The sequence below is a fragment of the Camarhynchus parvulus genome, chromosome 3 (assembly GCF_901933205.1).
Source record: "Camarhynchus parvulus chromosome 3, STF_HiC, whole genome shotgun sequence".
Taxonomy (NCBI): Eukaryota; Metazoa; Chordata; class Aves; order Passeriformes; family Thraupidae; genus Camarhynchus; species Camarhynchus parvulus.
The window spans coordinates 30,324,647-30,571,816 of record NC_044573.1 but is presented as its reverse complement, the minus strand read 5'-3'; the positions used below and the strand labels follow the sequence as shown (position 1 = coordinate 30,571,816).

Sequence of the window (247,170 nt, the reverse complement as noted above, 5' to 3'; positions counted from 1 at the left end):
ATGCTGTGCTCCTTACGTTGTGCACTGTGGCTGTTGCTTGGAGGGTGGCACAATGGAGAGGCGAGGCCTGGCATGGGCTGCCCAGAGACGGACAAGTGACCCCAGCTCCATCCCCGCCTCACTGTGATCGTGTGCCAGCAGTGCAGCACCAGCAGGGGACAAAAGACCTTCCTGCCCACAGCCAAAGGACAAGGGAAGAGGCAAGGCCAGAGAACAAAAAACTAAAGACAGAAAGAAGAACTGTGCCTGCTGCCAAGTCCCTGCAGCCATCACTGTAAAAAGGAAAGCTCGAGGGAAGGAAACAAAGAAATTGCAGAGAGATTTTGCAGGTGTTTTAGGGAAACAGCTTCCAAGCATAAAAGGAAGGACATGGGACAGCCTTTGTGACAGGATTATTGAGGAGCTGTCTCCTGTCCCAGGAGAGGGATCTGTGAAAGCAGCTTTGGAGGCCACTGAAGGGTAATAAGGCAGGAGCTGAACAGGACAACAGCGCCACAAGGATGGGCACAAACCCAAAGCAGGAACAAGCCCTGACCCTGCTGGCCTCTTGCTCTTTGAAAGCACAGTGCTGCCTGCAGTTCCTGCAGAGCTAAATAATGTCCCCCTTATGCAGGGACCCCCTTATGCTTCCAGCCTGTGGCAAGCCTGCCTGGGAAATGATGGAGCAGCCCTTGGAACAACCCAGAGCAGGGCATCCCAAGGCTGCCTCTGCACTAGGATGGAACAAGCAGAACAAGCTGCCTGTAACAGAGTCCCCTGTATAGGGACAGGGCAGCTCCAGTGGGTGCTGGCCAGGACTGGACTGGTCCCTTGTGCCTGCAGCAGCAGGACCGTGTGCTACAGCTGGTTGAAACATTTGGGTGTCCCTTCCCTCAGGCAAGGGACGTGGCTCCTGGCCCCATGTGCAACCTGCTCCCTGCCTAGGAAGGATTTACCCCCAGGGCAAGGTGGGGTGAGGTAGAAAGCAGGTGCCCTGTGAGGCCTGGGCTCCCACAGCTCAATGCCAGTGCTGCAGTGAGTCTGTATGGGCACAGCCTCCCCAGCTGCAAACAGGCACCAGGGAAGGAGACAGAGCTCCAGGGCTGGTGACACCCTTTAGGTTCATCCTGTTCAGCCCTGGCACCAAAGAATGGCAATACAGAGCCTCTGTCCTGGGATGGGGCTGGCCTGAGCTGAGCTGCTCATGCCAGGCCAGGCCGTGTCAGATATGCTGGGCTAAGCCACACCAGGCCAAGCTGGGCCATGCCATGCCAGCCAAAGCCATGTTGAGCCATACAGGGTTGCATCGTACGGTGCCAAGCCCTGTGTGGCCATGCCCGCTGGTAACAGCACCACCCAGCATAGCTGCACCATGAGTCACGGAGGGCACGCAGGGGCAGCCCCGGTGTGGCTGTGGAAAGCCCCAGGGCAGTGGGACCTGCCCGGGGAGGGCCCTGCTGGCACCCAGCAGCGAGGGGCAGCTGGGGGTGCGGGGTGCCAGCCGGGCATGCAGGGAGCCCGGGACAGCTGGTGGTGTCGGTGTTGCCCGTGACCACCCGGAGCCCTGATTGACGTGGTGCGGGCACAGTCCCCGCAGGCAAGAGGGAAGGGAGAAGGGACACAACAGTCTGGGGTATCCGGCAGCACCACCGTACTCAGCCGTGGCACCAGAAGGAAGGTCAATAAGTCCTGGGGACAAAGGGGCAGTACCGAGCTTCACCCAGCTACGCTGGGCTGCCGGCAGTGTGGAGCAGTCATCCTCAAATCCATTCCTAGAGGAAAGTTGCTTCCTCTTTTCCTTCCAGCCTCGGTTTCCGTGTGGACCCAACCCTCTCTTCAGGACAATGGTGGAAGGAGTACGCCCATCCCGGCGGTACCCCTCCATCCCTGGGAGCTGGGAGAGGGTGACAGCAGACAGACCTCACCCCCAGCCTGGATCAATAATCCCCTCCCAGTGTCTGTAAACTGTCACTGCTCCTTTAATTCCCCCTCCCACCGCCCTCCCGGCTTTGCTCGTACATCCTGCCCGCCGAAACTCCACCTTCCGTGGGGCTGTACTGAGCCGGGCTGGGCTGGGCTGGGCCGGGCCGAGCCGAAGCGGGCAGGGCGGTGGCGGCAGCAGCTTCCGTAAGTCCATCCCCCCCATCCTCCCCCTTGTCCGACCCCCGGCTTGGGGTTAAGCACCGGGGGGGAGCCCGTCGCCGGGTCCGTCCGTCTCCCCCTCCCTCTCTTCCTCTGTTTTCTAAGCTTATCTAGGCATGCCTACCCCTCCCATCCCTTTCTGTCTGCGGAGATTTTTGCATTACCTAACGCATCCGCAGAGACCCAGAGGCTTCCCAGTCGGGGCGGCGAGTAAACTGAATACCGCAGCCTCCCGGGATGCGCTGCCGACCCCAAAGCCAAGCCCGCGTCCGTCAAAGGGATGCGGTAACATCGAGGGGAGCCTGTGGGAAACGAGGATCTTTGTCATCTGGAGGGCTGGAAAGGGCCTGAGAGCTGCTTGAGCACTGTGGGATGCCATGGGCGGCTGTGATGCCTTGCCCCGAGCTGAGTATGCGGCAGGATACCGTGTGTCAGGGCTGGTTTTGAGGAAGGGAACTCCCCACTTCCGTTGATTTGCAAGAGCAGCTGGCAAACCAGAGGTCTGCAAAGATTTCTGGCTGAACTTCAACAATGATGCTGCCCAAGGGTTTTGCAGTATGCGCTAAAGTGCACAAGGTGTCAGGGACCCTGCAGGAACCAGTGCGTCTTTTCGCTCCCGCCTGGGAGGGGTCAGAGGTGCCTCGAGTACTGGAAAGCATCATATTGGAACTGGATGTCACCTGTGGTGGAAAACTGCCCTGGGGGCTTGGCTTGTCTCATCACACCCCTTCCTCCTCCGTGGAGGACCTGCAGTGTCCGTCAGCATAAGCCTGGGGAGGTGTCAGTAGCTGCCCCCATTGCTTTAGAGACCCATGTGGTTCCTCTCCCATTGTGGGGTCTGAAATGCTTTCCTTTGCTCTGCGCTTGCGTGACCTCCGTGTGCCACTGAGCACAGCCTCCCCGAGTATTTTGAGCCACAGAGCTAAGAATAACTCGTACGGTGCCCGTGTCTGCAGAGAGCTCCCTGTGTCCGCAGCCATGGCCCGTGCTGGTAGGTGGGGTGGGCAAGGGTGCAGGGAACCTGGCAGGGGCTATGGCTAGGGGAAGTTCCCCGGCCACTGGCAGGTTGTGGTATGAGTACCGGGGAGGTGGTGAGGTGGGATCTGGAGGAATGTGGGCAGCTGTACTTGGGATCCCTCCTCCCTCGGGGCCCCTCTGTTCTGGGAAGTGTCTGGGACTGGAGAAGCCATCCTGCCAGCTCTGCAGGCACCGAGTGCCTTGCCACTGGGAGAGACTGCCAGGGTGCGGCTGTGGGGCAGGAGTCATAGGAGGAGCTCCATAGATTTGGGACCATCGTAGAGGAGAGAAAGGCTGGCACTTCCCTGGAAAAGGGTAGTGGGTTTAGAGCATCCCAGAGCAGGCAGAGTCATGGGAAAGAGTAATTTTTTTCTTCTGAAAAGCTTCTGGCTAGGATAGCCACATGGGTTAGCTGCCAAGTTTATGCCCTATATATGTGCCAGGAGCTTGCACCCTATTCACTGTTGCCTGCCTTCCCTTTAAGCTGTCACAGCCCTTCAGGACAAAGAAAGCCGCCTCTTTGGAGCCAGGCTGTGTCCTGCTCCCCTGGGATAGGGTACTCGGGAGGGAGTGGGCCAGCAATGGCATTTGAATTTGCTGCTCTGAGTGGGTTGCTGGCTCCTGGCTTATTTACCCAAGGACTGCACCACTTTCTCACATACACCTCTGAAGTATTCGGCACCAGCCCAGCGAAGCAGGAGCTGAGATTGCTGGGGAGGGGGGCAGGATGAGCCGCAGACGCCAGTGGGCTGGGGGTGGTGGCACCTGTCCCATGGCCCTGCTGCAGGTGACACTGCTTGCATGGAGGCTTGGACCAGCCGGTGCCAGAGGCCCCCTGCAGCCTGGGCGGTGCTGTGGGTGTGAGTGCTGCCTGCTGCTATGGTGCCTGGACGGGGCTGAGGGCAGCTGGACGCCGGGAGGGGAACTGGGACTTGCCCACCGCAGCGGGCGCAGTGGGGCAGGACTGCGGGACCAGACATGCCTGGCAGCTGTGTCAGGCTGGTTTGGAGCTCCTGGCGGTGAACTGCTGGTCAGAGTCCCGGGAGGATGGCCAGGACAGGGAGAGGTGCGGGATGGGGGCTCTGGTGTCTGTCCTGCCCCGCTCTCCTGGTGCCGGGGTGCCCCGCTGAACTCCGCAGTCCCTTCCCGGTATCTCCCTGCAGGCTGCTCCTCTGGCGGTCGACGAGCCTTGAGTCATCCTCCCTGTGTGTGTGTGTGCCGTCCCGCCTCTTCCTTCCCTGTCCTTCTCTGGCCCCATAGCTAGAACTATCTGCTGGGCTCCTCCCTTCCCGGCCCTATTGACTCAGTGCTCAGGCAGCCGGGCCGGCTTTCGGAGAAGAGGGAAAAGGAGAGGGAGAGGCCCCTGGGGGTGGGAGAAGCTGTAGGCAGCCGCTGACGCCCTCCCGGCCGAGGCCGGTGAGGAGGAGCCGGGACGAGGGAAGAACCCGGAAAGCTGCGCCGGGAGGAGAGGCTGACGAGGTTGGAAAGCGTCTGAAATTCCTCCGGGCTCAGCTTTTGGCATAGCGGGGACAGGACAGGACCCACGACCTAGGTGCTAGGGGGCTGCCTCCTCCCAGCCCGCCCTCAGTGCTGCTTTGCCCCCTTGGTGTCCCCTAAAGACAGCAGGGCTGCAACAGCCAGGCTGGAGGACAGGGCGCAGAATGGGGCTGCTGCTGGGGATGGGGTCTGGGAGGTTCTCCTGGTGTGTGTGTGCCCACCCTGGGATGCTCTGGTGTCACTGGGCTCTCTGCGCCAGGCATTGCTGCTGGAGAAGGTCCCTGCTGTGGGAGTGGCCGGGAATTAGGGAATCAGCCTCCAAGCCTGGCTCTGTGTGATGGCTGAAATCCCCAGGGGAGAGCAAGGTGGCAGCCGTGCCTCAGGGTGGCCGTGCCTGTTCTGTTGCAGGGAGTGGAGCGGGAGGCAGCGGTGCTGGTGCCGAGCTATGATGCCCTTTGGCGGGATGGCTGCTCGCGTGGAGAGAGACCGCCTGAGAGCCGAGGGGCTTGGCCAGCACCACAACGCCATCAAGTACCTCAACCAGGACTATGAGGCCCTCAAGCAGCAGTGCATTGAGAGTGGCAGCCTCTTCAGGGATCCCCAGTTCCCAGCTGGCCCGACTGCCCTTGGATTCAAGGAGCTGGGGCCACACTCCAGCAAGACACGGGGAGTGGAATGGAAGCGTCCGTCGGTGAGTGCTGGGCTTGCTTCTTCTCAGGCTGGGCTGGCATCCCTGTCCTGCACTGATGTGGTGTGCTGAGCTGCAGACTGGCCCTTGCTGGCATCCCTCAGTGCTCCAAGTCCCTGGAGTACTGCAGAGCTACTTTTCCAAGGGCCTAGGGCCGTTCCCCATGAGTGTCTGCTCAGAAAAGCATTGTGTCTAGCAGGCACTGCTTCCTCGGGGCAGCAGACTGTGGGCTTCAAAACAGGTGGGTTGTGTTCTTGCTCCTAGGTGTCATGGCATGGATATGTCACCCTCAGTAGCTGGGGCTTTTGAGAGTGCCACGAGGGCAAGGGGAATGTCACCCAGCCTTGTCGTCCCATGCATACAGCAGATCTTGCCTTGCCTTACCATGATGGCCTTGGGGCTGCAGTCAAGCAGCCTTCCCTAGCACAGGGCAGGTGGAGTACATCTCACAGGGGCCATATACCATTTCTCTCGAGTCAGAGCTGCAGTGGGTGCCAGCCCTGCTAAAGCCCAGGCCCTGCCAAGATCCAGCACCAGCATCTGATTCTGTCCTTCTGCAGGAATTAGTGGATGACCCTCAGTTCATCGTTGGCGGTGCCACCCGGACAGACATCTGCCAGGGGGCTCTGGGTGAGTGTTGAAGCTTTGTCCCTGGACCTTGGTCCAGGCAGCAGTGACTGGGGAGGGTTGGGTGGCCCTTTCCAGTCAGTGAGGTGGAAACTGCAAGTCACGGGGCATCCTGTGCCTCCTGGTAGCTCCAGGTTAAAGCTCCACAAAAATGAGTTGATGGGCACACAGCTTGACCCTGCTGAGATCAGTGGAGATTCTGGGGGCAACCATGCCTCACACATGCTGACAACAATGCCAGGAGCTGCTCCAAAGAGCTCCCTGCTTTGGTAAATGGTGAGGGATGGTAGCTGCATGACAATAGCAAACTGAGCTGGTGGTGGTGGTGGTGACAAAATGCTTGCAAACGAATGTGGTGTGGCAGAAGGGTATCGAGAGGTGTACAAGCGATGATTTGTCTTTTCTCCAGGGGTGTCTCCCAAGGCGAGGGCACTGAGGCAAGGAGAGAAGTGTGAATGGGCTGGGTAGGCTAGCAGAGTTTAACCATAACTTGGATTTTCTGCTCATCAGAAACAGATCCTGGTACCACAGACAGTGTTGTCCTGACTGGGGGCAAGTAGGGCACTTGATTGGGAATACTGTATACCTTAGCACCTTTAGCATGCTGTTTTCAGGGCTGACTACATTTAATATACCCAGTAATTAGGACAAAGTTGAGGTGGCAACTGGAGTGCATAACAGCCCAAAGCACTGTGGTAGTGTTCACTTGGTCATTAAAAACTCAGAAATGGCATTTTGTCAAACCACAGCCCAGTTACAGGTTATCCAGGCTCGAGGCTAAGGTGTGAAAGGCTTCAAAGGCAAAAGAGAAAAGAGAATCAAGTCAAAGAATTTAAATCACAGTTCTGTCCTGGAGCAGCACTTGTGGTTAAGATCACTCGGAAGGAAAAGTGCGGTGGCATTGCTTGCAATTTGAGAAGCTGGGGCAGCAGCATGAAACCGCTCGCTTGCTAAAATGGCTTTTTACATGCAAAGTGTAATTCTGCTGCAGAACTGCTGTCTGAGATACCGAGGGCAGTCATATGAGTGAGTTCCAGGAGGGTCCAGATAAATGGCTGCAGGAGGGGGCTGTTGGTGCTGACTGTGTGTGGTGGTCTGGACACAGGCTCCAGGTGAGGGAGGGACGTTCCCTGTTGCCTTGAGCTAATACTTCTCTCTGTGGGCAGGCTGAGCAGGCCTGAATCCCTGAGTTCTGCTTGCTGGACCTTGTCTGGATTTTCCACGGACTTTTTGAGCTGGGTAGCCCCAAACATTTGCAAGGACAGCACACCATGGGCTCCTAAACATCCATCACCTACCCTCCCGGCTAGGGAGGTGATGGGTACTCATACCAGCTTCCTCTCCTTCCCCAGGTGACTGCTGGCTGCTGGCTGCCATTGGCTCCCTCACGCTCAACGAGGAGCTCCTGCACCGCGTGGTGCCCCATGGACAGAGCTTCCAGGAGGACTATGCTGGCATCTTTCACTTCCAGGTGGGCTGGGAGCTTTTGGCCCTCCGCAGCCGGTGGGCTGTGGCAGAAGCGAGGGTGGTGGGTTGAGGCCATCCCTCTGGGGTAGGGCTGATGCCATGTGATGCTCAGAGCTCACCCCACTCCTTCCTCACCCCCCAGATCTGGCAGTTCGGTGAGTGGGTGGACGTGGTGGTGGATGACCTGCTGCCCACCAAGGATGGGGAGCTTCTGTTTGTGCACTCGGCGGAGTGCACCGAGTTCTGGAGTGCTCTGCTGGAGAAGGCCTATGCCAAGTGGGTATCCCCGTGGCGGGCATGTGGGTGGTGGGCGGGCATGTGTGGGATGGAGGGGTGGAGGGAAGGGAGTCTCCTGTGTCGCTGGCCCTGCTTGTGTCACCTGGCTGGGTGTCAGGGCAGCTGCAGTGTGCTACCTGCCTGTCTCCTCACGCACCCCTCAGGCTGAACGGCTGCTACGAGTCGCTCTCGGGGGGCAGCACCACCGAGGGCTTCGAGGACTTCACGGGCGGTGTGGCAGAGATGTACGACCTGAAGCGGCCGCCGCGCAACATGGTGCACATCATCCGCAAGGCGCTGGAGAGGGGCTCCCTGCTGGGCTGCTCCATCGACGTGAGTGACGGGCCGGGATGGGACAGGGCTCTGCTGCAGCGCTGGCCACAGCGAGGCCTCACAGCCAAGGCTGTGTCAGCAGTCCCCTCACTGGGACACCGGGTCAAGGTTACTTCTTTGCTCTCCTACCACAGCTCCCTTTCCAGAGCCAGTGTGGCAGCCCTGTGGCACAACACGTGGCTCCTTTGGATGGAGTGGAATTGTTCATGTCCAGTGCAGGACAAGGCACTGCCTATAACTCTGGCCTGTTTTGCATCAGCAAATTTCCTGGAGCGGGGTTTTTAAATTCTGAAGTTTGGGTGGTTCCTTGATGGATCTTTGGGGGGGCTAAGGAAACTGTCTTTAAATTGTCCACAACTAGCAGCCTTTGAGCACAGGGAGCTGCTACCTGCTACTTCTCTTGGCTGGAGCAGTGCAAAGCAAGGAGAATTCTCCACACAGTGGAGGGAAGGGATAGGGATAAGACTATATGAATTCAGTCCTATTGACTCGAGCATTACACATTTCCTCAGATCACAAGTGCCTTTGATATGGAAGCAGTGACCTTCAAGAAGCTGGTGAAGGGCCACGCCTATTCTGTCACAGCCTTCAGAGATGTGAGTCACCTAGATTAGACTTTAATAGCAATATCAGCCTGGCCAGTGGCATGGGCTCCAACTCTGGTGTCTGGTGTCTGGCAGGTGAACTACCGGGGTCAGCAGGAACAACTCATCCGCATCAGGAACCCCTGGGGTCAGGTGGAGTGGACTGGAGCCTGGAGTGATGGGTAAGCAGGACAGAAGGGGTGGCAGTCTCGCTCTGTCAGGCCAGCAAGCACTGCACACACAGCAGTCAAGCACAGGGCAGTGCTGAGGGGAACCTCACAGTGTGCAGAGCCCTTCACATCAGAGGAGTTGAGGGCCAGCTCTGAATTGCTCTCAGGAGTCCTTATCTAGTTGTCTCTCTCCTGCTCTTCCAGTTCCTCTGAGTGGAACAACATTGATCCTGACGAGAGGGAAGAGCTGCAGCTGAAGATGGAGGATGGAGAGTTCTGGTGAGTGCTGGAGCAAAGTGCTGCTCAATTTCAGCAGCCTGTCCAGGAAGGAGCAGAGGAGCCGGGGAGAGATCCTGCAGTCATGCTTCACCTGAAGCGCATGACCTGCCTTTATGAGCTGGCTTCCCAGCACTGGAGAGCTTGCCAGCATTTTCTCATCTGATCTAGTTAATAATTTTCCTCCCTTGAAGGAAATTCAGGCCAACTAAATGCAAAATAAACATGCAGGAAGAGTAAACATCTCTTCTTACCCAAACCCAGCACAAGGCTTTAAATAAACTATAACTGTTTAGGGTAAAAGATTTTACTGTCATTTAATTCTCCTAAAATGTCAGCTGGGTCCAGAGCTACTTGCAGTCTCCTCCCTCCCCACAGCAGTGCCCTGGCCTCAGCCCCTCCTTGCCTCCCACAGGATGTCCTTCCGGGACTTCATGAGGGAGTTCTCCAGGCTCGAGATCTGCAACCTGACCCCCGATGCCCTGACCAAGGACGAGCTCAGCAGGTGGCACACACAGGTGTTTGAGGGCACCTGGCGCCGGGGGAGCACGGCTGGGGGCTGCAGGAATCACCCAGGTACCTCTGGCCTCCACACCTATGCTCCTGGCAGCGTGATGGAACCAGGCGTCTCATCCATGCATCCCCTTCCTCCCAGCCACATTCTGGATCAACCCCCAGTTTAAGATCAAGTTGCTGGAAGAAGATGATGACCCTGGGGACGACGAGGTGGCCTGCAGCTTCCTGGTGGCTCTGATGCAGAAGCACCGGCGGCGGGAGCGGCGCGTGGGAGGTGACATGCACACCATCGGCTTTGCTGTCTACGAGGTAACCCCTGCCCACCCTGAGGCTTCTTCCTTGGCACAGGCTCAGCCCTGCCAGTCCCACCTCAACCCCAGCCCTCAAGAAAATCTTTTCCACCAGCTTTGGCCAGCTGTGGGCTAATGTCCCCCATCCTGTGCTCCCTGCAGCTGTAAGGGATGGGGCAGGTACTGGGATTCTGATTTTTTCCCCTTTTCCCTCCTATCTGCAGGTTCCTGAGGAGGTACGTGCTGAGCTGTCAGAGCCTACCCCATCTTGGAGGGAAGCACAAGACTGGGCAAAAATGGATTGATGCATCCAGTGGCATGGGAGTTCCACAGCACTGGCTGTGGCTAGTGTGCCAGTGGGAGCTGGGCACCTCCATGTGGGGGGGAGGGAGGGATGGCTCCTACTGGATGGGCAGGACAGAGCTGTCCTACCTGATGGGGCTGGCGCTGGTCCCACCACTCCCTGTGGGTGCTTCCCATTGTGGTCCACAAGCACATTCCTTCCCCCAGGCTCAGGGCATGCAGAATGTGCACTTGAAGAAGGACTTCTTCCTGCGAAACCAGTCCCGGGCACGGTCTGAGACCTTCATCAACCTGCGGGAGGTGAGCAACCAGATCCGGCTGCCCCCTGGCGAGTACATCGTGGTGCCCTCCACCTTCGAGCCGCACAAGGAGGCCGACTTCGTCCTGCGGGTCTTCACCGAGAAGCAGTCGGACACAGCGTGAGTCCTGGCCTGGCAGGGACACCCCGTGTCTGTCGGCACTGGGGTGTCCCCCCCTGCACCTTGCCAGCTCCCCTGCTGGCTGGGGAGCCCATTCATCACTTTGTTTTCCCCTTTCTGCCCCAGGGAGCTGGATGAGGAGGTCTCGGCAGATCTGGCAGATGAGGTAGGAGCTGCCACTTTGGATCGGCTGGTGCTGAGGCTCTGGCACTTGGGAGTGGGAGCCTGGGGTGTCAGTGTGGCTGGAGAGAGGCTGGCAAGGTTGGGGTGATGGGGATTTGGGAATTAACAAAGAAGAGAGGAACAAAGAAGAGCTTCCTTTCCAGCTGGCGTTTATTGAGTCTGGAAGGCAGGGCAGAGCCTGGGTTTGACCACTGACGTCTTCTTTCTGGTTTGCATCACCCCAGGAGGAAATAACTGAGGATGACATAGAGGACAGCTTCAAGAACATGTTCCAGCAGCTGGCAGGGGAGGTGGGTACGGCTGTGCCAAGCTCTGGAAAGCCCTCTGCGGAGGGGAGGGGGATAGGACCAAACCCCTGGCTCTGGGAGTTCCAGCCCACCCCACCTCACTCAGTCCCATCCTGCAGACAAGTCCATCTTTGCTGTGGCTCAGCCCAGCTGCCCGCAGGGATGGTGTGATGACAGGGGCAGATTTGGGGAAGAGCATCCAGCTGTGACCAAAACTCTTCTGAGTATACAAGAAATGTAATGGCATCCTCATGTTTTGTGACTAAGGCAGAGATGTTTAGGCAGGAGGGGGACAATAGCCACAAGTGTGGTGGAGAGCAGGCAAGGGGTGATCCTAACTCTCTGCTTCTGCTCCAGGACATGGAAATCAACGTCTTTGAGCTTCGGACTATTCTGAACAGAGTCATCGCTAGACGTAAGCACTACTCTTCCTAGCCGGCCCTTCCTCCCTGCAGCCCAGGTTGCTCAGCAGGTTGGGTTTTGGTGCATGTGCTCAACCTCCTCCTTTCTCCTCAGACAAAGATCTGAAAACAGATGGGTTCAGCCTGGACTCCTGCCGCAACATGGTCAACCTGATGGATGTATCCTCTTGGTGCTATGGGCCAGGGCTGGTTTTCGTGGTGCTCAGCCTGCAAGAAACAAGACTTGTGTCTTGGAGCTGGGGCTTGGCTCTCCAGCAGTGCTGAAGCTGTTTAACTGGGGGAAGAAAGGAAGGGGTCCTTAGGGCTTCAGGGCCACCTGCACTATACTCTTCAACTTCAGCAGCAGGTTTTTTGGCGAGGGCCATCACTTCCCCTGCTTGCTTGGGCCTTGGCTCTGCCACCAAAAGCCCAGCACAGTCCCACCCCATGCCTTCTGCTTTCACCTCCAAGAGGAAGTTCCTGTGTTTCACTTCCCATGGGCTCCTTAGCCTGATGTGCTGTTGTGCCACCCAGCCTTTGAGGCACTCCTCAAAGGAAACAAGGACTGTTGGGTTTCTTTCCTCCAAACCATCCTGTCCAGCTGTTGTGGATGAGTCAAGTGACAGGAGCCATGGCCAGTGTCCTGCTTGTACAAGGACATGCAGCTGGGGAGTCAGGCAAGGAGCACCTCTGAGCCCTTCTCCAGCCTGGCCCTACAACATTTCTTTTGCTGCAGGCCAGCCCAGCTTTGGTCCAAGGACAGCACAGCCATGTGCTTCCTACAGCAGCAGCACAGCTGCTCCCAGGGAGTGGCACAGCTGCTGGTTCAAGTCTTACCCTTTCCTTGCTGGGTTGCAGGCTCTTATTTTGTTGATGCTGCAGGATAGAGGGGAAGGTTGGGGGAAAAATTGGACAGGCCAAGTGTGTCCAGGCTTTTGTCACCTCCTGTGGCTGGGATCTGGTAGCTTTGCCTTTGTACCCCCCCCCACCCCACTTTCCTGGCTGCTTTGACCTCCTTGACCCTCTGTTCTCCAGAAAGATGGCAGCGCCCGCCTTGGGCTGGTGGAGTTCCAGATCCTGTGGAACAAGATCCGGAGCTGGCTGGTGAGGAGGAGAGGGGGCATGGTGCACTGCACAGGGGTAGCACCCCTCCTGAGGCAGCCTGGAGGCCACAGGAGAGCCCTCCCTTCATGTCCCCTGTGATGTTTTTGCAGACAATCTATCGCCAGTATGACCTGGACAAGTCAGGCACCATGAGCTCCTATGAGATGCGCATGGCTCTGGAGTCAGCAGGTAGGTCTGGAGAAGGATGGGACTGGGCTGGAGGCTGGGGAGGGGGCTCCTGCTGTCAGAGTCCTGTCCTAAATAGCAGGAGAAGAGTGTGACCAGCTTATATTGCATGCTTGAAGGCAACCTGTTGTAGTGAGATGCGACCCCTATATGCACCAGGCTTTCTGCATCACAGCTGTGCCAAGTGTTGGAGCCTCAGAGTCAGAGATGCACACAAGATGGTCCCAGCCTCTGTCCTCCTCTAGCCTGCAGAATCCCATCCTGGCAAAGCAGAGGCTGGGGCGGATCAGTGAGCTAACTAGTCATATGTGGCTGCAGGGAGAGCATCCCCTCTTCCTACTGAGGCTGGACATGTGTCCTCCTTGAGCACTGGGTGGGTGGACCCTTTATGTGGGACTTTCACAACTACACCCTGCTCTGCTGCCTCCCCGGGGGGCTGACTGCTCTCTGCCTTGCAGGTTTCAAGCTGAACAACAAGCTGCATCAGGTGGTGGTGGCACGCTATGCAGACAGTGACATGGGCGTGGACTTTGACAACTTTGTCTGCTGCCTCCTGAAGCTGGAGACCATGTTCAGTGAGTGATGGCCCTGGGGCAGGCAGGCAGGCAGGGCAGGAACAGAGAGATGTGTTGCTCACTTTGCTTGTGTCCCTGCAGGGTTCTTCCGTAGCATGGACCCTGACGGCACCGGCACTGCTGTCATGAACCTTTCTGAGGTGAGAGTTCAGCCCAGTGAAAGTTGGGGTGGGAAACAAGGGGACATGGCATTAGGGTGAATTGGGCACCTGGGGTGGGTGGTAGAAAGCCCTCCAGCCCCCTGGGTAGGGAAAGAACCCATAAAAGATCAAGGTGAGTAAACAGGACTGCTGCAGGCTCTGTGTTTCATGGAGGGCTGTTAAAATTGACTCATGAAGACACCAGAAATGGACCCTGCTCACTCCTTCTCCCTCTCCTTCCCAGTGGCTGCTGCTGACGATGTGTGGCTAGGAGTTACAATAGATCTGCTGCAGCTGGGACACCCCAATGGGCCAGGCCCACTCCAAGTGCCTCCCCTTGGATCTATGGATACAGGATGCTCTTCCCCCCTTGCTCCATCCCACGCTGAGCCACCAGCTCTGCCTCCTACCAAGCCTCACACCATCTTCTCCAGTGGACCAGGGGTCAAGGCAGACAGGGGATTCCCTTCTCCTCTTCTGGGCTGGGCTTCTTTCCACATGCCCTTGTTCCCTCTCACCTCAGAAGAGGAGGAGGGCGAACAGCATGGGGTACCTGTGAGCCCCTGCATGGTGGCAGGCCAGGGGCCAGCTGCAGGGCAGGGAGGGGCAGCTGCTGGGGCACCAGGGGGAGGACACTGGTATTGCCTGCTCTAGTGCTGAGCCACCCTTCCAGCACACATTGCCTGTCTGCACCCACCCCTGGCAGCATCAGCACATATTGCCTTGCTCAGGCAGCAGGTTCCCAAGGGAGCCACAGTGGCCTTCTGGGAGGAGGGATGGCCACACTGGATATCCTGAAGCCCTTGCACTGTACTTAGCATCCCTAAGTGCAACCAAAGCATGGAGCCTGCTGGCTCTTCTCTGCGTGGCCTTCAACACATCCCTTTCACCTCCATGCCCTAAGTGCTGGCCTAAGCCCAGCACTGGGTCAAGCTCTACAGCTCAAGCACTGAATGTTTCAGGGCTCTTCCATCATGTGAACACATGCAACCCTGTATTGCAGCACTGAAGCTCCTCTTGTCCATGCAGGAAGAGCCATGTCATCACTGTCACAGCAGCCTGGCCTCCCCTCCCATCCCTGGGAGCTCCTGAGACATCTGCTGCCCTTGGTCATGGCCCACAGCAGGGCTAGGGGGTACAGCACCCAAGAGGCAATGCCTTCCTCCAGAGAGCAGGGGGTGGTGGTTTATGGGGGTCTTTGGCACAAAATTGAGGTTTTTTCTCCCAATCCCTCATCCTCCCACACTGTAACACTCTCCTCTTATCTTGGGCTCCTTTGCCCAGAGCAGATGAACTCCAGTGCCAACGTATTTGCACTTCTCTGTGCTACTCCATTCCCCTCACCTTCTCTTGGGGTGATGGGGTGGCTCCATCCTGGCAGTGGGCGAGGGCCTGTCCCCTGCCCTGTAGAGGCAGGCAGGCAGTTTGCTCCCCCAGACCCCTGTTGTCACTGGAGGATGCAGTGACCTGCAGCAATAACCACTGCTGCCTGCCCAGCAGCTCTGCTTCCTCACCCTGCGCACTGTGCTCTCCAGGAATAAACAGATCTGTTAGACCTGTGCTCTGGGAGGTCTCTTGGGATCATCTGTTAGACCTGTGCTCTGGGAGGTCTCTTGGGGTCTGTTAGACCTGTGCTCTGGGAGGTCTCTTGGGATCATCTGTTAGACCTGTGCTCTGGGAGGTCTTGGGGTCTGCTTCCTCCCTCTGCTCACCGTGGGCTGGTGCAGAGCCAAGCCCAGGTCACTTGGCTGCTTGCCCAGCCTGGGGCACATGTGGAGCAGCACCATCAGGGCAGGACTTGCTGTGGGGCTGGAGACATCTACTTTCCCTAGGACTTTATAAACCTTGCCTCTTCCTTGGCACGGGTGATTCAAGGCTTCCACCTGGGGCAGCACCACTTAAGAGAGAGGGAAGGGAGCACTGCTCTTCAGGAAAGGTGTCTTGTGGAGGCTGGGGAGAGGAAAGAGAATAGCATGGAGTTAACTATGGAGTTGGTGGAAGTGGAGAACAGCCTGGAACTCTGGACCCTGGAAAGGGACCAAAAGAGGTTTATTTCTTCCCTGGGTACAGTCAGTGGGAAGTGAACGTTTTCCCCTGCTTCCTTTGAGGTCATGCCAGTTATAGCTAGAAGCAGAAGCCTTCCACAAAAATGAGAGTGGAGTGCTGGATGGTGGGGCTTTTCACAGCACGGCTCAGAGCAGGACTGCTGTCAGTGCATCCTGCTCCTTGCTCACACTCCAGAAGGACATTGCAGCCTGGATGGCCCAGGGGTGCTCAGCATTTGTAAGAGGAGTGACCTTGTGTACTTTATCCATCCCAGCATCTCAATATCCTTTATATGGATGTCCTTTGGACCAGCCCAGCTCTCTGGGACCAGCGTCCCCACAGTGGGGCAGCACCCATTTCTGGGGCAAGCCAGCCTGGCTCAGAGCACAGATAGGAGCTGAGGTGTGCTGGCAGGAGAAGCAGCCCCCCAGTGCCTCACAAGGCTGCCCTCTCCTGCAGAGGCTCCTCAGGGCTGGATGCAGGTGGGCCACTTATGCTTGTCTCTTGACTACCTGTGAGCTGAGCTGCCTCCCTGTGGGCTGGGAGCACCTTAGGGCTTCCTGCTCCTCCATGCAATCCCAAATCCCCTGCAAAACAAGGCTCAGGTGGAACGCAACAGGGGTGCAGGCAGGCAGAGCTGTCCCAGCTGCAGGGCCTCATCACACACACAGAGGCTCAATTATAGGGCATGGTGACACCCTGGCTTTGGGATGACAGGTGCCCCTGGCGTAGCCTTACCAGAAGCCCCCTCCCTCCCTCCCTCTGGGTGCCAGCTGGCAGATCCCTTCCCTCTCTGGCCCCGCAGCTGGCAGGCCAGTATCAGCAGGGGGTTGGCAGGTGGGGGCTTCCCCAGCTAATGCCACTAAAAGTAGCCTGGCTCGTCCCCCTCATTGCAAAGGGGACAGGGAAGATGCCCAGCAAAGGCCTTAAACCCTGAGGTGAGCCGTGTAGCAAGGGCGCCAGGTGTGACCAAGCCTGCTCTTGGCTTTGGGTTTCTCTTGGCACAGGCACTAGCCAGCACTTCTGCCTTTCCCACACCTGCCCATAGGTGTGTGCTGGGTGGGCCAGCAGCGACCATGGATGCACAGCACCACTGCTCCTGCTCCCCAACATCCCAGAACCTCCTGCACCTCATACGGCCCTGCCTCCCACATCCCAGAGCTGCCTGCCCTTCTGGGGGTTCCCCCTCTCCCCCCAGCTGCTCATGTCCATCCCCAGGCACGGGAGGGGGCCAGGACTGCAGCCCATCCCCACCTGGCCCCAGCAGCTGCCCCAGCAGCTGGGCTGGGCTCTGGCATCTCCCCCTTGGCCACGCTTCACTCTGCCCCGGGCCCACGACTGCAGGAATGTCATTCCCATGGGCACAAGGGGCCTTTGTGTGAGCAGGGACGGGGTGTGGGGGCCCAGCCCAGCATCTCAAGCAGGGGCTGGGGACAGGCACAGCTGAGGGCTCGTGGGTGGGCAGCAGCTGACTCCGGCATGGCCCCACAGCTCCCAGCCAGGCACGGCGGCCTCCCCACTGCTGCAAGGGGTATCAGGGAAGAAAGCCCTCTCCTCATCCTCCTTGTCCCCCCGGCACCAGCAGCATCCTGCAGTCACTGCTGGCTCAGGAAGCAGCACCCACACCAGTACAGAGCCTCGGCACCTGTGCCAAGGGATGCTAAGGTCTCAGCCAGCCCACAAGGGGAGCAGGAGGGCTGGGACTTGGGGCAGGGGCCAGGAGCGCCAGCCAGCAGCTGCTGGATTCGGCCTTTTTCAACAGCTGCCGTCTCAGCGCCAGCAGCAGGGAGTGTGCATGGGCTGGGGCTTTCCAAGGCCTGGCCACAGTGCATTAAACAACCTATTTATAGCACTTGCGTCCCTCCTCAGCAGGAATGGCCTGTACTCCTCCTGCACGGGGCTGGGTGCTTGGGTGCCACCACTGTCCCCACCACCAGCACCCTCTGGGATCCCTGCCAGAAGGGTGAGGTTTCCTAAAACAAAATACTCTTGGCCATCCCGACTCTCATCTTCTTCCCCTGCCATTTCTGAAAGCTCCCAGTGCTGCCCAGAGCAAGACTTGCAGCAAGTCTCATACAGCTGGTGGAGATGCCCCTCTTCCCATGATCCCTGCTGAATCCTTTGGAGATTTTATCAAACAACAGCCTGTGCCAATGGCTGCTCTGTCCCCTGCCCCTGAGATGGCATGAGGGTCTAGCCCTCCCACAGAGCAGAGGTGCTGTTCTGGGAGCAGGCTGAGTGCTGGCAGGTCGCTCCTGGGGGGGCCTGTGCCAGATTGGCTGTTGTGTGATGGGGCACAGGACTGCTCAGCAGATATTCCCTCCACAGAAGGGAGTTGTACTAGGAGGTAGCACAGCCATCTCCTGCCCAGATGCTGCCATGTCACACACCCATGACTCTCCAGCTGTGCCTCCTCTGAAGTGGCCTCCCAATGGGTCTGTCCTCTCCCAGAGGAGATGGAGGTGCTGGCTGGCTCCAACCTCCGGATCAGCCCAGAGGATGTGCGGGCTGTGAGCTCTCCCAGGCTCAGCAGCAAGAAGGAAGAGGCTGGGCTTTGGACAAGCTGAGTTCTCAGGGCTTTGGGATGGCAGGGAGGAGAAGACAAGAGGACAGCTCTGTGCAGTCCTGCCACCACCCTGAGGATAGACCCCTGTGTGGGCTGCTTCCAGCCCTGCTATCTCACCAGCATTGCTCCACTCATGGGCTTACCAGAAGCCCACATCCTCCTCGTGCTGCCCAGGGGAATCTCCTGCTCCTTGTTCACTGGTGTCAGCTGTTAACTGCTCATCTGTGAGAAATAAGTACTATGGAGGGGTATACAGTCCCTGGTTAGGCTCGGGAAGTGGATCTCAGCCCTTCTCATCAGTTAATAGGTGATACAATAAAGAAAACTGGTGCCTGAAAGGAAGCGGTCTTGACACATACCCAGCTAAACAGAAGCCAACCATCCTGTGAGGAATTCTGAGTCCCCTGGTGAAGAGGGATGAAACATAGACAAGTAAAAAGTGTTGGGAGACAGAGCAGTGATTGCAGGACCAGAAAGTCCTCCATGGATCAGAGAAGTCACAGCAAGGCTCTAGGTGCCTTGGCCTAGGAAACGCACGGGCAGGACTCTGCTGCCCTAAATCTTTGGTTTCGAAGTAGATATGGTTGTGATTTTGTTTTCTTTCAAGGTTGCATTCTCTTCCCAGCTGTGGGCACTACTCGACAGAGGATAAAGTTTACATCCCTTCATCTCCCTGGCCTGTACTTTTGCCCAGTTGGACCCATACCTTCCAGATGGGGAAAGCAACTCGGCAAGATCTCTGAATTTTTGGCAAGAGACAAAAATCTGCCTTTCTATGAGTCCCAAGAGCTTGGCAATTAAGCCCTGCCCCACCTTCTTCTCAGTGCTGGGATGTTGCAAGCATCTGGCTCTCAAAGCAGGGTGAGAGCCTTCTGCACTGCCTCCCTGGCAAGGAACAGGTTTCTGCAGAGGCCACACACTACAGCCCCTTTGTTCCCAAAGAATTTTCCATCCACTCCCTTGTGTATCTATCTCGGCAACATTACACTCAGATACAACCTAACACTCAGAGGCAGTGCTCCCAGGAATGTGTTGCAGCATCTCTGCACCTGGTAAGCACCTCCCTTTCCCTGTGGGACTGGAGGACAGGATTCCTCCAGTAGGGATGGCAGGAAGATCAGTTCCCTCAGCCCAGGCAGGGCTTTTCCTAGGAAAAGGCTCCCTGGGGAATAAAATGTCCACTCTCCTCCATTACTGCCATCACTAACACTGACCTGGGGTGCTGCTCAGAGGTAGGATGCTGCAAGTGCCCTCTGCACAAGGAGAGGATATTCCCAGCGGAGCTGTACTGCTGGGGAAATCGAGGCACTAAGCAAGGCTGATCCAGGATCAGCTGCAGCACAGCGAACCCAGGAGTCTCAAGAGCAGGCCAAACACTGCACCCTCTGCCTCCCTGGTGAAGGAGAGATGCTCCCTCCTGGGGGAATGCAAACCCTGACAGAGCTGCGGCTAAGCTTTGGCTCCCACTTCCTTCATGGAAGCTCTTCCTGCTCCCGGCACGGCAGCCAGCATGGAGCAGGGAGCTGGCGGTCAGCACGGAGCCCTGAGCCTGCGCCACAGCCTGTGAGCACAGCAGCCCACCCCGAGCCCGGGAGCCTCCGGGAGGCCAGTCCCACGGGGCTGACGTCAGCCCCACTCCTTGAAGCTCTGGGGCCATCGGGGAGCTGTTTCTGCTTTCAGCACATGGTGTCCCAGCCTGCTTTCCTCATCCACGGCTGGCTCCCTGGGAGGAATCTGTGGGGCTGAGAAAGGTCACCCTGGCTGAGCTAACCACCCTTGGATGGGACTTACTGGGCAAGGGACAGCTTACAGCAGGCAGGCAGGGAAATGGAACAGTGGCCTTTGGTCCCTCGTGTCTGTTCATTCTCCTAAATTCTTCTTGAGTGAGAGCCAAAAGTAGGGCCTTGGCAGGGTTTTGGAAGGAAACAAGGGGAGGAAATAAAAACAGACATCCACCAGGAACAAAACAAAGGTCCAGCACAGGAGGGAAGTGGAAGGGCACAGACATGACCATGGACCTTCCTGCCTGCACGCTCACTCTGGCTAGCTTGTGCTCCCCTGGCTGCTTGCCCCAAGCTAACTCAGCTTGGGAACACTGGAACACAGCTGGAAAGTGCAGGACACTCGTTACTATCCTGCTCTTGAGCCACTCATGGAGCCAAACTAAAGTTCTTTCTCAGGGGAGTACCCAACTGCTCCTCAGTATATTATGCCTTGGGCCATCCCTTGCCTACTGTCCTTGCTGGCTCACCTGGTCTGCATTCCTGGCCCTTATAGGAGCAGGTGACAACTGCTGGCACTGGCAGGGAATGACAGGCAGGCATATTTTGGACTCAGCTGTCTGCTCAAGGGCTATGGCAAAGCCTTGCAGTGAAACAGAACCCCACCCTGCCAGCCCACATTTCTGTGGTGGGCAAATGTTCATTGTCCCTTGCTCCCCTTATCTCCCCTACACTGCCACCCCGACAAATGGGCCCTCGGCTGTGAAGGAGTATCACTTTCAGGGAGTGTGCGTCGGGCCTGGGAGGAGGGGGCATTTAAATGAACAGCTGGGGTTTTTTTTGTTGTCCCTTGCTCTGGAGCTGTTCCTGCCATTTGGACTAGTGGCAGGTTCACGCTGGGGAAGCTGAGCAGTCCAGGCTGCTCCGGGAGAACAAGCTGAGTGGTGTCCCGGAGCAGCAAGGATCCCAGAGAGGGTAAGAGCGACCCGGGCAAGAGGCGGGAAGGAGCCCCATCCAGTGCTTCTCCCTCGGGGCTGCCCCAAGCAGCCCCCGCTCTCAGGGGCGTGCGGACCCCCAACTTCCCGCTCAGCTCAGACGTCCCAAAACGTGAGGAGCCGCCGAACGCCCCCGCTCCCGCAGGTCAGCCGGGGCTGTGCCGCTGTGCCCGCAGGCTCGGGGGCAGCATGCCCGCCCCTGCGCTGGCCACCCCGCTGCTGCGCGCCCTGCTCGCCCGCCTGCTGCCGCTGGCCCGCCGGCGCCTGCTGCCGCCGCTCCGCCGCCTGGGGCGCCGGCTGCGCTCCCGGGAGAGCCGCCAGGCCCCTGCTCACCTGCCTGCTCTGCCTCCTCAACCTGCGCAAGAAGGCGGACGACTGAAGCCGGCCGGCCACGGGCGGGGACGGGACGGGACGGACCCGGCAGGGCGCGGCGGCTCCTCCCGCCCGCCCGTCCCGCCGCGGGAGGAGGGACCGGGCAGGGAGGGGACGCGCCCCGGCGGGGGCGGAGGGCCCGCCCAGGCAGCCGAGGCCGGACGGCTGCCCGCGTCTCGCCGCTCCGGCCATGGTTGCTGGGCCGCCCCCCGCCCCGCTGCCCCCCGCCGCGGGGCCGCCCCGCCGCTGAGCGCCCCCGCCCGCCCCGGGCACGGAGCCGGCGCTGCCCGGGCCATCTCCATCACCCGCTCTCCCGGGCGGCGGGGGCCCCACACGGCCGCTTCACCCCACGGTGCCCGGGCCGGGACCCCCAGTGCCCGCAGCGGGCAGCGGGGAGGGCGAGGATGTCGGGCAGCACGGCGAGGAAGGTGCAGCCCTTCACCATCAGCACCAGGCTCTCGCTGCCCAAGTGCGCTGCGGACTTCCCCGGAGACGCCTGCCCCGGCATCGCCCTCGCCTCGGCGCTGGACAGCCACCGCGGCCTCCGCCGCAGCATCAACGAGCGCATCTCCCTCTACCTGGCCCACGCCCGGGCCGGCCCCGCCGCCGCCGCGGGGCAGCCCCGCAGCCCCAGCCCCGGGCAGGACGGGGGCCCCGACGAGGACCGGCTGAACCGCAGCTCCCTAGCCCGCTCCATTAAGAAGATCACGCTGTCCAACTGGTACGGGGACGCTGGCGCGGCAGAGGCAGGGGGACACGGGGACCCTGCCCGCGCCGGCGGCGAGAGGAACCACAACAACAACAACAGCAGGACAGGGAAATCTCAGTTCAAGGTAAGCGATCCCGGTACGCTGTGCCCTGCTCTCGCCCCGTCTTCCCTGCAGTTCCCCATTCCTCGCTGCCAAGGGATGGATAGGTCCTGGGGAGGCTGCGCCCATCCCTGTTGCCTTTTGCCCGTGCCGTCCAGGTAGCAGTGTTTGCAGGGCTCCTGGGGTAGTTGTTTTTCCTGCCATGTGCCCTCCCCACGCACTTCTCTGTCCCATCAGGCTGGAGGGCAGGAAGTCTTCGCGGGTGAGCGAGATGAGCTTTCCCCGGGGCTAAGACGAGCCAGAAAAGCCCTGCCCCAGAGCCGGCTATGGAGGGCTCAGCTTTGGAGATGCCTGTGGTGATGCAGCTGAGTGCGGGGAGCTGGGAACTCACTCTCTCGTTTCCCAGAGGGGAAACGGAGGCTGGGAGAAGGGAAGTGACTCATGAAGGGCCACACAGCCAGGCAAAGCTGGGACAAGGCTAGGATCGGGACCCAGGGCTCTGGGTACCTCGCCCTCCAAGTCTGAGCGCTGGCAGGCGCAGAGGTGCGAATTCAAAGTGCCAGAGCCCAGGAGACCCCCTGTGGGTGGGATGGGGAGGAGGGCATGTCGGAGACGTCGCAGTTTCTGGCAAGAGCAGGCAGGAACTCCTTGGGATTTAACCCTGACCTGCAACAGCCGGCTTCCCGGCAGGATAGTGCTGAGGAGAGCCGCGCAGCCCACTGCCAAAGCCCTCATCTTCATTGCCAATAAAGGCCAGGCACAGCCTCGCAAGAGGTGCCGCTTCCTCCGGCACGCAGTCAGCTCCTCGCTGGGCGGCCGGAGCCTGCGCAGCCCGACGGGCATCGGCGTGAGGGCTCCCCTCTGTCATATAAGGCAGGGACACGTGCTGGCCACGGTGGTGTGGGACTCCCGGGAGCCTGCCAGGATCGGCCCCTCCTCCCCGTCCAGCGTGAGCGTGTGGCGCTGAGAGAGGTGGGCAGGCTGCAAGATGGAGCTTTGGGAGAAAGAGGGAGCTGGGGGCAGTGGAAAACCTGTGGGATGGCTGCTGGAGGAGAGGAGGGACACTATCTCCCACACAGAGCACGGTAATGCTTTTCCAAGCGTTCCCCGCAGCCCCTGGATTTGCCCTTCCCTCCTGCCCCGTAGGAATGAGGGGCTCCTCCGGGATGAGCACAGTGCTGCCTAGGAGGGTCTGGCCCCGGCTCCTCCTGTTCGTGGGAAGTCACTGGTGCCCGTTCTATGGGAATGCGGCAAGCATATGTGCCGTGTTAATTTTGCTTTTAGAGGGGGAAAGAAGTGTTTGCCGAGGCGGCAGCTGAGGCTGCTGCGCTCATTTCACGTGTGGCTTTGCTCGTGTCACCGAGCCTGGTGTCCTGCTAGGGAGCGTTTAGCACAGCACCTCATGGATGGCAGGAGGCAGGCTCAGCTCCTTCTCCCGGACTTTGGTTGCTGAGAAAGTTTGTTGTTTTGCCGGATCGAGGACCCAGCTCCAGCCAGAGGGACCGAGAAGGGGGGGTAGTCCCGGTGGAGCAGCTCTGCGGGAAGGATGAAGTCATCGTTGTGCTGGCAGCCCTGTTTTCCTGCGGCTGACGGATCGTGAGACAGGGACTTTAAATAAAGCTCCCGTGTCACCTGCAGGCTTGTCTCCCACGGCTGAGCCCTGGGGGCCAGTCTGAGACATTACTGCATAGAGCTTTCTAGGGTCTTATGCCTCACAGGCACTTCACATTTAGCTCCCTATCATTCCCTAAATATGCATCCAAACCTCTCAGCCCCATGGTCAGGCAGGGAGGTGCCCTCTCCTTCGGATACCATCCTGCTGAGTTCTCACTGTGCCTGCTGGGCTGTGATTCAGCCTTGTATCCTGACTGTTCTTCCTGCTTAGGATGGGATGCTGTGGCATGTGGCAGTGGTCTGTCCTCTGCAGCCATGGGCCAAGCTTTACAGGTCCTTGGAAAAGTCCAGTGGTGCTGTTCTCCTAGAGGCTGTAGAGCTGTTGGGCTGTTTGTAGGGCTCTGAGACTTTTTGGTGGGAGCAGCTCTATGCTGGGACCTGCCATTCATGTCAGGATTCTTCTGCAGTGCTGAAGAGATGCTGGGAAGCCATGTTCTGTTTAGGAAAGGAGTTCTGATTTTCCTAGGTTCATTTCCCTTGGACAGTGTCCTCAGTTTGGAGTGGCCTGAGCAGCAGTAGGCTGGCTCTGGCTGATCCAGCGCCCTGTTTGCAGTGGTCTCAGAGGAGGGGTTGTCAGGGCAGCACACATTGTCCACCACCCTGTTTCTGTTGCCCTGCGCCTGCTTGGATGGCTGTTAGAGAGACAGCAAGGTGGCCCCAGGAAGGGAGTGGAAGGAGGTCCCTAAGTTAGTCTGTTATATCCAACAGCCCAAGAAAAGATCCATCTGTAGAGGATGAGGCTTAATGCCCTTGGGCATGATCCAAACAATCCCACGCACCTCTCCTCCTGGGGCTGTGCTGCATCAAGGATAAGGTAATGTGGAGTTCATTGTGGACATCCTCTCTGTGCCTGGCTGCAGTTCCTGGACTTCCTTCCTCCTGCGTCTCCTGCTTCCACCCTCACCCCTGTCCTTTGGAAGCCCTTCCCTGCAAGCCAGCTGCCCCCTTAACTCATCTCCCAGCTAGGCTGAGATCAGGGATCAGCAGCTGAGAGGATTCAAGTTCATGATTTTGGAGCTAATATCATCCTGTGCCCTCATGCCTCTGCCCTGCTGTTCTGGAAGAGGGCAGGAGAGTCTCACTCTGAACATCCTTAGATGACCAGGGACCCGTGGTGATCACTAAATGGGTTTCTGCTGGCTTTGGAGTCAATTCAAGGAGAGAAAAGGGTGTTGGTGATATTGGGAGCTAAAATGGAGAAGGCAGTGAGCAAAGCAGGCTTAGGAGCTCTTGCTACTTGCTGAACACGTGGTGGGAGCTGTGGGTGCTGTTCAGAGAAGCCTGGCCTAGATGTGTAAGGAGGGACAGGCAAAAGTGCAGCCAAGCAGTGTCTGGCCCAGGGCAGAGGGAGGTGGGCGAGTGCTCCTCTGCCCCCTTGGCTGCCAGCACAGTACCAGGCTCACAGCTGTGCCTTCCTGCCTCTAGGTGTTCCTCAGGAAGGATGTGGATGCGGAGGACAAGCAGCAGGAGCCTGGGAGTGTCCAGGCCAGTGTTTTCTGCTCTCCAGTGGACAGATGTTCTCCCTTGTATGCGGTATGTGCCCCTGACCTCGACATTAGGGGGCCATGACATGCAGCTTGGAGCTGAGCAGTGAGGCTGGTCACTGGTGGTGTGCCCAGGTGTGGATGGAGCCTTGCCTCTTCCAGTGAGTGCAGGAACAAACTGGGCATGATGGGGCCAGGAATCAGCCCCCCAGGCAGCACCCAGGGGTTTTATTGCTTCCAAGGAAGCCAGATTATGGGCTCCTCAGCCATGGGTGAGTCAAGAGACTAAAGGTCACGGAGTCATAGGAGGGCCTGAGAATCTGTGTTGCTATTAAAAAAAAAAAAAGGATTCTGCAGTTCTTGTGGTTAAGTAGAACAGGCATTGGAAAGTGAGTCCCGTGCTGTCAGCAAGGCAGCACATGCCAGAGTGCTTAGAGAGCCTGAAACAGTTGCCCAAACCCCACTGCTCCACAGGCTCCTGGAAAATTGCTCCCTGGTGGGCTCAGGGGCAGCTAAGACCCTGTGGGGCAGCTCACACCCAGCCCTATCAAGGAGGAAGGGCTATCCCAGGCTAGCCCCAGGAACAATTTCTGCCTGCTGAGAGGAGGCAGCAAGGCTTGCACCTTTGGGTTCCTCCTGAAAATTCTCAGTTTCCTGTTTGCCATGAGTTAGTATGCAGTCAGATCCCTACCCTGGGCAGAAGGGTGGGAAGTAAGTGCCCGGGTGATGGTGCTGTCCCCTGGGCAGCTTGCAGCTGGGCCCAGGGCTGAGTTTGGAGAAGGGCCAGCACGTTCACTGGCTGACCTTTGCTGTCACCCCTGGCAGAGCTGGAACCCTGACAGAGGGTTTCGTCAGCGTTGGCTGCCCGCAAGGCCAAACCCCAGGGAGATGCTGTGCTCTCTGCCCCCTCCAACCACTCACCGGGGATGGGGGTCTTGGGTGCCACCAAAGGAGTGGTGGGGCTTACCAGGAACCTGCCTCGTGGCCCTCCATCCCATCCCCTGGCAGCATCCCCCTGTGTGACACCAAAGAGACACGAGTGCTCCTCGCAGGGATGCACTGCCTGAGGCTGGAGGGGCAGCAAGCACTGCATCCATCTCCAGTGTGGGTGCTGGGGCCAGTCCAGGTGCTGGGTGCCATCCCAACAGCCTGGAATGACCTAGGGAGTGACCCACTTGAGGGACAGGCCAGCAACCACCTGCTGGTGTCGCAAAAGCCACCAGTGGCCTTGGTAGAGGGAAGTGGTACCTCAGTGTGCAGGAGGAGAACCCCAAATGTGTCAGGGGAGGAGTGGAGTTAAGAATAAGGCATGCTGACCTACTTCATTTGGGTTTCTGAAATGCTCCTGGGAGGTGACAGGGAGGGCTCCCTGGGGCAGCACACTGACACTCCCCACCCCACCTCTGCTCCCCACAGCTGGCAGCACCCCCGGTGTCATCGCCCCAGAAAGAGAGCCCCAAGGGCAAGGAGTCTGCTGCAGCACCAAGATGCAGCGGGCGCAGCAGCATGGGAGCAGCCCCTCTCCTTGACCTGAGTCCTCTGATAGCCCAGTTCAACCGGGAGATGCTGCAGGTGAGGCAGCTGGGCCCTCTCGCAGGGTCTGTGTGGGAAGTGGAACAGAGGCCCACCGGCAGCCTTTCATGTGAGCTCTGGGGTGGGGTGGGGTGCGCAGCAGGGAGGGTTGAACTCCCAGCCCGAGCACAGCCATGGTTGTGGCATGAGATCATGTTTGGCTGCCTCTCCCTGGCTGTCAGCCCCAGGGAGAGGGGGTCAGCCCACACCAGGGCCCTGCTTCCTCTCTGTGTGCGCATGCTCCTCCTGTGCCCTGTTCTCCTCCTCCTCCTCTCAGACCCTGTCCCTCCCCAGCAGTGTAGGAACCGAGATGGTGGGAGGGCTGATCCATGCCATGGTGGGAAGAATGCATGGATGTTTGCACCGGGGAGCAGGGTACAGCGAGGAGAGATGCTTTGTGCACGGATGTTCTGTGCAGACTGGCCTGCTTGGGCAAGCCCAGCTTCCTCTGCTGGGCTGAGAGACGCTGGAAAGAAGTGAGGTGCTGCACACCTTCACACCCCCATTGCCACAGATGCTGTCCTCAGTGCCTGTGCTGGCCTGTTGATTCCCAGAGCTGAAAGGGTGCCCTCCAGTCCCTGTCAGAGCTGTGGGAATGTTTGGGTTTGGGCCCCCAAAGCCGTGTCCTTGAGGCTCTGGTGGAGGCCCCCAACCACGTGGCTCTTGGTGTGCTGCAGGCAGAGAGCTGGGTGCGAGGCAAGCTGCGGGACCTGAAGGACGGCTGTGACCTCCAGGACTGGGAGGAGGTGGCCCAGACCTTGCAGCGGGACATGAAGGATTTTGAGAACACCCTGATAAAGCTCAATCAGGTGGGGCCAGGCAGGGCATGGCGTGGCATGGCTCTCGTTACTCACAGCACCTGTGTGCCTGGGTTCTCTGCAGCAGAGGGTCCCTGGGAACCCCTGGTGCTGAGTGGGTCCCTTGGCCCCACAGATGGGTGAGCAGCTGATGTGGAGGGCAGGCCCCAGTGCAGAGGCCGTGCGGAGGCAGCTGCTGGCCCTGCAGGAGCAGTGGCAGCTCCTGAAGCAGATGGCTGCCAGCCAGAGCAAAGCCCTGGGCGGGCTGCGGAGTCTGCAGGACTTTAACAGGAAAGCTGAGCGGCTGGAGGCATGGATCAAGCACAAGGTTTGGGGGATGGGAAGCATGGTCTGGGGAAGGGGATAGCCTGGTTGTCCCCCCACCTTCTCACACCTTTGCCTGGCCCAGGAGGAGAAGCCCTCTCTGGCAGCCCTCCTGCAAGAAAGCCCAGATAAGATCCAGCTCACTCGCCGCATCCTTGACTTGAAGCAGGTGAGAGCTGCTGGGGGGCTGCCAGCCTGTCAGGGACCCCAAACACCTTGAGGCTTGGGCATGGCACAGGTCCTTGAGGAGGGATGCTGATGTCTTTCCTCTCTACTTGGGCCAGGAGGAGCAGCAGTTCCAGAATCTGCACAAGGAGCTGAACAGCCTGGCCCAGAAGCTGGAGAAACAAGGCAAAAACGAGAGCAGAAACGTCTCAGCCCGGCGCAAGCACCTCAACAAAGCGTGAGTGGAGGACACACGGGCTGAACAGGGCTGAGCCAGGCACCAGGAGCTGACCATCTGGGAAGCAGGACTCCCCAAACTTCCTGGCCTAGCTCTGCACAGCTCCCCAGACAGGCACAGGCTGCCATTCACCTTTCCCCTTCCACCTGCTCAGGTGGCTGCGGCTGCAGGGGACCCTGAAGGAGCACCACGAGGCTCTGCAGCTGGCCCTGGAGGTGGCCTCCTTCCTCCAGCAAGCAGATATCCTGCTCGGGGTCATCCATGCAAAGGTATCTGCACTGGAGCCAGGTTCACCCTGGTGTGTGGGGCTGTTGCACGGCCTGAATGAAACTTGGTGGGCAGCACCTTGCTCTTGTCCCCTGCATGGAAGCTCCTGTGGTCCCAGCACTCTCAGCCTGGGCTTTGGGGAGAGAATCAGGGGATGGAGAAAGGAAGACAGATTGGCAAGTGCAGCTTTGCACTGTTTCTTTCTGCTGGAGCTGGGAGCAGGGCCGTGTCCTCCTCCCACTGCTGACTGTGGCCTCTTCTTACAGCAGAGCAGCATCTGCAGTACAGGGAAGCCAGGGGAGGGCGAGCCTTGCCAGGACCGGGATGTCAGGGACATAGCCAGCCAGGTGATGGTGAGTGCAAGACTCTGCCTCGTCCTGTGAGCCCTGGGGAGCATCCTGACAGGGGGAATGTGAGCCTTCCCAGGCCAGCTCCGCCACGAGCAGCGCTGTGGGCTCTGCAGGCACCCCCCTGTGGGTGGCTGAGGCTGTGTGATGGATGGGGGAGTGTCCCCGGAGCAGACAAGGACTGGGATGGGCACTCACTGCCTCTTCTGCCCCCAGAGGGCTGGCTGTCATCACACACCCTGCCGTGGCCTTGGTGGTTCATCACTCATGAGCCCTGTCTCCATCACTTCCCTGCTGCTCTCTCTTCTCCAGATGCTGGATGTGACAGTGTCCCAGCTCCTAAACTTGCAGCCCAGCCTGGCAGCCCGAGTGACCTCAAAGCACCGAGATGTAAAGGAGAGCTGGGCACAGCTCCAGCAGGCACTGAGGTAGGGCTTAGCTGGGTCCCAGCCCTGACCTCCCAGCAGCGGAGCCAGAGGCTTGGGAAAGACCTGGGTTAGCCCCTAGCAGGCTGTCTCTGGGGCAGCAGCTCCACTCAAGGTCTCTCTTTATCCTTTGCTCCCCTGGGCTTCCCTTGCCCTCCTTTCCCAGGACAGGGAAGGCTCCAGCACAGGCAGCCAGTTCCCTGGGGGGCAGAGCTGCAGCTCCAAATGTTGAGCCTCGAGGAGATGACAGCAGTCACGGGGCTGTGGGTAAGGGAGCAACAGCCAAATGGACAAGAGGACTCAGCAGCATGGTAAGCATTGGCTTCTTCCAGGCATCTTTGGCTCCTCTGCTCCGAGAAGACAAGGGAGCCTATGGGAAAGGGGTCCAGGTGTTGGGCAGAATCCAAGCTGAGCACTCCTGGATCTGGACCCAGCAGTTATGGGAGGTGATAAGTGCCAGGCCCGGGGCAAAGCAGGCATATGCTTTGTGCTGGCCAAGGAAGAATGGGAACCTTTGTGCTGCAGGTACCAAAAGATGTGCTGGAGAAGATGGCAGAGAACAAGAAAGGAGAGGAGAGCAACCCTGGCTCCCCAGCAGTGAGACAGCCCCCTCATGGAGGGGACAACAAAAGGTACCAGCTTGTGGAGGTGGCTGTGGGAGCAGGACAGAGTCAAAGGGAAAAGGGATGGGGTTCCCCTGTGCAAGGGGGAACCTTGCAGTCCTGACTGTCCCTCTCCTCTCTCTGCTGGAGGAGTAGAGAGGCAGAGGCTGAGTGGGGGATGCGGCAGCTGGAGACCCAAGTGCAGGACGTCTGCCAGGTGGTGAACACGGTAATGTCTCCGCAAGAGTCCCCTTTCCTCCCTGCCCATCCAAGAGGAGACAGTGCTGGGGGAGGATGCACTTCCCTAACCCCCTCCTGCTGCTTGTGGGCATGCAGGCTTGTGCCCACACACCTGGTCTGGGCACTAACCCAGCATGTCTCCTGCTCTTCAACAGGCTCTGTCCCCATACAAGGAGAGTGTGGCTATGGGAATCCCCCCATGTCCAGTAGCAGGCATGGAGGCAGCACGGATGCAGCAAGAGCCCAGTGCCAGGGCTGTGCTCCTGGTGAGCCTGCTTGGATGTGAGGTGGGGGGAGGACACCAGGTGGGGCCCATCCTGACTGCCCTCCCTGCCTCCCAGGAGGGGCCAGCACGAGGGAGGCCTCCCGGGAGCCCTCAGGTGGAGGCCATGCTGCGGGAACTGGGGGAGTTGTGGGAGGACCTGCAGAGGAGGCACCAGGAGAATGGTGTGGTGCTGCAAGAAATCGATAAGGTACGTGGAGTCAGGGCTAGGGGGGGCACAGGGCGTGCTCCAATTGGAGCAGCTTGCTGGGCATCACCAAGTGAGGCTGGCACCTATGGGGCCTGGAGCTGCAGCACTGGCACCAATGTCTCTGGCCAGCCTTGGAAATGGCACACTTCTCCTGCTGTGCTGCCTGTGCCCCAGGTACCCCCAGTGGGATGCCAGCATGGCTCCTGCCTCCTCTGGGTGGCTCAGAGCCAGGCTGAGGGGTTCCCTGCTCTCCCTGAAGGCACTGAGGCTGGTGGGGGAGCTGGACCAGGCTGAGCGGTGGCTGCAGGACGTGGCTGGGTCGCTCTTGGAGCCAGCTGCCATGAGAAGCCCGACGGAGCTGCGCCAGGACCTGGAAGAAATGAGCCGGCTGGAAAAGCAGCTCCTGCTCTGTGGCCTCAAGCTGCAGGCACTGCGGGAAGAAGCAGCAGGCGAGGCGCCCACTGAGCACGAGGGGGCAAGGAAGATGCAGAGGAAAGTGGACATGGTGGAGGAGAAGTGAGTCCTGGAGGAAGGTGCCTCTTCTCTGGTGCCCAGGTTGGGTGGGGAGGAGGATGCTGTCCCTGAGGAGGTGCAGAAGCTGCCAGCACCTCTGATGAGCACCTCTCCCCGCAGGTTGGCACAGGTGCAGGCAGCCCTGCGGCACCGGGCAGCAGATCTGCGGGACTCCCTGGTGCTGTCTGAGTTCCTGCAGGACCTACAAGAGGAGGAGGCACGGAGCCAGCAGGGATCTGCAGCGGTGAGCAGCGAGGGCAAGCATCCCTTGGGATCACACAGCACCTGGGAGTGGACCAAGGGTTGATCTGTGGCTGGCCTGGGGCCCCTGTTGGGTGCTGCCCTCCAGCCCAGCTGCCTGGGGTGTCACTCCCCATCTCTTATGTCCGGTGTTTCTGCTGGCTTCAGCCAGGGAGTGGGCGTTGTGGCTCGCAGGGGTGTTTTCCCCCGCTCTCAGCCCAGGCTGAGAAGTCTCCAAGCAGTGAGGACATGAGCCGGCCCTTGGGAGAGCTGCAGGAGGCCGTGGAGATGCTGAATGATGCGGCAAAGGAGCGGGAGCGAGTCATGGAGGTGGCAGCAGAGATGGAGAACCTGGAGTGTCTGGTAGGGAACGGAGGCTGGGGGACTGGGGATGCAACCGGGTGGTTCATCTGCAGCCAGACATGCCAGCTGATTGGGACAGGGCACCCACTTCAGCTGTCCTCAGTAGGACACAGGGACATTAGGGTTCATGGGGACCGCTCTGTGCGAGGCTGGCATCCTTGTCTCTGCCGTGGCTGGCACCTGCCCTTGTGCAGCTGCATGGCAGGGTGTCCCAGGCTGGGGTGGGCTGGGACTGTGTAGCAGGCGGTAGCACAGGGGCTTCCATCCCAGGGCTGATCTCCCTCTGTGTCCCCTCCTGCCCATCCAGGTGGCAAAGATATCTGCACAGCTGAAGGCCCTTCAGTGCAGAGCCAAGGCGCTGTCTGAAGACATTGCCCTAGCAGAGAAGAGTTTCACCACGGTGAAGAGTGAGAAGGACCTGCAAGGGCTGCAGGGCTTGCTAAGCTGCCAGCAGGAGATGGAGGTGAGTCAGGGAGCACTGCCAGGGAGGTGTCCTGGCTGGCTGGGGCTGTCCCAGTGAGGCACTGGCTCCCCTCTGGGGGCCCAGGTGTTGTAAGCCTTGGCACACTGTGGCAGGGCAGGCTGGAATTTTCCAGTGCAGCTGAGACCTGCCTGCTCTGCTCCCCTCTGATAGCATGGGCCAGGCAAGGGGACAGAGCTTGCCTCAGCTCCCATGTGCCAACACACAGCTGCCAGCACCTCACTCGTCTTCCCTCTGGTGGGGAAGCGACTCACAGGGCAGGGAAGCCAGGGGAAGCCAGGCAGTTCTGTGGTCTTCCTGTGCTCCCCACTGAGGCTAGCTCTGCCCATGTAGCAGCATCCTCTCCTCTGTCCCTGCATCCCAGAATGCAGGGGAGCGCAGGCTGGGTTCAGAGGGGTTGGATGCATCCCGAACCTTTCCTGCCTTGTGATCTTTAGCATGCAGTGTCCCAGACCCTGCAAGGGCAGCTGGAAGAGCTGGAGAGGGCGGCTGCGCACTTGCAGGAGCTGTGTCCTGCTCGGCAGTGCCCCGTCAGCCGGGAGCTGCAGGAGACCCTGTGGGCCTGGGCAGGGCTGCGAGAGCTGCTGCGGGAGACCCGGCTCCGCGTGCAGCAGGCCAGCCAGCTCCGGCAGTTCTTCAAGGATTACTTAGCCATGATGTAAGTGGCAGTGAGCTGTTGGAGTTGCTTCTGTGGGGGTTGAGGGGGAACTGGTGAGAGCATGGCATTGGCAGCTATGTGGGCAGTGCTGGAGCTGCAGCCAGGTGTGACCATGGGGAGCCTGGAATGCAGGGTTGCACCACAGCTGTCTGTTGTCTCATCCTGCCCCAACAGCCTTGCCACAACCCCAGGGAGATGCTTCCAGCTATCACTGAGCATGGGAATGGCTTCCCTGGGGCCTGCAGGGCTGGAGAAGGGTTGGGTCGTTCCTCAGCCTGTCTTTTACGTGCTCACAGCTCCTGGACTGAGGACACCCGGGCTCAGATCTTTTCTGAAAGCCCAAGCAGCTCCAGTATCCCGGAGACTCCATGTGAGGAGCTGGAGAGGAGAATCGAAGAGAAACTCAAGGAGTTTGAGGCACTAGCAGCAGCAGGGCAGCAACTGGTGTCTGAGGAGCACTACCTGAGTGCAACAGTAAGGACAGGGGAAATGGAGTTGGGGGGAAATTCTCAGCACTCCCTGAAGTCCTCTGGGGACAGACCATGAAAGAAAGAGCAAGGTGTGGGTGCAGAGCCCCAGTAAGTGGGATGGGGACAGCTATGCATCCCTGGGGCTGCTCAGGGCAGGAAGGAGTTTCATCCAGTGGATCCTGAGATCTGAATTGATGTGGCTGTGACTGTATCCCACTTGCAAAAACCTCGTAACTGCTCTGTTGTGAGATGTCCTGGTAGGGCCAGTGTCCCTGGGCCAGGAGTCCTTGCAGGCTGCCCAGGATCTCTCCTCCCATCAGATAAAGGAGCGCTTGGAAGAGCTGCAGAGCATGCTGGGCTGGGTGCTGGTGCGCTGGCGAGCACAGAGGCATCAGCAGCAGGATCTGGGGAGCAGACAGGAGGACAGGAGGGAGCCGGAGAACCTCTCAAGCACATCCCCCACTGGTCAAGTGAGTACCCAGCCATGCTGAGACTGCCAGGGAGAATGACCAGCCTTGAGCTGGGGGTAGCAGAGGCACTGGATGGAGAGGGTGGTGCAGAAAGTGGGGAGGGATGTGTGCCAATACCTCTGGGAGTGTCTGGGGCTCAGGCAGGGCAAAGGGAAGGCTGTCCCGAGAAAATTCTTGGTACTCCAGCAGCCCTTCCTTCATGTTCCTTCTCTTGCCTTGCTCCCCAGGAGCAGCATGCCTCACATGTTCCACCCCATCTGGAAAGCATCCACAGCCCAGTGAAGTTCATGCCCTCCTCCCTCGTCAAGCCTGTGCAAAGATTAGAGCCAAAGCTTCCAGAGAAAGCAGCCATCTCCCCACCCACATCACCCCTCTCAGATGCCCCGTCAGGAGTGGAGCAGAGCTGGGGCGAGCCCAGCAGCAAAACAGCCCGTGATGCGGAATTCCCCAAGGAGGCTGGCACCTGGGATCCTGCTGAGACCTCCACGCTGCTACTGCCACCAAGGGGCCCCTGTGGTCTCGGGGGGACGGTCAGCCTCATCCTCAGCATTGGCAAGAAGGGAGAGAAGAAGAAGGCCCAGCTGCTGGCCAGCAGCGAGCGGCCAGGCGAGGAGGCACTGCCAGCGGTACGGGGGATGGTGGGAGGCTTTGGGAGAACCATGGGGGAGCAGCCACACAGCCAGGGCAGCTCTCTGGAGCTGTGCCCCACGCAGACTGGGAGGGCTGCAGGGTGATCCCCAAGCTGAGACCCCTCTGACCATTTCTAAGTGAGCTGCTGGGACTGTGTCTGTCTCAGGAGAGGGGCCTTTGGCCATGCTGATGCTGCGTGATGCCTTAGGGCTGAGGCCGGCTTGCGCCACCCACTTTGCCTGTGCTCCCCTGCTGCAGCTCCTTGCCCACTCTGTCCTCTCTGTGTGTGTCTCTCTCTCTCCCCTTGCTCAGCTCCCCGCCACTAAACACTCAGGCTGTAAAACCTTTTGGAAGCGTTGCCAGGGGCTTTTAGGAAACACTTGGGGTAGCTTAAAGCGAAAAAGAAAGCCACCACGCCCGCTGGTGGAAGAGGTAACGTCCTGGGGAAGGCTGCATGCTGGGCAGAGTGGCTGCATGGCGTGAACCTGCCTGCCACCAACCCTCCTGGCCAGGCCATGGTGCCTGGGTGGCAGTGGCCCGCTGGGAGAGGGAAAACCCTTCTGGTGCTGTGGGGTCCAGAGTGTGGGTGCTGGGACGTGTGAGGAGGGGCACAGGCAGGGCTTGCTGCAGTTTGGCCCCCCATTCAAGTAGTTTTGGTGGCCATGGGAGGTATGGCTAGCTGGTGGCCAGTGGGAGAGCCTCCCTGCTCCATTGCTGGGGGTCAGGAGCAGTTCTTGTGTAGCCAGCTGAAGGGGGCAAAGGTGGTTGGGGCTGTGTGAGGTGCTCATTTTGGTGGGGTGGGGATCTCATTCCGAGTTGCTTGGGTTGTAACTCTGAGGCTGGGAGTTTGGAAATTTGTAGGGGCTCACATCCATCTCTTGTTGCTCCAGAGCCTGTGCAAAAAGGTCTGTATGTGAGGAGCCCCAAGGGCAGCCAGGCTCAGTAGCCCAGGGGAGAGGGCAGGAGGACAGAGAGGCTGGAAGGCATTGAGGCAGGATGAGGGACTGCTGGGCTGCCAGGAGGGTTTTGGTAATGGGCACCATCCAGCCTAATGGATCCAGGGGGACACTGATCCAGCTCCTGCAGACTCTTGCAGCTGTGGAAGCCCGGGAGAGGGTCTGCAAGGAACAGGAGGGGAAGGGTCTGCACTCAGTCCCTCCCCTTGCATTCATTGCTTTACTGCCTGGAGCATACAGGGCTGGCAGGCATGGACTGCCGTGACTGCTGTCTCAGTAGCCACCCAAAAGTGATGGCTTGGAGGTCAGCAGTGCCAGGGAAAAGCTGTATGGCAGTCAGTCCCAGCTGTACCACACGTGGGGGACTCCATCATGGGCAGATTCCCTTGTCTGCCTCTGCCCTGCCTGCACCAGTGTGGGCGCAGCCCTCAGGGGACTGAGGTGAAGCGCTGTCATTCCCAGCACTGCATGTGCTGCTGGTGAGCATTTGTGTCTGCCTGCCCTTGCAGCCCCCTGCTTTCCCAAATGCAGCATGGAAAGGGGTCAGTTGGCACAGGGTGGTGGAAGCTCCAGCTGTGGGGACCACGCCTCTCTCCTTCTGTTTCCTCAGGTGCAGGCAGAGGCCAGGAAAACCTGCCCGGCAAAGCGGCCTCCTGCTGCTGTGCGGCGCCCTGCAGGGCCCAGCGGTGGCATGGCGGCCGTGTCCCACACGCTGCCCAAGGCCGGCGCTGGCTGCCTCTTCAACAGCCTGCAGCGGCGGGAGCAGGCCCGGGCAGAGCAGGCCCGGCTCCTGACCCTGCGGGGCATCATGGGCGACAGCTCCCTGCGGCCCACGCCCGAGGAATGCCACGGCCCCAGCAACACGTGGCCTCAGAAGTGTGGCTGGAGGAAGGGGGGGCCGGGGGCAGCTGCGGCTGGCCCTCAGCTTGGGGAGCTGCTCCTCTACGTCAGGAACCCGCTGGTGCAGGACATCGATGCCGAGTGCGGGGCGGCCCCTCAGAACCCCTGCCTCCCTCACCCCAAAATCACATGCCCCCGTGTTTCCCTGGGCTCTGTGCTCAGCCTGGAGCTGCCACGGGATGCAGTGGTCCTGGGCTGCCACCGAGGGGCTGAGGCACGGCAGCAGGAGGCAGAGGGGCAGGAACAGAGGCAGGATCAAGGGGTGAGGCCGTGGAAGCCTACAGGCACGCATGGAGTTGGATGGCAGGAAGATAGGCACAGTCCCCAGGGGCCCAGCAAGAGGCTGGGGATGTCCCCCAAGGGCGAGCAAGAAATGTGGTTCGAGGAGGTGAGCATGAAGCCCAGCTACAGCCAGCAGAGAGCACACCGTGCTGGGAAGGAGCACTGGAGCCCACAGCACCCCAGCAGCACCAGGAAAGACCTTCCGGACTTGAGGCCAAGCCGGCCGTCCTGTGTCAGCATGGGGGATGAGCTGGGACCCCGCTATCACCAGGACGACAGCCCCACTGCCTCTGGCAGGGCCAGGCACCACAGAGCTGCTTGGCTGGAGCTTGGATCATCCCCTGCCAGCACCCCGGGCAGGGCTGGAGCCATCCCCAGCCCTGCCTGCACACAGCAGCCAGCCAGCAGCTGCCAGCCCAGAGGGTCCCCGGCTTCCCCTGCCGCCCCCACCCAGCTCTCTGTCTTTGAGTGGGCTCTGGGCTCTCCACAGCCCCAGAGCCCTGCACTGAGCACTAAGGAAGTTTGCCACCCTGCCCACAGGCAGTTTGAGGAAGAGGAGGAGGAGCTGCAGGCCATCTGGGATGGGGCACACGAGCGACAGAGCTCACCAGGAAGCAGCTGTGCCAGCCACAGGACAGGCAGCAGGGCGGGCAGCTTGGCCAGCCCCAGCACCACTGCTGGCGGGCCCCTCATCCTCTCATCAGCCAACAACGTGCTAGTGGCCAAATTCACCCTTCCCACCACTGCCCAGCTGCTCCACAGCCCATCGGGAGAGCAGAGCCCCAGGGTGGTGCACAGTGGCAGTGGCAGTCCCAGTGGGCTCAGGGTTTCCCCCCACGTGGAGGAGCTGGTGCCTGCAGTCCCCTTGGATGCCTCCAGTGCTTGGGATCAGCGGAGGCATCGGCAAGAGGAGAGAGAGAGCAGCAAGGTGAGATCCACAGGCCAGGGATTCTCCTTCAGCATCAGCTAGGGGGCTGGGGAACAGCCGAGGCAGGAGCTGGGTTATCCAGTCCAGCAAACATAACCTGTATTTGGGGACTCCCTGGCTACAGTGGCCCCTTTTCAGCTGCTGGGGAAGGGCTAGATGTGGTATTTGGGGTCCCTGCAGCACACACACCCCCCACTAACCCATAGCCTCAGCAAGGTGGCACTTCACCCCTAAAGCTGACATGCAGCCCAGCCCCTGCCCAGGTGGGGAAGTTGTTCCTCATTGTCATCCCGCTCCCACTTTGGCATCACTCACCAGGGATGGGTCATATAGACCTCATGTGCACGGAGGCTGAGCTGGCACCACCAGCCCCAGAGAAGTTTTTGCTCACCTTCTGTGCCCGTGCAGGTCCTGCCTGGTAAAATGGAGTTTCAGATGATGGAGGGGACGCTGGAAAGGAAGCACGTATTGCAGACAGGAGGGAGAAAGGTACAGACATGGCTGTAGGGCTCCTTTGGGACAGGGGTGCTGGGGCATGGCAGGGGGTGGAGGGGAGCCAGGGATGTTCCTGGAACTGCCACAGCAATGCTGCTGGCCATTCTGGAAGGGCAGAGCCTCTGAGGTGCTGGGCTGCATTTTGAGTGCCATGAGACCATCTGTCTTCCTCCAAAGCTGTTGGCATCACAGCTGTCCCCTGCTTGTGTCCCACAGGCCAGCTGCCGGGCCTGGGGCCTCTTCCATGCCGTGCTGATGAGGCAGACACTGTGCTTCTACCAGGACCGCAGGGACAGCCTCAAGGTGCCCTGGGGAGATTGGGGTGACATGGGAGGGGGCTGGTGGTAGGGTGATGGCTCTGGGCCCCATGGCCAGGGAAGGCAGAGCCATCCAATCCTGCTGTCCTTGATTTCCCTTGTGCTGCAGAGCTCCGTGGTGGCCCTTCCCTTGAACCTCTCCGGGGCAGTTTGCACCCCAGATGCTGAGTACACCAAGAAGACCAACTGCTTCAGGCTTCAGTGAGTGCCCCATGCAGGGCAGTAACCACAGCCCTCCCAAGAGTGTCCCTGCTGGGGCAGACACATACCAACATCCCCAGGCAGGACCAGCTCAGTGCTTAGATGAGGATTTCCTTCCTTCTTTCTCACCTGCTTCTCTTCTTTTCTGGTCTGGTGGGGGCTGTCGTATCTGCACCCTACATTGTTCTTCCCCTCTCCTCCCTCTCCCTACAGGCTGCAGGATGGCTCTGAATACCTCCTGAGGGCCCCCACCCAGCCCCTCATGAACGAATGGGTCTCAAAGCTGCAGCAAAACTCAGGTGAGCAGCCCTGGCAGGAAAATCAGGGGCCCAGCTCTCTGTGGTTACCATGTTTGTTCAGCCCCCACTGAGCCTTTTGAAACATGGGGGGTCAGAAGAGAAGCAGCACAACATTTTACTCTGATTTATGCATCCTCCTAGCCTGCCTTGGGAACAGCAGTTCTCTGCCAGGCAGGATTTGGAGGCTTTGTTTTCACACCACATACACAGCTATAAATCAGGAATAGCACAACTGACGTCAGCAGTGCCGCAGCAGCAAAAAGCCCGTGTCAGGAAAATTATAATTGTGCCTTGGTCTTCCTCCATATCCGCTGGGCTTGGAAATGCCTTGCTTGCCCTTGAGGCAAGGAGACCTGTAATACTGAGGTCTTCCTGTTGCTGTCCCCATACCTGAGGAGTTCAAGCCCTCTATGAAATCCTAGGTTGGTTGTCAAGACCAAGAGCAGGTGCTACAGCAGGAGGTTGGAGGAGCCAGCCATGCAGCATGGGCAGTTGGGTCAGGGACTGGCTCTGTGTGACAGTCCTGTGCACTGCCACCATCCAGAGGATGTTTGCTGTGCCCCCAGGTTTCCCCAAAGTGGATTACTTCCAGGCAGCAGCACAGCGTGTCGAGGGCACTGGTGGTACTGGCAGGTGAGTAGCCAGGAGCTGGCCAGAGCTGGCTCTTGGTGTAACTCTATCCCACATTTCCCAGAGTGTGCTGCTCCAGCAGGACATCGGTGGGCCAGTCTGATTTGCTAAATCTCTGCTGCTTTCAGTTTCAGCAAGGTCTCCAGCCCTGGGACCTCCCACCTCCAGGGACATCACCAGGTCACCAGCACCAAGAGCCAGGAGATTGTGGTGTTACCCTGTGCAAGCCCACTACTGCAGAGGCCTCTGGGCAGCCAGGATGGCCCCGGTGATGGGACTGTGACAGCAGCAGGTGACTTTCCTGTCTGGCTGGGTTGCCACTGTCCCCCAGCTTCTCTCCCCAGGCCAGAGAGGTACATGGGAGACAGCTGAGGGAGGCTGAAGGCTGTTGGTCAGTCTTGAACTTGGTGCTGTCTGGGCTAGTAGTCCCAGGGCTTGGGACTTGGGGAAAGGAACATTGACTTTGCTTCCTGGGATACTGAGATAGTCATACATTTCCCTGTTCTCTTTGGGGCTACACAGGGGTGTCCTGTGATGGCCTTGCCTTGTGACATGTCTCCATTCTGATTCAGAGAATGCTCAGGGGGCTGGGCACAAGGAGCAGCAGTGGCCATCCAGGGCATCCCCCGGGCTGTGGGACAACATCTGCCCAGAGGATGACTATGGGCTGGTGGCCAACAAGAGGAGGTCCTACTCCTTCACCTCAGGTACAGTCCTGATTTCGCTGTCACAGCCAGGAGGTGGCACCACTGCCTCTGTCCCCACAGACAGCCAAGGGACAGATGCGATGCTGCTCCAGCACGCACCTGGTCCTCCATACCTGTGCCCTTGGCTGCAGCCCCATTTGGGGAGGGCTCTAGAGGGCTGCCAGGGCCTGCTCCTCGCACTGACTGCTCCTTCTTGCAGCCACCTACCAGAAGCTGAGCCCGCGGGCGGTGCCCCAGGAGGCGGCGGGGGCCGGAAGCAGTTACTCGGTCACGCTGTACATCGGGGAGCAGCCTGTGCCCCGGGCACGCTGCCACTCCTTCGTGGCCCCAACAGGGAGCCCCAGGGACGCGCGGGGGGAGAAGACCACCAGCCCCCCTCGCACCAAGAACAAATCTGTCTTCAAGAAGTTCTTTGGGAAGAAAGAGTGAGCCCCAGACAAAGGGAGAAAATGCCCTAACCTGCCTCTCATCCTCCTCTTGGGCCGCTCTGGCATGGTCTCTACTCCCAGCAGCAGTTTATGGCTCACTGCCTCCCCAGGGGCAAGGGGCTGTGCCAAGGGGCTCTGCTTCAGCCAGCCCTGGGCTGCCCTGTGCCCCAGCCACTGCAGCCCCCAGCCTCAGCCTGGCGCTGAGCACCCCTCCTGCCCAGTGCTCTCCCTGGGTGCCCCTGGCTGCCCAGGCATCCTAATGACACACAGCACAAGCAGAGGGCGGTGGACGATGGTTTTTATTAAAAGATAAATAGACACTTAGTATGGAGCTTTTTTGTCCAGCAGCATCCGTCAGCACAGGAGGAAGGGAGTTTTCTGTAAGGTGGTCCTTGCTAAGGAGTCAGGGGAGCTCCAGATGAGGAGGGCCCTGCAGTGAGGTTCAGTCCTGCTCGGGGGGAAGCCTGAGCTGTTTGGTGCCTTTCACAAGGATGCTTTGTCTCGTGCTTCCTCTGTGCCTGCACTCAGCCCAGTTAATCCCACAGGCTATCTGGGCCCCTTTTCCCTGCCCTGGGAGCTTGGCAGGGAAGTCACTACCTACAGAGTAAATACTCCTGCCTGCACAGCCCTGCCAAGCCTGCCCAGCCTTGCTCTCTCTCAGGATGGCTGCCAGCCTAGGTCACAGCAGGTGAATGCTTCCTGACACAGACAGGGGCAGGGGTGTGTGGATAGACCCCCATTCCTACAGCCCAGATATTTTTGCAGTAACTTCACCAGACCATGCCAGTTTCAACTGCCCCAGTTGCTGCCTGTACTGGGAAGGGGAAAAAGCAGCTGGTCCAACCTGCCCTGAGCCTGTACCAGACCTAGAGGGAGAAGGGGAAGTTTTCAGGGGTGTAGGCAGCAGGGCCTCTCCCTGTCAGGCTGTGAGGCTCAGCTGTGCACACCACTCGCCTCCTCAAACACATTGTGGGGCTTAAAATAGAAGTGCTGGCTGCAGCCCAGCTCTGCAGCAAGGGCTGGGAGAGCAGAAATGCTCCTGCCACCCCATCTCCCTCCTGCAGTGCTCCTGAGACTGGAGACAGGCAGTGAGGTGGAGGTGGGCACACCAGGGTCACCAGCCTGGACTTCCTCCAGGTTCCCAGCAAGAGGTGGGGAATGCCCTGGTGTGGGTGGGGATGTGCTTTCTGAGCTTCCCCTGTGTCTTACCACCCTCCCCCTTGGCTCCATCACTCTTGGCTCTGACACCTGTTTTCCTCCAGCACCAAAGTTCAGCTGCCTGCACTTCCTTAATGGGAAAAGACAAGCAGGATGGTAAGGCTGGGAGGGGAGATGCCCTGGGCAGGGGCCAGGCTTGTCCAGACCAGCGAGGACGCCAAGGTACAGCATTCCAGCTGCGCATACCACGAGAGCAGCTGGTGGGCTGCTGCCAGTTCATTCCTGAGCAGCTGCGGGGCCCGGCACAGGGGCAGTGGGTGCAGGGTGCTTTACTGAGGGCCCCCCTGCTGGCCCCAGGGCTCGATGCTGACCCATGGGAGCTCAGCAAGTGTCCCACCATGGCCCAAGTCCAGCACAGGAGCACGGAGTGATGCGTGCCCCTCAAGAGATAACACCATCCGAGGGACGATGCTGGCACCTGCAGCTCCATTTTCGGTACCCCCCTCGTACAGGCTTCATTGTCCCCCTGAGGCTGCTGCCCACTCAGAGCCTCCCCTCTCTCCTCCCCTGTGCTGGCACTTGGCCCCACAGCAACCCGCTGACGAATCCTGCCTGGAGTTCCTATGGCAGAAGCCAATTCCTCCCCCCCCACCACTAATCTGCCCGTGCATGCAGCCTCCACCTGCTGAGCCAGCGGAAGCCGTGCTCAGCCAGCCCCAGCCAGCGCCAGGGCTCTAAAACCCACTCCGGCTGCAGAGCCTGTAGGGTGGCAAAGCCTTTGCACCCTGGTCCTGCTGGCGTGGGAAATCCCAGCCCTGCTTGGCACCAGGCAGTGAGGAGTCTGCAGGCAACATCACCTGGCACCGGGAGAGCTGAGCTATCAAGGTAAGGCAGGGTGCAGGCAGGGAGATGACCAGAGTAAGCACTGTCCCTGCTGTGCCTTGTTCTGCCAGGCACCAAGGAGAGGGTCTGGTTCCAGCCTCCTCTGCTGAGCCAAGGTCTCGTCCCCCGTTTCGGAGGCTCGGCAGTCCTGCTCAAGGTCACCCTGCAACCGGGAGCCTGTGCTGAGCCCTGGGGCCGTCACACACTGAGGGACCCCAACCCGGGTCCAGAGCTTTCTAGTCCCAGAGCTGCAAGGAGGGCTCGGAGCCTGACCCCGGCGCAGAGGGGACTGAAAGCGGGGAGCAGCAGTGGAGGGGCTGCCTGAGGGCATCCTGCCCTCCTTGCCAAGGCAAAAGCACGGCTATGCCCCCCTCCCAGGGCAGCAGGGCCAGCCCTCTTTTCCAGGAAGAGGGGAGACACTGGCCAAAAGCCAGAGCCCCGGACATTCCTGTGCCGGAGCTGCGGTAGCGGGGCCAGCCCAGCAGCCTCCCGCTCTCAGGTGCGGCCGATGCAGCTGGGGGGGTCGGAGCGGGTGCGAGGGGTGGGGGCACGGGGCCGCAGTCCGGCGGCCGCGGAGCCGAGGGCAGTCCCGGCCGGCCCGCGCGGTGCCCTTGGCGGGCGGGGAGCGCTAGGACCCGGCCTGCCGCGGCCGGCAGCGCTGGCACCGGGCGCCGCGGGACCGGACCGTGCCCTGCAGGCGGCGGCGCCGCGGGAAGGAGCCGGCAGCCCCCGGGGAAACGTGTAAGCGACGCGGCGGTGCCCCGGCTGCCTCGGGTGCGGGTGGGCGCTGGGGCGGAGCGGGGCCCCGGCAGCGGCGGCGGCGGCGGCAGAGCTCGGGGCAGCCCTGGCAGCCGTGCGCAGCGGCCGGGGCTGCGGGGCCGGCTGTCCGGCCGTCCGACCGGGGCTCCGACCCCGGCGCGCTCGGCCCCGCTCCTGCCGGGGCTGTGGGCTGCTGCCTTCCCTCCCTCTACAGGACCGCCGCGGGGATCGGGGAGCCTGTCCCGGGAACGCGATACCGCGAGGCAAGAAACGCTTGCCCTTTCGCCATCCCCCGAAACAGCCAGATGGGGACGGTGTTTGGTTACCCTGTCCACGGGGATGTCACCCGACCACTAGCACGGCCACCACTTACTGGCCCCGCCACCTTCCTGTGTCAGTCCCAGCTTTCTCTGAGCGCTGGCTCCCTCCCTGACCCGCCAGTCACACGTTCCTGTATGGCCTCGGGGGTGCCTGCACCACAGGGAACTCCTCCAGGGAGACCTCCCCGTTCTTGGGGTTCCTGGCGCTCTGCCACCGCTCACCTCCCTGCCAGAACAGCTTCTACAACCCCATTGGCCTCTTGCAGGCCCTTTGTCCCAGTAGCTGGGCACTCTCCCATGACCCTTTCTATTTGTAGGCTGACCGCTGGGAGCTTGCCCTGCCCCCTTGCACCATTCCCCATGCAGGTCCTTTCTCCCCAGGCACCATTCCCGGGCTGCCCTCGGTGTGATTTGGCCCAGGGCAGAGGTCCTGGCTGCATTCTGAGTCCAAGGCATGGCCCAAGGCTTGTTTGGAGGAGCCTGACCTCGCGTGCAGACGGAAGAGAGGTGAAGGTACAGACAGAGCAGGGTTTGTAGCACGGCCCTTGACTCAAATCAGTCTAAATTAGCGGTGCCTCTCAAGGTCAGGGCACTGCTCTGCTGCTCCTGTGAAAGTCTTAGTGCAAGAAGTTAGAAAACAGAGTCCCCACTGCTTCTTTTTGTCCTTATCCCTTCAGTGCCCTGGTGCTGTCTTGGGAAGGGAGGAGCAGGTGCTGTAGGGGCTGAAATGGATCAGAAAATGTAGGGAGTGAGGGAATCTGGCACAGCTGGGTGGTAGGAGGTAGTGAAATTTATTAATGGTCCTCAGGCTTGTGCAGAGAAGGTGATGGAGGATACGATGGAGGAGCACCAGCTGTGCTGCCCTGTTTTCTGCACAGATGTATAAGAAGTCCTGCCATTCCCTGCCAGGAATGCCCCGAGCATCCCTGAAGGCAAGCTGGATGTCACTGGGACCAGCAGGATGGGAGACACCCAGCAGCAGTGGCAGAGAAGCCTGTCCTCCATCCAAGCAGGCAGCCCTGCCCTGAGCTATTACCAGCAACAAGACCCTCCCTCCAAGGCTCTCCAGAAAGCTAGGGGTTTGTGGAGCTCTTTTCCTTCTTGAGAAGCCTGCTTTTTTGCAGGGAACCCAGCACCCCTGTGACTGCAGATGCAAAGCAGGGTCAGCAGCAGCACTGCTGGGCACTGCATAGCAGCTCAGCTCTGCTGTGAAGCTTCCCAACTTTGCTAGGACACAGCACTAGCAAAAGTCAGAAGAGACTTTCCCACCTGCTTGCACCCTCTGGAGATGGCAGGCAGATCCTGTGTGGAGAGTGGAGAAAGATAGGGGGTTGGTGATGTCTGCAGCTCCTCCCCAGAAGAGGGATCTTTGTGGGAAGCCAGCCACCACTATTGTCCGGGCTGACTTTTGTCATCTGGCTTACCAGAAAAGAGATTTACTGGGTCTGGGGAGCAGTGTTAGAAGAGGAGGCTGTTTCCCTGGAGACTGAGTCCCTATCAGCTGAGGATGGATGTACAGAATAAAGCCTGAGGCCCTGAGTCCCTGGGAGGGTAGTGCCGGGAGCCCCTCTTGTCCCTGAGGCACTGGGTCCCTGGCACAGGGTGGTCCTGGATGTCTCACAGCCCAGGAACAAGGAGAGAAGCAGGCAAGCTGCCTTTCGAGAAGCAACCTATGCTGAGGAGGTGCACTTCAAGCCTTTTCTCATCCCATCCCTGCAGAACTTGGGGTTCCCAGCAGGGGACCACTCAGAACTCCTTCATCTGTGGCCTGCAGCAAGCACAGCCCTGCAGAACAGCTACCGTGTTCGGGGTGGCTGTCACAGTCTTATGTCCTCAGGTGATCCATCCTGGCCCTGAAATCTGCTTCCTAACACTAGCCCTGCCCTTCTGCACAGTGTGTTACCTGTAGGCAACCTCTGCTTCTTTAAACCATCTTCAAACAAAAACCTCCTGCTTCTGCCCTCGGACTTCCCTGCTTACTCCCAGATTTCCCAGCTGCCACTCATCCCCAGTCCCTCCATGGGTTAGCACAGTGCACACAACAAGCCCACACTTCGGGGTGCCCTGTCCCCCTTTGTGCACTTGGATCCCAGTGCCGTTTATTCCCCCATCTCCCTGCTGCCCCTCACTGCCTCCTCATCCTCATGGTGGATGAGGACGCTCACCCTAGTGCTCAGGGCCGTACTTGCCCTGCCCGAGGGGTAGCTTGGGATGCCTCCCCACCGTGGAATGCCAGACCCTCTCCCACCAGCCACCAGCTCGCCACTTCTGCGCTCCCCCTACGCTGCTTCCCCACGCTGGCTCCCGCATTCCGCGGAGCCGCTTAAGCTCGCGCCCGGCTAATTCCTTCCCCGTGCGCCCCCCGTGCTCCCAGAGCGCTCCCCGTGCGCTCCCCGTGCGCTCCCCGTGCTCCCGGAGCGCTCCCCGTGCGGTGCTCCTGGAGCGCCCCCCGTGCGCTCCCCAGTGCGCTCCCCGTGCGCTCCCCGTGCGCTCCCCGTGCGCTCCCCGTGCGCTCCCCGTGCGCTCCCCAGTGCGCTCCCCGTGCTCCCGGAGCGCCCTCCCGGTCACGCCGCCAGGCGGCAGCGCCGGCCCGCGCCCGCCGATGAGTTTGGGGGCTCAGCGCCGAGCCGGGGCGGCCCCCGGAGCCACTCGGGATGGGGCAGCTCTGCAAAGGGAGTGGGAAGGGGCCAGACGCCAGTGCCTCTCCCAGGGACAGGGAAACTCTGCCGCGCTCCCCCGGCAGCATGGCCGCGGGGCATTGCAGGCTCCCAGCCGCGTACCCCAGCCCGTCGTGTGAGGGGTGCAGGGCCCCCCAGGGGCTCCTTCCTCCCTGGTCCGTGCTAGAGCATCCTCTGCCCACCGGTGGACTCTCGGCTTTGTAGAGGGGCTGAGGAAGCGGGGGAGGGCAGTCCCAGCGGTACCCTGGCAGCTGGGCTGCTGGTCATGGGTTTGGCCTGCCCTTCTTTTGATGTCCCATGTTTGTGCTCCACTGGGTGGCCTGGGGGCCTCGTTTCAGCCTGGGAACCCGCGGAAGCATGACTGGCAAGGAGAAGAAATGATGAACGGCTGGTACTGTTGGAAGCTGTGGGAAAGGGCCCTCCTGGAGACCTCCCTGGGGGATGTTTAGGAGCATTCAGCCGCAGCTCGCTGCTGATTCGCCCAAAGGGGAAAGTATGACTGGATGGACTTAGTCTCCAGACAGGATTTAGTCAGCCCTGCCAGACATTTGCACAGAGCGGAATTCCTCCACGCCAGCCAGCAAATGTTGGGCCAGGCACAGACCAGGGCTGGCACGGCTGGGAGAGCTCTGGACCTGTGTTTGGAGCCCTCGTCTCTGCAAGTGGCTGTGTGCCATGGTCCCCGTGGTGCCACGGGGTGACCAGAGAGACTGCCCAGGGAGCAGGCTGGCTGGGAGAACAGGTAGGCACCTGGGCCCTGCCCTTCAGGGTGGGCAGACTCTGGGTGCAGCAGCATTCCTGGAGAGCTGGAGCATGGCTCTGTCTGCTGCCACCAAGGTGCCTCGGGGAGGCTGATGGGGAGCCATGGCTTCAGGCTATCCTCCAGAACCAGCATTCACCCATCCTACAGAAAGCCACCTTGTGCCTTTTAGATGGTTCTCAGAAACCCTGGGAGTCACTGGGTACCTGGCTCCACTGGGCTGTGGAGGGACTTTGTCAAAGGGGGACCGGGACCACACAGCAGCTGCCACCCCTCTTCCTCTCACCAGGGTCCCTGGTTCCCAGCAGCGCACAGCTCCCCTGCGGTGTTTTACAAGTGTGGCTGAGTGCCAGCCACTTATTTCCTAATGGCTGTGCTCCATCGTGGGAGACTGCTGCTGCCAGTTAAGGAGGAGGATATGCCCCCGGCACTGCTTCAATGGGCCAGATGACCTTGGCTATAGAGTGGGTCCCTCTGCCAGCACCAGCTCCATCCTCAGCCAAGGAGACCTGGAGTGACACCATGACAGGGTGCTTGGAGTGGTCTGTGCCCTGAATGCCACAGGGTGTTCCTGCCTGCCGCTGAGCCAGGGGTGAACCCTGCCTCCTCTGCTACAAGTGGGAGCCTGAACTGTGTGTCTTGAATTTATCCAAGTCTCAGCTTGGGCCCTGACAGGTGGAGACTGCCTGCAGTGAGGTAACACTTCACCCTTGGCCTGTGGCGGCACAGCTGTCACTCAGTAACTAGCACCCAGCAGCTCAGCTGCTAATTGGTACCATTAGTCAGTATTTACTCCCCTAATGCTGGTAGGAGAAAGCAAATGGGCAGCTGGAGCTCAGGAGAGGGCAGCAGCAGTGCAGGGAGGGAGGCAGAGGGATGGGGATGAGGAGGGAGAAGGGAGGGATTGCTTGGATTGTGCCCAGGAGATGGTGAGGATGGGAGACCCTCAGAAGTGGCTTGAGCAGAGGGGCTTGTGTCCCCCAGCCTGACAGCAGGGAGATGTCCTGTGTCCCAAAGATGCTGCTGTTCCACTGGGGCAGGCTGCTCCCACTTCCAGCAGCCTGAGAGGGGGCTGGAGCTGGACTGGACCCCACTGTCCATGCCAGGTCCCAGGAGCTCTGTAGGCACCATGGGCCCCTTGCTGAGCTGTGTCCAATCAGTGGACAATTGGATTTGTTTCTGCTTGCCCAGCTGGAAAACACCCATGGCCCTGCCACTGGGCTGGAGGCGTGTGGAGGCCCTTCCTTGTCGTGTCTCCAGACCATTTGCTCACCAGGGCTGTGAGTGCTTCGGGGGTAGTGGTGTCACCACATTGCACCTCAGTGCTACCAGTGAAAGGTGATACTTAGCATGGGGAGGTGGCAGGGGCAGCAAGGGCCTCTGTCTCCCCTGCCTTTCCTTGCAGGGTTTCATCCAGGGCTGCTGCTGCTGCTGGCAGCAAGGTCCTGCTGCCCTCAGGCCACTAGTGAAGAAGTCACAGGCGGCTGCCTGACTTAATCCCTGCAGGTCGAGCCGTGCAAGGAAGCAGAGGGACGACAGAATGCTGGAGGTCTGCCTGGCTCCCTGCAAGCAGTGATGTGCCAGCTGGATCTCTGTGCCACAAGCAGAGTTCAGGAGGGTATCGCAGCCCACTCCTTCCCCAGCTCGTCCCAGCAAGGCTCAGGCCAACAGGTGAGCATGACCTCTGTCCTACCACCTCATCCCAAAATACAGGGCAGGGCACCAAGAGCCCAGAGATCACCGTCAGGAGTTCTGCAAGCAATGACTGGAGATCTCCCACCCCAAAAAGAGTCTGCCAGCTGCTCTTCAGCCAGGATCCTGCTCCAGGGCCAGCCAGGACCAGCAAGGGAATAGCAAAACTAAAATGATCAGTCCCCGAGCCATTCGCTGACCTCAGCAACAGGCTGAGGTGCTTTGTTGGCTATCAAAGCATCCATGATCACTGCAGTCTTGTTTTAACTGGATTCCCAAGAGCCTGTAGTAGGTTTTGTTGCCCTCATTAGCTAATAGATTAAAAACCTGCTGACACTTGACAGAGGTTCAGCATCTTCTATGTTTCCCTTCATGTGACTGATTAAAATGCCCCTTTTCCCCCTTTCCCCGTGCAGCTGCCTTGTCACACATGCAGGCACTTGGATACAGCTGCTAATCTGTTTGCCATTCCACTCTTGCCTGCCTGCTCTGCCTTTCAGACATACTGGCTTTCTGTTTCTCTGCTCTGGGGCACTGAGGGCCAGCGCAGAGGCTCTATGATCCGACCTGCCCATGCCTTCCTCTGGGATGGGGCAGGCAGCATCCAATTCCCATCTAATGGAGGGAAACGCAGTCAGTGCGGGTCATGCTCACAAAGGGAAGGGTGCTTTTGCAATGGAAGGGAGAGCTGGATGGCATGCAGCCCCCTGGCCTCAGCTCTGCTGCAGGCTGATGGCCTTGCTGTGCCTCAGTTTACCCTGTCCCTAGCACAGGCACATCAGGGAAAGAGAAATCTCACTGCAGAGGAGGGCTGGTGGGTTAATTAATGTATGGTTCCAAAGTGCTTGCAAATCTCCAAGGAAAACGGTGGACGTGGGTGCCAAGTGTAAAGGATTCTGGAAACATTAACTGCCTGCAAATACTGCCTAGCTCCTCAAGCCCTAAAACTCTGATATTGCCCAAGAGGCACTAAAAATATTCCTTTAGGTCTTATGATGCAATTACCTCTGCCTGGAATAAATCTCCCTTTTTGCTCTTGCTTTCCAAACCAGCTGTTTGTTTGTTTTCCCCTTTTTGGATTTCACAGCTTTAGTTAAAGCAGGGAAGGAGGGAAAAAAAAAGCAGCTTTTGTGAAAGGTTTGGCAGCAAGCGCCACTGAAGGGAGAGCACTTTGCCTGTTTGTTCTGCCTGTCACAAACTAGCTGTGAGCAGAGCGTACAAACTGAGCTCCAGGTGATGGCATCGCAATGCCTGCAGTGCATGTCCGAATTTTCAGAAAGAAAACTCAAAGGGCTAGGCAGCTTCAGCCCCACCAGCATGTTCTGGGCAGCTACAGCCCCACAAACATGTCCATGGGACTCCCAGCCTTATTTATGTAAGGGAGAGGCTTTGCTGGCTGCCTTCCTCCCTTGCTTTCTCCCTTTGCTCTGGGGAGTGCAGCAATCTGCCAACAGCAGCAGCGTGTTCTGAGCTGATGCTTTGGGGATGGAGAGGGTGGGAACACAGCAAGCCCCCGGGCCCCACTCGAGGCTGCCTTTTCTCCTTGCCCGAATTACACAGGGGAGAAACACCCAGCTCTGTGGGTCATCCAGTGGTAGGCCCAGTATCGGGGCTGGGCAAAGCACAGCTGTTTCCAGTTCAGAGCAGAGACTATTTTTGTAGCTGTTTGCCATTTCTAGGAGGTTTGTTATTGTACACACAGAGGTGAAGATGATAACATGAGAGCCACGAGGGAGCAGAGGGTTCTTCAAATGCAACACCTTTGCCAAGATGAAGCAAGGCCACTTGGCCCTGTAGCAAGAGCTCATGTTTGTGGGGCAATAAATGAGTTGTTATTGGCTGTGCAATTTGTTACCTTCCCACATACCATAGAGGAGGTGTCACCCCTCTGAAAATGCATGCTGCTATTGACATTACACAACCCAAGGACTTACATCGCTCTTGGGAGCAGCTGAGCTCCCTGAGGGGCTAAAGTGCCTCTACAGAGAAGAGAACTTTGAGCAAAATGTCTCCTGTCTTGCAGCAGCCAGGGCTGAATTTTAAAGGACACATTCTCTCCCAGACTTAGCCTGCTTCACCTCACGGTGTCTTGCTTGCTCCAGGTCTTCTGCCTGCACAAGAGAATACATTGTTAGACCCTGTCCTGCAGGCTGGTTATGGGTGGGGGCACAGGTCTGTGCAGGGCAGCAGCCAGTGCTGTGCTTAGGAGCTGGAAGCCGCCCCTGTCCGTGCCTCCCGTGGGGTCTGTCTGTCTGTCTGCTGGCCTCCTGTCTGCCTGCGGTCACCAGCGGCTGGGACGCTGCTCAGCGCTAATGGATTTCATCCCCCATCTCCAGTGAGAGCGTCTCTATGGAGAGAGGTTTGATTCCGGTGATTGGGGAGTGGCTGTGCAGACAGGACCAGAGCTGCAAATTAGAGAACATTTAATCCTGTGCTTTGGTACGGGTAAGTGCTACGGCCCTGCTGCTGAAAGCCTGGGGTGAGGCAGCGGCTACACCCACCCTGTCCTGAAGGAGAAATTTCCTGGAATATCCACTCAAAGGTAAATTTTGTGGTGTTTCTCCTCCCGATGGGGTCTGAGGTTATAATGGTTGAGGCTGAGAGCCTTGTCCTGGCTTCTGGAGCCACAAGTGTCAGTTTGGCTGGGCAGCGCCCATCTGGACCCTGGGTTCAAGTTCCTGGGGGAATTGAAGACAGCTTTTAGTCTGTGCTAAAGTTGGAGGTTATATAGAAAAACAAAACTCTAGAGATGCTCAAATTCTAGCTCATGCTGCTGAGCAGCAAGTGTGGATATCACAAGGAGAAACACGGTGCCCAAGCTGCTCTGGCATCCATATTCCAGGGACAACTAAGGGGGCTTGTAGGGCTCTGTGGGTGACAAAATGGCACATCTCAAAACTAGAGAGGAGGTGACATAAGACATCCCAAGCAGGTGACCTTGCTTTTCTGTTTTGTTTGCATTTTGCAGAGAAGAGAGGAGATAGGAGAGGAGAGAAAAGATGAAGCAAGGTGGGGAGAAGGGAGGTCTTGTCTCTGTTGCAGCTTACCCAGAAGACTTTCCAGATCAGAATGGCTTACAGAAAGGGGGCTGAGGAAAGGCAGGCCCAAGGCTTGGATCTGTCATTGCCTGGGAGATGCAGCCTGGGAGTTTTAATTGGAGATGAGAGCTTTTAAATTTAATTTGATCTGATATGGATCTTAAATTTAAGGAAAGAGCGTCCTGTTGTACTATCTGGCAGCATTGTCTGTGCTCTGCTCATGTTGTTGGTGTACCCTACCACCTGCCCCCAGAAGCCCATAACCATGACAAATATCCATGGCCAGTGCAGAGGGAGAGATCCAGCTGCAGAGGCTACCTCTGAGCAGATCAGTGAAGAGGTCTTTTCCCTCAGGGTGAGACTCGCAGTGTCATTGTTGCAGATCAGAAAGCACTGGTAGGTGTCTCAGCCTGTTACCACTGCCTTTTTCTTGGGCTTTGAGGACTTTTTGCTTACGTGGTAATGTTTTGTAGGTCTGTCTTAAAATACAAGCTTGGTGCTTGGATTTTGCAGGAAGATGTGAGTTAGGGATCATCTTGCTGAGAGAGCGTGAGAACGAGAATCTGCCAGAGCTTTTGGGGGTGTTTTAACTTCTGGTTTTAATTTCCAACCCAAACGGATCACCATCTGCAGAGAATTTTCTGAGGGTGTTTATTAATGGAACAAATGTTTTAATAGTCAAAGCTGCTTCAGGGACTTTCTGGTGCCACTGCCTGTGCCTGCACAGCACAGAGAATGGAGAGAGCCAGGAGGGCCCGGTTTTCCTTTAAACACCCAGCTACAAAAAAAAAAAAAAAAAAATCTGTCACTGTTTAACCGCACAGATATAAGGTTAAATTCAGGTGCACTCCCCTCTGCTGGGGGACAGAGTACCTGGGGAACCCTCCACGTTTGCACTTCAGCTGAGTAACATGTTGTGATCTCAGCAGAGTAGATATCAGCTCTGGAGAGAGAGAAACCTGGAGGCAGCAGCCATAAGAAACTAATCTTAGAGTGTGTGCCTGTCCTTTGGATACTGAATACACACAGTACTTATGTCCTCCAAATACAGGGGGATTGCTAGGGTGCACAGGGCTCTGCACATTGCCTGCCATCCTGGGTAGCACCACCAGGAATACACAGTGCAAAAAGCTGTCTTCAATTCTTTCTGTGACTTACAGAATCGTAAATGGTTTGGGTTGAAAGGGGCCTTAAGGACCATTAAGTTCCAATCCCCCTGCCATGGGCAGGGATGACACCCACTAGATCACTAACTCAAGAAATTTATTTTATATATATTTATAATATATATTTAAACACACACATAAATACATGTATGCAAGGCATCTTCTGAGGCTGATGTTACAGCCCTTGGTGCCGAAAATAAGGTGCCTTTGCATATAGATATAGACATAGATATAGATATAGATATATATGACTGTGTGTGTGTGTATAAACATGCATATGTGTATTTGTGTGTACATATATACATACATATATGTTTACATATATATGGATGTGTATATATATGTATAGCTATATATATGCCATATATGTGTGATATATATGTATATATATCACACCCTTATGTGGTGACTGCCAGCAGTGTGTTTTCGTCTGAATTAGAACGCAGCATGGGGGACAAGCGAGGAACTAGAGGCCAGTTCACACTCCATTTAGAGCTATAATTTAATGCATGGCTCCCTTTAGAGCTGTAATATCTACTAATGCACGGACATTAAGAGAAGCCCGGTGCTGGGTGCGGCTCCGGAGTTAGAGGGCGCTTGCTTTGCGCTCCTTCCCCCGAGAAGCAGCGGCGGCGGCCCGGAGGGTTTCCCGCCAGTACAGGGGGCGGGGATGGTAGGCGCGGAAATGGGGGGAGCCAGGGGCGGGCGGGCCGGGCTGGGGACGGCGGCGGGGCGCCGGGCGGCGCGGGGAGCGCGGCGCAGGTGGGTTCGCCCCGAGGTGCGCACGGCTGCCGCGGAGGGAGAGCGGCTCCTCCCAGCCGCCTTCTCCCGGGGCCGAGGGGAACGGGGAGTGGGCGGGAAGCGGGAAAACCCGCCGCCTCTCCCACGCGGGAACCGCGTGGCACTGAAGGCGGAGTTTAGAGCGCGGTTCGGAGGCGGCGGGTTTCCATCCCCACCGGGGACAGAAGCAGACGGCAGGCAGCGGTGCGCGCTCCAGTTCCAGGTACTGGCTCAAAGTCGCCGAGCTTTTGGCCACCCCGGCTCCCTCCGAGGCTCCGCGCGGCGTTTCAGAGCTGCCGGATGCGTGGGGAACCTTCAGAGGGAGCCGGGGGATTCCCCGAGCGCAGGACTCGGTGTCACAGCGTGCGGAGAGGCGGCGTGCGAGTCGCGGCTTGGGGGACCGGGCGAGGGGTGTGCGATGCATAGATGCTGCTTTTCGGGGGTGTCCTTCCTTGCTACCTTGCACGGCAACTACAAATCCCCTCTCATAGTCACTGCCGCGGGGAGAGCATGTCGTTTTGGGGATGCGAAGCGGAGCTGCTCCGGCGTGTGGCTCTGGAGATGCGGAGCGCAGTGATGCTCTGATACTTGGGATGCAGGACTGCACCGAGGGGTTTGTGCCGCGGTCCTGCGGCTGCAGAGGTGCACATCCTTGCCGGGGGTGCGTGTGCACGGCAGTGAATGCCAGCCTGCCTCAGCCGCGGGTGTGGGGGGACCCGCTGGCAGGTGCGTGGGCACGGTGCCATGTGCTGCTGTGCGAGAAGTGGGGCAGAGCCCCCTTGGCTGGCAGAAAAACTGCTGGGTCGGGGTTGCCCCACGTCCTGCTCAAGAAAATCCTCCCGGTTGGCTGTGGGATGATTTCAGTGAGTGTTTATTTCCATTCCTGAGTAGGCCGTCAGCGTTAATGGAGAGCGGGTCCAGGCAGAAGTGCCAAGAGCTCCTGTGGAGCCCTTTTGTGCTGTCCTCCTCCTCACCTCTGTAGTTTTAAATCTGAGGTTCACACCCCTGCTAGATGCTAATAGTGCCAGACCAACACAGTCCCTGCCTGTACTCACCAGCACTCCCATCTGCCTCTCGGGAATGGGCTGTGGAATTGCAGACTGTGTGGGAAGGCAGCAGCAGCTAAGCCCTTGAGCTGTGGGATCGCAGACAAGTAAAGCCTGTGTCCTTGATCCCAGGGCTAGGGGCTGCAGAAGGAATTTGTGCAGCTGTTGGCCACAGCTGGATGCACTTCCCGACTGCTCCAAAACAGAAAACAACCCAATGGCCCCTCAGTTGCCTGTTGTGAGCAGACAGAGTTGAGGGACTTCTGTGAGTGCCGACATGGGAAATCCCACTCCCCTTCTGCACTGCATCCTGGCTTGGTGACATTGTTCCCACTCACCAGCACCTGCAAGCTGCTGGACAGCCTCAGGCTCCCTCGAGCCTGCCTTCTCTACAAAGCTGTCTCAGGATGTGACTGTGCGGGGATGCTTTTCCCTTGGGCTCACTGGTTGTCTTTGTGCAGCTCATGGGCCATTGATAGTGTCAGTCCAGTGCTGACACCACACATATGCTCCCCAAAGCACTCCTGCTCCTGCCGTTGTTTTTTGCTCCTGGAAAAGACAGGTAGGCTTGCTCTTGGCTCACCAAAAGGCTTTTCAAGGAGCAAAGACACTTTCTTCTCAACACCAAGGGCTGTAACGTCAGCCCCAAAAGATGCTTTGGAGGATGACTTGTCTGTCCACAACTAGTGCAGACAAGAGGTAGAGGCTGTACCAGATACCTGGAGTGAGGAGGCTGAAGAAATTCACTTCAGCTTTAATCAGCAGATGTGGCACCAGCACACAGGACAGTATGGTACCTCCGTCCTGCAGTTGTCCCTCTTCTCCATTCCTCACCAAGCTGCATAATTAACTACTGGCATCAATTCCCCAGCATGGCATCGGCATGGCATCGCTGCTCTCATTGTCTTGGGCTGGGAGGTGTTAATGAGCCTCTTCCTCTTTAAAGATGAGCCATGGGCTTTGTTGTTGCCCTGGCCTGACCTGTCTTATTCTTTGTTGTGGTATGGGGGTAAGCTAGGGTGCGGAGGACAAGGCACGCGTTCACCCACTCCCGTGCTGCGTGCTGCACCTTCTTCACTGCCCAGCTTCATTCCCAGGTCTCCTGGCAGAGGCAGGGCCCAGGGACCAGCCCATCAGGAAAGAGGGAGCCCAGGACCACCTGTGTGCCCTGTCCAAATAGGAAGGCACCAGCCCCTGGCTATAGGAAGCCAGTAAATAGCTTCTGGTGGTTTCCATGGGACACGTGTAGATCTTGGTTGTTTTTGTTCAGTACAACATCCAGGCCCTTGGCGAGTGTTACGGAAGCTGCCAACGCCCGCTCTCATCCAGGGAATTCTGTTTGCTTGCAGTCCTTGCCAGCTCTGTACTGACCCCACTGTGTAAACCTCGCTTACCTTCCTGAGCCTTCCCAACACCAAGCTCTGTCCTGAGACCCCTGCCAGCCCAGCCCAGCCCAGCACTGCTTGGGGCTGCAGGACTGCCAGCTCTCAGAGTCTTATCTCCATGCTAACTTGTGCTCAGCTGCCAACAAAGTGAGGCCCAAAGCACTATGCAAAATGAGCTGCAGGCATTTACAGCTGGGCAGGAGTCGGGACTTTACTCACCACACAGCTATCTTTGATTAAGCAGTGCTATAAAGACTAATTGCTTCTTAGGTTAAGAGTGTGCAAGATGTGGGATGGGGAAAGAAGTGTGCAGAGTAGGGGCAGAGCTTGGATGGGTTTGGTTACAGCAGGATGTGTGGTCTGGAGGGACTCAGTTCCTTCCCCAGCTGAGACTGCACACACCATCTTCAGATTCCGTGGACCTAGCTGGAGGGTGGGAGGAGGCTGTACCTGGGCTCTGGGGTCCCTGTGTGAGAGAGGAGCTGTGATGCTGCACAAGGAATGCATCTGAGGATTGTTGTTCCTGTAATACAAGGGAAGCTGTTGCGTAGGAATAACGCTAGTACGTTCTTTGTAATTTCGTTGCTGATGGTAGTGGTCTGAAAAATGTCCCTGTTGTGACCTTTTGGTCCTGCTCTGGCTCGGAGCAGGCTTTTTCCTGGTCTTGCCATTCCCCAAGAAAGGGCAAGCTCAAAGCTTGTGTGTGGCTGTCATGCACTAACTGTGACACAAATTGGTGAGCCTGGCATTCTGGGTGCAGTGCTCAAGGCTCTCTTTCAGCCTCTTGGTTAAGCCGTGGGAGAGCACAGTCAGGCTTCATCTCCAGGAGACTGACTTTCCTTGGGGCCAAAAGGGAGCAGAGGCCTATTGCGTGCCCGTGGCTCGTGCAGAAGCTGTCAGCAGGAAGTCAGGCAGATTTCCGCAGAGCCTCCTTGCTTCTTCCCATCACACAACTGCCAGTGAGACTTGCTTTAGTTCATTTCCTTTAGGACTAGTCTGATAGGAAGGCACCTTGCTGTGAAATTTCCAGCTGGAAATTCCTGGAGTGAGCAGACCAGGAAGCTGCAGAGGGAGGAGGCAGGCAGGGGCTGGAGGTGAAGAGCAGGGCTCGGAGGGACGTGGCTGGGTGGGGAGCAGCAGTGGGACCAGAGGGTTGTGCCAGCCTGCTCTGGCCTGGTACTGAGGCTCAGTCATGACAGCAGGACTGTGTCATCAGCTGTGCTGTGCCAAGGGCAAGCCATCCACCTGAATGTGTATCTGTGGCCCCAGACTGACACTGAAGTGGCACCAGCTTCCTGCAAAGCTGCTGGGGAAAGAGTGTCCTACCTGGGCTGCCCTGCTTGGTGTCTCCTCTGCTGCCCAAGCTGTGCCTCCAAGCATGGTCCTCATCCCTGCCCGGTTCATTTTGCCCAGCACCTCCAGCCATGGACACAGTTTCACCTATGGCTGAGGGCCTGTTCACCTGGCTCGAGCCCGTGAGCGCTTTGGAGTTTCACTAGAGTTTTTGTGTGTGGTAAACCCTCATGAGAGAAACTCCCCTGTTTTAAGCTGGGGGATAACTCCTGGAGAACAGCCAGGGAGGAAGGAGGGACTGGTGACAGATCTGGCTTCTCAGTCCTGCCCAAGGCTCAGGGTTGAAGGAGATGCCAGCCTTATCTGTCTTGCCTGCTCTGCCTGTGACAGGCGGTGTAATTTCCTGGCTGCAGGACCAAGTTGGAGGCAATTGCATTTTTTTATCCTCCCTTAGTGCTGTACCCTCATTTCCCTGATGATATTTGCTCTGGACTGGACTTGAGCCCAGTGCTGCAGGATGCACACCGTGCATGATGCTTTCATCCCATCAGAATTCGTAGGTGTTGGTCTGTGGCTGAGGATGGCAGCGTTGGGTGGGTCTTCGTGGCATCCTGGCAAGAGCAGGAGTGTTATCCATTAAGCACAGCAGGACGCAGACCAACGGCAACACAGCCAAGCTATTATGCAGTGATCCACCCTACCCTGCAGCTTCTTCTTGCTTCACACCCTCTCCTCGTGGCAACACAAGGCTGGCATGTTTGTGTGGTAAACCACGTCAGGATACTGATCTGCCAGCATGTTTCTGAATAGGGCTGGAGGCAGCAGCTGCGGGGTGCCCACGTGATGTGGGTCAGAATCTGAATCCATGCCTTGCAGGGGGATGAGGAAGGTGCTGAAGAGCACTGCACTCCCCCTGCCTGGGCTCTGCAGCTGGGCTTGCTCCAAAAGTGGAGCCTTTGACCAGAAACAAAACCCGGCATCAGTAAATAGCCTGGCAATTGATACTCAGCACTCAAGTCTGCTGTGCCTCCCTTCCTTCCCTGTGGCTGTGAAGGGGATGCAGTGTGTCAGAGGGACTGCTCCAGCGAGGCTCAGGCCCTGGGCTCCCTATCACCTGGCATCACTGTGGAGGCACATCAGCATCCACCCAGGCAAGCCACCCTGCCAGCTGGCCGGCTCACCTCAGTGGAGGCTGCTGGAACCTTGGGTCTCCCAGCAGGGTGTCTAGAGCCTCCTTCATCTCCTCTGCTCCCCACATTAATCTGGGGAGGCTCAGAGGCTTCTGGAGCCTGCTAGCCAATGCCAGTGGCTGCAAAGTGACATTTCCACAAGAGCAGAGCACACAGTGGCTCTCATTCAGAGTTTTTCATGCTTCCCTGAGACATCCTGAGGATGCTCAGGGTGCCAGACAGGCTGCGATACAATGGCTGTGGCACACTGGGTGGTGGCTGTTTGCACTGACGTAGCAGCACAGGCTGGGGTTTGGAGGGGATGTGACTTGCTCTTTCCCAGCTTGTGGCTGGGCTTATTATTGTTGGTTATGTGTGAGATTCTGTTTTGCTGGCATTTGGGCAGACACAGCGGTCCCCACCTCCTGTTTGCTCTCCCTGCCTGATCCTGCTTGCATAAAGATTTTCCTGTTTGCCGCTCTTTAGCCAAGGCCAGTGCCAAGGGTGGGAGGTTTGGGCTCTGACTTATTTGCTCCGAAGGAGGTGTCTGCCTCAAGTCTTGCTTTGGCTCCTCATGTGAGACCTCAGTCCTGCCAGGCTGTTTGGGGAAGCTGAGTTATTCAGGGAAGAGGGTGCCAGAGATGGTGCTTCTGCCCTGGCTGTTTGCTCCAACTCCTTTGCTCCCACCACATTGCTGACAGCACTCTGCCTCCTTGGCTTTCCACTCCTCGCTCCACAGATCGTGTGTTGCACTCACAGCTCTGCTGTGTCTGCCACAGAACAGGGATATGAAAACCCAGCTCTCAGCAGGCAGCATCTTCCCTGCTGGGAAACGTGCAGGTGTGTGTGGCTCCTCGAGTTCCTTCAGCTCCTGGGGCTGGTGGGGATGGCCTTACCCCACTCTTTGGAAATGGCTGCAGCTTTGGAAGCTAGTGGATTTGGCACAAGCAGACCTACACAGGGAATCCATCCCTTCTCCTTCCTTTTGTTTCTGGGGATTGTGGGGTGCCCCTTGGCTGGCACAAAATGGGTTTTTGAGGTGATAGACACTCCCTGTCTCTTGGAGTAGAGCCACCGTGAAATAGCTGCATTTAGCATCTGAAGCCAGTTTGGGATTTGTAAGATGCTGTGGCTGTCAGAGCCACAGTGAGCAGGGTCAGGGCAGGACAGGTGGCTGTCAGACTGCACAGGACCCTGACAAGACCCAAAACCTGCTTCTGTGCTCACCATCCCCTTTCTCAGTAGAACTGAGACATTTAATGCCAAAAGCAGCAGTCAGCCAGGACCCCTCTTCTGGGCTGGCCTGCAAGCAAAAGGCCCCTTTGGTCTGTGGGGACCCAAAATAGCCCGTGTATTTCTGTCCTGGCCACTGGGACATGCAGAGGACAGAGCCAGCCTCGACTCACCACAGGCCAGTGGTGGTTGGCTCCTGCATGTCTGTCCCATCCTCTGACAAGGGAACTGCTGCTCAGTGGGGAGGAATTTCCTCTCTGAATTTTGGAAGCTGGGGAGACGGTGACACCAAGGGAAGATTGTGTTGTTCTGGCTTTGGTTTCATTTCTCTGTCCTCCACTAAATTGGAAACAGCTGTGCAGCCCAGACCAGCCTCCAAAAAACTGAGGGGGAGCTGAGGGGGGGCAAAATGATCTCTGCTCCTGGGCCAGTAGCCCAAACAGGACTTGCAGCCTTCTGCTGGGCTCTCCAGGTACAATGGTAAGGTTCACTTTGCCCAGCCCTGGGGATGCTCTCCCACCTTCTTGGGGGGCAGCAGCTCCCACTGGGTTTGGGCAGCCCTTGCCTGCTGAGGGTCCTGCCAGTGCTGCACCTTTGAATCTGGCTCCATAGAGGAAGGAGCCAGAGCTGGAAGGACAGCCTCTGTCCTGGGAGGTGGAGGTGCCCTGGGGTGCAGGAGGAGGCCAGGTGGCAGTGGGCAGGGGGTTGCTGCAGGCAGGTGCTCTCACTGCTGGTTGGCCGCTGGCTTTTCCTGCTCTTCTAGAAGCATCCCTGTTTTGGGGGACGAGAGAGTGAGGGCTCAGATTCTCCTTGGGAAAGGAGTTCCTGTAAAGTACAGGATGGCATTTGGGCTGGGAGATTGGTTGAGCTGAGCCCTCCAAGCCCCTTCTGCCTTGCCCCTCACAGCAGAACTGTTTTGAGGACCTCTCAAACAGAATGTAAGCTGTCCCCATCCTTCTCCTCCAGACCCTCACTGCAGGTTTCTCCATGCTCAGCTCCCTTATGTTGTTCCTGGCCTGACTCCTTCCTGGGTCTGCCATCTCTGAGCTCAGTCCTGTAGCCAGCAACATGAAGCAATGAAGGGGGAATCATCTCCACTCTCCATCCCAGCACCCTAGGGCTGCCAGTGGCAGGTAACCTCCTGCAGTCCTGCTCTTCCCCTCTGGTACTGCTCCCCAAGCAGTCACTTTGGGGTAGCCATGTGTTGTTGGTAGACATGGCCCTACTGAGCCCAGGAGATGGCAGGCTATGGAAAAATTCATCTTACCCCTTTCATTCCTCAGCTGTGGGATTCTATCCACTGGGTTTCCTCCCACACATTCAGTGAGTCCTTATCTTCAGACTTGTCTGCCTAAGCGCTGTTTTGCTCTCAGCCTGTTTTGCTGTGGGCTCCTCTTTCTGTGTCTCACCTTTGCTCCCCTCAGCTGCAGACAGGAGGGGGAAGGGGTACATGGTCCTGTAGGCTCAGCCCACCCCTCTGACCTGCTTTAGCTGCTGCCCGAGGTGTGGCCAACCAAGATACCATGGTGCAGAACAGAGACAGGGATTCCTCTTGAGCAAGCATGAAAGCAGGGAGGGGGAAAGCTGCTAATGCAAAAGAGGTGCATCTGACAGCCACATCCCAAGGGGTCTTACCTAAGGGCTGTCCCAACCCACCAGGGAGCATCCCTACTCCCACCTGACTTGGGTGGAAATAAGGACCTGCCTGTGGGCAGGCAAGAGCCATAACTGTGCCTTGTGTTGTGCATGGTTGGGATTGCCTTTGTCCTCTCTGCATGGCTGTCCTGGTGTGTGGTGGCCTGTGCCACTACTGCATCAGGACCCAGGCTCCTCCATGCAAGGAGGACCCACTCCAGCTCAGGGCTGCCTCTGGCTGCTCCTTGTGCTCCCAGATGAAGTTTACATTAATGATATCTGGTTGTTCTCCTCAGGTGTCCTGTAAGGTTTTCACCATTTGGAAGCGGAAACGTGGTTTCCTGCCATTGTGCTTCTTCCTGCTGCAGCCCCCAGATCGATTAGAGGGAAGTACCCCTTCCTCCAGCACTTCCCTTTCCCTATGGCCCCCAAGCAGTACCTCCATTGTCCAGCCTGGCATCCCTGGGGACTTGGACCAGTCCTGCAGACATGGGCTGTGAGGGTCTGCTGGCTGCAGAGGATTGCTGAATAAGGCTGAAGGTCTCGGGCAAGGCATCCCCAGGCTCTCCCTAAACCCCTGGTTGTCCCTCAAGAAGCCACTGTCAGGTGTTGTGAGCTTGGTGAGCTGTGCATGCCCATAGTGGGTCACTCTGTGCCCCTTCCCACTCTTTGCAGCTCCTGGAGGTGCTGAAAGCTGCCTGGAAACACGATCCAGGTGCTGGAGATGGTTTCTGCCTGGGCTTGGAGGCTTCTGGAGCTGCACTGACTGAAGCCCTGAGCAAATCCCTCCCTCTGCCCTTGGGAAAAAGGGTCTTTTTTTTTCTAAATTTCCACAAATAGAGACTGAACCTAGCCCTGGAAAAACGTGTCTCCTTCCACAGCCTCCCAAGAAGCAGGTTGGGGTTGTGGCTTGGAGGGGACGGTCCTGTCCTGGGGAGAGCAGCCTGAGCAGGTGCCATCAGAGAAACCAGCTTCTTGGAAGAATCCTGTCTCTGCAAACAGTTTCCAGAGATCACCTTATCTCTCCTCTGCTGACGCCTGCTCATAAATGACGTTTTCCCCCTGCTCCTGCCCTTCCCCAGGCGCTTGTATCTCCTCCTGCATCCCCAAACCACCAGCCCTGGAGCAGGCAACAGCTCCAGTGTTTGTGGGGCTTGTCCTACCTCTGCCAAGGCTGCGTTGTCCCTGCATTGTCCTGTGGCTTGAAGTGACAAGGAGCAAGGGGCTGGGACCGCCCTGCCCTTCTGGTAAGCTTGTTGCGGTGACATTGCAATGTCCCTCTGCAGCGTTTGTCCATCTCTGCTCCTGGGGGGGATTTCTCTGGCCAGGGACCAGATTGCACCTGGGCTTGGGCACTCACTATGTGCTGAAGAGAGAGGTGTGTGGGTTCATCCTGGGGCTGCCATGGATGGCGTTTGACCCGTGTTAGTCAGGGCTGGGAGCCCACTCAGCTGCCCTGCTGGAGAGGTGGATATTCAGGACTTCCTGGGACTCAGTAATGGTCTGACAGGGATAGTCAGACAGCTGGGATAGTCCCAGCTGTGCCAGCTGGGGTAGTTTTAAGGCTGGCTCTAGCCTGTCACTGTCCTCTGCCCTCTACCTGGTGGGAAGCCCTTCAGGGAGAGTGCTGGAGTTGCTGGGGAATTTACTGCCCAGCCGGATCACTTTACCTGCCTGGGGCGAGGGCCCCCAGGGAGCCTCTCAGGGCTCCTTGAACTCTCCAGATAAGGAACTTCAGCCTGGTTGGTCTACAAGTTCAAAACACACCAGGGCTGAATGCTCCCCCTGCACCACCCGGCATCTGAGATAACAGCTGGGAGCAGGGTCAGGATCCACAGCTGCTGCTTTGTGAGGAGTTTGTGGTGGCTGCTGGTGCAGCAAGCCCAAAGGCAGAGGGGGGTTAGAGGTGCCTCTTCTTTTGTCCATGGAGGAGTGAAGAGAGTGAGGTAAAATGGGTCAGAAACATTGCCCAGGGACCCTCATTCTGTGGGGTAAGGGTGCTGCACAGAGCACCTTGTAAGAGGTTTTTTTCTGCTGTCCAAGCCCTGGCAAAGCAGAGGACTTTGTCTGCAGACAGCAAATCAAGGGGGAAAGCAGAAATACCTGCTCCCTCCTGCTCCCCTGCTAAGCTGTCTCCTCAGGACGCAGGCACAGAGTAGGGCTGGAAGAGCAGATGGCATCACAAGGCTGTTTACTGAGAGGCAGAGAGGACAAGAAGAAGAGGAAGTGCTATCAGCTTGCTGATGGGAACAGCCAAAAAGCCCTCCAGGACTAGGAAACCTGCTGCAGGATATTGGACGGATGAGTGATCAGAGGAAGAGAGGCCATAGCAGAAAAGACAAATGAAGCTTTATCTCACTGTTAGCTCTACAAGAGCCTGAGCAGTTTCTTCCACCTTCCTTTGGAGGAGCTTCTCAGAGCAGAGGAAAGGTTAGAAAGCAGAGGTAAACAGCAACAAGTGTCTTGGGCCAGGCAATGTTCCCCAGAAGGAAAGGGAGGGTGATGTGGCTGGTTGTGACTGTGGCCCCTGGTCATTCATTTGCAACTGCTCCAGCCCCCAGGGACTGGGAGGAGGGAAAGATATGACGTTATTTTCTAAGAAGGGCTGAAAGAACTTCAGGGAAAAGCCAACTGCTGAATCTGCTGCATGTCCTGGATGTCTGTGCAGGGACAGGGCCTGTGGCAGGTGGGGAGGCACTCAGGACTGGAGCAGCACTTCTTAGGGAGTCTGGGCTCAGACACTGCTTCCTCCAAAAAATTCCGGCTTTCAGCCTAGTTCTTAAGGGAACTTGCTGGTCGAGAGGGAAAGTCCTTACTCAGCTCCAAAATTAGTATGAAAACAGGAAGGAGAGTGTAGGAGTCAACAGTCAGTTTTTCCAGAGAAAAGAGATCTTTGCATTGGTCAGATGTTTTTTCAATACATTCATGAGTGACCTGGAAAAGAGAATGAGCAATGAGATGACAGGGCTTTGCTGAGGTGATTGGATTACTCAGGTTCATGGGGACAAGTGCCAGCTAGGAGGAGCACTGACAACCATTACACCAGGCAACTGAAATTCAGTTTAGATAAATATCAAGTGATAGACAAGGGGGGAAGGGAAGAAGCCCCAAATCCACAAACAAGATTATACACTGAGCCAGCCATGAGCCGGCCACTCACAGCAAGGCCTGGGGCGATTTCAGATAACTCAGTGTGCATGAAAACACACTGAATCATCTTTCCCAGTTACAGAGCAGAAAGAAAGCAGGAAAGCTTTGTGCCACTCTTCAAATTGGGGTCTCACCCCCCCACAGTCCCCTGTGTGCCCCCTGCACCAGCATCTCTGTAAGGATCGAGAGGAGCCTGGGAAGATTTGGAGAAAAGCAACAAGGAAGACTTAAAGGCATGGAGCCATGCCTGAATGACTAAGTGAGCTAGAATTTCTGTTTGAAAAATGTGCTGTTGGGTGGATACAATCCAGGTCTGTAAAGTAGCCACTCCAATGTTCATCCACCCTTTGATGTTGAAGGCAAGGGAGCCCTGGTGAGGCCCTGCATGTGGGGAGAGCTGCTGCCCCCTCTCAGGAGCTCCTGAGTTGAAGGGGGAAGCAGGATTTCACAGAAGTGAAACCCACCATGGCTACAAAACACATGAATGTCATCCTCCTTCCAGCTCGGAGGCTGGGGAAACAGTCGGACAGTTAGTCCACACTCATGCCACATTTACTCTTTCCTAGCATCTGCTTTTGCACTCTGATAGAGACCAGCCTTTGAGCTGGACCAGCCTCTGCTTTGACTTAAGGCACAAGACCTTTTGTCTCAGCCCCACAGTGGTGCTGCACAACTGCGCACACTCATCTGTCTTGGGCAATACAAGCATGTGTCCTGAAGGTGGAGTTGCCTGCAGCCCAGCACAAGGAAGGAGGATCCTCAGGCAGCATGGTCAGAGTTCAGGCACGCATATGAAATCTCATGAAACGGGCTGTCTCGTAAGTGTTTCCTATCTTCAGCTGAGTCATGGCCACCAAGGTTTCATGTGACCTGCATACCTGTGCTGGGCTTGTTCTGTGCCTGCAGATAAACCTTGAGGGGCCCCTGGATCAGCCTTCCTGCCAGGAGAACTCTGGTGTCACCCAGTGGGCAAGCAGACATCGGGGATGGGGTGAAAGGCTGGTGAGGCAAATGGTCCTGTCCCATCTTGGCCATGCTTGGAGGAAGTACTGACATTATTGCTGCAAAATGATCCCCTGACAAGTGGTGCCAGTAAGACACGAGGTGCTTGCCAGTAAATCTGCTGGCAACCCCTTGGCTATGGACTGCCAAGACACTTCTACACTTGGTGTGGTGTAAACGGCTTTTCTTTAAAAATCTGATGTTTCTGAGTATAATTCCATGGTGCCATAGCATGCCTACATGGCACAAGGGAATTGCTTAAGTGGGAAACTAAGCATTCACCTTGGTGAAGGCAGCAGGAAAAGGTGATGTGGGGAAAAGGAGAGGTAGGGAAGTGTCCAACGCCAGGTGACAAATGGCTGCCTGCAGGTGTGGCTGTCCTGCAGTGCAGGTTTTTCTGCAGAGCTTAGGCACTTTTGGTGACAGCTGGCCCTGCTGTCAGCTCCCAGGGCTTGGCTGCCAGTGGGGCTGCACATGGCCACCGAGGGCAGCACTCAGCGTCTGTCACAGTCTTTGTGTGTCATAAATGGGCAATTAAAATTGTGCCATCTCTTGTTTGTACCTGCTCAAATGTCCTAGCTTATGGTTTGTTAAGCCCACTCTTTGTGATCTTGCTTCTTCTGCTTAGACATCACTTCCATGGGGTAAGACAGACTGCTCTATGCCCAGGAAGAAAAGGGATGTCCTTACACCAAGGCCCCACATTTCTCCTCCTTTTCTGTGTCCCTCAGGATGTGCAGCCACCAAGCTGGTGGCTGGGCTAAACACCAGCAGACTCCTGCAGGGGGCAGTTGGAGCTGTGCAGTGCCAGCTGGAAGAGTGGCATCTGTTCCACATCCCGTGGTGTAGGGCAGCTCTCCCCAAGCGGGAGCAGGGCTGTCACCTGTTGCTGGTGTTGGTTCATGTAACCTTTTCTGTTTGTTGTAGGGTTCTTTGTAACAGCCAGCAGCTGGAAGTGTTTCCTGCTGTAATGACTGCTGCCCTTGGCAGGCACTGTCTCTTTGTGGAAAAAATTAGAGGAGGCATTTAGCGAAGTGAGACAGAAAACAAACAGAGCAGGGCAGGAGACTGCAGGGCTGCCAAGGAGGCTGGGCTCCTGACACAGGGATGTGGGCACTCTCCGGACGGAAGCAGGAGGTGGTGGGAAAGCAGCATGGTGGAGCGCCCTGCCCCAGCACCCCCAGAGTCCTACTCCCGACCCCCACTGCCTCCTCCCCAACACCCCCAGCTCCTGTCATCTCCTCCTCAGCACCCTTGTGTTCCTCCCTTCCCTGGATGTTTGGGCAGCAGGACCTGGGCTGTGTGCCAGCTCTGGTACCCGATACCTCTTCTCCTTCTCCGCGGGTGCCACTAAACCCGCGGGGCTCCGGCCCCCGTGACTTGAGCCAGGCCCGCAGCTTGCCCCCAAGGGCAGGGGGTGTGGAAGCAGGGGACACTCTGCCTTCAAATACTCCGAACACAGGGCTCACCCTGGCTCTGTCCTCTCTCCCAGGTATGTCTATGGCGTCGGTCCCTGCCTCTATTTCTAGGGACAGCAGTGTGACCTGGTGGGGGCTGGAAGGGGGATCAGCGGCTTGGCTGGCAAGGGAAGCATGTTGGGGCTTGCTGGGGACCCACGGGGGAAGCTGAGGTTCTCTTGCCTATTTTGGGTTGAGATCTGTTTGCTCAGAGACAAGCAATGGCCCCAGTGAGGTTTCTGTGTGCAAGGGGATTGCAGTTGTGTTTGCAGATCCCTCTGCTAATCCCGAGTGAGGATGTCTCCTCCCCGCAGAGGCACTGGCAGGCTGTCAGGAGGGGATTTTGGGATGTTTTCTCTGGAAGCCCTGTTGGTTTACAAGGGCAAGGCAGGAGCTGTCATGCCCCCGAGCTGTTTGTGTGGGTAGGCAGGGGAGCGGTGCTGCAGATGGCTCCGACATCAACAGGGTGGGACCTGCCGGGTCGGCAGAGCCCTCGATCCTTTGCAGGCATACTGTTGTCCTGCTCTGTCTTTCCCAAGCGGCCCAAGGGGCTTCCAAAATCCCTCTCCACATCCCACCGGCTGTGTTTCGGCTCCATGGTAGCTCAGGCTCCCCAGCGGGCAGGGTCCTACCGGAGGACGAGGCGAGCTCTGCCCAGAAGCCCAGGGGCTCCTGCGCCAGGGACGGGCTGCGCTGCCTTCAGTGCGAACCGGGTCTGGCAAGGACTACAGATCCCAGCATGCTGCTGCCTGCCTCTTCCTCCTCCTCCTCCCCCTCCTCCGCCCTACCTGGCAGGGCGCGGGCAGGGATGCTGCAGGCGGCGTCGGAGCAGACATCGGCGGGGCATGTCCCGGGCGGGCCGGGGACACGGCGCCGGCAGCCCCGCTGCAGGTGAAGCGCTGGGACAAGTGCCGGAGCACCCCATGCTGCGCCGCCCCGACTGGAAAAGGACAAGGCAGGCCCGCGGTTCCTCCTGGCGGCTAATCCCACTCTGCGCCAGGAAAAGGGGGTGACCGGGGAGGGAAAGTCTCTTCTCGGGGCTCTGGGAGCCACGTCTCTGGCGCTCTCAGAGCGGTACCTGAGCGGTGCAGTGCCTGGGCAGGTGGTGATGGGGGGAAAAGAAGCGGTGGGTGCCCGGGAGGCGACAGCAATGCCGGGGACGCCCTTGGCTTTTCAAGGTGACCCAGGAAAGGGCAGTGAGAGCCCCAGGGAAGTGGAATTTAAGACGGGAGATTTGCTGGTTCTGGCCGGAGAGGCTGCTGAATTAAATGTGTCTTTTGTGCCACCGAGCCCGGGGCGTTGGAGGGAGCTGGGGCGGGCAGGCTGGGCAGACACAGCTCACTGCGCACATGCTTCGCTCACAGCCCCAGGATTGAGGACAGAGAGCTGCAGGCTCACAAATCCCTTAAGAGCCTGCTGCAAGCAGCTGGGCAACCAGCATGAGCAGCCTGGGTATCTCGGGAAAGCAGTTTCCTTTTGGAGGGAAGGCTTGCTGTGCCCAGCCAGCAGAATAAAGCTGTGTGTAACAACCCTTTGGCTTAAGGACTCTGAGCTGCATGTTTCCAAAGCTCCTGCACTGTCTTCTCGTCATTTTCTGCATTGGTGTTTGGCTCCCAGTACCGTGGAACACTTACTGGCAGCATGGGCTGGGGTTAAAACCAGTGCTGCCCCTGCCTGGCATGTGTCTCTCACTTTCCCATAAAATCTTCTGTTTGTTTTCCAGACGGAGAGCAGCCATAAGACTTGCTGGGACCTGTGCTAACTCTTGCCACACAAGATGACAGCAAGAGACGGGCCCCAAGATAGGTAATGATGGGTTCTGATGTAGCTGTGGGGACACATCCAGGGTATCAGGGGGTAACAGGACAGAGTCTTCCCAGGGAGACTCTCTCTGCTGCATGCTAACTGGGCTACCAAGCTGTCCCTTCTTTCTCAGCTTTTCCACAGCAAATGGGCTGTGAACTGTAAACAGTCCCCTGTAAACACACCTGGGGAGCCTAACTCTTTCCCAGACCTTGTTATGGATGCTGTGTATCTGGGTGCCACATTTTGAGGAGCAGCCAGCCTCTCCCTGCCTTTGTAGCCTCCTGGGGAGGGCCTCCCACAGCCCCTCTGCAGTGCCACAAGTGCTGCATCTCTGTTAGCCCAGGCGAGCAAGGGCTGTGGGGCAGGGCACTAAATATTGTCTGGTGCCTCCCACTGCAGGGTCAGGGACAGTGAGAAGCAATACCCAGCTTCTGCTCCAAACCCCACTCTGTTCCCTTCACAGGTACAAGGCTGTCTGGCTGATCTTCTTCATCCTCGGCCTGGGAACGCTGTTGCCATGGAATTTCTTCATGACCGCCAGGGAGGTGAGGGCTTCTCTCCTGCTGTTGTCCGTGACAGTAATTCTCCCCTGTCATGTCTAGGGACCATGGTGTAGATGTGGCAGCGTGGCACAGCATGAGTGACCTGGGTGTGATGAGTGGCACTGAGGCAGCAGGAGGGATGGGGATGGGTCTGAACAGAGAATAAGGGTGGCCTTAGAAGGCCTCACAGAATCTCAGCCCCACCAGGCTCCTTCCTTTGCAGTATTTCATCAGTCGCCTTGGGGACCCGGAGGAGACGAGCCATGTCAGGAACCAGACTGGTGAGGTCACCTTCACACCCTCCTACCTGCAGTCTGTGTTTGACAACTTCATGACTCTCTGCGCCATGGTGCCCCTCCTTCTCTTCACCTGCCTCAACTCCTTCATCCACCAGCGGTGAGCCTTGCTCTGTCCTTGCCCCTGCCAGCCCCCATAGGGCCACCCTGCCCTGGCCTGTTGGCCTGTCCCAGCCAAGCTACAGCGTTTGGTCAAGTCAAAGGCAAAACACCGATATTGTGTCTCAGGGTTTGGCTCGGATTCCCACAGTTAGAGCTTGGTCAAGCCCCAGGTTTTTAGGGGGTTGGGTTTTCCTCACTGAGACCTTCTTTTGTAGGATTCCCCAGCAGATCCGCATCTCAGGCAGCCTGGTGGCCATTGGGCTGGTGTTTCTAGTCACCGCGATCATGGTGAAAGTGCCCATGGACCCTCTTCCCTTCTTCGTCTTTACCATGATCAGCATTGTTTTCATCAACTGTGAGTGAAGCACTGGGGGAAGGAGAGGGACACAGCCCCATGGCTAGGGCTGATCCCTCTGGGAGAAAAGCATGAACCTCACTGTGGGAGAGCCAAGGTGGGGGGAGACTTGCCTTGCTTCACAGGGCAGGGGCCTTGGCTCCCTGCAGAAGTGCAGTCCATCCTTGCCTTGGGTTTCTCATTTCTGCTCATCTTTCCCCTTGACAGCCTTCGGCGCCATTCTCCAGAGCAGCCTGTTTGGGCTGGCAGGGCTCCTGCCTGTCAGCTACACGGCCCCCATCATGAGTGGGCAGGGCTTGGCAGGCACCTTCGCTGCTTTGGCAATGATCTTCAGTATTGCCAGTGAGTAATCCCTGCCTTGCAGGTGACAAGGCCTTCCCAGACCACTGCTGTCACAGCATCTGCTGAGGTCATGCTGTGTGGAAGATGGCAGCAGGGCTTTTCTCCTCTCAGCTGTCATCATCTTCCTTTCCTCTCCCTTCCTGTGCTCTCAGTTGGTGCCCAGCAACCCGAGAGCTTCATCGGTTACTTCACCACGGCCTGTGTGACAATCGCGCTGGCAATCGTCTCCTACATAATTCTGCCTCATATGGTGAGACTGCTGTCCTGGTAGGGAAGGGCTTGGGGACATTGGACCTTTGCACATCCCAGCACAAGAACCGTGGCCCACTTCTTGTGTCAGGGCAGGTTCTCCTGTTCTCTCTGAGCACTCTGGGATACTTCCCACCACAGTAGTACTTCCCACCAGTATCCTTGGGGTATCTGAGTCCCTGGGTAAGCAGGAAAGCATCAATATCAGACATAATTGGAAGGAATACTCTGCCCATATTGCCCATATCTGCTGTTGTCACACAGCCTTCTTTCTGCACGCATGAATGAGTCCTCCCTGCTGTCTCTCTGCAGGATTTCTTCCGATACTACTCCATGAAGGACAAGACAGAGTACCGTGTGTACAATGCAGAGCTGGAGACCAAGAGAGACCTGATTAAGAAAGGTGAGGGGCTGAGAGAAGGAAAAGAAAAAGAACCTAAAGAAAGAATGAGATAGAAGGACTGAATTACATCTTGGCTTTCTGGGGCCTGCTATGCCCTACTTGTGTCTCTCCCTGCAGACGAGAATGGGATGGAGCAGAATAACTCAAAGATCATCCCTATCCACAACCCTGATGAGCAGCCCTCTGTCATTGCTATTTTTAAGAAGGTCTGTGAGTTTCCAGCGAGCTTTGTCCTGCCCTTCCTTTTGGGATGGGCACAGGTGTAGGAGAGCATGGGGAGAGGAGACCAGCCCTGCACTGGTCTCTTGCCCTGTGTTTGGTACCAGCATTTTTCTTTCATCTGCCTAGCTCTGGGTCTTGGCTCTGTCTGTCTGCTTCGTCTTCACTGTCACCATCGGCGTCTTTCCTGCCATCACAGCTAACGTGTCCACTGTCCTCGGACAGGGAAACAAATGGGGTAAGTGTGCCAGGGATGGGGGTGAGGTAGGGAAAAACTGAGAACAAGGTACATGGGAGAAAAGAAGGTGGGGCTTGAAGGTATGTGTGGTGGGGTAACCCTGTCTGGATGCCAGGTGCACACCAAAGCCACTCCAGCTGGACAGGGGAGATAAAATATGACAAAAGGCTTTTGGGTTGAGATAAGGACACTGACAGATCACTCATCAATTACTGTCACGGGCAAAACAGTCTTGGGGAAAATTAATTTAACTTATTTACCAGTCAAATCACAGTACTATAATGAGAATTAAAAACTAAATCTTGAAACACCTTCCACTCACCCTTCCCTTCTTCCCAGGCTTAAGTTTATTTATGATTTCTTTATCTCCTCCCTCTGCAGTAGTGCAGGAGGACAGAGAATTAGGGTTGCAGTCAGTTCTTCACACATTTCCTCTGCCACTGCTTCCTTCTCAGGGGGAGAACACCTCCCACTCTTCCCCTCCTCCAGCATGGGGACCCTCTCATAGGAGGCAGTCCTCCTTGAAGTCTAATGTGGGTGCTTCCCATGGGCTGCAGTTTTTCATGAACTGCTTCAGCCTGGGTCCCTTCCATGGGACACAGTCCTTTGGGAACAGACTGTTCCAGCGTGGGTCCCCTGCAGGGTCAGAAGTCCTGCTGACAAACCTGCTTCAGAGTAGAGTGGTGTTCACCGGCAGCAGATGGATATTGACTCACTGTGGACCTCCTTGGGCTGCAGGAGGGCAGTCTGCCTCACCATGGTCTTCACCACAGACTGTAGGGGAATTTTTGCTCTGACATCTGGAGCGCCTTCCCCCCTTCCTTTTCCACTGGTCTTGATGTGTGCAGAGCTGTTTTTGTCACATATTCTCACTTCTCTCTCTGGGTGCAATTGCACATGTTGAGATTTTTTTTTCCCTTTTCAATATGTCATCCCATAGGCCCTACCACTATCGCTGATGGCCTTTGCCAGTGGTGGGTCTGTCTTGGAGCCATCTGACATTGGCTCTGTCAGACCTAGGGGTGCTTCTAGCAGCTTCTCTCAGAAGCTGCCCCTGTAGCCCACCCTGTTACCAAAACCTTGCCACACAAACCCAATACAGAATGCTGGAAGGGAAGAGGGAACCACTGTGCATGATGGTTTGGATGTGGACACCAGCCTGGCTGGGAGACCATTCCAGGCCTTAGTGGGAAACTGGTAGGACCTAGTCCTGAAAGACAATCAGTCTCTGTGCAGTGGGTATGAGGGACTGGGGCACACTTGAATTCTCACTGACCATCCCCTTCTTCAGGTCTCTACTTCATTCCTGTCTCCTGCTTCCTGCTCTTTAATGTCTTTGACTGGACAGGACGGAGTCTCACTGCCCTCTTCACATGGGTAAGTATGGGGCAGGGAGCAAATGCCAGGCAGTGTCTATCCCTAGGTCCTTCAGCCACAGCTCTCACTGGGGCTGCCATCCATGCCTTGGAGCAGGAAGGAGGTGCAGAGATAACTCCTGCTTTAAGCTCGAAGTGCAGATTTATGGGTCAGGGCCGAGAACCACAGTGTTGTTCTGTCCTCCCACCTCTCTTTCAACATGGCTTGGATGAAGCTGCCTCCTCCATTTCAGCCTCTCTGTAAACAAACCTTCTCTCCAGCTATGCAAACGACGAGACAGGATGGCGACAGGGAAAGAGGGTGAAAGACAGGGCAGCCCAAAATAAAACCTCTGGCCTTGGCACAGGACACAGCAGCTTCAAAGACCCTTGTCCTGAGAACAGGGCAGGGCCATGCCATGTGGGTCACAGAACTGTCCCCTGCCACATCCCCTTGCTCTCATCTCCTCAGGATGGGCAAGGAAAGGGGCTTTCCTGTCTGGGTCTCTTCCTGCCCTTTCACCCACCCCTGTTTCCCCCTGTATTGTTCAGGATGTTTGTTTGGAGAAGCTCCTCAGGACCATATGCCCCATGGGGTCTGCCTGGGCCTGCCTTCCCTGTGGCCTGGAGCTGCTTCTCTGCTGGCCATCACTGCTTGTTGTCTTCGGTCTTGGCCATGAGCCGCCTTGCCTGGTGTCCAGGCCACAGCCTCCATGGTGGGATGACCCAGCAGGAGACGTTTCCAAAACAAGGCTGTGTGGAAAGTCTGACTGCATGTGGTTTGGGCCACGTTTCCCTGGTTGGGCCCCGCTTGCTCTTTTTCTCCTCAAGCAGGAGAGGCAGCTGCTGTCTCGAGTTTGCCCCATGGGCACGGCAGCTGGCCTAACCTCGGTTTCCTCCTGTGTTCATGGAGTTTCCTGTGCCCACGCCAGCCCAGCTGCTCCCAAGGCAGCTGTGGTGCTTCTCCTCACCTCAGACCTTTATGAACCCTGGCACCTCACTGAGGGGACGAGGTCTGTCTCAGTCTAGGGGCTGCCTTAGTCCCAGCTGCAGGGACAACACAGGGGGATGGTACCTCTTCTTTGTCCCAGCTTTAGTTGCTCAGGAACTCTGGTAGGACCTAAGGAGACTGTAACTCAGTCCATGCCTTTCCCAGCACATTCCAAAACAGCCCCAGCATAATCCCTTTCTCAGATTGCTGGATCTTGCCCTGCTTGCAGGGGATGGCATAGGACACTGAAGAGCTGGCTAAAGCTGTTTGCAGGCACTGAGGTGCCAGAGGGGCTTTACCTCAGCCAGCCTTCTTCTGCACCCTGGCTCACTGCATGAGCGTGCACAAAGCTCTGTGGCCTGCCTGACTTATTGCCAGCAGGGGCTTTGTACGCCAGCAATTTATATACAGACACGAACGGAACGGGGCTGCTATGAAAAGCGTCTTGAGCTGTTTATTTTTTCAGCATCAGTCTCATTACATGGTTATGGCAATGGAGAGATGCAAACAGCTCGCTGTCCAGGCAGCAGCTCTATAGATTATAGATTCTCACAGGGCTTAACAGTTGCCCACAAGCCCGGCTCAGTATTTTGGCTCTAGTGCTGCTTCAAGTCACCTGCGACAGGGCTTTCAGACCTAGAACCTACTTATGACTGCAGGTGGTGATGCTGAGATTTGTTGCAGCCAGGAAAGTCTCTCGGCAGCTTTGCCATCTCTGTGGCTCCTCCACAGCCCTGGCACAGTAGGGACAGCCCTGCCAGCGTGCAATGGGATGGGGAATGTCCAGTTCTCAGCCACTCAGCAATCTGTGCTTTTCTCCCAGCCCGGGATGGACAGCTACCTCCTGCCAGTGATGGTGATCCTCCGTGTCATCTTTGTCCCTCTTTTCATGCTGTGCAACGTGCAGCCCCGTTACTACCTGCCTGTTGTGTTCTCTCATGACGCCTGGTACATCATCTTCATGATCTTCTTCTCCATCTCCAATGGCTACCTGGCCAGCCTTTGCATGTGCTTCGGGCCAAAGTGAGTGTGAGCCGGGGACAAGGGAAGGGTTGGTTATGCCCCCAGATGCCAGCCCTGGAATGACTTGTGGAGTCTAGCTCTGCCCAGCTCTGGCATCTGGAGAAGAGGCCACAGGCACAGAAGGGAATTGTCACTACCCACAGTGTCCCATCTCCCAGGCTTGTGCCTCCATATCCTAGGGATGAGGAAGCTGTCTGGGCTCTCCATTTTCCCCAGCTGCCACACAGGGGAAGGGCCTGGATGCAGCAGGGACCTGGAGGGGAGCAAAGCATGGCACAGCACCCACAGCAGGGTGAGCAGCCTTGCCCAGCACAGGCAGCTCAAGGAGTCCCACAGGGGTCAGAGAGGGAGGTCCCTGGTGCCAGGAGCTTCAGGGTGGCCTGCCTGATGCACTTGATGAGCCAACAGTGTGGAGACTTGGAGTTCTTGTGACTCTGGGAGCCAAGGGGGATTTCTTCTTGCTGTTCCTCTGCTGCCGACTGAACAGCGGGGCACTGGACAGCATCCTGAGGATGTATCTGACACCTGTTTCTCCCCTAGGAAAGTGCTTGTGCACGAAGCAGAGACAGCTGGAGCTGTCATGGCGTTTTTCCTGTCTCTGGGTTTGGCCCTAGGAGCTGCTCTCTCCTTTCTGGTCCGAAAGCTTATCTAGCAGAGGCACACAGAGGATGCAGGGACACCAAGAGATGGCTCCGCATCCTCCACTGAGGGCCTGGACACCTCAGCACTGTGGGGAAATAACAGCTCACACCTGTCCCTGCCAAATCACACTGCCACAGCAGACATTACACCCAGGGACGGTTCCACTCCTGCAGGCTTGGCCTGGTTCCTGCCACGCTCGGCTGTGTGATGCCTTCAGGCCTACGTGCCTTCTCCTTCCCCATGCTGTGTGTGTTATAAGACCCCCGGGATCTCCAAGAAGTCCAACTGCCTCCCATGCTGTGTAACTTCCCTGGCTCAAGGCCAAAAGCCATTTTCAGCCTCTTTCTCTCCGAGAGAGAAAGGCTGATAACTAGTGTTACTCCTTCTCTTGCCCTTGTCTCCAAAGCACCTAGGAGTCTCTCCTCTCCTCCTAGGGGGCCTGGAAATATCCCACACCCCTCCTCCTGCTGGTAGACTTGTGAATGGGGAGGAGAGCCCCAGCCAGCCTCCCATCCCTGCTCTCTGCTATACGCACATCCCCCTGACCAGTGTGTCCTAAAAGTGTAGACATCTGTGTCCCAGCCACAGAAAGAGCCAACACTGTGGCTAGGCTGAGGAAGGAGGAGGTCTCCACACCCCACCTTCTTCCCCTCTCCTTGCCTCTCTTCCCTTTTTTTTTTTTGTGATTCTGACATTGGTGGTTTTTTTCAGCCTCCTGGTTGTGTGACAGGAGGTTTTACTGTGGGTTACAAGAGGAAAAGCAGCAACTCCCTTCCCAATGAAGCTGCCTTCCCTACCCATGTGTGCTAGAAGGGAAGGCCTCACCTCTCCCTTGGCTTTCCTGTCCCTTGTTGTGTAAATGTGTTATACAGTTGCCATTTTCTATAAAAAGGACAAAATGCTCCTTTGGGTGTGTGTTTTTGTCTCTGTTGCCACAGGGGAGAGGGGCTGTGGAGGGTCAAGGGTTGAAGTGAGAAGGCCCTGGCATTTCCTTACCATCCTGTAGTCCCCTGCCACCAGCATCAGAAATGGTGGGAATGGTGTGTGTGCATGCCCTGCACCGCCAGGCCCAGCTGTGAGGACGCAGCCAGTGTGGGAAGGGGATCCTAGAACCATAACATCAGAATGGGTCAGGTTGCAAGGGGCCTCGAAGATCATTCAGTTCCAAACCCTCTGCCATGGGCTGTGACAACTTCCACTCCACCAGGTTACTTGCAGCCCCATCCAGCCCAGCCCTGAAGACTTTGAGGGGTGGGGCATCCACAGCTTCTCTGGGCAACCTGTTCCAGTGCCTCACCACTCAGAGCAATAAATTTCTTGCCCAGCATCTAAACCTTCCCTCTGTTTGAAACCATTCCCCCTTGTCCTGTAACTATATATGCTTTGCCCCTGTCCATCTTTATTGTGGGTGCCCATCAGGTACTGGAAGGCCACAATTAGGTCACACCAAAGCTTTCCCCAGGCTGAACAATCCAAATTCTCTCAGACATCCCTTGAGGAGAAGTGCTCCATCTCTCTGATCATGTTGCTGTTCCTCCTATGGACTATGTCCAACAGATCCCTGTCCTTCCTGTGCAGGGGACCCCAGAGCTGGATGCAGCACTGCAGGTGGGCTCTCACCAGACTAGAGGGGCAGAAAACTGTCCCTTGCCCTGCTGGCCATGCTGCTTTGGATGCAGCCCAGGACACCGCTGTGTTTCTGAGCTGTGAGTGCACATAGTGAACTCATCCAACTCTCATCCACCAGCACCCCAGGGATGCTGCCCTCGAGGTACACCAAGGGACCACTGACACCTCTGACAAAGAGCAGATGCACCTTCATATTTTGAGGCCCAGTGACCTGCAGCACTACATCTGGGAGCTTTCCTTGTGCCTTGGAACAGCCAGAGTGCCACCTCCTGCTCCTGGGGTGAACTACACCAGCCTGCCAGCGGGAATCCCTCTCCCTCTGTCTCACATCATTCACAGCCATCACCTCTTTGGACCACCAGGCACCAAAATCCATGTGGGAGCTCAGGTCCCCTCATCCCACTTCCAGCTTCCTTTGCTGGTCAGGGCTTTTGTACCCACGGCTTCAACACAGAATCACAGAATGGTGAGGTTGGAAGGCATCACAGTGGATCATCTGGTCCACCATGTCTGCTTAAGCAGGGTCATCCTAGAGCACAGGCACAGGATTGTGTCCAGACAGTTCTTGAGCATCTCCAGTGATGGAATGTCCACAATCTCTGTGGGCAATCTGTTCCAGTGCTGGGTCAGCCACACAGTAAAGAAGTTCTTCCTCATTTTCAGGTAGAATTTCCTGTGCATCAGTTCGTGGTTTCTGCCTCTTGTCCTATTGCTTGGCAGCACTGAGCAGAGACTGGCTCTGTCCTCCACACCGTCCCTTGAGATACTTTAGGCATTGATGAGCTCCCCTCTCAGTCATCTCGAGGCGGAATTGGCCCAGCTCCCTCATCCTTTCCCTTAAGAGAGATGCTCCTGTCCCTTAATCATCTTTTTTACCCTCCACTGGGCCGCCTCCACGGGGTCCCTGTCTCTCTTGTCCTGAGAAGCTCAGAAGCGGACAGACTACTGCAGATACCGGAATGGTAAGGCTTAAGATTATTTGTATTATTATTTCCCTTGGACAATGTAAGGACAACGTCTCCAAACACTGTTTTGCAGGAGTGACATGGGCCTGCCACACACTCCGACCCTGCCACCTTCTGTCCCCGCCCCTTCTTCCACTGTGCTTAAGTTCCACGCAGTCTCAGGCCGGCAGAACTACGCGGCTCCCGGCCTCGGGGGGAGCTGCAGGCTGAAGCTGGGGCAGTGCGGTTCCCAGTTCGCTGCCCCAGCCATGGAGCCGAGGAGGCGCCGCCGTACCCTCTATGGAATACTCTAGAAAAGGTTTTCTGACCGCAGCTGTATTCCTCCGCGACGGGGCGCGGAAAAGAGTTCCTCACTGGGGCTCCCTGCCGCCCCTCTCCATGGCGCTAGGAGGTCCCGGTCCTGCGGCCCTCCGAGCGGCGCGGCGAAGGGCGGCGGGGAGCCGCGGCTGGCGACCGCAGAGCGGCAGCGTGAAGCCGAGCATCCTTTGCACGCCCGCCCTCGCCATGGCCACCGCCAAACGGCAACGCCGGTGCCTCCCCTACACCATCGATCTGTGGTTCGCTGACTAAGACCCCTTTAAGGCGGAAGGATACAATGTGCCGTGAGGCGCCCCCTTCGTTCCGTGCCTATAAAAGCCGGTCGGTGGAGGGGGGTAGTTCTTTTGCCGGTCCCTCACGCGTGAGACGGTAGGGACCGGACGGGGGAATGGGGCTGGGCCTGATGCCCCCACCGTCCTCTCTCTGGCTCTCATGCCCTGAAAATGCACTGAAAACAGGCATGTGTTTGTCTTGTAGATGCCCGAGAAAGTGCAGCACGAGGAGGAGGATGCGGAGACCTTCGCGTTCCAGGCGGAGATCGCCCAGCTCATGTCGCTCATTATCAACACCTTCTATTCCAATAAGGAGATCTTCCTGCGGGAGCTCATCTCCAACGCCTCCGACGTGAGCCCGGGCGGGAGTGGGCTCCTTCCTCTGCCGCGGGGTCGGGGTCGGGCTGGTGTCCTTGCAGGGGTGCCCGGGGAGAGGCCGATTCCTGGCTCTCCAGGAAGGCTTGTGCACGGGAGGGACGGAGGAGGCCGTGTCGAACATCCCTTTCTCCCCTAGGCCCTGGATAAGATTCGCTATGAGAGCCTGACCGACCCCTCCAGGCTGGACAGTGGGAAAGACCTGAAAATTGACATCATCCCCAACCCCCGGGACCGCACGCTGACCCTGGTGGACACTGGCATTGGGATGACAAAAGCAGACCTCATCAACAACCTGGGCACCATTGCCAAATCTGGGACCAAAGCCTTCATGGAAGCCCTGCAGGTGAGTTGCATTTGGCTGCATGGGTTCCCTGAGTCACAGGCTGGCACTGAATGTACAAATAATAAATAAACAATCAAAAGGCCCTGCTGCCTTGTTTGCCATGGGAAATGTTGGCCTACTCAAGTATGCTTCCCCTATCTTTCCAGCACCAGGGAGGAGCTCAGGGTAGAGCTGGTTGCCTGTTGGCACTTGCATGTTTTTCTCTGTGTGCTTGACCCAGTTCTTTGCTGCTGTGAATCAGTCACAGACATTTTCTACCTCCACCCTGGTCTTAGCAGCTGCTCTCTGCTTTCACAGGCTGGCGCAGACATCTCCATGATCGGGCAGTTCGGTGTGGGTTTCTATTCCGCCTATCTGGTGGCTGAGAAGGTGGTTGTCATTACCAAGCACAATGATGATGAGCAGTATGCCTGGGAGTCATCAGCTGGGGGCTCGTTCACTGTCCGAACTGACCACGGTGAGTACTGTACAGAAAGCCAAGCACGTTTTCCTGCCAGCAGCTCCCCTTTTGCTGCTGCTCCCTAGAGCCGTGCTGCACTGTCAGTCACACTGGTTAATGCTGGCTATCACATAATGTTGAGGCTTGAGCTGGTCACGCTTGCTCTCTGCCCAGAAATGCTGATGTTTCTCTCCCCACACTGCAGGTGAGCCCATTGGACGTGGCACCAAAGTGATCCTGTACTTGAAGGAGGACCAGACTGAGTACTTGGAAGAGCGTCGTGTGAAAGAGGTGGTGAAGAAGCACTCCCAGTTCATCGGCTACCCCATCACGCTCTATGTACGTAAGGAAAGGGCTGTGGGGACCAGATGGAAAGCTGGAGGCAGGGGTGGGTGGTGTTTGAAACAGGAGCACACAAAAGGCCCAGTGTATGATCCCTTTTGGCCCCTTCTGTAGTTCCTGGCTGCTGGGCACTCAGCAGTGATGTTCTCAGCTTCTGTGGCCAAAGGTGGTTTGAGGCTGGGGGCTTACTGGAGGTGAAGGAGGTGGGTATCCAGCCACACTAAAGACCTTTGGTCTCTGCAGCTGAAGATCACCTTAAATCAGTCGTGGAAAAAGGAGGGTTCCTGCCACTTTTCTCAGACACAGCTTTTGGTTGCATGACAAGGGGCTTTTGAGGACTGGTTCCAAGAGTTTTCATTCCAGATGATACATTGTTTGGCCTTGGAGGATAGCATTTTTCTCATTTAGAGCTAAAGGATTCTTGGTAATTTCAGGCTAAACCTGACTACTGCTTGTTTCTTTCTCCACAGCTGGAGAAAGAACGTGAGAAAGAGATCAGTGATGATGAAGCAGAGGAGGAAAAAGATGAGAAGGAGGAAGAGTCAGTGTCCAAAGATGACGAGAAACCCAAAATTGAGGATGTAGGCTCTGATGAGGAGGAGGAGGGAGACAAAGGCAAGAAGAAAAAGACCAAGAAAATCAAGGAGAAATATATTGACCAGGAGGAGCTGAACAAGACCAAACCAATTTGGACCCGCAACCCTGATGACATCACCCAGGAGGAGTATGGCGAGTTCTACAAGAGCCTCACCAATGACTGGGAGGACCACTTGGCTGTCAAGGTGGGTGCTGGGCTACCCTGCCTTCCAAGGAGAGGCCCCTTTCCTGCCCTTATCCAGAGTCACCACATGGTTGTGCCTCTGTGGGACTGAGCACTCTCAGGCTACTTGGTGATGGAGCAACCTGCACTGTGACTCCCATGCAGGTGGAAGGATTGGCAGTGCCAGTCCATAAGCAAGACAGGAGGATGTGGGGTCTCAGAGAAGCACTGACTTCTCTGTCCAAGCCTGCTGTATGCCAGAGGACCTTGGCACATAGGGGATAGTGGGCCTGAGCAGGAGGAAATACAGGCTGCTTGGATGCTAGAGATGTTGCTGTGCTCCCTAGCGAGCCCCAGTGCTGAGGAGTGGCAGTTCAGCCTCCTTGCTGTGGGAGCTGGAGAAAGGAGAAGTGAAGCACCCCAGCAGCTGGTTTTTTTTCCTGGTTCCACAGCACTTCTCTGTGGAAGGGCAGCTGGAGTTCAGGGCCCTGCTTTTCATCCCACGCCGTGCCCCTTTTGACCTCTTTGAGAACAAGAAGAAGAAGAACAACATTAAGCTGTATGTGAGGCGGGTCTTCATCATGGACAGCTGTGACGAGCTCATCCCTGAATACCTAAGTAAGAGCCCCCCTGCCTCAGCCTCCCAGTGCAGAGCTGGGATCCCCACAGCCTGTGGTACCACTTCCAGTACAGAGGCACTGGATGAGGCGCTGGCTGGTGTGGGTGCATAGCAGTCAGTGTTTTAACTCTTTTCTTGCTGTGCTGAAGTTCAGAATCCTTAACCTGACACCTCTTTTCATTCCCTCTATGCAGACTTCATCAGGGGTGTTGTGGACTCAGAGGACCTCCCTCTGAACATTTCTCGTGAGATGCTCCAGCAGAGCAAGATCCTCAAAGTGATCCGCAAAAACATTGTGAAGAAATGCTTGGAGCTCTTTTCTGAGCTGGCAGAAGACAAAGAGAACTACAAGAAATTTTACGAAGCTTTTTCCAAGAATCTGAAGGTGAGTTGGGCACCCTACCCCTGGAGGAGGGAAGGGCCCATGACCCATCTGCCTGAGGAGCAATCTTGTTCCTATGCTGTGTCTCCTCTGTGTGGATGTTAGGATAAAGGGAGTGGGTCCTGTGAATGCCTCGGAGTGCCTTTGTAGGTGCCTGTCCCTCTGGCTGCCCTAGGCCAAACACTCAGATGATCAGGAGCTGGGCAGATGGCTGTGCCTCAGGGGCAGCCAAGTGCATCCAAGTCCTGTCCTGGAGACAACATGTATGTCTTCTGTTCCCAGCTGGGCATCCATGAGGACTCCACCAACCGAAAGCGCCTTTCGGAGCTGCTGCGGTACCACACGTCCCAGTCAGGCGAGGAGATGACTTCGCTTTCTGAGTACGTGTCCCGAATGAAGGAGACCCAGAAGAGTATCTATTACATCACAGGTGAGCCAGAGCTCCTCTGAGACTAGCAAGGCAGAGGCAGGTAACCTGCATACAAACCCTAATTTAAAACACTTCCTGCTGCCTTCAGCAGGTCATCCCTGCTGAATTACAGCTCATTCCTAGGGGCTGGGGAAAGGCCACCATACCTAGAACCTTGGCTGCTGCCAGTTTTATTTTAGGGGTCCCAAATGACTGGTGGTGTTTGTCCTGCTGTAACCAGCTCTTACCTCTTGCTGATGTTTCATTTCTACCCTCCACAAACACAGGGGAAAGTAAGGAGCAAGTTGCTAACTCAGCCTTTGTGGAGCGTGTGCGGAAGCGTGGCTTTGAGGTGGTATACATGACAGAGCCCATCGATGAGTACTGCGTGCAGCAGCTCAAGGAGTTTGATGGCAAGACCCTGGTATCAGTCACCAAAGAGGGGCTGGAGCTGCCTGAGGACGAGGAAGAGAAAAAAAAGATGGAGGAGAGCAAGGCCAAGTTTGAGAACCTCTGCAAACTGATGAAGGAAATCTTGGACAAGAAGGTGGAGAAGGTGAGAGGGGCAGGGAGCTTAGCCCTGCGCTGGAGGGAGGAGGGCTGGGTCCTCTGTGCTGCAGGTGAGGGCCCCCGCTCAATGCATGCCTCTCATCTCCTGCAGAGGAGCCGCTAGAGGAGACTGGAGGTCCCAGCATGCACCATCTTGCTCTAAGCAGCCAGGCTGCAGGCGAGGGGCACTGACCCAAATACGTGCATTGATGGGAGAGGGTAAGTGTGGGAAACATGCAGTGGGTGCTCTAAGTGCTGGCTGAGCTGTCCAAATTAGTCTGCAGCAGTCCTGGAGCTGCTTGGAGCATCTCTGCTTGCTTTGAGGTGTCCCCAGGTGAACCAGGGACAAAGACTTGGGCTGTAGTGTGCTGTGGCTGGGCCCAGTCCAGGGCTTATGCGGGCCTTGCTCAGCTAACCCTTGGCTATGTTGGCAGGTCACAGTCTCAAACCGGTTGGTCTCGTCCCCCTGCTGCATTGTCACCAGCACCTATGGCTGGACAGCCAACATGGAGCGCATCATGAAGGCTCAGGCCTTGCGGGACAACTCTACCATGGGCTATATGATGGCCAAGAAGCACCTGGAGATCAACCCTGACCACCCAATCGTAGAAACCCTTCGCCAGAAGGCTGATGCTGATAAGAATGACAAAGCTGTTAAAGATCTGGTGGTGCTACTCTTTGAGACTGCTCTGCTGTCCTCTGGTTTCTCTCTGGAAGATCCCCAGACCCACTCCAACCGCATCTACAGGATGATCAAACTTGGGCTTGGTGAGTATCCATGCCACTTCTCAAGCCTGCAGCAGGCCTGAAAGCAGGTTAACTGGTCAGGCTGGTGTCTTGGGGCAGGGGGAGGCCACTAAGGGAGCCCTGCTACTATGATGTGCTGAAGTGGCTCTGTACATAAAGTGGCCAGGAGAAAGTGTAAACCTGGAACAAGGTACTTAAGGAGGGCTCAGGACTCTGGGTGGACTGCCCTGTCCTCCACAACACCAGGAGCCACCACCAGGATGTTCAGATGACAAGCTGAGGCTTTTTATTCCTTCAGAGTAAATGTGAAAAGTCTGTCATGGGTTATGTGACCCATCTGGAGAAACAGCTTGTGCTTGCACACAGCCTTTTCCTCCAAATTCAGCTAAGAATGTAAGTCAGAAGGTGCTGTGGCTTGGCACAACTGACTTGGTAACTCTGTGCTGCCTAGTCTCAGTAGGAGTAGGGTATTATATTAGTCAAGCTGCAGGTAAGGGGACTATATGGTAGTACATTTTCTGATCAGAGTACTCTGAAACAGCAATCTGCAGGGCTGGAAACTGATGAGCTCTAGAGTCTTGCAACTGCTTTAGTTGTGACTTGACTGGATTTACTGCATTTTGCTCTAGAGAAACGCTCATGGCTTAAACCACATTCTCCTGGTTTAAACCCCAGGTTTTGTAGTGCTGGGTAACAAGTGTTTTGTAGTTAATCTTACCTGGCTAAGGAGTGCACTCTAATGGCATAGGTAGTATCCATGTACTAGTGTAGATGTTACTGGGAAGATGCTACTGATTCAGGTTTAGTGCTGGAGTTGACAATAACTTTTAACAATGTTGACTTGTAATTACAAGTTTTTAGCCTGGAGGAGAGCGAGGGGTGACCTCATTGCAGTGTACAGCTTCCTCACCAGGGGAAGCAGAGGGGCCTGCGTTGGTATCTTCTCTGTGGTGACCAGTAACAGGACCTGAGGGAACATCATGAAGCTTTGTTGGGAGCGTTTTAGGTGGGATATTAAAGGTTTCTTGCCTAGACAGTGGTTGGCCAAGGAACAGACTCCCCAGGGAAGTAGTCATAGCACCAAGCCTGCCAGCATTCAAGAAGTGTTTGGACAATACTCTGAAGCACACGGTGTGATTCTTGGGGCTGCCCTGTGTACAGCCAGGAGCAGGACTTCAATGATCCTTGTGGGTCCCTTCCAAATCAGAATACTCTATGATTCTGTGAACTATTGGATGCTAATGGCCATTTCTCAGGCTAGGGGCAGGAGCTAGGTTTGCTCTAGGAGAGGCTGTACATGTGGGATTAGGTGTCATTTGGAGGCCTTGTCTCTTCCTTTCCTCCCCTCTCCCAGGCATAGATGAAGATGAGATGGCTGCAGAGGAGCCCAGTGCAGCTGCCCCTGAGGAAATCCCCCCTCTGGAGGGAGATGAAGATACATCCCGCATGGAAGAGGTAGACTAAAGGAGGAAGGCTCTTCCTTCGCCTGCCAGACCCCTGCTCTATCATGTTTGCTTAGAAGATGGTCTGCTCCCACCAGCTGCTACTGACTTCTTGGTGGTGTCTGTTCTTTTGGCTCTGTTTGGTTGGGGTTGTTTTTGGCAGGGTGCAGGAGGGCATGATTCCCTGTTTGTTAGTAGTGATTCAGGTAGCCTGAGGCCTGTCTATTCTGTGTCTTTCTGCTTGTGTAAGAACAGCTGATGGAGAGTGGAGGTGTGAGGAGGCATTAGGCTTCCCTCTCTCCCCTTCATGGAGTGTCCCATATTATCAGTAGGCATCAAACACTGTCCTTATTCCATTGGGGTGGGAGAGCCCTTCCTCCAAACTGCTGCCTCCCTGAAGCCCCAGGATAGCATAATGTATTTTGGTTGGGTTTTGTTTGATTATTTTTCTGGATTTTTGTTCTACTGGAATAAAAGAATTGATGATTTACATGGTGGGGTCCCTTGTGTTTCATGCCTGCTTTCCTGAGAAAAATGTCTCAGCCTGTTCCTGAGGGCACTGGACTGTGCTGTGTAGGTCTGTGCCCTGAATGCTTGCTGAGCCCTGCTTTAGGAGATCTTCATCTTGCCAGGGCATGGAAGAGATAAAGTGAGTGGAAGGAACACATGACCTGCTGTGCAGGTGGGATCATCTCCAATAAGCAGTAGTTCTCCACCTGGAGACCTGCATGCTGCCCAGCCTGGGAGCAAATTTCCAATCTGTGTGGGACAGCTGGGTGAGCTGTGCCAGGGCCTGAGCTGCTGCTGGCTGGTTTGATCTGAGCACCTCTGGGGCAGGACAGTGGCAGGAGCCATCTGCCTGTTCCATTGCAGCGTGGAGCAGGGTGTGGAGTGACAGCTCAGGACTGTAGTCAAGCTGCCTCTCTTCAGCTGTTGGGCCAAAGAATCAACTCCTTTCCTCCCACCTCCAGCCTGCCCTTTCTGGCCTTCTGCAGCCATTGGGTGTCGGGCAGTATCTGCCTTCTTTCCAGCTGTGTCCTAGAAGAGAAGCCTGGGACATCACCTCTGACTGAGCTGCCCCTTGCACTGAGCTCACACTCTGTGAGGTTTGTCACCCCTGGCCACAATGGCCCTTGGGGTTTGTCAGAGAACAGTAACACTTAACTTCTCTTGCTGCATTAAGTTCTCTTGCTGCCCACATGCCAGCTGCCACAGGCACAAAATAGAATGGGCTTTAGCCAGTATCCATCTTCAGCAGGGAGGCAGAGCCTGCTGGAATCCCTTGCTTGCACACCCAGACACTGACTGTGCTGCCAGTGTGGCAGCTGTGTGGGTGCAGCCTGCTAGGACAGTGGTGGAGCTGAGCTAGCAAATTGTTTAAAACCAGGATTTCTCTCTCGATAGCAAGTGTTGCCAAATAGTGAATCAGTAAAAATTAACTTTTTAATTAAATGTCCTGGGTTTTCTTTTCCCACTAATGTTTTGTTTAAATCTACATTTAAATTAGAAAGGTTATCCCATTGTATCCCATTCCTAACCTGGCAATGTGTTTTTTGTTGTTTTGTTTTTAATCAAAGGAAATCACATTCCATTTTCAGTCAGCAGATAGTGGGTGCAGACATTTGAGTGAATTTGCAGGGCTGGATGAAAAGCTGTGAGGTTGCACAGGCGGCTCCAAAAAGCTCAGAGCTAGAAAAGGAGCACTGCTAAAACTGCTGGAGAGCCAACTGCTCTGAAGCCTGGGCTGTGCTCAGCACCAGCTCTGGTATCCCTCCAGGCTCAGCTAAGTCACCACTGTCCCTTGTGTCCTCCTCTGATTCTCTTGTAACCCTCACCTGAGTGTCCCCTTTCCCTAGCTGCGTTAGGCCCCAGTCCTGTCTCTGACTCCAGGCTCACCCTTGCCCACACTGTTTCTCACCAGGCCTCCCACACATACAAGGAGGATGGACCTTCCACACCACAAGCCTCTCCTGGCTCTGGCTGCTGCAGTACACCCCACAAAGTGCTGCAGCACCGCTGGCCCTGGCTGGCACCTGCTCAGCTAGCCTCTCTATCATCTCTGGGGAGCTACACCCACTGGGAATTCCTTAAAATGCACCATGCAGAGAACCTAGCAGCCAAACTAGGCTTAGGCTAATGGCTCCTTCACCTGCCCCCCCACACAAGCAGCATTCCAAACCCGGCTGTGCTCCCCAGTTGAGTGTGCAATGATTTCCTGTCAGGCCTTGCAGCCTTGAGTACAACCAGCCCTGGCAAAGACAGAGAGAGGCACCTGTATTTGGAAAGACAACTCTGCTGTCCCAGAGAGACTAGGGACACAGGAAGAGTTGGAAATCTCTTCCCTCTTTCCAAGTATATGGAAAAAAACCGCACCCAACCAAAAATACCAAAAACCCCACATTTACACCCATGGCACTATATGCAGCATATTTTTAATTTAATAAAATAAAAAGAGAAAAAAGTTCCCTTGCAAAAGTACCAAAACCTGCCGGTTGTCAGTCAGGTTGTGTTGACAAGAAAAGGATTGACAGATAAAACCCAGGCTTGTGGGGAAGAACAGCTTTCACTGCTCTATCCCCGGCTGTCTGTGGAGCAGGAACAAGGCACCGCAAGCGGGCTCTGCCCCGTGTCCCAACCCTCCAGGCACAGACTCTGGCCAGCCCCTGGGAAAACCAGGGCCAGTGCCTCCAGGTGGCAGGAAAAAAAGGGCTTGTTTGTGCTTGTCTGAATGGCAATTGCAAAGTCCAGAAACCATGGCACTGAGGGACCCCAAAGTAGTGCTCGGGCTTCTGGGCAGTGCAGCCTTTGACCTGTAACAGCAGCAGATGTAACCAAAAAGCAACCTCAAAGGACTTGGCAAGCCTTGGGAACTGTTCAGCTCAGGTACTGCATAAAAATCAGCCTGGGCTGAGGGGGCAAAGAAAAGTCCTGGAGCAGGGGTAAAGAATTGATAAAGCCAAACTGGGAAGTACTGACTTTCACTGCAGTGTCCTCCCAGAGCAGATCCCAGGCCTAGGGTAGGACAGGCAGAGAGTCCTTCCCTTGGCTGTGCCTGTACTACCTAGAGCCCCTCCTGGAATGGAGGAAGAGCACTCCCCACCCTTCGATGGGCTCAGCTTGGGACTTGCCTCAGAGGTGTTTCAAAAAGAAACCTAGTGTTTTGCTTGCCCTTTCCTCCTGACAAGCTCTGTAGTACTAGCAGAAATGGAGGAGCTTTAGCCAGAGGCAAGACAGCGCCATGGAAGAGTTCCCTTGTTCATCAGTGACTTTGGGGAGAAGCCACAAGACAGAGGTGGGGCAGGAATACCAGCAGCCCCATGCTGGTGCGTCCCCAGGCCTGTGCCTTGGCTGTAAGTCTTCGACCTATTAAGGCAAATGGAAAGGTTTGGAGCTGCGTCAGCGCAGAGCCCGTTTCCTGGGCTTGTTCCAGCCCCTTTCCCAGGAAAAGCAGGTGGAAAACTGAGTCACTGGTCCTGCCTATCCATACCCCACTCTTCTTCTCAGTGGGTTCTGAGAAATCCAGCAAATGCCTTCAAGTGGAGGCAGGACAGCAGGCATGGCTTAAATGCCATGGCCTCAGCTTCCTTAGACCTTTTGAACAGGGGTCTCGCCCGGCGGGAGCTTCTTGCTGCGCTTCTTCATGCGGCTGCGGGCATAGACACGCAGGAAGAGGGCCATGAAGACAACGGCTATGCCCAGCCCACCCACCACAGTGACAGTGTGCCCGTAGATGAGGCAGGAGAGGAGGATGGCAAAGGCCTGCCGGAGTGTCATGATGATGGTGAAGACAGCTGCCCCGAACTGGTTGATGGTGTAGAAGATGAAGAGCTGGCCGCAGGCAGAGCACACGGAGAGCAGCACGGCGTGGGCGGTGAACTCCGAGTGGCGGGCCATGAAGCGCAGCGACTCCAGCAAGGCACCCTGCTCCAAGAGCGAGCCCACGGTGAAGAGGCAGGAGAAGACGTTGACACCAAACATCATCTGCACGGGAGACATCTTGTAGGTGAAGAGAGCGTCCTGCCAGTTGGAGGTGAAGCTGTCGAAGATGATGTAGCCAGCCAGGAGCACTATGCCAGAGAAAGTGGTGACAGTGGACACCGTCCTGTTAGGAGCGCTGGAGAGCAGGAACATACTGACCCCCACGGAGATGAGGGCAGCAGTCAGGTACTCCCAGTACTCATAGCTCTTGCGTGACACCAGTTTGCCCATCATCATCACTGGGATCACTTTGGAGGCCTTGGCCAGCACTTGGGTGGGGAAGCTGATGTATTTGAGTGCCTCATACTGACACCAGCTGCTGAGGATGTTGGAGAGGGAGGCAAAGGAGTATTTGTACATAGGAGCCCCATGGCGTGGCTGCTTGGTCAGGGCGCAGTACATACCAGCCACTGTGAAGGCCAGGATGCGGTTCATAAACACGAGGAACTGGGAGTCCTTGAACTTCTCTCCAGGGTCTGTTTCAGTGGTACCATACGTTTTTGTCATCACACGCTCCTGGAGGACACCCCATGTGAGGTAGGAAGCCTGCAAAGCAGCAGGAGCACAGGCAGAGTCAGTACCCACAACAGCAGTTGCTGGCAACAACAGGAAGAACAGACCCCAGGAGATCCTTGCTTTCCCCATGTCAGAATTCAGGACATCCCTCTGGCTGTCCTGGATTGCCCAAACCCCTGCCAAGGGGCTCAGAGACCTTGGCACAGAGCCTGGGACTTTATGACCCATGGAAAAAATTACCAACCTTATATGAGGATCTGCAAGCCATGAAAGTCTAAGTAGAATAATAATTAGTCATGGGGTGAAAAACAGATTTTTTGGGGTTTTTAGAATGGGGGTTCAGGAGGCAAGATGAAGAAATCTGGGCGTGTCCTGTCTTTCTCCTTCTTCTTCTTGTCCTCCATCTTCTGCTGTGATGCTGGCACTTTTGGATTGGTTTAAGGTAGAAACTCACTGTCTAACATAGGTGATAGGTAATGGGAAGTTATGGTAAATAATGTACATGTACTTTTTAATATAAAAGATAACACCACCCTGAGGGCGGCCAGTGTGCCTCTGTCTGACCTGCTGAACGGACCTTGGCGGGTCAGAGAAAGAATTTTACAGATAAACAAGAAACAACTTTGAGAATGAGAACAGAAGAATTCTGACACCTTCTTCGACTGCCGGGCTGGGAAACAAGACTTTCTAATGCATCTCGGGGTCACTCTGACCAGCAGAAGTCCTGAGATCCCCAGTGTTGCTCATCCTCTGCATGGCAATGCTTCCCTGAGACACTGGGAGACGGGACCACCCCCCACTCCACCCTTCTGAGGGAACCCACTGATCCATGTGGTTACAACCAGGAACATCCTGTTCCAAAGCACACCTGCTCAGTGGGCAGGGGAGAAAAGCCCACAATGCAAACATCCTGGTGAGAGCAAGCAGTTAGCTTTGAGCTGCTTTAAGCCTGTGGAACCAGACTGACTGAATCAGGAAACACTACTGATACACAGCTGCCGTTTTGGTGCCAGCTCCCTGCAGCAGGTCCTGGCAGTTTTCCCAGTGGCCTCTGCATTGGTTTTCACTTCCAGATCCCCAGGCCTGATTTTTACATCCAAATCAATTCTAGTTTCAAAACCAGCAGACAAAATTGTCCATGAGGGACGATCACTGTCCTGGTTGTCATCTCCACTGCTTTTGGTGCAACACCACCAAGCCCCTCACAGAAGTAACAGACTTCCTCTCATCACACACCTCCCAAGAAAGTAAGACACAGAGAAATGGAAGAATTTGGTGGCCCACAGCACGTCTGAATAGGCTGGGGGAGTAAGCCAGAGAGTGAATTGTTTCCTGGCTGCAGGACACCTGGGTTTTTCTGTCTCAGTGCCCACACTGCTGTTTCTGGTCCTCATAGATCAAAAAAGTTGCCCTTCCTAATGATGCTCAGGCTATGGCTGAGACTTGGGGAATCTAAGATTTTAAATTCCTGTTTATCTGTAGCTGAATTAAGTATTTTCTCTCCAGTACTCAAATTCAATCCATCAAGGCAGAATGCATCAGCCCCAGACAGTGACCCACAGGAAAGCCTGGGATAAAAGAGGGCTCAAACTATGTGCTGATCTGACATCAGAGCCAGAACAAAAGCAGTCTTAACAACCTGCTGAATCACAGAATTTTCAGAGGCTCTAGACGACTGTGATCAGACAGACAGGATGCTCCAACCCAAATGACAAAAGCTAAATGGACCTCCACAGCTCTTGGAGGTGGAGTGTCCTGTCCCAGCCTCCAACCCTGCCTTGATCAAGGACAGCATTGCATGCTTGGTCTCCAAATAACTGACAGTCATTAACCCGCTGGCCACTTCCTCCTTCCAGAATGGAACAGCCACACATGCACAGGACCCCTACCTGTAGACCAACAGCACAGACGAGCAGCCTGCAGACCTGTCGGGCTGTGGAGGACTCTGTGGGCTCTGCTCGGGGCGGCAGGGAGCCATCGTCCTGATGTACAGACTTCACCTCAGAGCCAAACACACATGATTTGATGACAGGGAAGCAAATGCCTCTGCCTGAATAAGAGAGAAGATGGAGACACAATTAACCAAAGCCTGGGCATCACATGCTGCACCAGCTTGAGGTGAAGCCTTCCTCCTCACTAGCCTCCAGATCTGCTAGCATGGGGGCCTCAGAGAAATTTGTTTCAGGATAGCAGCTGGACAGCACTGGGACACAGCTCTGTGAGAGGCTCAAGCCTGACAATGCAGGTTGAAGAAGGGAAGCTCCCGCTCCTACCTGTCTCCAAATAGTTCCTTCTCTTGAAGTACTGGATGAGGAGGAAGCCCGGTACCACAATGCTGGCATAGCCGGCAGCATTAACAAAGAAACGGAAGAGCCAGAAGTCTCCCCACGAGTCCTGCAGGGCAGGGGCGATCTCTTCACCTGCAGCCATCGCAGGGAGGGAGGCCAGCAGGAGGGGAATGCAAAATCTGCAGAGAGAGAAAGAAGCAGGTGGTGGGCTACTGGTACACGGGCAGCTCCACTCCACATGCCTGTAACACCCACCATCCAGCCCGATCCTCATCACCTGTAATACGGCCACCCAGACCCACTGCAGCGACAACAGTGATGCTGGCAGCAAGATCAGGAAGAGCAGGAAGAGTCCTCTGGAGCTGAAAAGCACAGGCCAGACATCTATGTTTGCTTCTGGTAAAGGTGGTTGCTCTGGAACATGTGGACTTAGAACCCTGGATTCCCAGGATTAGAGAGAACGCTGCTATAACCATCTGGTTTTGACTACACTCTTACTCCAAATGTCAGGAGCACCTCACACCTCACCTTTCTAAGTTAAACTTTAGCACAGCTTTTGGGTGGAAAAGGAAAAGGTCACTGAACAGAAGAATTTAGTCCTACCTAGAAGCTCATGTTTCAAGCCTGTGGCAATGAGCAACCTTCCTCTGGAAGCAAACAGTTCAGAGCTTTCCCCTCCAGCTATGCCAGGTCAATGGAGAGGCAGCGTTTGGGGCTGCCAGCCTCCCCCAGCTCCCCATGCAGCCCTGGAAGTGTGCCAAGGCATTCCTCACAGCTCAGAGGAAATTACCAGGGTTCACCCACTTGACAAAACACAGCCAGAAAGCAAGGCTGGAAAGGAACTTTCCTACCAGCTGTCTGGTTGGGATTTTACCAGGACTATGCAATGAGGTATAGCTGATATTCTTCAGCTGTAGCTGTAAGAAGTGATCTAGCCAGCTTTAAACCAGTTTTAATAGGCGTTGAAGGAGTTCTTCCCTTCACTGTCCTCTCTCTCACAGAGGCAAACCTGCAATATTCAGGGGCACCAGGTACTCAAAAGAATGAGCAAGCAGGCAACAACTTCCTACACACAAGGCCACCTGCATCCCCCTCACAAAGCAAGCTGCAGATTCCTGCATCAGGGTACAACATTTCCCGGGTCCACACTACATCCCTGCCCCAGTTCCCTCAGTTGAAAAAGCCTCCCAGTTCCTTGGGGACCAGGTGAGAGTGCTGTGGGCTGGCTACATAAACACACACCAGAAAAGCTCCTGTGCCTGAAAGGGACAGAGTTGTTAATTCGTCCTCCACCTGAAACAAGCGAGTCAGAGGAACTTAGGCCCTATTTAGGGGTGTACCTGGCCCCAATGTTGTATAACTGTGACCTCTGGTAACTCCCACACGAAACTCAGAAATTTACAAACTTAGCGACTTAGAAAATTACAAACTTTAAGGACTTTAAAGGCAAGAAAGTCCCCTGCCATTTCACGAGCAAGCACTCCCATCAACCTCTTGGGAAAGACCTCAGGGACTTTTCTCATCCTCAGCTACTGTGACCAGGCCCTTGGAGTTCAATAACCCGACCAAAGCTGGGGCTGTGTTTCACCCAGAAAACTCCCTTCTATGACTTAGAAGACATAGAAATTCCCAGACCAGGGAGAGGTGCATATAGCTAGGGGTGGATTTCTTTGCCTGTTTCCTACTCCTCTGTCTCCCCCCTCCCCTGGAAAAGACAGTCTGACACCTCCACTCAATCTCTCCTGCTGCAGGGGCACCATTGCAGGCTCAGATACTGTGGGATGCAAAACCAGCGCTCAGTGCTCCTGAGTTTGTCCGTATTAAGTAACTGTGGCTGACGATGGGGTGCAGAAATGCCGTTCACTTTTGCAGAAGTCAGATATAAATGACAGGGTCTGTTGCCACATTTGCAACTGAGAGGGACTGTGCAAGCTCCATTCAGCACGACTGCGCCTGCTGTTACCCCGCCAGCTCCTGCAGCGCTGCCATGGGCGGAGAATCAGCTCCGCTCTCCCACAGCGACCGTGAAGAGGAGGCTATGGAGGGACAATGGCTCTCTATGCCCGCGCTAGCAATTCCCAGGCCCTGAGAGCTGACTCCGTGCAGCAGCCCCTGCCCTCTGCCCAGGCTGGGAAGGAACAGGGACGCCAGTGTTACAGGTAGAAAGCAGGGGGGGCGAGCAGGCAGCACGCTGAGGCATGAAAGGAGCCTTATTCTGCGGAGCAGCCCAGGAGCCGAGACAACGGAGCCGGCCGCTGCTCCCCTGGGCACTGCAAGGGCAGCTCTCAAAGGCACCGCTTCAGAGCCGGGCTGGCACCCAGCCCTCTGCCTGGCATGGACAGCCTGGGTCCCCGCTCTGAAAAAGATCCCTGCCTACAGCCCCGATACTGTTCAGCGCGCCTCCAGCGCCTGGAAGGGCTGAGGTCAAATGCAAGCTTGGAGCTGACAAGTCCATACTAACATCTCGGCATCTCGCTGTCCCTGTCCCTGCACGCAGCTGGGTCGCAGGGCTGCCTGCCCCTGCCGCCCCTGCCCGGGGGCCACAGCAGAGACACCGGCTCCCCGCCGCTCCCCGCCGGCCGTGGGGCACCCCCGCCCGGGCACGGCGCGGGGCTCCCGGGAGGGGCGAGCCCTACGCCTGCCGCTCCGGGGCTTCTGTGCCCGAGGCTCCGGTGGCCTCGAGGGAGAAGCAGCGAGCGGCCGGGTGCGGGACGAGCGTGGCCCCGGCGCCGCCTCCCTGCCCGGCGGTCACGTTCGCAGCGAGCAGGCCGGCAGCGCGGCGCAGCCTTCGCAGGGAGCTGCCGCCCGCGGGCCGGCCCGCCCTCCGCGCCCGCCCCGGCCTCGTTACCCACCTGCGGCCCGGCCCCGGCCCGGTGTCGGCCGGCTCCCCTCGGCTCCGCTCCCGGCGGCGGCCGCGGCGGCGGAACCCCGCCCGGCGGGCGCGCTGCGCGCCCCACAGCGCCCCTGCCGCTCCGGAGGGAGCGCGGCCGGTGGGGCCGCGGTCACGGGAGCACCGGATCAATCAGGCTGGACGAGCTGAGATCATGGAGCCCAAGCGATGAGCGAACAGCACCATCTCAGCTAGACCGTAGCACTGAGTACCACAGCCAATCTTTCCTTCCACACCTCCAGCGAAGGTGACTCCACCACTTTCCTTGGCCTGTCTACTCCTATGTCTCATTGCCCTTTCTCCTCCTACCATCCAACCTAAATCTCCCCTGGCATAGCTTGAAGTTATATCCTCTTGTCCTGGCACTAGTTGGTTGCCTGGGAAAAAAGGCCGATCCCCACCTGGCTACACCCACCTTTCAAGGAGGTGTAGAGAGTGACAAGGTCTCCCCTGAGCCTCCTTTTCTCCCAGCTCCCTGAGCAGCTCATCATAGGGCTTTTGCTCCAAACCCTTCCCTCACCAGCTCTGTTGCCCTTCTCTAGACATGCTCCAGCACCCTCTTGAAGTGATGGGCCCAGAACTCGACACAGGACATGATGGGAGGCCTCACAAATGCACAGGGATGATGACTTCCCTAGTCCTGATGGCCACACTATTCTTGATTCAAGCTAAAAGCCTTCAAAGCTGACCCCCAGCCCCATCCCTGCCCCCTGTCTCAGGTTAGCCCTGCACTGGGCACAGCCACAGCTGGTCCCTGGGGCAGGTGCTGCTCAGGGACTGCAGTCAGTATGGCACCTACTGCAAGCCCTGCTTCCAAATCCCCTATCCCAGCCCCAGGCATGGCTGCAGGGCCAGCTGGAGCCAGCACATGGATGCTCAGTGATGTTTTACAAGACACCTTTTTGAAACAAATAGTTTTATTTTAAAATAACAAAACAAACAAAAAAGTGCAGATGACTTGTTTCTGCCTTTTCCCTTTGCTCCCAGCTACAGCCCTGGCCACACCATGCCACACTGCCCTGCAGCATCGGTCATCTCTTCTTTGGGCAGCCTGGAAGTGCCTCATGTCCCTTGTGAAAGATGTCCTTGAAACAGCCCCATGGGTTTGCAGCAGGGCTGAGGCCCTGCCAGAAGGTGAGAGGCAAAGACTCAAAAGAAACAGAGCAATCCAGCTTTGGACTCCTGAGGATACCAGGCAAGGTCCAGAGGCCTGGGGGGTCTTTATGTTGCTTTCCTGGCAGCATTCCCTTACAAGAAGGGAGGAAGAAGACAAGAGCTAACTCTAGAGCATCCTGGTCGATTGCACCATCCAGTATTTGTCCCAAACAATAGCAGCTGCTCCCAGCAACAAGTGAGGAATTTTCCTGGCTGAGATGGGCTAAGTCATCTGTGCCTCCATTCCCACAGCACCTTTGGCTGATTTCCTAATGCATTGCATGTGCTCCTCTGGCTGGAGAAGTAAATGGCAGGGAAGGGTGGTGAGCTGAACAACAAAAGGGATGGGAAGATAATGCTGCCACCTCTTCCACTTTCGGCCTGGGAGGATCTAAAAGCCAGGGAAGACCCATATCCTAAGTTTTTTAACCCCTTCCAAGGCAGAAGAGGGGGCAGGATATTCCTGTACTCTGTGAGAGAGGAAATGACAGCACAGTAAAGCAGCAAGGTATCAGGCACAATGGCAGAAGCAGGGATCCACAACCTCGTCTTCAGCATCTCCTATGCTCTTTCTCCAGGCCTGCAGGCAGATGTTTGGCAAGACAGCATGGGAATAGAGCACCTTGCTGGGATCCCCAGCCTCCCCTGAGCACTAGAAAGGCTCTGCAAGAGGGGAAGGCCCTGTGCTCCCACTCACCTTCTGCGGTGTGAAGGACTGAGGGAGCAGGCAGACTGGGGAAAGCCCTGTAGCCTCGTGTCCCCAAGCCCCCGCGGTGATACACAGCCTCCTGACGCTGTGGGGTGGGTTCAGTCACATGAGACCTCTGGTGCCCACAGTAACAACAAACATTTATTAGAGTGAGTGTTGACTCTCCTCACCCCACACTTATTCTGATGGGGTGCCAGACGATGCTCTGTCCGGCCTACAGTGTGAAAATGAGTCCTCTCCTACTCCTTCCCTGTGTACGCTGGAGATCCCCACAAATAAGACCCACAGCAGGGAGGGAAAATTCAGTCCTGCTGCAGTGCACAGATTCTAAAAGAAAAGCCTCCCCTGTGTAGTGCTCATAATGCCACCTTCTTCCATCTGGGAAGGCAGCCTGAGGCAAACCAAACTTTTCCAAAGAGGGGAGGGACAGTGGGATAAGTCTCCCCAAGTGTCTCTGCTCCCACTGAAATGCAGGCAGGCAAGATCCTAGTGGGCAGCAGCACAGAGGAAGGAGGCAGCCCAACAGGCCAAAGGAGTCCATCTGCTCATTCAGAGCACACAACAGGCTTCCCTGAGATCTTCAGGTCATCGAAGGGCAACAAGGCAAGGAGCTGCAAAGACCAAGGGTATGGACATGTAAGCATTCAGGGTTGTGTCTCCACCAAGCTGGGGTAGGGGCCCAAATCTTCCCTCCACCCAGTCCTCCAGCCTCCCACATCCCCAGGGAAGTGCCAAGAAGCCCTATCTAGGCTTCTCCTAGGGCTCGAGGCAAAAGGCAGTTATCCCACACATCACAGAGCCAATGCTTACAACATACAGGGAAGGATAGAAACAGCTGGAAACTCCTCCTAGGAGGGTCCCTTTAATCATCCAACTCCTGAACCCCCTGACACACTTGCAGAGCCACAGGCTTCCCCGCACAGAGACTCACATCATCGTTGCCATCAGCCAGGTCCTGAGCTGTCTCATTCTCCATGTTCCTCAGCAGGGTGTCAGCCCCGGAGTGGGAGAGGATGGCGGCGATGGCAGCGTCCCTGCGGCCCACGGCCAGGTGGAGCGGAGTGCACCCGTTGTACATCTGGGCATCCACGAAGGCCCCGTGGCGCAGCAGGAACTGCACAGCCCTGCGGTTGTGGCACTCCACAGCCAGGTGCAACGGGGTCTTCCCGCTCGTGCCCTCCTGCAACCCACAGATCACAAGGGTGTGGGTGGGGGGGTCCCCTCAGATGGGCCCTGCAGCACCCACCCACACCCCCTTGACTGGGTGCAGAGGGCAGTCCCCACCCTGATTGCTGTCAGAGCACCCAACAACCTCTCAAGGATCTTTACTTTCTGCTCCCTCAAAATTCAATGCTCCCAAGCCTCACAGCAGTGCCTGGCCCAGGGCTGAAGGGAGTGCCCAAAGGAGAGACCCACCATCCCAGCCTTTACAAAACATCACACCATGCCCAGTCTTACCCGAACATCAATGTTGGCACCACTCTCCAGCAGCAGAGACATCATAGGGATGTTCCCTTTCAAGGTACTGATGTGCAGACAGGCCAAGCCTGTGATGGGGAGGCAGAAGAGAGAGCCACAGTCAGCCCAGACCACCTTGGGGCACCCCAATCCCAGCTGCATTCCCATTCTGCTGTGCTCCTGGATCCCTGCATACACATCTCATGGTCTCTGCCTTAATCTGGCCAGCAGCTCTGTCACAGCAGTGCTGTCCCCAGGTCTCACCTTGCCAGTTCTGGAGCTGCAGGTCCTGGTGGTGCCCACGGGGCTGAGCTGTGCCATCCGGCGTGGCTGTGCCCTCCAGCAGCTGCTGGGCACACTGCAGGTGCTGCTGCTCGCAGGCCAAGTGCAGCGGGGTGTTGCCATTACGGTCCTGCAGCCCGGGGTTCACTCCCTTGTGGATCAGTGCCTGGATCACACTGGGCTGCTCCAGGTACACAGCCAGGTGGAGCGGGGTCTGGAGAGAAATTAGAGAGGGGACTGATGTCACCCAAGGGGTCCCGAGCCAGGTAATAAGTGATATAGACTTCATGATTTATAGAAGGTTGAATTGTTTTTTTTATTAAGAAACCCATACTTTTATAGACAGTCATGATACAGCTGGACCTAACTGGTTCTCTAATTAAAACACTATCACTACTGGTTAATTAAGAAATTGCCCTTTGGTAAACAAATCTCTATAACACATTCTACATGTTCACAATACTAGGTGTAGTAAGTTAAGATAAGAATTGTTTCTCATTCTTTTCTCTTATCTTCTCATGTCCTTTCCCAGAACAATGCCTGGGAAAGTTGTGTTTCTCTCTGTGGCCAGAGACCTGTTGCCACAGGGGAGGGTGCCCTTAGGACAGGAGGTATGCTGAGCCCCACAGGTCTCTAGGAGCTAGCCTGGCAGCCAGAGCTGACTGCCACGCAGGACACCCCCATCCCTGTGGTGGCATAACATGTGGCTAGCACTGGTGGGGTCACACAGCTTGCTGTTCCCCTGCGCCTCAGCTCATGGATCACCCATGGAGACATCTCATTCTCCCAAGTTATCTACCCTGCCACATTCAAGCCATGCCTCTTCCATGGCTGTCTGCAATGTCCTGGGGCCATGTAAAGAAACTATTCACCCCACAGTGCTGGGAGCTGTCACACTTTTCTCTCAGGGTATCTCCACCTCCCTTATTCCCCTCCCTGCAAAGAGGCTGCACACACAGGACCTTCACCATGCTCTGGGGGAAGCAGGTGTGGGCTCCTGGGGAAGGGACAGATGGATTGAGCAGCTATCCAGGGAACAGCCTATGGCATTTCTCTTCCTCACATCTTCTGCCTATCACAACAGCATACCTGAAAAAGATCATTTTGGATCTCCAGCACCTCCCTGGGTAGCTGAGCGATGCAGCAGAGTGCTACAGCTGGGACACAGTGGATAATGGCCAGATGAACCAACCTACAGGGGGTTAATGGTGACAGGAGAGAAAAAAAAGAGAAATAAGTCCCGAGTGCCACGCTCAGGAACAGAGATCCTTCCCTGCTGCATGAAGGCATAATCTCCCTGCTTCCTCCAGTCTCCTTCCCTCCAGGTTTGAGGTCCTCCATCTTGCCCTCTCCCTGGGGAAGCTCAGCAGAGGGGCAAGGCAGGAGCATGGTCTGAGGCTCCACATGGCAGTCCTTCACTCTGATCCCCAAGGGGAACAGACCCTCCTGCCCCTGCTAAGCAACACAGGGTGCTCCCTCACAGCATGTGTAGAGTTTCAGTCTGGCACTGCCCAAAGCCAGGCCTCCAATCCTTTGGTGTAGGTCCAAAGAGCCTGGGTTGTCTTTCCCAGAGTCCAGGAGCTGGGTTTGGTGGCTGTGGAGAGAGGTCTGGGCTCTGGCAGCTACATGGGGAATTCCAGTTCTCTCCTGCCAGCTGCACACTGTACTTCTGCTTTCCCTCCACAAAGGCAAACAGTCAAAGCTGGGCAGGAGCCCAGGGCTGGTCCAAGATCACCTGCATGGCACAGTCCATATGGCAGGCGATCTGCTGGTCCCACACTGATTTCCTCTTCTCTCCCCCACATCCTTCCCTTTCAACACTGCCACGGCAGGGCTGGCACGCAGCCCGCCAGCACAGAGGGACACCAGAGATGCAGCTGTCAGAGCTTGGTGGCAAGCAGGGAGCTCTGATCCTCGGGACTGTGGTCCCCACAGCTATGCGTGGCCAGGCACCCGAGTCCCCCAGCCCAAGGACAGGTCTGATTTCCAGACGGCCCCTGCACAGTCAGAAGAGAAGCGAGAGCAGAACAGAGGCAGCACTGAGAGGGAATTTCCAGTCTCCCCTGCCAACCTCCTGTCTCCCAGCCCTCCCACACTGAAGGGCCCATCCTCCCACCACAGGGCAGCCCCCACAGGCCAAACCTGGCCACTGTGGTCAGCAGGCAGCATCTTCCGCTCTCCACAGCAGGGCAGGCATGAGCTCAGCTCCTGACCCTCACCACTGCACTAGAGGCCCTGGGTAGCCTGTGTCTCTGGAAGGAACCAGCTCCAAACTGAAGGCTGGGCTCTGCCACCCCTGCTGCTTTGATGGAGACTGACACGGCCAAGAGATGGAGGGTGAGAGCTGTGCCAGCCCTGGCAAGACACCCTACTCTCCAGACAGCCCAGCTTTGGGATGCCACCTGCAATGTGGGGCATAAAGAGCATCCCTCCACAGGCAGGAGAACAGCACCTGGCCCTAAAGAACTGCAGACAAGAAGTGGGGCTGGGGTGGTCTTTTTGCCAGTTGCACTGGGACATACAAATGTGCTGAGAAGCTCAGAGGCCAGTCCCCAAGAATGTCTTTTATTGACCTCCTCCCAAGTCCTGCTTGAAGATCAAGCCAGCATCTGGGACCCCAGGCATCTTCAGCTGAAACCTGATTTTGAAGGCAAAATACATTCTACAGTTTCTAAAGGCCAGTTCCTCCACACCTGTCCACAGGGACAGGCTGTGCCCAACAGGAGAGGCTTTGTCCCCGGGGAAGTCCCAGGTTATGTTGCAGCAGGGAATTCCCCACTGGAAGGGGAGGCCACCCACACTTGCCTCCGCACAGCCATGGGGTGCCCCTCACTCCCAGGGCAGGAGAGGGGGCTGCAAGCAGGGGCCATGGGCAGGGTCTGGCCACCCTCCATGGACCATGAGGCAGAGGCACAGCCAAGGGACCCAGCCCAGGAACAAGGCAACCAGCTGTAAGGACAGCCCTCCCCTGATCAGGCTGTTACTGACCTAGCTTAGGTATGATCTGAGCAGGGAGGTTCCCTGCTAGGTTTGCCATCAGTCCCTGTGGCAGCACCTCAGCTGAGGTGTCCTTTGCACACTTGCAGGGACAGCCCCTGTTTCTCCAAACCTGCTCCCAGGCACCACGTCCAGGAAGAAGCTGCAGGATCTGCCTTTTTCAGGTACAGCAGAGTTAAGACCGCTAAAATAAGGGACTTTCCACGGCAATTCAGCTTGAACTTTAAACTGCTGGTGCTTTCGCTTTCCAGAGCCTCGCTGGGCTCCCAGGAGAGAGAGCAGCGGTCATGCTTGTGTCCCACGGCAGACAGCCCTGGTGCCCCAGGAATCCCCCGGGGCCCCTCTGTCACTACCCACACCACACTGCACTGTCATGTGGGGACGAGCGGGGCGGTCACCCGGGGGAGATGGAAACTCCCGACAGCCTCTGCCATTGCCAGCACCTCACTTGTCCTGGCTTGGCTGCCTCTGCAGCTCAACAAGGCACTGGAGCCGCTTGAGGCTCGGCTGACACTGAGCTAGTTTGGGCATCCCTGCTGCAGAGGCAACGGCGGTGACCATTCCCCTGGCCAGAGCTCCGGCTTTCACCTCCAGCTGGGATGTGCCTGATTTGAAGGATTGCTTTCCCCCTCCCCCTTCCTTCTCCACCCGGAGGCAGCCTCCTCCTGGGCTTTCATTTCTGCATTCGTTCCCGCCTTTCCTCATTATCAGCCCTCAACTTCCTGAAATGGCTGCAAGAACCTGAGCTACTCGGGGGTATCATCGCAAAGCCAGTGGGCGGGGAGGAGCTCACCATGAGCACACGTGCCCTGAGGCATTCTGTGCCACCGGCAGTGCTGCCAGTCAGGAACTGGGATTGTCTCCTCACTCAGGAAACCTCTTACACCCAGGAGACCCGAGGGGCAGGAATCGTGCCAATCTCCACTTTTTCCCACCTCTCTCTGTGTCACAGCAGCTGCGTGGTCCAGCTGCTGATGGGCTGCTGTGCGCTGGCACACGGTGTGCCAGAGCCAGGGCATGGCGATGGAGAGACCCACTGGCTGCCAGAACCTCTCCATGCCCAGCCACAGCAGTGTGCCCTTGCCGCAACAAGCCCTCTGCCCTGCCGTACTCAGATCCTTGCCCATCCTGGGCTGCCTGCACATCTCTCCTCTGCTTTCCTCCACTTGCCTGCCCCCTGCCTCCCCATGCTCTTGTCTGCAGTGCTCCTGGCTACAGCCACCGGGGTGGGTGTCCAGCAGGAACAGTCAGAAAGGGCAACAGGGAGTTTTGAAAACGGCGCGGGATGGAGCTGTGAGCAAGGGAAACACAGCATGAGCACAGACTGCTGGGTTCATTCTCAGCTTTTCCACTTGCTCACCAACTTTGTCCTGGCATAAGGCAACTCAACACTCTGAATCACAAAGGCACAGGACACCCCCGGCACAAAGTGATCTACCCCTGCAGCAGAGAGGTTGGGGCTATCCCTGGGGATATCCCAGGGAATGTACATGCAATGCCCAAAGTGGTCCTAGCTTAGGCACAGAAAAGCATCCATTTCCACAATGCTGTCCATCTCCAACTTCTGAGTGACCTTAAGTGGCCAGTAGGAAAAGTTTCCACACATGAGGACTGGAGGCAGGAGAACAGGGTAGCTGTTCTCACACCCAGCTCTGACACACAAGCAGAATGGATGAAGTCTCACCAGTTCTCTGGCTATCCTTTTCCATCTCTCTAGAAAAGGAGCTGACCATGCAGATCCCTCCATCTGTAAAGCAAGACACCTTGTCCACAAAGTAGCCTCACCCTTCACCATATCACCCCAGAAGCACCTTAATCAGGAGATCCAGCATTCAACTGAATTTGCTTTGAAAAGTTCTTTCCCTCTCTAGATAAGGTCCCTGCCTGCAGCAGGAACAGCTCATTCCCAGCTCCTTGTTTTGGCTGAGTGGAGCAGTAGATCATGCAAACAATTCACACAAGAGAAACTTGTTCAGGGGAGGAAATGGCCCAGCAGCAATAGAAAAGAGAAAAGGGAGGAGGAAAAGAGCAGGGGAATCCCACGCTTACCCTGCTCTCCTGTTCCAGCCCTGTAACCTGCACTGCTAACCGCTTCCTCAGCCACCAGCATGAACTCTGCCAGTGGCTTAGCAAGCACAGCTCACCCTGCCCTGCAGCCCTGAACCAGCCCAGCCTGGCTCCCTTCCTTCCTCCCCACATACCAGTGCAATGCTGCCCCGCTCCATGGAGCTGCTCCAGCTGCCCTCTGGCAGCTCCAAGGGAGTAGTGGATCTCAGCTGCCTTATCTCATCTTCTGTGCTCCTGCCCTGCAGGTTTCATCAGCCCTTCCCTGGGAAAGGCAATCCTTGAATTTGAGTGGACGGGGGTTTGGGATGCAACTGGAGGGAGGCTGCAGCTAGAGGGATGCAAAGCCCTTTCAGCCACATTGGGTTCAGCATTCCTAATTTCCAGTCTGGGCAGCAGCTGCTTCCCAGCCTGCTGCTCCTGGGGCCAGAGTGAGGGATGGGAACTGAGAGGTGAGCCGAGGAGACAGTCTCACCTTTCCTGAGGTGCTCTGCAGAGGGTCTGGTCTGACTGCTTGAGGATGAGGGAGGCTGGAGGCTGACTGGCAGGAGAGGCAGAAGGGCTGTGGGCACCCCGTTTTTCAGTGAGGTGGGGATGAGAAGGTACCCTGACCTCACAACCTCTAGATTCTGTACCCACACATGTGAGAGTTTTGCTCCATTTCTGAGCAGATGGTGGCTCTGGGACTGCAGGAGCACTAAACATCAAATGCATGTGGGCTGTTCCCTGCAAAACAAGGGGCCTGTCCCATACTACTGTCTAGGCACAGATGGGCCAAGCCAGAAAACAGGTCAGCCCACCCAAGCAGGGGCCAGTCACCATCAGAGAAACATGATGAACAACTTCAATAAAAGCAGCAAATATGCCAAAAAGTCCACTGACTGTGGACAGTCCATTCCAAACAGAACAAACTCACACCTGACTCCTTGGGAGGCAAATACATTCTACAGTTTCTGTACACAAAGAGATATCTTGAGGTCAGAAGAGCCTCTTACAAGAGGAAAGCGCCTGGACTTTGCCAGGACCTGTACAACACACCCTAGCAATCATTTACAACTCCACAGATATCCTCACTGTCTCAGGATTTTCTTTTAATGAGGCACGAGCCGTGGGTCTAAGATGCCTCAGGGCCCCCCTTCAGCTCTGGATCTGCCCCAGTCAGAGGGGCTTCCCAGCTCTGTGACACAGAGAGCATCCCACGCAGCTCATTGATAGGCATGCAGCAGCCGCTCTCACAGCTCACGGCCCACAGCCCACAAGCTCTTCCTACACAGTCATGTCTGACTCCTCATTTTTTCACGTTATACTAAAAAAACCCAGACCCAAGCCAATAAAGAATAACAAATTTTGTGTTTAATTAGCTGAGCTCAACCTGTCCCAGCAGCAGTCAAGCCTGCCTGCAGAGTGCAAGGACCTGAAGCTCTCTGCACCTTGGCTGATCTGATCCAGGCTTCTGCATCCCAGGACATGGAAATTTCCAGCCATTCTTTCCTTTCCTCTGTGCTGAAGATCCCTGTGTTTGTCCCCAGCTCCGAGGCAAACCTAGGCAGGTGGAAAGTTTGAAGAAACTTCCTCCAGGCCAGGCTGAAGTCATCCAAACAGGGGAAAAAACCTCTTGCCTGCACAAGCTCAGGAAGCTGCCAGGGCTTACCCACTTCACTCCAAAACTGTTATGTGTGTGACCCCTGCAGCAGCCAGATAACTTCTGGGGCATTCCAAAGCAACTTGTGCAGAGCTGCCTGGCCTTGCTTAGAGGGACACCAAGCTCTCCTGTTTACCAAACTCCTTAGCACACACAGAGGAAGAGCTGAGAGTTCAGGGACAGGGAACTGGACACAGGAAAATCTCCCTCCTGGCAGACCCATGTTAGGATTCACTTTCTCTAATGCCCCACAATTGGCAGCGTGCTAGGGAATAACTTGGGATGGACTTGAATCCTGGCAGTCAAGCAATGTTTCTAAAAACCCTCTGGTAAAACCAAGAGCATCTCCACTTTCCATTAACTATGGTCATCCCACTGCTGGGCAGCTGGCAACAAGCCCAGCTCAGCAAAGCAGGGGGACTCCCAGCCTGACCAGCAACAAGGTGCGCTCCCTGCATCTGACTTCTTTAATCCTTCTCCTAAAACTGAGTCTGTCCAGTCCTCTGTTTCTTTTTCCTTCCTTCCCTTTCTTTTATCTTTGCTGTCACGCTCTGAGCACTCCCCCAGGTGCACAGGGGTTTGGCAACACCCTCGTACAGCAGGGCAAGTAGTGAGAAGCGGCCAAACTGGAGCAGACAACCTGAATGGGAACAACCTCTATTCCCCTGATCAGGGAAGATCTCCAGCTCAAGACCACATGACTGCAGAGGGTTATGATTGGCACATGCCAATGAATGGTTAGAAGTGGCTCCTGGCCCCTTGAAGATGAGCCTCATGCTCAGTGACAGCCCATGCAGACAAGGGAGGCCCCTTCACTGCCATCATGTGAAGAGTTCAGAACACCAGCTCCCATAGGGCTCTGATTTTACTCGATTAACTGTCCCCAAGCCCTCGTTAAGGCATTTCAGCCCACGAGTCACTGGCACGTGATTTCTTATCAGCAGATGGGGCACCACTTGTCTCTGGTGGAAGGAGGAAGTCAGGCTTCCTCTGCTCCCCTCCCTCCCTGAAACACACACCCAACCAAAACCACGCAGTCCCATTTTCCATCTCAAGGAGGCCTAGGTCTTCCTTCTGTGATCAGGCTGGGGTCCCTCAACTCTCACCCCTGCAGAGGTGCTGCACTGCTTTGCATACAGAGCCCCATGCAGAAGACAGTCACTCTCCTGCAGAGGCACAGCCCCCAGCCTCTCCATCACCATGAGATCAGGTACAATGGCAGAAAGTGGTGTGCGGCCCAAGGACCAGCACGGGCAGGAAAGAAAACATGTTCTGTATAGTCCTAGAGAGAGGAAACTGTGCTTCACTTCACACTCTCATGAATCAACTCTGCCTCTCCAGAGCTGGCAAAGGCTGACATCAGCCCAAGGAAATGGGGAGGTTTTCTCTTGTGCTGGAACAAAACCAGGTGATCCCTTCACACCCCATTTCACCTCCAAGGAGCTGGTCCCACACTCATCCTTTTCCCAGGATGGTGGAATTGTGCATCTGCCAGGTGAGGTTGGGAAGGACAGGGTTTCCCCAGTGAATCCTCACAAAGGCTGAGGTGGGCTGGAGGCTGGGGCACAACAATAAATGAGCCTGCAGTCCCCTCAGAGGCAGCCAGGCCCACAGCTGGAAAGCCCCTCTCTTCACTTCCACACAGAGCAGTCCCATCAGGACCCAAGTCAGCAGAAAAGGAGTTTGTTTACATGGAAGAGACAGATACTTGGAGTTGTAGGTCACAAGATGGATGTTTGGAGGAGACCATTTGAGTGCACAGGGTTTGTTCTCTAGCTGCCCACACGATAAGCAGGATACAGATCACTGCCCAAAGTGCACCCACCATCTTCCGCTTGCCACCCCACTCCTCATGCTTGACGTCAGCTGCCCTCACAGCCGAGCCACACTCTCTTGGGAACTGATGTGCCTTATTACTGCAGCTCTGACTTCCCTGAGGCAGAGGGGCTGCTAGTGGCACGAGGGAGCCACGGAGAGGATGACATTTGGGCAAATCATTCTTGGAAGACAGCACCCACGCATTTCACTGGCCATTATACCCCCGTCCTTCCTGTTAGCCAATTTCCCTCCTGCCAAAGTGAGACTCCTTCTAACTTTGGGCACAAGGAGAGACAGCTTTAGCCCCATTGCTTCATCCTGCCGGCTCTGACACTCCTCTGCTACAGAGGCAGGCAGGGAGGGAGGTATCCAAGGAGGATCCTGCTGACACTCCAACCGCCCAAGCATGTGCTCTTCAACTCTGCCTCCACCTCCTGTTTTTACCCCCCAAGTGCCAGGCTGACAAACACAGGCACACCTTGAGATGGCACAGGTGGGTAAGTCTGAGGGAGCTATGGACAGTGAAGATTTTTGTTAGATGTAGAGGCAAGACTTTTGCCAGCTCCCTTTGTGCAAGCCCAGTGCTCCTCTTAGCTCAGTAACAGCCAGGGCATCTGGGGAAACAGGAACTATTCATGAAGGCACAACAACCCCTGGACTTTTTGTATTTTCAAAATTACAATTACAGGAAAGTGTAGTTGCCCAAGTCTTCTGAAATATAATGATAGTATGATTTTAATTCTCTGCCTGGAGCTGTTTTGTGGCAGACATTTAAAAAAGGCACACAGGGAAATATGCTGCTGACAGAGATGAAAAGAAGACATGAAGATGGGTTTGTCTGGCTGGATGAAAGGGATGTAGCCTGTGGCCATCTGATCCCTTCTCTCTGGGGACATTCTGTCACTGGACGAGCAATTGCACCATAGACTTTAGCACTACTATCAGCCCTGACTTGTTTTCACATACAAAACCGGTGGCAGTTCAGTGAGTTCCTGCGTGCTCACAGTCCCCATCTGCATCAACCTGAGTGGTGGATGTTCAGCACTTCTAAATATAAATGCCACCTACCTCTGCCGCAGGGTCAGGAGGAGAGATAAGAATAGCGGAGGCACAAATCCACAGCCTCACCACTCTAACCACAAGAATAGTTTTTTTTCCCAGCAGTGGGAGTAGATCCCAGGAAAGCCTGCCTCCTGTGTGGACATGGTGAGCCCAGAGCTGTACAACCAGCAGACCTACAGCTCCCTCCCTCCGTCTTAACAGATTTCCTGTTCTGAAATGCCCTGTGAGTGAGAGAAAACAGAAGAGCAAAGGCAACCTCTGAGAGCCTCTCCTGCCTACAGTAACCAAGGCACCACTGATTAATGTTTTCCTAGTTAATAAGATGTTTGCATTAGGTCTCTCCAAGCCAGTCTGACAGTCAAAGGGCTTCAAGCACCAAACAAGACAGCCTCAAGCACTAAAAGCATCTCCAAGCAGCTGCATCTATGGGGCTCACTAATAAAACAGTAAGCAGGGAGCCCTGGGCACACCATGACAGACAAACCTGGGGGGAAGTGTTACTTCCACACCTCTGATTAAAAGATGCCTGGCTCTCTCCATGGGCACCTTGGCTCTGGCATTACAGCTGGGAAAACTGGCAAAGCTCCTCCATTCTGAGGAGCCACAGAACCAGCCTGTAGATACGACAGGACTAGAAAGCCTGTCTGGGGAGTGTGGGAGGCTGGGTTTAGTGTAACTTTGCTTGCCATGAGACTTCCAGCCAATCCTCAGAACAGATCCCAGAGTCAGCATTAAGGAACTAATTAGCAGATGCACAGATTCCTTCCTAACAGGGAAGTAAACACTCAGGCTGTCTCCCAGCTCATCTTCAGCTTCAATCCAGATGTGCTCTGCCAGGCAAGGACAGAGCTTTCTTGCAGCTCTCACTACTGCTTGATCATATCAGTGCCTCTAAGTTTCTCTTCCTCTTGCACCATTACTCAGTATTAAACTCCAGCCTGGTTTTGGGGCAAAGCTTCGCCCTCAGCTGTGAGAACACTTTGCTCACGTTCTGTGTATACACTCATGACGAAAACCTTCCATCGAGGGAATGTACAACAGGAAAAAATGCTGTGATTAGCTGAAGGTAATTACCAGAAACCAAACCAAATAACTCTGGCGTGATGCCTCTGCCCTTGAGAGGGCTTTACGGATGTGGGAAGCCCCCCTCGTTAAGAGAAACACTTGTCTCTGTCACAGAAGCTCAGGAGGGCAGCCCCACATCGGGATGTGCGTCACAACTCTGCCAAAACCCGCGGCTCTGCGGGCAAGTTGGCAAAGCAAGGCGATTCCCACCTGAGAACAAATAGTTCTTGGGTTGCTCGGTAGAGCAGTGTCTAACACGGCCATCGCAAGATCTTGCCCTGCACGGCTAATCTTGTTTCAGGACTTGCTTAGGTGCCATCTCATGCAGCCAAGCCTTCCCCATTGTGGAGGAAACGTTGCATTCTCTGGGGAAGAGGCAGTGGGGGAGGCTTGATTTGCTCCCCCCTTTGTTCTAGTTGCTAGCAGCCCCATGACAAGTGGAGGTGGGCTTCCTATGGTGGGTCCATTCTGGAGTGCCTCTCTTCCTGCTCACTCCGCTGGACCTGGCTCAGATACCTCTCAGGATGGCTCACACACCTCAGGCGGGTGAGAGGGGTCACCCACCCAAACCAGGATGCCAAGCACCCACGCACACCAAGGCAAGGCGGGAGGCTCTTAGGACAGGGGCAGGGGCCTTAACAACACGGCTGAGCGGATGCTCCTCGGGAGAGGGCTGGAGACACAAACACAGCCTGCCTTATCTCTAGGCTCCGGCTCCCCGCCGCTGCCAGGGGAGCAGCCCGGGGCTGGGGGGAAATGGCTCGCAGCTCCCCGGGGGTCACTCACGTGTCTCCGTCCTCCGAGAGGTAGGTGAGGGCGTCCAGCTGCTGCCGGCTGAGCCCCTCGGGCCGGGGCGGCGGCTCCTCGGGGCGGCCCCCCGGAGCCCCCGCCAGCCCGGGCAGAGCCTCGGGCAGAGCCTCGGGCAGAGCCTCGGGCAGGGCGCCGGAGCCGTAGCTGGAATCCAGCCGCTCCTCGGCGGCGGCGGCCTCGGCGAGGGTTTCCTCGGGGGCGGCCGGGGGGCCCTCGGGCGCGGCGGGGGTCTCCCTGCCGCCCGGCAGCGAGCGCAGCGACTCGATGCCCGAGTCGCACTGCCCGTCCTCGCCCTCCCAGCCCGCCGCTTCCTTGCCGCCCGCCATCCGCGCCATGGCTCAGCGCCCGCTGTCCGCCCGGCCCGGCCCGGGTCCCGCTCCCGGCCCCGCTGCCGGGGGGCTCATGGCCGGAAAGCCGGAGAGCGGCCGCCGGCGGAGGGTCTAAGGCGCCAGGGCTCCGCCTCCGCCACCGCCTCCTGCCCCGGCCCGCACTGAGTCAGCCGCGCCCGGCCCGCCCGGCCGGGATTCCCCCGCCGCCGCCCCGCCCCGGCACAGCCAGGGGCCGCTGCTCCCGCCCTCCTGTCCGGGGCAGCGCACAGGCACCGAGAGGGAGGAGAGACGGCGGCCACGGCAGAGGGGCCGGCATCCGGGGTGCGCGGGGCAGGGAGGCGGCAGCGCTGCGCTGCCCTGGGCCGGGCCGTGCACGCCGGTCCGTCCTGGGCCTGCCTCCCCCCTGCCCGGCTGGGTTGGGTTCTTTAAATAGCAGGCAGGTCTGCCAGGGCAGGGAGCGGGACCTTGTGCAAGCAGGCGGTGTGTGGGTGAGGATGCTGCAGCCTGTGCAGGTGCTGGGTGAAGCCACAGGCGCCGTGGGAAACAATATGGTGGATGCCACTTGCAGCAGAGGTGCAAACAAGGCGTTCCCCTTTCCCGTGTGCGTACATCAAACTGTTCCACCCAGAGACACCTTCTCATCTCTTCTGCCTTCACAGGGAAAGCCAGGACGTCACTGTAGCTGGCTGCACAAGCCTCTGGGTCCAGCCGCTTCTCACCACTGGTCTGTGGGGCAAATAGAAATTCTTTCAAAGCCTAGAGTGGCTACCAGGGCTCACAAAAGAGCAGCCCAGAAATAGAGATCAAAGCTGAGAATAGAAGGTCGAATGAAGGCCCAGCTCACTGCCTGTGAATGATTGACCAGACTGCATTTCAGTGCTCTCTTCCCAATGCCAAAACTCCTATGGATCTGCATAGATGTCATTACTTTCCAGTGTCCCAAACAGTGGGCTTTCCTCAAAAGACAAACTAGATAGCTCTGAACACAGCTGACACTTTAAAATCAATTTCACTTTTTGCATTTGTTGCTTGAGAGGACTTTCTGTCTCTGCAGGATGCCCATTCTTCCAATTCATCTGAGCAGGAGGGGAACAATCTCCTGCAAGGAAGCTTACCTGGGAAGAGCTTGGTGATGGATACTGGATGGAATCATACTGGATGGAATCATACTGGATGGAATCATAGGAGCCATATGCTAAATATTTCCTTATCCCACACTGCAGCTGCTGCTTTGGGTTTGTAGGAAGAAAGGTTTTGGGATGTGAGGGCAGCAGCAGGGAGACAGATAAGTCTCTTTGGGCGTCAATGACTTCCAGTCACAAGTTTTCTTCCCATGCTCAGGATCTGTTTCTGTGTCTCTGGCACTGTGTCACTGCAAGATTACAATTACCGAGGGAAAGGAGCTTCTCCCACGTCTGTCAGCTCTGTTCAGTTCAGTGCAGTGTGGGGATCTGGGCCATATATCCATGTCACTCCCTCTCACACCCTGGTGGTGGCTGCATCCCAGCTCCACTTGTAGCTGTTGCTCCTGATCCTCATGCAGAATTTCTATTCTTTCAGCTTTCCATACCCAACTACTACTGGGTTATCCAGCAGTTGCCTTCCTAAATGCCCTTGCCATTTTCTCTAGTAACATACTAGATGCAGTTCCATCATGGAATGGGTCCTTGTACACTTTCCTGTGGATATATGGTCAAATCAACACAAACTTATGTGGTGATACACAAAGATTTAATTTTTCTGTCAGCTAATTGCAGCTTATCTTTGCATTAAGCATCAGTCACACCTTGATTATATTGTGATGTGCTGTTCCAGTTGGGAAATAAGTGTGGATCCTGATTCCAAGACTAGCACATGTCCAGGAACAGTTCAGCCAAAGCACAGAACCTGGAGTAGTAGCCCTGGACCTGCTCTAGGAAAGAGGCAATTCAAGACCCATCACTGGGGACTCTACAGTCCAGTCCCTTGCAAGCTGTCTACATCTCTGTCTAGCAAGTAGCCCCTGGAAGTGGCCTTCCTCTGCTGCTGATGTGAATTTATCTGGAGTTTGTGATCTTGCAGCTTCCTTAATGTGAGCCTTGAACTCTTTCAGCTGGCCAGTGCTGTGGCAGGGCTGTGTTGCTGTGGTCTGCTGCAGCAGAGACCAGGCGTGCCCCATTGCCATCAGCTATGCCCCCCAGGCATCCATGGGCAGCCACCCTCTGCTCTGACCTTTCAACTGCACCCAGTAACACCCAGCTCAGGCACCATCTCCTGCCACCCCTCTTGTGACTGGGTGTGCTTCTATTAACCTTTCAGACAATTTTACTGGAAAGTCTGAAAGAGGAACTTGGCCACTTTGCCCCATTATTTGCCTTCTGTTACTCATTCTGTGAGGGTTGGGCTCCCTTTCATGCTCTCTTCCTAACAGAGAAATTTTTGCCTGGCTGTGCAAGTTTTGGACCTCTATTATTTTCAGAGGCTTTAAATACAGAGAGATACACATATACATAAATATCTATATATAATGTATTGAAGGCAAGGTAGAGGGATTAAAAATAATTAAATCTACTATGAGGCAAATCTTGATGTTCTGATTTAGTTTTGAAGGTTTTAAGAAACGAAGCTCTGATTCTTGGGTCTCTCCAGTCCCCTTTAGTATGTGTCACTTAAAATGGTTAAAACTGCAGGGGAAATCTAAAGAGGAAGGGATCTATTCCCACTAGAGGTCAGTGCCAGCACACGCTGTTCAAGGCAGCAGCGCTTTCCCACCACACCGCGCTGCGAGGAGCATCAGGTCAGAGCATGGACATGGGAAGCAATCCCTAGGCTACCCAGACCCCCGGGTATTGTCCCAGATAATGTCCTGTCCCCAAGCACAGCCCTCTGACTGACTAAATTAAACAAAGGCTGGCCTGGCACCAGCATCTTCTCTGTTCTTTGAGCTGTTAACTGGGTAAAATAAGTGAAATGCAGCTGAGAGAGATGGAGAAAGGCAAATTATACCCAGTCTGTGTCTGATCTGAGAAAATATAATGGCCCTTTAATTACTGGCTGTGGTCCTGTCATTTGTAAGCAACAGGGTTACCTGAAATTGTGATAAGCAGTTATTGCCACAATAATTCACACCAGGCAAGTGGTGCTACCTGGTGCTACCTTCCCCCCATGCAGACTGTCCACTGCACAGCTTTCATCCCACATGAGCACTGAGCTGCCCCATTCCCTGGGGATGCAGCTCTTTTCCCTCATCCTCAGAATCAGAAATGCTGAGTCCACAAGAAAGGTGCTAGATCCCCATTTGAGGAAGCTCCTTCTGCATTCTCCCCACCAGAGATGTTGCTGGGCACCTCAAGCAACAACCTGGACCTCTGTCTGGAGCTCCAGCTCCAGCTCAGAGAGCTCAGCCTGTGAGCTGGGCATTCAAGGGAAGCAGAAGCCCTGGAAGAGGATGAAAGTTGCAGGAAAGACAACAGACTCTCTGCTCTGACAGTGGTTTCACATATCTGACAGCAAATCAGTTCTGTAGTGCACCAAACTGGGTCGCTTCACTTTCTGCCCCAATAAAGGAAAGGAGGAACATGACTTTTTGAGAACCTATGCCCAGAAGCAAGGCCAAGCTTTCCAACAGTGCAAAGCAGGTCTTCCTCGGGCACCCATTTTCTGGGGTAGTCAGCCCAGAAAGCACTGGCTGCCCTCTCCTGGTAAGTCTGGCTGAAGTCACAGGGTCACTTTGAATCATTCCAGGGATGCTGCTCTGGGCATCTGCTTGCTTTTTTAATATGGGATTATTTCTAGCCAGAATTTTTCTCCTTGCAGTCTGTGTTGGATGCCTCTCCTACTTCCACAGTGCGCTCCTGGAATGTATGGGAGCCATCGTGCCATTGTGGTGACACAAGCCGGAGCAGATCAGGTTTGTCCGCATGTGGTAGGTGGTCGGCAAGTTGCCCAGCTGACGCCCTTCCTGAGAAGATTCCCACTGTTGCTCAGAGTCCCAGTGAACAGGGAAGTTTCTATCTCCTTCTGTTGTTCACTGTGTGTATGATGTGTAGGAAGTTGGACAAGAGGATTAGTTAATCCCTTGAATGGAGATCACACCTAACTCACTCCACTCTCAGCATTCACTTCCGCAAACAGAAAGTGATTGGTATAAAGATGCACTAAAAATCCTCAACCTTACTAAGTGAATGAACAAAACCCCATGATATTTTAACAAAACTTCATTCTGAATTATATCCCTCTTGTGTAATTCCTGTCAGCCTGGTGGCTGCTGCAGCAACGCTCTCTGCTTGCATCTGGGCAAATGCACAGCTGATAGGCCATGCTATGTATTTATGTGTGTGTGTGTGTGTGTGCGTGTGTGTGTGTGTGTGTGTGCTCAGAGCTCTCCCAAAGGAGTGGCAGATGTGGTTATGAATGGGGAGGGAGTGGCAGATGGTTTTGGAGACCTGATAATAAAACCGTGCTTAAATAGATGGTGAAACTGTGCCCTAGGTGAGAAATCTTGTCACCTGGGGCTCTCTTTATAGCTAGTGATGAGACACACTCACTTCAGAGGGTGGCTCTGATAACCTCTGTCTGGCCACATCACTCTAATGAAGAATGCTCCTCCCTCCCCATGGAATAGCTGTGGAAGACAGTGCTCCATCGCGGGGCTATCATTTATTCATGACTCTCTAAGTACAGTTCATCTGGCAGAGACTACCCAAGACAAAACAAAAACCTCAACCCACCCAAGCATCCCTCGGCTCACCTTGCCAGAGAGCACAGGACAGATGCTGCCTGTGCTGCTCCTGGGCTTCAGCATTGCTGCACTGGACCTGATGGCTGGTAGAAGGGAGGATGAGTTAACTTTCATTTTTGAGTTGATTCTGCTTGAGCTGCTTTCTGCATCACCTCAGCCCCTCACTGCAGCCTTGCACCCCCACTAGCCCAGTCCTTGTCTCCTAGCAGTGCTCCAAGTGGCTAGGTATTACTCAGGCAAGCTCGGCTCTGCTCTCAGGAGAGTTAAACCTCCCAGCTGCCAGACTCAATTAGGGCTTGTGTCTCTCCACACTTGCATCAGAGTGAGTTGGGAACAGGCCTGGTGGAGCCACTCTACTGAAAACAAGCGAGGAGCCCAAGCAGGGGCTGGGAGAGGGGTGAGCAGAGTGGCAGGGAGAGGAGGTGGGGGTGAGTGAGCTGTTTGAAATATTCAGGTGCTGAGCAGGAGCAGGTGGCCATCCCATTGGACAGAGCAGCTCTGACACCATGAAAAAGTGATGGATGAGTCTGTGCTGCCCAGGTGATGGGGCACACAGAAAGCAGGATTGCAGCCATTCCCCAGGACCTTGGCCAGACTGACAGACCTGGCCTATACAACGACCCCTAAGCATGCAGTGGGATTTAGTCCTTTCCCTAGAACAGCAACTTCCCTGCCAGCCAAATCCATGGGGAGATCTTGGTGGGACAGGGATGCTTCTCCAGGTCAGGGTATGTCAACTCCTACCCTTCAGTGTGGGGAAGGCAAACTGCAACAGAAACCTACTTTCTGCTTTTAGGGAGGTGACTCCTGGGACTTGAGATAGACTAAATTCCCTGAGCCATTAGTTTCTGTGGTTTATTCCTTTCTGGGGGTGATGGGCCAAAAATTTAAGTGAGAACAAAGCATTTGGCAAGGGAGGATTTGGCTCAGTTTCCAGGCACTTGGGGTGGTTGCTGCTGCTCTGGAGTTATATCGGACAAAATGTCCTGAGGACTGTCAAACAGCATCTGGGCAGTGCTGAATCCGCTTTTCATTCCTAGGGGGGGATGTGAGGGAGGGCCCTGGGTATCCTGCTGGGCTACTGCAGAGAGGAAAGTGATTTAACCTGACCCAGAAACCTCTGTGGAACCTCACAAAAGCTGTGATGATGACAAAATAGACTCTCATGAGGCTGGATGGAAAACAAACAAACTGGATACAGGCAGCCTGTTGGAAAAGAAAGGATCAGAGCGGGGATCAAAGACTTTTCAATGACAGCAATTCTATTCAGTGAAATGTGCCCCAGAGCAGCAGCTACAAACCCACCTACTTTGTGAGGTTTGAGATTTTGAGTGTTTGGGGACTGCAGTCGTGATGTGTACCCCTGCTGGTGATGCTAAACAGAAATGAGCTCCCCAGTCACCAATTAATGACTCCTGGGGTTTCCTTCCCACAATAAAAAAGCACACCTGACTCTCCTCCCAGCAGACATGAAGTCTGAGTGCTGCAGATGAAAACACAACTAATGGCACATATTTCCTTGAGGACAAATCTTGCAGAGGTACATGGCACTCAGACAGTCAACACCAGTGACCAGCAGTGGCAAAGGGATGTTGTTAACTGGAGCAAGAGGCGCATTCCTTTACCCACATTCCCCTTGTTGCATTAATAAGAAGTAATTTAATTGGAGTGACACATTCTGGAAGGCTCAGGCAGCCAGCACAAAGTATCCTTGAAATTTCTAAATTGAATAGGCATTAATTTCTGAGCATAGAAAATCCTGCATCCTAACATGAGGGGATTCTCTGCCACGCATCTTCTTAAGAGACAAAAAGCAGCACACTGCTAAGAATCATTGATTGCTTTGGAACAAAAGACTGAATCTTGATCACACTTGGTCTATTGGAAAAAATAAAGCTAAACACAGTGATATATATATCTATATGATGCTGCGAAATCCATTTTTATATTCAGGCTACAAATACCAGCACAAGGATAGGTTATCTATCGCCATCTGGTTTAAAATGCAGCCTCCATCATTTTTTTTTTCTAGAAATTGAATGCAAGTTTGCTGCATGGGTAAGAACTAATAACATATTTAAGCAAGAGCTAAAAGGCTATTTTCTGTAACTACCAGAGACAGAAGAGCAAGACCTTTTGCGGTTTGATGCATTATGGAAAGTGAACGAATCCTGCTAACATGATGTCATGCTTTATGCTTGCTTGGAACAGATATGAATGTCTCTGCAGGGTGGCAGATACAGGGTTTCTGGAGAACAAACCTATTGGTAAGGGCACCACCTCTACTTCAGTTGCTGTGTCTTCTTAAAAGCCTTCCTGCTTCTTTCAACCATTTTGTCACATCAGAAAGGCCTCCATCCCAGAAGTATCCTGCTCTCCAACATGATTTTCCACTAGAGCATCCTGAAACCTACAGGAATAACTGGACAGAAATCTCACAAATTTTTGTCTCTTGCCCCCAAGAACAGAAGGGTTGAGTGGATCAGGCAGCGTGTTGTAATTACAGCTTCTGGGTCCTCCCTGTGATCATGACACAGAACACAATCTTGGATGCTGTCCATCCTGCTTTAGTTTCTGAAAGGCCTAAGCATCATATATACTCTTATTTCTCCCATTCCTGGGAGTCCTGTGCCCTTTGTTGCACATTTTCAGCCATGCTTCTGGGTACCTGCCTGAGGGTCCAAATCTGCCACATGCCTGTTTTCCTCAGAAAGTGGCTGAGAACTTATACAACTCCAGTTCAGACAAAGCAGGGCACACAACCTCTTTTCTGCCACTTCATCTCAAAAATAGCACAGCTGGTGATGTGCTTGACAGTGTTGTCTCCAAGATATGCTGCCAGGACCTGTATCAAAGATGCCTGACACAAAAAACTCTACCTCTGTCTCACCAGTAGCCACCAGTGGAGGATAAATTGCACTATGGGTAGCTCCACAAGGGTGGCAGCAGCCTGCTTCCCAAGGGTTAGTCATAGTGGATAAAAAGCCCAGGATGGGCACATCAAAGGAAGCTCTGTGGGTATGCTGTGAAACTCCTTGCCACAGAATGCATGAAGCATCTACAAGTCCAAAATCAAAACAAATTCAAAAGTAAATGGACAAATTCCTTGGAGAAAAAGACACCATGGACTATTAAATGCAAAGGCATAAACTTGTACCACCTCTCCCCCCTCTTCACCCTCCTGCTTTGCTCTTTTTGTGTGATATTCACATATTTGAGATAAAGCCAGTGCTGTTCCTGGAGGGACATCATCCCTCAGGCACTTTTTGGTCTAGCTGAGGTCACATCCTATAAAAAGCAGAAATGCATATAAGAATGCAAATTATTTTCAACTGTCTGTTAGTGTGCATGGAATAACATACTGCTACAGGAATTGTGGCAGCTCTGGCCTTGTGCCTCTTTGCCTCGTTCTGCCATGACACACATCCATGGATGAACTCTCCTTGGAGCATGGGATCCATCACGTCAGGGTGGGTCTGAAACCCTCAAGAGCCAAAGTCTGCTGGGATGATTGGGCAGGGGGTGTCTGAGCGGTAGGCAGTGAAATTCCAAGCAGGCTGCTCCTGCTTGCTGCTGTTCCCATGGAAACAGGGGAAAGGCGAGAGGAAACACATCCCCAGCCTCCTTTGAAGATGAGCTCCTTCAGCAGCACCCCCGGCCATCACGTCTATTCCCAGAAGAAGTAGGGGTTGGCAATTCCCCTCGGATGCATCTCCTTGAGTGAGACCATCAGGCCTACACACTGTTCCTTCCTCATCCCAGGCAACAGTGGACAAGGGCATGCCAATCATCCCATCACCAAGGCTGAGCCTCAGAGCTCAGAAAAAGAGAAGAAGTTTCCAGCAAATTCTGCAGCTTATGCTTCTCCCCAGTTTGGGTCTGGGGAACACCTGCAGAGACACCTGATTTCCTGACTGTCAAGGAAGCTGGGCTGTACCTGCAATATCCAGATCTTGACAAGTACAGACCCTTCCCAAACTCTGTGTCCCCCCAGTCAGTTTAGGCTGAGGGTCTGAAGAGACTTTTCCACTCATCCGTGTAACCAAGCATGTTAGCTCTGTGGAGAAATAAGCTGCAATAGCTAGCTGAGAACCGGTGCAGATCACGGCAGGGAAGATCGTGCCCAACCTAAAGATTTCCGTGAGTGCCAGCACGGTCAGCACTGCCCCACTTCCCCCGACCAGCTGGGGTGCCCACAGATCAGAAAAGCAGACGGGGCACATGTAAAGTGCTCCCGGTTCTCCCGCTTCATCCCGAGGGAAGGAAAACCCACGGGACCCCTCACCTCTCCATCAGCTGGCCAGCTGGCACCGAAGACAGCCTGACGACCCCTCGGCGCGGCTGAGAGCAGCAGCTTTCCCCGACATCCCGGGCGGCAGCTCCGCTCCCGGTGGGGCTCGGGAGGGGCTTCTGCACCGGGCTCCTTCCCTCTCCGCTACAGGCCGGCGCCTCAAGGTCACCCGCCGCTCCGCTCGGGTGGCCGCGGATCCCGCCGTGCCCCCATCCCCATCCCATCCCATCCCATCCCATCCCATCCCATCCCATCCCATCCCATCCCATCCCATCCCATCCCATCCCATCCCATCCCATCCCATCCCATCCCATCCCGTCCCCGTGCCGTTCCCCCCGCCTCCGCCGCGGCCCTCCCACCGCGGCTCTGCCCGCCCTCCGCCGCGTGTAGCGGCGCTGCGCTGCGGCGGGGCCGGGGCCGGGGCCGGCGGGCGGCCAGCGCTGCCGCCGAGCCGCGGCTGGGGGCGATGCCGCCGCGCCGCCCGCCCGCCGCGCCGCCCCGCCGCCCGCCCGGCCACCGGCGAGGCAGCGCCCGGCGGCGGGCGGGATAATGCGGCTGCCCAGCCCGCAGGCACCGCCAGCGGGGCGCCCCCGCCGCCATGTCCCCCCCGGCCTCGGCGGCCGCCGCCAGCGAGGGAGGCAGCAGCACGCCGGTGCCTCCGGAGGAGGAGGCGGAGGGGGCCAGAGAGGAGGTGAGCAGAGCGGCCGCCCCCGGCCCGGGGCTGCCCCCTACCACCCACCCTTCCTGCCCGCCCGCTTTGCATGGCGCGGTCATTGACCGCCCCGCCGCGGGCCGGGCCGGGCTTTGCCCGCACAGGTACGGAGCCGCTCGCTGGGAGCCCCTCTGGCCCCGCTCCGGCCCCGGGGATGCGATGCGGGCCGGGGGGCACGGGGGGTTTGGGGGCGAGCATACCCTGCCGTCGGTCCGCGCCGCCAAAGGGCTGCCCCGGCGCGCCTCTTCTCCATCGCTCGCAGTCGCCTGGGGATCGCTGCGGAGCCTCCGGGGCTGGAAAGGAGGCAGCAGCCAGCGCCGTCCGGAGCGGGGGCCGGAGCTGGAGTGGCCGGGATGGAGGAGGAAGGGAAAAATCAGAAACGAGGAGTGCGGGGCACGGTTTGGGCTTACAGCTGCGGGTAGAGCTTGTTATGCTTGTGAGAAGTGGACATGTAGACCCCCTCCTTGCTGTGCGCTGGCTTCTGGGGGCATCCAGCATGTGGCACAGCTGCCTGGGTCACTGTGAGGCAGGACGCGGTGGGCAGCAGGGTAGAGGGCTTGGGGACATGGCAAAGCCAGGGGCTGTTGCTGGCGGCTGCTCCCAGCTAGAGAAGTGGAAGGTGCAGACTGGGGCAGGCCGGGTACCAGCACAGCCTTGCCTCCAGGTGTGCTGCAGTCTCCCTCAGCAGATGACTTTTCTGGAGTCCGGGCAGCAGACGCCGGAAAGGGTCAAGAGCAGGGTGCCCTGTGCCTTGGGAGCACCGCCGGGAGGCAGGAGTGCCAGCCCTTTTGTCTGCCTCGACTGATCCTGCTTGCAGCTTGGGCTTCCCAGGAAGAGGGAAGGCAACTGCACTGACTGATGAGACTCACTTTATGCCATGGGGGTGCTGACCCATGGAGGGCAGCTAGGCAGTGTAGGAAGGGCAATGTCCTCCTGCAGGTGGTGGGCTGCCCTGTCTGGTGAGACCACAGCTCAAAGGGCAGCATGGGGGTACTCAGAAGCTGGTGCATCACTTCCCCTTCTGCTGATGAGGAGCTGCAGTTTGTGAGTGCTGCATAATCCTGGTATTCTCTGCCTCCTTGGCTTGGGCAGAACATGCATGCCCATGCACGGTTATGCTATATATACAGACTTATATTTAGATAGAAATAATTGCAGGAGAGGAATGCTGAAGTTCAAGGACTGGGAAGCTGTACAAATACTGTATACTCTGTGTCTGTTCCTCTCTTCCTGCCTGCATTCAACAACTCCTGATGGTCTGAGCCCAGCTCTTCAAACAGATCCTGATGAGGGTAGCCAAACTGTGAGGTGCTTTTTGCGTGTGAGGACGTGCTTGCTGCGATGTGGTCTCTCACTGCCAGTGCTCTGGCAGTGCTGGTTCTACTTTCTAGATGGCACAGACTTTTCAGAGGTGCCAAAGCAAGAGCCAGTTTGGGTGAGAGAAGTGTAGCAGAGGCAGTGCCCAGATGAGTTTCCCTCACCTGCAGTGCCCCCTGGCTCGCAGGGATTATAGGATTGTCCAGGCACCATAGTTACTCTGTGGTGGCTGCCAACAAGGGTGTCAGTAACACTCCCTGGGAGCAGGCAGAAGGGCTGTAGTCCATGACCTGCTCTGTTTAGGCTAAGGGTGTCCTTCTTGTGGCCAGAAGCTGTCACAGACTTGCATGAAGCAGCTGGTGGAGGAGAGGGAAGCTGCAGCCTCTGATGATGGTGCCATGCTTGCTGTGTCTCATCTGATGCAATGAGGAGAGACTTTAGAGGCAATCTTGGATTAATGGGCTGACCTAGTGCAATCCTCTTGTCTTCAGAGCTACCAGAAGAGGAGAATGTTCCTCCTCCCCTGTAGTGCCTATGCAGTGCCATACAGGCTGTGCAATGTCCTGGTTTCCATCAGAGCCAGCTGCTGGTGCCAGCATTGCCGAGTGTCCCCGCAGTGTAGCTTAATCCTACATGTCAGGGTCCATTGGCCAGGGTGAGTGGCAAGCCAGGGGAGATGCCTGGAAAATGGAAAACTTGCCCTGTCCTGTTTGAAGGTGTCTCATCTTGATATCTCAGTTTGCTGTGTCTAGGAGCAAGGCACGGATTCAGGTGCTTCTCACCTAGTCCCAGCAAGGCAAGTAGCAAGAGCTACTAACCAGAGCTGACTGAGCCCTTGTTCCATCTTGGCATCACATGCCTACACCCACACTTAGTGGTGGTGAACTGAATTTCACTCCTCAGTGCATGCTTGGAGGGCAGGAGACGCCAAGGGACTAGCTCTTCAGCCTGGGAACAAGCAAAAACATGTCCTGCTGCTCAGGAGGGATCTGATGGAAGGAAGCAGTCCTCCTCCAAGCTGCTGTGTGAAATGGAGACCTTGGTACCGCTGCAGGAGCTGACTGCTGGCAGGATTCCCTGGCTTGTCAATGCTCAGCCTTCCTCTGTCCTCTGCAGTTGGCAACCCTGCCAGCCTGGGACTGAGCCACCTCTTGCTTGTAGGCAGGTAGTTCCTGAACCTGTAGGCATGGGGTGTGTGATGTGGGTATTTGCTGGGACATCCTGGCCAGGAGTTGTCAATGTTTGTCCAGAGTCTTTGAAGAGAGTGGTAATTCCTAGAAATGACTGGATCCTCCCTACCTCTCATTTTCTGGGGATTTGAGGTCAAAGGAATCAGGGCTTATTCACTTCTTGCATGATGTAAGTGAATCCTGGGGAAGAGCCATGGAAGCTGATGCTCAGGAGTCCCCTGCAGGCTGCTGCCACCACCTGGCACTCGGGAGCTACCTGGGCCTTCAGGCTGCTGCTCTGGGGCTTTTTTTGGGTTGTTTTTTCAGCCCTCTAGAGGGCTGTCTCTAGGACACCTAACCCTCTGAACCCCAGGCTGCCTCAAAATATGAAGGTATAGCATTCTGGAGGTGAATCAGAGATTTCACAGACGTTTCTGCAGGGAGAGGCAGGTGAGAGGCATGGGAGGTAATGACACAGAAACACTTGTTAAAAAAGGGGACAGTGGATGGGGCCAGGGCCAGGCTGCTACTGGGAGTACCTTGAAGAACTTGATGGGTTTTAGTATTCAAAGTTGCAGGGTCAAGGTTGCAGGAGTCATTAAGGGATTTTGACCCATGTGCTTGGCCACTGAGGTGCTGGGGAGGTTTGCCCCCTTGAGGCTGTTTTTTTAAAAGAGGATCGCCCAGACCTCAAAGGACTTTAGTGCAAGCAGTGTTGGGGGTCCCCTCTTCTACTGCCTCTGCCCTGTGCATTGAGGGTGTCTCCTTTTGCTTCACGGCTGGTTGTGAGTCATCCTCTCCATCCCTTCCATCCCCTCCATTCCCTCCATCCCTCCCCACACATCCCGAGCAGCAGCTGCAGGTGTGGGCCTCCATCTCTGTCCACTTCAGGGGCAGTGTCAGAGGCCAGTGCCAGGCAGGAGGGAGGGGAGGCCCAAGGAGCAGCCCTCCCCTTGCCTTTCCCAAGCCGTGTCTCAGTGCTTGCTGAGGGTTGCCCCATGCATTCCTCGAGGTGAACTGAAGCACAGGGAAGGGAGCTGGTTGGGATCCCACAACAGGCTCAGCTAAGCTATGGCCAGCCTTGCCCCCTAGCACTGCAGGGATGTTCCAGTGCACCTGCAATAGCAGATTTGCTCACCACTCTCCAGTGCTGGAGCCTGAGCAGTGAGGGAGGCTCCTGGTGATGGAGGGAAACCCTGTTTGCAGTGAAGTAGGGCAAGTCTTTTGCCTCATTCCATCAGACTGCAGTGGGCAGATGACGATGGCATTTATATCAGTGCCTGCTCTCCTCCTAGTGACACTGTTCTGAGACAGATTTCTCTTTCCCCAGCTTTTTCATCTGCTTGTTTGCTATGCTGGACTTATCCAAGGCTGGTTAAGAGCTCAAGGAGACAATCTTATTCAGCTGCTTCTGCGGAGGAATCTGTGGAGCTGATTGTTTGCTCCTGTGAGCCCTTTGCAGCCTGGGAGAGGAGCAGGGATGCTGCAGTTCCTACTGGGATTAGACTCTGCATCTGGCTCCTCCTCTGTCTCTGCTGTGGCTGTATCCCATCACTGGCACTTGCTCAGCTTTCGGAGCCCCCACCAGAGCAGCTGAGGTGTGTGTGTTTTGCCTCCAAAGCCTAGGACAAGACTGGGTTGTAAACAGTTTACAGCAGGGGTTAGTGTGACCCCATAAAAGCGCTGCAGTATCTAAATGCTGCGTAGTCCTAGGAGGAGACTAATGCATGGACTAGAGCCCTGCTAACACAGTTCCTGGAACCAAGCCTGGGCTGCATCGTGCTCCCTGCCCTGGGTGGGTAACCGCAGTGGGGCTTGCCTACATCTCTGCAGGGTGGCCGCCAGCGTCTCCCTTCTCCTGCGACACAGGCAGTGCAGAATGTCAGGGGCTGGGGACTGACTCTGAGGTGGAATTTGCTTTCCTGAGAAAGACATTTCCAAAGACCTGTCATTCTGGTGCCCCTTCCCCAGCTGGCAAATGAATGAGCTGGATGCTTTGCTTTATTCCTTGGGCTCTGTTTGCATATCTGCCTGCTAAACAAGGTGCTGTTTCTCAGCATTCACACCCCACAGATACCCCAGGTTTGGCATGTACCACTCCAAGGCCCTGTTCAGACCCTCCCCAGGCTCCTCCTTTGGCTGAGCAGAGCTGCCGCTGCCAGGGAAAGCCTGCAACGAAGGAGGCAGCAGTGAGAGAGGAAGCCTTTAGCTGCCTGGGCAGTGGTACAGTATTCCAGCATGGGAGAGCCGTGCTGCAACCAAGCAAAGACAGAGGGGTCTGAGCAGGCTCTGGTAACTGCAGCCGTGACCTCAGGAGGGAGAGCACAGCTGAGGTGGCTCTGCCTCCTGAAAGGCCTCCCTTTCTTCTCCTCACTCCCTTTTCTCTTGCCTGGGGTTGCCTTCTTGCCCCATGACTGTGAGGCTGCTGTAGTGGTCAGTTGCACTGGGAAGACTGGGCTGCACATGTGTCCATCCCAGCACTGCCAACATTGCCAGCAGAGCCACCCTGCACCTCTCTGAGTTGCCTGCAGGCCAACCCCACCCCACCTGCCAGCCCTGGGCTCTGTCTGTCTGTCCGTCTGTCTCCAGGTCCTGCTCTCAGCTAGTGGCTTCAAAGAGAGGAGCTCAGCATTACTGATAGCTGGGAGTGCCAGTAGGATGTGCCACCATTCCCCTTGCCAGCAGTGGTGTCTCTGGATGTGCTGCCTGCTCTGCTCATCATGGGCTGGCTGCTGGGGTGGGCAGGCAGGGGAGCTCTGTGCCTCTAGGAGAGAAACCTCTGTTGGAGATTTGGGCAGGATCCCTGAGTGCAGTGACAGAAGTCCCACTGGCAGGCTTTGACAAGGGTGGGGAGGGAAGATTGGCCTTTGGGACTCTAGAGCACCAAGTTAGGAATGAGGGGCTCTTCAGAAGAGCAAGATGCATTTCTTAAATGGAAGAAGAGGCCAGGTCTGTCCCTAAACCTGCCAGTGCCCTTGTGATTTCTGGTTCTTGCTTTAATTTTCGTTTTCATACCAGAGTGAAAGTGCCCCTCCTGCTTCCTAGCAGTGTGAGCCCATTCAGTTGTTTGGGATTCCTGGATGAGAGACCTCTCCAGCCCAGCGTGCTCAGGAGTGGAGAATAATGGAGCCAGGCTTGGACTGCAGTGCTGTGAGCAGGGTCATTACAGCTGGTGTTGGCCCCTGCCACGGCAGAGGTGGGCTCAGGAGCTGCTGCTGCCTGCAGGTGCAGAGGGAGAGCAAAGCTTGAAGCCTCTGAGTGAATTTGGTGGCATCTGCACAAGGCTGGGGTTCTTGACCCCCTCTCTCAGGTTGCACCTTTGGAGATAGCTGGATGAAATCTTCTATATAAGAAAGCAAATAGTTACTTTGTCTGTTCTTTCTTTGGGTAGGATGATGTCAGATCTCACAGACAATGGATCAATATTTGAGACTTCAGTGTTGCAGAGTGACAGAGGTTTCCTTAACCAAGTTTTTTTCATGGGTTTGTGTGAAACCCTGCACTGTACTGTGGTAAAGGCACCAGTGCAATCCCTTTAAAAAGTCATGTTGCTGAAGTTCTGCCTTTTCCTCACCACGAAAGACCTAAGAGCAGTTTTTTTCAGAAGTGTGGACTGTCACATCTGAATCCCAGTGCAAGCAGGCACATTTGCCAGCAGCTGTGAGTGTCCTCTTGCCCTCCTTGCTGCTGTAGGTTGGTAGGATGCTCCTCCCTTCCAGCCTGAACGCTTTTTAGGATGTTACTCCATATTTGCCTTCTCTCCTACCAGAGGTGGCTCCATTTCAATAGTGGAAAAGTACTTTCTCATTGGTATGGTTTATAAAGCACTTGAGAAGCACTTCAGAGCTCCTTAGGCTGCCAAGTGTTGTAGTGGGAATTGTCATTAGCAAACACAGACCTTCCCAGCTGCAGAAGGTCTGTTTCTCCATCTGACACAAGGCACACCAGGCAGCTTGTGCCGCCCTGGTGGAGGAATTGCAATGCTGCTCGTGGTCATTACTGGGAGGCAGAGAAGAGACTTATGTGCAGTGGGATGAGCTGTGGTGAGGGGTTCAGGTGGGATGACATCAATTAGAGCTGCCTGTGCTGGTGGGGTGGGTGCAAGGGCTGAGGAATGTGGAGGAGATCACCCAGACTCTTTTCTTGTGCTCCAATAGCACTCCCTGGGAAGTGACAATGGTAGGGTTTACTCCCTGTTGGAGAAGGGAGATGTTCAGGGTGCGGCTGACAGAGTTGTCCTTTTCCACTCTCCCCATGTCCAGCTGGGCTCTGTCTGTCTCCCAGGGAGGGGCAGAGCACCAGAAATGGAGGTGATAGTTGCCTGCACTGCATGGCTGCCATCCTGTGAGAGATCCCAGCCTCTGCCCTGCCCGCTGAGGCCAGGACCCCCATGGCATCTGCTGTTTGGTCTCTGTTCACAGAGCTATAGGTGCTACCACAGCGCCCTGCTGCCTGCTCCCCTTCCCCTGCTGCTGCAGCCTACTGACTCCTCTCTTGTTTTCTCTCTCCTTCTCCCCGGTGCCCCGGAGCAGCAGCGGCCAGTGAAGCAGTCTCTCAGCAAGTCCCTGTGCCGAGAGTCCCACTGGAAATGCCTGCTGCTGTCCCTCCTCATGTATGGCTGCATGGGAGCCATGACCTGGTGCCACGTCACCAAGGTGACCCGGCTGACCTTCGACAGCGCTTACAAGGGCAAGTCCATGATGTACCATGACAGCCCCTGCTCCAACGGCTACGTCTACATCCCCTTGGCTTTCCTGGTGATGCTCTACGTGGTGTACCTGGTGGAGTGCTGGCACTGCTACACGCGCAACGAGCTGCAGTACAAGGTGGATGTGGAGAGCGTGCACGAGCGCGTGCAGCGGATGCAGCAGGCGACCCCCTGCATCTGGTGGAAGGCCATCAGCTACCACTACGTCCGCAGGACCCGGCAGGTCACCCGCTACCGCAACGGGGACGCCTACACCACCACCCAGGTGTACCACGAGCGGGTCAACACCCACGTGGCAGAGGCCGAGTTTGATTACTCCAACTGCGGCGTCAAGGACATCTCCAAGGACCTCATTGACCTGGAGAGCTACCCAGCCACACGGCTCCGCTTCACCAAGTGTTTCAGCTTTGCCAACGTGGAGTCCGAGAACTCCTATCTGACCCAGCGGGCCCGCTTCTTCACAGAGAATGAGGGCCTAGACGATTACATGGAGGCCAGGGAGGGGATGCACCTCAAAAATGTGGACTTCAAGGAATACATGGTGGCCTTTTCTGACCCAGACAACCTGCCTTGGTATGTATCTCATTATGTCTTCTGGGTGGCAGCTCTGCTGACCCTGTCCTGGCCCCTGCGGGTGCTAAATGAGTACCGCACATCCTACGTCCATTACCACGTGGAAAAACTCTTTGGGTTCGATTACGTGGCGGTGACGCCGGCCGAGGAGCGCTCCTTCTGCCGGAGGATGCCCCGTGTCAACACGGTGGACAGCACAGAGCTGGAGTGGCACATACGCTCCAACCAGCAGCTGGTGCCCAGCTACTCGGAAGCGGTGCTGATGGACTTGGTGGGGCTCTCCGGCTGCACCAGCTACTCTGCGTGCCGCTACGGGGGCTACCGGCAGAACTGCGAGCGCTGCCACAGGACTATAAGCAGCTCCTCCATCTTCTCCCGCAGCGCTCTGAGCATCTGCAACGGCAGCCCCAGGATTCCCTTCAGCAGCAGCCGCTTCTCCCTGGGCCGCCTGTACGGCTCACGCCGCAGCTGCCTCTGGCAGAGCCGGAGCGGCAGCCTGAACGAGCAGAGCTGCCCCACCGAGCAGACACGCCTCTCCAGCCAGGTGACTGTGGAGGAGGAAGACCCCCCTCCTTATCAGGATGCCCTCTACTTCCCTGTCCTCATTGTACACCGCAACGAAGGCTGTTTGAACCACGACCACCGTCACCTCCATCGCAACGGGTCCTGTGTGGAGACCTCACTGTGAAAGCAGAAGGCAGTGAGATCTCATTGTCCATTGCCTGGCCCAAGCCGGCGCAGGATTTGGGGAGAGGGGCACAAGGGGGATAGCCCAAGAGGACATCAGGATGGAGTGGACATGGCATCCTGCTCCGGCAGCCAGCAAAAGCTTCCCCCGCTGTGGCTCTGACCTCCCCGAGGGGTGGATGCTGATGCTCCCCCTGAATGGCACAGAACTCTCGACCAATCACCACATGCAAAAAAAAAAAAACCAACCAAACCAACAGCAAAACCATAATTCATGGTATCAAGACCCAAAGGGGGGAATAAAACGACAGGCCTGATGCAGGGAGGGGGTGGCTTTGGCTCCCAGCCCTGGCTCCAGGCTGGCTTGTGCTCCAAGGAACCAGCAGCCACCAAAAAGCACCCTGCTGCACCCCTGCCCACCCTGCTTCCCACACTGGAGTGAGAGCCCTGACAGGGTGGAGGAGAGCAGGCCCCTTGGAGCAGGGTGTTGCTGCCTGTGACAGAAGGTCATGGGTACCCAGGCACGTGGAGCTCAATGGCAGGTTAGAGCAAAGGCTGAAAGCCACGAATCCGCCTCTTCCTCTTCCCCCTGACCATTCCCCGCCCTCCCCGCTTTTTTTTAGACCATGCTCCGACTGTTACTTTTTTCTCACTGCTGGGGATGGCATTGCCTCCAGAGGATCCCATGCTCAGCTCCTTAGGAAGTTTCGGTGTGCCAGCTGTGAGTCAGCATCCCCTTGGTAAAGGGTTTTCTGTTTGGGCGTGCAGCACCAGGGAAGGGATGAATGTGCAAATCCAGGTGGAGCAGAGATCTGCAGCGCTACTGATGTAATTGCTGGAGGAGGGCTCAGCTGGAAAGAGAAAACGGGAGGCCCCTGGTGAGCTGGGGAAGGGGAAGAGGATGGCACTGGAACAGACATCGTGGTATCAGGTGGCACATCAAGTGGCTGGGGACCCTTCCTGGCTTTGAAGTGAGTCCTAATTGGTTCAGCCAAGCATCAAGGAAGTCTCTGGTAGGTTCAGCTGCAGTTCACCTATTGATAATGGAGTAGCAGGTTGGTGCAAGTCTGCACAAGTGAATTTTGCATGAGATCCAGCTGGGCTCTGGCTGTGGACTCTGAGCTGCAGGCTCCTGGTAGGCTCATTTTGGCAGAGAGCTCTGAGGGGATAGGAGGGACAAATGCAAAAGTATGCTGGAGCATTGGGAACTTTGGCTGGGGAAAGGAGGATCCAAAGGATTCTGTTTCTGCGGTACCCCACTGTTGGTGCAGGAGGCACTGCCAAGAGGGATCCTCTGCAGAACAGAGGCCAGGAATACATTAGAGGAAAACCTGATTGAAATGAAACGTTTTGGACAACAGAGGTTTTTGCAGGGAGGTGTCAGGCTGTCAGAATTGAGGTAACTTCTGTGTAGCTCATTAGCTACTGGGTTCTTCTGCCTTGCTCTTGTCAGGGCAGGGTGCTCAGAGCTTTGTGCTGCCCCTTCTACCCCGCTGGAAAGGATCTCAGTGACATTGGGCAAAGAGCCTTCCTGTCACTGAAGCTGCAACAGTGTTTGCAGCATGCACACACCCAGCTTTTCCTCCTCCAGCAACACATCCCTGGATCTCTTGTGTCCTTGTTCTGAGAAAAGCTGTTTCCTTTTCAGTCAGCTCTTTGGGGAGTGCATGCCAAATCAGCCAGCGATTTCTCCAGACAGCACTACTCCTCAGCTTCACCCCTCTTTCCTCATCAGCTGTGGCAAACAAAAGCTAAGAGCAGCACATCTTGGGTGACAAGGGCAAGTCCAGTGGCACCTGGGCATTGTGCTTGGTGTCTGCCTCCCCATCTGTTGCAGAAGGGCAAACAGTGAGGCACTGTATTTAGTCCAGCCATCTTCCTCCTGCCAGCTATTAATGAGGGGCCTGGCTCTCTCATCTTGCTGCTGTACTGCTTTGCCTCCCAGGTCTTGGGAAGGCTGCAAATGCACCCATGTACCACACTGGTCCTATTTTGAAAGTCATCTCCTGCTGGCAAGCCTGGAGTGGCCAGCCCCTTTGGGCGTTGTAGGGCTCCACTTTTCATTTCCCCCAGAGCAGTCTGTTCTGCTCTTCATGGCCTGCATATCCTGGTTAGTGTCTCATGCCCATCAGGTCAGCTTGTCCTCCTGGATCTGGGGTGCTAAACTACAAACAACGGTGGTTTGAACAGGAAGTCTCTTAAAATCTCACTCTGTTTATGATTCTGTCTTAGCATCTGCCCTTACTTTCACTACCAGAGCTAGATGTTGGCTTAAAGAAGAGGGTCCCTTGGAGGACAGAGAAGATTAAGGTCTGTGGTGTAGGCACATCCTTCTCTGCATTTTGTTCTCATTATTTTTGGCATAGATTCAGACTGGGCGAAAGCAGCCCTGGGATTTCCTTGCTTAGTGATGACATTTGGCTTGCTGTGCACTTGTGCTTCTCTCTCCAAGGGCCTAATGTAAGCCAAGGCCAATGTGGAATGTTCTCCTGGCTCCGGGGAGATAATGGTGTGTGCTTGTATGTCCCAGCAAATTGAGGCAGTGGAGCTGCAATGGGTCGTTAGTGAGCAATGAGGTCCCCGCTTGTCCTTCCTGACATGTTCTCTTTGAAATCTGCACTGTTGCTTAAATTAGGCTGTGATGGCTCATCTTTCTATCTCCAGCCTCCAAGGTGCCTTGGACAGATGGATTTATCTCAGTTTTGGCAGGCCTTTTATCTCCCTGGGGCAAAGACATTCTTCACAACAGGGACAGATTAGCAGGGTCTCTATGCTCCCCAGCTTTTAGCACCTGCAGCAGAGTTTCAGGCACCCATGTCCTTGGCTCTTTCGGGGGCTTTCCATGAGAATGCCTGGCCTTGTTCCTCTGGCCGCATTTTCACCTGTGGAATCTTATTCTGAAGGTGGTCTATCCATGTGGATCTTCAAGGCGCAGTTGCTGTTCTGACCCACTGGATCCATACAGTCTTCCTGTTGCTGAACACCTTCCCCATGTACCTGGTGCCAGCTGCAGCCAGGTCCCAGCTGTAGTCCTGGTGCTTCCGTCTGTGGCTGGTCCAGACCCACAGTACCCTGAGAAGTGGGACTTCTCTAGTCAGTGTTCCCCACTGCATGCCAGGATTTCTCAGAGATCCCATCCCTCATATTCTTGGTGCAACTCACGTGCATCTGGTAGAACTGCCCCCCTGGTCCATCCCATTCTATTTTCTCAAGGTTGGAGGCATGACTCAGGCTCAGGAAAGGGAGATGGTGCACTTGGGCATGGTAGGGCAGCAGGACTGGGCAGCAGGGACAGGAGCTGCCTGGTGGCTTGACAGAGAAGTGGTGGAGCTGAAGAGGAGAAACTGAAACTAGGGCTCGTCCTGGCAGGTCTAGTCAGGCAGGAAAGTTCAGAGCAGAAAACTGGGCTCTCCCTCCTGTCTCCTGGCATGGGACACTACTCCTGGCATGGGACACTACCAGCAAAGAGTGTTTCCTCCTTAGTGTTGGTGAGAGAATGCAGTGCCCTGGGCCAAGGGCAGCTGCTGTAATTCTCCTTATGGCTCAGGCTACGAGCACAGATACCCAGAGATGGCCTGTCCCTGTTCTGGCACGCAGCCTCTCCATGGTGGAGTGATCCCATCTCCTGGCACATAGACACCACCCACCACAGCTCTGGGCTGTGCAGCAGTCAGGTGCCTGCTCTTCCTGAGACGTGTGTCTGCTCTCTGCCGTCTCCACGCTGGTGATGATGGTTCCTTTGGCAGCTCATTCGAGGGCTCCTCTCAGGATAGCCTTCTCCCTTACATCTAACCTGAGTTCTCCCTGCTGTAGCTTAATCCCATTACTTCTCCTCCATTGACTGCTGAGTCTAATTGGCTCTGTTCCTTTTTCTCATGGCCTTCCTGACACAGGCAGGTCTCTTATCTGTAGTCTTCTCTTCACCAAGGCCACAGTCTTGATCTCACTTGCCAGACCCTGGCTTGAGTGGTGGTGCAGAAGTTTTCACTGTGTAGTGAGTATGTCACTCCTGCTCTGAGCCTGGCCCGGGCAGGAGGGCCAAAGGTGCAAGCAGTGCCTTGGTCAATGCATTTCAGGGTGGTTATGTCCATTCCTGGTGCAGAAGATCTCTTTGAAGTGAGCAGAGCTCACAGAGCTGCTGGCTGCTTACACAAGGAAAGCAGGACAGCATTCATCACCCTCTGGGAAGGTCAGAGCTGGGTGCTTGTCAGTGTGATGGGGGAAATAATTAGGAGGATCTCTGCACTCAGATGACTTTGGTTTTTTCCATACATCATTTGAACATTGCAGTTTTCCATGAGCTGAGAGTCAGGCTCAGCATTGCACTTAGCAGCAGACCTTCCTCATACACCAGAAGGAGGGAGGCAGGAATTCTACCAGCTCCTCTTTGTGGCCCTTCATGGTGCTAATGCAACTCAGAACAGGGATAGTCCTTACTGTTGCAAGGCTGGAGAATTGGTTTGGGCTATTTGGTGTTTCCCACTCTTCAGTATACTTGTCAGGTACTTCAAAGCTCTCCAGCTTTTCTGAACTAGAGAAAAAAAGAGAGAGAGAGAAGAAGTGTGTGAGAAGCTCTGGATTACTTCATCATCAAGACACATCACCACCCATTTATCTATCTTTCAACACAGTGGAAGCTTCCCAAATAGTGCCTAGCACCTTGCTTGTGCAGAACCAGTTGATGACACCAACCAGCCAAGTGGTGCTTCTTTGAGCCCTCTGTGTGTCATGTCTCACTCCACACCAAGGAGGGAGGTGTCAGAGAGGGCTGTCAGGGTGAGCAGCTGTAGGGGCATTCATTAGGATGGGGAGAGGGAATCTGAGCCTATGGCCAAGGCCAGGCCTTCCGGGCAAATACACAGTATTAAGGCTGAGGAAGCTGCTGTTCATCTGTTGTCAAACAAATGCACCCCCTTCTTTTCTGCTCCCCCTAAAATGTACATTAGAAATCCAGCTGGTCCCTGTCCTCTTTGCTGTCTCTTCACTCAAGAGGCTGCAGAGCTGTTTAATAAGTGATGGATGCCCATGGGGTGAGAACTACAGGAAAATATGAAGTGGAAGTTTAAGAAAGATAGGTAGTGTCAATGCCAGTAAAACAGCACCTGGTGATTAGCAGGTGGGACAAATAATGCCTTTTAAGCTCTCCTTCCAGCCTTTCCAACCATGGCTTCAGCACTGCTGTCTAATGTCACCAGGGTGCTGCCTTTAGCAGGGGACAGACTGTGCTGCAGTGTGCTCCTGCTCTGCTGCAGTCGCTGTAGGGGCTGGGTCTGCAGTGCCACACCACCACCAAGGTGTTGTGTTCCCAAAGCTCTGGAAGTCTCAAGGTGGGATATGTCCTTCTGATCGTGCGTCATCCATATTCAGTGGTTAGAATAAAGTCTGTAGGAACATGATCTGGATCCAGGTAATGTCAGAAATGAAACATAGTTTAAGTGATAGCTCTATCTGGTGCTGATGCTTCCTGTGATGCACTTGGGCCTACACTCTCCACTGAGCCAGGTATGCATGGGGCCAAAGGCTGGTTCATAGCACCTGGGATCCCAGTGGGGACTTGGGGCTGAGCCTGCCTAGGGCTGTTTTCCCTGTGAGCATTCTGGAAAAAGTGGAAAGGGGTCATAGTCACACTTCAGGTAGAAATTAATGGGCTATGCTCATTCGTAGGGTAATTTCACTGAAACCAGTGGTACTATACTAATGTGAGGTTGGCTTAGCAGCCCCTCACAGGGGTCTGTCCCTAAGTCCAGAAAAATTGATCTGTCACAGTGTTGCTTTGATGCATAGATTTTGTGCTGGGACTTGGCCAACATGAATGAATGTTGAATATCTGTAGTTTCTACAAGCAGTGGGTTGAATTGTTCTGCTCTGCTGCCTCACAGCTGCTCTGCCAAGGGGAACATTATGGATGTGATCTCATCAACTCCCTCAAAAGCAAGCTAACAAGCAAATTGACCTCCACAGCACCTCCACAGCATCGGGAGAGGAGCTTTCTCCCACAGGACCACAGCCGTTCTGCCTCTGAGCTCAGAGGTCCCAAGGACAGAACTGAACCTGCAAGACCCATGGCCTCGTGGCCTGCCCTTCCTCCTTCCCTCCTTACCTCATGTCTGTCTTGGGGGAGGGACAGTTTCCCTGTGGAGTTCAACAGGCTCCTCTTCCTGCGGCTCGTGAACAGGCTCTACTAACAGGTATATCATCCACCTATGCAACTCTTCCAGAAGCTGCCAGATTTTCAGGAGCCCATTACAGTGTGCAGCATGGCCATCCAGCACTGAGAATAAGCACAGTGGCTGCTGGAAAGCTAAGTGGGTTTTATTCCTCCCCCATTCCCCAGGAAGACTCTTTTTGTTGGGCCATTTTGTTTGTTTGTTCGTTTGTTTGGTTTTTGTAAACTTCATTTGGGGGAAATGAAGCTCGTGAGAAGTTGGTGCCCATCCTGAACCCTCCCCAGTCCTTCGAACTCTGAATGGATGGATCACCTACTGTGATTATAATTCGTGGATTTTGTAGAACAAAATAACTTCACACACAGACACATGAGGTGCTTTCACTCTCCATCAGCACAAGCTGCTTCTGCAATCTTAGCTACTCACATTAGTGAAAGAAAAAGCCTAGCTAGAATGTGGTGAGATGACGTAGTGCTTTGTACCAGTCCCATGGTCCCAACGTCCGTTAGCAGCGCCGTCAGCTGCCGTGACATGAATTCAGACTTTGGATGGCAGCCCATGAGCCAGTCAGGGTGAAAATTTGGAAAATCCCAAGCCTGAGTCTATGCACATTTCCAGAAGCAGATGCAGAGGGAGTATCAGCTGAAGGCAGGCATCACCTCCTGCTCGGCCCTGGCAGGAGCTGGTGGGCTCTGTTTGTGCAGCACCTGCCCCCAGGAAGAGCCTGTCCCCAGGGGCTGAGCAGAGGGCAGCGAGAGCAGCAGTGTGTCTGAGGGAGCAGCACTGCTCAGCTCACTGGGGAAACAGCAGTGACTGCCAGACCCCAAAATAACAGGATTTCACTTTGGGAATGTTAGAAGTGTTTCACATTGCTGTTCCTTGCTTAAAAAAAAAAAAAAAAAAAGATTTTTGGTGATGATGTGGGCTTACACTCTCCACTCCTTCCATCTCTCTTAGTGATGTGCTGTGCTGGTGGAGAAGGAATGCCCAAAGCAGATCAGGATGGTGGCCCTGTGGCTTTGCAGTGGGATAGGTTGATCAGGAACAGAGGCCAGAGTTTAAAATCTTTCTCTGCCCCTGGAGGTGTGACGTGGCTATCCACCCAGACGTGGCAGGGTGGGGTTCTGCATGCTTCTGCACAGCTGAGATCTGTAGCCCTGCAGAGGGTTGATATGTTTGTGGCTTTGGTGTGGTGACACCCATCCACCCTTGCAGCAAGGGCTTTTCAGGGTGACAGCGCATTGCTTGTTCTTTGTGAGAGGAAACTCCTGACCTGGTTTCTGTGAGGAGATGGTGTGAAGTGTCACATTTGCTGCAGAGAGTGGCAGGGAGCAGGGATAAAAGCATGGAGCAAGCTGTGTTTGAGAACAAGCTAATCCATTGCTGGCTGTCTGAAACTGGAGAGCTGCTGGATCTGCTCCCTGGACAACGCTTTCCAGCTCTTCTCACTCTACCCAAACCTGATGTGCAAACTGTCATTCCCCTGAGCTAGCCAAAGCACTCCCCTCCCCTGAACTCCTCCGAGGCCGTGCATTCCCATCATTTTGGTCCCTCCCTGCTGGGTGCCATGAAATGCCAGCAGATGCATGATGACCATAGGCATGCTGGTGGCCAGATCTCACCATCCTCTGCCTGTGCACAGCCTTCCAGCAGCGCTCCCTGCCCTGGTGTGCCCACTGCTTGCTTGCTGCAGAGCAACCGCAGCACATCCTGCCATCACTTTGGCCACACTTATGCTTTCCCAGAGAATTTCGCAGCACTTGTCCTGAGTTAGAAAACAGAAGGCCTTGATGTTTTGGTGGTCCTGGTCTCCAGACCAGGGAGGAGAGGAGAGGCAGGTCAGCTGTTGTGGCAGTGAGGGAGCGGGGGACAGCATCATGGTGATAGCAGCATATCTGCTGGAGAAGTCTCCAAACATGGGCTCTGTGCTTCTGTGCTGGGGCTGAGGGCAGCTGACAGAGGGCAGAATAGGATGTGAATGCTCAGCAGCACATGGGAGGAAGAGCTGGTCGAGAACATCTGTAAAAGGCTTTGCAAAGGTGGTGGTTTTTACAGAAGACAGAAGGCAAAATGGGGCAGGAGGATGCGGTGCTGGAGCAATGGTGCTGCAAGGCAGGGAGGGTGAGGGGGAAATGGAGCAGGGCATTTGATAGAGAAGCTCAGGAACAGAGTGGGCATGCTCTGGCTGAGGAGAAGGCAGGAGGTATTCCTAAGCTGAGGTGCCCAGGCCATGTCGCACTGCGTTGTTGGAGCAGCAATGCCACCTCCAAGCCCAGCAGTGACAGCTTGAGCACGTGTCATCAACCACGATGGCCACAAGGTGTAAATGTCACTAATGAATAAATTGCCTTGTGCCTTGGAGAGGCTAATCCATCATGGCCAGAGACAGGGATCTGACAAGCCTGGCTATTTCAGGCATACCCTGTAGGGAGGAGGAACGCTTCGTTTCTGAGCCGTCCCCTCCACCTAGGGAAGCCGATGCAGGGCTTGGCTCTGTGCCACTTCCCATCTTCCCAGCCAGACGAGCTCAGGCTTTATCCCTCTTCACTGCAACTGAAGAAGCACAAAGGGATCTAGATTAGCCAAAATTACCCTGTCAGCAGGGTGGTACATGAGGCCAGCAGGTGATTGAGGTTGGAGGGAAGCTGCTGGACACAGGGCACACCTGCTGTAAGGATCATGGAATACAGTGGTGGGACCCCAGTGACTGAGAGAGCTTGTGTTAGTTGTCTGCATGTGTTTCAGGAAAGGAGTGCTTGGCACTATGTTTTAGAAGTGTGCTGTTTCCTCCTCACCCCACTGTGCTGTCCCACAGGCAGTGTACAGGACCCCCATTTTCGGGACCCCCTGTGTGTGAACCCCAGCCACCAGCACCCTGGCTGACTGTGCAGAGGACCAGCAGGTACCAAACAGGCAGGGACAGCTCAGCCTAGACAAATCCATCTCCATGGGAGCAAAAGGAGGCTGAACACAGCAACCATTTCTGTCCACAGCCTCTGCTCATCCTTGTGGCAGCCTGCTCCTCCTCCCCGAGTCGGTGCTCAAAATCAACCTGCCATCCTGTTTGTGACATATGCCAGTGTGACACCTTGCAAATCGATGCCTGGGTCTCTGTGAGCAGAAACCGCCAGGCTTGGGAAGCTGGCCACTGTTTCCTGCTGCCGCTCTGCTCAGAGCAGCGGGAGCCGGACTCGCCATCTGCTGTGGGAGGGAGCCAGCCGGGTGCCCCGCTCCGGCCTGATGGGACACGCCTGCACAGCCCGAGGGAGAGCCCTCGGGCCATTCTCCCTTCTCTACCTTCCGGCCACCCCGGTTTCTCACCTTCTCTCTGGCACAGACCCGTGGGTGAGGGGGTGCTCCCAGCCTGACTCTGCTGAGTGCTGCTGATGCTGTGTTGGGGGTGGTGGCAGTGCCCAAGCTCGTTCCCTCCTCCAGACAGAGTCCCACAAATAACCCCCCCCTCCTCAGAGCCTGCCAGTACTCCTTGGAGATAGATCTCATGGGAGAGCTAAGGTATTTGTTCTGGCCCTGCACTCAGCACAGTGACCAGCTAGTTACCCACCCTGTGGTGGCTGGACCCAGAGCTGACAAGTGACCCACCAACAGCAGGAATGTTCACACTCCAACAATCTGCTGTTGCTGTCTGGCCAGAGTGTGTGGCATTTGAAATGGTTTCAATCCTTGCAGACTGGCAGATAGCTGGCCGTTGGTCTTGGGTGTGGGCAAGTGCTGCAGGCTGCTTGGTTTGGACTTTGCTTTTTGGCCAAGAGATGGATGGGAGAGAGGGCAAAGAGTTCTCCAGGCAACAGCTACCTGTCCAGGGATTCCTGCACGTGGCAGCCCAGGAGGGGGTTTGAAGGGTGCTTAAGTGGTGTTAACATTCTCAAGCTGTTAGCAGGAAAATGAGCAGTGAATATCCTGGAAAGCAAGTCAGAAGTTGTTCTGGTGATGATCTCTTTTCCCAAGCCCTTTTCTTTCCATCCCTTGTCCTCACTGGCTCTGGTGGCCAATTCCTCCTCATGTGTCTGCTAGCATGTCTGCGGGATCTCATTGCTGCCCTCCAAGCGTGAGCTTTCATTGCACAACTGGCTGACCAGTTGCAGCCCTGTCCTTGGAGCCACAGGCAGGCTTGCCTAGGACCAGGCCGCCCCCATTAAACCCCCACCCTCGCTGCTGGAGCTGTTGCTTCATCAGCCTGATGCTGATCTGGGTCTTTTCTGCTGTTTCTGGACATGAGTTCTCATCTCATTGAGGTGTGTCATCCAGTGAAAATATTTTGTAAATGCAAATAAAAATAAATAAGTATATTCAATACCTCGGTCTCGAGGATGGGAAACAAGTAGTGGGAGTTGCCCAGGTAGGGAGGTTTCACAGCTGCTACTGCTGGTTAGGAATTCTTCTGGATGTAGCCCCTAGAGCATCCATCAGTACTTGGGAAGGGAGCTACACAAACCTGTGAGGGCTTGGGGCTGAGCCCTGTCAGCACCCCTGCTGCCAGGGCAGCCCTGCACTCCATCCTTTCTGATCTATGTGGGCGTGACACAGTGCAGGTAAAGGTCCTGTCAGCCAGGGGCCAGTGGCACCTCAGTGTCTGTATCCATCAGGCAGGGCAAGGCAGAAGCGGGTACGTGGTGAATAAATCCTTTTGTGAACACTGGGAAACGGTTTTTACTTTTCAACTCTGTCAATATGATCTAGCTCTGTCTGTCTCTCTATATATGTACAAACAGTATATCACAATGTTGCCTTTTTTGTTGGAAATATCAAAGTACAAAGATTGTAAACCAAATCGGTGTAATAAAAGTTTCAGATGATTCACTGAGGTGGTTGCCAGCAGTGGGTCTGTGGTGTTGGGCAGGGCTCAGAGGCGTGGGAAGCTGCTGCGTTGCTCAGAGGGTGGGAGGGGATGGAAGTCAACCCACTTGCTTAATTCCCAGATATCCCCTGAGCAGGGTGGTCAGTGGACCAACTCACTCAAGTATGTGCCTTGTCCCATCCTCAGGTGACTACAGCCTGTAGAGCAAAAGGAAGCTGCTCCATTTTGCTCCAAGCCCAAGGAAGCTGCACTGTTTTCAAACTTGTGAGCTATGTGTGCCAGCAGTCCTGAAGGGACCCCTCTAGCTTGAAGTTATGCAAAACACAGATTGTTTTGGACAGGTTTGCACAGAAGAGCACTACTAGGTAAGGTAAGCATCTGGTTGTAAAGAATTCACCTGTTGCAAAGCAGGATAGCACTGATTAAAAGCAGGGCAACCCAAAGCAGGAAACTATGGTGGTGAGACCTCTTGAGTTATTGAATTTATTTCTATTTACTTTTCACCACCCATATCTGACTCCAGACAGATTTACTATAAATTCACATAGATTACTGAGCTGAGCAATAGCCAGAAAAAGCTGCTGAGGAACTAGAAACAACATTCCCTCAATCCTCTAGGCCTCTCACAACCTCCTCAGCAAAACCTTAAAGTTAGGTCTGGACTAGACCATTTAGGTGGCAGAGACTTCATCTTAGCTGCTTTACAGGTGAAACAATATTCAGCTGCCTGAAATAAGTTTGCTGCTGGAGCACAGAAAAGCATCACAGGAGGTGAGATTTAGGGTGCAGTGAGAGAGAGGGCTTTAGAGGCAGATTGCTCTGTGGTGCCACTACAGTGCCTTGAGATCAAGTGTCTGTCTCCAGTGAAGTCACAGGTTGGATGATGGGGGTCTGGGAAAGGCTGCGGTGGCAGCCACAAGTCAAGTGTTTCTCAGAAAAGTAAATAAAACCAAGACCCTGAAGTAAAGTGTTTCCAAGACTGCACACCCAAAGCTCATTGCTCCCTGGAGCACTTTATTCAGAGGGGTTCAGTGGTGGGGTGTTGCAGAGATGCTAGCCTCACTGCTTCCCGATTGGCCCACACAATTTCGTGAATGAGGAAATCTGTCTCCTGTTCCACCTCTGCGTGGCGGAGATCAAGCTCGGTCAAAGTCTTGTTGTTTGCCAGCCCTTCCAGCAGCTGCTTCCCACCATCCTGCAAAAGAATCAGAGGGGATGGTTACAGGATGACATCCAAAACAGAAGTGTATTGCTCCTTTTCCCTCCTCCCCAGGGCAACTTCTGCTGCTGCCAGTGGGAGGTCCATGAGATGGTGCCAAAAGGGATAAAGGCCTCCACCCAGGTCCAAAATGTTGCTCACAGGAGAAGTGCAAAGGAGGAGTGTAACCTTATGCAGCTCTGTGACATGACACATGCTAATGACTCCCTCTGGGTACCATGTCAAGAGTTCTCAAGCTCATGCTGGTTAATAACACATCTGGCAATGATAACCTGAGAGGAGTCTGCTCCCTCCTGTCCCCCCGTTCCCAGCTTACTGCTGGCTAGGCACAAATGGATTAGAGTGCTGTTCCTCATCTTGGCAGTTGTGAGAGCCCCAGAACTGGCAGTTTTCTGTCTGGATGCCATTTCCCAGGCTGGGTTTGCTTTCCTGAGAGGAATATCTCATGGAATTGAAGACCAGCCTTCATGAGAGAAAATGTGATGTAGCCTTAGGGAGGCAATCCACTCAGAGGCATTTCTGCCCCATACATGAAGCACTGTATTTAGGGATGTGACAATTTGAACTTTCTCCTGATGTTGCTATTCTCTTCCAGGTACCAAATACACCTCCTGCCCCTTCTCCTCCATCCAGATCGTCCCCTGATCCCAACACCCTGCCTCTTAGCCCTTTTGCCAAAAAGGGGAGAGCAAAAAGGACTGGAAAGAGGTCTCTTTTTAATGGGCTACACAGGTCAGAATTTAATGCATCTCTAGCAAAACCCCCAATTTTCCCATAGATAATACTACCAGCCACCTTTTGGGCTGCCATGGAACTTCACAGATGGGTAACAGGAGAGTTCATCAGAAGGAAGATTCTAAGCACAGAGATTATTATTTACTAAACAAAAATCCTTCTACCCTTTCCAACCTTTGCCCCCTTCTATCATTAAACTCAAATGGTTTTCCACATCCAGGACCATAAAACTCAGAACTCACAAAAGGTTTTCTGCCATCAAATCCTTTTAAAACCCTTGTCAAACACATTGATGCCAATATTCCTGCCAGCAGGGACAGCTGGTCTTGCTGTCTCTTTATTTGACAGTGAGAATAATCGAGGCAGCACAGAAAGTTTAAAAGCCAGCATGATTGCTTTTGGCTGTCTAGTTTGAGATTTCTAAAGCTCTTTTTAATCAGTAGAAGAGAAGCGGTCTGGTTTGTGGGCATGTTGCAAACTGCAGCTCTTAGGGATGTAGTAAGATCTGTGTATGTTCTTCTGTCTAGAAAATGTAAGCCTGTGTTTTGGGAGCCACTTACAAGCACACAGACATGACACTCCTGACCCACCACACTGCTCCCGGGCCGCAGGGTGAGTTAAAGAAGCTCAACAACCAAGCCAATTTTCTAACAGTCTTCTTTGAGCGTGTGATGGACAGGAGAAATTCTGGGAAGGGTGACACTATCTGTGTGCTGCTGAGTGACAGATGGCACAGCAGATCCAAAGCACAGAGGATATGCATGAGACCCTCATGCTGCCTATCATTAACTACGCTCACATGTGCAAAGCGTCTGTGATTTTTCCCAGACATGCTTCCTGGTTTTCAGTTTCCTAGGGGGAAAATCCCTCTCTGCCCAAAAGCCCAAAGCCTCAAAGACAGGTTCAGCCCTATGAACAGAGCTACATGTGACAAGTGAGGTAAATGCATGTTCATGCAGAGAAGGTGTCCTTCTCTTTCCTGACATCTGCTACAGTCTCTTCCCTGCTCACAACTGATAGTTATCATAGCAACAATTCAAAATGAGGGATGCATTTGCTTCTGTGGCTTTGAGACAGGCTCAGCATCTGCTTCGCAAGGCTACCACACAGGGTCACAGACTGCAGGCAGAAGAGGCGTCTCTTACCAGCCCCAGGTGATTGCATGAGAAGTTGATGCTCGTCAGAGAGGCGTTCTGAGCCAGGACCTGGGAGAACACTGCTGCAGTTGGCTCTGACAGGTTATTACTTCCCAGATGGAGGCACTTCAGGCTGGTGTTGGTCAGCAGGGCACGGCCGATCGCCTCCCCACCTTTGTCCTCCACAAAGTTGAGGCGCAGGTTCAGGGAGGTCAGGGTGGAGCTCTCAGCCAGGCCTTGAGCAAGAGCCTGAGCCCCCAGGTGACAGATCTGGTTGTTACACAGATTGAGGGTTTCTAGTCTGCTGTGGCTGATCAGCTTGCCAAGAGCTTGTGCCCCGTGGTCCCTGATGAGATTGTGGGACAAGTCCAGCTCCAACAAGCAAGGGTGATGCTGCAAGTTACGGGCCAGGAGCTTGATCTTGTCATCATCCACTTTGCTTCGTGTCAGCTTGAAAACCTGTGGGCATAAAAACCAGGGTCACTACAACAGCCAAGGCTTTGGACTGAGCTTTGTACAAGACCATCATGGAGTTAAATCTATGGTCCATCAGACACCTTTAGCTAGCAGGCTCAAGTATTTGCTTTCCTAGTGTGCTGATACTTCCAGAAAGCAGGGCATGCCACTGATGCCCCATGCCAATTCTAGGGAAAAAGGGTTTGCCTCCTGGAAATGCCTGTTCCTCTCCTCTGACTGCACAAAATATCTAACTGGGGGCTAAATTAAAGCAAGATAAAGCTGTCCAAACATCTGCAGCAACTGGCAGCAGAACCCAGCCCAGATCACAGTCAAACCTGTCTGAATGAACACGTGCACCAGTGATAACCACAGAACAATGTCCTGTGTGCCTAGAGCATCCTAATAGCCACAAGAGAGGTAATTTCTCTTCTGGAAGCCATATTTCCCAAAGCATGAGAATCTGTGGGGAGTTCATCCAGCTCACTCTGTCTCCACTCTGGATAGCAATGCCCACTGATGTTTTGGAGGGGCTGAGTATCTGCACTATCCCTCATTGCTTAGGCAAGTGTGAGTGTTTCCCCACCCTATTCTTGGGGGTCTTTGCTCCTCTGGGAGAGGCTGACATGCATTTACTGAGCAAAACTACCAGAAACTCCTTATGAAAAGCTCCCTCTGGACTTTTCCTCTCCTGCCTCCCAGAACTATATGAGGAGTTAAAACAGTGGAATGCTGCTGCCTCTTACACTACAGGCAACAAGTTTTGTGGGAGCAAATATTCTTCTCACTGATCCCCTGACAACCCATTCTAACAAGGACATGGCAGAACAAGAAGCTCAGCACTAGGCCAGCAGGTTAACATCTCTGCACTCTGTCAGAGTCTGTAACTTGCAAAAGGAAGGGTGGTACCAGCAAGCAGAACTGGTCCCTGTATTTCTATCCACAGGCAATTTGAAGATCTAGCTGAGGCAGTAAGGTTCAGTTTGGGGTATATTACTTTCAAGTTACGGCACATCTTCACGGCAGAAGCCAAGTTGGAGCAGTCCAGCTCAGTGAAGTTAAAGAGGTTCCACTCAAAGTTCATGCCACAGCTCTTCACATCATAGATGAGATGAAGCTCTTCAAGGTGAGGAAGAGAAGTAATGAGCTCTTTCAGGTTGTAGTGATGCTTGTAGACCTCACCAGTTTCAGCCTCATCCTCTGCGTCAGAGAGGTCATGGCCCTCCTCCTTTGGATCCACCTGCAAAGGTGGCAGGAACTGATTGATCTCCAGTTTCCGCACGTAGCCTTTGCAGAGCGGGATGAGCTCTAGGACCTGCTCGGGGTCTGTGGTGTTAGGGATGAAAAACTTCAGAATGTTCTCCAGGTGACGTTCAAAGAACATCCGTTTCCAGCTGTCTCCATAGTTGGAGACGTCACACACTTGCCAGCGCTCCATACAGCACCTCTTCCAGTACTCCTCATGGCTTACTGTGTTGGCAGTCACAGTGAGAGGAAGGCTGGTGGAGAGCCTCTCCACCACCTTCTTTTGGTGCTCAGGCAGAAGATCGTTCAAAATAGGGTTGTCTGGAAGAGATAAAAAGAATGAGAGGTTGGTCTGGGCATAGGAACAATTGCTGGCACTATGGTTCTGCCTGGGCCCCCAGCTGTGTGCCCATGCCCTTTCCTCTGCTGGTACTGGCTCTCTCCTTGGTTGCCAGCAACTGGAGCACAGAGCTAAGTTGACAGAATACATGTAGGATTCATTTGCACATTTCCATATATGATTTCTAACTTTCACAATGAAACATCAGTGCAATTTGGTTTACTCTCATAAGATTTGGGAACTGTGCCAGAAACTGAGCTCCCCATTTAAACTTGGTTTGAATGCAGTTTATATTCAGTGCAGGAATTCTGCTCCCAAGAGAACTAATTCAGCCTTACAGTGATGGGAGAGCTTGGCCTGCCATTTGCTGAACTTTCTCCCTTTTGGTTTCTAAGCATATTGAAGAACAATATTTGAGAACAACTGTGTGCTTTTCATGCAGGTCCTTGTGCCTATTTATCTTAATTCAAGCATTGGTCTTACCTCAAACTGATTCCTGTTCCTTTTTGCTGAGGCACATTCCTAGCTTTTAGGTCCACCTTGCTTAAATAAAAATTGTGTTTTCCCAGGTACTCTTTCCCCTAAGTCTCTTTCCCAATGCTTGCCCTAAGTCTCAGCTGTCTTCTCTGGTGGAAGTTCTTTGTGCCCAGAAATGCCAGAGAAAAGCCATGTGTACTCACACCATGAATATTTGGTCATGTGTACACAGTTGTGTTGAGTAACATAAATCATCAGCGAAGAACCTTATCTGTGCATGGGAAACCAGATTATGAAACACAAAGTGGGATTAGCTTTATAGTTCCCCAATTTCTGGGGCATTCCCTTCCGAAGGACACTGACAGTTTTACCACAGCCTCTTCCTGGAGTCTATTACCAGTGTGCCACAGCTGACACTGTGATGACCTTCTCTGCAAAGTCCCATGACACAGGCAGAGGTGTGACACGTATGGGCAGGGCTGGGCTAGCTTCACTCAGGCTCACTCAGGCCCCACTGTGGGCAAGGTGCAGCCTCACAGCTCAGGTAACAGCAAGAGGGTCCCCATGAAAATGAGCACACTGCTTTTATGTGTGCACAGTGCAGGTCCAATGCAATTGGCATCAAACTGACTGATCAGGCTGCTGGGACTGCAAGGCTGTCCCAGCTCAGACCCTCAAGTACCTTCAGCTCCTGGCATAAGGCAGCTCTGAGCTCCTCTGTACTGTCTTACAGTCCCAGTGTGGACATAGCCTTAAAACTATCTTTGGTCTTTGCTGCCACTTCACTGAGTCAGCCAAAAAGACAGGCCCTTCTTCTCCCCCTCTCAGTCAGTTCTCAGATGAGACACGCTTCTTCTGTTTTGCTGTGTTTCATCAGTCCACCTGCTTCAAAAGCACATTCCCTGCCTGAGGATATAGCTTGTCACATCACCACCAAAGCCATGGAGGAGGGCTGAGCCTGTGAGTACAATACTGAGATGATAGCTCCTCTGGGCAGGAGCAATTCTGCATCTCTTTGTACTGCACTCAGTACAACAGGGCTCCATCCTCGAGCGCTACCCTAACGTCTCTATGAATCAAGAGCAGGAAACAGCAACTGCACAGCCCCAGTCATGGTTGAGGTGAGTCCAGAAGAGCGTGGATGGAAGAAGATGTGATAGAACAAGGTCAGTACAGAGTCACTGGAGCGCAGCCTAGAGGACTACAGCCATCCCTGGAGTGTACAGGATACATACTTAGCAACTAAACAGTTTGTTTAACTGGCTGCCCAAGGGGATATTTCTCCCCATCTGCTCCTCTGGCAGGGCTGGGTGCCACACTGCCTTTCTGATGCATCTGCCTGCCTTGTTGACCCTCTCCTCTCTGGGACTGACCCTCTCTCCACGTGTCCTAGAGTAAACACGCTCCCACTTACTTTCGAAATTGTGAGCGATGTGCTGGAGGCAGAGCTCCGTGAGGGGGGGGACAGTGACCAGGGACCAGCTGAGATCCTCACTGATGCAGCGGCGTGTGTAGAATGAGACATCAGTGAGGCTGGCCTGAGGTGGACATGGTGAGGGAAGGGGTCTGCTCTTATCACCAGCTTCTGGCTGCTGCATCCTTGCTCAGGACCTACTTCTCCTTCAGGAGAAGCAAGGGGAAAATTCCTTGAGAGTCACCACTAAGTGGTTACCTGCAAAATAAAAAGGCAGCTTTAGAAAGAAGCTAGCAATATTAATGGTCAGGTTACACTGCTCTCCTGTAACACACTTGCCCTTTGCCTGCCTCCTTTGCTTTGGACTGGAAGCACTGCAGGCAAACAACTATTACTGAGCCTCATCTTTATATCCTGCCCTGTGCAAAGAGGTCTCTAGGCACCACATGCAATAATGAGATAATAATGTGGTGTTAATTCAGAGTGCTGTTGAAGAGGATGGACAGGAATTGATTGTTTACTGTCTTTTCCAATAAAAGTAATAGGGAAAGCTGGCAGGAGCTAGGCTTAAAGCAAAGGGTTCTTCACACAGGCTGCAGTTGAACTGGGGAATTCCTTGCCACAGGATGCTATGGATGTTAGGAGTCTGCAGACTCTAAGAAAAGTCCATGATAGAGACACCCTTTGAGAATGATGAAATACACAGAAGTCATGTGGCTCAGTGTGAGCAGCTGAACACAGCTGGAGGTGGGGAGAGTGCTGGAGGAAAGAACACACACTTGCATTGTTTTTCTACTCTTCTCCAGGTGTCTGCTTCTAGCCACTGTCAGAGATGGGTTTTTGGGCCAGCTATCCTCTGGTTTGATCCAGTATGCCTGTTCTTATGACTCTCTAAAGACAGATGCTTTACAGATGAATACATTTAAGTGTATTCTTTTCCTGCTTTTCTCCATTATTCTCCGGTTGAACTCCTTCCAAACATCCATTAACTGATGAGATGGGTCAGACCTGTTCAGAGCACACGGAGCCTAAGCAGATATGAGCTAAAAGAACCACCCTGGAGCAGAAGGAAGGATGCCTGGTCCTATTAACTTCGCAGAGCTTTCCCAGACCGAAGTTTTCCATTTGCTGTTTCCTATTCCATGCTCAAGGCCAGTGCTCTCAGAATCCCACACGAGTGGTTATTGCCTGGAAGTCCTAATGGTTCTCTAACCAGACAGTCTGAAAGAGGCAGAAAGGGCACCAGGAAGGAAGCATCCACTTGAGTTGTGGGTTCCACAAGAACATCTAGGTCTGGTGAGCATCCCCCAGGGCAAACAGACCCATGCTGATCCTTGCTGGGACTAACTGGACTTAACAGGGCTGCAGCACAAGGGCTGGGCAGTTACCGGCTGCAGGACACCTGAAAGAAGCATGAGGCAGAGGTGGATAGCAGTGTCAGAGGTGAGAACACCTTCCTGCAAGACCAAGAGGATATCTCAGGGCAGTGGTGGCCTTGCACCACCAGGATCAAAGGATCCTGTGGAAGGATAACTGCCATGTAGTATCTTTGCCCACCATATCCCTTGCCTGAAGGGTGGTTTGATCCCAACCAGCTCCTTCTTTGTGAGAGATGTGACCCAGACAGTGGTCCCTAGATGAACCACCTTAGTCCTTCCTTCCCCTGCACAAGGTTTCTCCTTTCACCTCTGCTTTCCCAGCTGGTGCTGCTTCTGCCCTCTCCCTGAAAGCTTTGGAGCTGGCTTTGCTAGTGTTACTCCCTCTGCTCCTTCCCCCTCCAAAAGGCATCTGAGGAAGGGCCTGCAAAAGAGGGAAGAGATCTGTGAAATGCTGAGGTCTAAAAGAGAGGAGCAAATGCTTCATGCTGCAAATATGTCAGCAAAGGCTTCTTCAAATGCACTTGAGGCAGGCCTGAGAGGGACAGTCAGGAAAGGGTGGGGATGGCAGAGGCAGGGCCAAAGCAGGAGGATGAAGGGTGCCAAGAACAGGGAAGCTGTAGTTCCTTGGAGGCAGTAGTGCACAGATGACAAAGGTAAAGGCTGTAGAAAAAGGGAGCCTGATCTGATGAAGGGTGGAAATGGGGAGAGAAGGAATGAGTGTTAGGCAGCTGTGAGAATGCTGGGAATCCTTTCCCTGCAAAGGTCCTTGTGCCTAAGGAAGGTGCTATAATGATGGGTCACCTTTCAGGGGGAAAAGAAGAGACCTGATTCTCCACAGCACACTAACCCAGCTGAGACCCAACTCCTGGTGCTCCATAGACTTCTGTGGAAGGGCAAAACACAGCTAGAAGGCAGTGAGGTGGCATTAATAGAAGTGACTGGGAAAATTGTTTTCTCCTTGCTCAGTCCTTTGTCCTATTCAAAAAGCATCTGTATCATTTTGTCCCCCAGGCCAATCACAGCTGATTGGAGCTTCTGATGGCTTTCCTGACCTTTTGGAAACAATCATTAAAAGGCAGCTGTTGGGGAGAGCCAGTGCAGCATTGATAGCCTAGGATTATTTCCTGCCTGATCCAGCAGATGATGGAATTGCCTGTTGTACCCATGGCAGGTTGATTTTCAGAGGGTAGGTAACCCACGGCACATGCAGGGCTGCCAAATGGGCTCCAAGAGTCCAGGCAGGAGACACAACTGCCCTGAGGCAGAGCTGCCCAGGCTGCTGAGAGGCTTTCCCTTGATCTGAGCCCCAGAGCAAGTCAGCTCAGCTGACTCCACCATGCCCATTTGTCATTCACTACAAAGCCATTAGGAGCAAGGCTGCAAAGCATCCACATCAACCTCATGCCTGTGCTGCCTGGTCTGACCCTGAGCCACTGCTCCCAGTACATCCATTCCCAGCCTGGTGAGCACACCTGCCAGGTGCCCTTAGCACCAGGGAAGAGCCTCCTTCACTGCTCACACCCTCTGCCTTGTCTGCAGGAGTCTCACCCAGCCAGAGCTGAGACTCTAAGCCAGTTTCCAGAGCTGGGTTTGCTAAGCACGTATTTAAACACAGGGGTGGCGCCGTAATTCACTATCAATAAACCAAGTCAGCACTGTTAATGCATGCTCCTTCCCACCCACTCTGCATACACATCAGTCACCTATCCTAAAATGGCTTTATTAGACAATATACAATGAACAGAGCCATGTACTAAATTCCCAGTTTTTGTCATTTAACACCCAGATCAGACTGAAAAGTAAATAATGCTTGAACTTCTTAAAAAAATAAAGGAAATCACACTTCCCTTCCCCAGGAGGAACTGACAGAAATCTACTCACACAACCAAATTATGCTGCTACTAACATGCCTTACAAACCTTCTTCAGCTAAACCTGTTTTGATCTGGAAATAAAAGATTTTTGCTCTTTTCATTTACACCAAATCCCAGAGAGAACAACAACAAAAAAAAAGACCTGCATGGGAACTGGTGACCTCCGGCTAATGTTCCTACCAGGATTACAGAGATCCAAAAAAATGGAACAACAGTAAACACCGTGATTACTGGAGAGTTTGTAAGAGCAGGATAAATTATTTCAGAGGGTGGTTATGCCCCAGCCAAGAGTGCATTTGCACTAAAGCTCTGCCTGCCCATTAATTGAGGAAGCTCTTATGCCACTGCAGCAGCACCCTGAAAATGCCAGTTGTTCTGCAGGTGTGCTGACCTTAATGCTGTTACGTGTAGTCCAGGCAAGTCATCCTGAGTCTGGCTAACACCACTGATCCCACTGACACCTGTGGGGACTTGCCATGCTCTGTGGCGCCTCCATAGGTGAATGCTAAGAGTGCATTAGGACACTGTGTTGCAGGCTAAGTCTGGGCCTAAGACACTGCAATGGGCTTTGAGTGAGTTAAAAAAAAAAAAGTGCCAAAGGAGGAATCTATTTAGCTTCAGATATAATGAAATTTGTCTGTAATGGGAGATTGGGCAGAGTAAGGCCAGCTGGCCATTTGGGAATTTGGTTAATGTCACCACTGTAATCCTGGCGGTGTGAAGGGCCAAAACTGTGCTCCTGCATCTCTGTCAGCATGACCTGGGAAGGGCCACTGCATCAGTGGGATGTCAGAAAACCAAAAACCCTTTTGGACCTGAGCACTGCTCACCGCAGCCCCGGTCACTGCGCGCAGCTGGCTCTGCCGAGCCGGCCCCCGGAGGCTCGGAGAGGGTTCCCTTCCCCAGGAGGCAAGGAGAACGCCAGCCCCACCAGCCCCAGGAGGCAAGGAGAACGCCAGCCCCACCAGCCCAGCTCCTCGGGATGCCGGCCCTGCGCTCCCCCGTGCCAGCCAAGCTCTCTCCAGAGACCCCGAGAGGGACGGGAACTCATGGGCGCGGCCGCTTCGTTACGAGCCAGACCTGCGAACCGGCGGAGAAGGCCCGCTCAGGGGCGCTGGCTGTGCCCGGAGCTGCGAACCGCCGGGGTGGGCCCGGTCACGGGCGCTGGGTGTCCCCAGCCCCGGCAGCGCTGGGGGCCCCTGGGCGTGAAACGCGCGGGTCCCTCCCGGCACCTGGGCCTGGGGGATTCGGCTGCCGGCTCTGTCCTGCTGCTGCGGGGCAGGGAACGGAGCGGGACCAGGACCAGCCCGGGCCCTGCGCTCGCCACCGCCGCTGTCGCCACGGACGCGGCCGTTGCTGGGGCGGGGCTGCCGCGGGCCGCGACCCCCAGCCGGGCACGCGTGGAGCTCGGGACAGCCGGGCCCGGGTGCGCGGCCCGGTCCGAGCCAGGCCCAGGCAGGGCGCCGTGCTCCCTTCATAGGCCTCCCCTGCTCTCACGGGGCCTGCCCGCTGCCAGGGCATGCGGGGCGCCAAAAGCCGGCGGGAAGGCAGAGGGACGGGATTTGGGATAGGCTCCTCGCGCCGTGCAGCTGCTGAGAGTTAGTGCCGTGGGGAGTAGGAGCCCTCTCTGGCAGCACAGAGGAGATGTGTGAGCTCACCACCATGCTTCACGAGGGCTGGGTGGGGAGGGAGCATTTGCCAAGGTCCGGGACACTCCTGCAGCAGCAGCAGCTGCTGCTGTGGCATGATGGAAAAAATGGGGCAAGGTGTGCAATGTGAATGGTTCGGTACCAGTCAGTATTCAAAGCGTGAATACATTGCTATCCTCAAGATACCAGTTTCCTTGCATGTTTATATGGCTAAAGGTACGCTGTCTATGCCTGAAATGGGCTTGCTTCAAGGCCTTGTATTTTGGGGCAGACGACATCACAGGCAGGTCTGAGGGGGAGGAAAGCAAATCTGAGAACTCCACGGATGGCAAGAAGATCTTGGTCCATCTGCTGCATGTTCTCCTTGACCTGTTCATTTTTAATTCTGCTGTTAAGCATCCTCTACAGAGGTGGGGAAAGACCAGAATCCTCATCAAGACAAACATCATGCTGTGGAATATAAAGAGTAAACAAGGGGATGAAAACATGCATCTCCTCTTTCCCATTTCTCAGATCTAAGCATTGCAGTATTTGCCAGGGTATTTCCAGCCTGAGACAGGTTTTTCTTTCACTCCTTTGGAATGCTGATGTAGCGGGCACAAGAGGAGTGCAGCCTGTGCCCTGTGGGAGCATGCATAACACTGGTGCCAGCTCTCATGATAGTCCTGCAAGTCCCATAATAGCTGGCAGTTTTAGGAAGCTGTGCTGACTTTCATATAAAATTTACCTCCTGGTCATGAAGAAGATGTTAAAAGCATGATCCCAGATCACCCCAAAGGCTCAGCAACAAAACAATAAATGCAAAGAGGCATAGATTAAAAAAAGGATCAAGACTCTGAGGCTTCCTTTGTGAATTTCAAAGATGGAAAGTTAGACCTTGGCAGCAATGTACTTCTTTTTCTAGGTGTGGCCTGATTCTGTCACTCAGCTCCCCAGAAGTCAGTGACACTGCCTGTGAGTCAAGCTGGTGTTTAGCACAGTGGGGTAGTCAGAAGGCTTGCAAAGCCCTTCACAAACGCTGGCCTCACACTGACCATGTTACTCCTGGGAACACATCTCCAGGGCTTTTGAGACCTTGAAAAGCAGAAATGAGAGCAACATAAAGCCAGGGATATTTTCTCTTGCACTGATTTCCATGCACACATTCAGTCAGACTCCTGAATTGCAAAGGAGATAGCCAAACCAGATCCACAGAAATAGCACCCCTGGGTTGCCTGCATAACAGTGATCAGTTTCTGAGCTGAGCCTTCAGGAAGCCATCAACACTGAGGTTTTTAGCCCATCTCATGGACAATATAATGTAAATGTCACATTTTGGAGACTTCACAGTCCAACAGAGTTCAGCTGTGTCTACCCAGTCATTGATTCCCAGAGACAATAGTGCCCAATATTGCAGTCAGTTGTCAAAATGGATGCAATCAGGTGTTGAATCATATGCTGAAAAGAAGTAGTTGTAGTCCAAAAATAGCTGTGTTAACTCTTTCTGTACCTTAGCATTTATTTCCAGTGGGAGATGTAGACATTAGTGTTGTTCCCAGTGGGGTGTGCAGTGGCAGTTGCTCCTTAAATGCTGTGGAGTAGGGATGCAGGGTAAAACATTGCATCCATTCCCATCCCCACTGTTGACAGCTGAGAGTGAGGATGAGGGAAGGTGCTGCTTCCTGGCCCCAGTGACTAAGGCACTGTCCTAGCAGCAGACCCCAGGTGCCCTCTGTATCCCCTCAGCTGCCAGCTCTCAGATTTCCCCTAGACAGCACCTGTGATGGTGTTGTGCATTATCAGCTCTGCCAGCTTTGCCTGGAGTTGGAGGACAGTGTAACAACAGTCAAACCTCATATCACAACAAATAAATTGGACAGGAGCCAGGTCCTGCAGTGCCTTGTGTGGGAGGAACACATCCCACAGGGCATCTTCTGCTGCTAATGTGAAAATTCAGGTGCTCTTCTGGAAACAAAGCTGTGGCTGTAGGGTGACAACCCTTTTTAGTGTCCCAGCATGGTGGACTAGAAACATTATCCTCCCTGGCTTTGCCCAGCCACCAACACATCTTGCAGCCAAGCATTTCTGCTCTACCTCTCCATCTTCCTCTCCTTCTCTCCAGTTACACCAGCACCAGCTGTCTCTTCAGGGACCGCAGGAGCACATCTGGTGAGCTTTCTGCCCACAGCAAGTAGCAGGCTGTTTGTTTGCAGTGGCAGCTGGAGGTAGAAGGAGTGGAAAAAACCCCTCTCTGTGCATGTGTCCTCCTGGTCAGCTCTGCTAGTGCATCTCCTGCAGCCTGCAGTGTCCTCACATCACACCATGATGGCCAGAAATCACCACACCAGTCCAGGATAACATTTCATGTGAGTGCTGTGCTCCATGTGGGGCAGCCTCTCTAGCTATGCCTGCAGCAAGGCAACCTCCATCTGTCAGATGTGGTTCATGTCTCTGTGGGGAAGAACGATGGGCACAGCTGAAGGTTAGGTGTGAGAGGAGCCTGTTGGTGTTTGATGTCTGCCTGACACCAAAGGGATTCACTAGGGCAGGAGCCAGTGAGGTTTGTCCTCAGCACTGGAGTCCTCTTTCATTAATGGCTTCTACCCTTTCAACACAGAAAGGGGAGCACAGAAAGTTGCCAAAACTGGGCAGGACTCAGAAAATTGAGGATGCTGGGGAGCAGGGACTGGCTCCAAAGCTCTATTTCCAGGCCCTCCTCTGGCTGGCTCCCTGCAGCTCTTGCTGGAAAACACTGTTTACAAGCAGCCAGCAGTTCCTGGAGTCCTGGGGGAAGCAGCAAAACAAATGACATCCTGGAAGGAGGAAGATTGCCCCTGTACAGCCAGTGCTGAAGGATGGGGGAGCAGGATGCTCTCTGGGCTGCTGCTCTCCCAAAGCTTTCTGCTCTCCCTGGGTCGCAGCAGGAACCATGCAGCTGCTGACAGCTATTAATAGATGGGGAGAACGTGGGCTCTTTTTCCTACTGCTTCCTGGGATGAATGGTAATTACCCTTAATGAGACTGGATTTGGTTCTACCTCCTACCTTCCAGCCCCCTTGCCTGCGCTGGCAGGGAGAGCCCAGCCCATCTGCTGCCTGCGCTGGCTCTGTGGGGAGCAGAGCTTGGCAGCAGGAGTGGAGGCTCATCTCCCCAGGAGAGCCCCCAGGCCTTGCTGGTGGATGCTGGGCCCAGGGCAGGAGGCAGAGCCTGCCAGCTGACACGCTGCAGCATCTCCCCTCAGCCTGGCCTTTCCAGTGCACACAGGAGCCCCGTGGGGGGTGAGATAAATGATCCCACCACAGGCTGAGGGTGCAGCTGGCTTGGATGCTCTCTCTTTGAGATTAATGAAAGAAACAAAACAGGGGAACAAATAATCAGGGAATTTGACCCGTTGCCATGGTTGGCATCCCCATCATCATGCATCACACCAAGGTTTGTGAAAAGGGGTATCCTTCCTCCCTTGCTGGTGCAAAACCAGCCCTAGAGTATTCCTGGACTCGCCCCTCATCTTCCACAGGGCACAGTCTATCTGCCATGGGGTTAATCAGGATATGACCTGCACAAGGGGGATGGTTTTGTTCATGTCACAACTCCACGCCTCTGGCCTGAACTCTGAAGCAGGAAGGTTTCCTTCATTCAGGTTACTTCAAAATAATACTTATAAATAGTGCAGGAGGTTTTCTTCATCCACTGGGAGGCTGTGCCTCCTAGGAATCACCTCCAAGTAGATGGATGCAAATGTTAAATCTTTCTTGTACATCCCAGACTCTGGGGCAGGATATCTTCTGCATTAGTGTTTGCCTGGTAATGCTGCACTTCACAACCCCACCTCTGTGCTGTCCTTCCCATCTGGACAGCCACAATGCCTCAATGACCCTTTACCACTCCCTGAAAACTTAGATTTTTCCTTTCTTGCTTCAGCTTAGTATCTGGTAACACTTTAAACCATGGGAACCCTTTCCATTCACTGACCCTTGCTGCTTGCAGCAGGGCAAGATATAAAAGGCTGCCCCATCTTGCCAAGCTGAAACTTCCCAGGCAAGACAGTTTATTTGCCTCTTAATTTTTACTTAGTTTTTTTTCCCAGATCATATGTTTTCTTGACTGAATCAAAGAAACCTTCCTGCAGGCAGGATCTGTGATGTGTGCCCGGGGACCTACGGGTTCCCGTTTGCAAACCCCTGCCTCCTTGCTCCTGGAGCCCTCTCTTTTCCCCTCTCTCTGAGATCCCTCCAACGTCAGACCAGAAGTTTCAAGTCCCTCTGCTGACTCCCACTCAGCCCCTTGTGTTGCATCCAAGTGCCAGATGGCACTCTAGGATCGAGAAGGAGCTGTGCCAGGCTCCCCTCCCTTTCTCTCCACCCTTCAATCTAGGGAAAAGAGACAGAGAAACAGCATTGCCAGATTTCAGGCTGCCGTGTTTGTGCCAGCTTCTGTGGTCTTCAGCCCCACTTCCAGTGGGATTGACATGGGAGGTACTGGCACAACCCTGGAGCAAGGGGTGCCAGGGAAGAGAGGATCTACTCTGAAGCTCCCCTCTGTGCCCAGCTCTGGGTTATAATTAACAACCAATGCTGAGGACACAACCACAGCCACTGCTTCCTCCATGCTCCCCCAGCCCTGCTTCCTTCTTTTTTTGTTGGAAAATTTCTTGTTTGTCTGGGGTTGCTGGCGAGCCCTGGGTAACTGCCGGCAAAGGTCTGCAGGTCTGAAGGTTTAGCAAGCTCCTCTTGGGCAGGACAAGTGCCCAGGCCCCCTGTGTTGAAATGAGGAGGAGAAGGAGGAGGAGGAGAGGAAAAGCAGAGCAACTGCCCTGCTAGGAAGTGGATCACAGAGGCTGTGGGCAGCAGAAACATCCTGTTTGTGAGTCCTGCTGGGAGCATGGGGTTGTGTTTGGACAGCAGAAGGAACTTGGGGAGGATGTGATCAGATATTCCCAGCCTAGATATTCCCAGCCTTTCTGCTTCAGATAGCTGCGTTAGCACAGTGCCTGCTGCTTTTGGCTCAGAACTGGCTGGCCCCTTGAATAAACCCTCCTTTCCTGGAGGGACTCTGGCACTTTCTGCTGGCTCTTCTTGATGCTCAGGGATGGGCATCTCCATTAGTACTGCCTCAGCTCTAGGGTCTCTGCTGTCACTACTGTGTCACAGCAATCCCCACAGGTCCTCTCGCTGGAGCAAGTGTCTCCTCACTGCCAGGTTGCTGTCACTCAGCTCCATGGAGGGGATGAGGGAGACATGACCCTTAGTAGAGTCCAGGAGGAGATATGCACAAAAGATATGAGATGCATCCTGCTGCAAGAGGGCTGGTCATGAGGGAGGTAATGAATATAGAAACACTGATCACTGAGATTTTGCTAGCCTTCCTCCTCAGCTCCTGGTGAATGGGGTGCTGTTGTGTCCTTGCCAAGGATGCCAGATGTGGCCAGCTTCCCTTGGCTGTGCTGGTCACATTCTGCCCTGCCCTGTGCACCTGGCTGCAGGGCTCTGTGACAGGGAGAGGTGGCATCACCACTCGGCCAGGCTGGCACTGGCCACGTGAGCCAAGCTGGGGTGCCATGTGGGAGAAGAACTGGCTGCATATTTGCTTGGAGGAGGGAAATCTTCTAGTTAGGGACTTCTATTCCTGTCTGGGCTTGTTGCAGACTTCACGACATTCAGAGCAGGTGTGAAGCTTTTCCCTTACCAGGCTGGGGATGAGAGTTAGTGGGAGGCTGTTTTCCAGCACTCTCATGGAGATGATCCATTGGTTTTACATTGGTCTCTTTCTTCCCACAGCATGGTCCATGATTTGCATTTTAACTTGTGACTCTGTGTCATTCCCTTCCCTGCCCCAATTTCCACCTCTCCTTGTTGTTCTGTATTTAGATAAATCCAAGTGCTTGCAAGAGTGTAGGTGCTCTAGAGGGACGTGAAGCAGGATCAGGTCCTACAGCACAGGCAGTGTACCGTGAGATTTTGAAAATCCCAGAGGAGGCAGTGCATCATCCTTCCCTTGTTTGGCCACCAGAAAGCAGCTCAGAGGTCCATGGTCCTTGTTATATTTGAAATGAGGGCATCCTCCCTGCTTGCCTTATTTACCTTCAAGGCCAGCTGGGCTGTGATGTCCTTTGCAGAGGGAACAACCAACACCCTCACAAGTAGACATCTCTTCCCTTGGAGGCTGGGTACACTCCCTGGAGCCTGACCCACAGAAGAAGGAGAGGACTGGGAGGGTCTCAGCTGGACTGTGTGGGCTGGGGAGGTCGGGGCACATGAGGAAGGAGGCACACTTTCCATCTCTCAGACCCTTGGTGTCTCCCAGGAGCAGCTCCATATATATTTGTAGCAGGAGTTGCAGGGCCTGGTCCAGGGCAGCTTGCAGGAGCAGAGGGGGCTCTGTTCCCCCCGTGACAGCCAGAACAGTGTCGGGGCGGTGGCTGTGGTGGCAGTCGGACGCTGATGGGACAGGACAGCCCGGGAGCCTGCGCACCGAGGGCTCCTGAGTTGACACTGTCCTTTGGTGCCCTCTCCCCAGCCCAGCGGAGCCCAGCCCCGGTAGGGCTGTGGAGCTGCCAGCTGCCATCACTGTCCCTCCAGAGCCATGCTCTGTGACAGATCTGCTTCCTCCTGCTGTGCCCAGCTCACGGGCACCCCCTGGCCTCACTGCAGGGCATGGGGGCCATGGCAGAGCCACGGTCCCCTTGGTGTTCCCTTGCAGGGCTCGGCTGGTGGAGCAGGGCCCCAGAGCATCGTGCTGTGTGCTGGGGGGAGCTGGGTGCACGCTGCCAGATGCCCCCCCTGCAGCTCTCTGCCACTGCCTCCCTCAAAGTCTCTGCTGTGTCTGCAGCATCGCAGGCCAGCTCAGGGAGAACCACTGGGCTTCCCTCTTGTGCCCCATTGCTGCATCCGGGTCACACTGCCGAAGGGAGCTGCACTGGCATGCTGCAGGCTCTGCCTGCAGCTGCTGAGCCAGTCTCCCTGGAAACCCTACACTTGAGGATTTGTTCAAGGGTCAGAGATTGCCTGATGCCTGCAGGGTGCTTTTGAACCTACAAGAAGCAACCTGGAGTGTTCCCAAGGACTTCTGCAGTGCCAGCAATGTGCCAAGGCCAGCTGCTGCCTCTGTGCGTGGTCTGTCCCTGGGTTATGCCCTGTGGTGCTTCCTCTGGACCCATGTAAAGCTTTCCATCCCTGATTATAAGTCCAGCTGTCCCCTTCCACTGTGAGGCCTCTGGCTCTGCCTGCTAGGGCCAACTCATCCTGCTCAGCTGTGGTTTTTGGCTGCACTGCTTGGTGGGTCTCTCCTTCCATCTCCCTGGCTGGGTGCCCAGGGTGATGCTGCTCGCCCAGGGCTGGGAAGCCCAGCTGCAGAGCACTCACTTGCTGTCTTTTCCACAAAGAAATGCCAGTGTGCAAGATCCATGGCCCTCAGATGTGGAAAGGGGGGGTCTCTTCTCCCAGACCCTGCCTCTGGTAGGGAGGGATGGTGCCCGTGGTGGGGACACCCCAGACATCCCAGCTCATCCTGATGCTGCAGTGCGGTGAAAGCCAGCACCTCCTGGGGCAACCAGCTCCAGCAGGAAGCTCTCCTGGCTCTCTGGATGTCCAGTCTGTTCCAGGTAGGTGATTCCTCTGTTTCTAACAAGGCAGGGAAAGAAAATTAAAAGCCCAAGTGAGCAAAGCAGCCAGGCTGAGCCAGGAAACGTCAGAAATGCCTCTGTCAACACTGCAGCTGAGGCAAGCAGGCAGGCAGGCAGGCAGCTTCTTAATTATTGATGGTGCTTATAAATAAATGCTGGGGTAGGGAGGAGAAGGTTATAACAGAGCAGAGGAGCCACTTCTGGGTGGGGGAAGGAACACGAGAACTTGCTTGTTTTAAAGGTCATTTAGTTTTGGCTCTGTTTCCCCTTTTTTCTGTAAAACTCGGTGATATTTGAGTTGGTGGATTATCTTCCCTGTGCATCGTCTTCTTGCACCTGCCTAACCTGGCCATCCAGGAGGAGGAGAGAGGAAAGACACCAGTGAGGGCAGTGAGAGAAAGAAGGGGGAGGGAAGGAGGGAGGAAACACTGTGTGGAATGTGGGACAAACAGGCAAACCAGGAGACAACGAAATTAGTAGAGCAGCAAATCCCAACCCGAGTGTAAATAATTTTTCACCATGTGAAAAGAAGGTCTACGTAGGCTCAGATTTATCTTCCTGTTCCTGGAGCTCAAGCCCAGGCAACCTCTGATGTAAAGCAAGAGGAAAGTGCGTGACATGAGGCTGGGCAAGGACTAGAAGGAGAAGCGGGAATCCTGGTTGGGGACTGGAATAGTAATCCGGTGTCTGCATAGCCTCAGGGACTTTTGCAGCAGGCTCTGGGTGGTGTGTCCCAGAAAAACCAGACAATCTGATGGCAATAGTTCTGGGATAAGGATCCCACAGCCAGCTGAAAACACAGGTACTCCAGTACTTTGAGGCTGACAGCCCCCATAGGAATCTTAAGTGATTGTGCATGGTAGGACTTCACAACTTGGTCTGAAGCCCTCCAGCCCACAGAAGTGAGCACACAGGCACTGGATGCACAATGGAGCTCCTTCTAGTCTAACCCACAGCAGATTCTACAGGCTCATCTTCCACCTCCACCCCAGTCTCAAGGGAGCCACTGTAGGTGGGCAGCAGCACCCCAGTGCCTGGGGCTGGTCATGGGTGCAGTTTTGGGTGCAGCTGTGCTCATCCTTCCACTGGAGCCTGCCATGGTTACACACCTGCAGGTTACACACCTGCAGTACACAGGGGATGCAGCAGCACATGGCTCTCTGGATGCAGACTGGGTAACACCATGAGAGCCTCACTACATTCCCTCTGTGCTGACACCCTGGGACCCCACAGCCATGCTCCAGCGACCCAGAATGACATCAATCAATCAAAATTCAGCCCTCGATGGAAATGGGCTGCTCCTGGCCAGGAGGGTGGGCTCCATAGCAGGGTGTTCCTGACAATAGTGGGGATGGTGATGGGAAGGAGATGTAAGGCGAAGCGGAAGCATTCTCCCAGCCCTGTGGGTCCACCAGGTGCTTTCTGGAGGAGGTAGGAGCTTTGGGTTGCAGCTGAGGAAGTCGCGCCTCTCTGCAAGCGGCACGGAAACGCCAGCTGCGATCCGGGCTGAGGAGCTGAATGCAAAGTGCTCCTGCACTGGGAACCAGCTGGCCGTGAAGGGCAGGCAAAGGCAGGCTGCTGGGGTTCCCCTGGAAATGCCTCTCCCGCCTCCTCGGCCGCTCGGCTTGCTGCTGTGGACAGCGTTCTCCTGCCGTGGAAACTTCCCCAGAAATGCTCCCCAGAAGCTGGGGACTCAGAACTGGAGGGGTGATTCAGCCATGGGGTGCTCCTGCCCAGCCCATGCTGCCTGTCCCACAGGTGAGCACCTCTAGCACAGAACATTCCTCTCCTTTCCCAAGCATCTGGGATGTAGGAGGTGAGCAGCAGCACCAGCCCGACATGGCCCTGAGCTGCTCCTGAGATGGAAGTCTTGCCTTGCCATGGCTGCTGATCCATGGTTCCCCTCCACAGCCTCGTGTGTGCTGTGCAGCAGCTACCCATGAGTTTTTTCTGAAAAATCCCTTTGCCAGGATTTCTTCTCCTGGGAAGATGAGAAGCCTCAGCTTCTCCATGTTTTGCTGCTCTGGAATGTGGTCTGGAGATTGTTTATCCAAACATGTGAATTGTTTTAATTTAACGACCAGTCATGGTCCAGCTGTGTCGAGGCTCTGAGGAGTCACGGGTTTTTCTTTATCATTCCTTTGAAGCTTTCTGATGTATCCTTTCTCTTTCTTTAGTATAGTTTTAGTATAGCATAATATAATATAATATAATATAATATAATATAATATAATATAATATAATATAATATAATATAATATAATATAATATAATATAATATAATATAATATAATATAATATAATATAATATAATATAATATAATATAATATAATATAATATAATATAACATAATATAACATAACATAATATAATATAACATAATATAACATAACATAATATAATATATCAGCCTTCTGAGAACATGGAGTCAAATTCTCATCTCTCACCTTGTCCTGGGGACCTCACAAACACCTCAAGTGTTGGCTGCTGCAGGAACAGGGAGCCTGTGGTGCAGGGCAAGAGCCTGCAAGTGTAACCCACAATTCCAGATACGTGCATGTCTGGGTTCCTGGATTACAGGCGTACATGTGTGGTGTGACCAGTCCAGTGCACAGTATCATTGTGCATGTAGAATCACAGAATCATAGAACAGTTTGGGTTGGCAAGGACCTTTAAAGGTCACCTCTGGCTCTCTGCCCCTGAGGTCTCTCCCTCCCTGCAGGGCTCAGCTTGGACATGCTACATTATGTTCAGTGTCACTGGGAGATGGCTCAGCACCAGATCTGATGGACCAAGCCCCACAGCTTTTGAGCCTGTGGCTCAGCATGCTGTCAACATCCTCCGCATGGCTCAGCTCTGCTACGACCACAACAACCCCAGGACCTTCCTGAAGTGAGTCCTACAGCTCTCAAGGAGCAGCATGTCATCAGCCTGTCCCAAGGCTTGGGGAGGCAGGGGTGCCTAGGGAGAGCTGGGCTTCTCCCTGACACTGTGTGCCAGCCTCCCAGTCTGCCTCCCAGGCTACTGAGAGTGAAGCTGCTGGACCAAAGTGTGGGAGAAGAGACGTGCAAGTACTTTCTGCTCCCCTTCTGCCAATGTCAGGTAGCTGCTTGGGGTTGATGCTGGCAAGCCCTTGCATTGCAGGTGCCCTTAAGGGACCTCGGGGTCCATCTGGCCTTAGGAAGGTGTTGCCAACCTGACAGCACTGGCTTACAGCAAAAACCCCATTGTCTTCTAATTAGTTTCTCACTTCCTGCCGTCCCTTCTGTGTGCATGTGTTAGGAGGTGCAAATATGTCCCCAGGATACTGCTTGCACCTTAGACTGATCTTTGATGTTTGTAAGGGAATGTAGGCTGCAATCTTGGCCAGAGAACTCTATTTCAAATGTGTGTTTCATTTCCCAAAGCCTTCCCAGCTAAGCATTGCCTGACCTGCTGCTGACATGAGGGCATGCCAGGCACAAACGTGGCAGCTACTGCAGCTGCAGCACAGTGTGTGAATGTCTTGTCCTCCTGCAGCAGGGAAAGAGGAGCACGGGATGTAAGTCTGTGCACTAGCACTTCATCAGGAGAACAGGAAATGCCCTCTCCTAGAATCAGCAGCCTGGCACGGCTGCAGCACAAACTCCAGCATTTCTACTGCAGTGACCCACTTCACCAGCCTGAGGTGACATGGGCACCATGGATGACTCCACAGAATCATTCCTTGGTAGGGTAAGATCCATTTTGTCCTTCAATTCCAGAACGCTTTTGGTGCTACTGCACTTACAACATCAGGATTTGGTTATGTTGACATCATTGATTCTTGCAAGCTCAGAAAGGATACGGGAAATACTGAGTTTCATGTCTATAAAAGCCAAGAGCAGCAGAGGAGGAGGAAGAAAATGGGGTTCCCAAGGCAGCCCCAGATGAGGCAGAGGAGCACCACTGCAGCAGCTGCAGCCCTGCTTACAGACCAGGTGGTTCTTAAGGTTTATAGGAAGGTGGTGCAGGAACTGCAGCAGCCCTGCCAGCGGTGGGTGCTGGGGCTGCTGCAAATACCCTGGGAACAGAGTTATTTTCCCATGGAACACAGGAGGGGATGAATAGATCTGAAATGCCAAGGCATCAGGTCTTTGCTGCTCACTCACCACACAGTGCTGAGAGCCCAACAGCACTGCAGTGGAGATGGATCTACTTCCAACAGCTCCAAGAGCCACTGCTCTGTGGTGCCTCTAGCAGCAGCCCTTCACCTCCCATGGGAGTGGTGCCAGGGGCTCAGTAAAGGCATTACCTGGAAGGGCAGCACCCAGAGCTCTGCCCTGTAAGGGGCTGGGCAAAAGTCTATGAGGTCAGTGGCTTTTAAGCTAACAATCAAGCCAAAGCAGGTTAATTCCATAAGGCTGCTGCTGCTGGCAAGCTCAGGCTCTGCTTTTGGAGCATCATGCAGGAGCAGCTCAAGCCAGCATTCCTTTCCTCCTCCTCACACCTACTCTCCAACACCGAGAGCAGACATCATCTCCTGTAGCAGCTATTAATAAAGTAACACAAGAGCACTCTGGGAAAGAGCTTTCCCAGTGGCACAGAACACCCCTTGCCATCCCCACCTGGTGCTGCTGGGGCCCAAGTGACACACAGGAATTGTGCCAACACTGGGCACTGATGCTACTTTCAGCTGATGGCATGAACCATCCTCTGGGACTCCACACACCCTCTCCAGCACCCTACCAGCCTTGTCACAAGGGCTAGGTGTTCCAGCTCTCCCCACTGCTCGGATGCAGGGATGGTAGGAGCACCAGTCGCACCCCTGCATCCAGAAATGGAAGGAAGTTTGAGAAGCCACCAAGCAGCTCTGCTACAGTGGAATGCAGGCAGGGTCTGGGATGAGCAGCAACCTGCCCTACTGACAGTGATCAAGGAAAGGGGCCTGAGCACCCCTCTGGATGGCTGAACTCTTGGCAGCAGGGGCAGATGCCCAAGACCTTGGCCCACAAATCCCTTTGCAATAAGCCCTGCTTTAAGCTTCCTGGCTGGAAGCAGCATTCACTGAACCAAAGGCTTAAGGTCTGCACTGTTGCAGTAGCAGTCAGTGATTTGGGGGAGAAGGGGAGGACAGCTGGGAGCACCATCAACCTCTAAAGGCTCCCCATTCCTTCTGCCTCTGAGTCCTCACATTTATATCTGGCACTCTCCAATGCAAAACCAGCTGCTGGCAAAGATGAGTAGGAGCCACATTAAGCCTTAGGGACCACATATGAGATTTTGGCTGGACAACCACTGGGATATGGAAGAAAACCCCTTGTCTGCTAATGATGCCCCCAAAGTCCACATCCCTTTTTCCCTTAAGATAAGCTGTTCACTGAAGAGAAACAAGGCTCTGCTCACAGTAGCTATTCCCCCTCCCTCAGGCAGACAGTTAAGTGGGAAGTTTCTCATTTGGACACAGCCATGCCCCACTACATCCTCTTCAGTAATCTGTATCTATGTGACAGCCATTTCCTGCTACCTGTCCATCAGCATCACTGTGCTTCTACAGCTCCTCCCTCCCTCCCCAAAAGCAGGCAACTATTGGTCCTCTATCTCCCTTCACAGTGACAGACACCCTACCTGCTGGGGAAATTCATTTGTGTTAGGCTGCTCTTGCTGCTCACAGGGTGAAAACCTGCCTTGTATCACTATCCTGTTGCACTTTTGGCTCAGCTACCATTTATGATCTCTATTTAGGTCAATACTGTATCTAAAATAATGATGCTTTGGCTGGGAGCTCTTAACACTGAAGTCTGAAATGTCTTTAGGAATTGAATCTGCTGGGTCCACCACTGCTTGTGAAAAATAACCAGTTTATGAGAGGGAGTGGCAGTAAGAAACAGAGATAAGAAAGCAAAGCAAAGAGGTGGAGAGGGGGACAATTTTGTTCCCTCAGTGCTGAGGACTGCCTTCAGCTCTACCCATTGCATAGCCTAACAAGCCTGAGCTCACAAGCCAGGTGGGATTTCCCTAATTTCTAAATTAGAGTAGCATTTATAATCAGAGGGGCGTCCTGAGTTCTGCAGTAGGAAGGAACTGCTTAGACAAGAGTATGTGCTGACTTCTGGAGCTGCAAGGGCAGAACAAACCCCTCTGCCAGAGCAAGAAAAAAAAAGGTGCAGCTACAAGAAACATCAGGTCATTGGCTACTCTCTACCCTTTAATGGCTTTAAGATAACAGTGCCAACTCCCCATGTTCTCACAAAATCTCTGTGCTGGTCTTGTGGCAAGATGTGCACTGTTCCATGAGAAGCAGGATCTGCTGTTGCAACTGGTGCTTTCCAAGGCTCCATCTCCAAAGGCTCGTGCTGAGAACAGGCAGCACCCTTCTGTCAGCTGGGTCTCTGCTGATCCTGGACGGTCAGAAGTCCAGTGCTCCAAGGCAGAGGTTGCAGCAATGTTCAGCTGCCAATCCTTTCAGATGGGCACAGTATATGCTTGGTATCAAGTGTCCAGCTGGGTGCATACAGCTGTGCTGGCACCAAAGCATCACAGTTTGCTCTGAGCGAACTCCAGTGCAGTAGTCAGGGCTCCCTGCATGCCTTTGGCATTTCCACTGCCCTTAGCCACAATGGGAGAGCCTCCTGCCTTCCCTTCCATCTGTGTACAGACAGCCACAGCCCAGTCAGCAGCAGAGAACCCGGGGAGGCAGCTCTGGGGAAGAGACACAGGCAAGTTATTCATACCGTGGGGCAGCCTGCAGTCTGTGAATATAGAAAGGTAACAGCATCCTCTCCTCACCCAGCCTGAGGCAGTCCTGACCCTGAGGACCACAAAGGCTGAGCTTACACGTTAATGCTGTGTCTTGCCCCTAGGCAAACACAGCCTGGAGGATCCAGGAATATCTGTGCCCAGCAGAGACTGAAAGCACATCTGGTCCCAGTACAGTCATCTCAGGTCCTGCCCCTGATTAATCACCAACACTGGGCAAAGCCCCAGGAAAAGCCTCCAGCAGGACCTGCTGAGCAGTGGATCCAGCCCCCCTTGACAGGCAGGTTCCCCTTGTCTCTATCAGGGTTCTGCTTACCTTGGACACCTGACAGGCACAGAGCACCTCACCCGAAGCCTGAGGGCTGAGCAGCAAGACTGAGGTGCCAGGAGACTTGTCACACAGCTGGTTCACTACTTTCATTAGGATCTAGGAGAGGCAGGGACAACAGAGGTCAGGACACAGCAAAGAAGACCAGCATGCAGCAGAAAATGTGCCCAGCAACTCCCTCTTGCTGTCTGCAGCACCTGAGGTACTGCTGGGCCAACAAAGAATGTGGATTACTCACCGAGAGGGAATCCGCTGGGATAGTATCAATGATGACAGGCTGGTTGCAGTATTTTGCTAGCAAGATTTGTGCCACCTTCTCAGCCTGGAGGGAGAAAAACGCAGCACTTTGAAGGACTAGAGGTGGCACAGGGTGGGCTGCATGGGGATATATCCATGTAATATATACACAAAGGGAATGCAAGCACTGCTTTGTGGGACAGATGGGAGACGTTTGATAGCAGAAGTCGAAGTCAGACTAGCAGCCTGAATCCTCCATGTAAAGACCTGTACAGCCCTCCTTCCCAAATGCAAGCAGAGATGAACCCCTGTCAAAAGTGGAATAGCAAGTGACTCATTCAGTCCCCAGCCTCTCTCCTAGACCTATACAGTGCCACATGTCTCAGGAAGGCTTCTGTGGCAAGATGCTCCTACTTTAAGAAAGGGACAATTTTTCCTGAGATCTCTAAGTTACCAGTAAGTATTTCTAATTTGCTTTTAATACAAACTGGCAGAACACAAACACATGTGGGAAGCACAGCAAAATCCATGTGGCTGCAAGAAAGACTCTGTCCTGTCACTGACTGCATAACTTTGTTAAGCCCTCTGTGAGGACCATCTCATCTTCTCCATGTATAAACAAGGAGGTGATGCCCAATGCCTATTGGTGTTGGCCAAAACTGCTGGTATGGGGCTCTCTGTTCTCACAGGCAGGGAGACATGGAAATTCTGCAGGTGCTAAAAGCCCAGCCAGCCATTCTCTGCATTTTAACCAACGGCCCCATAAACAATGGCCAGCAAAACCAACCCAACACGGGGCCTGTGTTGTACCATGAGTGATTGTATGGGCTTTCCTCTGCCTTCTGAGACCCCAGTGACTGAGTGGCTCTGACGTGTGACACAGACACCAGGTCCACTGGTGTGTGCTATCAGCTGGCTGCAAGTCAGTGTGTTGCTGCCTCAGTACCTGCTGCAGCTCCAGTTTCTTGACAGCTGTGTTGGCCGTTCGCTGTAATGCTTTCAGGATGGTCTGTAGTTCTTTTCTTTGCCACTGGGGCATTGCAGTGCTGGCCACCACCTGCGAGACAATTTGCTCTGTAAGAACATTAAACTGTACCCCTAGACATAAAGTGCTAGTTCTCTGGGAGGTCAGGCTGGAGCACAGCCCCAGACCCTGCTTTAACCAGGGCAGCCAGTCACTGTGCTGAGCAGCTTTCTCTTTTCAGCTGCCCATCTGCAACACAGCCACCTGGACACTGGCAAAAATCCTTGTGACCAAAGAAGCAACAGCAGGTAGCAACCTGCTCTTGCTACTGACCACGGTAAGAGGTGAACCTGATAGGGGAAGAGTCCTGTGTCTCATGTGCCCATGCTGTGTAATCCTTACTTTGGTCAACTGGCCCACTTCTTTGGAGAGGTTCTGCATCTCAGGAATAGAGGTGATCCTCTGCTTCATCCGCAGGGAGACAGAGTCCACTTCCATAGCCAAGCACTGGCCTACTTCCCGGGCCTGCAGAGATGGAAGGAATGCATGCTTCAAATGCAGCAACAGAAACAGTCCACAGGGATGGAGAAAGCAGGGTCATGAACGCTGAAGTGCTGCTCAGAATCCAATAAGAAGACACCTACAGATGGTTTAGGAATGACTGTTCCTGCAAGACTCTGAAACACAACATTCCTCTCTAGATTTGCAACCAACACTAGATGGTCACACTCAGGCAGACCAAGCTGTCGAGCTTTAGGTGATATTTATGGTCAAAATTCATGTTTCCTCAAAAATTTGCACCAAAATCATCAGGATTTCATTGAGGAAAAACTGGGGAGCTCTGTGGAGCATCTTAGAAATCTTTTTCCATTAGGAAATGCAATCTTGAAACTGCTGACTGAAGAAACAAGAGAAACACCAACACTAAAAGAAACCTCATCAGCCATTGAAGGATATTTCCTGAGTTTACCTATCCTGATATATTTCTTATTGTTTTCACCAACAGTGCTGCTATAAATAATTATTTTTAAAAAGCTATTACAAGCTTTTTTCACCAGTGCCAATCCTTATGGTTTGAAGCATTTCCTCTCTGCTAGATCTCTGTGCCCAGGATGGTCCTGCAAGACTTTAGAGCAGGACAGCAGAGGACTGCTCTGCCTAGCTAGGATACACAACCCTTGTTTCAAGTAAATCTCTCTGCAGTCTCCCTTGTGTCATTAACACTTGCACAAAGCTCCTCTCAGGGGCTCTCCAGGTCAGCACTTCCAGCAAAGCATGCAGATGTGCCCGATAGCTTTTTGTTCTTCTGCATGAAGAAAAGCCTCTCTGGGACACAGATGCACAGGGGATGGCCAGCCAAAAAGTAACAGATTTGCAGGGGTGGGCTTTGCCTTTAGTCCTTCCAATTCCAGTGACTATGAGTCACTCTCCTCTCTGACAGCAGCCTTAAAGGAAGAGGGAAGGCTTATGGAGCACCTGACACTTCCAAACACTCAAAGGACAGAGTGATCTCACAAACACAATAGTAGGTTGCTTACTTTTTATACAGAACCAGCCAGACCAGAATCACAGTTTAGCAGGAAAAAGACTAAAGAAAGGAAGCAAAAGGGCTGTAAGAATGAGGCCAAAACCCTGTAATCATCAAGTGCAAATCCAGCTGTGATAGGCAGGAGGCGAAATCAATGCACCAAGAATTACACCTTAAAATACCTACTGGGGGATTGAAATTTATAGACCAGAGGCTTCCTGATATTTTGTGCAAGTTTTTATCTTGGAAAGGGGGGTCTGAAGGGAGAAATGAAGGTCAAGGAGACAGAGAACTAGCATGGGAGGGAAAGGAGGTGAATAGTGAGGTACAGCAGCAGAGCTGAGTCCAAGGCTGAAGCAGGAAGCCAGATGTGGCACAGCAGGGAGGCTTCAACCAAAGCAGTGGGGAGCTAATTGTCTATGAGGAACCTACAAATGTTGGTCCTTCTGGCACTGCCTTGACATGGCAGAAATATCATTTCCCTCTTTCTCACCTTTTTGGCTCGTCCCCCTGTCACTGCAATGACACGGCTAATGCCTTTGACAAGCTGGCGCTCGCTGATGATGGCCAGGTCTTCCACAGATCCTGTCTGGAGAAGGTGCCTAGGACGCCAGCAGAGAACAGGAAAGAAAGCAAGTTGCTCTTTGCAAACAGAAATCAGGAACCCTGCCTTCTTTTTCAAAAACTCTGAAGTCCAGCAGGCCTTTCCTAATCATAACCCCAGTACCTTGAATCCTTTTCCATCCCTAAAATCCCGATGGAACCTTGTCAGGCAAGAGACAGCACAGTTGAGGCTACTCCAGAGGAACTTCTGTGCTCCCTGCCCAGCAGGCTCCAGTCAAATGGTGCAGCCAAGTTCTGTTCTCCTTTCCTCTCCTTCAGCAGTGAGATGAATTGTTGTTTTTCTCCTCTACTCAGCTCCTCTACCCCACCACTCTCTTGTCAGGCCAGCTCACTGCCTGGCCAGCAGACTCCAGACAAAGGATAGCTGTGCAGTCTCAGGACACTGACACTCCCTTTTCCTTCTTGTTTATTCAATGCTGGATATGAAAACTATGGTGTCTTGTGTTCTGTTACCACAAGCAATCATTCCAGACATCTTCATAAGAATTGATCATCTCCCATGCACTTTCTTTTCCCACTACTCCCACAAGAAGATCTCATGGGTAGAAAATTGCTCATTTTCAGCTCTATCTGCTCTAAGGCCAGTTTGTTCCTTCTTTTTTTTTTATATCAGCACTGTCCTAAGCTGGATTAACTATTCTTCTACTCTCATTACTGCTAAAAGCAGAAGAGGGTGAAGATAATTAATTAAAATAATCAGAGCAGTCTCAAGTTCTCACAGCTGAATTGGAGTCTCCATCTGGGTACCCAGCCCTTCTGTAACCCCAAAGACAAAGCACCACAACCCTGGTGAAACAAGTCACACACACACCTCTCCCAGACTCTGCTGGTGCTCTGTGGCTTCCAGGTTGGTTTCAGACTATGAAGTAAGGAAAAATGCTCTGCATTTTGTTAAAGTTTGCTCAATCTGGAACTTCCAAAGCTTTGTAAATAGCCCATCCTGTCCTCACAATATTTTTCCAGTGAGGAAACTTAGTTTCACAGGGACAGGGATGTGAGCTTGTAGTGATGTTTCTACCTCAGCCACCAGTGCCCACACACATGCCTTCTGGCTGCAAGCAAAAGTCACTTACGTCCCACAGCAGAGCTCCACAGAGGTCTGCATTGCAGCCTTGGAGTCACAGGTCAGCACATTCTCCACAGGGACCCCCAGGGACACTATCCTCACTGGATCTGGATAGCCCTGACAGAGGAGACAGGGATCAGCAGCTAACAACATAGTTGTGCAGGGGCACTTACAGACTAACTACACGGCTTCAGGTGTCTGCCTCATTTTCCCCTGTTCTAGACGAGCCCCTGAGTCAGGGTGGCACTACTTCTCCCCCACAACCAGCCACCAGTGGGAGAAAGAAACAATTGGTGACACAACAGGCTTTTGGTCCACAGGCATGAACAGCAAGCCTGTACATCACCAGGCTCCATGTTTTACAACAGTGTCCTGAGACCTCATCTCTGTCCTATTTTCCCATCTGAGTTTTGGGAGACAATTCCCTTGCAGAAAGATGTTGTGTCAACATCTCGTGTCCCAGATGATTCCTGCTGAAGGAGAAGGCTCATGAAGATGTGTGCTGCCATCCTGTCATACCTCATCCACTGCTCGGAGTCCCTGAACTCTTCTTGCCAATGTGAGGGGCACTTCAGCCATATGCACCACCTCATTCTTCTGGATCAGGTCCTGCACCACTTGCTCCACTTGCTGCAGCTGCTCCACAGTCACATGGCCCTGAGGAAGCAAATCAGCCACACTCAGGAGAAGCCTCCTGAGAGGTACAGAAAGAAGGAGGGAGATCTGGGGCAAAGCCACCAGATGACTCAGCTTGGGCACACCACTCTTCCCCTGCATCTCATCTTCTCTGCTTGTAAAAGGGAACTGTGAACATCATGGCCCTCCCACCTTCTCCTCCCATGAGAGATAAGGATTTTTGATGCAAGAGCATCAGCCAAAGTCGTCAAAAGAGATACTAGAATGAATGACAGGTTACTAGGGCCAGCTTCACAAAGCTTACCCAAAGCTTCACAAATACTCTCACCTGAACGTCTAGTACAGACATCAGATACATGTCACAGCCAAGCACCTTCTCTCAAAGACTCCTTTACACTATTTTGTGTCAGTCCCATGACCACTGGCCTTGCTGAGTCCTTTCCCTTCTGACCCCCATTCATCCCCTCAGCAAGCCCTGCTCATGGTCAAATCAATGCCAATGGACACAGCCACGTCCAGAGGAGCAAGCTTCATTACTGAGATAAAACGTGACTTGTGTCTAAAGGAGTGATTATGGGGAGAGGGGACAAATCCCTGGAGAGAAGAGCTGTACTGGAATGCTGGTACAGCTGAGAACTAGGGGACTGGATTTCAGAGTCACCTTGGTGTCAAAGTCGAAGCGCAGCCGCTCTGCTGTCACGTGGGAGCCCCGCTGCTCGGTGCTGTCACCCAGGACGCGCCGGAGCGCGAAGTTCAGCAGGTGGGTGGCAGTGTGGTTCGTCATGCAGGCCAGGCGCCGCCCCTGAAAGCACACACCACCATTAGCAGGGACTGCTGGCTCTCCTCAGCTCAGGGGAGCAGGGCATGGCACAAGAGATAAGGAAAAGGTTGCATGTCAGGGGATAGGAAAAGATGGAGGAAAAACAACAGGTAGTACAGCTCTGAGATGAGTTATGTGACAGGGCAGACCTAACTCCTTTTTCCATGGGATCATCTTTGTAAAACAGTGAAGGGTAAGCTGGATACTTTTGGACAAACCAATGGTGTTGGAATGTTGGGGGACACAAGACAGGTGATGGACTTTGGAGCTGGTTAACATAAGAGATTTGATAACAGGATGACATTGGCAAAAACAAACAGAACTTTGAAAATTAGACCTAGATTGCAAGAAGATTAAATCAAACGGGTTTACTGGAAAAAGAAAATCCCACTAAACTCTGCAAGCAAGAGATGTTGTTATATGCATAAGTTTGTGTATGTGATTTTAAGCTAATCATTGTAGAACACATTATTAGTCTCCCTGAAATAGTATATGAGCATTTGTATCCCACAATAAAATCGGATTCTGATCACCGAATCAGTCTCCCCGTCTCTCTCCATCACCGACACAATGGCTCACAAAGATTACAGAGTCAGCTGTGATATCTCCTTCCCACTGCACACTGTGATGAAGAACAGTCTCAAGAATACAAGGGACAAAGATCTGCTGTGCCCGGGTTACTCAGAACATTACAAGGAAAAGGTTAAGAACACTCAGTCATCACCTCATCCACAAAGAGCTGCACTTGGTCGCCAGCACGCAGGGTTTCCACAGCAGTGACCTCATGGATCACGTAGCCCCCACAGAGATGAACTGACTCTACAGGGAAAAGTACATCCTGAGCAAAGAGACAGAAAAATGAATTAGGACACAGGGAAGATCCAAGTATCTGTGCTGTCTACCTGCTTGACCCTACTGGGAAACACAATTTCTACTGATCCCTAAAAGACAGGGATGGGGTGGGAAAAGCAGAGAGAAGCTTACTGCAAACATAACCAAGGTTTCTCAGACCTCACCTGTACCCAGCCACTCACTACACAGTATGCTGGGGCTGCCAGCTTGCAGTGGAGGGGCAGTAACACCATCCAGGCTGACAAATTTTCTTAAAAACTATGCTCATCGGTGATGCACAGCATCTCCCAAGGCATGTCTCTAGCATCCAAGACACCATTTCTGCCTCACTGGGATGGCAACAAAACTGGACCACCACTATAGCTTGGGGAGAAGTGCTGAGCAAGGCACTGTAACTCTCTGCAAGGCTAAAAAGGCCCAGGGGTGATTATCAAGACCAGGAAATGGGGAAAGGAGAAGCTGCACTCTGTGTAACTTCCTAGGACAGGGTCAAAGCCCTCCCTTTGGCAAGGCTGAAGGAACATGCTGCAGAAGTGGAGCTCCTCCCTGATGCTCTTGGGAGGAATCAAGAGTTTTTGCACTGGGTCTCAGGTTGGGCAGCACTTGCAGCTGTCCAGGACTGACCAGAGAGAAGCTACTCAGTTCACAGACTCTCTGATCTATGTTTGCCTTCTCTCAGCACTACAGCCCCAGCTGGCAAGAACACAGCACACTGAAGGAAGACCTGAGAAGGAAGAGACTTTAGTCTTCCTCAGCAAGATGAAATTGCAAAGGGTTGTGAGAGACAACCAGAGCAGCAAGAATGCCCTTGTGAAGTTACTGCTGATTCTGCCTTACCCCATCAACTCTGATGCTATGCCAAGGGAACTGTCAAGAGTCAGCAGCTTGCAAATTAACACAGCAGAATAACCCATCACTTGGAGAATTCTGCCTGGCCTCAGAACCCATGGCAGCCTTGGGTTAGGCAGCAAAGGGCCTTACCTGCTGTCCTAAACGTATCATGTAGCCTTGGTCAGAGTCTTGCCCTCCCTGCTGTGCATAGAAGTTAGTCCTGTCCAAGATGACACCGCAGCGCTGCCCTGCCCCAACCTCCTTCTGGAGACACTGATCTCTGTACAGCATCAGCACAGTGGCCTGGCACGGGCTGAACTCTGTCAGGGGAAAGAAGACAGCAGCAGTTAGTGCACACAGCCTGTCAGATTGCAACAGGAAAGGAGGGATCACTTCCCTGTGCCAACCCTGCTAACACTGGGCTATACTGAAAGCTGGCACTTTGCCTTGGTAGGAGAGGAACAGCTACTGGCAGAAGGGACAAAGGACTGGAACTAAGTCACCCCTCACTCTCCTAATCACAGAGTAGCAGCTAAGCAGGCAGGGACATCCAATCCAGCTCCACACGAGGTTGGCAGAAGAAAATGTGACACAGACACATCTGCATCTTGCTATACTGCAAGCTTGGCAAACCTGACTGACTCTTATGAAGATGCTGTGGATAGGGGACAGCAGGGATGTCGCATTCCTGGGTGCAGCAAGCTTCTAACATGCTTTCCTGTAGGCTCCTTGAACCCAGATTTGGGCACTATGGACAAGCAGACCATGAGGTGGGCATGCAATCGGCTGGGCAGAGGGCCTCAGCGAGAATTGCTCAGTAGTTCAATGCTCAACTGATATTCAGCTACTGGCAGAGCTACTTGGTGGCTGATATAAGGGACAACACCACTTAACATCTTCATTAATGACTATTCATGACAAAATGGGATGCACCCACATCCCACTTAATAGGCAGGGACTGGTTGATACATTGAAGAACTGGACTGTTTTTTGAAGGCATCTGAGCAGTCTACAGAAACAAACTGACAGAAATCTCAGGTTCTCAGGAGCAAGCTGAACACAAGCCAGCAGGGTGCCCTTGCAGCAAGGAAGGCTGCCTGCCTGCTGAGCTGTATGAACACAAACATAGCCAGCAGTCAAAGAAAGAGGTTATTCATCCCTATTTAGCATTTGGGAGACTACATCAAAAGTACAGGAAATTCTGGCTGTATGTAAAGAAAAAAACCTTTACACACTAAGGGTGATAAAGAACAGGGAATGGGTAGGCTGTGAGATTTTTGTCCCTGAAGATACTGAAAACTTAAATGGACAAAGCTCTGAGCAATGTGATCTAACTGGGAAACTGATGTTACTTTTAACAAGAAATTGGACATCCAGAGATCCCCTTCAACCCAAACTATTCCATGATTCAGAAGGAGAAGGTGGGACAGCTCTAGTTTGGGGATTTGAGCCAATGTCACAATGCTAGGCTTTTTTCCTCTGTTGTGCTCTTGTTGTAGTATATATAGCTTGAATTGCCTTCCTTTCTGCTTAGCGTGGGCTGCCACCAGCACACTGGGTAACAGGGAGTTGGCTGTACACAGCCTTCTCTAATTGTCTGTGACAGCCACACCACCTCTTGCTCCCTGTGGCTTATCTTGATGCCTTCCCTGGAGCACCAGCAGCCTCAGTTACCCTTGGCGACAAAAAGCCTGTGCTGGCACCTAGCGGCTTGCCACGGAAACAGCAAGGGCATGGTTCCACACAACCACCTAAAACCCTTGCATAACCATCCTTCTTTCTCCCGAGCACACACCCAGGAGCCTAATTGCTGGAGACAGACTTATCTCTAGAAGAAATCAACAGTGTCTGTTTCACCACTGCACCCAGTGGTGCCAGCCAACCCAGAGCTCAGCCTTGTCACCAGCCCAGAGCCTTCCTAGGGACGTGCCAACAGCACTAAGAAAAGCACCCAGTCTGGCATGAGGTACAGGGGTAGGGAAGAGATGCGGCAGCAAGGTGGACAGGTTTGGAGCATGAAGTATACGTTGTACATGCATGGGGTTAGGCAGCAAAAGCAGCCATGTGAGGGACCCCAGCAGAGCTTCTTGGAGTGGCAAGGTGGGCCAGGCACTCACCGTAGTGCCCGTGCTGTCCCAGGGTGTATGCGTACTTGGGAGAGTCATCCGTGGCAGGCACCTTGCTGTCCTGCAGCCGAGCCAGCGAGTGCACGTCCAGAGGGGTGTTTGTGCTCCCTGGCTCTCCTGCCTGTGAGCCAGCAGCCTTCCGCTGCAGCAGAGCAAAGGCACAGTTAGATGGGAGATCCCGGGGGCAAGCAAACAGGTAACTGGAGCTGTAAGGTTGGGAATGGCTTCTTCCACCTTCATGGCTTGCTCAGGTCCAGGCTGATGTAGGCTACTGCTTACTAACCCCATCCCTTCAAACCTCACAAGCACTGAATACCACTCTGTGCTAGCCTTGAGCCAGGCCATACCAACTGTTAACACATCCCTGCTGGCACAGCTTGCTGTGTGGCTGTGAAGCTTCCAGGCCATTAAAGCTCAGGAGAGCAAGGCCTCAAACCAATTACTGCACTGGGGAGTGGTGGAGGTGGGTGCGCAGTGCAAGTATTTCAGCACTACAGAGATCATGGAGATTTTGTAAACTCTTCATAAATAATTTGCTGCTTCAGCTGTCTAAGCTGGTTCTACTTTGCGTGAGAAGATAGACTACATGACAGTCCTCCCTAACAGGCGACTGTCCTAACCTATATAAATATTTCATAACCTTCACTCCAGCATCATAAAATACCTGAGAAAAAATCACCAACCAATACTTCAGTTCCACATTCAGACACAAGGGGATTGTGATGACACTGCTATTTCAGACTCACTTCCCCTTCAGGGAGAAGGCATGTAGCCCTGTGGTGCTCTGAAGAGCCTCAGCAGTGAAAGGGATCCTGCTTCCATGTTCACAGGAGACAGGTAAGGCTTTGAATTGTTCTGACAAGGCAGGACTCCCTCTTACCTTCACATCTTCCAGAACAAGTTCATTAAAAGCAGCTGAATCCAAACTGATTCCCTTCTCTTCAAGCATCAAGTCAATCAGATCCAGAGGGAATCCCAAACTCCCATAGAGGGACCAGGCTACTTCAGCTGTAAGACAAAAAAAAGGTCAAGAACTCTGTGAGAACACAGACAGCAAAGGCATCTCAAGATTTGTCGGCATGGGACCAATCTAGTGTGTGCTTTGGTAACTGGATCCACCTGTATTGCAGGTAACTGCACAGTTAATGGGCAAGAGAAGCCTTGGTGTTCTTCTTGCATGGGACTGAGTAATAATAATGCTCCACAGCAGCCCTTCCTGCTAAAATTCAGTGCAGCACATCTACACAGGCAGCTGCACTGTTTGGGTCCTGTGCTACTCCTCTCAGCTGTGAGTTCCAATGACTTCATTGATCAGTCAGTAAAACAGCAAGGGAATGTTTCTAACTTGCCAGGTACCAAATTTGTTGTGAGTACAAAGTACTAGAAATCAACTGCAATCTGGAGAAAGGAACATCTGCTCCTCTGTCTGGGGCTAAAGTGTCACAGAAAATGCAGGGGAGGCAAACATCCACCAGTTTTGACTGCAATACTTGTGAGGACCTGGAGCAAACTGTCTCTAAGTGCAGCTTGTCAGAGGAAGGACACTCACCTGGGAAATTTGTGGAGGGCTCCATCTGCTGCACTGTGCGCTCGATGATGCGCCTCCCACGCTCCAGGGAGGACAGAAATGCGGCCTCGTTCTCATTAATGATATCCTGGATCTGCCCAAGGATCAGAAGGGTTACCCACATTTCAGGGAGTTCCCCAGCTCAGCTCAGCCCTGCTCAGCCAGCTCAAAGCATATCAACCAGCCTTTTTGTTCAGCACGTATCCATCACAACATGGCTCTGATGCATTATTGAACAGTGCCAAAGTCATTGTGTCTCCTGTCACCATTCCTGTCAAAGAAATATTGACCATCCACGTGGGGAAAGCTTTAGGCTGACAAATGTTCCCTACTGAGCATTCCTATCTGTGACCCAATTACAACTGTATGTCTGGAATAGCCAGAGAAGTTGCTGTCAGTGGAAGCAAGCTGGGACTAGCCTTAAATCATCGCTCCACTTTAGACGAAGGGTACCCAGGCGAGGACAGGCTGTACTTGCACTCAACCAAAAAAGCTACTGTAGCTTTTTTAGAGCAACAGCCACCTTACACAGCACATGCAGTCCCTGGTAAGGACCTAGTGGATCATATGGAAATCTGCCACAGATACTTGTGCCCAGAACATCTCAGTCCACCCACGAGAACATGACTGCAGAGGAGGCTATGCAAACTCCTCCAGCTAAGTCCCAAGGGCAGGATGATTCCTGGGCTTGAGAGGAGTGTCTCACAAAGATAATGAGACAAGGGGATTCCACATTGCTCACCTGGTTGGCATTCCTTGTCAGCTCTGGATAAGCATCTCCCTGTGGAAGTGAGCCTCAGTTAGTGATAACATCCTCAGCATCTTCCTTGGGGGATCTCGCAGCATGTCACAAACATTATAGAGGTTACTTGCACAAACATTACAGAGGTTACTTGCATGCACTTACACATGTTTGTGCTGACGGTACCATTGATGACACTAGGCCCCCTCCCTCCCATCACAAGTGATATGGGGACAAGAGGTTTTTAATGCTGGAATGCATAGCATCAGGTACACCTTCCTGGAGGTCCTTCCCATCCAAGACTGACTCCTGACAGTGTGCAGAAAATGGACATGGGGTTGAATAGGATGTGTGATGACCTTTTTCCCCCAAGACAGCAGTTTTACTCACCAGCACTTCCACTACAGTAGGCACCAGGGAGGCCAGGAGCCCAGGCGGAGCCTGTAGAACTTCAGAGCAAAAGCGTACAGCCCTGCGCAGGATCCGACGCAGCACCAGTCTGAAAACAGAGCAGGATTCCTTAGGCAGCCTTGTGAGCACCCCTGCCCAGCTGCCACATCCAGCATCCCCCAGCTCATCTGGTCTGATTCATCAGCACAGGCTACACCTATCCTCCCAACACTCTACACCCATCCAAGGGAAAGTCTGCAGATTGGCACCCCTTCCCAGCTCTCATCTTCCTGTCTCCCCCAAAGCTCACGCACTCCCTGTCTAGGGCCCACACCAGAACCTCTTCCCTGGCTGTTCATATTCCTTTCTAGACCTAACTTCCTCCACCTCCTGCCATTTCCTTATGTCCTTACTCTGCTCCAGAGAAGCCTGGGTAGATGCCATCAGTGATGCACACGCATAGGGTGCGCACGTGATCTGCCACCACGCGGTAGGCCATGTTCACACGCCCAACGTCAGCATTCCCGACCAAACCTTGGTATCTGGGTGCTCCGCAGCCCTAAAAGAGAAAGTAGAGAGACAAATCAGCAGAAAGTAATCGTTGCAGAAGAAGTTTCAATGCAAGAGGCAGCCAGCTATGCCTGACATCATGTTTTTCAACTTCCTCTGAACCTCGTGCACCTAACATGTACTCATTAAATCCCTCCACAGCACTACAGACCAAGACTTCTGTACCTAACACAGGTCAGCCAATGCCCTGGCACTGAGAAACTTAAGACACCTTGAAGGAAAAATGAATCAGCAGTGCTGATATCCCAGCGGATTTCCAACCTGGAATTCTCCCTTTTTTCTAGAACACTGCATTGGATCTGCCAGGACATAACCTCCTGTCTCAAGATACTGCTCAGTACCCAGCAAGCAGTCTGTGTTCAAGGAGCTTTTGTTGAGCTGTGACTCTGAGCAGAAGCACCATCACCTTGTGAATGGCATCCAAGATGGGAGTGAAGAGATCTGTGTCATAGTTGGAACGTTTGTTCTGCAGAACTGTCACCAGCCTTTCCAGACCCATTCCTGTATCCACATGGTGCTGTGGCAAGGGAAGGAGATTCCCCTCCACCTCTCTGTCAGCCAAGCAGGAAAAATAAAAGGCAAAAGAGAAGCAAGGATCAATTAATGGGAAAAAATAAGGAACAGGTGAATCAAAGAGAATGGGAAAGAGACAGGGGATGGAAACAGTGGGTGACCCAGCATAAGGAAGCTCAGGGACAATAATGACAGCAGCCTGCCTTGGCCCTGTCAGGATCTGACCATCACATAGTCAGGATAGGCTGCAATGTAAGGAAAAAGGCACCCTCCTCCTCCTCCTCCAGGTTGCTGCAGACCTCAAGAGATCTCTAGAATGCAGCATTAAGGGAGAATAGGCAGTGGAGGTTGAAGACAGGGAAATAAAACAAAGGGGGCCAAGAGCCATGCTGGACAAATCTCCATAGCTTCTCTCTTGCTCCTGGTATTGCCATCTTCTGGAAAACAGTGATAAGTCTGAGAATATACACCTGATTTTGGAGTCAGGCTAGGGGGAAAGGCTCTGGAGTTCAGATGACATGCTTGGTACCTGCTGTACTGCATGAAAACCAAGTTCCAGATCTCCACTACATCGGGGCTGCCCTGGTTCACCAGTGCTGCAGCATTTCTGCCACCACCCACGTGGTCATAGTGGATCTCCGTGCAGGGACCACAGGGACCTGTGTCCCCCATCTCCCAGAAGTTATCCTTCAATGGGAAAGGAAGCATGTGACTGGCAGGAACCCTGGAAAGGCAAATAACAGAGATGGCAGTGCCGAGGCATACACACAAACCACCAGCCTAGATCACAGAGAAAGCTGGAAGAAAGGAATCCTTTCTTCCCACTACAGACTCAAAAAGCAAATACATCAGAATTCCTCTGCTTCCTTCTGTTCACACAGAATTACTCTCCTTAGCAAGATTAAGTGAGCCAAACCATAGAGGACCCTAGTCTCAGCCCAGAATGACAGGCAAACACAGCCTGGCCCCTGATGACCAAGACAGGCTGTCCAGTGGGTCTGTGGAGCACCTTGCTCTTGGGGCAGAGGCAAGACCTGAACACCATCAGTGGCACAGAGCTGGCTGCCTTGGGTTCAAAGCCTACATACAGCTGAAACAAGGTCCCAAAGCACAGCAGTGCTCTCTGCAGTGGCTGCACCCTCTCACTGAAGCAGCCATTGCCTGCTTTCAGAGAAGTACTCTTATGATGGAGAGGAAGCAAAGGACTGGAGATCCCGTACATCATCCAGGCCAGCCAGTTTTAGGCACATACCCACCCCCACCGACACTATCTGAGAATGAACCAAAAGTTCAAGAGACCCAGTGAGCTCAGAGCCCAGCTGACTTTTAACAACCCAAAGAAACCAGAAACAAAATGGGTTTAAAACACACTCTCTGGCCCCTAAAGCTAGTCAACTAAAGAGCAAATGCAAAACTGTGGAAAGTGAGATGTCAGTACCTGCTACTCAGAACCTCTTCTGTGACACACTTACCCCAGGCGGAGCCACACGTCCCTGCACTCCTCATCTGCGCTCAGCCCCAGCGAGGGGTCTCCCCCAAAGTAGGTGACGTAGAGACGATCTCTGGGGATCTCATAGACCTCTGTCAAGAGCTCCCAGGCCATGCTACATGCCTCCTCCTGAGCAGGTGGGGAACATAAATGAAGCACAGTAATTCAGGAAGGGTCTTTAGAATGGGACTCAAACAACAAAGAAGTTAATTTTAGCTGTTTCTCTCCCTTTCTAATTTTCAGGTGTATTGCAAAGAGCAGGATGAAGGTCAGGAGAGTGAGACAGCTCACTGCTGCCACTGGAAAACTGACTTTCCTATAACGTTGTGAGACCTTCAGCATGGTGTGCATCTATGCGCCTACTGGCAGTTACATGAATTATTTTCTTTCCAAAGAAAAAATGTATTCGCCACCTAAAAAATCTAGCATCCTTTATTCTTCTTCCCTTTTCAAACTTTCTAGTACTAAGCATCAAATGAACTGGTAACCTCTTTTCACTATATAAAGTGGTCAACACTGGCATTCTCACAGAAAACTTTGATTTTTACATGTTGGTGACAGCTTTGGCAGGCTGAGTGCTTTGCGAGTCTGCAGGACACATTCAGCGACAGAGCCCATGAGCTGACCACCTCTGTTCCAGGCCACAGAGCTCCCAGGAATTAATCTGGATCTTACCAAAACGCCTTCTGCACACAGTCCTATGCCACTACAGCACAGCTCCGAAAGGCAGGCTATGTTTTCCCCTAGAAAGGCTTCACTCCTATCACCTCACCTTAAAGTAATCCCCAAAGGACCAGTTCCCCAGCATCTCGAAGAAGGTGTGATGGTAAGTATCTCGGCCCACATCCTCCAGGTCGTTGTGCTTCCCTCCCGCACGCACACACTTCTGGCTGTTCACCACGCGCCGGTGCTGGGCCAGCTCGCTCCGGGGGTGCGCCGTGCCCAGGAAAATGGGCTTGAACTGGAAATGAGAGACACCCGCTGTGGACAGATGCCATCCAGCGCAGGAGCCTGCGCCTGGGGCTTCTGATACACAGAACGGGCCGGGCTGGAAGGGACCACAGTGGGTCATCTGGTCCAACCTCCCCGCTTAAGCAAGTTTTTTCTAGAACACACGGCACAGGATTGTGTTCAGATGGTTCTTAACTATGGCCAGCGAGGGAGACTGCCACAGCCCTACGGCACTACGAGAGGCGTCCGGGAGGACGGCGGAGCGGGCAGCTCAAAGCAACGCCGGACATCTCCGTGGCAGGGGCACCCCAAGGCGGGCCGCGCTCCTCTGAGAGCGGAGCGCCGGTGAGCCGGAGGAGGGGAGCGGGGAGAGCACCTGGTTCATGCCCGCGTTGACGAAGAGGAGGCGTGGGTCGCCGCGGGGCCGCACGGGGGCGGAGGGCAGGCGGCGGTGGCCGTGGCGCTCCTCGAAGAAGCGCAGGAAGGCGGCGCGGATCTGCCCCGCCGAGGGGCAGGCGGCACCGCCGCGGCGGGGGCTGCAGCGCCAGCGCCACGGCACCTCCAGCAGCAGCCGCCGCCTCAGCCGGCCGGCCGCAGCCATGGTGCCCCACGGCGGATGGCAGCGCCGGCGAGCCCGGAAGGGGCGGTGCGAGGGGAAGGCGGGACACGGAGGAGCGCGGCGGGGCTGCGGGCAAGCACCGCGGGACGGTGGGAAAGCGCCGCGCCGCCGGTTCCGCGGCGCACCCGCGGGTCCCGGTCACAGCCCGGGCTCGGTCGGGGCAGCCATCCCGCCCCATCCCGTCCTGCCCCATCCCCTGCGAGCGCCGTCCCCGCAGCGATCGCTGCCGCCATGGCGGTGCGCGGGGTGCCGTGCCAGGCCTGGTGCCTCCGCCGAGTCGGGGCCAGCGGCGACTGGCTCCTGCTGGAGGCCGGCACGCAGGTGAGCCGCGCCGGGCTCCGGCCCTCGGAGTGGGCGGGTGGGCACGGCTCTCGGGGCGCAGTGTGGTGCGGTCTCGTGGTTTCTTACAGCGCTTCCCAGGAGGGAAAAGCGCCGCCTCGTCCCGCTTAAGGAGCCGCCTCCGTTCGGAGGGGCCGCCCGAGCGGGCGCCGTTCAGGCCTGGTAACGCCCGAGGGCGGGGAGGGCGGACCCCGGCGCTGGAGTCGCCTTGGCCAAGCCTTCGCTTGTTTATATCTTTAAATTCTTCTGTCGTATTTAGATAGAGTTGTTCGTGTGATGGTAACGTAAGTGAGGATGAAGGGAGTCCGTAGCCTAATTAACAAGGCGATGCTTTTGGCGAGGTTAAGTCCTAAGGCATTAGGTGTTCAGGTGTAAACGAGGTCACGTTTAAATTGTATTGGTTATGTTTTGGTGCGGTACAGGAATAGCCATTTTCTCAGCGATCGTGGTTTTTAGTTGAAAAATGGGCCCTGGTACTCTTCCCTAAAACCCAGCCAGTAAAGATGTGTGATCATGTTGGGGCAGTGTAAAAGGATTGCTGTTCTGGTGGTCAAAATCGGGTGGTGTGGCTGATGCTGTGGCCAAGGCCTTGTGCTCACACACTGCAAAAGGCTCCCATCCAAACGTATGCTTTTGTTACTCTCCCATCATGGATTTGAAGCCCTGAGTTGTGCAGATCTTCTCGGTGAAGGACTGGAGGTGACAAGTTACAGCCAGGGCACTGATAAATGTGCAGGGAATCCACTTTGGGATGTTACTGCTCTGATTGTCTGCACAGTGGTTGTCATTCGCAGCAGGAAGGCTGATGGCATTCTGGTACTGTAGGTTTGCCAGGCCACAGAGCACAAACTGCTTTTGCTGGAGATAATTTAAATTATAATCATAGAATATCCTGAGTTGATAGGGACCCACAGGGATCATTGAGTCCAGCTCCTTACTCTGCACAGGACAGCCCTAAGAATCACACCACATGCCTGAGAGTGTTGTCCAAACACTTCTTGAACCCTGTCAGGCTTGGTGCTGTGACCACTTTGGTGCCAAAGGACACAGCTGATGTGTGGGGATGGGATGTGATTTGCCAGTACTGCTGTGAGCAGTACTGAACTCCAGCAGGTGAGAGGTAACATCTTGGGCCCCTGTTTGCTAAATGAACTTGATCCAGGGGGAGTTTTGTGACTGGCCCTGCTTGCTGTCACTTGTATTGGTATGTGAGGTCCTGCAGATGTGTGTGACTGGGCCCTGATGATGCCTCTGCAGGGACAAATGCAAAGCTTGTTTTATGTTTGAATCCTCATGAAGAAGGGAGTCTTTATCCATTTGAATCTCTGTACCTCTTACCTATGCAATACATGGTGACAGAAAGCTATATGGAACATTTAAGAGGTAGGCACTAACAGGGTTAAGTTTGCTTTTGTCATCTTAGTTTGCTTCCTTGCCTTTGGTTATGACATGGAGGTCTGAGTTCTTGCTCTAAACTCAAGGTGAGAACTGCTCAGGTAATGCAATGCACACATGAATTAAGAGAAGTGTGCAGAGGAGGCAGCAGAGGGAGGGAGAGCAGGGATGTGCTTTAAATGGCAATCTGAAATTAGATGAGATTTAATAAGATACTGTACAATAGTACAATTAAATTATGTCCCTTCTTCCAGAAGATACTATTAGAGTCTAATCCAGTTACTTAGATCACTTTTACTACTGGTTATGAGCTGCATGTAGCTTAGATTCTGAGCCATGAGATTGATAATGTGATTTACACAAGTATTGTGTATTTAGGGCAATGTTGAGTGTGCACTTTTTTTGATGTCACCTTTCTGGACAATTTTTTTCCCTGTATCTTTCCTTTTCACAAATGGTTGAACAGATGCAACTAGCAAAAGAAGAGGGTAAGAAGTAATCTTGAGACCCATACACAATAGTGCTAGTTTGAAGAAATGGTGTTTGGTTAGGTAATGACTGAGGTGGAACACAGATGGTTTGTGAGTGGCTTTGAGCAGCTTTGGTGCTGAGGAAGATTTCCATGAAACCAAGATTGTAATGTGCCTCAGAGAAATCAAAATTTCCTCAGTGGGAGAGAAAGACAATACTTTGTAAGCTTCCATTTTCTATATACTCTTAAATTTAAATGAAAAAGAATCATGCCAAACTTTTTGGAATAACCATAAGATGTTGGTCTAGAGTTTTGCTGTACTTGAATTGAAATGCCATAAACTGAAATGACCATGTCATTACTGATTGCAGTAACTACACTACTTTATTTTTAGGTGACTATTGGCCGAGGATTAGATATCACGTACCAGCTGGTGTCAAAAACCTGTCCCTTGATGATCTCTCGTAAGCACTGTGTCTTCCAGCAGAATGCAGAAGGGCAGTGGACTGTCAAGGATAACAAGGTACAGAGACCAATTGAAGACCTCGTACTCTGAGATTCATTGAATAGAATTCATTGTTTTGGATCTAGCAATGAATGGGCTATGGTAAAGCATAAGTGTGATAGAAGGTCCATGGGAATGTGTCTTACCTGTTGTGCACTTCCAGCAGGAAACTTCAGTCTGCTGCAGTAGGTATGCAAACTGGATTACTTTCTGGATGTAGATCCACCTCTTGGTTTAGCATTTTTCAGACCAGTGTGGCCTGGCCAAGGGCACTTGGCAGTCTGTGAACTTGTTTGGTGTCACTTTCTTAAAAAATATCCTATATGAATTTTGACACAGGATTTTATCCTTTCAAAAGGATAACATTCTTGGAGTGCTAATGAAAAGATAAAGTGCAACTCCTTATTGTACTGACACAATTGCTTTAATTGTAATCAACTTCAACAAGAATCTAGTGTTAGAAAAACTATGCTTCATGTTGTATTCAATTGAGTTTGTCCTGAAAGTTCTTCTCAGCTGATTCGGATAAAATGTTGATGTCAGAGTCCTCAACTGGGTCTCACTTTGACTTCAGTAATCTGTTTTTATATAATGATCTCTCCACTTTCTCATTTGGTCTGAAAACAGTAAAATGAATAATTTGCTTTGAAACAGCACTGGTAGAACAAAAATGTTCAACACATCAGGCAGATTTGAAGGATGTTTGGGTTGACAGCAGATTAGTCAGAAAGGAATGGAGTGGCTACTATTAAAATTACACTGCTCTTAAACAAAACCCTCTTGTAGTACATGTATAAACTTGAAAACCTAATGCTAGTGCATAATAGGAAACATCTACCATAGATTAACTATTAACACTTCCTGTCTGTTTTCACTGTTGACCAGTTGGTCAGCTTGTTTCATTGAATCTCATTGAGATATGTCAGTTCCTAGTGTTTCTGCAGTTCATCCTGAGCATAGACCAGTTTTGCTGGTTTTGAAAACTATTTCTTGAGCTAATTTTGAAACCATTTTTGTGCTTTGGACATTATCTCTAGAAGAACATTTTCCTTCTTTACAGTCTCCTTGTATTTATGAAAAACCTTGTTTTCTTCAAGGAGTATAGCCAATGCTTCTTTCTATTTCCTATTTTTTTCTGGAATTTGAGGTAACATTAATTGTCAGGGAAAATTACAGTAGTATTCTGTGTTACTGACAATGATCTATTGTGGAGTCTTTTTATTATTTAGTTCTTATTTCTGAAGCTTTTGTGCAGGTTTTCCCCTCAGCATTCATTCTTTCCCTTCTGCACAAGCACATATGTCAGAATGTTGTTCTTGGTGCTTGTACACAAAATCTGTAATGCAAGAATAATGTGCAGTAAATAATACAGTGCAGTAATTGTAATAAATGCAACACTGAGCCTGTAAACTGGATATTACAAGGTTTATTTGAAGAGGTGGCTTGTTCTGATTGAAGCACTGAAGAGGTTGGCTGTGTTTATTTACAGTTGCCAGAAATGACTTTTAGAGGATGCTGTAACTACATATTAAATTTTGGTGGTTCTGTGTTTATTGGCAGAGTCTAAATGGAGTTTGGCTTAATAAACAGCGCCTGGATCCATCAAAAGTCTATCCTATTGCTGAAGGAGACCGTATCGAATTGGGAGTGCCTTTGGAAAACAGAGAGACTGCTGAATATGAGTATGAAGTAATTAAAGATGAATGGGAGAAAATTAGACCCTTTTTAGCCCAAAGAAGTGACCTGGGGAAAGCTAAGAGTTCAAGACCTAAACGTAAATTTAGTTTGGAGGAATTGGAGACATGTGAATCAGAAGGCCCTTCAAACTCCAGATGTAAAAGAGACAGAATGTCCTGTGGCAATGAACCTTTAGATAAATCGTGGGGACAGGCAGAAGAGGCCAAACGGCTAACAGAGAAGATGGATGTCAAGCTGCCTTCTCCTGGACCCAGTGAGGGGGATAGTGCTCCAGTGCATGGTAGCCCTGTTCACTCCAAAGCTGTGACTGTCCCCCAGCAGGACCAGAAAGGCTCCGGTCTTGTAGAGTCATGGACTGGCTTGAAAAAGCTGAGGAAATCTCTAGAAGATACAATGAAATTAAAGGTCAAAGTGCAGGAGAAGCAGACTGCAGTTCTAAATGTCAAGCAGAAGCGCAGGAAATGTGATCAGAAGGGGATCCTAGTAATGGAACAGGAGCTGCAGGAGTTGCAGAACCAACTCTGCATGGAACAAGAGCATCAGCAGCAGCAGGTGGAAGAGCTGGAGAGGACATTCTGTAAAGAGCAGCAGAAGCTAGAGGTATAGTGGTGGCAATAATTTTGGCCTGTGTCTTCACTTTGATGGAATGCCTCGTGTAAGGCATTGATCCAAAATAGCTCTTGAACTATACAGTAACAAAAATAGTGCTTGTGTGATTTACCCCTACTAAAGTTTTCGTGGAGGTATTTAACTTAGCATGTATCACAGTGTGCGTACCAAAAGAAAATGCAGAGACAGAAGAGATTTGGCTGCATGGGGAATTCAGAAAAAGGTGCAAAATAAAGCATTTCAGTTGGTAAAGAAGCGTGTTTTTCAATTAAAAAATGGAAGCCATTGCCTGATCTCTCTTGCTTATAGAGAGGACGAGTAGAAAAGTAATCACTTTAAGTGTGAATTTCTCTCAGTATATGGCTGAAATAAAGCCCAGTTTGCATGGCAAGTGCACTGTCTTTACATTCAATGAAATACTGCATGCCTTAATCCCTAGAGAGAAGGAGATTATTTTCCTACTTTCAAAAAACCCTTTCTTGCAATCTGTAAGTACCTTTAAGCAGTAAGTATATGTGATAAGTTGCTTTTTTGGTAACCGACAGAAATCTGTTTGAACTTGAGACTGCTCAAAATCGGGTTTAAAGAAAGGGAGGATTCATCTTGGAGTGAGTTTAATAATTTATTATCTACTTCCTTAAAGTCTACTGCTAAAGGCAAGATACCAGTATCAGAAGTACAGAAAGTTTGGAGTTGTGTCCTTAGAAACAATGGGACCTTTACCTGGAGCTTTAGGTATCTCTGAAGTCATTGAATGTACTCAAAGACAGAGTTACAGCTTTTAAGCTGTTGCTGATCTCTTTGCTTCTATGAATATGCTGGTGCCTTTTGAGCTAGAATAATGTGGAGGTATTCCAAATATGGAACTGTAAATGATATATCCATTTTAACTCATCACAGTAAATGATAGCTCTAATTTCTGTTATACACATATAACCCTAGAGTGGAACATCTCGCTGTTTGTTGAAAATCAGTGTTGTTTCCTTAAGCATATCCTCTAAAGAGAGTGTGCAGAGTAGTAATTTTCTCTCTTATGTTCTTCAAGTATTTTTTTTTCCCCCACTTCTTACCCCACCCAGGGAGAAAAGTGTCAACAAGGGGAAGAGAATCTGAAGGAGCAGCTGGCCCAGGTCCTGCAACAGGCAAGTGATTATGAGTCTAGGTTTGGTCTAACTGTGTAACTCGGATATTTAAATCTTTCCAAATGTTGTGGCCTCTTGGTAGAAGACAAGGACTGTGCCTTAGGTGACTGAAAAAACCTAACTGAAGTGAAAGAATAACCTGGAAGAGGGAATGCAAAGTGTGATGGCATTGGGAAGGTCATAAATAACTGGCAGTGTCTTCCAATTTTAAGTTAAGGATAAACTGCCTTAACACCTCAGCTTATATGTGTTGCTCTTCTAGGAGGAGAATAGGAGAAATGAGTGTGCTGAGCCTTATGTCTATGAGCATGTATCTTTAATAGGATAGTTTAGAATGGTACTCTTATAACTTCTGGAATGGTATTGTTACAGCATCGTGCTTTGATGGAAGAACTGAATCGTAATAAAAAAGATTTTGAGGAGATAATTCGAGCCAAGAATAAAGAACTGGAAGAAACCAAGGTAAGGAATAACTGCATTCTTAGTTTTATTCATAAGTGAAACATGATATGCTGCATGGGCAGAGGAAATGGTTTATTTAACATTTGTCTTGGCTCTGCCTGGCTTCCTATAGTGCAAAATTTCTGTGTTTTGAGGTGGCAGCTGACACTGGAAGGAGGCACCTTGCCCTTTTCATAAATTGGTGTCGAACAGTTATTATTAGATCTTTCTCAATCATAAAGAAAGCCCTTAGCAGCTGAAAAGTGCATTTTGGAAGAGAAATGGGCCCATTGCACCCTTTCTTTGAAAAACAAACAAACAAAAAATCAAGCCAGAAATAACAGGAAAAAAATCCACTGACAAACCAAAAGTGTTTGAAAAGTGAGGTGCTTCATTTTCAGTTAAAGTGTATTCAAGTAAAACTGCATTGTGACAGCAGTTCCATAAGGGATTGTAGGACAGAACCAATGTGGAATTTGAATGATGAATGAGATAAACCACAGTTCTTCCTGCCCTTGACACAAAGTGATGAGTGGAAAATAATTAAGGAGATTTTTTCCTGTGTCTTACTTTTGGAAGTTATCACATTATCCACCACTGGCAGTTTGCTTTGTTTTTTTAATGTCATCTTTGGAAATTTGTTGCTGTTTCAACTATAGCTTCAGTTAGTAGAATTTTCCTGTTATTTTTAGAAAATAAAGCAGGTACTTAGCCTAATCAGCCTAATTTAACTCTTAACAAACAAATAAAAAGATTATTAGGTTGTTAAATGCAAGTAGATGTTTTAAACTTGATTGTTTCCTTTTTTTTAGTATTTGAGGTGTTTAGTCTGTTGGGTGTTCTACTTTTTATATCAGACACCAAAAAAAAAACTGATTAAAGCCAAACTCTTGCTAGGAACAGGTTGAAAAAGATTCTGAAAAGATTGATCTGCTGGTAGTTCCTTTAGGCTGAAGGGAATTTTGGGTAATGGCTGTTCTCTGTTCCAAGTTCTCTGTAGTGGGTGGGAATATTCTCAATACTGCTGAGACTACAAAGAGGAAAGAGATTACAGATCTCAGTATGTGATAGATATCCACTCCACTTGACATGTGGAAATTTGCAGTATGATTTTCTTCCCCTGCACACACTCCTGTCAGTTGAGAAAAACCTTGTTCTTTGTTGATACACAACGACATGTACTTTTCCACCAGGAGGAGAAGGAAAAGGTGAGAGCCCAAAAAGAAGAGGTGTTGAATCAGATGAATGATGTGTTGGAGAATGAGTTGCAGTGCACAATCTGTTCTGAGCACTTTATTGAGGTATGTTTAAATCTGTATGGGTTTGCCAGTAAAAAAGAGACTTGAGAAGCTTTCCATAGCTCTAGTAAGACAATATTTAAGCCCTTTTCTTTACTTCACTTGTTTAACAGAACTCACAGTGACTTCTTATGGGAAAGAGTTGATCCAGAGGTCTATTCTGTCTGCCCTGACTCTTCTTTACTTGACAACAAATTCAGCTTTAATGTCTCTATCTGCAGACAAGAGTGCTTAATCCTAAAATGCACATAAATTTGGAGCACTTGTGTAGGTTTTTGAACTGGTGCCCTGAGTTGCTGCTGACAGCTGCTTGGGGAAGAATTATTTTGTAGTGGACCTTGCTTTACGTTGACTAGAGTTGGACTGTTTGAAGTTTAGCTATATGGAGAGGTTAGTAAAGGAAGGGAGGTACAGTATTCAGTCAAGTCCTGTGATGTTTATATTGTTCAGATAAACTTTTTCTTTGAGAAATTGGCCTGTTTTCATTTGATTCTACAAGTAATAGGCTATGCTTGTCATGTAGACTGTTATTTTTGTTTATGTTTTGCTACAAGGTTAGTTTCATTACATTATTGTTTTACTATGGGAAACCTGATGTGTTAGCCTTGTTATAATGGCTTAAGAGCTAGCTGAAATTTTAATTTCTGGTTTCTCAGTAGATTAAGATGCTATTTTGCAGTATCTGAGTTTTTTCCATAATTTATCCTATACCGATGTCCTTCTGCTGAATTCCACAGGCGGTCACTCTGAACTGTGCACACAGCTTCTGCTCCTACTGCATCAATGAGTGGACAAAACGTAAAGTGGAGTGCCCTATCTGCAGGCAGGAGATCAAATCAAAGACACGCTCTCTGGTGCTGGACAACTGCATTAACAGGATGGTAGAAAAACTGGATGTGGAAAAGAAAGAGCATCGCCTGAGCCTTATCAGAGAGCGGAAAGGTGAGAGGTGGGTGGATGTGGCATGATGAGTACAATCTCTTATTCCATCTATTTTGCACAACTTTCTTTGGCACCTATATACCAAGAAGATGCTCAGGGAATGCTGCAGAAACACTAAAAAAATAATAATGAGGTCTGTCTACTAACTAGCTTTACTGCACAGTAAAATAAAATTAGTACAAAGTTTGGAAAAAGACTTCAGTATGAATTCCACAGTCTGACAGGAAAACTTAGTTTAACCATGCTAAAGGTTATGCTCTTTCAAAGAGATCACTTAATAAAAGCAAAAAATAGAATGGTCCTTGAAAAATTTACAAGGCACTTTTGATTAAACTGTGGAATACATAATTACAGAAACTCAGCAGACCTGACAAGAAGCTCTGAATTCTTTTCTATGTGCTAGATTTATGTAGGAAATCTCTGAAAGAGACACTGGTATATCATGTAAGTATGGCTGAACTGACAGTTGCTCTGACATGTTTATTTTTGTGGAATTAAAGCCACTGTGGCTTACAGGCATAACATCTTGCCTACTTGTTGCTAAAATACTGTGCATGATGGTGATTGCTTTATTAAAAACCCCATTATGGGTTATTCCTAGTCTGCTTCTTTCTAAATTTCTTTCTAGAGCACTTGACATTGGTATATAGGTGCTGAAATGTAGATGTCTGTTCCTGCTACTCCTTAAATTTCTATTGCTCTTAAGTAATTGTTTTGTTTTCCCTTCATAGAGATGAGTGCATGATCCTTAATTTTGCAGTGTATCAAATGGTATTTTTACCAAAAGAAAGGTGCTTTTTGATACCTTTCAGATGTGCCATGGTGACACAGAATGACATCACTAAGCAGTGCTAGTTCAAGCCTGAAATGATAATCTGTGTAACCCTTTCAGTCTGATTCCCTCAGGAAGTGCTGCATTGCTGAGAGGCTGCCCAGCTCAGCTACAAGAATTGCTTTTACCTCTGTGGAACTGAGGCAGCCCCTGTGCATTGCATGCATCTGCAGAGTGCCACAGTGTTCCTAAGTGTCTGCTCAGGTGGCTGATGGGCATTGGCTGAAGTGGTGCCTTCATTGCAGCCAATTAAGTGCTACACCAATGGTCTTCATCCTTCTTCAAACAAAAAGCAAATGAGCTCATAGCCTACCTTCAGAAATAACTACCAGTAGGAAATAATTTAAATTTACTGTGACACACTTCAGCTGGAAGGTGAAATGGTTTCTGTGTCTCTTTTTGTGTAGTGATGGAAACATTTTGATTGAAATGAAGACAACCATTTGTTTCTTTAAAATTAATTCCTAAGAAATACACCTGTTAAAAGAAGAATAATGTTGGAAGTGGCACTTAAGAAGCTGTCAAGGCTTTCTAGAAAACCTTTCTAGGAGTCTTAGTAGCCCCAGCACTAGAAGGACAGCTTGTGGTCTTAAATAGATGAAGCTTTTGATGAGGCTATAAATGTCCTGAACAATCTTGTTTGAGAGCTCCTTACCACATGTTTTCTTTCCTTTTCTTACCTGGTAAGACACTGAAATAGCCAGCCACTTCCATTGCCTGTTGTGTCCCTGTGAAGGGGTGGAGAATGTCTCCTCCTCACCTGTGTTACCTTAATAGGAAAAGACATATAGAACACTTTAGAGCACTTAAGAAAACAAGCAAACAAATAACTCCCATTCCTTTGTTGTTTTATGCTGAAAACTGAAATGAAAAAGGCCTATGTCCTGCAGCTTGAAAGACTTACTGCAAACTGACCATGAGACGCTAAAACATAGTTTCAAAGACAAGTAGTAATTTAGCACTTGTGGGTACAGTGATCACAGCTAACTTTTGTTTCTGTGTGTTTTGAATGCAGAGAAACAGAATGTGATGGTGAAGCCAGCCACAGACAGTGACAACGGTGTTCCTTCTACCACCTACTCCATCTTGTCAATGAACAGTTGTGACAGCGAGGACTCTGAGGAGGATTCTTCCTATAGGGAAAGCTACTATGTTATCTGAACATTGTTACTGCAGACTCATTGCCCCTCTGCTGCCTAGAACCAACCTAATGATGTTTGGTTGCTGCTGGAGGAGTGGACTGGGCACCTGGGAGGACCTGTGAAGAGGCCGGAGCTGTAAACTAGCAGCATTTGGAAGAAGGATCTTGTTTTCCAAATGAATGCACAGAAGATTGATCTCTAAAACAAAATTGCGTTTGTGAGAGAACAGACTGCCATTATGCTGGCTAATTGAATTACAAACCCTAAACTTCCACTTTAGCTTGTGACCTGCTCAGTGTAATGAAAGAGTTTGTATTGAATCATGGCCCTTTCCTTAATGAATTACATGTTTACATCAGCATCCCTTATTTCAGGCAGCAGAGGGAATGTCCCAAGCCTTTTGAGAACTTGGCCATCCCCACCAGCATGCAGGAGATAGGTATAGCAGGAAAAAGTGCCAATGTGGGTTTTCCTCTTGAATTTCATATGGCCACTACAGTCATCCCAATCCCTTTGGCATTGAAGGTGATAAAGGGTGGGATACAGACACTGTTGGCTGCAAGTGCATTGTAAGCTAGCTGCTGGCCATCAGCTTGCTCTGTTTATGTAGCCCATTTTCCATTAGATAGGGATAGAGATTAAATCTTCCAGAAGTCTTTAGCTAGTGTTCTTTTCATTGAGTGTCTTTGGTTTGTTCCCTCTTCAGGCTTTTGTATAACGGATTTTAGAACTGGGAAGCAGCACATCCAGAAATTTTTAGCAATGACTTTAAAAACATATAATCAGCAGCAAGAGAGGAACCTCTGCATCTTCAGGTGTGCTGCTCTCCAAATTAATGAAATGTCCTGTTGGCAGGGAGGAAAGCAGCATCCATAGACAACCACAAGATACAGAATGAAGCACTTCATTTTATTGTTTACAAGACATAACTGTTGAGCTGTGGGTTGTACTACTCTCATGCCAAATCACTCATTCATAAGAGATTGATTAAGTCTTGCCTCATCCTATCATGTATTTGTCTATTGAGTTCCATTTTCTAGTGACTTATGCTTTTGACTTAGCTGTTACATGGAAAGGACTCTTACACTGTGAGAACAGGATGGGAAAGCCCTTCTCATCTGTAATATTTCTTTGGCTCTTTGTATATACCTTTTTGGTTCTATGTTTATTTTGTTTAAGAACAAAAATATAAATCCATTTCTGCATTAGTGTTCTTTGGTGCAGCCACTGAGATGTCTTCTCATTGTCTTAGGCTTTTTTTAGAAAACAGACTATCTAATTTAATGACTTTGCTTCATGTTTTGATTGCTGTATGCAGTGTGACTATTGTAAAGTTAATTGAAAGATGTTTGTATTCAGGAACTGATCAAAGACAGCCCAATCCTTCAAGACTGTGACTACCCTAATGCTAATTTAATAGCTACCATCATACCTCTTACCTGCTTCCCCCAAGAAAGATCCCATTAAAAAGGTGCATGAATGATGTCCTAAGGGAGTAGTGCATTCTGACAAATTTGGTCAGTAGGATTCAAACAGGGGAGGCCTGACCTGTGGGCCAGGTGGCTTGCTTAAAACTTTAGTGTAAGGTTTCTTTTGTGAAGGAGACATTACATCTTCTGTATTCTTCTTTCTCTTTTAATGTTCATTTTCTGTATGGGCTCTTGAGAGTTTCTTTTGTGAATAGATGCTTTCTAGAATGAGCAAGAGAAGAGCATTCCTCAAAATGCTAATGAAACAGGCTGATGTAGAACAGGCATTTCCGATGAAGAGGAGTAGAAGGAAAACGCTCTGGTTACGTAGGACTGCGAATTGTTCGACTCTGTATCTCTTCCATACTGCTGTGCTTTTTGTCTCATTTCATTTTGCAAAATACATATTTATTTTTATTATGTTGGTGTTTATGCATATTGCAGAGAAGGATAATACTTCCCCTGGTAACAGAGTGGTAATCTTTGGTTTGGTTTCTGAGTGTGTCCTCTTTTCACTAGAACACAAAGAATGTAAGTAAGTGGTGTATTCCAAATTATTTTCACCGTTACTGGTAGGTGCACAGTGTGTAAATGTCCACAGAGAGAAGTTAAGTATTAATAATGTCCATGTACAAAAGCTTTTCACTAACAAAAGCAGACCTGTGTATCTGCAGTGTGCTCTCCTTTGCTCTAAGGTCTGGATCCTTTCTTCTACTTGGTTGTCTACTTGTTTCTACTTGGCTGTGCCCTTGGAGATATTATGCCCCGAACTTTTACCTGTCTTGGGATGGCATCAAGTGCTTCCAGATGTCAGGTTATAACTGAGCTAGTCACAGATGATGCAGGGCAGGTTCAAGACTTGCTGTTTTCCCTTGGAAGACAGCTGTCAGGTAGTGTGATAATCAGACACTTTCAGAGCAATTCATTGTTGGCATCAGTGGAAGAGTTGGGAAGGGGTGCCAGTAAAAGGGGACCATCACAGAGGAATGTTTACCTCATACAGATCTGTGGAGTCCAAGACCAATCTGACAATCTTGTGCAAGAAAAATATACCTCATGTGTGGTGAGCCTGCCACAGGCAGAGTCGGAACTTCAGACAAAGTTTAATAATTAAAGAAGCCCTCCCATTGAGTCACAAGGTGCAGACAGGGCCCCCTTGCTTTCTTCTCAGAGAGGAGCCTGGATGCAGCTGGATCCAATCTTAGCCCCAGACTGTCAGTGGTTCATGTGTAAAGGATTATATAGGTGTAAATGAACCTTTATACAACTTGGTCCTGGAGGATTTAAGGATGGCAAACCAGATATATAAATATGTATGATTTATTATAATGATTGGACAAAATGATCTTGATCAGAATTATTTACTAAACAGTATAGGAGGTAGAACAGTGCACTATGATGCAATATTGAAGCAATTGTCTTAAAGCAATTGTATTAAAGCTAGGAAAAAACCCAATTAAGTAGAGATAATGTTATTCACCCATGACTGTGGACTAATTTCTTCTGCTCAGTCATGAGGAGTAACCTTGAGCAGCATCCCCAGTCAAGAGAGAAATCCACACATACACTTCGAGAAAGGGTATGTTAGAAGACCCTGCCCTTTAAAATTTGGGACTGGGCTTTTATAGTATGAAGTTATTGACTGTCAATCAGGTCTCCAGGCTAGCTGTGTCATCTCAGCAACTTTGGATAAATTATCTGTAGTAGCACTTACTGGTTCTGGGTATTTTACCAGGTCTACCACATTTTCATCTCACTATCAGGATGTTTAATTTCAGGACTGATAAGTCAGACTGGATTCAGCATTATTGAGCATCAAAAGCATCATGATGACCCTGTCTTCATTTACCATGGACAGCTTTTCCCATTGTCATTGCTTGAGTTGTTTTTCCCATTCCAGGTAAGCATCCTGCTACAGAGCCTTAGCAACAACTGTCAAATTTAACTGCAGAACATGTAACAGGCAATTCAATAATCCAGCTGTGCCCCCCTTCCTCCAGGTGAAGTGCAGGTTTTCTTTTCCAAAGGTATGCTCTGACTAGTCAATGTCTTACTTCCTCCTCCTCATCCTCCCATCTTGCCATAACTCAGCCCATTTAGACACACAGTTTACGGCAACTACATAACCATGAGCTACACTTCCCAAGTAGAATCCTCCTGTCTCTTGATACTACTGTGTTTGCTTTGGTTTTGTGAGAGTAAGCATTCCAGTTTGTGTGCTGAGCTCTGTGTCCCCAGGGTTTGAGCTTAGCGCAAACTACAAGACGGCTCCCAGGATCAGGTTGGAAAAGACCTCTGAGGTCATCGAGTCCAACCTGTGACTGAACACCACCATGGGAACTAGATACTGGTAGTGCCACATCCAGTCTTCCCTTGAGCACCTCCAGGGATGGTGACTCCACCACCTCCCCGGGTAGCACATTCCAATGTCAAATCACCCTTTCTGTAGAAGAATTCCTCAGGCTGTTCAACCTGAACCTCCCCTGGGCAGCCTGAGGTTGTCCTGGCACTGGTGGCCGGGGGGAAGTGGCCGATCCCCACTTGGCTACGACCTTCTGGGAGTTGTAGAGAGCGATAAAGTAATCCCTGAGCCTCCTCTTCTCCAGCCTGAAATACTCCCACCTTCTGCTACGCTACACGATCGATAAACATTTTTATATCCATTTATTCACAAATTATTAAGTCTGTGCAGCGTTTTCCACAGAATCCCGGCGTTTCCAGCGCGGGCCGGGGCTGCCCGGGCCCGCCCGCGGACGCGGCCCTTGGGGCGGTGCGTCACTGCCGCGCGCCGCCGGCCGCCGAGGCCCCGCGCCAGGGGCGGGCCGGGGGCGGGGACGGCGCCGCGTCAGAGCGGGGAAACGAAAGCGGCAGCAGCGGCCTCGCGTCCCACCCTCGCCGCGCCCCGGGAGCCCGAGCCCTTTGCAGCCGGAGCCCTTCGAAGCCGGCCGCCTGCCGCTCTTTCGCCGTGAGTGCTGCCCGCTCCAGCACGGCGCTGTCCGCCGACTCCCCTCGTGTGCGGGTCAGCGCGGGGCGCGGCCGCCGGCGGCTCCCGCCGTCTCCCCGCTGCCCGCGCTCCGCCTGCGGGGGGGTCTCGGCTCGGCCTCTGGGACCGGGGGCTGCGCGGCGGGCGGCGTGACGGCGGTGAGGCAGGGAAGGCAGCGGAGCTGGTGAAGGGTTCGGAGGGTAAGGACTGTGCGGATCGGCTGAGGGAGCTGGGGGTGTTTAGCCTGGAGAAGATGAGGTTCAGGAGAGACCTTACCGCTCCCTACAAGCCCCGAAAGGAGGGTGTAGCCAGGAGGGTTCGCCCCTTCTGCAGGCAACCAGGACAAGAGGACACGGCCTCAGGCTGCGCCAGGGGAGGTTTAGACTGGACATCAGGAGGAATTTCTCCACAGAAGAGGTGATTAGACCTTGGAGTGGACAGCCCAGGGAAGTGGTGGAGTCACCATCTCTGGAGATGTTCAGGGAAAGACTGGACGTGGCACTCAGTGCCATTGTCTGGTTCCCATGGTGGCGTTCAGTCATGGGTTGGGGTCGATGACCTCGGAGGTCTTTTCCAACCTAAACGATTCTGTGGGAGGCCGGTGGGGCGGTGCAAGGGGGCTGTGGGGCATGGGTGGGGATGTGGAGGGGCTTTCCCTCGCACCTGCGGGGCTCCTGAGGGACCGGGTGTCCCTAACTTGCGCCTGATTTTGCATGGTTTGAAATTTGTCGGGAAGGCAGGTGTGCTGAGGGACTTAGTGGGGTTTGGAGGGTGGAGGTCTTGACAGGGAGCTGGCAGAAGTGAGCTGAGAATGTTGGTCTCTCATTTGGCTCTCTCAGAAGAAATGTAAAATGGCTGGTTTGTTAGAGATAAACAAGGGTAAAAACCAAAACCTTCAATTGAGGCAAGAGCAGATAAAGGTGAGTTGTCATGAATAGAATTTCTGGTGGAAGGGAGATTTCTTAGTGCAGTGAGGTTGTGGGGATAAGGAAATAATTTGGCCTTAAGCTGCCTTATATGTGTTTGTGGAAATAAGTTTGATAACTAAAGGTTTGAATTGGTGACCTGGGGCATCTTTTGTAGCCCAACAATCCTATGTATAATAGTAAGCACTAATCAAGGTACAGTTTATTTTTTTTTTCAGTTGCAGGGAGGTTTTAGCTGGTGTGCTAAGCATTTTTACCTTTAAATTTTTCCCTTTCCTTGCTTGTTGTCTTCTGCAAACCTTCCAAGCTGGCTTCTATTAACTCCATCTTAAGCATTAGACCTTTCTCTGAGTTTATGCAGAATTTATCAGCCACATCCAGAAGCTGGATATTTTGCCAGTGATTCCTGGTGAAATACACAACTGCACACACAACTTGAGCACGCATATTTAATAAAGTTCTTTTATAAAAGTTGTGCAGAAAAGCTCCTTTATTAATTAAGATTTGCAGAGGTGAGGTCAGAGTTGTTTGGAGTCTCGTGAGAAATTGGTTCCACCTTGCATATTCTCCATTAGATGGATCTGACATTTTTTCAGTGTGTTTGGATAAAACAAATCTTTGATTCAGTAGTGGTAATGAACTGCCATATATTTAAGTTTATAACTTTAATAACTGTCTACATCTGGGTTGACTTCATCTACTTGCATTTGGGGATAAGTAGGTTGTAGAAGTGATTTAAAATTCATCAGTTGTAGGGGAATTTCCAGTTTCCCATTTGATTAGTTAGACTAGGTTTTTACAAAAGTGAGTTCAAAAGAAGCTAAGACTTTTACCTGAAGACATTTGAGTTGAGAAGCCTAATACTGAACAGCATGATGTGATCTATGCTACCATGCTGCTGTGCATTACAAAAAGTTATGCTTAATGTTTGCCAAGTGTGATCTTCTTCTTTTAGCATTTCAGGAAAACATGAAGAGAAGGACAGAACCCGAATTTAGCAGCCCCCAAAATAAGCAGAAGAAGAGGATTGAAGACTTGGGATTAACCCTCAGTTCTACTTCAGATGATGAAAATCAATTTAGTAATCATACCACTCAAGGTAAGGTTGGAGATCTTGAATGTGCTGCTGCAGGGGATGTAAATAATAACCAGGAATTGAACCTACATCTCCTGAATCATGACTGATAGCCTGAACTTCAAGGGACTCTCTCTCTCTAGGAAAAAGGCTACATTATTTCTTTTCACAACCTTGGATTGGTGTGACTTCTTTTAGGCTTTTTAAAAATCTTATGTAAACCTTTTAATCTGGGAATTGTATGAATTCAGACGTAGAAAACTGGATTTGGATCATGACGTGCATGATCCAGAGCTCTAAACATTCTTGTCATATTGATCTTTTCAGTCTCAGCAGTTATTTCTGGTTTGGAAACTCAGTACTGAGGCGTTGTGGGTGTTACACCATAAAGAAGCATCATAATTTTGTTTAAAAAGGAAGAAAGAAACCAGTAGTCTTACCACATTTCTGCAGATGGGAGAAATTGAGATGAATACAACAGGGCCAGTTGGCTGGGGCTTCTACTTTGTAGGACTGTCTCTTATGCTGGCTCAGTGTGATTTTGCCAGGGGACAGAGTTGTGAGAGCTCACAGGTGTGTCTTTCTTTTCAGAAACATCTATTAACTAATTGCCTACCTTTTCTTGGAGTGTGCTTTCTCACCTGCAGTTGGGATATACCACAGATGAGGCATGTGACCCACACAATCGGTGTCGCTGTTGTGGGACACTCTAAACTCTCCCAGGATGGTACTTCAGGTTGCCTCACTGTGTGCCTGCTGTGTCACAGTCTTAGGATTTCTCATGGTCATGAAGTTCAAGTGCCTGAACACATAAAGATGTCTTCCCTTGTGAAAATGGAAGGGAATGTGTGTGGAAGATGAGGGGGTTGGTGTGGGAGTAGCTGTAGTTGTAGGGTATAGTGTGTGTACCTGTCTGACAAGGTGAGGGAGGAGGCCAGAGGTGCAGCAGGTGGGAGCTGGGGTAGGGAATGCTCGGTGCACTCAGGGCTGAGCTAAAAAATTCAAAGTGATGTTTTCTTCATTTTTGTCCCCCTTTTGATTATTGAGTTCATACATGAATCAAAATAGGCCGTAAGCTTTAGTGTTTAAGAAACAAATTGATACAGTTCAAGGACAATATTTTGTGTAGAGTTAATTAGGTTATTAGTCTATTACACCTGTTGTGGTTTCTAATGAAATAAGGAGGTTGGGGAAAGAATTGATTTAAGATTTAATGTCAGCTGAGCATGGTTTAGCAAATCTTAAAAACGAGAAGAGTCGTAATGGGACTCCATTGAAACTTATGCAGTAGGTAATTGTGTTTAAGGCACTTTGAGTCTCTAGAAAATAAGACAGGTAGCAGTTAGCAAAAAGTTAAAAAGCAGGCAGCAAAGTTAACTGAAACTGTGTACCGAAGAAGCAGAAAGCAGTAACTGACCCTAAAGCAAAAATCCTTTGTGAGTGTGTTCTTAGGTAAAAGCTCTGTGAAAGAAACAGGAATATATCTTGTATGATAGATATTTGAAAATCAAGATGGGTACAAAATGTTGCAAACACAGGTTGAATCATAGCCTTCCTTGTCTGGAGCTGGAAGCCTCAAATGTTGATACTATAAAACTCTAATGTAGTAGTTATATGGGGACACAAGTCCTGAATCTTAAAAACTGATTGCTCAGCAACAAGCACTGAGGACACATTGAAAGGGTTTTAACTACACTTGTATATTTTATGGTAGTGTCTTTCATCTTCACTTTCTTGTAATGGCCTTTTTCCCTGATTTTCAGTTGTGTCCTGTTACTTCAGTGATGCTCAGTTTTCCAGAACAGGAAAATACAAAGATCTGTGAATTGAGAGAGAAATAGTCTGTGTTTTTTCTTAAATTAGACAAATCTAAGAAAACTTCAATCCTTCTTTTTAAGTATTTTAATATCTCTTGTGTTTTTTTAACACTTCTGTGGAGCTAAATTATTCCTTCTTAAGAGATAAACAGAAAAAGATCAACTCTGCTAACAATGTTGTGCTTTACGTCAGGACAACTTTTGTAGTTCAACTTCCCCTATTTGTACAAAGCAGCACAAAATTGTTTCTACCACTTGGCAAACAAGGGCACTCAAGAGGCAGAGGGCCAACACAGAGCATGGCTGTGCTTGCTGTGGATTGCTGCTCCTGTAGTCTGTATGAATTAGCTGTAGTTGGAAACTTGTGCCACTGCTTCATCCTCATAGTGATATTACCCCAGGAAAACCAGAAGGACTCATTGGATTGTAGGGCCTCCCTGGGCACCCAGCTGGTAGAAAGCAGGCTGAGACAAATGAGGTTGCCATGATTCCTGTCCAGATCCCAGTTACATCCTGCCTGGAGTGAGCAGATTTGGGCATCTCACAGCTGGAGAGCAGCAGTGAGGACTCTACAGCTCATACAGGCCTAGGTTCTTATCAACTAGATCCCGAGGTGGAACTGGGCACAGACAGAACTTCTTTGGTGCCCATGAAGGTTTTGGTGCATCAGTTTCTGGTGAGGAAGGTTTATTTTGAGTGCTTGCTATGTATGTTGATATTACCTTGACTGAACCATTGACTTAAGTTCTTCCTCAAACCTCTCTCAAGGTATTTTAAAGAAGATTGGTTTCCTCTGACCTTATCTTTCACTTGAGTTTGTATGTATCTGTAAACCCTAGAGGTGAAAAACTCTCTTACTTGCTGTAGTGAACTTGGGGATCTTTGCTATTTAACTGGAGTATAAATAAATTTAGCTCTCTCTTCTTTCTGCAGTGTTGGCCATTTGGAAGATGCCGATGTACTTATGTGAGTTTTTGGCTAAGTTAGGGATGGATTTGCATTTGTAGTTAGATAGGATATGTAAGGAAATTCAAAATGTTTCATTGGGGTGTAATTGTCACTATTCTCAGGAGAGAATCCCTGTGGACCTTCTCAGTTCCTCAGGATCATTGCAAAGGCCAGGCGCCCCACAGTGCTATTGAGGTCATGCTGTGGCTGCTCTGCTGTGTGATGAGGTTTGCCCAACCCTTTGTGGGGCCTGGAATCCATGGGATCAGAGAGGCTGTGTGTGTCCCTGCGGCAGCAGGGAAGATAACCAAGTGTTGGTTGCACAAGGTGTGTTACGTTGCACCTGCGTGCTTCCTGTAACACATTTGAGATACTGAAGTGTCCTCTGTGTGTGTTCAGAGGATTTAATGAGCCTCACTATATTCTAATGTGGTTACTGAGATGTCTTTCTTCCATTTTATTTTTATTTTCATTTTCATTCTCACTTTTTTGTTTGTTTTCAGAATCTTCCAGTAGCACCAGTGGGTCTGACAGTGAGAGCGATGAAAAAAGACCAGTCTTCAGCAATGAGTTCAAACAAGACTCTCTTGTGGAGGGCACTTCATCTCGCTACTCAATGTATAACAGTGTCTCCCAAAAGCTTATGGTAGGTCAAAATAGCTTTGGACCAAACTATTAAGAACTGATGAGAGCAAAGTGAAAAGACCAATTTGTTATAAAAAATACTTTGATTCTGATCCTCTTTGTAGCAGGGTTCTCTGTCTTTTATTTCCTTACTGTCTTGTGCATACATGAAATTGACTGCATCCCCGCGTTTTGTTATTGTTCTCTTATTGCTAAAATTTACTGAGAGAAAAGCCTGAAAAACTAGCAGATGATGAACATAGTTCTTTTAGCCTAAGAGATGTGTATGTATTTCAGGAGCAGTGTCTTGCATTCCTCCTCTGAGTTTTATGTGAAGTCTTAACTGGTATTTGAGATGCATGTGAATGCAATGGTCACAACAAAGAATATCATCACAACATGAATTTTTTCCTATACCAATGTCTTTTTTTATGAACCATCCATGCTTACTGAACCCTGTGATGAATGGCTCCAGGCTCCTCACTACTTTTCTCTCTCAGCAGCCTCTTCCTGCATTACTGAACATTTTGTAATTTGCTATCATCTCAAACATCATTCTTCAGATCTATTTTTTTTTGTATCCTGCCTCAGTGAAGTGAACTCACTTGAAAGTCCTGAAAGCTACAATTGAGATTAAAAATGCTCAGTGCCTTCGAGTCACTTCAGGGTGATGTGCCACTTTCTGCACTACTCTTTGATCTTAGCAGTAGTACAGAAACTCCAGTCCACTTGTCTGAGAGTGCTCCCTTTGCTCCATTTTTAGGCCAAGATGGGCTTCCGGGAAGGAGAAGGTCTGGGAAAATATGGCCAAGGCAGGAAAGATATTGTTGAGGCCTCTAATCAGAAGGGAAGGAGAGGCTTTGGCCTGACCCTCAAAGGATTTGATGGGGAGCTCAATATTGACTGGCAGGATGAGCCAGAGGTAAGTATTTTCTGTTTTAAGCCATTTCTCTTGTTGTGTTCAGCAAAAACTGGGACAAAGAATGTGTAAACTGTGTTTTTTCTCGGCAGCTGTCTCTTTTCCAGTGTCTCTAACCTGTACTTTGAGTACTAGATTTCTGGTTTGCCTTGATTTTTAGACTCTAATAAAGGGGAACATGGTGAGATTTTTTTTTGTAGTGGAGGTGTTTGAAGTTGTTTTTTAGTTTAAAAATAAATAAGACATGTTTTAGTCCAGGAGGTAAAAACAACAGTTGGCACTGAAGTCATGGCATAACCCCTTATGATAACATTGGGAGGCAAACTTTTGGGGAGCAATTGGTTTTTATATTTTTCTAGTAAAAACACCTTTGGCTCTTCCCATGATTTGTGTTTGCAGCCTAGTGCCTATGAGAAGGTGGACTGGTGCCCTGAGTGTACCACAGAGATCCCAGATGCTCAGGAGCTGAAGGAGTGGATGACTGTGGGGAAGGTAATTTTTTATATCTTGGTACTTACCAGCCTAAGATAAACAAGGATACTCAGCCTGGGACAGTTGCCGTGTCAAATAGCTGTGGAATAGCATGAACTGGGAACAACCTCTGGAGGCTGCTAGTTTAGCTTCCTGCTTAAAGCAGATCCAGCTAGATCTGATCAGATTGCTCAAGGCTTTGTTTAATGGGGATTTGAATATTTTCAAGGATGGAAGCTTCACAGCCTGTTTGGGCATCTGTTCAGTGTTTGACAACGCAGTTGACAAAAGAAAATTTACATATGGCTAATTAGCATTTTTTTAATGTGGCTTTTGTCCATTGTTTCTTGTCGCTGTACATCTCTAGGAGCCTAGGTCAATCTTTTCTGCCTCCTGTTAGGAACTTGTCCCATTGTTAGGTACAGCAGTAGGGTCTCTCTTTCTGCATTCTGAACAAACTGTTCTCAGCTTTTTCTCATATACCAGGTGCTTCTTGGCCCTTGTCGTTTTGGTGGCCCTTTTGCTGCTTTTGTTCCAGTATGTCCACTCTTATACTGGGGAGTGCTTAAACTGGATATAGTATTTCATGTGATCTCAAGATGCCTAACATGGGAGAATATTCCTCAGCCTAATTGCCACACTTCTGCTGATACAGCCTAGTGTGTGTGATTGGCAGTCTTCATCCATTATTGGTACATGCTGCATTCTGAAATGACAATATCATGCTTGCTAATTGCTCCCTGTGCTCTTGTCCTGTTGCAGAGGAAGCTGATGATTGAAGATGAAACAGAGTTCTGTAATGAAGAGCTTTTACATAATGTCCTGCAGTGCAAGGTGAGCCCCCTTTTTTAGAGAGGAACTGAAATTTTAGGGAAGCAAGTGAAATAAATAACTAAAGAGGATTGAGTAGTTAGGTGATTGACAAGAGCTCAGAATGTCCTTGATGTCCTCTGTCACCTCGATGTCACTGGGATGACCTAGCATCCTGTTTTTTACTATCTGTTCAGCAGCCTGTTTTGAACCTCAGCCTTCTGAGAGATTTTCTTGGTTTAACTCCAGCTGGCAGCTAACCCCCCTGCAGCTGCTCACCCATTCTCCCACCAGCAGGATTGGGGAGAGCATGGGAAGGGTAAAAGTGAAGAAAAGTCATAGGTTTAGATAAAGGCAATTTAATAAGTAAAGCAAAAGCCACTCAATGGAAGGAAAGCAAAACAAGGAATTAATTCAGGGAATTAATTCACTACTTGCCATGGGCAAGGTGTTCAGCCATCTATCTTCAGGACAGCAGGGCTCCATCACATGCAAGGGTTACTTGGGAAGACAAAAACCATGATTCTCAATGTCCTTGGCTTCCTCCTTCTTCCCCCAGCCTTATATACTGAGCATTATGGGGTATGGTATGGAATATCTGTTTGGACACTTGGGGTCACCTGTCCCAGCTGTGTCCTCTCCAAACTCCGCAAGAATGCATTCCCCACCTACTTGTGGGCAGGGTGGGATGTTGATTAGAAAAGGTCTTAATGCTGTTCGAACGCTGCTCAAAAGTAACAAAAATATCTCTATGTTATCAACACTGTTTCCATCACAAATCCAAAATGTATCTCAATACTAGCTAATATGAAACTACTACTATGAAACAAATTAACTCTACCCCAGCCAAAACCAGCTCGGAGATGATAGAAAGCAGTCGCCCACCCTTAGTCCGACTGAAAGGCTGAAGACTTGACTAAACTAAGGAAATGAGCTCTCCTTCTTTTCTTGTCTGTTCAGTCTTCCCTCCTAGATTTTATCATGCCCTTGTATACTGCAATAGAGTGTGTATGTATGTGAAAGAAATACTTTAGGCTGGGACTGCTTTTGAGGTGTCTAACCATATTATCAGGCTCTGGAGCTATCAGTACAGAATTTGTCATTGTTATTAAATTTGCTTAAGACCTGAGGTGGCTTAGAAGAAGGACAAATATCATTATGAGACAGAAAAACAATTTGTATTGGTGAACCAAATCGTGCATGGAGTTTGCTGTCTAAGGAGAGAGAAGCAAGAAGATAGGAAATGTTGATGCCTACCTATCCCTCCAGCCTGTGCTGGGTCCAGCTGATGAGCTTTGTTTCTGTTTGTGCAGAGTGTATTTGATGAGCTGGATGGAGAAGAAATGCGTCGTGCCCGAACAAGGTCTAACCCCTATGAGATGATCCGTGGAGCTTTCTTCCTGAACAGGTTTGTAGAATGTCTGGTACTGCAGTCCCTTTCCTATGTATATCCAATTTCAGCTGAGAGAGACAAGGATGAAACTTAACAAGGCCCTCTTTATGTGTTCACAGGGCTGCAATGAAGATGGCAAATATGGACCATGTCTTTGACTACATGTTTACAAACCCTAAGGACTGCCAAGGGGTGCGTTCCTCTAACTTTCAAACAGCAGTGCTTTCTCAGAGAATGTGGAAGGTGGGAAGAAAGGAGAATCTTTGGGATACTAGCTGAGAAAACAGGTCCTTGAAAGATTCCTCTGAGCAGTGTAGTTTATGGTGTATGTGGTTTGACTGACGGGAGCTGTTATGGGTCAGTAGAATTTCCTCAGTTTCCTTTTGCAGGCGCCTTTGATAAAGGAGTATGATGCAGAGCTGCTCTACTTTGCTGATGTGTGTGCTGGTCCTGGAGGCTTCTCTGAATATGTCTTGTGGAGGCGGAAGTGGCATGCAAAAGGATTTGGCATGACCTTGAAAGGACCAAATGATTTTAAACTGGAGGACTTCTATTCTGCTTCCAGTGAGCTCTTTGAACCTTATTATGGTATGTAGTGCACCCATGAGTGTTACCTGATGTTTTTGCTCATGCTGCAGCCTCTGTATTAGTGGCAGGACTGGTATTGATATCAGCAGGGGGATCTAGGGGAAGCCTAGGGAACCATTTTGCAAGGTAGAAGGGGGCTGTCATTGGAGAAAAGGGTTGAGATTGGTGAGCTTGCATATCAAGAAATTTTTCTGACAAGTAATTTTCATTTTTTCAAAATCATTTGCATTTATTACCAGTCTGACCTGAGAATATGTTTCATTGTAGCAGTTGATATTTGAGTACTTTGCTTATCTGAACGCTATAGAGTGCTTAAAGATTGCTTGGCAATGTTTTTCTCACATCACAGCCTGAAACATGGTGAATGAGATGACTTGTCATAGAATCATACATAGAATTGTGTGGATTGAAAGGGACCTTAAAATCATCTAGCACCAACCCCCCTGCTGTGAACAGGGACACCTTCCAAGAGACCAGATTGCTCAAAGCCCCATCCAAGCTGGCCATGAACAGACTGGGCATCCACAACTTTTCTGGGCAATGTGTCCCAGTGACTCATCACTCTGAGTAAAGAATTTCTTGTTAATGTCTATTTTAAACGTGCCCTCTTTCAGTTTAAAGCCATTATGCATTATTCTATCACTATACGCCCTGATAAAAAGTCCCTTCCCATCTTTACTGTAGCCCACTTTAGGTACTGAAGGGTGCCCAGGCTCCCTGGAGCCTTCTCTTCTGTAGGCTGAACAGCCTCGGTGTTCTCAGTCTGTCCTTACGGGGGAGGTGCTCCAGCCTCCTGATGTGCCCAAAGATCTATTAGCAGAGCCAGAGTTAGACACCTCATTTACCCAACTGTCAGCATGTTTCTGTATCAGACCTTCCTAGCTGTGCTCTCATAATTGATTGTGGGCTCTTAGTAAAGATAAATAAAACAGATTTGGGCTAGAGGCTGTATCTGCATCGCTGTGACTAAATGAGCTGCTTAATCCAAGGAGGTTTGTTTTGTTAACATGTTTTACCTAGCTTTGAGACAGACTAAACAGGTGTACACAGGCAATTGCTTTATCTCATCTCATGCATTGTAACTTGTTAATCTTGATGGTGTGTTTGAGCCCTCTGTCTGCCTTGCCTTTAGGACTAGGAGGGGAAATCCAAGGATTGCTAGTATTCGTGCTTCTTATTTCAGACTATATAAAAGAAACTGGAAGGTGACTGTCGTGTAGAGCAGGGGGTTTGCTTTTCTGTTGTTGTGCCTTGTGTGGTTTTTTTCTCTCCACTACTGACTCTTGTTGGCTGCCACTCTTGACACCTGACTATATGCTCTTAGAGAATGGTTAGTAGCACTTAAGGATTAGATCTTGGTTAAAGTGAAGGTTCATGGCAGGGGCAGCAAGGGAGATAAACACCTTGTTCTAATGGTTGCAGTGTTTGGATCTTCGTAGTTCACAGCAAACTGGTGTTACGGAGAGGAGGAGATGCCTGGAGAAATTAATAGGCCAATGATTTTGATTAATTTTCTTGATCCCCTTCTGTTATGCTATAAAGTCTAATGAGGTGTTTACAGACTAATGGGAAGGAAGTAGCCTGGCATGATATTTCTGTTGTGAAGAATGGTAAAAAATTACAGTGTCACTTCATTTATTGACAGGATAGTTGTGGGGAGTTTGGTTATCAAAGCCATATCATGCATCCTGATCTCTTCTGCTTTCTAGTCCTCCAACTGTGGTAATAGAATCTGTAGTTGTAGAAGATTTACAGGGTCTAATACTAAATAGAAGTTCAGGCTTACTTGAGGCACAACTGGTGAGCTCTAGAATACACCTTAGGTCAGCTTTCTAAAACAGCAGCTGGGGGACAGTGTAGCTCTTTTAAAAGAGCCATATAGGAAAACTGTATGAGTATTTGTGCACAAATCCTATATCTCTTTCCCTACTCCCTTTATAAAATTGTTCACAGTTTTTTTGGGGGAGTTTGCTTTTTTAAAGCCTGAATTACACTGTGCTTGAAAATAGACTATTATGTTTCTTTGGAATGAGTTGAATTCTTAGTAGAAGGGTGCAAATGCCCAATATAAAGAATTCTGCCTTGTCTGTAATAACATGTTTCTAACAGGTGAACTGTGCAGTGAAGTTGAATCTTACATTGTCAGTAGGTTCAGCTGTGTGCCACTCCTGCTTGGATGAGAATATTATGTTGTCATATAGTCTTCATTTGTCTTGTGCTGAGGCTAATGTACAACTCATCATTTGAGCATGATTATTGTATGGTCTTGTTTCAGCCCCTCAACCACTCAATCTGAATAATTTTTCTGAATTAAAAAGCATCTTTGGTGGTGAACAAGGGACTTTGTTAATGTTTATTTTGCCTATCAAGGTCTTTGTAATTTCTGGTTAAATGTTGCTTGAATACAATAGATTATCAGCACATACTGATCTTTTGTTTGTACTTGCAAATGTATTATTGATTTTCTCCTTTTTTTCTTTAGGAGAGGGTGGGATTGATGGAGACGGAGACATCACTCGATCAGAGAACATTACTGCTTTCCAGAATTTTGTTTTGGACAATACTGATCACAAAGGAGTGCATTTCTTAATGGCTGATGGGGTTAGTTAATTTCTTTTTCCTCCTGCACTAAAACAAACCCAACAAAACTGACACCTTTGTCTGCATACAGTAGGGTCTTTGACATGTGTAGCTACAATATGAAATTGTACAAGCCTTGCTATTAAAATTCCTGGTGCTGATTCTTTTGCTTCAAACAAAGAGAAATTATCATGATTCCTTGATTTAGTTCCTCAGAATCCTTTGCTTGACCAACAGATTTGTGGAGATACTAATCATATGCTATGCACTTTGCAGGGTTTCTCAGTGGAGGGTCAGGAGAATCTGCAAGAAATCCTGAGCAAACAACTCATGCTTTGCCAGTTCCTCACAGCATTGTCCATTGTCCGGACAGGTATGTTTTGTCCATTAATCTTCCTCCTTCTCTAAGGTGTGGGTGGCACTCAGGAACATTGCTGTACAATTTTTATTAGTGCCTTGAAGTCTGCTCTGCCATGAGTTGTACAGAATTGAATGTGTATGCATAAGTCCTGAGATGGTTGTCACAAAGCTAAGAGATCTGGTGAGAAAAACAAGTGAATCTATGCCTGTTTTGCTTTTGATTAAAAGCATGAGCTAAAACACATTAATTTAAAGCACTTAATTTGTTGGGTAATGTAGCTGTCTTAGGGTAGGGTCATGCAGTGTGATAACTGGGCAGTCTACCTGAGATTTATGGCACTAGCTGGACCAACTTCCTCAATATCCCAGCTGATTGGAGCTGAGTGGTGTTCATCCAGTTCTTTCTTTCCTCTGGCTTTTCTCCTTTAAATCTGTCATCTGTGGGATAAGAACTAATGATGCCTTACCCTGTCTTAGCTGCACCTCATTGTTGCTAAATGATGGACCTTACACTGTCTCTGGTTCTGATGGCTCCCGTCTCCCACTGAATTTAGTTAGCCTTTGGCACTGATATAAAAGACAAATTGTAACAAAATGATAATTTGTATCTTGTGCCCTACGTTTAGAAGAACCTGAGGCAATGATCTACTAAGGAGTAGTCTCAAATGTGATGTGATAAAAGGGGCAGCTTTCTTTAAGTCTTTCCTACATGGGTAGATGATAGCTCTGTAAAAATGATAGTTCTGCCTGCTTTTTGCTTGGGGAAATTGGGAATCTTGTTTGAAGGAGAGGGGCAACACAGACTCTTTTCTCTCTAGAAGGCAAGTTGTTCTGTTTAAGTAACATCTATTAGTCTTGTCCTCTAGTCTGAGGTTCCTTGTTGCATATATCAGGGCTCCTCTTCCCTGGAGGCTTTGGGGATAGCATGCTGCCAGGCTGTACAGGCTGTAGGGCACAGTTTGGGCCTGGATGGGAAGGATGGGGGGCAGACAGAAGGTTTGCTTGTGAGACAGCCTACATACCGATTAGATTCTTGCCAAGGGAATGCTTTTCTCTCTTTGCTGCAGAGACATAGGGAAGATGTTTCATGAAGTCTTGCTGGCCCACTTCATAATTGTGTTCTGGGTGCTGTTTAATTGCACAAAAACTGTTACTAGTTCTGCAGAAGGATTGAGGTGCTCAGTATTTCCTTATTATCTGCTGGCATCAGCGTACTTCCTCTTTTTTTTTACAGGAGGACATTTTGTCTGCAAAACCTTTGACCTGTTTACTCCATTCAGTGTGGGTCTTGTTTATCTGCTGTATTGCTGCTTTGAGAGAATTTGCATCTTTAAACCTGTGACAAGCCGCCCTGCTAACTCAGAGAGGTGAGATGCTTGAGTATGAGGGTCTACTAAAGAAAACAATCCTCTAAATACAGTGATAGATGGATTTGGGTAAGCCTAGTGGAGGCTTTGTGACCTGCCTCAATTAGCAGCTATCTTGGAGGAGGAAACATTTTAGGTGTTTGGTAAATTACAGACAAGGTAGAGATGATATTTGCCAATTTGCTGTTATGGGAAGGAAGCTATGGAACTGGGTATGTAACAGATCTTGTTTTGCATGAAACAACTATGGTTTCAGTGAAGCCAGAGGATATATGAGAGGTTGGACATGAGCTGGCACTGCGTGCTCACAGCCCAGAAAGCCAGCTGTATCCTGGGTTGCCTCCAAAGCAGCATGGCCAGCAGGATAAGGGAGGGGACTGTGCCCTGCTACTCTGCTCTGGTGAGACCCATCCTGCAGTGCTGCATCCAGCTCTGGGGTCTCCAGCACAAGGAAGGACATGGACCTGTTGGAGCAAGTGCAGAGGAGGAAAACCAACATGATTTCAACAATGGAGCACATTTCCTATGAGGAAAGGCTGAGAATTGGGATTGTTCAGCCTGGAAAAGAGAAGGCTTAGGGGTGACCTAACTGGGGCCTTGGAGTACTTGAAGATACTGGATGATCTTTAAGATCCCTTCCAACCCAAACCATTCTATGATTCTGTGATATTATCTGTGTTTTCATTGTACCTGTCAATTTTAGCAGAATTGATTTACTACTTGGGGGAAATATGTGAGGCGTTTAGATAGGGTTGCATTTCCCTGTCTTTCCAGAGCTTAGAAAATGTATGATGGCTCAGTGATAGATCAGTTTGCATCTTCCTAAGGATATTCAGGAGGAAAGAGTTCCTGGGGTTTGGGAAGCTCTCCTTATAATGGGAGCGTGGCAGAAAAGTTGGCTGTGTGAAGGAACTGATCTCTCTGCCTTGCTGTGCAGGTATGTGGTGTGCAAAGGCCTGAAGTCAGGCATTGAAGATGTGCGGGATTACCTGTTCACAGTGAACATCAGACTCAACCAGCTGCGCAATTCCGATGTGGATGTGAATCTTATCGTCCCGCTGAACGTGATCAAAGACAACCAGGACTTCTACAATTACATTGTCCAATCCAATGAAAAGTGAGTTACTGTGGGTGATGAAGGCTGCTGGCTGTAGGCAGATTAATTTAGCATAGCTTTCCCATAACTTCCTGCACTCATGGAAGTACTTGTTGATGCTGCCACACTGCTCTGCTTTTGTTCCCAAGAGGCTGAGCAGAGCAGGGGTCTCTGTGCAGACAGAAATTCTGTATTACTATTAGTGACTGTTTGGCCTCAGAGTACTGTGTAGAAAAGAAAATACTGCCTAATTTGTTCCAGTGATCTTCCTGTCAGTTTGAATCATGTTGGCTAAGATCCCTCATTGCTCTGTGAATCAGACTGGCTTCCCCCTGTTGTCCTAGCACTCTTTCTTGTTTTGAACAGTAGAACAATGTTGGTGGTGATTAATTTGCTCCCCGACTAAAACTTTTCTTCTCTTTTAGCCACTGCAAAGTTCAGATAAAGGCACTAGCCAAAATCCGTGCCTTTGTTCAAGACACGTGAGTATATTCCTCTGCCTTTTGGTGAAGACTGAATTAACCTATTAATGAATTGTTTTGCCCTTATTTAATAAGTTATTGATTTGAGCTGGTACTTGTCTTGGCCTTTGGAGTCAGGAAAGTGAAAAGTGCTTTTAGGTAGCTCAGTTTGTGTCTCCACCTGAGTTATTTGCAGAGATGTGTGGGTGGCTGGAGGAGTCCTGAAAATTGATGGCCTGTTATCACCCTTGTTGAGAAGGCTTTCATGCATTGGATGATTTCCAGTTACCATAAGTGATCTTGCTTCTTAGCAGGAATGTAAGCAGAAAAGTAACTTGAAGCTGGTATTTTCAATTCAACAGTAACCATCCAAGTTGAGTGTGGTTCATAGCTGTTCATCTTTCCAGGGACAATTCAAAACATCTATGTTACAGACCTAGAATTACCTAAAGTTTGATGTTAATTTCTTGCAGAAAAATAAAGCCATTGCAATGTTTCCCTGCCATGGCTTTTCTGCTCAGGTGTTATTCAGACATATGTGGGAGAAAGTTGAGTGAATATGGTAGTTAGAAATTGTCTTAGAGCTGATTCTACCTTGACATTGTTTTTTGTATGGCCTTCAGCAGGTTTTCATTGTTATTCTTAATAGGGCTGTGTACCCAGCTCTTGGAGATTAGCATAAGTTTGTACAAGTACATAACTTAGTGAAAATATTTATACACAGTGGTACTTTCATGGAATGAAGTGGTGGCTGATAGTCAGTAGTGCAGACCATGAAACAAAGCTAAACACAGGAACTAGAGGGTGGGGAGGGAAGGCAACAGCCTTTTTCATACAACCCTTTGTGGAGCAGTTCATATTTGTTGTTCTCAAACCAGATGCTGAAAGTTCCAAATTTTATAAGTCTGGGATATATAATGCTGCAAGATCAAGGAGGTTTCACCATCTTTAACAGTCTGGTGTCTTTCTTTAGAACGCTGGTTGAGCCACGGCAGGCTGAAATCCGAAAGGAGTGTCTCCAGCTATGGGGGGTAAGTAAGGGGTCAAACAGGCAAATTGTGAAGGTGTCCTTGCTATAGTGAAACAAGAGTGGAGCTGCAGTAAAGACAGGACTTTCTAGACAGAGGTTGAATATCTTGTCTTGTGGGAAAGTCAGAAACCGTTTCAAGCTGTTATGTAATCAAACAGGATGTCCCTGATTTATTGTGTATGGCTTAACTGAGCAGGCTTCTTTGCAGTTGAGAATATTTCATTGCACACAGAATGAACTCAGCACCTAGATCCCAAGCAGCAGAGCTCTCTAAAAGGTCTTGTTTTATGAGTCTGCAGTTTCTGTTTCCTAAGTTTTTGACTGCAGTAGGGCCATAGATATGGCAGTTAGTTTCACAGGCTGATGGTGTGTCTTTGATGAAAGAATATTTCATCAAAACATGCATGACATTAAAGGTTTAGACTAAATCTTTCTGGAGTTGCTGGTTGGTTTCTGTGAGATGTGGTATGCTTACAACAAATTTGCAAAATGTGTGAGACATTTTATTTGCCACCTGACATCTCTTCTTCATCTTGAATCCCAAGAGCAGGAGTTTCAGGGGCAGAATGTCCTGTCATATCTTGAAACCAGAAATGTTCCTTTGAATGTGCCAAAGAATTAACACTCGGTATCAATTGTTTGAATTTGTTCTCAGATTCCTGATCAGGCTCGTGTTGCTCCTTCATCTTCAGATCCCAAGTCCAAGTTCTTTGAGCTGATTCAGGTGAGAGCTTGCCTAGAGTCCTTTCATACAAATATAACTTTTTTTTTCATATTGGAATTAAGAGATGAAGAAGCTAGTCCTGGATTGTTGCTTCATGTAGAAGTTATGTTTACCTGCCTGTTGATATATTGTGTCTATCTTGCCTTTTCCATATTTTGCTCTTTAGGGCACAGACATTGATACCTTCAGTTACAAACCCACTCCTCTGAATTCCAGCACACTGGAAAAAATTCGCCAAGTGTTAGATTACCGGTGTATGGTGTCTGGAAGTGAGCAGAAGTTTCTCTTGGGGTTAGGGGTAAGTGCTAAGAACAGTCTGGGAGTCTTGCTGATTAATTTCAATGCTACTATTCTGCCTTGCAGTTTCATCCCATCTTTTTCTGCCCCTAAAGGCCTAAAAGAATCTCATCAACAGTACCTGAGACTGCTAGTTATTTATGTTTCTTTCTCCTGATGTCACTGCCTTTCACACTAATTAACCCTTTTTCTGTAATCTCAGCCTACACAGAGACCTGCACTCCTGCTAGTGTCTCTAATTATCTTCACTGTCCTTTTAAAGGTGTTCTATTTCTGGTTCTTTGTGTGGGTGTGAAAAGTCACTGGTAGATTAGAATTGGTGTTTTTGTTCCTTTGCTGTAGAGGTTAAGGTTCTTCCTTAAAACTTATGACAAAGAAACTGCCTGTGACAGCCTAGGACAAAAAGATTCTCTGAGGGTTGCTCTGCAGTTAGAGGTCTCTTCTCCACCCCTGTCCTCAGGAAGCCTTGGCTGAATCTGACTCTGTCTTTATGTACAGAAATCACAGATCTACACCTGGGGTGGCCGCCAGTCAGACCGCTGGACAAAGCTGGATTTGAAAACTGAGCTGCCACGAGATACTCTTCTCTCTGTGGAGATTGTTCATGAGCTGAAAGGAGAGGTAGGAACCTATTCTCTCTGTCACCATTTTGCTACAAAGAGCAGTTTCACTGAATCTCTGTACGATACTGCAGAATAAATTTTCCATCTGTGCCGGGTACAAGGTGGGATTTTTTGGTATAAGATCTTTAGAGTAACTATTTTGGATTAAGTTCTTTCTGTCCAGTCCTAGAAATATGAGCCTTCAACATTGTTTTGAAAACACTCTGGACCTGATGTGTTGCTGTTCTAAGTGGAGCTGCACATGACATTGCCACCATGACTTCATGTGTCTGTGGCTCTGTGGGTATATAACTGCTCAGTAGTGACTGCATGCTATGGGGAGAAGATCCTCGTGGTATATTTACAGTGTAAAGTGAAAAATCCCAGCTGCCTGGGAAGTTTCCCTGTCCTCTTGCACCTCAGACAAAGATACTGTAGTGTGCTGGGCTTTGTAATACCTGATAAGGCACAGATAGCTGGTGATGGCAGCCATGGTCCTGTCCTCTCTCCCTCCCCTAAGACAGAACTGGGTATTTGAGATGCACCAGTTCTTGGAGGATGCCATGTTCCTGTATAACGGGCAGCAGGGAATTTGTGTGTTTCTAATACCTGGAAAGGTGCCTTCTTGCTAGAAGAGATGTCCTGTCAAAAAACAGGCTATAAATCAAAGCTGAAATATCAACAGTATGAATAATCAATCTCTGTATTGCTATCCTTAGGGGAAAGCCCAGAGAAAAATCAGTGCCATCCACATCCTTGATGTCTTGGTGCTGAATGGCAATGACGTTCGAATGCAGCATTTCAACCAGAGGTATGTAGGTTCTGGAGAAGCTTTGTTGTGTACATGTCTAGGAGTGACTGGGAAGGAGTGTTCAGACAACAAGCAGAATGCTGAGCACAGGGAGACAAGTACATTCAGCTGAAACACTGCTATAAAGATGAACTGTGAATGAAGCTGCTCTGAACTGAAGTACATATAGGCTTTTCCAACTGTATCTTCTCTGTGTATGAGGGCAGCTCTAGCTTCTTTCTTAGCTTAGGGTGAGCCAGGCATGAGGTAAACTGATCATTCTGGGAATATATGAGCTGAGAGAGAAGGAACAAGCCCCTCTGTTTCCTTCCTCAGGGACATAATGTGTCTGCTAATCCTGCTAGCCTGATCAATATATCAGTGTTCAACAGCATGTGGACTTAGAGAGTAAGCTATGGAGACTCATTTGTAATGGATAATAGGCAGTATCACTGGGCACTGAATTGGGAGGGTGGAGTGAAAAGAAGTCTTGCTAGACCCATTTGCCTAGCAGTCTGCATGTCCTGAGTTGTCAAATCACTTACTCTGTTGAAGCTGTTCCCTACCTGCTGTGCCAAAGGCCCCGTTTAATTGCTGGGTTCTCTCTCCATGTTCATTCAGGATTCGGCTGGCAGAGAAGTTTGTCAAAGCTGTTTCCAAACCCAGCCGGCCAGATATGAACCCCATCCGGTGAGTGACACCTCCTTCCCTCAGCCTTGCTTGCCTTGGTGTCAGTGTGTTGGAGGATGCGAAGGGGAGTTAAGTTTCAGGGTGAAATTCATAGTTCTGTTATGTTCTTTGGAAAGAGGGTAAAAGCTTTTAATACATTTTAGGTAAATATTGTTAATGGAGAAGTTGTGCCCTCCTTTCACATGTTGATCAGTCACATTTTCATCATAGGTGGATTGGCTGGTGTTGATTCCAAATATATGTGATTGTAGGTCTAGCACCCAGTGAGCTTAATCATTGCAAAGAATTCTGTCCTTGTCTGCCCTGAAGGGTCAGCAGCAGTACAGAGATGCTGACTGTTAGTAAATGCAGGACTGACCAGCATCTCTGAGGACAAGGCTTTAGTTACAACCCCCAGGAAAGTTCCTGACAAAGGGCTTCAGCTTCGGTTGTCTCCTGGCCTTCTATTTCATTAATTCTACTGCAGTGTAGCATAAGAGCACCACTGTGAAGGCATCAGTTACGTATTATGGACAAAACAGCTTCTCATTCACAAGCTGAAGTGCAGCAATATCATGAAAAAATCTGGAGGAAGGGAAAGAGGATCTTCTCCTTGATGGCTTAATGAAAGGTAATGAGTGGAACCTCTGCCTAATGACAAATGGACAATTGTCCCCAAAATGCTGGGGAAGGCTGAAGGTGAAGTGAGAAGGAGAGCTGGGGAAATGGATTGGAGAGGGGTCATTTGCTGCTTTTGTGGAAAGGTGTTAAACAATTCCTGCTGTGCTCTTTGAAGCCTGATGCTTGTAGCAGTATGTGGGAAATGAGTGGTTGGGGGCAGTGCTTTTTTAACTTACTGATTGTTTTTCTGTGTCTCAAAACAACAAAACCAGTTTGATGTAATGACAGAATGAGGACTCAAAACAATCTTCACAGATTTAAAAAAAAAGCTCTTTTTACCTCAGGGTAACTAACAAGTTTGTTGTACCTCTGAGGATAGTTATGGTGAAGATCACATTGTTAATTTTACTGTGTGGCCAGCATGTTGAAGCCAGAACATGCCTGGGACTGAGCTTGGTCAATTTATCTGATGGGAAAACAAAAGCACCTGACTTTCACTGTTTTCACTTTTCTGTATAGTCAGCCTGAGGTAAAAATGCACAGTTTCCTTAGCAGCAAGGACATTTATCTGCTGCTTACAGGCAATCCAGCCATGAGCATGCAGGTGTCAGGTTTTCTCAAGCCAGGAAAAACTAGGCACTGAAGCATAAAGATAGAGGAGATAAACAAGTGTGAAGCTCAGTTGAGCCTGACTACCTCATGCTGTATAAAATCAACCATTTGGCTGTAGCTGTAGCAGGGCAGAAAAAAAAAAGCACAGTTTAAACTTTTTTGAAATAATGTTTTTGTCTTTTCTTCCCAGAGTGAAGGAAGTATACAGATTGGAAGAAATGGACAAGATTTTTGTGAGGTAAGTGATTGGGGCAATTAAAATGTCAGGGCCCACTGAGGTTATCAGTCACTGTGCAGAGCAGTGGGAGGGATGTTCTGATGTGTGCTAGTGGGGTCATGCAGAAAGAGCTGTTAGAGCTCGTGGTGGCTGCTGTTCCTGAGATGCTGCTCACTCAGAGCTTCTGAGTTCTGCTGCATTCTAATGCCATAGATGTGGCCAATGCACTTCATAACAGTTGGAGTAGCAACAGTGCCTGGGTTTGGGTGCAAAAGTATCAGTGGCTTCTCAGTGGCTTGAAAGGTCAAGAATTCACACTTGAAATAGGAATCCCATTTGAATTAATTATGGTAGCTTGTCACAGATTTTTCACCATAGCACTCAATTTGCAGCCTGATCTAGACAGGTCTGACTGGTTTCTCTTGTCCTGTGTGGAAAGGCAAAAACTCCAGTTTTTCAGGGTGTGATGATTTAATTCTATCCTGTGCAGGGCTGTCAGTTCTCGCTGTGACACTCTGGAGAAGGGGGTGTGCAGGTGGTACCAGGTGTGTACAAGCACAGTAAAGGAAGAAACTCTCTGTCACTGTCTTCTCTCAATGTTTAGGTTAGAGATGAAAGTCATCAAGAGTTCAGGGGGAATGCCCCGGCTGTCTTACACTGGCCGAGATGATCGGCATTTTGTGCCCACGGGACTCTACATCGTACGGACTATGAATGGTAGGAAGAGAGAGTCCCCATTCCCTCTCAGCTTTTCTTTGTCTCTCCAAATAAAAAATACTGACCAGGCTTGCTCCTCTTGTAACTTGGTAAAAAATGAATGGCAATATTCGAATGGCTAGAGATTAAGTGTTTGCATGTAATGAGGGTAGCTTGGATTTGGGTGAGGTTTAAGGTGTTATATGTAAGCTTTTCTGTTGTGGGTTGATTAGCTATCATGTGGGTAATTCCATTTATTTACATGACTGACTACCTTCTTTTTTAATGAGATCATAATTTTTCATCAAGATCTTTTCCAGAGTAATAGGAGGTGGAAATACCCTGTTTCAAATGTCAGCTTCTATATGGAGGGAGAAGGGATTTTTTTCAATGAATAGAGAACAGCTTGGGAAGCAGGTTGTCTTGGGGGAAGGAAGGAAAAAGGAGTAATGGAAGGATCACAGTTACTCTTATAGATTCCTCCTCCCTACTTTTACTGTATGTGTATTTCTTCTGTGATTTTTTCCCCCGATCCCTGTAACCTCTCTGCTAGATCCCTGGACAATGGCATACAGCAAAAACTTCAAGAAGAAATTCTTCTTCAACAAAATGACCAATGTAGCGACATACAACCTCCTTCCTGAAGCCATTGCACCCTTTCAGTGAGTACGAGCCAGAGCTGAGGCTATGGACGGCTATGTGTCTGCCTGTGTGTGTGTGTGTGCCTGGGAGTTTGGGAGGGAGCTCTGCAGGGCTGTGTCCTTGTAGTCGTTTGCAGTGCAAGTGTAGCTGATCACCAGAAGGGTGTGCTGCAGGAGCTGGCACCTTGTCAGGCTGTCAGGAAACTGCTGATGTGGAATCATGGATTTTGCAATTAATGGCTATGAATAACGAACATGTCACAACTTTGTTCCGCTGTCTGCAGCAGACTGCAAGTTACTGAACCTCCTGCATGCATGGAAGTAGAAATTGAGCCCAGCAACTGTAGTTTGCTGTATCTCTGTATTTAACATGTTTGGTTGGAAGTTCCTATTTAAAAGCAAATCCCAGCTCATTTAGCCCAGGCTCTGGAATAGCCTGTGGAAGGCTGGGAGATTTTTCTAAAGAGAGAGTAAAACAGTAGCTCCTTGCGAAAGGATGGAGTGGCTTGTCATTGGACAGTTATTAACATTGTGGCTGCTGAAAACCATCCCTATCTACTGAGTACTAGGCTGAGGGCATTACCCAAGTACAGCAAATCCTGAGTCTGATGCCTCAGGGCTCCTGGGTAGAGATGTTCTGCACTACCACCATTACTCAGGATTGTGCCTCTGAGTAAGAACTTGACATGAAATAGCACTCCTGATTTTCTCCCTTTGAACCTCCTTACCTGTCTTAGAGCAGCACTTTCAAGAATCCTTAAGCCTTTCTTCATGTGGTGAATGGCAGAACAGGCTTAAAAGGAGAGGTATATGATACTTTTTCCCTCAGTGTGTCAAGGTGGGGTTAGTTCTATGTAGTCTGAAATAGGCCAGCATGAACCTACAGGAATGGCTGAGGAGGTGGAGGGAGTGCTTGTGTGGGACTCCAGAAGGGATGTGTTGTGGTTAGTGAGTACTAATATGTCTATAATTAGCCACTGACATGTGCTCTTGTTGCTGTGCTAGTACTGCTTTGTTAGAACAGAAGCATTAAATAAGCTATGAATATTAAGTGTCAGTAATTGTACAAAACTAAAGGCTGCTGTGCTGGCAGTAATTAGCAGCTCTGATTTCATTATGTCTGGGACTGTGTTGATGCAGTGAGGGAGGGCTGTGCTTGATGGATGGAGTGGGAGATGGCATAGTAGGACCAGAACTCTCAGCAGCAAAGCAGGGCTCAGTTATTCCACATGAGGGGAAAGAGGGAATGATCCTAGCTGCTTTTGTGCCGTGGGAAGTGCTGTTTGTTTGCAAAGCTCCATAGGACAGCTGTTACTGATTATGGTAGGTATGTGGTGAGGGATTAGGTTGCTGCTTCTGGCAGACTATCTAAATTCTTCATTAAGGTCTTTCCATTGCCTGCAATGACAGTTTCATCCTCTGAGAAACTTAGGGGGAGGTAGGGTTTTTCCCTAGTGACCTGACTCCTTGCAGCAAATACTGAACTGAATTTGAGTGAAGCTAGAATTACCAAGTTTGTTTCCATGGAAATCTCTTAGGCTTGGCTGTTGCTGTACTTTGAGGGCTGTAGAGTTTGTAAGGTGAATGAATGAATGCACTGGTCTTTTCAAAGGCACCTGTTCTGAGTATTCCTATGCAGCTCCCATAGCAAGGGCAGCTGTCCCTCGCTGGGATGGAAGTGTTTTCCTTTTCCTTCCCTGCCAAACTAATCCTGCTCTCCTCTCTGCCCACAGTGTCTGCCATTACAGCCGCCTCTTCTGGGAATGGGGGGAAGGTGTCAAAGTGCACGACTCTCAGAAAAGACAAGATCCAGAGAAGCTATCAAAGGAGACTGTTCTGTCTTTCATCCAAGCACACTACCCCTAACCCTGCTCTCCTGAGGGTGCAGGGAGGGGCTGAGCCCAGCTTGGATTCTTCAGGGACTGATGGGACTGGGAAGGCTCCACAGCTTCTACCCTGATATTCTCCAGAGCTGATTTCCTGGAGATGATGGAACCAGAGGGGTGGTATGCAGAAGGCACAGGATGAGGCTTTGCCCTGGTAGTGTATATAAGAGTACAGCCCAGGTAGCACCTGGTGTCAGAGTACCCAAGGTGACTCCTGGAGCCAAGGCCTAATGTCCTGTTGTCCTGACCTACTGCATGCATGAGGCCAAGGGGCTGGCAGCTTTCTTTGCTCCTATTCAAAATTCAGCAAGGTTTGTGGAGCTCTGTGTGTGCCAGAACTCCCCAGGCTTCTGCTTCTATTGCAGTATGGGAAGGAGCAGAGATGTTTTGATGGCAGAGCTGGGCAACAGCACCTTGAAGAGGCCCTGCATTGCTCCTGGCAGCTGTCTCCTTGGCCTTGTCAAAGGCTACACTATCCAGTGGAAGGTGTTAAGTCTTTGGCGAGCTGTGGACAAAAGTTTTATATTCTTGTCAGTGTCTCCAATGCTTCTGTTTATCAAGTCACTCAGCAAGCCACTGGCAATTCTTATGTGATGGTTCCCTGTTGGACAAAGGCCAATGCAGGTGATGAGTACAGTTCCTGGCATAGATCTGATGTGCTCACACCTCTGCAAGCTGCTGTGACAAGGATTTCCCCTCTCCAGGTTAGTGAGTGATGCCAAGCCAGCAGCCTGGGGCTAATTTGTGAAAATGTACCATGGTTGGTGTACGTACTTCATGGTACTTCTGAGACCAAGGTGCTTTGGTTCTTGGTACTTAACATTATTACCTAAACCTTCAGCAAGGAAAGTGGATGTGGGAGGGAAGACACAGAAAAGCTAGGATGCTGAAGTCTCTGGAAGAAATGATGGGAATGTCTAACTTAGTTAAAAAGACCCAGGGCTTCAGTAGAAAGATATCTTGACTTTAACCACGTAGGTTAATAAGAAGCAATTCCTGTCCCCTGACTGTACCCACTGGAAAGGTAACCAGACTTTCCTTTTAAAATATCAGACTGGCTTTGAAATCCTCTGTATCTCATTTGACTCCAGAACTGCATCTGAGGTGAAGGCACAGAGCCAGGAAACTCCTCTCAGTATGGCATTTGTGTCAAGACTTCTCCATGCACTTCTGTGCCAGGCTCAAAGTTGGCTTCTGTTGCATGTTTTACCTTCATTTCTGGCTTCCATGGCACTTTGCCAAGTCTTCCACATAAATCAGAAGATCACACATAGTTGAATGCTTTGGGATAAACAGCAAGACAGTCCAATTTTTGTTTTGTTTTGTTTGTTCTTGGCTTCTTTTTAAACACAGATTGGCAGTAGGGAGAAAAGTGATTTAGGGGTTTATCGGAACTGTGCCTTAAGGAAAGCTATAGTTCTAGAATCTATAGCAGTTGTTTAGATGTTTAGACTGTCTTTTTCTCCACATCCATATGAATGATTTGAACAAGCCTGTGCAGCAAGACATAGAAACCTTGACTTAGACACAGGTCTGTCAAAGCAGTTCAAGGACTGCAGGCTGTTAGCGCATTCTCTTGGCTGATCTGTAGACCCTCTCTGCTCTCAAACACTGGTAAAATGTGGAAGAAATGGTGGCTCTTCCCCCTAAACAACAAGAGGTGTGTCATTAGTTAGCTTTGTCTCGGCAAAGGCACTTCCATGAGGGATGGGGAGGAATCTCTCCCAGTGGGCAATAAAGTACCTCAACCTCTGGTGTCCAGCCCTGTGTACAGATGGCTTTTTAAACCAGTTTGAGTTCTAAGGACCTCTGTGGACTGCCTCGAGGCTGTTCCAGTGCCAGCAATGCATGCTGCTCCTTCTGCCAGGCTCCTTTGCAGTGTTGTGTCCTCAGCTCAGAGCTTTGACTCCTGTGGGCTGGCAGACAGAAGAGTGACTAGGAAGTAAACTAGGATCAGTGTAGGCCTTGGAAGGTACAAAAAAACCTGGTCAGTCTGCAGGCTAGCTTTTGTAAATAGACACTTTTTTATTCAGTTGTCTCTAGTTGTTCATTTTAATTTGCTTTTATTTTTATTTTTGATGCACTGAACCTTGATTCTAAATCTCCCTTCAAGAAGGCAGGCATGAGCCACCAAGCTACTTGCTTCCCTGCTGAGGGATTATGTTGGGAAGGGTGGGTGAGGAAGGTCTTGCTGAAAGGAGTGTTTATGTATGTTAATTGCACAATGTATTGTTATTAGGCTTTGTATCATTTTGTGTTGATTTCTATGTTTTCATGTTCTATTACCAATACAGCCCCTTTAGTTCACAGCAGTCCTTCTTCTTTCCTTTGCTTCCCACACAATTCGGGCCAGCAGTGTCTGTCTGTGTGGCAACAGAGAAATGTCAGCAGAGTTAAATATTCAAGGCAGTCCCTTTTAAAAGTTTTTGTGGCAAGTTTAGAGCATTGGAATGAGAGGGCATTACAGGGGACAGTCTCTGGCACTCCTGCATCATGGGTAGGCTCCTGTTCCAGTCAAAGGAAATACATTCCAGGCCACAACAGACCAGTAACCCACTGTTGAGAGCTCACTGACCAGGGGCTTAAGTGCCTGACTTAGTCTAGGCTTACCATAGTGCAATTTGTGCCAGTAAGGAAATAGTAGGGTGAGAATAAAGCAGTGGCTGAGAAACGGGACAGAACAGGGAAAAAAAACCCACCAAATAAACAAAACAGGAAATTAAAAGGTCAAATTATTTTATTTAAAGCTCTACAGAAGCACTTTCATCTCTGGGGGCTGATAGTAAATTGCCTTCTGCAAATGCTGATTCTCAAAGGCACAAAATGGCTACCAAGCTCTGATGCACTGGAGAGGTAGGCAGATCATCTCACAGCCCAAGCACCCATATCTCAATATGGATGCTCCCTGCTTGCAGAGATACCTACATCCCATCTGCTTTTGTGGATGTAGGATTCCTTTGGTCCTGGAAGTCAGGGTAGAGGAGGAAGCATCTTTAGCTCAGCTCTGGGAATACACAGAATTGCAATACCTACAGATTACCTTTTGCATCGAGAGCTTGGTCCCTTCAGTTTATGACTGTGTCACAGGAGCCAAGGTGTGTATTCCACCTGGGCTGGGCAGAAAGCACTCTGTAATCACAAAGGTCCTCTTCAAAAGGGAGAATGTATTGCCTTCCTGGATCAGGCTGCATGGTCCTGACTGTGTTTTGGCTAAGATGGCACCACCTTGAGCTCTGCTTGACCTGATTTCCAAGCGCAAGTGTGCTGTGATTTCTGGTTTGTCTCCTGTCCTCCTCAATTTGCAGAGAAAAATCTTCCCTACAACAAGGCTTGGAGACTATAAACAAGAACAGTAATTTGAAATGCTGATCCTCACCCTTGGGGGAGGCACAACGGTGAGAGGAGGAAGAGCTCCTTGCAGGAGTCATTTGTTCAGCACGGAGAATTCTTGAGTGCAATCACATTGTCCAGCAGGCGTAAATAAGAGCTATCAGCAATGCCACGGCCACAGCAAGGGCAGCATTCTTGCGATTTTCCTTACGAAGCACACTCAGTTCTTTCTCTGGGAAACAAACAAAAGACTTGCCTGTGAAGGTTCTTCACGTTGCAGCTACATCTCCTTTCAAAACTCTCTTAGAAGCACAAAGCTACCTTGGCCACAGGCAAAAATTTTGGGAGCAGTATGCAAAGCTGCCAACAGGATGTGCTGAATGGGAAGTAACTACCCAAACTAGTAGGAACCCTTTCATTTGCTCTCATCCTGACACTCGTGGTAGCTGTGCTTGGGAATACTTCAGTGCCTGACCAGTTCCTGTTGGCAAATGACATTGCTGTAGGCCTCTACTAAGGACAGACTGTCATTAGCATAACTGCGTGTTCCCTAGGAGAATGAAGGAGCCAGGAGGGCAGAGAGCTATTTCTACTATCTTCTAAATGTAACAGCCTTGTTACATTTGGTAGCTCTTTCTAGTGCTAAAATTTAAATACAACTGTAGCCACCTTTGAATGCTGCAGAATCTGTGTTTCCTTACACCTCAGAAGGATCAGTGTGGAAAAGGTCTGAACCTGGACACTCTTATTCTGTTTGGGTCTGAAGATTTTAGCTTTTTAGAGATAGGTAAACCAGGGAGAAGGAAAGCAACCTTAGAACCACAGATGCAGAGAGAGGAAGACAGTGGCTATTTCAAGTATGGAATCTTGCCAATCTCCATTTCTGTTTGGTTCCCTTTACCAAAGATGAGAACCCCACTCTTACTAGTTCTGTTCCACAAAACTTTGCTGGCTGGTACAGGCTAGCAGTGAGCCCTCCAGCCTTACAGAGACTGCAAGGCCACAAAGCACTAAGTGTGTGGCAGGCAAGGTTGGGTGTGCACTGTCCAGAGACAGATGGCTTTTGTTGCTGAGTTCATCTGCAGAGAGTGCACACCTTACTGTCTCTACAGTTTGCACAAGCAGCCTCCAGCAGTTCCCCAAGTAGTGTTGGTAAACAAAAGAGACTTTTAGCTGTTCTTTCTGCCCCATTCTTCACCTAATACAATCACTCATGCAGTCACAGAGCAGCCTGCTTGAATCTGCAAGGCCACAAAGGAGATGACAGGGTCACATAACCTCACACACAGCAGTGCCAGATTAAACTGATGCTGACAATGGCATTGTCAGCAGCTGCTGTTCATGGCCTCAACTGCATCAGCTGGAATAAGGAAAGATTTAGTCAGAGGCCATAGCAGTGATGTCAGCATTAGGTGAGGCTGTTGCTGCTGTCTGAGCTGCTGTCACACTGCTCTGCTGATGCCACCAGGGATAGCTGACTGCTGGCTGGTAAAAGGGTGGCAGCAATTTTCAGTCTTCTGCTGTCTCTAGTGGTAGGCCCTTAGGGAACAGCTTTCAGTCTGTTTAAAATAACAGCTACTCTTCTGGAAGCAGTCCTCTAGCATGAGTTATAATTACAAATTTGCTGGCCATACCCCAGCTTTCAACCCTCTAGACCCAAAAGAATACTTGTGCCTCTTTCCCTTGTGTGAGCTCTGCTGCTTGCACAGCTGCAGAGTACTGCCAAGCAGGTAACATGCGGATCAATACCTGAAGATGTACAAAGCAGCACCTCTAGTGGAATGGAAGTCCTGTCAACAAGTATGGTATCTCAGGGAGGCTTTCATTCTAAGTGTCTACAGCAGGACTTGCACCAAGGAAAGACCCTGGCTCTCTAGAAGTGCAGGCAGCACATCAGTGTGAATTGCTATGCTCTTGTGCTGAGTGGCCTCATAAATTGATGCAGTAAGAACCTTCCCCAAGGAAGGTATATTTTGCTACACTCCTGATGTCACTTACCTTTTTGCCTAGCAAGCCTCTACTAGAAAAAAAAAAGGCTGGGGAGAGCGATGTTAAAAGCTACTCGAGCCAATCTGTTAGCTATGATTATCTAAAGACTGGTAATTTGGGGTATTTGGAGGGAGACATTTTCTCCCCTTCATTAGTTGATGCTTATTTTTTTTCCCTATGGAAGTACAGCTCAAGTAGGTGGATGCAGACTCCCATTATAATATGCTGACTACATTTCCATTAGTTTGGCTCCCTTTGGTTGAAGCTAAATTCAAAGGCAGAAGTCAGAGGTGGCAGGAGCTTGAAGACAAAGCTAAGCTGCAGCACTGATCCCATCCTGCCCAGAGGGACCATTTTTAATGAAGCTCTTACCATAGTTGTCAGCTTTGGTCATTAGTAAGTTTCGCTCTCTCTCCAGTGACTTTCTGTAATGAGAAGAGGAGTTCATTACCTGCAAGGCAGAACACAGCCTATTTCTTTGCTTACATGATGGAAGAGAGACTGTCCCCACTGCAGGGGATATCTGTTCAGAGGATGAACCCCTCACCCCTCCCTGTTGGAAGGGTGACAGTTTAGAAGTACCCAGTTGTGCAAGAGAAGAGATGCAGCATTTTAGATTATTTTTTCCTTCCTCCAAATGGCTTCCTGTCTCTCCTTTCAGGATAGCAGTGTAGGTAAACAGCTAGAAAGGGCTCTTGGGTCATTGCCCTACTCCAGTTCCCCCAGGGTGAGGCAGGAAGTTCTATGGGATGGGGCAGGGTCCTTATATGCTCTCTGAAGGATCCTCTTCCCCCAGCACATTGGGCTTAGTGCTGGAACAGTAATTCTTCTCACCATTTGAAGCTGGGATCCCTTTGTCAGAGGTATCCAATTTACAGAAATTGGTGAACTCAAGGAAACAAGCTGAATCCAAGCCCAGTACTAATGAGTTGAACAACCTGTCATTAGACTGAAGACTCATAATAACAGAAAAGACTAAGTTAGGCCAACCCAGCCCTTGTCTTAAATTGCACAAGATGATTAATTAATATACAGATTAACATATAAACCCAAAATGAAATTCCTGAAAGCAGCAGTGTTTCCATTATGGCAATGAGGACATGGTCAGTCCTTTCAGACTCTGCACATAAATAAACATGCACTAACAAATTATCTCTTGGTTCAGAGAAGGCAGAAAGTGTAACAGAATTTGTTGTTCCCCTTGGGGCACAGCAAGAACAACCTGTAGGAGGAAAGAGATCCAAATCTATGTGTACAGCTAGTTAAGTGTAAGAGAGGGCAAGAAAGCAAGCTACATCAGGAGCAGCAGGAGAGGAAAGGGCTCTAGAAGAAAACTGGGTGGAGGGCAGCCAGTAGGAAGTGAGAAGACGGATTTACCAACATGACTGAGCTGCTACTTAGAATTTTGCCTTGTGAAGAGAGTCAAGGGAAGAAGCTTTGAGAAAGAGACATGAAGAAACCATGACAACTGAACTTCAAAGTGGAAAAGCGGAGCTCCTCTTTGTGTGCTACACATGGAATCGATAATTTTGATCATGGTACCTTCCCTGCAAGGTTTTTCAAAGGGTCTGGAATAGGACAGTGGAAGTTCTATTTCCATACAAGCTGTAAAACTCATAGAAGGCCCCAAGAATCTTAATTCATAATTCTTTGCTCTAGGCCCTATATTTCAGTCAGAAACCATCATATATCACATCCTGTCAAGTTACCACAGCTGTAGGTTTGGTTGTTGGCCACTTAAGCCCTAGATAAAGAATACAGACAGAAACAAGGAGAATTTAGGCCCGGAAAGGATTGTTGAGATGAAAAGCTACAGAGAAGAGGGACAGGAAGAGACAGGACCCTGTCTAAATATTGATGGGGATAGAAAACCCCAGTAAAGGAAGAGGGGGGAGTGCAAAGGAGAGTTTAACAAAGAAGGGATGGAGACATCACTATTGCTATGATCATTTCTAATAGGGTCCTACAGGACAGTAGTGTACAGCAAACACCAGGATCATCAAGACCACTCCCTGGGCCGATGACTGAGCTTCCCAGCCTTTTTTGCTTGGAGCAGAGCAGTAGGATGCTAGTGATTGAAAAAATGTCCTCAAGCAGAGATTTGAGAATCAGCTAGGACATCTAATTCTCTTGCTTCACACTCAAGAGAAATAGCAGGTTCTGCCTATGTCTACTACAGAATCCAGGCCAAAGTCCTTGCTTGAGTCCCAGCTCTAGAAGCCAACAACTGCTGCCTCTATGGCAGCCACAGATTTCAGGGGAATTGTCCCTCTTAGCACTCCCAAGAAAAGCCAGTGTGTTAATTCATCCCTACATCCAGACACATTAGCAACACAGGCACAGATATTTTCCCTCAGCTGCTTTTGCAGCTGGATCCCAGCCTGGTTTGGCCCTCAGCAGTAGTTGCTGCACATCTCCCTGATTGCACCTGGGTGGCTTTAGCAAGGCTTGGGCAGCAGTGTGCAGAAAACCTTTGCCAGACTCACAGAGCAGATTCCTAACAGGCCAGGAGCCAGGCCTGCAATGAACTGGCAAGTTTAAGGCACTACTTGTCTGGTTGTGGCACAGGTTGGAGTCAGGCTATTAATAAGATACAGCTCTCTCTCTATATCACTGCGCTTCTCACAGAGGCAAGTTCGCCAGGAAAGCTCCAAACTGTGGGAAAAGAGTCTTGTCATGGGGAAATCACACGTTCCCACCCCTTCAAGAGCCCTTGCTTGGTCTTACAGCAGGATGACAGCTAAGCTGAAGTGCACACACACAGAGCTGTGTAAGGAGCTGGTCAGCAATACCTTCCTTCAGGGCTAAGCTTCTCCTTGCGCAGCTTCAGGTCCACCTCTTCCATGCTTTGTCTGCAGCGTGCCAGCTTCTCCTCCAATCCATCAATCTGAAAAAAACCACACCAGTCACCATCATTTCTTCTCTCAGCTTACAAGGACTCCTTCCCATTCAGATGGTAGCAGTTCAGCTACTATTCCTCCCCAGATCAGGGGAAGAATCCCAGATCTGTGTAGAGATCACAGCACAGAGAGCTCATCATCTCCCAGCTCAGCCTGTATTCTAGCCCAGACAACTATAACATCTTCACCCCAGACACAGCCAAACCAGCCCTGACACTGCCTATTTTGTGGCTGGCCAGCACCCTTTTGCTAGATCTGATCCTGTTCCAGCCTGCTCTAGTTTCTTTGCATGTGGGTCTACAAGGAGAGGTGTGATCTTAGGTATCTTTATGCAATTAGAGGATAAAAGGAGAGACACTGGCCTAAACCAAAGCCTGAGGGACAGGGTCTTATTTTAGCACTGTGAATGGATGCAGAAATCTACAAAGCACCCTCAGCTGTCTGGTTGGGTGAAGAGGGAACAAAGGGATACTTCCAGTCTCTTTTACCCAACTAAATCTCAAACAGCAACAGAAGCCTGCACAGTATGGTCAAGAGAGCATTCGCCACTGCCTCCTTCAACCTGTACCAAGTGTTGGCAGCAACAAGTTTCTGTGCAGAAAAACACTCATTATCTCCTTGTGTCTCTTCATCAAGTATCCCAACAGCCACCACTGTGTCTTCCTGTGGAGGGGAGTAACCACAGCTAAGCACAGGAGGGTTCATTTCCTTGTATGCAAACAGACTGCCCAGGAGAGAATCCTACCATAGGCAACAGTTCTGGGAATCATTCCTCTCTTCTGCCTGGCAACCACAGCATAGACATCTCAAGGAAAACTTTGTCTTTCAAGCTTGCTTCCAGCAGGGAAACAGTGGACTAATCAGACAACACGAACTCAACAACCTAGCCTGAAAGAAAACGGCCTCTGTGCACTAAGGTGGCAGTGACCTCTCTTTTGAGCGACTTAGTGCAACACTCCTGCTGCGCCTGGTTCTCCAGGAAAGGCCATGGCTGGCAGTACGGCCTCCCTGTGGTGGGAGCTTTCACACACCGGACGCTAAGAGGCAGCATAGTGCCGGGTAAAGGTGGAATGAGCTGCCTGGACACCAGCCTCAGAAGCAGCCCAGGGCACACACACACACTCATAAACAGTAATAAGGGAAACAAAATCAAAGGTAGTGATCCCTAATTATTGCTGCTTTGGGATCAGCTCTGTTCTGATCAGCTCCTGTTAATGAGCTCATTAACAATCTCACACCTTCTACTCAGGAAAAGCAGGCAAGCATTATAACTAAGCAGGACTGGAGAGAAGAGGCTTGACATAAAGCAGACCATGAAAAGAAGTTTAACCAGTCAGTTAAATAGTCTGGAAGGAGCACAGCAGAGCTGGGGAGGGGGACATATAAGAAGGCTCAAATAAATCTTTGATTTATGAGATAGCAATCTCAAAGTCCTGGGCTATTAGGCAACTGCCAGTGCTCAAGATGCCAAACTCCCCAGAGGTGATGCCCAGCTTCCTGAACCCAAGGGGAGCACCAAGGCATGTCACCTGATCCCAAAGCTCAGGGAATAGCACTTCTGTGGCCGGCAATGCTTGGGTTTGCCTGGATGAGGATAATTGTCCTTCTCCATTTCCAGCTGTGCCAGTTAAGAATGTTAACTGTAGCTGCTCATCGCCATGTCATGCACTACAACTCAGCAGGATGCATTGCCCCAGTCTGCTTCAGGGCCAAGCAAGGGCTTCACCCAGGCCAGCTCTGACCACACTTATCAACAAGTTACTTTAATAGCACAGTGTGGTACAGCAGCGGTGGGGTTTTGGTCCAGTGAAATTTAAGGATTACCATCTCCCTCACCAGTTCCTACCGTTTGCAAATGGCTGTTTCTGCTCCCTTAGCTGTTGGAAACCCTTACATGCACACACAGGGAAAGATTCTTCAGCATGTGTTACCTGGCTCCTCTTTAGTCTGTTAAATTATTACAGTGCACCGTGACTTCTCTGGAAATATATTTAAAAATAATGCTAAATAATACATTAAAGAATTATTGGGAGCTTTACTTAGTCAGCTGCCAACCCCACCACTAAATTATCCATGCTACTGCACTCCAATCCTCTCCTCCATGCCTGCTCCTTCTAGCTGGCAGTTGCTCCTACTAGTACATTCTCTGCCCATACTTCCCTCATTTCATGAGACTTAACAGGAGTATATTCTGCCCAACTTTGTCAGTGCTTTCACTTTCTGCTGACTAAAAATCTCCAGATTCCACATAATACTTTAAAGTTTCAACTGGTTTTACTGCTCTTAAATCAAAACCCAAGTTTGGGTCCCCTGCTGGAGAGCAATAATTTGCTAATAAACCACATGGCCCAGAACTGCACCATCAGCTGTGCTGAGCTGGGGGCACAAGGGATGAAAAATAACCAGAAAAAAAAGAAAAAGCAAGCAAGGAAGATTGCTGAATTAACAAAATACTTTTCTTTCAGAATCTCACTACTTCTTTTCTTCTGGCTAGCCTGGGTTATTAGGGGTTATAAGGAAGGACAAGAGTGGGGATTCACAGATATTATCCATTCACTGTGCCTCAGTTTCTCCACTTATAAATTAAGACAATAAATTCTGCCTCCTGAAGGCAGCTCATTTGAATAAGAAGCCTCAGACACCAACCCAAACTATGGGCAGAGCACTATCTTGATATGTCAATGCCATTGCCTTCCTTGGCATTTAGGAGCTGCTCCTGCAAGCCAGGAGTGTCTCAGCAACTCAGCCATCCAAGTAACTCTTCACTGTAGAACAAAAGAAAGACAGAAAAGAAAATAAGCACAAGGAAAAAAAATCAGAGTAGTATCTGGGAACTACTGATTACTCTCTGGGCTGCTAAGGAAACTCCTAGGGGGGGCCGTAGTCTGTAAAATTGTAGCACAAGAAAATCTGTAGGGCTTTGCCATAATTCCCTGCTACATGTAGCCCTCCAGGAGAGCAATCCTAGAAGCAGGTGCTCACCTGAGCTTGCTGTGGATGGAAAGCTTTCCCTCCTACTACACAATATGTGAAGTTAGTTGGGGTACATACCTGGGCACACTGAAAGCCCACAGGAAAACAAGGAGCTGAGCTCGCTTAGCTGAAGCACCCTTGCACTTCACACTGCCTTATCTCTTTAGTGGCAATGTCAGCACAGGGCCTCCAAAGTTGCAAAGATGAACCTTTCCTCCTTTTAGCTCTCCTTTCCTTGAAGGAGATCCTCTGGGACAGAGCTGAAATGCAGCAAGCAGAAAGCTCACATGACAGCTCCTCAGGTTCATAGAGATGGTAACAGGGACACAGGACTTCATTCACAGCAACATCTTTAAGTAGTTCCAGTTAAAAAAAAGGGGGAAGGAAACATGTGCTTCACATCCAGGCAGCAGATCTGGGCACACAGAGCTGCCCTTCTGAAGCTCCTCAGGACACACTCCAGAAAGTCCCAGAAGCTTTGGATGCACATTAGGATCTAAGACCAGATGCCTCCTTTGCTCCACAGGTATGACAAGGCATTCAGCTATTTTTGCTGAATTCTGGCAACACTTGCTCATGATCTGGAAACCTTTTTAAACTAGAGACCTGGAATGTATTTCAATCCAAACTGACTTACATGCTTATTACAAATTCCATTTGTTGGGACCATCTTGGGCAGAGAGCCCAAAATGGCTCACATAAAGGCAGAGACAAAGAGAGAAGTGAAAAAGAAGCAGCTTTGCTTATAGAATTGAGCTGGATCCCATTTAATACATTTTGTAGCGAATTAATGAAAGCTTTCTTTCCAGCAGAAGGGCTAAAAGCGCTTTTCAAGAACTGGCATCCACCCTTCGCTCTTATGAATTCCCTAATTAAGATACTGGCAAAGAGCCATATCACACATACGTCGACATCCAACAGCATTAGGTAATGAGGTTTTCATCTTCTGACCCTCATAAAACAGATCAAAGGCAACTGAAGAGGTGGGGGCAAAGAAAAAAACCCTTCCCCGAGCAGTCTTTACATGCCTTGTCACCTGCCAGCACACTTGAGCTGTTCTTTCACAGAAGAACTAATGGTTCCTGCATCCACAAATTTGGCTGGATTATTAAAATCAGTCCAGCAGAGACAAATTTTGTTTAAATTCAAGTGCTAACTTGCTGTTCATGGACACACTTCCATTTTCTCCATGCTCTTGGAATCATTTTGCACGCTGGAAAATCATTTCACAGACATGCCGCCCACAGCATGCTTGGAAATATTTACCAGACAAGCTATTCACAGCAGAGGATGATCCACCAGCAAAGTCTAAGATGGCTCCTACAGAACAACCCTGTGTGCTGCTAGAGGAGGAGAGGCTGGATCCTACCTCCACCTCCTCCTTCGGCTTTGCAGGCGCCATCTCGTTAGTCAGCCCATCCTGCCTCAGCGCAGAGCAGCGGCTTTGCAGGAACACACACAGACGTGACCACAGAGCAGTGAGCCACATTTTCAAAACTTTTGCCTGAATAGCTTCACTGAGCATGAACTGTGCCGGCCTTTTCCCTATTCTTTATGTTCCTTTACAGACACTGATCAGCCATTGCCCTGTCAGAAGCAGCAACACATGTAACAATACTTTACAGAAGCACACACGTGACATTTTGCTGCCCAGGCATTGCCTTTAATTTAATGCACTTTTCTGCTTCTCTGAATTTTTTTTTCAGTTGTTGCCTGAGCCACAAGTATATTTTTAGTGGTTACAATATCCTTTGGCGAGAAGTTTCACAGCAGGTTATGGGAAGAACCAACCCCTCCTGTTTGTTCTGAGCTTGTATATTGCTGGTTTCATTTGATAGCCCTAACTTTGTATTGACAGTGTATGTTCATTCTTTGTTCAAAGCTACAAATAGCATGCAGAGGATATAGGCCTATATTGGGTCCCTTGCAGACATGTTTTCCAGCTTAAAAGGACCTGGAATGCTTGGAACTTTCTTGCATAAAGTTCTCCACACCTTTGGTCATCCGTGTCACTCTCTTGAGTTAATTTCATTTTCACTATTTTGGTACAAAATGGACCAGTCTTGCCAGTTTCATTTTCCTGATGAGTTTCCTCAAGCAAGTCCTAGGCAGCTCAGCATTGTCAATAGGGCTGCCTGTCAAAAGACTAGAGCTATATGAAAGAAGTGGCACGAATTTAAACCAACACAACATTATGGAGACCTATTTATATCTATTTAAACCAGATCATATCAATTACACCTGCAATTTGTAAGTGCAAGCTAATCTGATAAGTGTCCATATAGAAAATTGCATTCATTTAGCATCATGACTTCAGTTAAACAAGCATGACTCTGCCTAGATGAGGCCTTTCAAAGCTAGTCATGCATCACACCATATTAAGACTAGTTTGAAAAGTTTTCTTTACAATCATAACGGCTCAGAAGGTAATACTGAATAGAGTAATTTTAACTTATGAATCAAGTATCTTGGTTGTCATGCAAACTAAAACATAGCCCTCTCTTCCTCTGGCTTAAAGGCATTTTTTTCCTTCCTCCCTAACCTCTCTTCAGTAGTGTTCTCATGACTGCAAGTGGAAAGAATTTTATCTAGCAGTAGTACCTTTGCACAGAGATTTTTACCTGTAATGCACAAAAAAGAGTAGTTCTAAAATCCTTTCAAAACTACCATGTTCCATCCTGAAAACTTCTAAAAAAAAACCCCAAAACTTAATCTAAAGCTACTACAAGTCCTCAAACACTTTGCAGGAATTTTCTGTGGCAGCTAAAATCAGTCTCTTTTCATTCTGTGAACAGCAGGTCCCTAACAGGCTGAGCCATTTTGCCACCTCTCTTTTTGTAAGGTAGACCCTAGACCCTACCATCTCAACTCTTCTCGTCTACTACTTCTCAAACCACAACCACAAAAAAAAAAAAAAAAAAAAAAAAAATCATCACTGTTCAATTCTCTCTGATAGGCTCACCAAAGGAAGCCTGGACAGTCAGCACACCCCTCTGGACTCCCTTTGGTGGTTATATTTGCGTTCGAGTGCCCAGAACTGTGTTTCTCTAATGAAAGCCTAACCAGTGAAACACACCAGATAATCATAAACCAGACTCCCATTCCACACAGCAGGATGAGAGGGGGTCTCATCAATACATATAAATATCTTAAAGGTGGGTGTGAAGAGGTTGGTGCCAAACTCTTTTCAGTGGTGTCCAGTGACAGGATGAGGAGCAATGCCTGTAAACGAAAACAGGAAGTTCCAGCTCAATGTGAGGGAAAACCATTTTTATACTGAAACAGACCACGAGAACAGGCTGCTCCAGCAGGCTGTGGGGTTTCCCTCTCTGGAGACATCCAAAATCTACCTGGTCACATTCCTATGTGATCTGCTCTAGGTGACCCTGCCCTGGCAAGGGAGTTGGATGAGATGATATCCAGAGGTCCTGTCCAGCCCTAAGGATTCTGTGACACTCACCTTTATGTTACTAGCTGGTGACACACATATGACATACCCTGCCATTTCCCTGGCCTTTCCATTCTGGTTACATTGGTCTGTTGTGCATGTGCTCACCTGAAAACTCTTCGGGGCAGAGAGGTGACCAGTGAGACTCACTGAATGAATTCTGCCTGATTTCAGCCATTTGTGAGGAACATTCAGGATTTACTGTATCCAAACCCACAGACCTGAACTCAAACCGACTTGAGTTCAGACAGCACTGATCAGTGCAGGAGCCAGAAAGACATATGCTTCAGGGAGATCTTAACTAACACAACTCAGGTTGTTTACAGGAAGACAAAGCTTCAGCAGAGCTTACCAGCAGCCCTCCTGCCACCCAGGAGAACACAGTACCACAGACTGGGTAAGATTTGAAGGGACCACAGTGGGTCATCTGCTCTAACCTCCCTGCTCAAGAAGAGCCATCCCCAAGCACATGGCACAGATGCAATCTCCAGGGAGGGAGAGAGAGACAAAACACCCAAGCACAATGAAAAGGCACCCTTAGAAGGGAGACACACTCTTAAAACCCGGCCTTTCCCCTTTCTCATCACTGTGATTTACAGGCCCCTCACATGCCGGTTTACCACTGGGCTCCCCTCAAGAAGCAGGAGCACACGGCTGACTTCCAGCGCCGCACGCACACAACGGGCTGGTGGTCACGGCCCACTGCAGCACCCCCACGGGCACACACACACACACACAGGGCCCCTCACGGCACTGGCTCAAGGGCTCGGCAGGAGCAAGGACACCGCACGCCACCGCTCAAAGCGGGAGTAAGGCTGTGGCTCCAAGCCCCCCGCCAGCCCGGCCGCCGCACTCCCCCTCACCTCCCGGGCCACGCTGGGCCCCGCTCGCCGCCTGCCCATGGTCCGGCCGCGCCCACCGCGCATGCGCAGGGGCGCCCAGTGCGCCGCGGCCTCGGTGCGGGGCCGCGCTGGGCTGGGCTGGGCTGGTGCCATGTTGGGGAAGGAGGGCAGCGCTGGCTGCCTGCGCCCGTGGAGCCGCTGCCCCGGGAGCGAGTCTGGCCCTGCGAGCCCGCTCGGGTGGCTCCGACACAGCCGAGGGCGAGCGGCAGCCAGAGCGGCGCCTCCCGCGTTGTGCCGCTGCTGGCCCATCCTGCTCTGCCCTCTCCAGTGGTAGCGCGTGACGGATGGCTGCGGGAGGACCAGCAGGTTGGGAAGGCGAGGTGGGACTTCTTGGTCATGTCTGGTCCTGCCTCTCCGCCCCTCAGGGACACCGGCTCCCTCGGGTGCTCTCTGGGCAGACCCGAAGTGATCCGTTGGTTTTCCCGCAGGTGGAGCCAGCGCATTCCTGGCCGCTCCAGACCAGGGCTTGTAGTGCAGGGTGTCACGCAGGAAGAAGGCAACCTCGGAAACACCAGACAAACCCAGAACGGCTGCTTTGTGGCGTGTTGGGATACATGAGAATTGTTTTGGGCTTCAGGAGGGATTTCTTCACTGAAAGGGTTGTCAAACATTGGAACAGGCTGCCCAGGGAGGTGGTGGAGTCACCATCCCTGGAGGTGTTAGGGAAAAGATGATGTGGAGCACAGTGTCGTGGTCTAGTTGACAGGGTGGTACTTCATTACAGGTTGGACTCAGAGGTCTTTTCCAACCTAATTGATTCTGTGATTGTTTTATTCAGATTGTCCTTGTGGCTTCCTACTCAAACGCTAGCGTTGTGCTAAAGCAGCTGAGGAAAAACTGGCTGTGTGATCTACCTGGAAATAGCGCTTTGTGCATCCAGCCAGTTCAGCGCAAGATACTAATCATGATGTTACATATGCATGACAGCACTTGTTCTGACCAAGAAAGCTTTTTATGAAACACTGCAATCTTGTATTAAAAAAAAAAAAAAGCCAACACCACTGAAGTGCATCTATCTTCAGGGGAGGACATGGCTGCTACATGACAGAGCGCAGCAGTGCTATTTGCTGGCAAAAAAGGAAGGCTGGGCAGCAGCACCATTTATTAGACATACAGACTGAATTTTCATTTTGACTAAATACTCTCTGCTGACTGAAATTTTGCTAGAATGGCAGGAGTGCAGATGTGTGCCACGCAAGCAATGATGATACTGATACCTGATTAGTGTGTTTCATTTTTCTTTCAAACACCCCCCCTTCCTTCATTTTCACTGTGGGAGATAGCATGTGTTGGTAACAGCATCACTCTCATTTTATGTCTGGAGAAAAATGAGGGACAGCTGGACTCTTTTGTGCTTCCCAATGTGGTACTTGACTCTATGCAACAGAGTCTGTACTTTGGAACCCAAAGGAGCCAGAACTCCCGTCTCCAAGCTGAGACACTGTGAGATAACTGCTTTCCAAGCAGAAGCAGCTAGTCAGAAGGCAGTAAAGAAGCTGAGTAGGACCCAGCCAGCAGCCCTGGGGAAGCACAGCATCAGGGGGAGAGAGAAAATGAAAAAGTGGGAGAATGTTATTTTTTCCCATCTTAGACAGAAGACTTGATTAGTGAGTGTAAATACAATCTAAAAATGCATAGAGGTTTGAAGAAACCCATCTGTTATGGTTTACAATGGGCTGAAATAGCCATTAGTTCAACAGAAAGCATTTTGTCCTTCACAAAGGTGAGTATTGATTCAGGGGAGGACTGTCAATTCTCACATACACCTCTCCACAGAGAGACAAACATGCAGCATTTTGCGGGCAGATGACTGTGACCTTTGTTGGCACATCTTTTGGGAAGACAGAAAAGGGGAACAAGTTCCTCCCTCACGAGCAAGCCTCCATTCCCACCATTGCAAGCAGCAGTTTTCAATTCATGCATTACTCCTCCCGGCACCCCTAAATCCAGCAAGCTGATAACCTCATTATGGCTGTTACCTGGTCTTGAGTCTCCTGGTTCTGCCCTCAGCTGACACCTTTTCTTCAACCATCCCTGTTATGTCTTCATTTCCTATGTAATGTCATTCATGTACTCTGCATGCTAATGCAAGAAAGAAAAACTTTCTTTCCTCTGCAAATTTATGGTATTTTTCTTCTTCAAACATGAGGAACATATTTGGGGGTTTTTCACATGCAATGACATCAGCTTCCATGTTTTAGAATATTCACGGACATGAGTATGAATTTGAACTACTCCATATCAAGCAGCTGCTACTGTCAACATGCATATCTAAGCTGGAAATCAAAAGTTTTTAGCTTTGAGAGCAGTCATATTATGGAACACACCTCCTGCCAGAAAGGTGGGAGGAAAAGAATGAAATGGTTTTTAGTAGGCTCTGGAATGGGATTGTCTAACAGAAAGCCTGTGAGAGGAAGGTACAGGATGTGATGACAGAGAGGTGGGCACGAAATAACATATCCAGCAATGAGACTGGATGTGGTCCTGGTGAGACTCTGCTCAGTGTCCCTGATTATGCTGTCCCTACTGCATTCTTGCAGCCAAAATGTGTGACAAAGTGGTGTTAGAAACGAAAAATACACAAGGGTCAGCCTTAAAGGAACATTCAGGAAACACTGCACTATGTGTCCAGAGACAGGATCAGATACACTGATGCCACTCAAGCAGGTGTTTTCCTTACCCGTGCATGGCACAGCAGGAATGCTGGCACCTCCTCAGCACCTGTTACGCTGCTCATTGACTGGCAGCAGGGAAGGTTTGTCTCCTCTCTGTAACCTAATTGAGCTTGTTGCATCTTGACCTATTCTCAGCACATGTGGGGAACAATTGATCAGCATCTTCTAACAACCTATGTATTTGAGGTTCATTATCATATGCCCTCTTCTGTTTTCTTCCTGTTAGACTCAGTGCTCTTCTTTCAATCCTGTGCATTTTGCACCTCCTATACTGTTTGTTACCTTTCTCCCATCCAAACCTAGACTAATCCTATCTAACTTGGGTGTATTGAGAAAGCAAAAATTATCCCCTTTGTCTTATAGGCAGTATGCTCTACTAATGCAGCCTGCTAAGAAGGAAATTTGCCTTTTAATGCAATACTTTCACAATGGCAATTCATATTTGGTTCACAGCCCTGCAACTCCTCAATGTTTCCTCAGTGCTGAAGTCTAGGTAGGTGTTACCCATTTCTTTATTGGTGCATTTAATTTCTTCCCCTTCTCAGTTCAGTATTTTGCACCAGTTTTATGAAATTTTAGCTGGCTGAATTTCTTCATTTTGCCAAAATATTTTCCCCTTATTGTGCCTTCTTTCTTGCGTGATCTTCCAGAAGCCAACTATGCATTTTATAAATATACTTTATTTGATTATCCAAGTCACTGGGGAAACCAGTTGATAGATCTGTTCTTTGTAAGTCCTCCTGATCTGATGACAAACTACTGATAACTAGTTTCAGAGTGCATACCTGTGACAAATATTGTTTCAAAAAGTCTTACTACACACCAGGATAGTCTGCATTGCTGGGCTTGTTCTCTCTACTATTTCAGTTACTGTGACAAAGAAAGCTAAATAGTTTGCATTATTTGTTCTTGGTTTTTCTCTGCTGGCTTTTTTGTATTACCTGATTATCTTTAAGTGATAACAAATTGATTATTTAATAATTTTTCCACCTTTATTGAGGAGATGGGAAAGTAATGAGTGAGGAGTCAAAGTTTTCAGGAAGGTTTAGGAGCACTTGCTGATTTTTATCAGGGCAGTGCTGACTTTGAGGGTAATTTAATAGAACAGACATTAAGTCTTCACTAGTAATTAAGTCTTTACTAGTAAATTAAACAACATCAGGAAACGTTCTTAGAATACAAACTCAATCATGAGATTTAAGTGTCAGCATACCCCTGGTATGATTTTATTTGGTCCCACTAGGACTGTCCCAGACAATTTCCAGGCATGATTTGGGAGTTAGAGGCAGAGGACCATTCCCAATGGGCTGTTCAATGAGGTCATGGTTTCAGAGGTGAAGAGAGTTTAATAAAATGGATGTGAGCCATTTGGTGCTAGTTTACAGGATGTATCCAGGACAATGTTCCTGGGCACTCCTGATTTTCTACCTTCCTACCTCTTTTTGCATTCTCCATCTGCAAGATTCACTGTGCTTTGTAAGGACAAATGAATTAGTCCTCTGACAAGTCTGAGAGGAAGCTGAGGCCCGATGCCTCACCTTATTGATGTGAGGCAGTATCTGACCCAATCTTCACAGCAATGAAGTAGCAGGGCTAGCACTGAATCAGGGGCCTGACCTCTTATGCTTGGCTATACCATGGGGAGCTGCTCTTTGTGTCCCAAGCTCATCCTTCCCCAGCTTGTTAGGCAGTGTCTCAATGGGCTATGTGACCGGAGGGGACCTTCCAGGAACCTTCTGAGAACAGGTGTGAGTGTCCAGGTGTGAGCATAGTGAGTGTCCAGCTCTAGGCCGGTGCTGTGTCTCCTCTCCCCTCCCAGCCCTGCTGTACCACATGCAGCTGGCCACTGGGAGCACAGAAGGAAGGAGATCCCTGTGCTGTGTCGATGGAGAAGCCTCTCTGCAGGGAAAAGCAGAGGTGAGAGCAGGCAGGGTGAGCTGGCCTGTGTCTGTATACTTGCACCTGTGAAGAGATGGAGGGAAGCATCTTGATGCTGAAGGCAGCCAGGAATGGGGAATCCCTGGAACATGATGACTCCTAACACATTGGAATAAGTAGAAGATTTCTCTGGGGCAGAGGTCGTGTGTTGACCTTCTGGGGGAAACAAAAACTAAGTGCAAACAAGGCAGACAACAAGCTGAGAGGTGCTGTGAGCTAGAACTCGGCTATGGAGCTTAATTATTTCCCCACTTCCCTCTTGTAGGACCAACATATAAATTCCCTGCCTTTTCCGAAAACTCTATAAGCAGGGATGAAATTGCCTCTTTGCAATGATGACCAGGGGACAAAAATTCCAGTGCAGACATGTCTGCCCCTACCAGCAAAGACAGTAGAATTAAATTCCACCAGGGAGCAGAAGAGCAACAAAAAGCACTGTCAGATTTCAGATGTTTGAAAGATGCTCCTGTAGTGTGGGATGTTTTTTTCTTCTGGGAAGATAAATATTGGGAATCCAATGGACTGCATCTTCAGTTTGTGTGCATCATGTTCTCTGCTTCCACCTTGATGGGCTTCACACACATTCTGGGAACAGCTTGAGATGATAGAATTAATTAAATGAAATTAATCAAAACAACCTACCGGAGACAAAACTGGCATCGGTGAAATGCAGAGTTGGACCAAGAAGGGATTCTGTAGTTCAGGCTGATGCCTGCCCTCATCAATAGATTCTGTTTGGATGAAAGCCTGTGTCATATACAGCTCGGTCAAACATGAGGGGTTCTCAGGAGCTGTGTGCCTCATGCAAGATCACGTCTGTCCATGCAGTGCAGTAATTGTGCTGGGAACAGATGGAGTCCTGCTTTGCACAGAGCCAGGCACAGCATGTAATCACAGATCTTGCTTTGATGCTGAATGAAGCTGAACTCCAAATTGTGGTGTGTTAATGCAGAGGAAGCAGGAGAACTGGAGCAATGGCTTTTAGAGATGTGATCTAAGAGGGTTCCATGAGTTGAGTGTATGTGTCCCTGCCCTGCAGACCTGGAAACAGAGGTACAGATTTGCCCAAATGGATTACAGAAATTGGAGATTCCCTTCTGATTTAGTCTCTGCCCATTACCCCAGCACATCAGCCCAGCTGTTCTTATGCCAGCTACCAGTTTGGAGGCATTCTTTTGGGCCTGTCCCACTAATTTTTGTTCTATGCTTTATGAGAGTATTTTTGTCCTCCCCAAACCACACTGCATCATCTTGAGAATCTAAGAAATTGTGTAGGCAGGGTTTCTATCTATTGAGCAAGGGTAACAGCGCAGTTACAAAAGAGAAAAAAAATCTGTTTGAGTGTGAAGTGGTCAGATATATTGTGGGGATGGGTCCCTTATAAATATCTGAGACTAGAGAGAGACACTCAAGCAGCTTTATGAAGTGCTGTGTTATTGGGGCCACAACCCTGTGCCTGAGTTTATTCTGCAGCCAGCAGAGGTGCATCCATCACAGGGACAGGCAGCGTGATGCAGAAGCAGTGCAGGGTCTTGCAGGTTGCCTGGGGAGTCACGGGGAGCTGTGTATTTCTGAATCTGGGCATGGCTGAGAAGAACAGCATGCCCTGCTTCTAACATTTGCTAAGTAGCAGGGGAGGGAAAACGTGGCCATCACAGTTACCCCAGACAAGTTTGCTTCTGATGTGCTTGAGGAATCTTGAAGAATCTCTTGAGGAGAACTCCCTGAGCTCCCCTGCCAGTTCAAAATTGGGTGACTTGGCTTTATACAGTATTTTTAACTCGGGGTCCCTCAGCTATGTTCAAAACCTGAGCCCTTTCTTGGAGATTTATACCGTTAAATAGGCTTCAGGGAGCCAGAAAGTACTCACTTGGCAAGTAGGCTGCAGAGATTTAGGGTGGCAAGATTGGCCTGGTGATGCAGAGCTCACACACTGCATTTGTAGTCCTTTGCTGGGTGTCTGGTTTTTAGCTCAGTCATCTGGTGCACAGTGTCTCCATTCCTGCCCTTGTCACCCCATGCTCACCTGCTCTACTTCCCTGCCTGTCTGTTACGAGAAAATGAGCGGGTGGCAAATCCTCCTCTGTTCCCATCTTGACTTTTCTACTCAATTTATGTGTGGCATTCCCCCATCTCCTTGTCCCAGGGGCATTAAGACCTCTGGTTTCAGATGACAGTGCTGTAAAAGGCACGAGGAAGCTGAATCACATCTGCTGTTTGTCAAAAGCACCATATTCTCTATTCAGATCCCATGGGGAACTTGTCCTACAAGGTTCCATGTTCTGTTAGAGTAGTGAAGTGTTCAAGGATTCTGTAGTCTTGCTGACAGAGGCAGGAGAAACCAAATCTGTACCTCTTCCCACATTCTGCAGGCCTGTCATGTGGCAGAGAGGCTGCCGAGTGCTGTGGCCAATCCTCACAGAGCTGTCAGTTGTTATGAGAGAGGACAACCATGTAAATGTATTCCCTGGCTCATGCACATGGCTGTGCAGTCAGACTGAGTCCATCCTCATCTACAAGGGACAGTGAGGGACTTGTCCTCTAATGTGTCCTGTGGTTTTCTGGACAGTGAGATGTTTTTTGAAAAGCAAGTTGTTGGTGAGGAAGGAACAGGGAAGCTTTATAAATATGATTGCTTGGTGAAAGATTTTGAGAATATAGAAAATGTAGATGAGATTGAAATGAAGGCAACTTTTGAGATCTCTTAGCTAATGAAGAACGGGAAAACAATGGTGTGGCTGAGTAGGTAATCCCCTTTTTGATGAAACAATACCCTCTCCCTGCAGGCAAGTCTAAGGGTCAGAAGCAGACCCTGCCTGCTTGACAGGAGGGGTCTAAGAGTAGTTTTTAGGGTTTAAAGTGTAACACAGTATGATAATGTAGTGGTTCTTATAGGCTGTATGTAAATGCTATAGGATTTGTGTCTTGTACTAGGTTGGTTAGTGAGAATCAGAATATTCAACACAGAAGATGATTTAATGCATTGTAACGGGAACCTCGCTCTCTCACTTACTTACTCTTCTATGCTCTAAGCTTCTCTTACTCTTGCCTCTCACTCTTGCTCTCTTTTTCTTGCTCTTCTTCGCTCTCTCTTTACTCTCTCTCTCGGCCCTGCTCTGAGCTGCGGCTGGCAGCTCCCAGCAGGGCTCTGTGCTCACACCCTTGCAATAAATTGCATGTCCATGACCTAGCCTCAGAGATTTCTCGTCTCCGTCCATCCCAACTGTGCAGGAGACCCCGAGCCGCTCCTACAGAAAGTGCCTAATATTTATGCTAAGCACTGTCCTTCCCAGTCACCCTCCTGCTTCAAAGCCCCTCTTGTTCATCCTGGTGGTCATCAGGCCCCTGTACTCCTAGGAGAACAGGGACAACTCCTGTGGGTTGACCCTTTGCTTCTCTTTTTCCTGGGATAATAGGAGAGAGGCTTGTAAGGACAGGGGGTGCTTCAGGCTCCCTGAGGAGGGAGAATAGAGAAGTTTGCTCCTACACAAAGATGTCTGCAAATGGGAGGTGACAGCCCTGTGCATCCCTGCATGCTCTTGTCTTGTTTAGGTAGAAAGAGAGTGATTAGATCCTTCCAGGTCTTTGCTGAGCTCCAAGGGAACATGCGGCTCACTGCCTCTGATCAGGAGGTTAGTAGGGAGTCTGAAAATAGCATTATTTCCCCTGCTATCATTTCTGCTTTCTCAAATGACTTACTGGGTGATTGGTGGAGACAAATGCTCCAGAAATGGGAACCTGGCAAGAAATCTGAATGCCCCCAAGTCTGAGATGACCAAAGAGCTGAAATCAGACAGACAGACATGCGCACACATCATTAGCTGCTAGCCTGCATGTGAAATCAATTGAGATTTCCTGAGCTGGGATCCAGCTGGCACCCTAATGAAGATTTCCTTTTGTTCTTGCAAGCAGACAATAAAAACCAGCCCTGATACACCCCCAGCTTCCCCAGCCATTTCTGTTGTATAAGTAGTCTGGGTCTTGATCAGTGGTTCTTTAATTATCTCTGTGCACCCACATAAATATACTATGTGTGTGTGTTCACACAAAATCCATCTATTTATCCACCCTACAAACCATTTTGCTGGAAGACAGCATGGTCTCCTGAATTTTTTATGGCTCTGCTTAGGTTGGAAACAATCCAAAGGTCAAACACTGTGCTGTATCTCCAGTCACCTTGTCAGTCAGCACTGAGCATGGGTCTCTGATACTTTCTGAATCTCTGGATCGCCCACAGGGCACTAAATTACAGCTATTACACTGCAATTCGCTGTACAATTTTATTCTTTGATACACTACCTGCCTTTGTCTATCTGCATAGCAGCGAGAGCAGTATGCATTATTTACCAGGCTAAGTACACTGCTGCTGCTACTGAGGGGAAAAAAAAAATAAGAGAACAGGAACAGGCTTGAAATATAAAAAGATGGCACAAATACAGCTTTCTGGGAAATGGTTTCACAGTTATGTAAAGCTTTCTAAAATTTTGCAGTGCCTTTTGCTCCCTTCACAGAAGTGTCTGTGGCTTCCCAAAGTTCTTTAGGAAGAACAGAGGTTCTATGGCAGATGGGAAGTCCAGTCTGTTCAGTGCCCTGGCTTCAGGAGGACAATGGGGAAGAATAATGAAAAGCACACAGTGAGGAGAGCAGGATGCTGCTCCTCTCCTCATGGGATACTCCAAGCCCTTAAAGTTGCCCTGTGTTTCTTCTGTTTTGGTCAGAAATCCTTCTGGGCACTAAGAAGCCATTCCTGTGTTACTTCAGTTGATATGTTCCAGCCTTTCTTCAACCTAGCTATGGTTTGTATTCCCTCCAGGTTGTCCCTTTGAACCTTGCACCTACTGGGGCAGGGATCTGGGGAATAAAATCAGTTTCAGATTTCCATTTATTGCAGAGATCATCAAAAAAG

At 51.8% G+C, this 247,170-nt stretch overlaps 12 protein-coding genes across 26 annotated transcripts; 7 read left to right on the top strand and 5 right to left on the bottom strand.

Moving 5' to 3' along the window:
- The first annotated feature begins 2,033 nt into the window (after positions 1-2,033).
- Positions 2,034-15,015, top strand: CAPN11 (calpain 11). Of its 3 annotated transcripts, none has more exons than XM_030945441.1 (22): positions 2,034-2,106; positions 5,044-5,326; positions 5,884-5,953; positions 7,303-7,421; positions 7,560-7,693; positions 7,858-8,026; positions 8,539-8,622; positions 8,707-8,792; positions 8,985-9,059; positions 9,472-9,632; positions 9,712-9,881; positions 10,087-10,098; positions 10,373-10,584; positions 10,711-10,750; positions 10,992-11,057; positions 11,412-11,469; positions 11,571-11,635; positions 12,491-12,559; positions 12,670-12,748; positions 13,204-13,320; positions 13,402-13,460; positions 13,705-15,015. In XM_030945441.1, the coding sequence occupies exons 2-22, from the start codon at positions 5,081-5,083 to the stop codon at positions 13,729-13,731; spliced, it is 2,118 nt and encodes a 705-aa protein (XP_030801301.1). In that variant the 5' UTR covers positions 2,034-2,106; positions 5,044-5,080; the 3' UTR covers positions 13,732-15,015. The 3 variants fall into 3 exon arrangements, with proteins under 3 accessions (XP_030801301.1, XP_030801302.1, XP_030801303.1); XM_030945442.1 differs by lacking the exon at positions 2,034-2,106 and adding an exon at positions 3,060-3,112; XM_030945443.1 differs by lacking the exon at positions 2,034-2,106 and adding an exon at positions 4,410-4,617.
- A 6,423-nt stretch (positions 15,016-21,438) lies between these two features.
- On the top strand, positions 21,439-40,856 carry LOC115902681 (spectrin beta chain, non-erythrocytic 2-like). 6 transcript variants are annotated; one of them, XM_030946374.1, is made up of 33 exons: positions 21,439-21,993; positions 25,069-25,176; positions 26,544-26,699; positions 27,377-27,508; positions 27,633-27,824; positions 27,906-27,989; positions 28,105-28,223; positions 28,378-28,492; positions 28,760-28,843; positions 29,150-29,265; positions 29,429-29,573; positions 29,788-29,894; positions 30,015-30,093; positions 30,260-30,370; positions 30,446-30,577; positions 30,837-31,093; positions 31,211-31,334; positions 31,499-31,693; positions 32,001-32,156; positions 32,612-32,832; positions 33,129-33,306; positions 33,623-33,772; positions 34,000-34,398; positions 34,715-34,834; positions 35,969-37,468; positions 37,877-37,957; positions 38,180-38,266; positions 38,390-38,481; positions 38,695-38,780; positions 39,347-39,413; positions 39,539-39,702; positions 39,983-40,117; positions 40,317-40,856. In XM_030946374.1, exons 1-33 carry the CDS (start codon positions 21,565-21,567, stop codon positions 40,544-40,546), a joined length of 6,351 nt encoding a protein of 2,116 aa, XP_030802234.1. In that variant the 5' UTR covers positions 21,439-21,564; the 3' UTR covers positions 40,547-40,856. The 6 variants fall into 6 exon arrangements, with proteins under 6 accessions (XP_030802234.1, XP_030802235.1, XP_030802233.1 ...); XM_030946375.1 differs by having other exon boundaries at positions 28,757-28,843; positions 30,021-30,093; XM_030946373.1 differs by having other exon boundaries at positions 28,757-28,843; positions 30,018-30,093.
- A 1,589-nt stretch (positions 40,857-42,445) lies between these two features.
- On the top strand, positions 42,446-76,631 carry SLC29A1 (solute carrier family 29 member 1 (Augustine blood group)). Of its 5 annotated transcripts, XM_030945863.1 has the most exons (14): positions 42,446-42,588; positions 48,609-48,773; positions 68,872-68,954; positions 69,418-69,499; positions 69,720-69,892; positions 70,110-70,249; positions 70,457-70,591; positions 70,744-70,841; positions 71,153-71,243; positions 71,361-71,449; positions 71,592-71,700; positions 72,992-73,077; positions 74,870-75,069; positions 75,610-76,631. In XM_030945863.1, exons 3-14 carry the CDS (start codon positions 68,926-68,928, stop codon positions 75,719-75,721), a joined length of 1,344 nt encoding a protein of 447 aa, XP_030801723.1. In that variant the 5' UTR covers positions 42,446-42,588; positions 48,609-48,773; positions 68,872-68,925; the 3' UTR covers positions 75,722-76,631. The 5 variants fall into 5 exon arrangements, with proteins under 5 accessions (XP_030801723.1, XP_030801722.1, XP_030801721.1 ...); XM_030945862.1 differs by lacking the exons at positions 42,446-42,588; positions 48,609-48,773 and adding an exon at positions 53,708-53,760; XM_030945861.1 differs by lacking the exons at positions 42,446-42,588; positions 48,609-48,773 and adding an exon at positions 53,829-54,001.
- A 2,337-nt stretch (positions 76,632-78,968) lies between these two features.
- Positions 78,969-85,787, top strand: HSP90AB1 (heat shock protein 90 alpha family class B member 1). The gene is made up of 12 exons (XM_030945536.1): positions 78,969-78,992; positions 79,101-79,247; positions 79,410-79,616; positions 79,914-80,073; positions 80,261-80,394; positions 80,868-81,179; positions 81,610-81,775; positions 81,971-82,161; positions 82,441-82,588; positions 82,855-83,123; positions 83,551-83,884; positions 85,218-85,787. The coding sequence occupies exons 2-12, from the start codon at positions 79,101-79,103 to the stop codon at positions 85,325-85,327; spliced, it is 2,178 nt and encodes a 725-aa protein (XP_030801396.1). The 5' UTR covers positions 78,969-78,992; the 3' UTR covers positions 85,328-85,787.
- A 1,923-nt stretch (positions 85,788-87,710) lies between these two features.
- Positions 87,711-92,153, bottom strand: SLC35B2 (solute carrier family 35 member B2). Its single transcript, XM_030944546.1, has 2 exons — positions 92,073-92,153; positions 87,711-89,829 (listed from the first exon to the last, which is right to left on the bottom strand). The coding sequence occupies exons 1-2, from the start codon at positions 92,151-92,153 to the stop codon at positions 88,891-88,893; spliced, it is 1,020 nt and encodes a 339-aa protein (XP_030800406.1). The 3' UTR covers positions 87,711-88,890.
- A 4,817-nt stretch (positions 92,154-96,970) lies between these two features.
- Positions 96,971-110,374, bottom strand: NFKBIE (NFKB inhibitor epsilon). Its single transcript, XM_030944544.1, has 6 exons — positions 110,016-110,374; positions 99,671-99,773; positions 98,564-98,795; positions 98,300-98,388; positions 97,773-98,021; positions 96,971-97,452 (listed from the first exon to the last, which is right to left on the bottom strand). The coding sequence occupies exons 1-6, from the start codon at positions 110,372-110,374 to the stop codon at positions 97,387-97,389; spliced, it is 1,098 nt and encodes a 365-aa protein (XP_030800404.1). The 3' UTR covers positions 96,971-97,386.
- A 9,556-nt stretch (positions 110,375-119,930) lies between these two features.
- On the top strand, positions 119,931-139,534 carry TMEM151B (transmembrane protein 151B). 2 transcript variants are annotated; one of them, XR_004060573.1, is made up of 3 exons: positions 119,931-120,070; positions 127,110-129,558; positions 134,425-139,534. XR_004060573.1 is itself a non-coding variant. In XM_030944543.1 (2 exons), exons 1-2 carry the CDS (start codon positions 119,978-119,980, stop codon positions 128,544-128,546), a joined length of 1,530 nt encoding a protein of 509 aa, XP_030800403.1. In that variant the 5' UTR covers positions 119,931-119,977; the 3' UTR covers positions 128,547-139,534. The 2 variants fall into 2 exon arrangements, 1 of the variants encoding a protein (XP_030800403.1); XM_030944543.1 differs by having other exon boundaries at positions 127,110-139,534.
- Positions 139,535-140,546: 1,012 nt separating this feature from the next.
- TCTE1 (t-complex-associated-testis-expressed 1) lies at positions 140,547-146,749 on the bottom strand. The gene is made up of 4 exons (XM_030944545.1): positions 146,551-146,749; positions 144,072-144,640; positions 142,628-143,077; positions 140,547-140,723 (listed from the first exon to the last, which is right to left on the bottom strand). The coding sequence occupies exons 1-4, from the start codon at positions 146,732-146,734 to the stop codon at positions 140,547-140,549; spliced, it is 1,380 nt and encodes a 459-aa protein (XP_030800405.1). The 5' UTR covers positions 146,735-146,749.
- Positions 146,750-161,465: 14,716 nt separating this feature from the next.
- Positions 161,466-182,879, bottom strand: AARS2 (alanyl-tRNA synthetase 2, mitochondrial). The gene is made up of 22 exons (XM_030945392.1): positions 182,380-182,879; positions 181,825-182,013; positions 181,036-181,181; positions 180,093-180,287; positions 179,457-179,601; positions 178,894-179,039; positions 178,481-178,589; positions 178,091-178,129; positions 177,331-177,442; positions 176,662-176,789; positions 175,773-175,923; positions 173,806-173,975; positions 172,697-172,810; positions 171,814-171,954; positions 171,036-171,173; positions 170,524-170,633; positions 169,320-169,428; positions 167,701-167,823; positions 167,281-167,391; positions 166,336-166,419; positions 166,086-166,196; positions 161,466-165,712 (listed from the first exon to the last, which is right to left on the bottom strand). Exons 1-22 carry the CDS (start codon positions 182,602-182,604, stop codon positions 165,548-165,550), a joined length of 2,961 nt encoding a protein of 986 aa, XP_030801252.1. The 5' UTR covers positions 182,605-182,879; the 3' UTR covers positions 161,466-165,547.
- RNF8 (ring finger protein 8) lies at positions 182,662-194,922 on the top strand. 2 transcript variants are annotated; one of them, XM_030945393.1, is made up of 8 exons: positions 182,662-182,943; positions 185,223-185,351; positions 186,894-187,631; positions 188,720-188,782; positions 189,155-189,244; positions 190,417-190,524; positions 191,259-191,463; positions 193,311-194,922. In XM_030945393.1, exons 1-8 carry the CDS (start codon positions 182,854-182,856, stop codon positions 193,454-193,456), a joined length of 1,569 nt encoding a protein of 522 aa, XP_030801253.1. In that variant the 5' UTR covers positions 182,662-182,853; the 3' UTR covers positions 193,457-194,922. The 2 variants fall into 2 exon arrangements, with proteins under 2 accessions (XP_030801253.1, XP_030801254.1); XM_030945394.1 differs by having other exon boundaries at positions 191,259-191,470.
- A 2,822-nt stretch (positions 194,923-197,744) lies between these two features.
- CMTR1 (cap methyltransferase 1) lies at positions 197,745-224,415 on the top strand. Of its 2 annotated transcripts, none has more exons than XM_030945379.1 (24): positions 197,745-198,089; positions 199,771-199,914; positions 203,159-203,301; positions 204,043-204,201; positions 204,598-204,690; positions 205,432-205,503; positions 206,793-206,887; positions 206,992-207,064; positions 207,262-207,460; positions 209,943-210,061; positions 210,317-210,413; positions 211,635-211,767; positions 212,705-212,884; positions 213,289-213,345; positions 214,298-214,355; positions 215,010-215,078; positions 215,245-215,376; positions 215,874-215,996; positions 216,697-216,788; positions 217,389-217,457; positions 218,860-218,907; positions 219,491-219,603; positions 220,136-220,244; positions 221,957-224,415. In XM_030945379.1, the coding sequence occupies exons 2-24, from the start codon at positions 199,785-199,787 to the stop codon at positions 222,087-222,089; spliced, it is 2,496 nt and encodes an 831-aa protein (XP_030801239.1). In that variant the 5' UTR covers positions 197,745-198,089; positions 199,771-199,784; the 3' UTR covers positions 222,090-224,415. The 2 variants fall into 2 exon arrangements, with proteins under 2 accessions (XP_030801239.1, XP_030801240.1); XM_030945380.1 differs by having other exon boundaries at positions 197,803-197,871.
- A 254-nt stretch (positions 224,416-224,669) lies between these two features.
- On the bottom strand, positions 224,670-237,715 carry CCDC167 (coiled-coil domain containing 167). The gene is made up of 4 exons (XM_030945381.1): positions 237,613-237,715; positions 230,221-230,315; positions 227,801-227,853; positions 224,670-225,671 (listed from the first exon to the last, which is right to left on the bottom strand). Exons 1-4 carry the CDS (start codon positions 237,673-237,675, stop codon positions 225,568-225,570), a joined length of 315 nt encoding a protein of 104 aa, XP_030801241.1. The 5' UTR covers positions 237,676-237,715; the 3' UTR covers positions 224,670-225,567.
- Between the last annotated feature and the right edge of the window lie 9,455 nt (positions 237,716-247,170).

Bases quoted from the DNA above. Each gene is read 5' to 3' on its own strand.
- SLC29A1 (XM_030945863.1), top strand. From the start codon at position 68,926: ATGACAGCAAGAGACGGGCCCCAAGATAG. The intron at 68,955-69,417 runs GTAATGATGGGT...TTCCCTTCACAG, and splicing joins AGAGACGGGCCCCAAGATAG to GTACAAGGCTGTCTGGCTGA. The intron at 71,244-71,360 runs GTGAGGGGCTGA...CTCTCCCTGCAG, and splicing joins GAGAGACCTGATTAAGAAAG to ACGAGAATGGGATGGAGCAG.
- SLC35B2 (XM_030944546.1), bottom strand. From the start codon at position 92,153: ATGCTGCCGGCTATGCCAGCATTGTGGTACCGGGCTTCCTCCTCATCC. The intron at 89,830-92,072 runs GTAGGAGCGGGA...GCTGCTTTGCAG, and splicing joins AAGGAACTATTTGGAGACAG to GCTTCCTACCTCACATGGGG.
- CCDC167 (XM_030945381.1), bottom strand. From the start codon at position 237,675: ATGCGCGGTGGGCGCGGCCGGACCATGGGCAGGCGGCGAGCGGGGCCC. The intron at 230,316-237,612 runs GTGAGGGGGAGT...GGTTTTTTTCAG, and splicing joins GGCCCAGCGTGGCCCGGGAG to ATTGATGGATTGGAGGAGAA. The intron at 227,854-230,220 runs GTATTGCTGACC...TTCTCATTACAG, and splicing joins AAGCTTAGCCCTGAAGGAAG to AAAGTCACTGGAGAGAGAGC.
- AARS2 (XM_030945392.1), bottom strand. From the start codon at position 182,604: ATGGCTGCGGCCGGCCGGCTGAGGCGGCGGCTGCTGCTGGAGGTGCCG. The intron at 179,602-180,092 runs GTACCAAGCATG...CTTGGCTGACAG, and splicing joins GTTTTCATGCAGTACAGCAG to AGAGGTGGAGGGGAATCTCC. The intron at 173,976-175,772 runs GTGAGTGCCTGG...TTCCCCTGACAG, and splicing joins GGGACAGCACGGGCACTACG to AGTTCAGCCCGTGCCAGGCC.
- TCTE1 (XM_030944545.1), bottom strand. From the start codon at position 146,734: ATGCAGCAGCCAGAAGCTGGTGATAAGAGCAGACCCCTTCCCTCACCA. The intron at 144,641-146,550 runs GTAAGTGGGAGC...TATCTCTTCCAG, and splicing joins CATCGCTCACAATTTCGAAA to ACAACCCTATTTTGAACGAT. The intron at 143,078-144,071 runs GTAATATACCCC...TTATGCCCACAG, and splicing joins AGATGTGCCGTAACTTGAAA to GTTTTCAAGCTGACACGAAG.
- HSP90AB1 (XM_030945536.1), top strand. From the start codon at position 79,101: ATGCCCGAGAAAGTGCAGCACGAGGAGGAGGATGCGGAGACCTTCGCG. The intron at 81,776-81,970 runs GTAAGAGCCCCC...CCCTCTATGCAG, and splicing joins GCTCATCCCTGAATACCTAA to ACTTCATCAGGGGTGTTGTG. The intron at 83,124-83,550 runs GTGAGAGGGGCA...CTATGTTGGCAG, and splicing joins TGGACAAGAAGGTGGAGAAG to GTCACAGTCTCAAACCGGTT.
- CAPN11 (XM_030945441.1), top strand. From the start codon at position 5,081: ATGATGCCCTTTGGCGGGATGGCTGCTCGCGTGGAGAGAGACCGCCTG. The intron at 13,321-13,401 runs GTGAGTGATGGC...GTGTCCCTGCAG, and splicing joins GAAGCTGGAGACCATGTTCA to GGTTCTTCCGTAGCATGGAC. The intron at 13,461-13,704 runs GTGAGAGTTCAG...TCTCCTTCCCAG, and splicing joins CTGTCATGAACCTTTCTGAG to TGGCTGCTGCTGACGATGTG.
- TMEM151B (XM_030944543.1), top strand. From the start codon at position 119,978: ATGTCCCCCCCGGCCTCGGCGGCCGCCGCCAGCGAGGGAGGCAGCAGC. The intron at 120,071-127,109 runs GTGAGCAGAGCG...GCCCCGGAGCAG, and splicing joins CGGAGGGGGCCAGAGAGGAG to CAGCGGCCAGTGAAGCAGTC.
- RNF8 (XM_030945393.1), top strand. From the start codon at position 182,854: ATGGCGGTGCGCGGGGTGCCGTGCCAGGCCTGGTGCCTCCGCCGAGTC. The intron at 188,783-189,154 runs GCAAGTGATTAT...GTATTGTTACAG, and splicing joins TGGCCCAGGTCCTGCAACAG to CATCGTGCTTTGATGGAAGA. The intron at 191,464-193,310 runs GTGAGAGGTGGG...TTTTGAATGCAG, and splicing joins CCTTATCAGAGAGCGGAAAG to AGAAACAGAATGTGATGGTG.
- CMTR1 (XM_030945379.1), top strand. From the start codon at position 199,785: ATGAAGAGAAGGACAGAACCCGAATTTAGCAGCCCCCAAAATAAGCAG. The intron at 204,202-204,597 runs GTAAGTATTTTC...TTGTGTTTGCAG, and splicing joins ACTGGCAGGATGAGCCAGAG to CCTAGTGCCTATGAGAAGGT. The intron at 218,908-219,490 runs GTAAGTGATTGG...CTCAATGTTTAG, and splicing joins ATGGACAAGATTTTTGTGAG to GTTAGAGATGAAAGTCATCA.
- LOC115902681 (XM_030946372.1), top strand. From the start codon at position 21,565: ATGTCGGGCAGCACGGCGAGGAAGGTGCAGCCCTTCACCATCAGCACC. The intron at 34,835-35,968 runs GTAACGTCCTGG...CTGTTTCCTCAG, and splicing joins CACGCCCGCTGGTGGAAGAG to GTGCAGGCAGAGGCCAGGAA. The intron at 37,958-38,179 runs GTACAGACATGG...TGTGTCCCACAG, and splicing joins TGCAGACAGGAGGGAGAAAG to GCCAGCTGCCGGGCCTGGGG.
- NFKBIE (XM_030944544.1), bottom strand. From the start codon at position 110,374: ATGGCGCGGATGGCGGGCGGCAAGGAAGCGGCGGGCTGGGAGGGCGAG. The intron at 99,774-110,015 runs GTGAGTGACCCC...AACCCCCTGTAG, and splicing joins CTCTCGGAGGACGGAGACAC to GTTGGTTCATCTGGCCATTA. The intron at 98,389-98,563 runs GTGAGACCTGGG...TCCCCATCACAG, and splicing joins GCAGCTCCAGAACTGGCAAG to GCTTGGCCTGTCTGCACATC.